The sequence below is a fragment of the Dermacentor andersoni genome, chromosome 7 (genome assembly GCF_023375885.2).
Source record: "Dermacentor andersoni chromosome 7, qqDerAnde1_hic_scaffold, whole genome shotgun sequence".
Classification (NCBI taxonomy): Eukaryota; Metazoa; Arthropoda; class Arachnida; order Ixodida; family Ixodidae; genus Dermacentor; species Dermacentor andersoni.
The window spans coordinates 10,465,467-10,728,966 of NC_092820.1; the positions used below are offsets into that span (position 1 = coordinate 10,465,467).

Here is a 263,500-nt window from a genome sequence, read left to right on the forward strand (position 1 = left end):
AGGCTTTTCCTGGGCATTCAACAGTCACTATTTATTCCTATAAACCTTCCTGCATGTGAAGGCAAAAGAAACTTATTACTTCATGCTGGAAGTATAAAAAGACAGGTATTTGCAAAGAAAATGTTTATTTTGAGCACCGATGTTCTTGCTGATGTAGATATGGTGCTGGCTCCCTCCTTGCCCGAAGCATGTGCTTGCTGTACACAGCACCAGATGATGGCTTCCTAGGTCAAAAGATCTAATTGAAATAAGAGGCATTTTGTTTTAGCTCCGGAAAGAGCAAGCAGGATTGAGACATTAACATGTAAAAAAATACTTGCCTAAAGAAAAATTAATACACAAGCAAATTCACTAAAGAGGTTCACTTTCAAGAGCAAAAGTATGGTTACGATGAAAATTACAAAGAAGCTTCACTGCTCATTGAGGTTTCGGTTCAGTAGTTGTTGAGCCACGAGGGTTAGCATGCTACATCTTGCATATTATGTTTTGTAGAACAATATTGCACTTTGAACAATGTAGTGCCTATTTAAATGAACTGACAAGGAACGCTGAAACTGCAGGCTAGTTTGACCTGCATAAGATATGATACAGACACTGTACTGCATTCATTTAGTGTTCTTGTAACTGATCTCACGCACAAAGGTCATTCACTCCTATCCTACATGAAACACAGTTACTTCTTTGAAACTTCATCTAGTCCTTGAATTTGCTGCATGCTTATGTCTAAGGGAGTTCGTTTGGTTCCTGTTAATCTGGTACATCTAAGCATCTGCTATCAAATGTGTATAGTGCTCCCTTGCATGTACAAAACATCCTTGGCCCTTTCAATGCAGGATACTCATTACATTTGACACTTGGGACTCGTGCAAGGTGCCATTTAGGATTATATGCCTGTCCACATCTGATAATACCTTTATAGCTGGGTTATTGCCATGCCAAATGCCTTGGTTATTACTGTGACCATCTCACACTTTTCCTTTGGAATCTTCTCATCCACTTTGAAGGAAGCATCCCACGACACAGTGTCTCCATCCTAGTGGTGCGCTATGGAGTTAACTCATGTGCCAGTTGTAGCAGATGACGTCAAGTGAAGGCCATTGAAGATAAAACTCTCAGCGAGAATTCCTTTTGCAAAAAAAATGCGAACAATAAAGAATAGTCAAAATGTAGTTATCTGGCAAGGCTGGCTGCATCCATCATCTTTGTTTGGTGCAATTCTGAGGTGGCTCCATGTTACAAGACGCTTGGCGATCATTGCCATGTGACTGTTCGGGACTCTATAAAACACAAGAATTGCCGTACTCCAGCCTTTCTCTTTGTGCAGCGACCAATGTTATTATTCGTCCAATCGCACAGTTCGTGTGTCCATAGACAAAATTCGTCACCACATTGTTTTTGCGGTATTTCGTGAGTGACCCATGAACTCATCTTGGGGTGGGACTTCTTATCTTTGGCGTCCGCTTCTATCTCTTGTTGTCAGCGCCTCACACAACTGGATGCCACTGGCAATTCTCTTCCTAACCACGAAGAACGCATTCGTCTCGTCACCTCTTCCGATTACGTTCTTTGGCCACCTAGAGAAGAGATTATAAGTGTCAACTCCTGTAACATTGTGGATGGCGACGTACTCCTTCTACCCTATGACCATACCTTATCTCGAGCAATTCTGATTACCCCTGGCCTTATTCGCTTCTCTGAGGGGTCTGCATTGCTTACCGCAATAAACCAAACTCTCGAACCCCAACTGTTGCCTCGTGGATCAACTGTCACTTGAGCTGTTGACACTCATGTTGTTGCAATTGTCACGAAGACAGCTCAGTGTGTTCTTGCATCTATTACCGTGCGCTGAACAAAATCATGTGCAAAGATGTTTACCCCGTGTCACGGATGGATGATGCACTGGATTCACTCCACGGTGCTGAAAATTTTTCTAGCCTTGACCTTAGACCAGGCTACTGGCAAATACCGATCTCCAAATCCGACAAAGAAAAAACAACATTTGCTACCCCTGATGGGCTCTACAAGTTCAATGCGATGCCTTTTGGACTCTGCAATGTGCCTGCCACCTTCGAACGCATGATCGATAAGCCTTGCGTGGCTTGAAATGGAAAACCTGTCCGTGCTATCTCGACGACATTGTGTTTTCAACCACGTTCTCACAACATTTGCAACGTCTTGATGAAGCCCGTGCCTGTCTTGCAAATGCTGGTTTGCAGCTCAACACACACACACACACACACACACAAATGCAGTTTCGCCAGCAAGACCATCAAAATTCTGGGGCACATAGTCAGCAAAGAAGGTATTCGACTGGACCCCAAAAAGCTTGCTGCCATCCTCGAATTTTACGTCCACTGCGTCAAAAAGACATGCAGTTTTCTTGGACTTGCTTCTTCCGGCACTTCATATGCAGCTTCGCTGCGCTTACGTCCCCGCTCCATCAACTCCTCACCAGTAATGCGCCCTTTGTTTGGTCTGACGAATGTGAACATGCTTTCCTGCTTTTGCAACATGCCCTGATGTCAGACCCAATATCGTGCCACTTTGATCCGACCGCGCCCACCATCTTTCACACCGACGCTAGCAGTCACTCTCAGTGCCATTCTACTGCAATGTGACAACACGTTCCGCGAACTAGTAATTGCTTATGCTAGTCATGCACTAACCAGTGCAGAGAATTACTACACCATAACCAAGCAGCCTTGCTATTGTGCCTTGCTGTTGGGCAATGCAAAAATTTCGCCCATATCTTCATGGCCGCCATTCAACAGTCGTTACCGACCATAACACACTGTGCTGGCTTTCATCGCTAAAGAATTTATCAGGTCACCTGGGTCACTGTGTGCTTCACCTACAGGAGTACGATTTCAATGTCACCTACAGGGCTGCAAAGAAGCATCAAGACACCGATGCTCTCTCTCGCTACCCTCTGCCGAATCATGACGATTCACCATAACCTTTCCGTAATTGTGTTCGTCCTGAGTCCTCTTCATCAGCTTTACCCACTGTAACCCTCGATTGGCTAAGACACGACAGCCCATCTGTCCTTGTGTCCCACCAATGCATCGACCCTTACTGCTGAACTATTCTCCAATGCATGGAAGATTCTTCGTCACCTCCAAATGCTTGACTTTGTCGACAACTTAATCAATTCAAGCTGCACAATGGGGCTTTACGTGGCAACATTTATCACATCGATGGCAACAAATGGGTCCTGGTCGTACCATGTTCTCTGCAATGTGAGGTGCTCGAAGCCTTTCACGATCATGCGACGACTGGTCATCTAGGCTACCACAAGACTTACAACAGAATATGAAGTCGCTGCTCCTGGCCTGGCCCGTCTTCAGCCGTTGCGAAGCATGTTGCATCCTGCGTTCATTGTCAAAGCCGCAAACGACCAACAGCTCCTTCTGGCTCTTTACAACCTCTGCCTTATCCCGCTTCGCCTTTCGAAGTAGTTGGAATAGACTTGTACGGTCCTCTTCCCACGACCTTACATGGCAATCGTTGGATTGTAACGGCCGTAGACCATCCAACACGCTATGCGGAGACAGCACCTCTACCATCCAGGACTGCTGCTGAAGCCGCCGATTTTTTTCTACACAACATTATCTTACACCGCAGCGCTCCGCGCGTTCTCCTCAGTGACCGCAGCAGTCTTCCTCTCTTCTATCCTTACAGAAGTTCTGTGCGGCTCTAACACAATTCGCAAGACGACTTCCAGTTACCATCCGCAGACCAACAGCTTGACGGAGTGTTTTCACCGTACCGTCCCCGACATGATTGCGATGTACATCCACCCCGGCCACACGAACTGGGATGCAATCCTGCTGTTCGTGACATTCGCCTAATAACATGGCTACGCAACGTACTACTGGCTTCTCACCTTTTTTCTTCATCTATGGCTGTTCACCAAGTTTCATTCTCGATGTATCATTCCTTTCGACTCCTGTACCCCCATCAGTTCCTTTCTCGGAACAGTTTGTGTCTCCCCTCGCGGACTGCAGTCGCCTCGCCCCGCTTAACACCGGCATCTCCCAGGACACTCGCAAGTTTCGTTATGACTCGACCCACTGTGCTGTGACTTTTTCTCCTGGTGACGAAGTTCTTCTTTGGACTCCTGTGCGCGTTCCTTGCTCATGAAAAAAATTTCTCACGTGTTTTATTCGACTTTCCACGGTCATTGAGCAGACATCCCCTGTCAATTACCATGTCTCGCTCATTAGAACGCCATCCGATTCCTGCTGCTGTGGGACAGAGATAGTGCATGTCTCCCGCTTAAAACCAAATACTTGACGCATTTTATAGTACTTATGCACAGCCAGGTGGCCGCTTCCACAGCGAGAGAGAATTAGTGTGGGCGCAACACATGCCCTATTTTCAACTTCATCATCTGCACATCTTTTCCATCTGCATATATCATCACCAGCAGCACAGTTTAATCCTCGAGGTAGTAAGTAGCCCGAGCTTGGCTGGAATAAAACGGTTCCTTATGATACATATATATATTTCTTGCACTTCAAGAAACTTCGTGTGACCTCGAAGACTTGAGCACTGAAGTGACGGCGCTAAGTATATACAAGACCTCGTAGTAGGAGACAGTTCAATTTCACAGCCTGAGTCCCCTTGCTGGTGTAATCTTCCTTCGTGTAATTGTCGCATACTTGGCTATCACTAACACTGCTTTGCCTTTCTGCAAAACTGCAGCCTCTCTCTTTTTTTTTTCTGCTAGTCCGAGCATAAGTGCTGCCGCACATGACTGCTGTTGATTCTGATTTCGAGCGAATCTGGCTTGGCCTCATTTCGGTTACTGAGTGAATTATACAGAGAGAGAGAAATAGAAGAGAGGAAAGGCAGAGAGGTTAACCAGACACATGTCCGATTTGCTAGCCTACACTGGGGAAAGGGTTATGGGGATGAAGAGAGAGTGTTCCACAGCTATCATGCACTAAGATTTAAAAAAAGAACAGTACCATTACTCAAAGAAAACCTAGTGCATATTGTTTCCAGTAAAGTGGAGTAGTAGCCAGTAATTCTTTCGTTACTGAGATTTAATTTGGTAATTACAATTATCTAACTCGAGAAGTACTCTCCTAATTTTCAAAGTGTCAATGAGACATTTGTCGGCATCCCAAAATGGCATCTAACTGCAGTGTTTTCAGCGACATACTAATTGCGTACAATTTTTTTTGCTGGCAAAAAAAAAAACCTCACGAACTATGAAAAATACCATGTGAGTGAACTCTCACCCGCATCATAAAGCAATGCCCTCAAATAAGCTGATTTAAAGTAACTGCATTGCCTATCGTAAACCCAAAGAGACAGCGCACCACCTTGATAATGGTACGGAAGGAGCCCCAACAGCAGGTTTTACAGCTTCACAGCTACTCCTTTCTCTCTACGTCACACTTATTATCCCTCTCTCAAGGCTGACTGATCAATGATAACAAAAGTCTTGATAACGCAGCCAAAGTGCAGCTCTGACCACACACGAAATGCGAAGAGCAATGTAATAGGCACAGAATGTTTCAAAATCCAGCCTTTCCTCGCACCGCATCGAAAGAGTGCGGGCGAAGTTATATTTCGCACCAGAAACTTGCTTCGGACCAAAGCCAATATAAAGTGAGCGTTTTATTTTTCATGAAAGTGTATACATGCTGCAAAAACAGGTTCGTGTCAACAAATAAAAGCGAAAGAAACACATTGGAAAGCGACCAACTTGTAGAGAAAAGGCAAAACCAATGCGTTCAGGAAATTAAATATACCACTTCTATGAGCCGAACTGGCAATCAGAATGTCGGCACACACACACACACACACAGACAAAAAGAAAAAAAAAGAAAAAAAAGGAACCACTGTGTGTTCTTATGATCTATGAATTCGTAAGCTCCGTTGAACATCAGCCTAGAGGACGTGTTCAAATAGGTCTCCTTTTGCAGCTACGCAGTACTATTTTATCACACCTTTAGTGGCTTTCTTGATGACTGACGCCGGAATTCTACGGCAGACATCCGTTATCCTTACCTTGAACTAATCTGACGTCCGTCTTGATCATGTAAGCACAATCTTTCACATAACCCCAAAGAAAGAAATTGAACGGAGAGAGGTCCGGTGACCTAGCCGGCCAATTTACAGGCTCGTGCCTTCCAATCTATTGCGCATGAAAAGTCGCACCCAACCAGTTTCGTGCTGGGCTGCTGCTGCATGCAGGTGGCCCATCTTGCTGATACCGCAGAAGTGGAAGACGTGACAGCGGGACTTTGTTGAGAAACTCATCCACCACTCCTTCAAGGATTTCGTTCACGTAACGCTGTCCAGTCAGTGCCTGATTGAAGATGGTACTGATTATTGCACTGGCGTAAATTCCAAACCACACACTGAGCGACCACTGGTACTGGCGCCGATTGCGCCTTACTTAATGTAGATTGGAGTCCCTCCAATAGTGTGCATTATGCAAATTTACCTAGGTGCTTCTGCAAAAACTGGCTTCATCTGTGCACGTGATCTTGCTCAAAAAGTCCGGAGACGCATAGGCTTTTGTGAGGACCCAATTCGAGAAATCTAGACATCTCTACAGGTTCCTATCCTCTAAGCATTGGTGCTGGTTCAGGTGGTACGAGCGAAAGGCCGTCATTTACAATCCTCCAAACTGATGACTTCGAAATTTGTACCTCAGTGGCCACGTCTTGCATGCTAGCACGAGGGTTTGAAGCCATAAATGCTAGAACACTTGTGCGTAGGTTAGGACTCAAAGATGGAGTCCTCCGCTGCTGTTTCTTGAAGCTGCCGGTTTGGCTCAGGTATTCATAATTTCTGATGATAGTTGATGCATTTGGTCTAACACCACCGTTCCATGACTGATATATATATATTTGCGGCCTTCTTCTTTTTGCCAATTACAGATCCTAAGGCAAGGATCATGTTTACCTTCTGCTCAATAGAGAAAGACATGGAAACTTGGACAAAACAGAACGCAAATTTACACCTTTGCACCGACGTTGTCAATTCGCTTTTGTGGCAAAAAAAAAGGAAAAAAAGACAAATCAGACATCCATGCACTTTATAGATGCTAAGACAACAGTTATCACAACTGTTTTCCAACTAACATCAAACATGACGTGTTACTTCAGCCGGGAACTTGCTCGATCACGATGGTATGGTATGGTATGGTATGAACTTTATTTAATGTCCTGAAGATCAACCCTTAGGTTGACGCAGGCGGCTCCCACGTCGGGACAGTAAGGTTTAACCTTACCGCCGTATCATGGGCCTTCTGGACGGCCTGTACTTGATCGGAAAGAACTCCACTGTGTAGGACTCGCCGCCACCAGTCTCTCTCCTTGACACAGTCTGTGAAAGTCACAGGACACTGCCAAAGCATGTGATCCAGAGTAATGATGCCATTACACTTCTCGCAATTGATTGGTATCTCTCTTTCAGGATATATCTTGTTAATAAAGTTTGGACTTGGATAAGTTCTTGTTTGCAACAATCTCAGAGTCACCACTTGAGCTCTATTGAGCTTAGCGTGTGACACTGGGAATTCCCTTCTGTTCATGTAGTAATGCCTCGTGATTTCATTATATGTAAGTAATTGGTCCCTGTTCTCCTCCTGTATATTATTAAGGTCCTGGTCGCGTAGTGCACGGATAGTAAGTCCTCGTGCAGCTGCGTTAGCCATCTCGTTTAAATTCTTCCGAGATGGATCGACAGACCCCATGTGCGCAGGAAACCAGCGGATTTCGATCTCTTGGCTGTCCAACTCACCGATCAGCTGGGCAGCCCTTTTGGTTACAAAGCCATTGGTAAAGTGTCTAATAGCCATCTTAGAGTCACTGTAAATCTTCGTCCACTTATTATTCCTTAAAGCCAATGCTATCGCTACTTGTTCCGCGACTGTCGTGTCTTTAGTCATGATTGTAATAGCATCCCGAGTGAGACCATCTGCATCTACTACTACTGCCGTAAAGGCTTTCTTTCCTCTGACCCACGCAGCATCTACAAATGCCGCATGTTCTCTGTCGTGTTCTATCTCTTGCAGGAGAGCTTTGGCCGTTGCCTTTCGTCTTTCCAGGTTGTGCACCGGGTGCATATTTCTGGGGAAAGGAGTCGTCTTGATTATCTCTCTTATGCTATGTTTTAGTTCTACTGTGCCTTCACCTGACATTTTGGATTCGGTTGGACACCATCCTACCTCTTCTAGTATTGCTCTACCTGGCCTTGTTCCAGAGAGCCTCTCTCTGTGGGCAATTTGCTGAGCTTCTATTATCTCGTCTATTGTGTTGTGGAGCCCCAGTTTCATGAATTTGTTATCCGGGGTGTTAATCGGTAACCCCACTGTTGTTTTGACTAGCCTTTTAATTAATCTGTTCAACTTGTTTAGCTCTGTCTGTGTCCAACTGAGCATCCCAGCTACATATGAGAAGTGGCACAAGGCGAAAGCGTGGACCAATCTCATGGCGCTCTCCTCTCCCAGCCCTCTGTGTCTGTTACTGATTCTCCTTAGAAGTCTTATTACCTCCACAGTCTTGCTAGTGATGTGTCGTATTGTTCTTCCATTTGCCCCGTTTGCCTCCAGGAATAACCCTAAGACTCCTATGGATTCTACTTGCCTAATAGATTCGCCTGCCTTCGTGGTTAGTACTAACCTGGGTTCTTCCTCGGGAACGTATCCCCTCGGTTTTCTACCCCTTCTTCTGTTCTTGAGTACAAGGAGTTCAGACTTATTAGCAGAGCATTTGAGTCCCATGTCTTCTAAAATAGACTCTACCTCATAAATGCTCTTCTGAAGTCTGCTTTCCGCATGTCCCATACTTCCTTCAGCCGTCCATATAGTCACATCGTCTGCATAAATGGTAAAGTGAATGCCCTCTATCCCTTTTAGTCCCTTTGCCACTTTTGACATGGCCAGGTTGAAAAGCATAGGTGACAAGACCGACCCTTGTGGTGTCCCTCTGTCACCGAGATCAATCTTCTTTGATTTAATATCCCCGAATCTAAGGTGAGCTGAACGATTGCCAAAAAAGGCTTTGACCACTTCATAGAGTTTTCTCCCCAATCCCAGTTCGGAAATCACTTCAAGTATTGCTCTATGCTTAATTCTGTCAAAAGCTTTTTCGACATCCAACCCCAAGAGAGCTCGAGTGTTTTTTGGTTTAGCCAATAGCAGTTGATGTTTGATTAACAACATGGCATCTTGTGTGGACAAGCCTGATCTGAAACCAATCAGATTGTACGGTAGGATGTCATTGTCCTCCACATATTTCGTTAACCTGTTCAATACGACATGCTCCATTGTCTTCCCTAGACATGATGTTAACGAAATTGGCCTCAGGTTATCCAAGTTGAGTTGCTTGCCCGGCTTTGGTATTAAGATAGTACTGGCCGTCCTCCATTCTTCTGGATATACCCCATCTTCCCATAGCTCATTAATGTATGTGGTCACATATTTTATCGATTCGTCGTCCAAATTCTTAAGCAATCTGTTAGAGATGCCATCCGGGCCAGCTGCTGACCTACTATTCAGATCATACAGTGCCGTGCGTACCTCACTTTCGGTGAATTCCTGATCCATATATTTGCACTCTAACCCTAAGTAATCGGGATAACTCACATTCTGATCTTCTTTCCTGAGAGGCAAGTAGTTAGCAGCCAGTCGCTCCATTATGCTCTCTGCGCTTGCAGTCTGACTTTCCTGGTGTACCAGTTTCGCCACTGCCGTACGTCTATTCGATTTAGTGCCTTTTTCGTTGAGCAGATGCCTGAGCAGACTCCAATTGCCTCCACGTTTTATCCTTCCGTCTACACATTTACACACCTCATCCCATTTTTGTTTCTGCAAATATCGTGCGTGTTCCTCTATATTCTTATTGAGCTGAGAAATTCGCTTCCTAAGTCTCCTGTTTAAGCGTTGTGATTTCCATCTTTGTAAAATCGATTGCTTGGCTTCGATCAAATGCGCCAATCTACTATCAATTTGTTCGACCTCTTCCTCTGTCTCTATAGCCTTAGTTGCTGCATTCAAGTCGTCCCTAAGCTGAGCCACCCACTCTGGTAGTCTGATGCGCCCCTTTCTATCTGTGTCTGCTCTGTCTTTTCTGATTTTTCTAAAGTGATCCCAGTCTATGTAAGTGAAATGCTTTACATCCCCCCCCGTCGTTTCTACCATTATGTGTAGTATATAATGGTCGCTTCCTAGGTGCGTGCCAGAGTTGATCCAGTCTGCCCTGGTTAAGTTATAAGTGAAGGATAAGTCCGGGGTAGTGTCCGTACACGTGGAACTGCCACACCTGGTAGGAAAGGCTGGGTCCGTGATAAGAGAAAGGCCTAAATCTGTGGCGAGATGCCAGATTCCATCCCCTTTCTTACTACTCCAGCGGTAACCCCAAGATTGGTGTGGGGCGTTGAAATCCCCTCCTATTATGAGTGGCGCAGTTTTGGCTACCCTCATGGCCTTATTAAAAATGGCTCTGAAGCTCTGTCTCATCTCTCTGGGACTGCTATATATGTTGAGGCAGAACAAGCTTTGCGCTTTACCTCTGTGCCGTTTTAGGACCATTTCTATAAATATGTATTCAATTTTACTCGCCCCTAATTTTAGATCGTGCTCTATGTAAGGAATTTTCTTGTCAATTAGGGTGGCAATTCCTCTGCCTGGTTCTTTGCCTTTGCAGATCGAGTTGAAGCCGGACAGCCCGATCTCCTCCGCTAGAGTTTCCTGCAACATTATTAATTTCGGCCTATTTTCAACCGTTTTGATTATCTGTGCTAGTGACGCTCTTTTTTGCTGAAATCCTCTGCAGTTCCACTGCCACACACTAAGTCTATTTCTGTTATCCATTATTATTGTCGTTGCCCCCTGACTTGCTACCCCCTGTCACTGTTCGCTTGACTGTACCACCTGCCGCTCCTGGGGGTGTTCTAGCGCTTTCGGCTTCTAAGGGCATATATTCTTCATCTTCTCCTTGGGCCTCTAGCTTTTTCAACCTTTTCTCGGCTATTAACTTCCACTTCCATGTTTTATCCACCTTAAGGTTAACGCTGTCTACCGTGTCCTTTAGATTCCTAATCGCATTCCTAATCTCCTCCAGAACCGAGCACATCGATTCTGCCTCCGGAACTACAGCTCTCTTTTTGGGCGCCGGTGTGTCTTCTTCCTGGCTGTTACTTATACACACCGGCTTAGCTATTGCCACACTGCCGCTTTCTGTCCTCAACCCTTTTTTCATTTCCTGAATCTGCTGCTTAAGTTCTTCATTTGCTTTCTTTAGTGATATAGCCTCTCTGATCAGCTGTTCTACTCTGGCATCATTACTTTGTTCCTGCGAGGCTAGCGCACCTGTGACTTTCACAGTACCTTTGACTTTCTCGGCCCAGGTCGCTCCTGGTTCCTTTTTCTTGTTTGTCTTCAGCTCCTGCTCCTCGAAGCGCACCTGCGCCTCCCGAGACCTGGAACGGTTTCTTCCCCTCGATGTTGAGCGCTGTCTTGATCTTGATGTGCTTCTCGAGCGTGAGCGCCTTCCGGCGCCTGGAGGGGTTTCCTTTGTCGGTTGGGCCGATTCCATCTCGGTATCCACTTTGGAGCGTTGTCTTCTTCTTACTCTTACTACATATGGTATTTGGTACCGCTGCTTGCACGCCCTGTCACCTGTGGGGTGATCTTCACCGCAGAACTTGCATTTGGGAAAGCAGATATGAGCCTCCCCTGGGTCTTGCATACCACATCCTCTGCACTGCACAACATCAGGTGTTGGACAAACGTCTGATCTGTGTCCGATTCTTCCACATGCGTAACACACGTCAAATTGCTTCCTGTACAGATAGCACCTCACGAGGGTTGACCCATATTTGATGAAGTTGGGCACCCTGAATCCGTCGAAAAGGACAATAACCGATCCCGTAGCTTTGATACGTTGTGCAGCCAACGCCGTTGGGTTGTATTCATGCACAATCTTTTTCGTGATCACACTCTGACTGTCATTGAGGTTCACTCTTCTAATAACCCCCTTGCACGTAGAGTGGGGGGCTGTTTCATAAGCGCTCACTTCATATTCTGCCTCCATGATCGTAATGGACTTGATTCTCACATACCTTTCAGCATGAGAGGAGTCCGGTGTACTAACCACCACAATATTCTGTGTGAAGTTGGGGCAGACGATGTCTTCCCTCGCTTGGTCTGCTGTAAGTCCGGCTGCCTCGACGATCGCTTCTCCAATAGCTGTGCTGACCTTGTTCAGGTTGAGGCCTCCGCGAGGCCTAACGATGATTTTCCTGTGCTCCTCCGGCAGTTGCGGCATTCTTGACGCCTTCACAATCCGGCGCTTGAGCTTGTCGGCCCCGGCAGCACCTTTGTTGGCGATCTGCTTTCCTTGTGATTCTTGGATCGAATTGGCGGCTCCACCAGCTACCCAGGTCTTTTTCGCAGATCGCGATCTTCGGTTGGTGACCACCTGCCAACCCATTCTTTCCTCGCCGTCTTCCGTCTCCGAGGAGAGTTCGTCGTCCATGCGCATATCGGCCATGCCGGCTTGGCGGGCTCGCTAGACCTACGTGGCGTTAGGCCCAGCGTGGCGCCCACGCGCGATGCACAGAAAAGAGGCTGTAGAAGTCCAAAAAATGCTGGCCCACCTTGTCCAAAGGTATCCAGCGATTCGGGTTAACCTCACGAATCCGATGGTGAGCTTCAATGCGTGGTCCTGCCAAAAGTGCCTGCAGAATCATTCAAAAAGACGGAGCCGATGCGGGGCACATCCGCTTTCTTCTGCTTCTTCTTCGTCTTCCGCTCGATCACGATGTTTTTCTTTATTTCGTTCTGGATAACTCACAAGGAGCCTGTCCGAGGGCACTGCTTTATGATCTGGGTGGGAGCGCAGTTACCTGGTATTCTCCATATTTCGTGGGGTTTATTTATGTCGGAAAAAAATTTGTATGCAATTAGTTTGTTGCTGAAAATACCGTAGTTAGATGTCCCTTGGCTGTGCCTTCAAATGCCTCATTGACACTTTGATAATTAGTATAGTATGTCTCAAGTTAGATAATTAATTATAATTACTTAACTCTCAGTAATAAAAAAATTACTGGCAGCTACTGCACTGTACTGTAAACAATATGCACTAGGTTTCTTTTAGTAACGCATTGCCCTTTTTTAAAATATTGGTGCATGATAGTTAATAGGGACACCCTACATATATTTATGACCTTTGCGTGTAACTGACGATGTTTCCTTTCATAATATATGCTGTAAATTATTAGAAATGTTCTTTTTTCTTGAGTCGTTAGCATTGCTTACTGGAAAGAGAAGGAACACTGAGACACACAACATTCATGTGCAATTCACACGCCATTGATTAAAGACTCTGCCAAATGGGTCACTAAAGTCCATAGGTATTTCATGGTCAAAAAAGCATGCAAAGCAATTTGAAGCATGGTGAATATACAGCAACATATTCATTCTCTAGGCATAGGCTATCCATACCTTTAGAAGTAAATTTTAATTGGCTACCTCCATCTCTTTCAAATATATAATAAACTTTGTCCTGTGTGTATATTCATATATATGATGTATATGCATGGTGTTTAAAGTGAAAATTTAAAACAAGGTTGAAGTGAGAAAATATGTATGAGGCAGCCGCCACTAGTGCTTCTAGTACGCGTGTCCTCCTATTGTCAGGACTTGCAGAGATAAAGCAAAAGTATGAATTAAAAGTCGTGCATGTCCACACCAACAATGATGCAGTAAGCTATTAGTCCCTGTAAAATTTCAAGTGAAAAGGTCGAGGAAAGTCAAAAGAAACCTCAAACGATGTGGGTTACAAAGCTCTGGTAATGGCACTTTAGGGGTGTGTGTGTGTGTGTGTGTGTGTGCGTGTGTTTAGGGAGTGGTCTTTGGCATCTTCGGCATCACCCCGGGCTGAGCACCCCCTGAAAACTCCGGAGGGGGCTCGGGCCCCAGAGCTTCCCCGTAATCGGCACCTATGCCTGCTCGTTTTGAAACGAATGATGGGGTTCAGAGGGCACTATTGCTGTACCATTAAAATTAATGGAAGAGTGCAGCACCTCATAAACTGTTTCAAACGGTGCAGGTGAGACAAACCTTTAGCTCGAGTTGGTCTGCATAAGCTTGAGAGGCAGAGTACAGTGCAATGACAGGTCCTGAACTCCAGATAAAAGTCGATGTCTTGAGCTCATTGGTCATAAAAATAGTGGAAAGCAATGTCCCATTTGTACTGGAAGCAAAAAAATAATGTAGAGAAATGAGTAAATGCTTGAATCGGTACGGTTGGTTCTGCCGATGAGAGAAGTAGTTTAAATACATGCTATATGTTAATAAATATCAATTTTTTCACTGCAGATGATCAGACAGCATTTTCTAAAAGCAAAGTGCACCGTGGAAGTGAACGTCAGTATCTTGGAATGAACTGGTCATGCCTTCGTTAACGAGAATGCAGACAATTGTTTTTCTGTATTAAATTTTAGAAGGCAATAAGAGCACAAGAAAAATACCAATGCAGATGTATTGACAGAGGCATATTTATTCTGAAGTAGCATTGAGTTGATCAATACAGACAGTTGATTCGCAGCCTAACGGCAAATACAGAACATGCTAGTGTACATGCATGCAAAGCATGTACACTAGCATGGCGTAGATGCAGAAGATGTGTGTAAGTGGGGTTTCGATGGTGTCTTGTATGCTGCATCGCTGATTAGCACCTATACTTCTGCACCAAGGTAGCAATGCATGAAACATGCTGCACCGAAGGATGGTGCTGAAAAATTGCTAACCAACCAAGCACCTTTTGAAATGAATAGCAAGGTTTAGAAGGCACTATCAATGAAGCACTGAAATGAATGGTAGGGTTCAGCACCATGTGAACTGTTTGAAATGGTGCTGGTGAATTGAATAGCCATAAAATGACACACACAAAAACAATGACAGGGCAAATATGGTCAATGAAGAACAACCAAACTCCAAGTGAAATTCTGTTTCGAATCACTTTTGACATCATAGAAAGATTCAACAAAGCATGCTTAGAAACAATGGCACCCTGTGCTGATGCTGAGAGGTGATTGAGAAAGCTGTCAATGTAGACATAGCTATTGATGCGATAGATACTCGTGCAGTACAGAGAACAGGTGCTTAAAAGGGGCAGCAGTGCCGGTGCAACAGATAAACAGTGCCAGGGATGCTGATGCAGCATACTACTCGCACTTTTCTATCAAGCGATGATGTGTAGGCCGTGTTATTTGCTTGATTGGATCACTACATGGTCTCGTGCTTATGGCTGCTTTTTTGAATCAGTGCGAGCTTTTTATGCTTTCTGTAAAGTTGAAAAACACTTTCACAGAGTTGTGCCATAAACGACATTGCCTGCTCGTCCTGGAGCATAGTCAAGCAAATCTGCCAAGAGCTTTAAAAATAAATAAATAATAATAATAATAAATACTACCATTGTACAGTAAAACCTTGTTATAGAATTGATGTAGACCATCAGGGGTGACGAATGCAGTCTTCTCTTGGTCCTTTTCATCCACAGAAATTTGCCAATAACCAAGACCGAAGGTCTATTGATGAAAAGTATTTGGCACCGTGGAGACAATTGAGGTCATCGTCAATGCGAGGCAAGGGGTAGACATCTTTCTTGGTAATGCGGTTTAGACGATGATAATCTACGCAGAAACACCATGTTCCATCTTTCCTTTTAACAAGATGGGCAACGTCGAAGGGCTTGACAAAGGTTCAACAATACCTTTTGCAAGCATCTTGTTCACTTCATCTTGAATAACCTTACGCTCTAAAGCAGAAACTTGATATGGCCGGTGATGAATAGGACTGGCATCACCAGTATTTATGTGATGCTTAACAATTGAAGTCTGGCCCAATTGGAGATTGTTGAGGTCGAAGATGTCGTGGTAGGAAACCAAAAGGGGACACAGAGTTGCTGCTTGTTCAGGCAATAGGTCCGCAGCAATCATGGGACAAAATGTTGCGTCAGGGCAAATAGCATCCTGTAGACATGGTGAAGAATCTGAGCAGACGTCTACTGAAAACGTTGTGACGTGGTCATCTCCTATAGCACGCAGCATTGCAACCGATATGCCTTGGGGTAGAACTTCCTTTGTCAGGCCAAAATTGACAACGCGGAGGCATGTCCGGTTATCGGCGAGGGTTATACGGAGTGGGGCACAGCGATATTGCGTATCAAAAGGACATCAGGAACAGGTGTGGCGACGTAATCACCATCTTGCACAGGAAAAGATGATAGCAAATCGACGAAAGTCAAGGCTTTAGGTGGCAGGCGGACAAAGGCGGTCGTACTAAAGTTGTTCGGCAGTTCGGCACGAATATGCATGAGTAGAGGAAGTTCTAGGCAAAGGGTATCGGCAGAACAGTCGATAAAAGCTGAATGCACTGTAAGAAAGTCGAGTCCAAGGATTAGGTCATGGGGACAATTGATCCGCCCTAAAAAGAATAGGAACGTGGTGGTCGGCGATACTGATAGGGGAAGTACACATTCTTGCAACGTCAACAGTGCTACCATCGGCCATCGGCTCGAGTAGTAGGAGGCATGAGAACCTTCCTCAGTCGACTACGGAGCTTACAACTCATTGTGGACACCTGGGCTCCAGTATCTATTAATGCCGTCAAAGGGACACCGTCGACGTGAACATCAAGTAAGTTCTGGTTCGTTGGGAGCGTCAGTGGAGGATTTCGACACGACGAAGATAATGCAGCACTAGCCCCAGGAGCTGCATGGTCTAGTTTTCTGTCTGGGAGGGTCCATAATTGGTCGGTGATGAATAGCGGTGTGGCTTGTTCGACGGGAACCAACGGCGCTGAGGTGATGTCTGAGGTAGGAGGCATACGGTGAGGCGAGTCGGGCATCAGTCGGGCATCAGGTTGGGAGACGGAGTAGGCAGCAGGAAAACCGAGGTTGGCAAATTCTTGCCACACAACTGCCTGAATGAGATCGCTAGGGCTGGTTGGTCAATGGTGGGGTCAAGTGGGTGTGGATGGAATGGCACAGGACTTGTAGCCTCGATTTCACGACGAACAATAGTGTGACATGCTCACTTAAGGGTGGTGAAGTGGTAAGGTCGACGCAAGATTACCTCGCAGCTGTGTTAGGAAGCTGGGAAAACTGTGGAAAGACGCGGCGGCATACCTTGACAATGACGTTGGTGGACACATTGTTGAAGACCAAGAAGTTGAATGCGTCATCCGCAATCCCTTTGAGCATGTGGCCAACTTTCTCAACCTGAAACATTTTGTCATTGACTTTCCGGCAAAGAGCGAGCACTTCTTGTATGTATGAGACATACGATTCAGTAGAAGACTAAACTCAGGTAGCAAGCTCTTTTCTAACAGCCAGCCCACCGTTCCCACCTTTCGGCAGAACGGTGGGATTTGCAAAGAGGTCACAGCTTTTCCTTGAAGCATCCCAGCTAGAGATCTCGTCCTCGTGTGTCTGGAACCAGACACGAGGAGTTCCACCCAAGTAGAATAGGACATTGGCTAGCATAATGGTAGGGTCCCAGCGGTTGTTTTGGCTAACACGCTCATACAGGTTGAGCCAGTCCTCAACGTCGACCTTATCTTGGCCGGAGCATATGCCAGGATTGCAGGGGTTAGTAACCGTAACGCAAGTTGTTGGCGGGGTCGCAGGAGTAGAAGCAGATGAGGTGCCGTCACCAGGAGCCATGGCGGAAAGCAGGACGGTGCGGCCGCTGCGGAGCTCCGTGGCGAGGGCGGGGAATGGTACCCTCCACCAAAATGTTACGCAAATGAAGGATTAAGAACTGGAGACTATTTACAAAGGATAATGCAGTGCTGGCCAGTTCAGCCGACAGCTCGAGAGCCAGAGAGCGTTCGTCGTGTTTGTCAGGGCACCCGCGTGCATCACCCACAAGAAACACGCAATATGCATGTATCAATATGTGCCCACTTAATAAACAATTCCAATTTAAATGTAGCCATAATGAATCCCCTGCCCTGTCGCCACTCAACCTGATGTATTGGCTGAGCACTTAGCCATAGTTACGTAATGCATGCCAAACGGTTAACGTGTAGTAGTTACTTCATTTTTCAGAGGGTACAAGCATGACACTGACGAATTACTGCTTAAACCGTAGTCACTTGATGCATGCCAAGTGGTTAATGCGTAGTATTTACTTCATTTGACAAGTTGCAAGTGTGACATTGACAAAATGTTGTGCTTTCAGATCATAGATAGCAAAATTGTGGCATACGGACCTCTCCCGTAGTGCATTGCCACCGATAGCGCCGTCAAAACACGGTAGCCATGACGTGTTTCCTGCTCCCATAGCTTCTAGCACTTCCACGTCGTCACGGATGACGACATGGATGATGGCCCTTCCGTATCTGACATGGCTTGTGTGTTGACCATCATCAGGGCATTTGCAGAGAAGAGGGGACTGATGGAGAAACTGGCTGGCGGACTTGCCGTATTTTAGGATGCCGTCACCACTGCAAAGTCGCTACGGTGGCAAGTGAAAGTAACAAGTTTTTTGCTGCCTGCCTGCAAATAAAGCTTGTCTGCATGTGTTTGAGTGAGAATTAACATGTTCTTTTAGCCGGTAAGTCTATAGCCGCTCATCTGTGATTGTCGGCTAATTAGTACATCGATTAGTGCATACCTGATCCACGTTACCCGCCAACTACATATTAACGAGGTTTTAAAGTAACAGTGCCCGCAACAAATATCAATGTGCTGGACACTTTTTTGGCTGCATGTTGAAACCTTCAAGCTCCTTCAAGCTTAAGAGGTTACGGAGCATATGCACACCCACTGGAAGTGCCCTCTGTGTCTGCAAACATCACCCCTGTGAGCATCGTTTGCATGGTGCTGCAAACCTCAGCAGCACCAGCTAACGAGCAGGTGCAGCTGTTCCCTGCAACGCAGTGGCACATCGCCTACACCATGCTACAATTGAGAACTGTTGTGCAGCGTCATGCTTTTGCACCAAAGAATTGAGGGCTGTGGGACAGCACAACATGACTGGTGCGCATGGTGCAGTAAACTGTGCATAAATCGGACACACTTTATTTAGTACATCAACCACCATGTCTGGAGCATGCCAAAGTGTCACAGCCATTTCAGCCACAGCTGTGTGCATCACTGAGTGACACTCCACGATAAGGCTATCAAAGCAGTCTGTGCAGTGGGCTTCAGGGAAGATTCTTCAGCAGATATTGAGTGTGCACCCAATAGCAAACAAGCCAAATTAAAGTTTGTTCTTGTTCAGGAACCTTGACCGCTGTTTCTCACTGATGGTAGCACAAAGGCATATGTACTAAGATATTTAGACATCGATTACCATAGACGTTTAACATTTTGACGAGATAGAAAAGATCTGACAGTGATGTTCAGGACTCAAAGCACAACAATGTAAGGTCAATGAACGTATATATGATGGCACCTGCACTGTTCTTTTGCGTAAACTCATCATGCCACAGGTTAGTGTCAAGATGTAAAGCTTACCAGACCCAGCTTCTCTTGTCAGTCAACAATATACACTATAGAATTAACGTCTAAAGTTATCACTAAAATGAGTGCTAAAACCCCTTAATGCTTGCATTAGGACCAGAATTCACAAGTGGCTGTAATATCAACGTGTAAGCGCTCAGAGGGTTTCTGAAGCACTGTTGAGCACATGAACATAACTTCCAGCCGGGATAATACACGTGCGATGGGAGACAATGCCACACTCTTAAAGTCACTCATTACAAAGCAATACACAACACCCTTTCTCACAAAACCTTATAACACTAGTAAAATTGGTTGGCCAAGTTTCGATTTATCTTATTTTGAAGCAAGCACATAAAGAGAACATCCCAGTCTTTCATCCATGATTAAACCACCAGTATTAAATGGACCCACCTTAAGGTTTATTTGGCAACAGCATGTGTATGTTCATGCTTGTATCGTTTATTGATTGTCCCGCTCTAGTAGAACGGACGACCACGCAGCCTGATCATGCACTTTGTAATGAAGCTTATTTCTAGAAAATCACAAATACCGACCGCACATACAACCTCTGTCACATCTGCACACAGCACTCGAGCGTTACGCTGCGGAGGAAGGTTACCAGAGAATGGCTGTTGAGAGCGCAGTGATATTACTATGTAAAACGAACGCTGTTTCCCGCGCGTGCAATGACGCCGCAAAGCATTCATTTAGCGACCTCATTCACTACCGCCCTTAGTCGGCGGACGGCAGACCTGAACCATGCGTCAGGAATGTGCGTTTACATTGCGAAATAAATGATGAATACTCTTTATTTTCTCTAAACAAGTGCGCGCACATGCCGCACTTGGGTCGCGCACATGCCGCACTTGGGTCATCTGCCATTTACACATTCTGCCGTGTAGCAGCACCGTAACCAGGTAATGTTAAGTTTAAGCGATTGTGAAAAAGGCTCTTACGAAGTCTGAAGGAACCTAAGATAAACAGTGTCGTCTAATATGCATTCTCGGCGCTAGTACACTGTAGCACTGGCTGATCGGTGCGGCGGTCCGTGGGATGCGTCACAAGAAAAATAAGCTGGTGAGGAACCTGGAAATGAAGTATCAGGCAGCCGAAAGCGTAGGTTTGCATAGTAGATGCACATCGAATGGAAAAAGGAAGTACTTACGATAGCTTACAATAGCACAAGCCCCCAAAAATAAACGATCCACATCTTTGTGGAGTTGTTTGAGCGAAGCTCCTCTTTGTACCTCTTTGAGCTTGCCATTCTGCCGCCAAAACCAAAGACGGATGTGACATCACGGGCGCGAAAAACAAAGAATGAGTGCGGCATCCCGGACGTGACGTTTGGGTGAACCTAATGCCCCAACCACTGGCACGCGCTGGAAAGCTTCGGCGCGCGCCGAAGGGTCAAATGCGTCAAAGCGTCGGTCGGGAACTCGGTGAAGCGGAACGTCGCGCAGCGATTATGTCTACTGCCGATGCTAGAAGTTTGCCGGCGCGCGGCGAAGCTGCGCCGGCGTGCACCAATGGGAGGCTGCGACGCCTCGCAGGTGTCAACCAATCGGAGGCTGCGGGGCCTCCGGCTGCTAGGCCTGTAATGGCCGACCGTGCGGAGACGCCGGCACCAACGATCGTCCGAGTTTTTTGGACGCACGACGCGCGCGACAGTGTTCCTGAAAGACAGTGTTGTAATAGTAGGCCGACAACGACACGATCAACCGACCGACGACCGTTGGTTGTGGCAGTGCGACGTGGATCCGAAGCGACTTCGAACGACGCCGACTAATCCAACCTGCCCACTGGGTTCCGCCGGGCTCGGTGCGATCGTCTGCTAAAACAGCCAACCGAATCACGATTGCCGCAACGTCTGTGCTTGTTGTATGTGCATATTGTTGTGCTCAAAACGAGTGGAAACACGTTTACGAGCTCCGAAGTCTGGATAATCAACACTCGCCTATCGCCGATGTTGTTTACGTTACGCGTAGGCCTAGCGCGTCCATCGAGTTCGTAACTGGCGAGTGAACGAACTCACCTGAGAAACTCTGTCGAAGAAAATGAATTTTCAGGTCCGTTTCGAGCTGCAGTGATTTAAAATATGGCACTCTTGACTTCGTGTGACCTGTGATGTGGTGAATGAACCGTGTGGAAGTTGGGTTGGTCAACCGCGGCGTGTTTCGTGTGGTGTCTGTTGACTCAAGTTTAACGGGCAAGCTCTGCGCTGTTTCCAGTGGTAAAGATAACTTCCGAAAGTGAAATACACTAGTAGCCGAACTATTGGAAGTACTTACATAATCAGCCGTGCCGCCTGTTTCAGCTGACACTGCGCTCTTCTATTCGGCATGTGAATCTAGTTCAGTACAAGTTCACTGTACTCATTCACTCACTTCTTTCTAGTGCGTCCGTCTTTTGGGCTAGTTGGGCATAAATCGCTCGTGAAGCAATCAAGAACACTGACGCACTGAAGCATACGTGACAACGCAGTCATGTTTGAGTCAGTGTGTCGTTATAGTTGATCACTTCAAAAAGAAATTATCTGTTTGCAACGTGTGCCCTGTGTGCAGTGCATAGCAGGACCTGCATCATGCAAGACCTATGCATGTAGCAGCGTATACCACGATTGCTTCGATGCCCGCTTCAGAAGCAGCAAGTACGGAGTCAATGAAACTGTAATTGATTTTTTATCTCACTTTTTGCTTATGGAAAGTGTAGATGGTGTGAGTGCATTGTGGGAAAGGTGCAAAGGTGTCATCAGTGTTTTGTGCAGTCAGTATGCTTAAACTGCTGGAATCCCTTCAGCCTCTACTAAAATGTTTCTTGCTGCGATACTATAAATTGCAGTCAGGACAAAGATCTACTCAAAACCAAGTTACTAATGCATCTGCGGAGAACGTGTTTAATTAAAAAGTTAATGCTTCCAGAACAACAATATTCCGATGCACAGCATATGTGCTTACAATAAATACATTCCGTAAAGGCGAACGACTGGGCCTACAATTTCAAACTTTGTAGTAGCACCGTAAAAAGTGCTGCTATGCGTATCATCTACAACATAAGTGCTGCACGTCCAACCTTCTTCCTTGGAGGCACTTCTATAGAGACTGTTCTGGCCCTTCCCATTCTGGGTGTAGCATTTAGCTGTTCTCTCAACTTTTCCGCATATGTCACCAGCACTGTATGTAAGCACCGGCCCTTTCTTGGGTTTGTGTCCCGTGTCTCCCTTCCCTGATGACCTAAGGTTTTCCGAGCACTCTACACTTCTATCATTCTGTCACGACTTGAGTACTGCTCATCAGTATAGTTCCCGTACCAAACTCACGACGCTAACAAGCTTAAGCTTGTTCAGCGCTGGACAATACGCACCCTTTACTCCCGTCTTTTCGGTTGTCACAACCTCATGCCAGCCTTCGAGGATTGCCTCAAACCCCTCAAGTAGCACACCCTGCAATACCAACGCAACATTGCACTAGTCTATACTGTAGGATGTTTGACGTCTCTCTGGACAGCACTAATCTTTCTTCAGTTCGTCTGAACAAGTGGTCAGCACAGCCTGAGCCTTCATCACGCCTCTATGGCCCGACACCACAACTCCATGATTATATCTGGCATGCAGAGCTTTCTCTCCACCCCCCTGGCGATTTGGATTCTCCTTCCTTGGAACCAGACTTCATTGGCACTCCTGTGTGTTGCGCACCTGTCGAATGTGTGCGTGTGTGCCGTGCTGTGTTAAGTATAAACCCCATGCAAGCGATCTTGCACGCGACAGCGACAAGCGACGCGATGGAGATGGCTGTCGCGTTCGCTCGTCGCCTACAAGTTGCACCCCATGCGAGCGATGACTTCGAGCGACGTCTCCCCAGTGTTGCCGGTATGAGGGCAGCAATATAGGCGCCGAAACTAGCGTGACGCGTGCTTTATTAACTTAAGTTGATGTATTTTACTGTAAAAAGCAGCATAAAAAATTTCTGAAAGTCTTCCACTAGGTTTTTATCCTTGCACCTATAAAAATTCAATCGTTTGCTCGTTCCGTGCGACAATCGGAAGTACTAGAGTTATGTACATCCAGTTCCGGCTTTGCGCTATTGGCTAGTCGCTCATAGCACTTCCGGGCGACGAGCGACGAATTCTAGATTTGCAAAACCGAGCGATCGCGCGACAAGACCGAGCGATCTGTTCAAGCGACGGCCCGATCCGTCGCGCGAACCCGTCGCTCATCGCTGTCGCGCACAAAATCGCGCCAATGGGGTTTAGCCTTTATTGAGCAAGCGTGTGTACACGTGGAGGGGAAGGAAGTGTCTTCTGCATCCTGCAAATTTCTGCTTTAGATGGCTGGTTATCAGATGCTCTAACATACAGGCATCAGCCTTCTTTTTAGTCTAGTGTGCCAAGTTACCACTAAGATTATTATTATTATTATTATTATTATTATTAGAATCAATCACTTTGATCACATTGATTGTGTTGAAGCCAGCGTGACACATAATTCAAAATATTTCTGGAGCTTTGTGGGCTCTCTCTTCTAAAAGGAGTGCCAAAGATGTACGTCTTCTTCATGAACATAGTGGTGTTGTCTCGAACACTGCTGATGCCTTTGCAGAACATTTCAGTTTGCTATATGGTGTGAAATATGCTTCAAGTAACCTTCCTTCTCAGTCTGGCGCAGTGTATGCTAACAGTCAATGAAAACCTCGTTTCCAAGTATATGAAGTGCCTTAAACTTTGCCTTTCTTGTGGTGTTGATGGTATTTCCTCCACAGAGCTTAACCCTTTGAGACGCTGTCTACACAATTGGGCACAGCAGGAGCGTGCATCAATAGCAAAAGCACTGATGAAAGTAATGGTATTTAAAATGTGTTTCATACATCTTGAAACACTTATTATTGGAACTGTGCTGCAATTTTGAATAATGTGCAGAATGTTTTAACAAAATGAGTGGGAAGGCAGACGGCTGGCTGTTGTTACTCTGTGTCAGTATGTTGTATGTGGCGGGTTCACTTCTTTCATTGTTTTTTACAATGTCGTGCACCAGGCATAATTGTCAAGTGGCTAGATAAGTGCTTTTCAAGCTTTTCAAAACACGAAATAGTACATGTTTTCATATTTTGTGTTCCTGTAGTGAGTTTTCGCATGGAGTCGAAATTTTGTAAACTTGACAAAACTCGCTAAACAACTGAAAATTCTTAATATTTGCTGCAGCTGTACACTTTCTACGATTCTGAGGAAGCAAGAGATGTGGTGAAAGCAACTTTTCAATCAACGGGATGGAGTGGTGTCTGAAAGGGTTAAGACGTTTGGAAGCATACTTGTTCCTCGTTCTCACAAGCATCTTCAATAGTTCCCTAAAGTCTAGCACCTTTTCTAGCACTCGGAAGGTAGCATGAACATTGCCCATGCACAAATCAGGTGCTAGATGTGCAGTTACTAACTGCCGACCATGGCCCTTACACTGTGCTAAGAGCATTTTAATAAATGAACAGCATGACTTTGTGTGCCGACATTTCAGACTTTCAGACTATTTCAGACTGTCAACAGTGTTCACCACTGCATCGACTTCCAAAAAGACATTTTTTTACTCTCAAACTGGTGCAGAAGCAATAAGTACTCTTAAATGCTTCCAACACTATGGCATTAAGTTATATGCACAAAACGCACCATGTGAAATTTTGATGCACCCTACATGATGCTCCACTCCTTAGGGTCGATGAAATGAAAGATCTTGGTGTGTACTTCGACAAAATGCTAAGCTTCTCTTCACATAGATAATTACACAGGATGCCCTTCACGCTCTTGGAATTGCATGCCGTATATTGCATGATTTCCACTCACCTGTTGTGTTTCTGAAATGCTGCTGTGTGCCTCCAACTACTAGAGTATGCCTCTGTAGGAGGGGGGTGCAATGAGCAAATCTAATTCTGACCTCATTGATGTCTATCTTCAAGCACCACTTTTGCCATTCTGGCGACCACAGTTGAGCCTTCTCAAATATACTTCAACTCGCACCTCTATATTCAAGTCTTAATTAATCGCACCTTTTGTTCCTGTATAAGGTGGTCCATGACATTATACATTCCTTAAAGCTTCTTGATCATATGCATTTGTTTGTGCCGCAACAGTATGCCAGGTAGCATTCCACATTCGTTGCATGGGCTTGTTACAAGATTGTGCTAATAAGACTCGACTCCAAAACATACTTTAGAGTTCATTTCCTGTGTATTGTGTATCTGTAGATAATCACGTAGGATTAACTTCCTTTTACTTTTCCGCATTTCCGTTTTTCCCTATTTGTTTCTCTATCTTCCATTTTTTGTCTACTACATTCATGTTTTCTCTACATTTTGTCTCACATAGTGCTCGTTAAGTGCACCAGTACAAAGGCTCTCTAGCTGTTCCTGGGCACTACAATAAAAATTTGAATGATTGATTATTATAGTAGTATAAAATTGTGCTTTTTAAGTATGTACTAGTATACTATTTTAGTGCAGTAGCTTTCATGCAATTAAAAAAAAGGGCATGAATTAAGAAGAGAGTGAGAAAGTGATAGATGAAAGTTAGGGAGGTTAACCAGGACTGAGCCCGGTTGGCTGCCCTACACTGGGGAAAGGGAAAGGGGGACGGAAAGATTAAAAGAAGAGAAAGTCCACTGGGGATATCAGTCGGTCACTCAGTCTGGATCACAGACGCTGACTCAATCCGGTATCTTTCAAATATCGCAGCAGCGCTTTTGTGGCCTTTTGTAGCTGCGATATGCGAGGCCATGTTCCCAATATCTTGTTCAAGGTGAACGGCTTTCCATCTAGCTGATTGAGAGCTCTGCAGAGGTCTTGCCTTTCATCTTCAAAAGAAGGGCAGTAGCACATTAGGTGTTCTATGGTTTCCTCGACACCGCAGGCATTGCACTCGGCGCTATCAGCCATTCCAATCAAAAATGCATATGCACTGGTGAATGCGACGCCCAAACATAAGCGGCACAGCACTGTTTCCTCATTTCGCAGAAGACCTGGTAACAGCCGCAGTTGCATAGAGGGATTGAGGGAATGCAATCGATGTTGAGTGAATTCACGTGTGTGCCACTTTTCCAATGTCAAAAGAGTGCACTAGCTTGCCTAAGTGTTGGGCTGCGTCGGTCCGCGATAAAGGTATAGAAACAAGGGTTGCTCCTTCGTGGGCTTTCCTAGCAGCTTCGTCAGCGAGGTCATTGCCGGAGATACCGCAATGACCAGGCAGCCACTGAAACACGATGTCATGTCCTTTCTTGATCACGTGATGGTGCATTTCTCGTATCTCCGACACGAGTTGTTCACATGACCCGCGACGAAGAGATGACAGAAGACATTGTAAGGCTGCCTTTGAATCGCAGAATATTCCCCACCGATTAGCCGGTTGGTTATTAATATAATCAGCGGCACCTCGGAGGGCAACAAGCTCTGAACCGGTCGATGTTGTGAAGTGAGAAATCTTGTATTGGATGCTTAGTGATCATGATGGTATAACCACTGCACTGGTGGAGCTGGTCTGAGTGGAAGAACCATCCGTATATATGTGGACTCGATCAAAGTAGAAAGTGTGCAAACAATCCAGAGCTGCTTGCTTCAAGGCCAAGGTAGGCAGGACGGTCTTCTTTCTTATCCCTGGAACCGTAAGACCCACTTGAGGTTGTTTTAAACACCACAAAGCCTAGTTTGAACGTGCTGAGGGTGTGAAGCCCGATGGTAAGGAGGCACGATGGATGCTGACCTTGTTGGAGAAGGACGCCTGTGGTCGTCGTTCTGGCATGAATTAAGAAAGTGCAATAATATGCCATGTGCCTGATCATATGCATTGTGCTATTGATTTCTTCTGAGTTTTAATAATGGCTGGCTACTGTATGCAGTGTTGTGCAATAAAATAATATGCCACAGCAATTATTCCGTGCCTCGCAGAAAAAATTGAATATATCTTTCGCAGTCAAAACATCATAGCAGGCTGAAAACAATAAACTGCAATTTTTCTTTTTGTGGTGACGAAGTGTATAAATTGTGAAAATAACCTGTTTATATATTTCTTATACTATGCAAATGAGCTGCTCCCATACATTCGAATAAGTGCTTCAATAGTACGACTTGGAAAAGGGCAACGAAAGACTCCTATTACAACCCTCTAATTCTCAAGCTTGTATTATCTGACGGTATGTCATTTCATTAATGTAAAGAAAGGCAAACTTGATATGTGGAAACCAGTTACAATAGAACATGGCCCTTACAGTGTGAAAATGTTTTGTAGCAATACACTCAATGTGAAGGCCTCCAGATGCGGTGTTGATGCATTAAAACAACCTAGAATAAGAGAGGTGCTCCATGGGCTAGATTTGACAGAATCAAGAATTGGGGGGAGACAAATACGAATTACATACATTTTAGCTATTCTAGTTTTTTTTTCTGTGAGTGCTACAGGTGTTTCAATTCGTTTGTGCTGATTTTCTCAGAACCCACTTTTTCACGTTTCTTTCATGTACCAACAAGCATAATTATATTGACATGGATGCTTTATCTGTGTCCGGTTACCGTATTTCACCGGCTAAAAAATGTTAAACGTTATCGCTCGCTACACGATGCGCCTGAACGTATCGGAAGTTTCGCGAATGTTATCGATGGTTCTGTCTTGTCGACGAACCTTGCTAATCTGATTGCATACGCGACACGAATTGTGTTGTAGTTTCTGGAAGGCGCGCGTGCACCAGCGAATAGGCTGTAACTTTCGACGACTGCCGTATGCAAACCGACGCGCTTGACCCGCAGATGAGATTTTCTACGATTGCCGACATTGCTCGCCGCTATCGTTGCGATTGAGCCGGCACTATTTATTTACCGTCACTACTACGTGGCAATATTTCCAACACAGATTTTTTTCAGTTATACATTGCACGCCTAATTCTTACATAGTTGGCTGTGCAATAAGCTACTAAAAAAATGAAATGGTGCAACAGTTTTTGATATATGGCATCGTCGTGGAGGTGTTTGCAAAGCGATCTTGCAGACAGACGACGCGCGAGCGCTGATGTCGATATTTTGTACACTATTGTTACTTCAAAAATAAAAAAAACTGTTGCGGCAGGTGTATATTCATTATTCAAACGTGTTTTTTATATCTAAAAGCGCATACAGATCACTAACTTATTCTTTCAAGCTTAGTTTACAGCAGGCTGTTTTAGGCCGGACTTTGACGGATGAAGACGGAATAGTCCAGCAACAGTGCGCCGCAGCCGAGGAGCGAGCTTCGGCGTGCGTCGGAGCTTATCTCCAGTGGTTGCGCGCCCTTTCCCTCCAGCCGAAGCGAAGCGACGCGTTCGCTTGCCAGCGCGCGCCGAAGCTTTCGGCGCGTGCCAGTGGTTGGGGCATAACGCCTGCGTTCCGTCGACCGGGTGAACGCAGACACTTTCGCACGACCCATCATGTGCGAAGCCTTGTCAGACCGCTCCGCCGGGCTCTTTCTGTAAAATGCACCTGAGCATCGTTGTTGGGTTCTTCTGCCAGCGTCTGCTTCGTCGCCGTTTCATGGTAAGGCCACAGCAAGTTATTTTGCGTGTTGTTAGCTACTTATTCTCTTCGCATTTCGTTATGTCACTGTTAGCCGCATGAACGAGTGACGGCGGCCTTGCAGCCATGAACAGCTGCTGCCCATTTGCTACGCTGACTTTCATTTCGCATTCTTTTTTTTATGCGCTGCAGTGAGCGATGTTAGCTATAACAATGACGCGGCAGCGTCCTAGCTGCGAGGCACGTTCGATACAATGACGAAGTTAGAAAATAAAATAAAATGGTTCGTTAAGAAATGTGGCCTATGAACACATGGCGTTCGGGGCACAGAACTTTATGATAAGCGCAGCGACTGCTGAAAAAGTGTGGTGCTCTACTTCTGCAGAAGAAATGTAGTTATTTCTGAAGCGGTACACGTGCAATATTTGCAGTATGGCAATAATGCGTGCGCTCGATCGTTGTTAGCTGTTCTACATTGGGCTGAAAATACGTGTTTTCATGTTTCAGTTGTGTATGGAGTCGTTACTGTAGAAAGTTCCTTCTTTCTTAGCCTTTATAACAGTGCTTCCTTAACAAAAAAAAATAAATACGCATTGTATGAGCGAACGCATCTCCATTATAAAGGTTTGCAGGCTCCAATATTGCTTATACAAAGGAACGTAGCGTCTACATTCAGTAGCCTTGAAGCCTCCAGTATTGCTTACCTTCTGTCATTCTACATATTGCAGGAATCTCCACCATTTCCTCAAAATACACTGCACAGCCAAAGGACATCACGCATACTCAAGGGCGAAATTCCAAGTATCAGAAGACGATTGCAAGGCTTCGAAGACAGTAGGTGAAGACCCCCAACACAAAGTGCCTAATTGCAGCTCTTTAATGACGGACACACTGGCTTACACATTCGAGATGAAGATGTTGGTGCGTGCTCAATTATTTTTGCAGCCATTTTATCTTGGAACGCTACCATTCACATAATTTTGCTGCCCTAATTCACCCTCCTTTGCAGAAGTACATGAAATAACGTCATTTTTTTTCCTTCTCAAAATCCCATTTTAAGAAAATAAATTGCTGTCGTGTATTTGCGGATTTCTTTTTCATTATCTGGATAGTTGCAACCCGCCTTCTATGTGTTTTGCTTGTGCAAAGTTATTGCCATCACGCCATTCATTTCCGACTATTCTCCATTATACCGTTGTCACACGACCACTTTCGATCGCAAACAAGTCCGATCCGGATTGAAATTCGCGACTGATATCGGCGCCATCGCGCAGCTTGCGCAAGAGAACCAATCGTGACTGAGAAATTCAAATCAAATTGTTTTTTATCGCGTTTAAAAGTGCGCCGTGTGACGCCCGTATTACTTACATTTCGCTGTTTCTTCCCATTTTCATGTATCTGCCTCTTATAACCTTGCTGCAATACACTGTTGTCTGCTATTTTCGTGTTCTTGAGTGTGCAGCAAGTTAACTTATATTTAACGAACACGGCGCATTTATTTACGATACAACTTTTGGCGTGAGTTACTAGACGTACAATATCGTAAGTGATAAAGTTCTACTTCCTCAACAGTTGGCATGATTGTTGCGCCATGTTACAGCTTGAAACCGAAAATATGAATTTAAATGAAACTAACATGAGTGAAACACGTTTGCGCGCTCGTCTTCACAACATATAAACAGCGGCGCAAGCGCCTGCATGAAATCCCTTGATTTAAGCAAACGTATGGGTAAAAAAAAAATACAAGAAACGAAACTGAAATTGGAGCCTCCGAGATTCGGCAGCGTGCGCGACCATCTTGGAGGCTGGTGCGTTTCGCCGATTGCGCTAGGTGCGCTGAGAGCCAAAGTCGGCCGCAGGCGCCTATGGGAGTGTCCGCTCTTGTCGTTTACTATGTTACTATATGCTGGTGCTGTACAATGGAATTACATGTGTAAATGTCACTGCTGACCCAAATCCATTTCTTTCTCCAAATCACACTGAACTTTCTTTTGACATTCTGCCAGGACCAATCTCTGGACCACTAAGGCATGTTTCCAGGATGTGCTCACGTCCACATCTAAGGAATCCATGAGTGTGATTATATGGTGGTGTTGTACCATGGAATCATTTGTGTAAATGTCACTGCTGACCTAGTCCTTAAATATTTCATGTACACATCACAATGCAATGCGTAACATACTGCTTTTTGCAAAAGAAGAAGGCTTGCAAAAGCTTAAATATAAAATTTATTATAAAGAATGTGAATACATAAGGCATCACTCTTATGTGCATAAAGTTGTCTGCCTGCTATAACAATGCAAACATGAATAAAGTTTAACTGACGAAAAATGACGAAAATGAGGAATTAAAATACAATCTTTAAAGAACGGAAAAGTAAAAATTAGTATTAGAATAAGAAAATTATCCGTAAAACAAAAAGTTGTGGAAAGAAAGTCCCCCGTGCTGTGGTTGGAACATGCTGCACTTCAGTGAGGCCTGCGTTGTCACTCCAGCAGCTCTAGAAAAGACGCACAGAGCCAGATTCAGGGTCTGACTTACTCTTACAAGAAAAACAAGAGAAGCAAATGAACAGACGTGCCAGTAACTTGGCAATTCAAGGTGTACTCTTGAATTAAAAGGGATTTCGGAAATTTACTCTCAATTAGGAGAAAGTAAAGGCATATACCTTCGTGAGAGAAGGTAAGGCATGCAGATGCAAACACCGTTTGTTTTCTGGTTCTCTTCTCGTGTTTGTGTTTGTATGCCTTACCTTCTGTCACAACGAACCCCTACCAAACTAGCTGAACTTTCCATAGTTCTAAGCATATACCACACTTAATCGATTATAAGGTGAGGCTGCAGTTGGGGGACTACAAGAAAAAGAAAAACAAAAGCTAGTATGAACGATAATATAAGGTGATATACAGTAGGTGATGAATTATTAAAACCAGCGGGCATTCGCTAGAAATACCGAAAAGCACAGTGCCTCATCTTACTCCTGAGGTGTCGGCGGTGGAAGTTAGCAGAATAAACCCAATGACCAGTTGGGATTATATGCGCATGTTGCCTTATGGTGTGGTATCTTAGCAGTGCGGCACGTGCTGCCACAGAAGCCACATTTCAAGGAGAAATTCACGTATAACCCACACTTCATCTTGATTGTTAAATTTTATTTTCAAACACCCAGTATGGAATGTACGCACAGAATACCATACTGGCTCACCTGCCAAAGCTTATGAGTTGCTACAACTCTCACTGCTGTTTAAAATTAGGATCGCCAGAGATGTGGCACTGCTACCGCCTAATTGAAAAAAATCGCTGAATCTATCAGCGTCGCATATAAGGTACGGAGTAACTTCTAGGCTGAGGATTTCAGAAAAAATACCTCACCTTCTCCTCGAATAAGTACGGCAAGTGGACACTTCACATAAACAGAAGAGTACCAGCATAAAAAAACATGTAGCCTGTATGCTTATTCCACTAAATAATGTTAAACTGCCCAATATAATCATGTTTCTGATTGCATTTTTAAGCACCTATCAGATCAGCTGCAGGAAAAGCTGTGAAGTATATTTAATAGTTAAATGTTATTACCTGGAAACCTAAATTTAATATTTACGAGAACCTATCAGAAGAAATACTCACCAGTGATTTTCTCAGACTGTTATTCTTTCTAAGCTTCTCCCCAGCGTGTCTGAGCCACGTTTTCACGTCCTCAACTTCACCTCTTTTTACAGTTCCAAATGTGTACTTAACACTTTCGACAACAATAAGGAGATGATCTGTAGTTATCTTCACAGTCAGTCATGACATAAAAGAGAGCAGAGTCATGACAGAAAGCAACAGAAAGAGTGCATTGCAGTTAACACAATTTGATGCTGTAAATTAGCTGTCAAAAACATTCCAGGATATACATTTCGTTATGTTACTTATCTGGTCATGATGGGAGGCAAAGGTTTATGAGCAAGCCAGTGATTAACTTATTTTATATACCAAGAGCAAATAATGTCGGCGTAACAGTGGAGAAAGATTCAAACTTCACAACTCGCATGTTTCAGACATGCAGCTAGAAACCACACATGGCCTTCGAAGGTGTGTGCACCCAATGTAGTCCTCCTGATTATTTTATCAGCCAACAGGTAGCACTTGTTCAATTTATATTACGTATAATACACCTATGTGGTTCTTCACAAAAAGTAGCTTAATCATACATGTGCTCTCTTCAGTGTGAGCTTATTTGGTATTCAGGCAATGCGTACACAGTTCTTGTCGAGACAAAATAAAAAAAATATGATTATAAGTCAATAGCAGTATTCCTTAAAGGTGCAAGGCTTTGAAGAGCCTTAGAAGACTATCCTGGCGCATCACAGCAACCTGCTGAAAGCTACTAATTATATGTGTAGTTTAACGCTAGAAGTCCATTTCCCTGCAGGGTGAAGGGGAAGAAACTTGCCAAAAGTAGAAACAGGACACTGAAAAAAATATGTGTGTTGTAACTGACATAAGTGCAGTTGTGGATAAACAGGATAGTGTCCACCAGGTAACACTTGAAAGACAACTGAAAATTGAATTACATAAGCAAGCAAGTGTACTTGCTATATATCAGGTCGCACATTGTCAAGGAGAAGAACTTTCTTTCTTGTCCGAGCCAACTATAGTGAACAGCCACTTCCTGGGCCATGAGGGCTTCAATGCAGCGCAATGACAAACTAACATTTATTCCTCCTAAGGCAGCGAGTTCCCGTACCTGCAATGCACAAGGTTTTATACCATTATAGGAATACCAACAGTTCAAATAACACTAAGCAATTTTCTATGGCAGATGAATTTTCAAGTGACCCACTGACTGAATGCAAGTTTCAGGCTGCAGTGCAAGGTTCAGTAAAACGTGATTGAAGATTTTAAAGCATAAAGAATCCTAAACAGGATCCACATCTACATGCCACAAGTTTCTAGCATGGTACTATGTTTTCACAGACGTTTTAAACCTCAGATGTCAGTGCTTAGTATCTCACAAAAAAAGTTCAATGCAATTCCAAATGACAGGCAAAGTAGTAGTCTTGTTTTACTTCATTTACGCACTTAAAGAATCCCTACAATGGCACTGCAACCAACCTTTAAGATCATTGCTATACCCTCTTCAGTCCCACAGTCCACACCTATCTACAACCTTCATCCTTCTCATAAATAAACTGGAAATGATAGGCTAATATATTTGATGTAACGGAAAACTGAGTGCAGGTGGCAGCATATGTCAAGCGTGTGATCCTTTTGTTGCAACTAGTTTTTCAGAAGATTGAAACTTTGTACATCATATACTACTGCACCATCAATGACAAAAATTGTGAATGTGCAGTACATTTTAAATGCCACTAGATATGTAGTCATGCAGTTACGTAGTGGCATGTAGAAATTTTCTAGTGGTAATGCCACTAGAAAACTTGAAATGGGCTCATTGTCCACACACATGGAGGTGCTGATATGACTAATTGCTCGCACCCTCTGTTCAAGGAAGTAGCCACCTTCAGGTTTGCAAGAGACCAGTTGACATAAGTACCGATTGAAAGGTACTGTGCTGTTATGTCAGATCTGAGGAATATACAAGTACACTGTTCACAAAATTAGTCCTTTAAGATATAGCTATCATACATTACTTTTGATTTTTTAAGTGCAAAAAGCTAGGTACATTTCACGCTTGTATACTTTCATTATTTATTCCCCGTGATGTTATGAAATGATATGTGACCCCATATGTAATGCCTGTAAAAGAGCCTTTAGGACACATGAAGAAAAAAACATTTGTTTTTCTACCTGGAATTGACTGCAGTGCACATAAAACCTGCTACATATACTACAAGCAAGGATACTTTCTTATTTTATGCACGGAAAGCTGGAAATGTTTACCGTGAGATATGTCAGTCAAGCTCACACTTATCAAATTTGTGTATAACAATACTCCATAATAAACGCTTACCAACTTTGACTTAATTGAAGCACTTTCTGACAGGTCTTGATCAAACAGTTCAAACTCGGTGATGTCACAAAATGGTTTTTCTAACAAATCTGCTTCAGGCTGCAGTTGTCGGTCACAAAGCTTTGCTTTTGTTACGTCTAGTTGGCTTCCCAGGTGCTCGACTTTCAAGATTACTGTTTGTTGAAGCCCAATGACCTGCTTAATGCCTGAAATTCACAAAGAAAATGTGTGAGGACACTCTGGCTGATCAGTTAATATTCATGCAGTTGCCAGGTTTAGTTTGGTTTGCTTAGTGTGATGCAGTCCTTCATTGATAAAAAAAATAACTAGCTCCTAACCAACTGTCAAAATCAGTTGACTGGTGTGGAACATCAGCACAGTATAGTCACCCATCCTTCATTCTTGCCAGCCTACAAGAGTGGTTGTTTTGCTATTACAAGAGTACCAATAAAAAAATACAATTTAGTAAGCTTCTTTAATTCCCCTTTGCTATGTTGAGTTCATTTGTTGGGCTCTGGGAACCTAGAAGCATTGCTCTGCCAAGCATTCTGTCCACTTTTAGTCATAAGCCCGCACAGTGGTGGCACCACATCTAGAAACTATGTGAAGAACAGTGCGAAAAGGTAGCACAGGCGAGTTGTTTTCACAGAGAAATCCGATTAAGTTTGCCAAACCATTTTCCTTATTGAAATGCAGCAAATATTTGAATCGGGAATTGCCACACTACCAATTATAATGGGAACATGTTACGTAAAAAGAGGTGGTACTGTATTGTTATAATGGCAGTGCCAATCATGTTTCGTGTTAACGTCGTGAAAAATGAGGAAAGGCTCTAATGTTACATCGGTGTCACACGGCCCCTTCTTATTATGACTTGAGCCTGATCCTGATAGAAATTCTCAAGCACAATTGGCTCCCTCCCACAATACTGAAGAAAGGAGCCAATCGCAAGACCCAATCACGACCGAGAAATTTGGTCACGATGGAAAGTGTGCCGTGTAACACTAGTATTACTGCCCACAATGCAGTACAAAACATTTCTGGTTATTGCACAGCTCCTCTGCCTAAAGTGAACCAAAAGGGAACAAACTTCCTGTTGGGCATCTGGTCTACATTGCGACTTTATCGCATCAAACGAAAACATGTTGACGTTCATACACTAGTCAATAAGCAGCAGTCAACAAGTTAACAGAGTACCCAAATGGTGCTCTAGGCCACAGTAACATCAATCCGAGCCCCAAAGAGCAACTGGCTCCCTTAAGAGGAAGCTTAGCTCGGGGGCTCTTATCTAAATACGTGGGAAAGGAGAAATCGCTTTCCTCGGCAACCACTGCACCAAATTTGATGAGGTTTGTTACATCGAAAAGACAAAGGATCCAGTGATTGTTGCGAATTTTTTATTTTTGTCGTCAATTTGTTAAATAACAATTGGCAAAACTCGCAAATTCTCAAAAATGAAACTATGATGTTTTTTGTAACTCGGCAACAAAAATGATATCGCAGTTCTGTAAATTGAACCTACTGGTCGATCTAAAGTGGACAAAATTTCTAAGCAACAAATTCATATATTGACACACGGAAAGCATTGATGAACATCTAGAAAAATAATCAATTGATGTAGCTCAAGTTTCCTTAAAGGTTGTGCAGGGCCTTCCTAGAGCATCTAGTCTAGGGTTTGCATCACTGTCTTGCTTACAACTGCTCCATTCACTCTGAATGCATGCCGCTAGACACCTCGGAAGATTAATCAATCCTCTAACTCATGAAACCCCTGGCTTAATATGAATTTTAAATGCTTGCCATCATCTGAAATAGGTGCAACAGACTGACTTGAATTCCACTTCTCATTGTTGCACTGTGAATTTTCCCATTTGGCTTGCTTCTTTGTAAGACAAAAAAGAAAAATACAGAATCATTTTCACCACCAGACCTTTAAGGTGTGTTACTGCTCAGTAGTGCTTGTGCAAGGACATCAGTTCTCTTATGAGACAATGTTTAGGAAGTTAACCTTTGCACATTTTTGGCTACAACTTCAAGAGGTTCTGTAAGAAAGCAGGAAACAGACAATGCTAGATTACATACTTTTCATCAAAGAGTGAGCTATGAATTATTGGAATATGAACCTGGCAACGTTTAACGCAAGAACATTATCTAGTGAGGCGAGTCTAGCAGTGCTATTGGAAGAATTAGAGGGCAGTAAATGGGATATAATAGGGCTCAGTGAAGTTAGGAGGCCAAAAGAAGCATATACAGTGTTAAGGAGCGGGCACGTCCTGTGCTACCGGGGCTTAGCGGAGAGACGAGAACTAGGAGTCGGATTCCTGATTAATAAGAATATAGCTGGTAACATACAGGAATTCTATAGCATTAACAAGAGGGTGGCATGTCTTGTTGTGAAACTTAATAAGAGGTACAAAATGAAGGTTGTACAGGTCTACTCCCCTACATCCAGTCATGATGACCAGGAAGTCGAAAGCTTCTATGAAGACGTGGAATCGGCGATGGGTAGAGTGAAAACAAAATACACTATACTGATGGGCGATTTCAATGCCAAGGTAGGCAAGAAGCATGCTGGAGACAAGGCAGTGGGGGAATATGGCATAGGCACTAGGAATAGCAGGGGGGAGTTATTAGTAGAGTTTGCAGAACAGAATAATATGAGGATAATGAATACCTTCTTCCGCAAGCGGAATAACCGAAAGTGGACATGGAGGAGCCCGAACGGCGATACTAGAAATGAAATAGATTTCATACTCTGCGCTAACCCTGGCATCATACAAGATGTGGACGTGCTCGGTAAGGTGCGCTGCAGTGACCACAGGATGGTAAGAACTCGAATTAGCCTAGACCTGAGGAGGGAACGGAGGAAACTGGTACATAAGAAGCCGATCAATGAGTTAGCGCTAAGAGGGAAAATAGAGGAATTCCAGATCAAGCTACAGAACAGGTATTCGGCTTTAAGTCACGAAGAGGACCTTAGTGTTGAAGCAATGAACGACAATCTTGTGGGCATCATTAAGGAGTGTGCAATAGAAGTCGGTGGTAACTCCGTTAGACAGGATACCAGTAAGCTATCGCAGGAGACGAAAGATCTGATCAAGAAACGCCAATGTATGAAAGCCTCTAACCCTACAGCTAGAATAGAACTGGCAGAACTTTCGAAGTTAATCAACAAGCGTAAGACAGCGGACATAAGGAAGTATAACATGGATAGAATTGAACAAGCTCTCAGGAACGGAGGAAGCCTAAAAGCAGTGAAGAAGAAACTAGGAATTGGCAAGAATCAGATGTATGCGTTAAGAGACAAAGCCGGCAATATCATTACTAATATGGATGAGATAGTTCAAGTCGCTGAGGAGTTCTATAGAGATTTATACAGTACGAGTGGTACCCACGATGATAATGGAAGAGAGAATAATCTAGAGGAATTCGATATCCCAGAAGTAACGCCGGAAGAAGTAAAGAAAGCCTTGGGAGCTATGCAAAGGGGGAAGGCAGCTGGGGAGGATCAGGTAACAGCAGATTTGCTGAAGGATGGTGGGCAGATTGTTCTAGAAAAACTGGCCACCCTGTATACACAATGCCTCAAGACCTCGAGCGTACCGTAATCTTGGAAGAACGCTAACATAATCCTAATCCATAAGAAAGGCGACGCCAAAGACTTGAAAAATTATAGACCAATCAGCTTACTGTCCGTTGCCTACAAAGTATTTACTAAGGTAATTGCAAATAGAATCCGGAACACCTTAGACTTCCGTCAACCAAAGGACCAGGCAGGATTCCGTAAAGGCTACTCAACAATAGATCATATTCACACTATCAATCAGGTGATAGAGAAATGTGCGGAATATAACCAACCATTATATATAGCTTTCATTGATTACGAGAAAGCGTTTGATTCAGTCGAAACCTCAGCAGTCATGGAGGCATTGCGGAATCAGGGTGTAGACGAGCCGTATGTAAAAATACTGAAAGATATCTATAGCGGCTCCACAGCCACTGTACTCCTCCATAAAGAAAGCAACAAAATCCCAATAAAGAAAGGCGTCAGGCAGGGAGATACGATCTCTCCAATCCTATTCACAGCGTGTTTACAGGAGGTATTCAGAGACCTGGATTGGGAAGAATTGGGGATAAGAGTAAATGGAGAATACCTTAGTAACTTGCGCTTCGCTGATGATATTGCCTTGCTTAGTAACTCAGGGGACCAACTGCAATGCATGCTCACTGATCTGGAGAGGCAGAGCAGAAGGGTGGGACTAAAAATGAATCTGCAGAAAACTAAAGTAATGTTTAACAGTCTCGGAAGGGAACAGCAGTTTACGATAGGTAGCGAGGCACTGGAAGTGGTAAGAGAATACATCTACTTAGGACAGGTAGTGACTGCTGATCCAGATCATGAGAGTGAAATAATCAGAAGAATAAGAATGGGCTGGGGTGCGTTTGGCAGGCATTCGCAGATCATGAACAGCAGGTTGCCATTATCCCTCAAGAGAAAAGTGTATAACAGCTGTGTCTTACCAGTACTCACGTACGGGGCAGAAACCTGGAGGCTTACGAAAAGGGTTCTACTTAAATTGAGGACGACGCAACGAGCTATGGAAAGAAGAATGATAGGTGTAACGTTAAGGGATAAGAAAAGAGCAGATTGGGTGAGGAAACAAACGCGCGTTAATGACATCTTAGTTGAAATCAAGAAAAAGAAATGGGCATGGGCAGGACATGTAATGAGGAGGGAAGATAACCGATGGTCATTAAGGGTTACGGACTGGATTCCGAGGGAAGGGAAGCGTAGCAGGGGGCGACAGAAAGTTAGGTGGGCAGATGAGATTAGGAAGTTTGGAGGGTCAACATGGCCACAATTAGTACATGACCGGGGTAGTTGGAGAAGTATGGGAGAGGCCTTTGCCCTGCAGTGGGCGTAATCAGGCTGATGATGATGATGATTCTTGCTTTGCATCTTGTTCCCCCCCAGAGTCAAACTCACCCTCAGATTCCGAATCTCACTAGCACACATTTGTGCACATTGCACTGCGCCTTGATCACCTAAAAAAGGAGAGAAAATACACTGACTCATGTGAATGACTGACAAGCATCAAATAATGTAGCAAGCAAATCATAAGGAAAATCAGTAAAGATAACTTATCAAATCCTCATCAAGAAAATACACAAAGTACAAGAGCTCTGCTTTTGTGCCTAAGACTAAAAAAATTTAACTGGGGTTTTACATGCCACATCTATGACGTGGTTTTGGAGCACACCGTTGCGAGGGACTTCAAGTTAATGTTGACAACATGGTGCTCTTATGATGCACCAGAAAGTCACCGAAGCCAGGGTCAAACCTGTGACCTCGTGCTGAGCAGCACAATGCTATGGCCACTGAGCTACCATGACGGGTGGTCTCTAACACTGACTGATAGGTTTTAGTGTTTCAACGAAACTGGAAATGCCAAAGCAAAGGGCTCTTAGAAACTAAAAAAAAATCCTCAGTCACTCTTCTCTCAATTTTACTTCGTACATCAAAATACACAGCCGTTAAAATGCCATTAGAAACTGCTTTATGTTCCACTTTTGCACCAACAGCTTCAGGTACAAGCCATTGTGAAAACATGCCCTGTCAATAATTTATATGCTCCATGCTATGCTGACTGTTTTTCTATAACATGCTATGCTGCCAGTAGATATATTTTTAACGATCATTGTTGCATTGTCAGCCATCATCTTGGAGCAGTTCCTTCTCAATATACAATTTTTTTTGCAATGACAGCATTCTAAACATGCATTCATTATGTTATCAAAAGGCACAGACTGCAAACATTGGGACCATTAGCCCTAGATGTTGATGCATGTGAGGACTGCCTGTGAATACATCTCCCATCCCTCTTATGTACTTCTAAAATTGAAAAAACGGCACTGAAAGGATTCAAGAAGCGGACTGCAATTCCTTAGTGTACGAACCACATGCCATGTGATTTCAAAGCTCAGATGACGCCAGTTTCTAGTGAAAGCAGAGAGATTCATTTTACGGAGCTGTATAAAAATTTACAATGTAGAGGTGAACTTGCGAAATGGCAGGTCACTGCCCACCTGCCAGGGAAACCCATGTGTGTTTTTTTTGAAGGTGCAGGCCTACTTTGCATACTACTGGGTAAAATGTGGCATAGAAAAACTAGTACGAAGGATATATCGAAGTAAGAAAGCTTGCTGGTGTGAAAAACAAATTGTAAACGTACTTTTCATCGTAGAAGGTGGTGGAAGTGGTAGTCGCTGCACACTTTTCGGACTTAAGCTAAGGGCCCTTCGTTGCTTTTTTCTTTCGCCCTTCCCAGGTCCACTTCACTCCCCAAGTCCGACCCATCTTCAGCTTCCTTGAAATTTTGTCGCGCTGCAACTGGTATGTTCCTAAGGAAAGTGACAAATGAGCATAAATTCAAGCATTGCCCAAATAATTAATTTGAATGTAATTTTAGATAAGTTTTCTGATAACCTTAAGAGATCTAGAGTTTCTATGTAACCTTAAACAAATTGTTGCACCAGTGCATATATGAGCTTTCATTTCTGAATGAAAAAGTGATGGTCACCTATTAAGCATGTAAAAACTACAGTTGTGCCACCAAAGAAAACAATCTTTATAAATAACGTTTTCTTTCAGAGATGTGTGTGCACATTGCAATTTCAAGTACATTGCCAACATCAATATGATTACTATGTTATGACACATTCGACAAAAGAATTAGAAGAGAAATATAAAACTTAATGTGTCTATGGGCACACATGGCACAACTTGCCGTTTAGAGGATGGAGGAATAAACTTTTATTGTACAACCAGCACTTTATGATGGCCGGGCCTAAGCCTCCCATGAGGGGACATCGAGGGCTTGACTCGCCACCGCCTCACGCGCATGCTGGGTCACCCATGTTTGGTCGTCGAGGGCAGAGCTCCGCAGAGCCTCATGCAACCTTGACGAGAGGGTCGTGGTTAGTCTGTGTGTACTGTGCTGGGCACTCCCACAGCATATCCAGAAGCGTAGCCAGGTGAATGCCACAGCACCAGCAGTTGGGGGTAGTGGAGGATGGAGAGGCTCCACATTTTGTTAAATACAAAACACTCTTAACATCCTGTGGCCACAAGCAGACATCACCATGCAGCCACTTGGTATGTACAAGAGCCACAGAGTCGCCTTCCCTTCCCATGGAAGCTTGACGACTGCATATTGATCACCTTAAATAAAAACAATATATGTATTGTACAATTCTACATACAGGAGTTTCTTTGTCATTTACATCTTCAGATGCCCAAGAGGAAATACAACCAGCTTCTTTTTGAATGGAGCTCGCATGCATTTTCCTGAGACCCATGTCGGAGGTCAACACCGTAGCAAAGAAGGCTTGGACACAATATTCCCAGTGCTGATGAGCGACAAGGTGTCAAATATACATCCTTCATCAGGAACTTCCTTCCAATTATGTATGGCATATCTTGTGCTTTATGGGCAGTTTTCCACCAGAACTACACTTCCATCAAGGAGCTTGCAGCAGTTATTCCTCCTACTAGTGTCCAAGACAATTCCTTCAGGAAATGTCGCTTTTTAGAACTGTGGCCCTTGGCAAAGAGGCGCAAGAGGCCCATCTTCATGTTGTGCAGTGAGCAGAAAAGCACTTAGTCATTTTCTTTCTGCCCAGAAGCTTCTTTGTTTCATTAATTCTGTTTGATAGTTGCTCCAGTAGGTGCTACGGCTTTCTCAGAAGCTTCTTGATGGTGCCCATGTGGGTCTCAAGTGGAAATGCACTCCATGAGTCCAGTGGTTCCAAATGTTTTGCATCATCTGCAAGGTGGCAAAGCCCATGTACATTATGAGATACACGGTGCTGACCATATATTTCTGCAAAGCCTCTAACAAATAACTTCAAAAGCTCCTCAGCAAAGTCTAGCTCGGTGGCTACTGTGCTTTGTGATGCAAGTATGGTTATTGCTACATGAAGACAGAGAAAGTTTTCACACATCCCTTGTGGCACTACAGAGAACAACACCAGTGGATACAGAAAGAGAAAGGTCTGTTTGCTTGGCTGAAATACAATTTTGTGTAGAAGCCCCTCGTCTAATCTGCTTGGGACCTCAAACCCACAGCAGAAGCAGTTTTCACATGGCTCCTAGACACACAAGATGCATATAATCCAGTGGCACATCTTTGGCCAAGTGGAAACTCCTCAAGAACCATATTGCCAATATGGTGTTGCTCTTGATATTGGCCTCGAAATGTGGTTTAATAACCGATGTGGACGCAGCAGCAGCTCTTGCAAGATTCCTTTACTGCACGAAAAACAAGGGTTTATGTAGGCACGATGTATCGCTTATCGGCACACGTGCGACGGGTTTAACACGGAAGACATGCGCACAAGATAGCCAACTCAGTCACGTCGCTCTGTTATCACATCCCTTCCCACCTAGTAGTCAATGCCATAACGAAGCACTGGGCGACGTACACGAGTAGACCTACGGCACGCTTGCGGACCTTCTGGACTAGGCGATCTCTGCACTGCAGTTTCAGTCGCTGGAAGCTTGAAGCTGGGATTAGCGTGAGAGACTATCGGTATGGCATCCCATGCTCTCCGCACGTGGTTGCGATGACGTCGGTGTACTGAACCATCGGAAGTCTGTACTTTGTACATGACGTGGCCCAAGCGACGCAGTATCCGTGCGGCCAGCCACTTCGGACCACGAGAGAAGTTCCGCACATACACGGGGTCACCTTGCAGAAACTCCCTCGAGGATGGCGGCTTCGTACATCCAGGGCCTTTTGCGCCAGGGTGCAGTCTCGACAAGACAGAGCGGAAGCTCCTGCCCAGCATGAGTTCCGTTGGCGTCTTCCCGGTTTCCAAGTGGGGCGTGGAGTGCTGCTTGAATAAAAAACGAGAAACTTTACATGCCGCTGTGCCCTGGCTCTGCTTCCGAAGCGCACACTTTAGCTCGCGAACCATGCGTTCAGCCCTTCCGTTGCTTGCGGGATGGTATGGAGCGGTATACATGTAGCGCACGCCATTTTTGTTCAAGAAATATTGCATTTCGCTGCTCGAGAAGGCTGTGCCGTTATCAGAAATAATTCCGGCAATCCGTATGAAGCAAACATTCTTCGCAGTTTTTCGATCACAGCTGAGGAATGAAGCGATGGCATTATCTCGATCTCGGCCCAGTTTGAAGCGCGTGCACGACAACAAGAAAGAAAACGCCCTTAACCGGCCCTGCAAAATCTATGTGAATTCTGCTCCACGGGCTTTCGGGTTTCGTCCAAAAATGCACAGGCGTTTTAGGTTCACTTTGCCTGTTATCTTGACAGAGTTTGCAATGACGCACGAAATCTTCAATCTGGGCAGCGATCTTCGGCCACCACACATATGACCTTGCCAGAGCTTTCATGGCCGTTATGCCAGGGTGATTTGCATGCAGAATGGCGAGGACTTTTTCTCTCAGTTCTTCTGGCAGTATGACCCTGTTACCCCACAGAAGGCAGTCACGGTGAAAACACAGCTCTCCGCGCCTCACCTGATAGGCAGCATATTCTGGGGGCACACCTGGCCAGCCAGTTGCGACCCATTTCTTCACCCGCGACAGGCAAGGATCACGCATAGTGGCTGATGAGACGTCTGCTGCGCCCACAGGAGGGTACTCCACTGCTTCCAACAAAAGCACGTCGCCAGGAGGCTCGATGTCCCTCCTGTCACCGGGTATCGGTAGCCTGCTTAGACAGTCAGCGTTTGCGGGATCTTGCGTCCTTCTACACTTCAGTTTGTATTCGTAAGCAGATAACAACAAAGACCATCGCAACATGCGCGGTGACAAAACAACGGGAATCTGCTTGTCTCGTTGAAAGATACCGAGTAGTGGCTTATGATCTGTCAAGATGCGGAATTCTCGCCCACAGGGGTACTGATGAAATTGACGGACGTCATAGACAATAGCTAGAGCCTCGCGGTCAATCTGGGCGTAATTACGTTCCGCCTTAGTGAGTGTTCTTGACGCATAAGCAGCAGGTTGCTCGCGTCCTTGAGCATCGTGGTGAGCTAATACAGCTCTCACACCCACGGGTGATGCGTCACAAGACAGAATTAAGGGTGTATCAGGGTTGAAATGCACTAAAAGTGACTCGGACGTCAGCAACGTCTTTAGCCTTTTGAAAGCTAGTTGCTGCTCTTCGCCCCAGTTCCACGCATTGTCGCTGTCCAGTAGGCGGTACAGCACTTCTGCAACTTCGGACCGACCCTTTAGGAAACGATTGTAGAAATTCACCATAGCTAGAAAAGCTTGGAGCTCATTCTTATTTTTTGGTACAGGTGCTTTGTGAATCGCCTCGACTTTAGCCTTTGACGGGTAGATGCCGGTGGCGTCTATCCGGTGTGCCAAGTACTCCAGGCTCTCTTTGAAGAACTGAAACTTGGCGCCTTGTATACGCAGTACCGCTTTTGACAGTAAGTTGAGAACCTCCATGAGGATTTCATGGTGCTCCTCTGCTGTTTCGCTGGCCACAAGGATGTCGTCGAGGTATGCTGCCACCTGGCATAGACCTGCAAGCACTGTATCAATTGCTCTTTGAAATAATCCGGGTGCTACCGAGACACCAAACGGCAAACGTCGCACTTTGTACAGGCCCTTTACTGTATTTATTGTGAGCACTTCTGCTGTAGCGTCATCAACTGCAAGTTGCTGGTACGCTTGCGTCAAGTCAATTTTAGAAAAAATACGGCCTTTCCCCAACTTTGCGAAAAGTTCCTTGCTAGTAGGTAAAGGATAAACGTTCCTTACCGCTTGGTTTACTGTACTTCGATAGTCGCCGCATATTCTTAATGACCCATTTTTTTTACGGACGATGACCACAGGGGTGGCCCATTCCGAGTACTGCGTCGGTTGCAGAACACCTTGACGTTCCAGTTTTTCCAGTTCTGTGATGACGTCATCCTTCAGTGCTAACGAAATGCTGCGGCATTTTAGAAACTTGGGCCGGGCGTCTTCCTTCAGCTCGATGTGTAGGGGTGGCAGAGCAGCGCCTGGAAATGTTTCGTCAAGAACATCCGGAAACTTTTTGATAAGGGCTTCTGCGTTTTGTTCGATGCTGTGAAGCCCAGTGACATTAATGTTCAAGACCTTGAACCAATCACGACCCAAAAGCGTGCTACCTTCGTTTCTTACAACGAGTATCGGCAGCTCGAAGTCTTGTTCCTTGAATTTGACCGGAAGCGTGGCTTTTCCGACGACGTCCAATCCTTCCTTAGTCCAAGTTACGAGCTTGGTGTCCGATTCTTCAAGCTTTATGCGCCTTGCCACTTTCAGTTTGCTGAACGTGTTTTGACTGATAATCGACCTAGCTGCTCCTGAGTCGACTTCCATGGGCACTATTTCACTGCCGATACTTACGGCCACCATAAACTTGGGACAACCGCTAGTCACTTGACTAATATTTAGCATGTCATCATACTCAGTTTGCTCCGAGTTTGACATATTTTCTAACTGGTGGTTAACCTGACCTCTTTGTTTCTTTCGACACGCTTTGGCCAAGTGTCCTTTCACGGAACAGTTGAAGCATACTGCACTTTTAAACCTGCAATGGTATGCAGCGTGGTTGCCCAAACACCGGAAACACTGCCGTTTCAACTGCTCGCTTGATGTTTTTACATCTTGCCCATTCTTATGCTGCTTCATGGGTTGCCTGTCCACTTTAGCTGTCAAATCTGGGACGTCCTCACGTAGGTCGCCCATAACCCTTTGATGTTTTGCAGCAGCCTCTGCCGTCACTGCTAGATCGTAGGCAGTCTTAAAAGTTAGGTCTTTCTCGGCCAACAAACGTTGCTGCACAATGCTGTCAGAGATTCCAAAAACCAACTGGTCCCTTAGCATTACGTCAAGAGGAAGCTGGTTGTCGTTGAACCCGCAGTTCTCGGCTAGCTTACGTAAAGCTGTAACGTAGTCTGCGACAGATTCGGCGTCGTGCTGATCTCGCTTCGAGAACACGTACCTTGAAAATAGCTCGGATGACTTCGGGTTGATGTGGTTCTTCACGGCATTTGCAATGGACTGGTAGTCAGCGTTCGGTGGTTGGAGTGGCTTGACGAGGGTAGCTATCAGGGAGTATGTATCCTCCCCACAGCAGCTCAGCAATACTGCCCTCTTGTCGGCCTCTTCCTTGAGCTTGTTTGCAGTGCAGCATAGCTCTAATCGCTCGACGTAATCCTCCCATGAAGAGTTACCATTTAAGTGAAATTCGCTGATACGGACGCCGAAGGCCATCTTGCTGGAAACGCCCTCCCCGCATGGGCACAACCGCGCCTCGTCAACAGTGTAGTAATCGATGTGGACGCAGCAGCAGCTTTTGCAAGATTCCTTTATTGCACAAAAAACTAGGGTTTATGTAGGCCCGATGTATCGCTTATCGGCACACGTGCGACGGGTTTAACACGGAAGACATGCGCACAAGATAGCCAACTCAGTCACGTCGCTCTGTTATCACAGTGGTGTTGGTGCCCTTCACTGTAGAGACCTTTCACAGGGCATTTTATACAGCTGTAGTACCCAGTGTGATTCGTTACACTCAGGATAAATGCTCTTGCAGGTGCGTCGCTGATGATGGCATTTATTCTGACAGGTATAACCTGTGCGCCAGAACAGATGCCAGAGCTAACAATTTCCTTAACTTCATCAACAAACTAATTTGCATCATCTGGTTTTTTCTCGCCAAAGAAGACACCCACAACAAATGGGTCAGGAGCTTCAATTTTCTTTACATGACAAAGTATCGTCCAAAATTGTTTTCTCGAGTTCATCGCCAGGGGGAGCCCATCAACATGAAAACTGAAAGCCAGCTCCAATGGTACATCCTTTGTTATTTCTATGAGTTCACAAAGAGGTTGCACGATACCAAAGTGGCAGTACCGCGCTCCAGCTATGTTGACTATGTTTAATGACTTCCTGGGCGTTTCTAGCAGTGTTCTTCTGATCGTGGAAGACACGAAAGACATTCATGACCATGCAAGATTCTCAAAAGAGCACTAACTGAGCTGTGGGAACAGCCATACTGAATGGCCCATGCTTGTAATTGGTCGCTGGACGGCGCGACATCGACTGCTTCAGGTTGCTCTTCTAGCTGCACATTCGTTTGTTTCATTCGCTCCTGTAGGCGCTCAGAATCCGAATCAGAACGCGGAGTCGTGCTCGACGCTAGGCCGCTCGCGCTGGTCGGATTCCGATGCAACATCGCTGAACTACCTCTCGCAGCGTCAAGTTGATTGCGACGAGTGCTCTCTCCAGAGCCAGATGGGTGCGCATTGTTCGGCTCGCCATTAGTTCCAGTTTGCGATGAATTTAAGATAATAAAGAATTCATCTACTCTTCCGGCGAAACCACCGGTCACTCGCGGACATGGTGCACAAGGGTACTTAGCACTAAGTTTGAAAAAGTAGTCGTCTCTAGAATACCGCAACAGACTCATCCACTTAAGGTTTTTACTTCACTAACAAATAAAAGGCACTCGCCTCCTTTTTCCGATTCCGAGGGCATGCCTGCGAAGAACAAAATACCGCAAGGGAGATCGCTGCAAACTCTGCCGCGGAGGCGGAAAGTACAGAAAACGCGCGAAGTGCTGACGGCTGACTGGCTTTCGTCTTGGACGTCACTTGACTTTGTTGCATGCACAACATTGGCAGCATTAGCTAATTTCAAAGGCCTTGTCTTTAAGCGCAACAAGTGCCGCAACCCTCAGACATAGCGTTTTGTTGATAGCTTGCAATAATAGTCTGCGCCATATGTTGCCGGCTCTTCGTGCATGCAGCCCACTGAAGCACAGCCTAGAAAACCATGAGAAAAAGGATGTTTGGAAGCGAAAAAACGTAAAGGAAACTTCTCCCAGAAATTCTCTGATAGTGCGCAAGCATTGTATAGTAGGATACAACTTATTTGGACTACGCTACAGCAGTGGCGTAGCAACCGGGGGGGCCGGGGGCCTCGGGTGCAAGGGGCCAGTGGGAGGGGGGGGGGGGTGTCATACGCCTGACGACACCCCTTTTTCCGCCGGCTTGACTGGGCGCAAATGGCAAAGAATGCTCCGGTATCCAGTTGACCGAGCTCATGTACCCGATGCGTTGCGCCGCAGAATTGTCGGCTGCAGCTCTATCAACACCGCATGAAATAATTGCACGAATGTGCGGGCTAAAAATTTTAATTCGCAAGATGGTTGCTAAATTATTCGTCTTAGCGGAATGTTTCATGTGGGGTGCGCTCGTGCCGTGCGTTCATGCTGGGAGCAGGAGTCGCTAAACATACAGTAAGGCGTTGAGGCTCTTGGGTCCCTCTTCCGTTCAGAACGCGCAGCGAAGACGAAGAAAGACAGCAGTAAGAGGGCGTTCAACGAGCGCGCCCGGCCGGCGCTCTCGTTTACGGCGAAGCGTTCGTTGAGAGCGACGTTGCATGAGTGCGGCCGTCAAAAGTCGCGAATGGGATTCTCTGGAACGTCTTCAGACTCGGTGAGGCCGAAGAGTTTGGGCGTGCGTCTATTTGTCGTACAAAAATCCCTCACGTAACCTGATCCTAGGTGCCTAGGGATAAAGCCCCTGCATCCACGCACACCGCCGCTTTCTTAAGTAGCATGGAGGAAGGAAACCCGGGAGAGGCCCTGACGTCACTCTTTGTGAAGATGAAGTGAAGCCGGAAGTTGGCGTTGCTCATGGCGTTGCTCCGCCTATCGGGTCAGCTCTCCTCTCTTGTTTACACTTCTCGCGAAACCACGTCGCGCTGCGCGCAACCGGGCTGCTCGGACGCGCGCGCTCCGCAGCAGTACTAAACAGTCGTTAGCAAGTTAGCATGATTCCGCCAAAGAGGGCAAAATTTCCCGCGGATATTCTTTCGTCCGTGGCTATCGCTGTGGCGCGGTACATTGCGTACAGCGTTGCACGCGCGTTCATTTCGCGAACTTTAGTTCCTGCTATCCCACCTGGCCACAGCAATATCCGGTAGAGCATGGTCCAGATAACGCAGCGCATCAAAACACGGAGACCAACGCAAACCTGCCCGCACGGCGCCTTTTCCACGGTTCGAAACGTACGGAGCAACACCTGTGAGCGCACAGAACAATAACAAAGCCGCCATTGTAGCCCGAAAGGCGTGGCCGCTACAGCAAAGAAATAAAAAAATCAAGAAAAATGAGAACCTACTGCGTCATTTCCTCCACACTTTTCTCCTAGCGCGCGGAGGGGGTAGGGCCTCTCCTCAGTTTCCTTCCTCCATGTTAAGCAGCGACAACCTTTGTTGTGCGTCGCCTTTTCCCCTCACACCAAATCCGGTTCCGGCATTCCCGGTCTAAAAATTTCCGGTTCCGGCGTTTCCGCTTCCTAAAGTTGCGCGGCGGGAATTTCCGCTTTGACTGTTGTTAGACGATGGTGAGACACCCGCGCTTGCTTAGCAGAGCTGTGGCAGTCACCATAAAAAGAATGCAAAGGGGAAAAGCTGTTGTATTCCGCTGAAGTAGTAGTTCGCGGTTGCTGTTTTCCAAATGCACGAAAAACGGCAGTGCTCTCCAAGCGCCCGGGCACTACATTCCACTGTACGTTGTCGCTCGTGGCACAACCCGTCGCAGGTTGACCTGAAGCAGCGAATACGACCATATCGCTGATTACAATAGGCGGTGGTTCTTGGATGGAATCGCATTCACAGTTTAAACCGCAGCTGGTGCAATTAAAGCCTGTCCATCAACGCGAAAGTAAACAACGCTAAAAAACATAGCGTCACTTCCACTCGGAACAGGAAGCTGCAGCTACTCAGTTCCGCTTGACGCCGGAAGCTAAGGCGGTAAATGGGAGAGGAGCGTGCAGGAGGAGGGCAGGTTGGCGGTACCCAGTCTGGTTGGCGGAAACGTGTATGGAGGGGTTTTACCTAGGGACAGCATCGTTTAGGGATTTTTGAGAAGGCGCGATGCTGGCGCCGAGCGACGCCGTGGCGTGTTCGTCCTTAGCGTGATCGTTCTCTGCACCGCGCGTTGCTCAACATTGCTCATGTGATTGGTGTGCGTTGCTTGTGTGTTGGTTGTAGGTTCTGTGTTACTTGGAGGAAGTGGTGGTGCGGCAGTGCGGCTTTGGCCTCGGTGAGCTCTGGCAGTACAGAATCTGCGTTGTGTGAACCGTGCTTTCTTCAGAACCCGGCGGTGGTGACAATTGAAATATCGAAGTGGCCTAGCGCCTCGGCAGCAAGGTTCTGCGAACCGCGATGTGGCGTCGCCGTGTCCGACTTTGCTTAACGGACATCGAGGGATTTCCTGCTCGCTGCAAGTCATGTAAATGCAACTGCGTCGACCACCCACTGTTCAGTGCTGAATGTGTGTTTGGTGTGCTGTGCTTGAAACGAGTGGTGCAGCCGTGCAGCTGGGGTGGCGGAGGAGCAAAGTGGCTTAGTGGCTCCGTTTGCGCGTTCACAGACATGTGCTGCCGTCTTGGTCTCATTAGCGGCTGTCGCGGGATTCTGGTGTGCTAGCTCCTTGCCTAGTACGAAGTTTACGACGCTAACACACAGCATGTTCACGTTTTTCTGCGCTATATCTCATTTGCATGACGGCCGAGTTGAAAACGAGACATATGTCTGTGTTCTTTGCGTTTGTGTGTTTTAAATTGCTTTCTATTGTGGAAGTTCTTGGAGTCTTATTACGCAAGGAGTGCGAACGTAAACATAAACACATATGTGTGTCTGAAATTTTGAGTTACCCATAATACCCTTTACGACTGATAAGTGAGCTACACGGCCTGTGTGTACCGTATGTTGCAACGCTCTTCCGTGTGGTAGACTGATGCATGGTGCGCGTTTATTTCTGTACTGTTGTAAAAACCATTTGTTTATTCACTCAATACAAATGTATGGCTTCTTCGCCGCAGTACATTTTAGTTACGCGGTGAAGCATACTAAAAGTGGGAGGGGGCCACTATCAGCTAGCATAGTATGGCCACTTAGGCGACCTGAGAGGCGGTGGGTGGTGCGCGAGTGTATAATTATGTCCAGTGACAGCGGCCCCTTTTCACTTTTAGTATGCTTCACCGCAGTATATTGCTTAGGCTTCACCGCGAAATATTAGTGTATTGCGAGAAAGATAATCGTAAAAAGCCTAATTATGTAACATTTCTTTTGTAGCTTGCTACACCGCAATACAGGGGTGTAAATAAGCATCGTGCAGTAAAGCGTACTAAGAGTGGAAAGGGCGCATATGTTTACACTGTGCTCATCATTTTCAATTGTGACATAATTTGCAAGTGCATCTGTGCTCGTGGTAAGCTTCATTGACAATTCTTTGTACATTACAAATTCATATTGCAGGGAAGCTTACTAAAGCACATTCGCAATTATGGTACGTGTTATTCACCTTCAATGCAGGAGCACAATGCGGATTCTTGCTCCTGCTTTTGGCTGGACTGCACATGCTCTTTGAGAATTGATTCATGGTTCATAACTGCACTGGTACTCTAAACTCGAAGGCTCAAGTTTATATGGAAGCACAATTTTTATTAAGGGGACACGATGTTACCGAGATGGTTGACGCACAGCTTTTTTTTTCTTCCAGGCACCTTTTCTACTTAAAGCTTCCATTGCAGTGTTTCGAGCCTCTTTGAACCAGCACATAGTCTATATAAAAATTGGGCACTGATTCGGAACATCACCTATCCTCTTGCAGTAAGCTGCGCACAGGAGAAGTTCATGCCTATCTATAGTAAAAAGAAGTAGCACGACCAGACAAAATAAAAGAAGGGGGTGCGCTGCAGCCATACTAAGTGTTAAATGGTGCTTTAGCCTTTCCCTTGAGTTTTCTGTTTTTGTGCTTTTTATGAATCCTCCGCAGTAACCACGCGAGTGCCGAACTTGAGCTTGTTGGTTTCAAGTCTCATGGTTGTTACTAACAGAACAGTGTGATAAACGAACAAGGGCTTGGAGGCATCCATTCACCTTGCTTGCCTCATGGTGCTGCTTCATAAGCACCGTGAGCATCCAGGCCAACTAGGAAAGGAGGTTTGTTGCAATTGCTTCTGATCTGTGTTGCCAGCAAACCAACAGTGCTCTCAATGACAGCTTTTGGTCAGTAGAATGCTTGCACTTAGCAAAGTCGTAAGAAGGAAGCATTCAGGATGTGCAAAGTGGGCTTTTGAAGCTGGCAGCATTGCTGAAGGGGCTTTGCCCATCTGCCCTCTTTATGAATACACAAAGATGATTTCCTCTTTAAGAGGGATTGTTTCAGAGGTCGTTACATGGCAACAGTGTTGGGTGCTTAGTAGCTTGTCTTTGCACACTGTTAATAATCTGTTCGTTCTCCAGTGCCCCCGTGAAGTGCCTACTTATTGAACACAATGTGCTCTCCATGCATGCATGCATTTTTAGCTTGTAAAGACTTCTATTACCCCTTGCCTCAAGCTGGTCCTTGCTAATGTCACCCAAGAAGGCATTGGGGAGTATGGCAATGTACACTTACCAAACACTGTTGTACCAGTGAAACCAAATTAATGGAGCTGCTGCTCTATTTTTGTCCACTCCATCCTGGTTAGTTACAATGAGCAATGTCCGAACAGAAGGCATATGTAGTTGGTCCTGCGTAGCCTGCGCACTAAGACTTGTTGGCATGTTATGACCTTAGCACAGTGTTTATATGTAAAAACCTTCTGATGTGTTGATGACTTCCTTCTCTTTATCATACTTTGCCTGATGGAGCTAGCAAGTGAGTCAACCAGATGTACAACAGGCTTCCCACTAGTTTTCCCAGGGTCTCCTTTACCAGGGCCATAGATATCTGTTTTCTTGACCTTGCACTGCACTTCAACCATGGGCACATCTGCTAAACCTATAGCATGCGATCGAAAAAGTGCTATACATCATGTTGATCCAAACTCGTGACATGTGCTACAAGGCCTTGAGGAACACCCTCATTTATTTACGCCCTCATCATACTGTACGAAGCTTCGCATGATAAGTGTGACAACTAACATGTGCTGGGTTTTCAGTGTTATTCCTGTCCAGCTTGCTGTAAGCTATCCTGAGTTTCAAAAGCAAACGACCGCTGCTGGACAAGAAGTGCTTAAAACAAGGGTCGCTATAACCACATATGTCACACGAAGTGAAGAAGGCCACTGAGTATACAGGTGGTTTACTTAATATCTAACAAGCTTGGTTCTCCCTTTGCTAGTGAGTAAACTCAACTTGCCCCGAATACATGGCTTGTGACAAACTATGTGCCAGATGCTGTGTCCCCTGCAAAGCTGAAGATGTGTATGAGATCCTGACACCCTGCAGCGGCTTCTACACTGGGCAAACAGGCTACTATAAGAACGACTGCCTTTACTAATATGCTAATAACATGAAAACGGGCAGAAATTTGGCTATTCATTGGACCCAACTGCAGGTGCAAGCCACTCTTCCACCAGATGTGTGTTGTTCACAGAAACTGGAGCTATGCAAATGCAGATAAAACAATGATGTTTGAAAGTAGTAGAGTTTAACTATATTCTGCACAAGCAGTGCTACCTGCAGCGCTGGTACCTTATAGCCACAATTCATGGCTGCAACACCATGCAAAGGCACTATTCTAGAATTATTAACTTCTATTATATTTATGGTGGCCATGTATTGCAATTACATATCATCCACACTGTGTGCAATATGGTTAAATCTCAGTTATGATAGCCATTCCTAATGTGAAATGCAACAAAAGAGGAAATATAGGCAACAAATTGCAATTCAAAGAGACAAAAGACAGCCAGTGCACAGAATAAGTGACAAACTTCTTTTTATAGAAAAAGAAATGTCACATGTGTCATGCCACCAGCAGTGGGTAGCAATCTTTCAAGCTTGGGTGACAGAGGCAAAACTTGGCAAAATGCTACAATCACTCTGTATAATGGCCTTGGACACAAAAGACCGACATCATATTGTACAGACTGAAAGGGCAAGACTCAATCTAAGAAGAGTCTATGGCACCACATACTTGACATAGTGTAAAAAATGTTGACATGCCCTACCCATAAAGAAAAAGCAACTAACACAGCAAACACGCCTTAAAATGCAATGTCCAGAGTTTGAAACCAAGAAAAAACAAGCCGAAAGCCGCGAGTAGTGGTGGTGCGGCAGTGCGGCTTTCGCCTCGGTGAGCTCTGGCAGTACAGAATTTGCGTTGTGTGACCCGTGCTTCCTTGACAATTGAAATGTCGAAGTGGCCTAGGGCCTCGGCAGTGAAGTGCTGCGAACCGTGATGTGGCGTCGCCGTTTCCGACTTTGCTTAACGGACATCGAGGGATATGCTGCTCGCTACAAGTCATGTGAATACGACTGCGTCGACCGCCCACTGTTCAGTGCTGAATGTGTGTTAGGTGTGCTGTGCTTGAAACGAGTGGTGCAGTGGGGGGTGGTGGAGGAGCAGAGTGGCTCAGGGTCTCCATTTGCACGTTCACGGATAAGTGCTCCCGTTTTAGTCTTATTAGTGGCTGTCGCGGCATTGTGGTGTGCTCCTTGCCTAGTATGAAGTTTACGATGCTAACACACAGCATGTTCACGTTTTTCCGTGCTATATGTCATTTGCATGACGACCAAGTTGAAAACAAGGCGTATGTCTCTGTTGTTTGCGTTTGTGTGTTGTAAATTACTTCCTATTGTGGAAGTTATGGAAGTCTTATTACGCAAGGAGTACGAACGTAAACATATAAACATATTTCTGTGTGTCTGAAATTTTGAATTACCCATAATAGCCTTTACGACTGATAAGTGGGCTACACAGCCTGTGTGAATCAGCTACCTTTTGTTGCGACGCTCCTCCATGTGGTAGACTGATGCATGGTGCGCGCTTATTTCTGTACTGTTGTAAAAACAATTTGTTTATTCACTCAATACCAATGTACTTCTTCTTCGCCGCAGTAAACTTTAGGTAGGCGGTAAAGGATACTAAATGTGGCAGGGGGCCGCTATCACCCAGCATAGTATGTCCACTCAGGTGACCTGAGAGGCGGCGGTTGTGCGAGTGTATAATTAAAGAACTCTTTTTATGTCCAGTGACAGTGGCCCCTTTCCACTTTTAGTATGATTCACCGCAGTACATTGCTTTGGCTTCACCGCAGAACATAGGTGTATTGCAAAAAGGTCATCTTAAAAAGCTCAATTATGCAACGTTTCTTTCGTAGCTTGCTACACTGCAATACAGGGGTGAAAATAAGCATCGTGCAGTAAAGCATACTAAGAGTCGAAAGGGCCCATAAGTTTACTCATTATTTTCAATTGTGATATAATTTGCAAGTGCATCTGTGCTCTTGGTAAGCTTCATCGACAATTCTTTGTACATTACAAATTCATATTGCAGGGAAGCTTACTAAGGCACATTCGCCATTTTGTAACGCATTATTCACCTTCAATGTAGGAGCACAATGCGGACTCATGCCTATGCTTCTGGCTGGACTCCACGTGCTCTTTGAGAATTGATTCGTTGTTCATAAATGAACTGGTACTTTACTCTAAGCTGTAGGGCTGAAGTTGATATGGAAGCACAATTTTTTATCACGGGGACAAGATGTTGCCAAGTTGGTTGCAGCACAGCTTTTTTTTTTCGGGCACCTTTCCTACTAGAAGCTTCCATTGGAGTGTTTCAAACCTCTTTGCACCAGGACATAGAGATTGGAGACTGATTGGGAACATCACCTATCCTCTTGCAGTAAGCTGTGCACAGGAGAAGTTCATGCCTATCTATAGTAAAAAAATGTACCATGACCATACAAAATAAAACAAGGGGCTGGGCTGCAGCAATAGTAAGTGTTAAATGGTGCTTTATCCTTTCCCTTGAGTTTACTGTTTTTGTGCTTTTTATTATGGATCCTCCGCAGTAAACACACGAGTGCCGAACTTGAGCTTGTTGGTTTCAGGTCTCTTGGTTGTTACTGACAGAAGAGTGTGATAAACGAACAAGGGCTTGGAGGCATCCAGTCACCTTGCTTGTCTCATGGTGTCGCTTTGTGAGCGCCGTGAGCCTCCAGACCAACTAGGAAGGGAGGTTTGTTGCAATCGCTTCTCAACTGTATTACCACCAAACCAACAGTGCTCTCAATGACAACTTTTGAACAGTAGAATGCTTGCACCCAGCATCGTTGGTAATCACCTCGCCGATGACGCTGCCCGACGCGCCCAGGCTGGCTCACCGACACTCCTTATACCTTTATCCAGAGTCGACGCTGCAAGAGAGCTTCACAGTCTCGCTCGTACAATTACGTTAGGTTGCTGGCATACACCACAGAACTCTAAGTGTCGTTTACACAGCCTAGACCCATCACTGAAAATTACATTACCAGCGAACCTTCCACGACGTGACGCAACACTGCTGTGTCGGCTGTGGGTAGGAGTAGCATTCACCAACTCCTACAGGTATCGTATTGGAATGGCGGATTCACCAATGTGCGCTAAGTGCAAGTGTGAAGAAACCATCAGTCACCTTATGTGCCACTGTTCTCGCTTCGATAATCAACGCGAGACTCTCCAGTGTGCCTTAAATAGACTGGATGACAGGCCGTTTACGGAAGCGAAGATCTCGGGAGCCTGGCCTCACAGTTCATTAGCCCAGAAAGCACTTCGAGCGCTTTTTCGCTACCTGACGGCAACAGACTTGAGTGCCCGACTATAGACATCCTACACCTAAGTTCTCTCTCTCCCTCTTTCACTCCCCGTTCCCCTCCCCACGTGTAGGGTAGCAAACTGGACTCAGTGTGGTTAACCTCCCTGCCTTTCCGTCTTCCCATCGCTCTCTCTCTCTCTTTGCACCCAGCAAAGTCTAAGAAGGAAGCATTCAGGATGTGCCAAGTGGGCCTTTTGAAGCTGGCAGCATTGCTGAAGGGGCTTCGCCTATCCGCACTCTTTACGGATGCTCAAAGATGATTTCCTCTTTGAGAAGGATTGTTTCAGAGGTGTTATATGGCAACAGTGTTGGGTGTTTAGTAGCAGAGAAGCTTGTCTTTGCCCACTGTCAATAATCTGTTCCTTCTCCAGTGCCCCTGTGAAGTGCCTACTTTTTGGACACACTGTGCTCTCCATGCATGCATTTTTAACTTGTAAAGATGTCTATTACCCCTTGCCGCAAGCTGGTCCTTGCTCATGTCACCCAAGGCACTGGGGAGTATGATGATGCACAAAAACAAAATGCGCATGAACAAAACATTGCTGATACCAGTGAAACCAGATTAATGGAGCTGCTGTTTTTTTGTCCACTCCGTCCTTGTTAGTTACAATGAGCAGTTCTTTGTCCGAACAGAAGGCATATGTAGTTGGTTGTGTATAGCTTGCGCACTATGACTTGTTGGCGGGTCATGACAGACCTGCCTGAGACCCTTAGCACAGTGCCTGTATGTAAAAACCTTCTGATGTGCTGGTGACTTCCTTCTCTTTATCACAATTTGCCTGACGAACCCAGCAACTGGGTCAACAGACTTCCCGCTAGTTTTCCCAGCGTCTCCTTTACCAGGGTCATGCTCATAGATATCTGTTTCTTAACCTTGCACTGCACTTCAACCATGGCCACACCTGCTGAACCTATAGTATGCGATCAGAAAAGTACTCTACATTACGTTGCGCCTAACTTATGACGTGCTAGAAGGCCTTGAGGAACATTCTCATTAATTTCCGCCCTCATAATACTGTATGAAGCTTCGCATGATAAGTGTGACAACTAACATGTGCTGGGTTTTCAGTGTTATTCCTGTCCGGCTTGCTGTAAGCTATCCTGAGTTTCAAAAGCAAACGACCGCTGCTGGACAAGAAGTGCTTAAAACAAGGGTCGCTATAACCACATATGTCACATGAAGTGAAGAAGGCCACTGAGTATACAGGTGGTTTACTTAATATCTAACAAGCTTGGTTCTGCCTTTGCTAGTGAGTAAACTCAACTTGCCCCGAATACATGGCTTGTGACAAACTATGTGCTAGATGCTGTGTCCCCTGCAAAGCTGAAGATGTGTATGAGATCCTGACACCCTGCAGCGGCTTCTACACTGGGCAAACAGGCTACTATAAGAACGACTGCCTTTACTAATATGCTAATAACATGAAAACGGGCAGAAATTTGGCTATTCATTGGACCCAACTGCAGGTGCAAGCCACTCTTCCACCAGATGTGTGTTGTTCACAGAAACTGGAGCTATACAAATGCAGATAAAAACAATGATGTTTGAAAGTAGTAGAGTTTAACTATATTGTGCACAAGCAGTGCTACCTGCAGCGCTGGTACCTTATAGCCACAATTCATGGCTGCACCACCATGCAAAGGCACTATTCTAGAATTATTAACTTCTATTATATTTATGGTGGCCATGTATTGCAATTACATATCATCCACATTGTGTGCAATATGGTTATATCTCAGTTATGATAGCCATTCCTAATGTGAAATGCAACAAAAGAGGAAATATAGGCAACAAATTGCAATTCAAAAAGACAGCCAGTGCAGAGGATAAGTGACAGACTTCCTTTTATTGAACAAAAGTCACATGTGTGTCACATGTCACCAGCAGTGGGTAGCAAACTTGCAAGCTTGGGAGACAGAGGCAAAACTTAGCGAAATACTACACTCGTACTCAAATGTAAAACGGCCTATTGCACAAAAAACGACATTATATTGCACTGAATGAAAGGGCAAGACTCCATCTAAGAACACACTATGGCACCAAATAATTGACATTGTGTAAAAGATGCTAACATGCCTTCTCCATAAAAAAAGAAACTGAAAACATGCCTTAAAAGGCAATGTGCAGAGTCTGAAAGCAAAAAGAAAACAACCCAAGAAAGGTTTCGCTAAGTCTTTGAATGATTAAAATTGTCAAACTGTCTTCTCACTTCTTGATGAATCTGCACAGCTGAAAAGGAGGGAAAGAAAGCCCAATAGCAGGGCCACAGAAAATCTCCCCAAATAAATAAACCTTGCTTACCAAGGATACCTCTGGTTTAGTTCTCCGACTCTGCACAATAATTGTGTATGAGCTTTTCTTGTTTAGAACTGTTTAGCAGATAGCGGAAAAAATGTCCATGACAGCACCAGGTGTATGCATAGCCGATGCACAAAAACCCACTGTTTTCTTACTTTTTTTTCTCTACTACTATTCATGCATTTTTAAGTGCCTTAATAGCACTGCTAACATCCTACTGCAAAAGACAAGATTGGGCAAGTTGTGGCATAACGAAAATTGCAGCTTCACCCATATTGCGAAACAATGATGCAGTAGCTGGTGAAATATGCACAGGAAGCTTGCTTCATGCAGTGTTTTTTGAAGTGAGCACTTGCCTTCCTTTAAAGAAGTAAAAGAAGTACGAGCCATATTTATTTGTAGAAGTTGTGCCTCCCAGTGTTGAAGTGGAAAGAGTCGACTTTCCTCTTTCATATCCGGACTTGGCCACTGGTCTCCACCAAAAGAACCCTTTAGCCTCTTACTGCTGAATTCGTTTTGGCTTTCTGAAATCCATATTTGAGCTGCCCACTGCTAGGTCTCGCGCTGTGCTTGACGAAAACGAGACACCAACAGCTCCAGCCAATAAATCTGAGAAGCCAAGCACTAGAAGATTAATGAAGCAGATGCACCCAATCACTGTCATTACATGTAAGAGGAAAATTTAACATAGGACTGCCTTCACTAGTGGGAAGGTTATGTGTAAGAACTTGAAGGTGTGGACGCCACCTCTGTATACAGCACGCAGACATTGAGCAGGTGTTAGCCAATCATGGCACCTGTTGGCTAGATCGCGCTCTTCAGGATCAGTATTCACCATAACTGTACCTTCAGCAGAGTGACTGAAATGTAGAATTGTGGACTGCCAATCTTTTGATTGTATGTTTGAATTCTCGCAGCACGAGAACATTATTTGCAATATTCTAGCAATAAATTTAGGAAGTAGAGTGACAACACCAGCAGACATCAGAACCAGGGAAGTTGGCCAATAGCAGCTATTGGTGTAAAAAAGAAGACTGGCATAAGAAGAATTGAGAAGTGCACGCTACATGCCTTTGTTCTGGTAGTGGTCCTCTACGTTATTGCTTCAGTTAATGATCTCTAATGAGCTCAAGGAGCATGAATTTAGCCCAGAAACAAATATGACGCTTAAAAGCTGTATCTAGTTGTATCATTTTGCCTATGCAGCGTTATATAACCCTGTCCACACTTACTTAAAGCACATGAGTGGCATCCTGAAAAAAAAACTTGAGCTTTTGATATTGCTTTGGAGAAAATGTTTTGGAGAAAATGCTTTGTTTCGGCCAAACAGTATGTATACATACTGTGAATACCTGCATTCGGTATACCTTATCACCAACTGTTAAGTCACCTTCTTACCTCATCAGCGAATCACTCCTGCGACCAAGTGTGCTGGTCCGGGTTTTACCTGCATTTCCACCTGTGCAGTTGGTAAAAGTCTTTGGCTGTTTACTGTAACTTTATATTCAAACATTTGGTTGCATACGAGGCTTTGGCAACACTGGCAACACTAATGACTGGGCAGGCTTCACGAAAGGCCACCAGTACCTCCTCGTTGCAGACGGCTCAACATCCTTCTTGGTTGGACTGTGACTAAGAACCCATATATCTTTCCTCCGAAGCGGCTGGCATTGGCGATGGTTTGATGCAGAAAGAGGCTATTGTGGCACATGTCAACCTTAGGTCAGAAACCAATCTGGCACAGGTGGAAATCGTCTTGTCTTTCCCAGATGCTGGTTCAGCCTCGCGAGGCACATTCCTTCAGTCAATTTGCACACTGTCAGTGTGAGTGAGACCGATCAAAGGTTCTCTATGGTGTCAGGTTTCTTGCCTGCTTTCGCTAGTGGCATCATGACCAAGTGTTTCCACTTTGTGGGGAATTCCAATATTCCAGATTTCATTGATTACAAGCAATCGTGCTTGCTTCCTCGTTTCGGCAATATCCCTCAACAGCTGAAAAATGGCTCCATCTTTGCCATGTGCACTTTAAGTGTTGACATGCTCGAGAGCAACAAAAGGTTCTGCCATCGTATATAGAGGCTTTCCATTCCTTCCTTGACAAGTGGTCATTAAGGTGCGTACAACTCAGGTGATGGTCAGTCACTGTGAGGTGGTCGGGGAAAGCATCTGCAGCTTGTTTATCAAATTTCTCAGATGTGCACTGAAGATCGAGCAGCGTGTTTTCAATAGTATTACAGTATTTGGTGCATCCTGTTATAGCCGAGAATGTGTTACAACTTACTGAGACCTATACGTTTCAATGACGCGCAGTGGTCCATCCACTGGTCCCTGGCAAGTTTCTTAGCGTGACATCTTGCCTGCTTAGTCTTGTGCAGAGCATTGATCAGGGTTTGTTGCGTGCAGCCGCAATTTAATTATGCAGCTTGGCATGCGCACCACAACGTTGCAGGAGGTTCTTGCCAGGGCTGGATGTTGCCCCAGTTAGCTCTTGTTTGCATGTCGCTCTTTGTAGTGTGTAAAGGATGCGTGATGCTAGCGATTCTTCGACACCTTCACATTCTGCAGATTCAAGTGCATCACGGAAGTGGTCCCAGCCTGAAACCCTGATTTTGTGAATGTGGCACATTTTCACCCCTACATCAAGTATTATATCTCATAATGGTCGCTGGCTCTTGGGGCAGAGTCGCACTGACACTCTGGACGAAGGCCCCAGTTGCCCATGCTAGGTAAGTGTACTGCCCTTCTGCTTTGAATGGAGGGTATCGCAGTTGGGATAGTTGGTTTCATTTGCTAATTCGAGGTCTGTGGTGTCTCCTTCGTCAAGGTGGCATCCTCTTGGCCGTCTGTCTTTGCATCCCCAATGTGGGTGATGTGCATTGAGCTCACCTCGACTGAGTATTACGTGCTTGTGAAAGCGAATTTGAAGCTGTCAAAGCCATGTGAAGTCGCTTTGGCTGCGGTGTCTGGTTTTGGGACAGAGGTAGACCAATGCCAAAACGGCTTCCTTCCACTAACTTAGCCTGCAGCACACCACCGCAACTTTCTGATGAGACATATGTTTATTCAAGCCGTTCCGTCCTTGCCCTAATTCAATAGTAGCCAATTTTAGCAGTTGCAAATAAAGCTGACTTCAGAAGACTGCTGATTTTTTAGCCACTTCTAGTAGATTATTGCGTGGTTAATATTCTAGTTGGGCATGACATGCTTCGCCCTTAAAAAATTAGCCGTTTAAAAAATTATTGGAGTAATATTAGGACAGGCAACTCTGACTGAGTCATCACTGCTTTTGTCGCAAAATGTAGCAATGAGCTAGGCAGATGCTATCACGAAACCGTAGGTTGTACGAGTACAGAAGAAACAAAATTGGAGTTGTGAAATTCAAAGCCATATTTTTACAGCCTCTCTTTATACTGCTGACATTAGAGAGCTTTAGATTAGTGGATGCAAGCAGCATGCGTAAGCAAGCACCATGTTTGGGTATTTCTGGCACCCATGTGGTTTGCATAACCAAGCAGCACACGAGTCGCTTGCGTCCTCTTATGCAGTACTATTATTTTCATTGTAAAGCAACCAATATCAAAGTAAGTATGATCAACCTACATCAATATGCTAGAAATGTTTAAGCTCTTAATGTGTGTTGGTTGAATGTTTAAAGCACTTCACCTCACCCTTGGCCACTAGACTTGTACGTTCCAGTATTACTTGCTAATCAACTCTTGAGTTGCTTACGTTGTTTTTATGTGCTGTAAGATTAGTTTGAGTCCTAATAGAATTGTTAAAGTGAAGGTGTAGGCTGTGGTTTTGGCCATGTCATTCTAAAACTGTTAGATCTGACACTGTCAAAGCATTTGGCAACATTAATAAGCTTCAACTCGTTATATATACGTATTGCGGTAGGACCATTCAGCATGTGAAAATAAAAATACCGGCAAATAGAGAGTTCGAGAGCACCTGAGATTATAGTAAAACGGGCGGGGTAGTATCTTCAGGGTAACAGATGTGTTGCGGTGAAGTTATTGCAGACGTATATACACATTCATTCATCCTAACTTTGCACCGAACCCTGCGTCCCGTCGCTAAATCTATGAGCGCGAAAAACGGGCAGAGATGCAGCTGAACATCACAGGGCACAGCATTAAGCTCCACCTCACTGTGCTTATCGCGCCCTTAGTACCAATAATATTAAACATCTACTCTGCATTTCGTGCAATTCTGGCAGATCATGTGATGTCACTAAAGCTCCGTTATGTTCACAGAACTACGCGATAATTGTCGTGAAGCCCAGGATAAAAGTAAATCACATGAAGTCACGGATAGCGCACTAGCGCTGAACACGATTGAAAACATGCGCTGCCCTATTTCAAGGACGCGTGAACAGTTGTGAGCAAACACCACTTTAAGCATCATACTACTTACGTAAGTCGTGGCGAAAAACACGTGCAATACCTCCGCCTACGAGTCCCGTCAAGTAAAGGTGCATGTGCGTTGTGATGACGCTGCCGAAAAGGGGCGAACACGGCGACGCTGCTGCACAGCGCCGGTTCGCAAATTGCATTGTCGAGGCGCTACGCCACTTGAATATTTCAATCGTCAGCACCACTGAATTCTTCACAAATACGGATCTCACACCAGAGTTCACCGAGACTTAAAGCCGACATGCTACACCACTATTACTGCACGACTTTTAGTTAACAAATACTGAACCCACTGCGAAGACACGACCAGCAGTCGGCGTGCGCCGGAGATTCAACGCGCGCCACGGCATCGCGGTCTTCAGAACTTCGATGCCGAGGCTCTAGGCCACTTCGACATTTCAATTGTCAAGGAAGCACAGGTCACACAACGTAGATTCTGCACTGCCAGTGCTCACCGAGGCGAAAGCCGCACTCCCGCACTACCGCTACTCGCAGCTTTCCGCCAAGTAACACAGAACCTTCAACCAACACACAAGCAACGCAAGCACAATCACATAAGCAACGTTGAACAACGCGCGGTCCGCGCGAGCCGGAGAACGATCACGCCGAGAACGAACACGCCACGGCGTCGCTGGTGCGCTCGACAGCGCACCGTTGTCGGAGGACGTTGTCGGAGGACGTTATCGAGCTTCAAGGCCATCCAGGCATTACTGAACTTTTTAAAAATTACGGGCCTGGATTGCAGACTTTGAGCATGCCAAATTGCTTCCCATATGTTCTGCATCTTCCTTCTATCGTCATCGTCACCCATCATGCACCTCTTTCTTCCCTCTTTCTTTCCCTCTTCCCGTTCTCCCAATGCCGAGTAGCTGGCTAGAGGAATATACCTCAGGCCGACTTCTCGGCATTTCGTATCAATAAACTTCTCTCTCTCTCTAGGACGAATGAATGTGTATATACGTCTGCAATAACTTCACCGCAACCCATGTTACCCTGAAGATACTGCCCCGCCAGTTTTACTATAATCTCAGGTGCTCTCGAACTCTCTATTTGCCGGTATTTTTATTTTCACATGCCGAATGGTCCTACCACAATACATATATATAGCGAAGTGAAGCTTATTAATGTTGCCAAATGCTTTGACAGCGTCAGATCTTCAGCTTTAGAATGACATAGCCAATACAACAGCCCACACCTTCACTTTAACAAATATATTAGGACTCAAACTAATCTCACAGCACAGAAAAACAACGTAAGCAGCTCAAGTGTTGATTAGCAAGTAATACTGGAAAGTACAAGTCTAGTGGCCAAGGGTGTGGTGAAGTGCTTTAAACATTCAACCAACACACCTTAAGTGCTTAAAAATACTTACTTTGATATTGGTTGTTTTACAATGAAAATAATAGTACTGCATAAGAGGACACAAGCGACTCGTGTGCTGCTTGGTTATGCAAACCACATGGGTGCCAGAAATACCCAAACATGGTGCTTGTTTACGCATGCTGCTTGCATCCACTAATCTAAAGCTCTCTAATGTCAGCAGTATAAAGAGAGGCTGTAAAAATATGGCTTTGAATTTCACAACTCCAATTTTGTTTCTCCTGTACTCGTACAACCTACGGTTTCGTGATAGCATCTGCCTAGCTCATTGCTACATTTTGCGACAAAAGCAGTGATGACTCAGTCAGAGTTGCTTGTCCTAATATTACTCCAATAATTCTTTAAAGGGTTCATTTTTTAAGGGCGAAGCATGTCATGCCCAACTAGAATATTAACCACACAATAATCTACTAGAAGTGGCTAAAAAACCAGCAGTCTGCTGAAGTCACCTTGATTTGCTGCTGCTAAAATTGGCTACTATTGAATTAGGGCAAGGAAGGAACGGCTTGAATAAACATATGTCTCATCAGAAAGTTGCGGTGGTGTGCTGTAGGCTAAGGCAGTGGAAGGAAGCCGTTTTGGCATTGGTCTACCTCTGTCCCAAAACCAGGCACCGCAGCCAAGGCGACTTCACATGGCTTTGACAGCTTCAAATTCGCTTTCACAAGCACGTAATACTCAGTCGAGGTGAGCTCAATGCACATCACCCACATTGGGGATGCAAAGACAGACGGCCAAGAGGATGCCACCTTGACGAAGGAGACACCACAGACCTCAAATTAACAAATGACACCAACTATCCCAACTGCGATACCCTCCATTCAAAGCAGAAGGGCAGTACACTTACCTAGCATGGGCAACTGGGGCCTTCATCCAGAGTGTCAGTGCGACTCTGCCCCAAGAGGCAGTGACCATTATGACATATAATACTTGATGTAGGGGTGAAAATGTGCCACATTCACAAAATCAGGATTTCAGGCTGGGACCATTTCCGTGATGCACTTGAATGTGCAGAATGTGAAGGTGTCGAAGAATCGCTACCAACACGCATCCTTTACACACTGCTAAGAGCGACATGCAAACTAGAGCTTACTGGGGAAAGATCCAGCCCTGGCAAGCACCTCCTGCAACTTTGTGGTGAGCAAGCCAAGCTGCATAATTAAATTGCGGCTGCACGCAACAAACCCTGATCACTGTTCTGCACAAGACTGCGCAGGCAAGATGTCATGCTAAGAAACTTGCCAGGGACCAGTGGATGTACCACTGCACGTCATTTAAACGTATAGGTCTTAGTAAGCTGCAACACATTCTCGGCTATAACAGGATGCACCAAATACTGTAATATTATTGAAAACACGCTGCTCGATCTTCAGTGCACATCTGAGAAATTTGAGAAACACGCTGCAGATGCTTTCCCCGACCACCTCACAGTGACTGACCGTCACCTGAGTTGTGCGCACCTTAATGACCACTTGTCAAGGAAGGAATGGAAAGCCTCTATATACTGACACGTGCACTTATCTTTATCGGGCGACACGTTTCGCCGCTTAACAACTGTAATTGCACAGCGAGCGACGCGCCTGCATGTATCCGACGTTTCTGGAAAGTTATCGATGCTTCTACCCGGCTGTCTGTTGTCGCCGAACCTTGTGTTATCTGATTTCATCGCGTAACGCGAAGGGTGTAGAACTTTGTGGAAGGCACGCGGGTCCAAACGATTAGTCTGGAACATTCGACGACTGCTCTATAAAAGCCGACGCGCTTGACCCGCTGATCAGATTTACGACGATCGCCGACTGTGTTCGCCGCTCTCGTTGTGCTTTAAGTGTAGCCTGTTTTGTGGGCACAGGTTCGCCCAATAAAAGCTAGTTTTTGCATTTCACAGTTTTGCTACTGCGTTCTTTGACGTCACGACCACGTGACATCTGGTGGAGGTGCTTTGCGTTCATGTACCGGACGCCCGCACAAAGCCATGACCCAAGCCCATATCCGGAAAACAAAAAGCAGCATCCGATGGAGGTGCGGTTGCTGTTCGTCGAACTGACGAAGATCCTCCGCCGCCGACGAAGACACCGACGAAACTACCTCGACGACATAACGACACGCCGCCGTCCCGACGAAATCAGGAAGCCAAGACTACACCGATGAAAGACGACTTGACGACGCGACGTTCCAACTTCAGTTCAACACGACGCAGCCGTGATCCGACGCCAAGACCTAACTGTAACGCAAGACAGAGAACCACCGACCTCGACGTTCTTCTCGACGGCCACGCAGTCACCGCCTTAGTAGACACAGGAGCCGATTACTCCGTCATGAGTGGACCCATCGCCGCCCAGTTGAGGAAAGTTAAGACTGCATGGGAAGGCCCTCAAATTCGGACCGCTGGAGGACACCTGATTACGCCGACTGGAATCTGCACGGCAAGAATTACCGTTCATGACCGGACTTACCCTGCCACCTTCGTTGTCCTCCAACAGTGTTCACGAGACGTCATTCTCGGCATGGACTTCCTGAATCAACATGGCGCAGTCATTGACCTGAAGTCGAAATCGATAACGCTGTCACAAGATCAAGCGATACCGCCGGAGAGCTGTCGTAGTCACCACGCCTTGAGTGTGCTCGAAGATCAAGTGAGCATCCCGCCGCGCTCCAGCATTATTATTTCCGTCGGCACTGAAACACCCGCTGATGTAGAAGGCATCATAGAGGGCGACCAACATCTACTGCTCGACCGTGAAATTTGCGTCGCAAGAGGGATCACTCGACTCCACGGAGGGCAAGTGGAAGTTATGCTAACCAACTTCAGCCAAGAGTTCAAGCACGTCAACAAGGGCACGACAATCGCATACATCGAGGAAATTGTGGAATCCAGCAATGCCTTTGTCCTCTCGGATTCAGCCGCATCTATCCCGATGAGCATTGTCCCCGAACCAGTCTTCGACGTCAATCCAAGTCTTCCTATGAGTAAGCAGCAACAGATCAGAAGACTTCTCCGACGATACAAAGACTGCTATTCGACGTCATCGAGGATTCGACAAACACCAGTTGCAAAGCATCGCATAATAACCGAAGAAAGCGCTCGACCACTCCGCCAGAGCCCTTACCGAGTTTCGACGCGAGAACATGAAGCTATTAGGCAACAAGTCGACGAAATGCTGCGCGACGACATCATCCAGCCGTCGAAAAGCCCGTGGGCCTCTCCTGTAGTCCTGGTAAAGAAAAAGGACGGAACCCTACGCTTCTGCGTCGGTTATCGTCGACTGAACAAGATCACGAAGAAAGACGTATACCCCCTTCCACGGATAGACGACGCATTGGATCGGCTCTGCAACGCTACATACTTCTCGTCGATGGACCTCAAGTCTGGCTACTGGCAAATAGAAGTCGACGAGAGAGATCGCGAAAAGACTGCCTTCATCACGCCAGACGGCCTCTACGAGTTCAAGGTCATGCCATTCGGACTTTGCTCGGCGCCTGCAACGAACGTTTCAGCGCGTCATGGACACGGTGTTAGCCGGACTGAAGTGGCAGACGTGCCTTGTTTACCTGGATGACGTCGTTGTCTTCGCTGGAAATTTCGACGATCACCTTAGGTGGCTTGCGACAGTGTTAGAAGCCATCAAGTCATCAGGGCTCACTCTGAAGCCGGAAAAGTGCCGTTTCGCTTACGATGAGCTTTTGTTCCTAGGCCACGTGATCAGCAAATCAGGAGTACGCCCCGACCCACACAAGACAGCTGCCATCGCAAAGTTCCCGCAGTCAACCGACAAGAAGGCAGTGCGGAGATTCCTTGGCATGTGTGCCTACTATAGGCGCTTTGTCAAGGACTTTTCACGCATCGCGGAGCCGCTAACACATCTAACCAAATGTGATGTCGCGTTCAAGTGGGAAACACCGCAGGCCAAGGCATTTCAAGAACTCAAACGACGCATGCAGTCGCCGCCGGTACTTGCACACTTCGACGAGGACGCCGATACCGAAATCCACACTGACGCCAGTAGCCTAGGCCTCGGTGCCGTCCTAGTCCAGAGGAAAGAAGGACTTGAAAGGGTGATATCGTACGCTAGCCAGTCGCTGTCAAAAGCGGAAAGCAACTATTCTACGACTGAAAAGGAATGCCTCGCCATCATTTGGGCTACAGCTAAATTCCGTCCTTACCTCTATGGCAGGCCATTCAAAGTCGTCAGTGACCATCACGCATTGTGTTGGCTAGCTAGCTTAAAGGACCCTTCAGGACGGCTGGCGCGGTGGAGCCTCAGACTACAAGAATATGACGTCACGGTAATATACAAGTCCGAAAGAAAACACTCCGACGCCGACTGCTTATCGCGCGCCCCCATTGATCCCCCGCCGCAAGACGACGAGGACGACGACGCCTTCCTTGGGATAATAAGCGCGGAAGACTTCACTAAACAGCAACGAGCCGACCCGGAGCTAAAAGGTCTCGTCGAGTATTTGGAAGGGAACACCGACGTTGTCCCTAGAGCATTTAAGCGCGGGTTGTCTTCGTTCACGCTACAAAACAACGTGCTCGTGAAGAACTTTTCACCAGTCCGCGCCAGCTACCTTCTTGTTGTACCGTCAGCGCTGCGTCGAGAAATACTGCACGCCCTACACGACGATCCAACCGCTGGGCACCTCGGATTCTCCCGGACGCTGTCGAGAATACAGGAAAGGTATTATTGGCCGCGTCTGACCGCCGCCGTCGCCCGTTACGTCAAGACATGCCGAGACTGTCAACGACGCAAGACACCACCGACAAGGCCAGCAGGATTACTACAACCGATCGAACCTCCTCGCCGACCATTCCAGCAGATTGGGATGGATTTGTTGGGGCCGTTTCCGATATCAACATCCGGGAATAAGTGGATCGTCGTGGCGACGGACTATCTCACCCGTTTTGCTGAAACTAAAGCTCTACCAAAAGGCAGCGCAGCCGAAGTGGCGAAATTTTTCGTCGAGAACATCCTGCTGCGACATGGTGCCCCAGAAGTCCTCATCACCGACAGAGGAACGGCTTTTACAGCAGAGCTCACCCAATCCATTCTGCAGTAAAGCCAGACTAGCCACAGCAGGACAACTGCCTACCATCCGCAGACGAATGGTCTCACGGAGCGCCTGAACAAGACCCTCGCCGACATGCTAGCAATGTACGTCGACGTCGAACACAAGACGTGGGACGCGGTCCTGCCGTACGTAACCTTTGCGTACAACACGGCGGTGCAAGAAACAACGCAGATCACGCCGTTTAAGCTGGCTTACGGCAGGAACCCGACGACGACGCTTGACGCCATGCGGCCGCACGTAACTGACGAAGAGAATGTCGACGTCGCTAGCTATCTCCAGCGTGCCGAAGAAGCCCGACAGCTCGCCCGCCTGCGAATCAAGAGCCAGCAGAGGACCGACAGCCGACACTACAACCTCCGACGACGCTTCGTCGAGTACCAGCCTGGCGACCGTGTTTGGGTCTGGACCCCGATACGCCGACGACGACTCAGTGAGAAACTACTCCGACGCTATTTCGGACCCTACAAGGTCATCCGACGTATTGGCGCTCTGGACTATGAGGTCGTGCCAGACGGCATTTCGCATTCACAGCGGCGCCGCGCACGATCTGAAGTGGTACACGTGGTGCGCCTTAAACCCTTTTACGGACGCTGACGAACTTCGTCATTTTTGTTCTTTTCTTTGCTACGAGTGCTTTTGTTTATTACCTTCGTTGGTTTGCAGCATCGGGTCGATGCTTTTTAGGAGGGGGGTATTGACACGTGTACTTATCTTTATCGGGCGACCACGTTTCGCCGCTTAACAACTGTAATCGCACAGCGAGGGACGCGCCTGCATGTATCCGACGTTTCTGGAAAGTTATCGATGCTTCTACCCGGCTGTCTGTTGTCGCCGAACCTTGTGTTATCTGATTTCATCGGGTAACGCGAATGGTGTAGAACTTTGTGTAAGGCACGCGGGTCCAAACGATTAGTCTGGAACATTCGACGACTGCTCTATAAAAGCCGACGCGCTTGACCCGCTGATCAGATTTACGACGATCGCCGACTGTGTTCGCCGCTCTCGTTGTGCTTTAAGTGTAGCCTGTTTTGTGGGCACAGGTTCGCCCAATAAAAGCTAGTTTTTGCCTTTCACAGTTTTGCTACTGTGTTCTTTGACGTCACCACCACGTGACAATATATATATACATAGGTTGTGCAGGATTGCTCGTTGGCAGCATGTGATCATGCGGCAGCTGACGGGCCTTCGATGCGTTTCGCCCTGGTATTGCGGTCGTCTTTGTGGTTTTAGAGGTGCGCTGGCATTGCCCAAGTACAGCATGTATCGGCATGGTGCCCCGCAGGGGCGTCTGCGTTAGCAGGCGTTTGGTGTCTTGCGACACCACGTACCCGAGTCCCCGAGGGTTGGACCCTCTCGCGTCTAACCGTGCGCGGTGTAGCCGTGTCCGGGGAAAAGGGGATCCTGGGGGTTCAGCCAATGCCGGGTGTTTGGACCTGTACGGCCCCTCGGCGGCGACACACCCCTTTGGCCTCGGCTTCACGTAGACGGCACCCCCGGAATGACCCACCCGGGGGAAATCGGTAGTTGCCTTTTCCTGTCTCTCTCTCCCTCCAGCCTTCGTCTTTCTCCCACTTTTCATCTCTCCTGTGTTATAGCTTCCGCTTACTTCCAATTTTTCCAGGCAGCAAGGGTTAACCTTGTGTGAATAGCCAACCTAGGCTATCTCATATTTGTTTATAGTGATAACGTACATCTGGCGTTTACAGGACCTGTTCTTTTACAGTCCCTGTAGCGTCCCCTTGTAGGGCTCCACGGGGGGTGGCTGGCGTTACAGCCGAAAATTAAGTTCTCCTATGGCAAAGTCCTTCCCACCCCTCCTTGATCACCCTCAGAAAAGAGGGCGCACCGAAGATGTATATCAGTTAATTGGTCGTGAAAGACCCAACTTCCCACGATTTCACGTCATTCACTCGGAAAAGTCGGATACACAAGTACGCACAATCTCCCCATTTCTAGTATCAAAGTCTTTACCTGAGGCTCTTGGTCCAGGTTACAAGGCAACAAGAATGGCAAGCGGAGATCGCCTTTTGGAGCTCCAGGATCTGAAACAATTAGAAAAGTTACCCAGTCTCGTTTCATTAGGGGACGTTCAAGGACAGTGACTCCGCACCGCACTATGAACACTACCCGCGGCGTTGTCTCAGACGATGATTTGCTTCAGCTGACAGACGCAGAGCTCTTGGAGGGCTTTAGTGAGCAGAATGTTGTCAATGTGAAAAGAATAAAGATGAGGCGGGATGGTAAAGAGATAGCGACCAAACACCTAATACTCACCTTCAATGCAAGTGTCCTGCCCGAGTCAATCGAGGCCGGGTACATAAAGCTCCATGTTAGGCCTTACGTGCCCAATCCACGCCGATGTTTCAAATGCCAGCGCTTCGTCCACAGTTCGCAGAGCTGCCGGGGCCGCCAAACATCTGCGAAATGCAGTGCCCACGAACACACCACTGAAGCTTGTGCGAACGCTCCCCACTGTGTAAACTGTGATGGGGAGCACGCGCCGTACTCGCGGTCGTGCCCATCCTGGAAGAAAGAAAAGGAAATTGTAACAGTAAAAGTAAAGGAAAATATAAGTTTCAAGGAGGCACGCAGGCGGGTATCCTACCTGCCGAAGAAAACCTTTGCCGATGTGGCGCGTGAGGGGCAGCGTCACAACGGCCTTCGGCGGCTGTCCGACCCACAAGCAGTGAGTCGGCAGTTACGCCATCTGCCCCCGCGGCGTTTGCAGCTAGCCCTGCTCCGTCAACCGAGAAGGAACCATCGACCCCGAAGATGGGCGCAGCCGAGGCTACCTCAACCTCCCAGGTCCCTTCCAGCGCTGGCAACGGCCGGCACAGCCAAATCCCTGAGGGAGCCCCATCGACCTCCGGGCTGGTGGGCGCAGGGTTCTTGCCCTCCAAGGCGGGACTCTCTCTGGTAACTTCTCGCTCGCACGAGGACGTGTCCGGCGCCTCACAAGAGGCAATGGACACTACACCTATCCCCACGGCGCGCTAAGAGCCTAAGAAGCGGCGAGGCTCCCTCGAGCGCTTCAGAAAGGGCAAAACCCCGATTACAGGGCCTCGAAAAAGCTCTGTAATCTAATCTCTGAAATCTCTGTAATTAATACTTCTGTTTCTGTACACACAGCAGCTATTTACTATCAACATGGATACACAGATAATTCAATGGAACGTCAGAGGTCTCCTTAGAAACCTTGATGATGTGCAAGAACTCATCCACAAACACAATCCAAAAGTGCTGTGTTTACAGGAAACACACTTAAAATCAAAGCACACGAACTTTCTTCGACAGTATATAACTTTTCGCAAAGATCGCGATGATGCTGTCGCATCATCGGGAGGTGTCGCCATTGTTATCCAAAAGAGCATTGCATGCCAACTTTTCAGCTACAAACGCCCCTTGAAGCAGTGGGGGTTCGAGCTGTTCCCCGAAACAAACTCATCACCATTAGCTCTCTTTACATACCCCCACATTACGAATGAAGGAAACATGAATTTCAATCCTTTATAGATCAATTGCCAGAACCTTATGTTGTTCTGGGTGATTTCAATACGCACAGCTGCCTGTGGGGCGACCCTCGTACAGATGCGCGAGGTCGCCTTGTTGAACCGTTCTTTTTTTCTTCTGGTGCGTGCCTTCTGAAGAAGGAACCCACATATTACTGTCCTGCTAACAGAACCTCTTCCTCAATTGATCTCAGCATAGTTTCCCCGTCTATACTGCCTGAACTCGAATGGGAAGTTATGAACAATCCTTACGGGAGCGACCATTTTCCCGTATTGCTGAGAACATGTAAAGAAAACGAATATCTACCACAGGCTCCTAGGTGGAAGATCGATACAGCCGAGTGGGAGAAATTCCGAACTCTCACTAGTATCTCATGGAATGACATGTCTTATTTAGGAATTGATGCTGCTGTGCAGTATTTTACAGCCTTCATTATAGATGCTGCATCTAAATGCATATCTGAAGTAAGTGGCTCGACATGCAGACGGCGTGTCCCGTGGTGGAACGACGAATGTAGGATCGCTCGTAAAAAACAGAACAAAGCGTGGGGGCTGCTACGCGCTTCTCCCACTGCAGAGAATCTTGTCAACTTTAAAAAAGTAATGTCCCAAGGCTGGAGAACCCGCCGACAGGCCAGGAAAGAAAGTTGGCAGAAGTTTTCATCGAGTATTAACTCGTTTACAGATGAGGCCAAAGCCTGAACAGGGTTGATAGGATTAGAGGGCGGCAAACATATTCACTCTCTCTGGTAAACACACAGGGCGACACACTGCACGATCAGGCAGACTCACTTGGGGAGCACTTTGAGAGCGTGTCAAGTTCAAACCATTATTTGCAATTCTTTCTGAAATATAAACAAATAGAAGAATGTAAGCCACTCATAAGAAAATGTCCACAGAATGAACCGTACAACTGTCCTTTTAGTATTGCCGAGTTGAGAGCTTCCTTGAGCTCATGAAAGAGCTCTGCTCCGGGATCTGACAGAATCATGTATGAAATGATGAAAAACCTACACAACGACAACTAAGTTACACTACTCACAATTTTCAACGCCATTTGGGCTGCAGGATACCTTCCAACTGCATGGAAAGAAGCCATTGTGGTTCCTGTTTTGAAACAAGGCAAAGATCCTTCCTCAGTGGCAAGTTACCGCCCAATCGCCCTCACAAGTTGCCTTTGTAAGGTATTTGAAAAAAAAAATGATTAATCGGCGACTCATCCATTTCCTTGAAATGAGGAAAATGCTTGATCGCTATCAGTGCGGCTTCCGAGAAGGGCGCTCCACAACCGATCATCTCGTACGTGTTGAAGGAAATATCCGGGACGCATGTATACATAAACAGTTTTGCTTATCAATATTTCTCGATATGGAAAAGGCATATGACACAACGGGGCGTTACGGGATCTTAAGAGACTTGTCAGAAATGGACATCCATGGTAGTATGCTAAACCTAATAGAAAGCTATCTGTCCAATCGTACCTTCCGGGTAAAAGTCGGCAATGTACTTTCACGTCCTTTTACGCAAGAAACGGGTGTACCCCAAGGAGGCGTGCTCAGCTGCACGCTCTTTATCGTGAAGATGAACACGCTTCGTGCTTCATTGCCACCGGCCATATTTTATTCTGTCTACGTGGACGACATTCAAATAGCTTTCAAATCCTGTAATCTCGCAGTGCGCGAGAGACAAGTACAGCATGGCCTGAACAAAGTGTCAAAGTGGCCAGACAAAAATGGATTTAAGATCAATCCTAACAAAAGTTCTTGTGTTCTTTTTACAAGAAAGAGAGGCCTGATCCCAGATCCTTGCTTAGAACTGTGTGGACAGCAGATAACTGTAAACAAAGAACACAAATTTCTGGGTGTCATACTTGACTATAGACTCACTTTCGTCCCCCACATTAAACATCTTAAAGAAACATGTCAAAAACAATGAACATAATGAAACTTCTATCCCAGATTACATGGCGCAGTGACAGGAAGTGTTTAATGAATCTCTACAAGAGCCTCATTCGATCACGATTGGACTATGGTGCCGTGACTTATCACTCTGCCGCCCCGAGAGCGCTAAACGTGCTAGACCCAGTCCACCACCTAGGAATCCGACTGGCCACTGGCGCTTTCAGAACAAGTCCCATTGAAAGTTTATATGTAGAATCAAATGAGTGGTCACTTCATCTGCAGAGAACATACATCATCCAAACATATTTTCTGAAAGTCCACTCTAATCCTCAACATCCATGTTTTAATACCGTTAACGACATGACATATGCTACACTCTTTCGTAACGTCCCTCCATAAGACAACCTTTCTCGCTGCGTGTGAGGGAGCTTAGCACTGAAATGGATGTCCCAATCCATAAACATCGCCTAATGCCTCCAGCTAAGCTGCTCCCTTCTTGGGAGTGGCAGATGATAGAATGCGATTTAACTTTCATGAAAGTTACAAAGCACACTCCAGAGATTGAAATCCAAATGCATTTCCGGGGAATGTTTCACTCAGTCGGCCGAAGTGAACGGACGTGTCGTCGGCGCGCTCCGCATCCACCGAGAACAACGAGAGGTAGACACTCCGACCGGGGAAAGGATGGAGGAAGATGCTACCCCAAACATTTACGACGACAAAACTGACGACGACACAGGTGGCTGTTGGAAGACAGTCATACATAAGCGACGCATCCGTCAAACGCACGCTAAGACGCAACACTCCGAGAACATTTTGGGCATTCCGGACGCCTCCCAGCCTACCGTACGCAAGAGCAGTCGGAATCAGAACCTGCCTCAACTTCCTTTGCACAATGAAAAGATAATTCTGCGGCCTCACGGTGGACTTTGCCTCGATATGCGGACGCACCCAGAACTCGCCAGTGCTCTATGGAGTGCAGCCGGCTTGACCACCGAGGATCGTCAGGACATCATATTCCGACTGCGACCTCAGCAGAGCTTGGCAATCATCAGCACACCGCAGTCACACGTAGCCGACGCATTGTACAAGGTGAGGGAGCTAAACCTTGGTCAGCGGGTCTATCCCATCACAACATATTTTGCGGCCCCAGACAACTCATGCAAGGGAATTGTTCCTGGTCAAGTGGATGAGCTTTTGGCTCCTGGAACTCAAATATTTCAAGCACGAATGATGGGTCAAACCAATGTTGCGTTGGTAACATTTGAAGGACTTAAAGTGCCTCGCTACGTGCATTTCTATGGTGCAGAACTCCGCTGCTACCCCCTAGACCTTGCCAACTGGTCTGCAAGATATGTCACAAGCTCGGCCATTGCGCTGATTACTGTCCTACGCCGCACGTGGTCATTTGCGCGACGTACAGGACTGACAACCCCACCCCGTCACATCCGTGCACCCCACACTGCAGATCCTGTGACGGGACCCACCCTACAGCGGATCCAAACTGCCCGCGGCGTGCTAGGCAGACACTGAACAAAGCTTGGGTGCGGAAAGCTCTCGAGAAAGAGCAGCGTGAACTTCAACCCTCCAGCGACCCGACCACTACCACAGATACGGCGGAGACCCGAACGTCGCGCGACCCAATGAAGGAGACCAGACAAGACCGGTCGGAGACCCGGTCGAGATCCCGTCGCAAGTTCCGGACCCGCTCCAAGTCTCGGTCCCGATCCCGCGAGGCATCGGTGCGCCTCCCAGAGAGGCGCCCTCCTTCCCCATCTTCCCAACAACCCTACAAGAAGGCCCTGCAGACCAACGCCCCAGCCAAGGTGACCCTGGTCCCTTCAGGGGTGCAGCGGACCCCGGAGAAGAAAACAGCAATGGAGGCGCCTCGGGAGGTAGGTCGAGCGGAGGGTCACAGCTCGCTCCGCCCCGTAAATTTCTCCCTACCCCTTCCCCTATTACCAATTCGTTATCAGATCCCGATCCTATAACAGAAATAGCCCGCCTACGTCGTGACATGGAGGCGCACTGTGAGCGCCTGCAAAAACAAATGGACGCGCTGGTGGCAGACGTGAGCACTAGTATGCAGGCGGCTCTGGACAGGATAGAGCGCCAAATGGAGGCCCTTGAAATAGGGATTACGGAGCAAGTGAAATCATGTATAGAGTGCACTTTCGCACGCATGCAAGTTCCTGAGCTTAGAGGTAACAACGAAAGAGCGCTTTCCGACCAAGGCTCTCGGCCGCAACCTTCAAATGTGGGCACCCGGCTCCCGCATCCCTATGCACGACCGCCTGCTTCCTCTCGCGATGATGATGGCGCCGCGTAACGCGGAGCAACTAGTGGTGTGGCAGTGGAATTGTACAGGATTCCGCCGAAAACGAGGTTCCCTACAGCAGTACATCGCCACATCCACGAACCCTGCCGATGTCATCTGCTTAGAGGAAGTCGATTGCACCCTTTCTTTATCCGGCTACAGCACGCTATCGGGTGTCTCTCCTCATGTGGGAGCCTTAGTTTTGAAACATGTTTCATGTCGCGTGCATACGACTAACATTGACATTCCTCACCAAATAGTGGAAATAATTACGCAAGGTAAACGCAGCGAAAGTCTGTTTATACTCAATGAATATAGTTCCCCCCGTTCACGAACGCACTGTTTTCAGCACCTACTAACAGAATTTGGTAGGTTCGGACGGGTTTTGTGTGGTGGCCGGCGACTTTAACGCTCCGCATACTGCATGGGGTTACGTTAAATTGCAGGCTAAAGGGACCCGCTTATGGAATGCCATCTGTAACCTGAGATACACACTGCTTACCGACCCAGAGCACCCCACTCGGATGGGCAACAGCGTATCTCGTGACACCTGCCCTGACCTTACCTTCGTGCGCAATACTGGCCCAGTCGTTGCGCACGGGCCTTTAGAGGAGCACCTTGGCAGTGACCACTACATTGTGGCGACCACCTTGTCATTACGGGGTGCGCGCAGGCCCGAGCGAAATGTGCGTATAACGGACTGGGCAAAATTCAGGGAACGTCGCCAGGACCCACCTGAGCGCCAAGGGTACGAACGCTGGCTTGACTATCTCACACAAGATCTAGAGGCCACCACGAGCACACTGCGCACCACAACCGAGACGCCAGACATAGACTCGCATTTACTTCAGCTTTGGAGCGCCCGCAGAGGGTTGCTACGACGATGGAAACGACAACGCCTCAACCGCAAACTTAGTAAACGTATAGATCAAATTACACGGGAATCTCAGGAGTATGCAGAGATCCTTACGAGGAATAACTGGCGAGGATTTTGCGATCGCCTCTCAGGCACATTGAGCACAGCAAAAACGTGGTCGATTCTTCGCTCACTCACAGATCCCACCACAACAAAGGGAAAAACATTTCAACAGCTGCACATCCTAATGCATGAGTACAGGGACAATGTCTCGACACTCCTCAGAGCGCTAAATAGTATTTCATACCCACAGGCCCGCCGCCGCAGTTCCCTGACTATCCTTATGTAGGCGAGGCGAACGAATTGCTCGATGCGGACATCACATCTGACGAGGTGCGGGTGGTCCTACAAGACCTACGCCGCAACACGGTACCGGGAGCCGACCACGTCCGATTCGCCACCCTTCGTAACCTTAGTGACGCGGATATTAACCACCTCACCCATGTCTTCAATGATTGCTGGCGCAAGGGCATGCTTCCCCAAGCATGGCGACATGCCGACATCACACTGATCCCCAAACCAGTCACGCCTGTTAAGGTTGAAAACTTACGACCCATCTCCCTAACATCCTGCATTGGTAAGCTCACGGAGCATGTACTCTTGCGGCGTCTGTAGCCCTTCCTCGAAGAAAAATCATTCTTTTCTAACTCTCAATTCGGATTTCGGGCTCATCTGTCTGCCAAAGATGTGCTTTTACAATTGCGGGAGGAAGTCATAGGACCTCCGTCGTCCGCCCAAACAAAAGCCCTCATCGCCTTAGACCTAAAAGGGACATTCAATAATGTTGAACATGGCCTCATCCTTCGCAATGTTGCACATTCACACTGTGGAATTCGTATGTACAAATATATCCGCGCATTTCTTCGAGATCGCACAGCCACCGTAGGAATGGGACCTCATCGATCCGGTACGACTCGCCTTGTAGGACGTGGGACGACACCCCAGGGCTCAGTTCTTTCTCCTACTGTATTCAATATCGCGCTCGCAGGGCTGCCCCGGCTACTCGGCCAGATCCCTTATGTCGCCCACGCTATTTATGCGGACGACATTAGTATCTGGTCGACACGGGGTTCCGACGGAGCCATCCAGCACCGACTGCAGCAAGCAGTCGATACAGTTTTCGAGTACGCGAGAAAATGCGGCTTAAGATGTGCTCCGGAAAAGTCGGAGCTCATAATCATTCGCCCCCGGAGCCGGTGCTCTACTCTCCCTATCACTGTGCACGTGGATGGCACACCGATACCACAGGTTAATCGTGCTCGTATCCTCGTCCTACACGTCCAAGCGGATGGCAGGTCAAACTAAACTGTTTCCCTTCTATCCAGACAGATTGAGCAAATTCTGGCCATGATCCGGAGGGTCTCTAACAGGCGCTCGGGCCTTTGAGAAGAGGACCTGCTGCGCTTGGTAGAGGCATGCGTGATCAGCCGCCTTACATACCATCTCCCATTTCAGCGGTTGAGCCAAGCGCAACAACTTCGCATAGACGCAATGATTCGCAAAGCGACGAAGCTGGCCCATGGCCTCCCGATTATACTTCCACACGCCGTCTCCTTAACTTAGGGACACATAACACACTAGGCGAGCTGCTAGAGGCACATTGGGTCAGCCATCGCCAGCGCCTCCTACTCACTCCTACTGGCCGCCATCTTCTCACACGGCTAGGATACTCTGTCCCACCCCTTGAGTATGAAACCCGTCCAACGATCTTGTCGTCAGCGATACGCCAAGCACTAAGTATTCATCCATTGCCACATCACATGCACCCCGAGCATGACAAAGGGCGGCGCAAAGCCCGTGTACGATACATTGGCCGCATGCTTGCAAACATCCCGGAAACACATACTTTATACACGGGCACATCACGCACTCAAGAGGGCTATACCTCGGTAGTTTTGGATGGCCCCAAATCCCTGAGAGACTCTGCTGCAATGCGCGGAACAAATGCCGCTTACGGAGAAATTCTCGGTGTTGCTCTTGCAATTCGATACGCCATCCGTGTTCCTGAGGAAGTGTATATATTGACGGACTCGCAACAGGCATGCCGGGCGTTCTTATCAGGACATGGCATCCAGAGAGCGGCGCACCAAATTCTCAAACAGATCCCGCAAAACACACCAATCACACCTCCCCGCATCCACTTACTCTGAACCCCTGGTCATACCTCGCTGCCGGCTAACGAACGCGCACATGCGGTTGCCCGAGAAATTTCCCTCCGGGCGACTCGGCGTGGTGAGGCGACTAGTTCAGAGTGGGGGGATCCCTTTCTCCGTTACAAAGACATACTCCGTCATTATACACGCATTTGTCGCACCCACGCCGCACCACCGCCGTCCTTCTCCCGGAAGGAAGTAGTGGCATTACGCCAGTTACAAACCGCAACTTTTCCAAATCTTGTCTCTCTCAAGAAATTCTACCCACACTGTTATGCAGATCGTTGCCCTGGCTGTGGCAGCTCGCCCACAATGTTCCACGGCACGATTGAGTGCACTGCAAACCTCTTTCCTCCCTTGCCAACTCTCCTTTACCCCCTACGCAATAAAGAGCTGTGGGACGATGCCCTCTGCGACGGACCTCCCGAGGTCCTCCGAGCTGTGATACAACGGGCTCGAAACATCGCCGGAATCATCTTAGGGACTGTGGACTGAGGGTTCCTCCCACACTGCTCTCGCCATTCCAATATTATTAATAAAGATGTTTTACTCTCTCTCCGGGAACCCCAGTACAAACACTCCTGCACGGAGTTCTACACAGACGCATCGAAGTCACGATGGTGTGTCCTGTGCAGCCGTCGGTCCATCCTTCTCGGAAACCGATGTACTGTATCCGGAAACTAGCATCTTTACGGCTGAGGCCCACGCACTGTTGTCGGCTGTAAAGCATATAAAGAAATCAAAAATCCTGAAATCAGTTATTTATACTGACTCCCTTAGTGTTGTGAAACCCTTGATGTCATTCCATAACCGCAAAAATCCAGTAATTAATGAACTCTATTCCATTCTATGTAAAGCATATATATCTAACCATATAATTATATATAATTATATGGACATAGGGACATAGGGGTATCGAGGGTAACGTTCTAGTGGAACAGATGGCCACATCAATTTCATTGCATGCAGTTAATCCTACTGCTTCGGCCCCTGTCACAGACCTGAAGCCTTTCTTAAGGAGGAAACTGCGAAACTACTGGAAACGCTTCTGGGACTTGGAAACAAATAATAAGCTGCATGTAATAAAGCCACAATTAGGTTTATGGCCTCCTGTAACAAAATCACGCCGGATAGATGTCCTATTCTGTCGTCTAAGAATAGGACACACATTTGGCACACAATTTTTTACTCACCGGAAATGAGCCTCCAACCTGTGGTAGATGCGGGGAGAGGCTGACCATCCTCCACGTCCTTCTGGAGTGTAGGGAAGCCGAAGCTGAAAAAAAGAAACATTTTCCCTTAGCATACCGGCAGCACATGCCCCTTCATCCTGTTATGTTACTCGGTGCAGAACCGCTCTTTCATACCAACGCTGTCCTAGGCTTCCTTAAAGAATTTGTGCTACATGTTATTAGCCCCATTAGTTCGTAGCGCCTCCTCTCTTCAGAGGATGCCGCTGTGATAATTATATTGAATAGCACATGCCTCTAGGTCCTTGTGTTTCACGGGCTCTGGCGAGGCAGTAGTGCTCTAAGCAATTTAACATCTCGCATATTTTATATAATGCATCATTCTTTCTTAATGCATTTTAGTGATCATAGTACACGTCATTAATCACTGCCATAATTTTATTACGTGTACATTTTATGCAATTTACAGCAACTCTTTTAGGCCTCTTTACAGCCACGTAACATTAGATTCACAGAACCGATCAGACCACTACATATTCATTACCACTAGCATGGCGCTCCTTGGCCATACCTGGCCCTTGCACCATTAAACCTCAAACGTCAATCAATAGGCATGGTGCAGAATTGCAGAGTAGGGGCGCTCCATTCTATTTCCATTCCCTTCCTTCAGAGTTGTGGTATATGTGATTCCAGTCCTTTTAACTCGTCGGAATTCTGACAGTTGGACCATTCCTACTCTTTGAGTGGTCGAACTAATCTACTCCAATCCTCCAATTACAGTAAATAAAATGCTTCCTGTATAATTACTTACTACTTGCGCCCCGATGTAGCAATAGCGTAGAGGTAGAGCATCCGCCTCACGTGCAAAAGAACTGTGGTTAAAATCCCGGTGCCACGCAATTTTCCACGGGATAAAAAAAAATCCACATATTGATACAGTTGTATAAACAGGCCTGGTGGTCTGACCCCGGTGACAAGAACCGGTAATGCGCTCCCTCACCAGAGCAGGATTGGCCACCTTGGTGCAGTACTTGGCCACAACCTCCTATATGAATCGAACAATCAAACCCCGGCCCTCAGTCCCCAGTAGCTGCGAAGCAACTGACTAAGGCGGTGGTCAGACCTGTGACGCAGCAGAGGGTGCTAAGAATCTCTGGATGCGGACAGGCCACCATTGGAATCTGAACCTGTCAATGTTTAACGCTAGAACATTATCTAGAGAGGCGAGACTAGCAGTGCTATTGAAGAAATTAGCAGGCATTAAATGGGATATAATAGAGCTCAGTGAGGTTGGGAGGACAAATGAAGTATATACAGTGCTAAAAAGCGGGCACATCCTGTGCCACCGGGGCTTAGCGAAGAGACGAGAACTAGGAGTCGGATTCCTGATTAATAAGGACATAGTGCCACCGGGGCTTAGCGAAGAGACGAGAACTAGGAGTCGGATTCCTGATTAATAAGGATATAGCTGGTAACATACAGGAATTGTATAGCATTAACGAGAGGGTGGCAGGTCTTGTTGTGAAACTTAACAAGAGGTATAAATTGAAGGCCGTACAGGTCTAGCCGCCTACATCCAGTCATGATGATCAGCAAGTCAAAAGCTTCTATGAAGACGTGGAATCGGCGATGGGTAAAGTCAAAACAAAATACACTATACTGATGGGCGACTTCAATGCCAGGGTAAGCAAGAAGCAGGCTGGAGAAAAGTCAGTGGGGGAATATGGCATAGGCTCTAGGAATAGCAGGGGAGAGTTATTAGTAGAGTTTTCAGAACAGAATAATATGCGGGTAATGAATACCTTCTTCCGCAAGCGGGATAGCCGAAAGTGGACGTGGAGGAGCCCGAATGGCGAGACTAGAAATGAAATAGACTTTATACTCTACGCAAACCCTAGCATCATACAAGGTGTGGACGTGCTCGGCAAGGTGCGCTGCAGTGACCATAGGATGGTAAGATCTCGAATTAGCCTATACTTGAGGAGGGAATGGAAAAAACTGGTACATAAGGAGCCGATCAATGAGTTAGCGGTAAGAGGGAAAATAGAGGAATTTCGGATCAAGCTACAGAAGAGGTATTCGGCGTTAACTCAGGAAGAGAACCTAAGTGTTGAAGCAATTTACAAAAATCTCATGGGCATCATTAAGGAGTGTGCAATAGAAATCGGTTGTAACTTCGTTAGACAGTATACCGGTAAGCTATCGCAGGAGACGAAAGATCTAATTAAGAAATCAACCCTTATACATAGCTTTCTATGATTACGAGAAAGCGTTTGATTTAGTCGAAACCTCAGCAGTCATGCAGGCATTATGGAATCGTGGTGTAGACGAGCCACATGTAAAAATAATGAAAGATATCTACAGCGGCTCCACAGCCACCGTAGTCCTCCACAAAGAAAGCAACAATATCCCAATAAAAAAGGGCGTCAGGCAGGGAGCTACAATCTCTCCAATGCTATTCACAGCGTGTTTACAGGAGGTATTCAGAGACCTGGATTGGGAAGATTGGGGATAAGAGTTAATGGAGAATACCTTAGTAACTTGCGATTCGCTGATGATATTACCTTGCTTAGTATCTCAGGGGACCAATTGCAATGCATGCTCACTGACCTGTAGAGGCAAAGCAGAATGGTGGGTCTGAAAATTAATCTGCAGAAAACTACAGTAATGTTTAACAGTCTCGGAAGAGAACAGCAGTTTAGGATAGGTAGCGAGGCACTGGAAGTGGTAAGGGAATACATCTACTTAGGGCAGGTAGTGACCGTGGATACGGATCATGAGGCTGAAATAATCAGAAGAATAAGAATGCTGGGGTGCGTTTGGCAAGCATTCTCTGAACATGAACACCAGGTTGCCATTATCCCTCAAGAGAAAAGTATAACTGGTGTGTCTTACCAGTAGTCACCTACGGGGCAGAAACCTGGAGGCTTACGAAAAGGGTTCTACTTAAACTGAGGACGACACAATAAGCTATGGAAAGAAGAATGATGGGTGTAATGTTAAGGAGATCAGATGAGAGCAAATTGGGTGAGGGAAGAAACACGAGTTAATGATATCCTAGTTAAAATCAGAAAAAATGGGCAGGGCATGTAAAGAGGAGGGAAGATAACCGATGGTCATTAAGGGTTGTGGACTGGATTCCAAGAGAGGGGAAGCGTAGCAGGGGGCGGCAGAAAGTTAGGTGGGCGGATGAGATAGAGAAGTTTGCATGGAAAAGATGGCCCCGATTAGCACATCACCGGGGTAGTTGCTGTTTATGTAAGCATTTTGCGAATGCGGCTTGCTTTTAAGCACCCAATCTTATGTCTAAAAACAAGCAGGAATAAACATCCAGTATTCTTTTTTAACTTTTACTACGCTTATCATATACCTCAGTGTTAACATACAGGTTAACATACAGTATCTACAGGTGAGGTTACAGAAAGCAGTAATAATTGACAGTAAACACTGCTTGGATGGTGAAAAACATGGGAATCAGGTCATTTTATTTTTGACAACCTTTTTTGGCATAGGAGGCTAAACAGATGGTGATGTAGCAACACTGTAACGACTGAATAAGATGGCTGTGGAATGGCTTGATGACTTCTCTTTCTGTTTTTGATTTTGTCTTCGAAAGGAATTTATTGTGTTCCAGATAAGGGAGGCAGCTTTTGCATCTGCAACAGGCATATATCACAATCATTCGCCCGAAAATTGAATATGCTGCGGCAATTTGGGATCCCCATCGGGTATATCTGGCCTCTAACCTTGAAGCCCTGCAGAACCGTGCTGCTCGATTTATTTATTCAGATTATCTTTCATTCACCAGCGTTACATCTTTAAAAAATCGTGCCGGTTTGCAATCCTTGAGCCTTCGTCGAAAACATTCTCGCTTATCACTATTTCATACAATTTTCCACCGTTCCTCACTTCGTGATGATTTTTTTTCAGTCACCGCCGATTATCTTTCCTCGCCGCGATCATCCTAACAAAGTGAAACGCATTTTGTGTTGGTCATCAACTTTCGCTCAATCCTTCGTACCACGCACTATTATCGATTGGAACGATTTACCGTCCTACATAGCCATGGAAATTGACATAGCCAAATTTAAGGAAACAATTTGCACTACTGTGACGAGCTGTTAAAATGATGTTTTTTCTTAATAAGTGTGTTTCCCTGATAATTTTTATGCTTTGTGATTTGTTGCTTGCTCCTCATGTTTTTATGTACGTTGCTTTTTTTTTCTTTTCTTCTTTTTTGGTTTCTTGGTTCATTATGATGATTACACTGCCTTGTTGAAAGAAAAAAAAATGTCTTGTAAATGTTTTTCTTTTTATGTATGCTGTACCTGAATGTACACTTGCTTTTCTTGTAGTTGCTCATGTCATGCTGGCGGTATCGTTGATGCAGGGCCCGTTCAATGGCTGTAGCCTCTTTTGTGAACTGTGCCACTGTTGTCGGTGGATTTCTCACAAGGCCGGCAAACAGTTGCTCCTTCACTCCTCGCAAGAGATATCGCAGCTTTCTTTCCTCTGGCATGTCTGGGTCAGCCCTACGGAAAAGACGGGCCATGTCCTCCGAGAACATAGTAACACTCTCATTGGGCTTTTGAACGCGGATTTCAAGGAGACGCTGCGCGTTTTCCCTCCTGTCGATGTTTGAAATGGTATCCAGCAGCTGTGCGCGGAAGTCGTCCCACGTGGCAAAGCTCCTCTCCCGGTTTACGTACCACGTACGAGCATTGTCCTTCAAATAGAAATAGACACTCAAGAGTTTGTCCGCCGAGCTGGTCTTATGGTCATACTGGGCGACGCGCTCGAACTGGTCTAGACAATCTTGGACGTCTTCAAAGGCATCACCATGAAAGCTCTCCGGGACCATAGGATTCTGTAGTGTTACTTGCGATGGAGCTGCGGTGGCCATGTTATTTGTAGGAGGCAAACGATTTCTCGAAGTTTCTTGCAGGGGACTGGACTCGGGCGCTAAGCCTAGCAGGCGACGACTGAACCGGTGGACCGGTGTTTCGATGCGCGGTGGTGATTCCGGGCTCGATCGTCGGCTCCGCGAAGGCGTGCCAAGCATGAAGAATACCCCGCACCTCCACCAGTGTAACGACGTGGGATCGACGAGTATGCGTAGCAGCACCGCCAAGAAACGCACTTTATCAGTCGTCCAAGGGCACAACAACAACGTCTTCTTCGTTTTTCCCCACTTCACCTAAAAACCCGCGCTACTTCAGCGTCGTCCCCACTGGCGCATACCCGCTGAATTATGGTTCTGCCAAATATAGTTGTGTCAATATCTAGAAATTCAGCAGCGCAATTGACAGCTATTTCTGTATGTTTGATGCACTCCTGGCCAGGGACTTTTCGTCCTGTAGGTAAAATAGATGGCCGCCTCGGACGCTGTTTTGGAAAGAGTGCAGCGTACCTCGAAAGCTTCCTCACAATGCTTCACCAGCAGGTTTTACCAGCGAGAGTGGAGGGGGCACAATAAATTGACTTTACATGGTGCGGAACAATACCTTAAAATGCTGCTGCTTCTGGCTTCCATTTACTATGACATGCTGGGGCACCTCAACATGGAGCAACCCCATTTTACTAAAATTTTGAATTCTTCAACCAAAATGGTGTGGTGTGGCTATCTATGATCACTGTATAAAACCGGGTCAAACAGCATGTCTAAAAAGTACAAAAGCTCGTATAACTAATGAATGACCTGCAGTCATCCAAAATGTGTAAAATCGCAAGAATTGGTCAAGCTCAGACACTGCAGAGTTTAAGTAGTCCTGGCACAATTTCTTTCTTATGCCTGTGTAGCTGTCATTCAGTTAATTACACTACGAAACTTCAAATTCCTTCTATGCGCAACAAATATATCCTTAACGCAAACATTTAAACATGTGCCAAGGGCAGTGTGGCCCCATAATCTGGCGACAACATTGCATGGTAGGTCACAAACAAATGATGCATGCTGCACTTGTTCATGAGTAAGCCATGCAATTATTAGGTCATTGAAAACTGAGCATGTTAGGATCATTATGCAGCACAACATTGGTCTTTCCTTTCTGTCTTGGTGCACACTGCGGAGTGGGTGCATGTTAAAAACCTCAGGCTATTAAAGTTAAGCCGGAGTCCGCAACTTTGGTATGCCTTGTAATCGTATCGTGGTTGTGACTTATAGAACACTAGAATTAAATTAATTTTAATTGAGATGCTTGAGAAGAGTCATAAGTAAATTTATTTAGTGAAGCAAGTCTTGGGACACAATAAGAATCGCTCAAAGCACACGCAGCTTTCAGTGGCATGGTGTGGTCATAAAAGCTGCCATGTGGAACCAGATTAGTATAAAATATTCAGTCCAAAAGTTTAATGTCAGTGCTCCTTTACACGTAAGCATGAGGGACACATCTTTAAAGGCATCATCTAAATCCTGTGTAAGCATTTATTGGTGAATATCAAATGGTCCTACATCTAAGGAAGTTATAGGGTGTTATGACAACAGGAAGCCACATGATTTTTGTTGTGCGCTCTTCCTATAGAGACAATATAGGGCAGCGACAATATAGTTGGGCCTAGTGAAGAATTCATTCAAGACCCTTGCCAATTTGGCAGGTTCACTATTACTAGAGATAATGAAGGCCAAACAGCTTGAAATGCATGCCCAAACCTCATCAGCATTGCATCACTTATTTCAAATAACTTTCATTTTGTCATTTTACCAGGTTAAAAGTTCTCGAAAACCTGCTTGGCTGGTTTCAAGAACTTTTCGAGAACGGTTTGGTTCCATTCGAATGCAGCATTGTCAGTCTTTAGTGAACTAGACCCATCTTTACTAATATGCACTTAAGTAGATCAAAGCAGATGCTGTCAAAGTGCATGTGACAGAGGGTTTGGAGTGAGCATTCCTGGGTGATGTTGCCAAGAAGGGAGTTGTGAGCTTAATGCACGCAGGAGCTATAGCATATGAAAATCAGCACTTTACGCATTTTTCAGATACCGCAGGGCTTGCACTAATGCTGGTCATAGTCCACTATATTTTCCACCATATATGACGCTTGTCATCACAAGTTATTTTTACTGCCCTAAAGTATATTCCCTCTGTGTACAATCAACATCTCTGCCAAGGACAACAGAAACAGTACGATTGGAAACTGTAGAATTCTCCATCTGTGGAGGTGGCTGGCTGATTGTCGTATAAGATGCTTTGTGAGCCGGCATTGATGTCTAAATCGCAACTCATCTGCAAGCGTACAAAATAGGCTTTGGGATGCTTTTACCACAAGAAGAGAGACTACAGTAAATGTTGCCTGTGAGATACGGCACATACCCATGACGAGGGATCGGCTAGAATTCCCCATGAATACATCAAATAGTTTTATATTCCCTCTAACTTGATAGTACATAATACTGATATGTAACAAATATGAACAACAAAGTAACTGCAAAACGAACAGGTCCACTATGATTGAGCCACAAGGGGAAAGATGGAAACATTTGTGTTAATTGTATGAAAAAAATGTGCCTAGGATGTCATCTTCCCAGCAGCAACAATATGATCATGCACAAACTAGCATTACTCTTCAGGCACACCCCAGGCTGCTCACACCATTTTCTACAAGCTTTGAAGGCCAACAGGCAAAAGGGGTAGCTGTCAAAATTTTTTTCGGCTGAATACATTGACCATAAAAGAAGAAAGTTATTATATTGCATATCCTCACATGAAACACAACAATATTGCTAAAAGCCATTTTCACACATTGAAGAAGGCATCAGCAATGTGATGAAGACAATTGAAGAAGCACTCATGTTCTTGTTTCCATTGCAATAGAAACCTACACTCTCATATGAAGGTGCATGTGCTAAATTCAACCGTGTACTTTATGAGGCACATGGAACAGACATTCCAAGGAAGTAAAATATTTGTAATGCAGTTAGTGTTGGTGTCTAAAGAATTTGGCCAGTCAGAAGGGCAATGCGCTAAATACAAAAAAACACTACAGGCCCACTAGAGCAGGCAAGAAGTTTGGGCGTGTTGGTGGGATACGTACGAACTGGGATACACAGCGCAAGAAAGACACAGGGACAAGCAGGAACACGGGACGAGCGCTAACTTTCAACAATTCATTTATTGCAGCTGGTGAGCGTATATATACTCACTGGGACACCACTGCAATAGACACACTGAAGGGAAGGACGAAAAGCACTGATGTGACTACTATACCCAAAAATTCAAGCTCTTTCTTTCATAAAAGCATAGACGGCGTGCTAACGCAGTCATCACCTGCTCTGGCTATCTCAGCTGCTTCGACAATTTCCCTCGTAATCTTATTCCTGTGGCGATAGACAACAGCAGTTTTTTTTAGGAAAGGGAAGCATGGTGCTTTCGCGTCACATTTTCTACAGTATGCAGCCAGATGGCCGTCTATTGCGATGCTCTCCACTTTGTTACTATGCTCCGCCAGACGCACATTTAAACATCTGCCCGTCTGTCCCAAGTAATACTTCCCACACGAAAGTGGAATCTTATACACCACGTTGCGAGTGCATGCAACAAAAGGATCTTGGTGCACGGTAGCGCAACCAGGCTTTTGTTTCCTCATAGGACAGCTCAACACTCAACTTTCCTGTGGGAAGTATTACGTGGGACAGACGGGCAGATGTTTAAACGTGCGTCTGGCGGAGCATAGTAACAAAGTGGAGAGTATCGCAATAGATGGGCATCTGGCTGCACATTGTAGAAAATGTGACGCGAAGGCACCATGCTTTCCTCTCCTAAAACAAACTGTTGCTGTCTATCGCCACAGGAATAAGATTACGAGGGAAATTGTCGAAGCAGCTGAGATAGCCAGAGCAATTGATGATTGCGTTAGCACGCCGTCTATACTTTTATCAAATAAAGAGCTTGAATTTTTGGGTATAGTTGTCACATGACTGCTTTTCGTCCTTCCCTTCAGTGTGTCTATTGCAGTGGCGTCCCAGTGAGTATATATACGCTCACCAGCTGCAATAAATGAATTGTTGAAAGTTAGTGCTCGTCCCGTGTTCCTGCTTGTCCCTGTGTCTTTCTTGCGCTATGTATCCCAGTTTGTACGAAGGCCCACTACGCAATGCTTTTGCCAAACTATCCAAAACTTCAATGTGTGCAAGTCCACATTGACCAGGAAAAGAAGCAAACAAATTTCTTGAAGACGGAACGAAAAAGAAATGTTGCGACAATTGAGAAATGAATTCTTTGTACTTTCTAGTGGGACACGGATAGACAGTCGGTGGGCACAATTTGAACTTGAACTCATGGCAGTGCTTCAGGGGCAAATACCACACTCATACTTCCGAGAAGCGTCGGTTACAATGCTGACTTGGAAGGGAAACTTTGCAAATACTTCGGAAGTTCAAGCATCTGACCAGTAAGTAGTTGAGCATAACTAGGAGAAATATAATCCGTTTCACAAATAGCACCATTCCAAAAGAACTGGCACACTGCATTGATTTCTCAGGTGACAACTACTTTTCTAAAAGCCTCTGTGCACGTTAATACAACCTGAGGTAGCTTAAATCTAGGTCACATGGAATCGAAAAATACAGCGGCGAGTGTAACAATTAAATTTGCTATCTCGCGAACATGACCAAAAATTTCAATTTGAAAAGGTTGGCTCGAAAGGAAAACTCACGGCCGTAACCCTGCTGCCCATCGTCCGTTGTGTGAATAAATAAAAAAAACATCTGCGCGATGAATAGACACTTCGTCGATATGTGAAGCAGATCATTAGTGGATATCAAGAAATGTGCACTGGATAAGAGCGAGACATTGTAACCGACTGACTGACGGATGTAAGGCTCACAGGATAAGTTTTCTCTATCTACACTGATAATGCAGCACGTATTGTGCAATTAAATCGCCCGTAATGCGGAGCACTTACCGCACTCGATTGAAGTCGCCTTCGTAGCGACGCGCCAATTATTTCAGAACCACAAGAAAACTAGGTATTCACCTAAGTACAGCGGCGGTTTACCTGTCGGCTAGCCCCTAACTCGCATATGACGAAAGCAAATGTCACGGAGTCCAAGCCCACGATTGCTAAAGTCAAACTACGCTCGCACGAATATCGCGCACGTTATACGCTTTCGACACGCACAAAAGCGCGCGCAGAACATCTTGCAGCCGACACGACGGCAATGGCTAATCTACGTTCGGGAGTAGCTCATTCAAAAAAGTAAGAACAAGCAACAATGTGACGTCACATCCTTCGAAAAAGAGTTGTTCTCCTTTCTCACCTTCTCTCAGCTAACGCACGCGCAGCGACCACGGAGCCCTCGGGGGCGATGTTCAGGTTGACAAAACGGCCACTGCCACCCGCAATGTCTCGGTCGTGGGTTCGTTATGCCAGTTGTGCATCATTCTAAGGCGTCCTGTACATTTATACTGGATATTAACTGGAGTCATTTAGCTGTGCTGATGCAGTTTGCCGTGTGTTTTGCATCAGTGCTTCGTGACATCGGCTGTATTGCGTGTTTTCGCCGACGGCTTACTACCACAATGGCGGGATCTGCGTTCGCCGCCTTCGTGTCTCGGTGCGTCTTTGTACGTCGCACGTTCGGATAACGCTTTTTCCGGTAAGTGAAATACATTGCACTTCGTTTTTCGTCAACAATGTGAATATTTTTTAGGTGTTACCTGCGACAATTCTTGATGGATGGGCTCTGCCCTGCGAGTTTTCGTCATCTTTACTTTTATACGAGGGTTCTGCTTGTGTTAAGCAGTTCAGCACTACCGCACTCTACGACTTCCGCAACACCAGTCAGAACTTTTCCCTGCTTGTTAGTCCTTGTGGTTAACGTAGCACGAACCAATCGAAGGAAGTGCGTTTGAAGATGACGCGCTGGCTGTTAGCCTGAACGAGGCTGAACTCGCCCTATTTTGTGTCCTTTTGTTCTTGCATGGATTACAGCGTTGCGTGCGCGCGCGCGTGTCAGTGACTATGCAGTTTGTAGCGTTCTCACTTTAGAGCAAAACAAAAATATAACTGCAATTTTATTTATTTATTTATTTACAGATACTGCTGTCTCAAATTTTAGACATAGCAGGAGTGGGTAAGTACATGAAGATAACATACAATCAACATGTCACATGTAAACGAACTTCGTTTACAAAACGCTCAAGTGGCAATTCTCGTAGATTAGTATGTAGCGTGTTCCACAATTCAATGGTAAATGGCAAGAAAGAAAATTTGAAGCTATGTAAGTGAGCTCGAAAGGGAACAATATTCAAGGGATTGGCTCTTCGCGTTACACGTGCCGAGGAGCCAACAAATGTCACAGGTACACCCGTGAGCAAAAGTATACGGACCACGGGAGCGCGTGCCAAACTGCATCGACGCGCCGTCTACCGACGTGGTGCCTGCTGTCGAGAGGGCCGCTAGAGCAGCGGTGCGCACGCGCGTCCCATCGTATCTGCTGGCCTGACATGTAGCTTTGCCTGTCGTGGTTACGGTGCTCGTAGACTAAACGGCCACTGGGCGTCGTTTTCTCTTCTCCGTCTTATCTGGGCCATTGTTTTACGCAGCGGCTGGGCTGGCCCGCGCGTACGCCGCGCTTCGCTTCCATTCTTTCTTTGGGGGGATTATTGCGCGCCTCACTGCCTTCTCTGACGCCTTTAGATGACTCGCGCAAAATGGCTCTCTGCGGCGTTGTATTATCTCAAACTGTTCCAATGTTTGCTGCCGCAGGTAGAAGCAAGGTTTTGCAATCGGTGTCCGCCGTCGCGTTAAGAAGTAGAACTGAGTTGGAGGCGCTACTATGCTCCGCAAGCAACAGGATACTAAACGGAGAAATTATCGGCACCGTACTGCCTTTATTTCTTCAAATCCTTCAACAAGCCTTCAACAAGAAATGCATGCGAGGGTGTTGCTACAGACAGCTGCGGCAACGCTGACACATGCGCGAGAATATAAAATCAGGTGCGGCTGTGCGGTGCATGCTGCTGTGAAGTTCCAATTACAGTTGCACCCTTACGAATCGGGTAGGGGTGACCGACTTGAATCACTGGTCGGGGTGACCACCGACAGACTCCTGTCTTGAGGGCACTTACGACAAGCCAACGTGCTGCTGTTATTTTCGGAGATTATAATTTTCACAACTGTATGCATGATTTCACTACGCTGTCAATTTTCCAGAGGCGGCGATGACGCCTCGGAGGTGCCGTGGTATCCACTCGTAACGCGATGACATAGGAGACCCCTACCAGTGATTCAGGTCGGTCACGCCGACCCGATTCGTAAGGGTGCAACTGTAATTGGAACTTCACAGCAGCGTGCACCGCACAGCCGCACCTGATTTTATATTCTCGCGCATGTGTCAGCGTTTCCGCAGCTGTCTGTAGCAACACCCTCGCATGCATTTCTTGTTCAAGGCTTGTTGAAGGGTTTGAAGAAATAAAGGCCGTACGGTGCCGATAATTTCTCCGTTTAGTATCCTGTTGCTTGCGGAGCATAGTAGCGCCTCCAACTCAGTTCTACTTCTTAACGCGACGGCGGACACCGATTGCAAAACCTTGCTTCTACCTGCGGCAGCAAACATTGGAACAGTTCGAGATAATACAACGCCGCAGAGAGCCATTTTGCGCGAGTCATCTAAAGGCGTCAGAGAAGGCAGTGAGGCGCGCAATAATCCCCCCAAAGAAAGAATGGAAGCGAAGCGCGGCGTACGCGCGGGCCAGCCCAGTGTTAGGAATGGCCATACGGGGTGGCAACGTGCCAGCTTTCAGCCCGCTGCACGTGTTCCAAGCCCACCAGACAGGGAGCCCTTCCGAGAACTGCGGATGACCGGCAGCCACGTGGCGCGCGGTCAGCTCAGGAATGTGGTACTCCGCCGCGCCACCCGAGACGGAGCACAGTTCTACGAAGCCCTCGGTCGTTGACTCCGGAGCCTTTGTGTGTATGGGCTCGAACTTGTGTGCATTAGTGTTTGTAAGCCTGCGGGGCTGCGGCAAGTTTACAATGCTTGGACGAACCTTCCCGACCATTCCTGCTCCGTCCCCGCCGAACGATGACGTCGAACTATGACGTCAAGCGGAGAGCTTATAAGCAGCGTTTGCCGGCTGCTAGAGTGTGCTCGTGTTGTGCTCGTTGTCGGGAGCTGAGTGCTCTGTCATACTAGAAATGTACTAGTGAGCTGTGTGCTCGTAAACTGTTTGCTGTATGTTAGTTTTGCGGGCTCCATATGGGAGTCGCGCTAGACTGCCAATGTATCTTGCTTTAAACTGTTAATATGTAAATAAATCCTGTTCACCGAGTTCCTGTCTACGACCTTCATCTCCTTCAAATGGTGGCAGCGGCGAGATAGTCCGACGACTCCTACATCTGGCCGACAGCGGTAGGACCGTCCGACGAATCTTACACCAGCCGCTGCGTAAAACAATGGCCCAGATAGGACGGAGAAGAGAAAACGATGCCCAGTGGACGTTTAGTCTACGAGCACCGTAACCACGACAGGCAAAGCTACATGTCAGGCCAGCAGATACGATGGGACGCGCGTGCGCACCGCTGCTCTAGCGGCCCTCTCGACAGCAGGCACCGCGTCGGTAGACGGCGCGTCGATGCAGTTTGGCACGCGCTCCCGTGGTCCGCATACTTTTGCTCACGGGTATACGTCGACCATGACAGAAGCATGTACAATTTTGTGCAACATTATAATCCTTTCACACGTGCGCCTATGTGCCATCGGCTCAAGCGATAGCAGGCCAGCATGCAGAGAAGGGGAGAAATTGCGATCGTATTAATTATAAATAAATCTAATAGCTTTCTTCTGCACAGCCTCAAGATTTGATACATCAGATACGCAGTGAGGTGACCAGACAACAGATGCATATTCTAGAGTGGGCCTCACGAGGTATCTGTAAGCTGCTAGTTTCCATTCTTTGGTTGCTGGTTTTAGTGTTCTTTTTAAATATCCAAGTCGTTTTAGAGCCCTGGAACAAATGAAGTCGACGTGTTTGTGCCATCTTAACTTGGAAGAGAAAGAATTACACCAAGATATTTGAACTTGGTGACATAAGTCAAAACTTTCTCATCATTACTGTAGGCAAATTTCAGGGGTTCCTTTTTGTTCGAAAAGGTCATTGATACCGTTTTATCGAAGTTGATTTCCATTTGCCAGGTCTTGCTCCAGTTGCAGAAGGCGTTGAAAGTGTTATTCAGCATCTCCTGGGTATTGACGCTGCCGATGTTAGAGTACAAGGCACAGTCGTCTGCATGCAAACGGAGCTTAACAGCAGTGCTAGTAACAACACTCTCGACATTATGAAGGTAAATAATAAATAAAAATGGTCCCAATATGGCGCCCTGTGGGATGCCGGAAGAAATACCGACTGAAGATGAGTGCGCCTGATTAAATGAGACAAACTGGGACCTCAGATGCAAGTAGTCTCTTATCCAGCCAAGCACGTGATTGCCGTGTATGCCTCTGAATAAAGAGTCAAGCTTCATAAGTAACTTAGCATGACATACCTTGTCAAGCGCTTTGGAGTAGTCAACAAATATGGCGTCAATCTGGCCACGATTGTTAAGCGTAGTAGCAACGTCGTGAGCGAATTCAATTAGTTGCGTAACCGTGGAGAAACCCGATCTAAAACCATGCTGATGATGTGAAAGAATGTTGTTATCGTTGAGGTACTCTATAATATGCTTATGAATTATGTGTTCTAGTAGTTTACAACAAGTAGATATTAACGAGATTAGTCTATAATTGGAAATTGTTTGCCTAATGTCACATTTGTGTATCGGTACAGCTTGAGCAACCTTCCAGACACTCGGAACAGTTTGCAATTCGACAGATTTTTGAAAGATTATAGTCAGATACCGCGCACAATATTCTGAGTATCTCTTTAAAAACGTGTTTGGAATGTTATCTGGTCCTGCACTTTTACTAGTATCAATATTTAACAAGAGGCCGTGAACTCCCCTAATCGTTATCGAAGTTTTGGAAAACATGCTGAAGCACTACCACAGTGAAACGTAGGGATAATGCCGTTATCTTCAACAAAAACAAATTTAAAATGTGTATTGAACGCTTCAGAGATCATGACAGCATTTGAACACCACTGTCCGTTAATAACCATAGAAGTTGAGTTGGACATAGGAACAACAACCGTTTTCCAGAATTTGGATGAGCTGTCTTTTAGGAATGTCGTCAGAGTGTTGTTATAGTAGCAGTCTCTAGCGTGCTGCAATTTAGACTTAAGAATTTGTCTAAGCGATGTTAGCATTGAGCTTTCTTGGACATTCTGAGTGCGAGAGCCACGGAGGAAGCGCTTTATCCGGCGAATCAACTGTATAATCTCTCTAGTGTACCAAGGGTGCTTTGGGTTTCGCTTTACACATTTTTTGGTACGAAATTAGCTATGCACTCTTTGACAATGTTGTGAAACATTTCAACAAGTCAACACGAAAGGCATCACTCGAAAACATAAACTCATCAAAGTGTGATGCAAGCGAGGCGACGATAGAATTGTCGTCAGCTCGAGAAAAGTCATGGACAGTACTATATTTGGTTTATTGGGCTCTAGAGCAATATCTAGGTGGACAATTACCGCCTTGTGATCGGAGATGCCCTCGACAACGTCACATTCACTATACCGGAGCCCATCACTCAAGAAGACCAAATCCAAAATAGCAGATTCCCGGGTGCACGAGCTGACAACCTGTGTTAAATCATATGACACAGCAAGATTGATTAGAGCATCGCAGATGGGTCGATCACGTCTAGTAGAAGAAAGAGAATGCCAGTCACTGTAGGGGGCATTAAAATTGCGAAATATTATTAACTGGCTATTCTGTAGCCTGTTACCTGCAATATAATCCGTGACAGCGTGGATTGAATTGACATCATTTGGCGGTCGGTACACAGCGCCAATCACAGTAGTAAAGCCGCCAAAGTCAATCTTGCACCAAACCGATTCGCTATCATGAAGCTTCGGTAGCAAGACGTATTTAATATCTTTGGAAATAAAAAGCGATACGCCACCACCGCGAGCAGTCCTGTAATTTCTCAACACTGAGCAACCAGGCGGCAAAAATTCATTCTCAGAAATGGAGTCATTTAGCCAAGTCTCAGTAACACATATTATTGATGGTTTGTGACATTCTACAAGCCAGTTCAAACAAACATATTTGTTAACCAAGCTGCGTGCATTAAAGTTCACAAGTGTCAGTTTCCTTTTATGTGGAAGTCAGTTGGAATTCCTGGAACCAATGTAATCAGACGCCATGACAACGCACTTTCTGGCATCGCTCCACTCGTACCGAAGACTTTCGATAATCAGGTGCTCTTGTTGTAACCGTACTTTCTTTGCGACTTTTCTGAGTTCCGTTGAATTCTGCCATAGGGTTCTGCGCACCTGTCGCACGCGTGCCGAAAAGTCTTCACTGATGTAAATTTTTTAACCTTTCAGTTTGCGTGCGTTGGCTAAGATATCTAAAAAATCCAACAGTTTCATAATTACTGGTATATCTTTACCTGTACTTTTTTGCCCGAGTCTGTGGCCACGCTCGATGTTATCACACGTGATGTCAAGCTTTGACGTTAGCATGCTTAGTACTGAAGTACGAAGTGCCTCAGGTGTCTCATTCAGTGTTTCAAATAATCCATGAATAACCAAGTTATTCCGTCGCGACCGATTTTCAAGGCCGTCGTTCTTACGCTCCAGCTTTTGGATCATATCTGAGAGACCAGAAACAGTATTTTCTAGTTCCTGCACGCGCTCACCAACATCTTTGGTGTTGGCGACAAGTGACTCTAGTTTAGATAGACGATCACCGAAAGAGACAATTTTAGAGGTTAGTGCAGATATTTCGTTGCTTATGCGAGCTTGTCCTGATAGCAATTCGGCCAACATTTTTTCGGTGATGGGACCCTGATTGGTTTCTATGTCGCCTGAAAGAATCAACAGGCTTTTCAACATGTGCACAAGACAAGCAGCCCTTTTCGGGAAAAAGAACGTGGGATGGTCCGGCAGCAGCAACAAGAAGCGATCATCATTTCTATAGCATTTACAACCATACCAATTGCATACCTGTAAGAAGAAGTAGGCAAATTTCTAGCGCATGTTTGCGATGCTGCCGCCAGGCCCACTGAAGTGGAACCCCAGAGGCGTCCGTCCTTTATCCTGTTGCGAGCACGTAGATGTCGCCGAGGTGCCGGAGCATGCGCAGTACCGCCAGGTTAGCGCTGGCCAACAGGGAAGGAAGCAGTCCACGCAGGCTGACACGTTTGCGTTTAGTGCCTTTGTTGGCAACGGACGCGTGAAGCTTCCTGAGCAAGCGTCGACCGTCCGGTGGGGCAGACCGACGAGCCGGCAATCCGAAGGAGCACAACATTGAAGATTGTGGAAACAGGTACTTGCAGCAATCTGTAAGAAGTAGGCAAATTTGTAGCGCATGTTTGCGATGCTGCCGCCAGACCCACTCGATGTTAACTTTATCTATACAATTCTAAATGCAATCGTCTGCTTTATGTACAAATTTCACTTGTGTTGTGTTGTAAATAAGCAGCAAAACTTTTAGCTTAGTAGGTGCTTAATCTGGGAGTGCAATCACGACTGCTTGACATTTATTGATGAATGACTGTGACTGCGGGTCACCTCATTAGTAATTGCAAATCTGTCTTTCAACTGACTTGATGCTCTCTTATTTTGTTCCTTTCACTCCATAGACGGCTCGACATCCTTGGTTGACGGGACCTCATCACGATCAATGTAAGCCAATAAACTGTACACTCTCTGGTCCTCCCAGTGCTTTGTATATGGGTTAAGGCCAAGGAGCGCTTCGTGGTAAAATAGCTAGTTGGTGTCTCACAAACGGGCATTCTTTTGCACTGGTCCCTTATAAGCTGCCACTATTATAACCAATTTCTCAGTGCCAGTGTACATACACAGTACTACTTATAATTAGTTTCCCTAAGCCTTCCAAATTTTACCTGTAGGTAGTCACTGCTAATTAAGAACTCCTCACAAATTAACTCTGTTGTGTCATATGAGTATTCCATACCATGAGTAAAAATTTGCTACAACAGTGTACATTACACCTTGCTTCCCTAATGCACAAATGTATTCAAGCTAGTATGTGATCAGTTCTGTATTCTAAATGTTTTCTGTATGATTTAGTTTACAGGAATTTACTGTACAGCATCAGCAAGCAGTCTAATTTAAGATTTATGTGTGCTGTAAAAGGTATGCTTTGCTGCTACAATTTATGTGCGTGTAGAACAGGCATGATGCTGAGGGTTCCAGCAGTTTAAAGAGGTGCTTTTAAAATTTTGTCATAACTATAATGAAGAAGAAGAGCACAAGGACAAGGCCAGCCAGATCGTCTGTTCCGTGCCTGCAGTGGAACCAGTGGGCCAGCCGGATCGCCAGTGCTTAGCACGAGCGTGAGCCGTTCGGGCAACCAGCTGTTCCTGCTCTGCGTGACCTTCTTTCTCGATTATGAACAGACGCTACCAACTGAACTGTTCAAACGCTCCATTACAATTGGTGGAAGGTGCGGGGTATTCAACAACATCTATGCCCTGGAAGTCAGGTCTCGGACTCTGCCTCCCGTCATGCCTGCCTCTCCCCAGCCGACGTCGCCGCCACCCTCCGTTGCCTGCTCTGGCGCTGTCCCGCAACGCCATCCAGCGGTTTTCAGCAGTGCGGATGAGCAGGACATCAATGACTGGTTGTCTACATACGAACGGGTGAGCTTGCACAATCGATGGGACGATACCGCCAAGTTAAATGCCGTCATCTTCTACCTTGCGGGAGTGGATCACCTGTGGTTTAAAAATCACGAAGCCGACTTTCAGTCCTGGTCCGCGTTCAAGGCCAGTTTCGCTGAAGTTTTCGGTCGCCCCGCCGTCCACAAGTTGCGCGCCGAGAAGCGGTTACGAGAGCGAGCGCAACAACCCGGTGAAACATTCACCTGTTACATCGAAGAGGTTCTCGACCTGTGCAAACGTGTGGATGCTTCTATGCCCGAAAATGAGAAATTGAAGCACATTTCGAAGGGCATCGCCGATGACATTTTTCAAATGTTGATCGCCAAGAGCCCGCGCACCGTAGCAGAGCTCATAAGCTTGTGCCAAAGCTACGACGAGTTGAGAAGGCAGCGCGATTAGACCAGGCGCCCCTCAGTGGCTGACGAGGCCCTTTCTTCCATGACCGTCCTCCCTGACCGCTCCCCCCTGCTCACACAAATCCAAGCTTTCGTGCGGGAGGAAATTGCACGTCAGCTCTCTCTAATGCCTTTCGCTGAGCTACCCCAACAGCAGCCGCTGCCGTCACAGCCTCCTACACAGCTCGCCCCTACGCTCCGGCGGGTTATTGAAGAGCAAGTTGCTGAGGCTCTACCTATGCAGCATCAGCAGTACCCTGTCGCCGCGCCACTTACTTACGCATCCGTCGCCGCGCAGCCTCCTCGTCAACCACTCGTTGCGCTACATCCACGGCCGCTACCACCCGTTCGTCATCCCGTTCGACCTGCTCTTCCGTTTGATAATCCTTGGCGCACACAAAACAGGCCCTTATGTTATGCCTGCGGTATTCCCGGCTATGTTGCACGACTCTGCCGCCGCCGCATGCTGCACTCTGATGGGTTGGTGCAGTCGCCTCCCTACGCCGACGTGCAACCTTTTCAAGACACTTATCTTAGCCGGCTGTCGAACAGGCCACCAGCCGAGCGCCCGATCCTTACACGTCGTTCGCCTTCCCCGCGTCGCCGCTCGTTATCCCCCATGCGTCGGCGCCCTTCACCCACGCAAGAGGAAAACTAAGCGCCGCAGTTCAGGAGGCAAGAACTGCGTCGCCATCGATCTCTACAAGTCCTCCATTGTCGCCTTCGAACGTTGTCGACCTTACTGTGGACGGCCTCCCTACCGTTGGGCTAATTGATACTGGAGCAGCCGTGTCTGTCCTAAATGAACGCCTCTCTCGCGCCTTACGAAAAGTTACGACGCCACTTTCTGGGTTTTTTCTTCGCACAGCAAGCGCCCAATCAATACAGCCTTCAGCAGCATGCACAGCTAGAGTTGTTATTCAGGGCGTTCTCTATATTGTGGAGTTTGGTTCTTCAGTCCTGCTCTCACGACGTGATACTTGGGTGGGACTTTCTTTCGCGAAATAACGCCGTCATCAATTGTGCCCGTGCTGAAGTAGAATTATCGCCTTTGTGTGACGTACCCCTCGTCGGCGCCACATCTCTTCCCTCTAAGCTAGTCCTTCGGGAAGACATCGCCATACCGCCGTACTCGCCTGCCGTTGTTCCCGTCTTCTGTGGCGCTGTCTCTGAAGGCACTGTCCTCTTCACTCCTTCGGAACTCTTCATAACCCGCAAAGATGTTCCCCTCCCTTTCGCCAGGCTTGACATTTCAGCCGGTCTTAGCGCCATCGTTGTCTGCAATCCGCTTCCTACAGCCCTGACAGCTCCTTGCGGTGAAGCACTTGGCCATGTTCAGCCTCTTGATGACATGTTTATAACCGACGTGCCGGATGCTTCGTATACAGAGCTCACTGACTTCTGTGCACTTTCCACTTCTGCTCCGCCATCACCTGACTTATTCACACCTTTCATTGCCGATGACCTTACTTCCGAGCAGCGCTCCCAGCTTCTTCACCTGCTTGCCCAGTTCCGTTCTTCTTTTGATGTCACTCAGCCTACTCTGGGTCGCACGTCAACCGTCAGCCACCACATCGACACTGGCTCCAACGCGCCATTGCGGCAGCGCCCGTACCGCGTATCTGCCAAGGAACGTCAGGTGATCAGTGAGCACGTGGACGACATGCTTCAGCGCGGCGTCATTCGACCTTCCAATAGCCCGTGGGCATACGATACACGTCATCTACCGTGGGCATCACCGGTGGATCTCGTCAGAAAAAAAAAGATGGTTCTATTCGGTTCTGCGTCGATTATCGCCGTCTTAATAAGATAACGCGAAAGGACGTCTACCCTCTACCACGCATAGACGACGCTCTGGACAGCTTGCAAGGCGCTGAATTTTTTTCTTCGTTGGATTTACGTTCGGGCTACTGGCAGGTCCCGATGTCAGCAGTTGATCGCCCTAAAACTGCATTCATTACTCCGGATGGTTTATACGAATTTAATGTGATGCCATTTGGCCTACGCAATGCGCCTGCTACGTTTGAACGAATGATGGACAATACCTTGCGCGGTCTCAAATGGAGCACGTGTTTGTGCTACCTCGACGACATCGTTGTGTTCGCCCCTGATTTCAGCGCGCATCTTCTTCGCCTTAGGCAACTGTTGACGTGCTTGACCAACGCAGGCCTGCAACTGAACCTGAAGAAGTGCCAGTTCGCCGTGCGCAAGCTTATGATTCTAGGTCACGTCGTATCACAAGACGGCATTTGCCCCGACCCATCAAAACTTCGCGCTGTGACAGAGTTTCCGAAACCTAAGACATTCAAAGAACTCCGCGCCTTCATCGGCCTCTGTTCTTACTTCAGACGCTTTGTTAGCAATTTTGCCTGAATTATATCACCTTTGACACAACTCTTAAGTGGCGCCAACAACCTCGCCTCCTGGTCTCCTGCTTGCGACACCGCGTTCGTGACCTTACGCCGTCTCCTGACGTCTCCGCCTATACTGCGACACTACGACCCCACCGCCCCAACTGAGGTGCATACCGATGCCAGTGGTATTGGCCTTGGCGCTGTCCTTGCGCAGCGCAAGCCTGGCTACTCCGAGTACGTCGTTGCTAACGCCAGTCGTGCGCTGACCAAAGCGGAACGCAATTACAGCGTCACAGAACAAGAATGCTTGGCCATCGTTTGGGCACTCGGGAAGTTTCGCCCTTATTTATATGGCAGGCCTTTCCATGTTTGTTGGTTATCCTCTTTAATAGACCCGTCTGGACGCCTTGCCCGCTGGGCTCTGCGCATTCAAGAATACGATATACACGTCATCTACCGCTCAGGTCGCAAGCACACTGACGCCGACGCTCTGTCCCGCTTTCCGCTGCCAGCCGACACGGCCTCCCTCTCCACCATTGAGGCGGTATCCTCGGTCGACATCGCCACCTTCGCATCAGAACAGCGCGAGGATCCTTGGGTGGCCTCTCTTCTGGATCTCCTTTCTGGCTCGCCTGCATCTGCCACCTCCCGCACCCTGCGTCGCCAGGCTGCCCATTTTGCTGTCCGGGATAACCTATTGTATCGACGCAACTACCAGCCCGATGGTCGCAAGTGGCTCCTGGTTATCCCTAAGACTTTGCGTTCAGACATGCGCGTCTTTCCATACTGACCCACAATGTGCACACGCAGGCGTTTTGAAGACGTATGAGCGCCTACGGCAACGTTACTACTGGCGAGGAATGTTTACTTTTGTCCAAAAGTTTGTCCGCTCGTGCCCGCAATGCCAACGCCGCAAATCTCCGCCTCATCCGGCCCACGGTTTATTACAGCCGCTTCCGTGCCCTGTTCGTGCCTTCGACAGTGTGGGAATTGACCTGTACGGGCCGCTACTGCTAACACCCGCAGACAAACGATGGATTATTGTCGCAGTTATGGTGAAACCGCTGCTCTACCTGCAGCAACCGCCAGTGACGCTGCATCCTTTCTGCTCCATCGTTTCATTCTTCGTCATGGCCCACCTCGGGAGCTGCTTTGTGATAGAGGCCGTGTGTTTTTGTCGCAGGTGGTTGAAGCACTGCTTGCTCAATGCTGCATAGTTCACCGGACCACCACGGGTACCATCCTCAAACTAACGGGCTTACGGAGCGTTTCAATCGCACCCTAGGTGATATGCTCGCCATGTACGTTTCGTCGGAGCATACAAACTGAGACATCATCCTCCCATTTTTCACGTACGCATATAATACGGCTACACAAAGTGCTACAGGATTTTCTCCATACTTTCTTCTCTACGGTCGCGATCCTTCCCATACCACCGATACGGTGTTGCCTTATACACCAGACGCGTCAGAGTGTGCTCCCGTTTCAGCCGTCGCCCGATACACCGAGGAATGCCGTCAATTAGCCGGAAAGTTCACCTCCGCCGACCAACAACGACAAAAAGCCAATCGTGATGGCGACGCTACGAATCCAAACTTCCCTCCCGGCACACTTGTCTTGCTGTCCGTGCCTGCTACCACGCCTGGACTTTCGACAAAACTTCTCTCGCAGTATGATGGACCATACCGCATCGTCGAACGCACCTCTCGGGTCAACTATGTCATAGAGCCGCTTACACCGACATCCGACTAGCGCCGCCGTGGACGGGATGTTGTTCACGTTCACCGCCTGAAACAATTCTATGACCATCTCTTCTCCACGTCATAAGTCGCCAGGATGGCTCCGTTTTTGCACCGGGGGTAATTGTAATGAAGAAGAGCCCAAGGACAAGGCCAACCAGATCGTCTGTTCCGTGCCTGCAGTGCAACCAGTGGGCCAGCCGGATCGCCAGTGCTTAGCACGAGCGTGAGCCGTTCGGGCAACCAGCTGTTCCTGCTCTGCGTGACCTTCCTTCTCGATTACGAACAGACGCTACCAACTGAACTGTTCAAACAGTCCATTACATAACTATAATATTGCCTGTGCTGCTTTTTGTCACCTATTTCAGTAATATCATTGGAGATGTTATCAGAATTTAGCAATTTATTTGCCCTGGCCCATTAGCCTGACATATTTGACTTTTCACTAGGCGGGCAATTATTCAGCATGGACCATTACTTGAATACACCTTTTTGTGTGCAGTGACTTCTGAATTGTGGGTCAACATAGATGCTCAGAATTACCTGAGGCTATAGATGCACTGATGAATTTGCTACCTATACAAATCACTTTGCATTTTCTCGCGCATACCGCATGTTAACACTTCCAAGACAGTGGGCAATGTTATCGTTTGATCACATCATGAGATGCTTTAAATGTTGTATGACGCATCATACAAGATGATGCATCATTTGTGTGAGGGATTGCCCTAAGCCAATTAGGGTCCCATGAAAATATGTGAACAAAAGTGATTGGTTCAGCTAGGAGTGTTGCTTTGGAACACTATCACTAGTCCTCCTTTGCATGCGACCTGCTTACTCTGTACTGTGTCATGTTTAAGTTTGAAAAAAAGGAAACAGCTAGGCAGTGCAAAATGCCAAACTTGCTTTTAGTTTAACATTATAACACGCTATTTAACTTTTTAATTAAGTTAGTACATCATTTAGCTACAGAGTGTATTACTGCTTTAAACTGAATATATTTTGCAGGAAGCTTCTCAGACTTCTCAGACAAGTTGATAAGTAGCTTTTTAGCCACAAAACACCACATAATAATTTCCAGGCTGACTTTGACTGTGCTCTGCAGTTAGTAAGTAAATTCCATGAAATATACTAGTCATTTTAAACATCGTCACATACATACCTTAAGATACCCGTAATGTAAGAGAAAGGAGTGCTTAAATTTATTGTTAATGTGAGCCAAACTTTTTACTTAGCACATATTGCTAATTGAAGCTCCAATTTCAACATTACCATTTCCTCCATCGCCTTTTTCCCTCTTCTGTGCAGGTATTGCTTGCCTATGTCTAGAAGAACCTTCATGCGTAGCCTGTGACAGCAAATTTTTGTGGGCAGCCAGTGCTCTCGTACGAAGGCTGGCCCGCTCTTGCAGCGGCGGCAATCATCTTCAAGATTTATCCATGCTCACCTTTGCTGCTATTTGTCACTCTTGTTAATTACACTTTCTGCATCTTTTCTAATTTATTAGGCAATAAAGTATGACTGTGTGACGTGGTGTGAAGTAGATGTCTTGCTGCATTTTCGCTTGCAATCATCTTTTATGCATGAAAAAACTCATCGTTTAGTGTATGAAAAAAAAACCCAGCATATTATGATTTATCGTTCACTTCTGGTAACATGCAACGTGCAAGGAATTCGCTAATTGATGGTGTATCGAAGAACTGGCCATTATTTCTGCATGATGCTGTACAAGAATGTGGCGTTACCTTACAAGGGATACCCAGAAAGTTAGTTACAATTTACTTTTAAATGAAGCATGCACATCAAAAAAAATATATTTATAATGCCAGTAAGAGTGGTTCGCAGAGTGTTTTTCCAGATGTGTACTACCCTTTATTTCTTGACAGTTAATTGCAGCACAGCGTTCTGTTTCGTACACTGATGTCAGGCTATTGTGCCCCTTGTAGCTGAAACCATGTAATTTTTACCTGAACTGCAACATCACTGACAAAATGTTTCGCTGCTAGAAACTAGTTCAATTTGGTAGAGACCCAGCAGGGCAAAGTTTTGTCAATAATGACGTGTTTCATGCAGAGATGTTCTTGTTTAGGTCAATGGGCATGTTATCAATGGACAGAACATTGGCATGATATCAGCATGAAATACAGATCTTGTTTTCTTTGCTAAATAAATCTGACAGGTGGCAGTCAATTGATTGGTCTAAGTAAAAAGCACTAGTTGACCAATGAGGCTGTACTACACTATTCCCATGGTTCACATCTGGAAAAGCTACCTGGGCATCACTCTATCAGACAATATAAACTGTTTTCTTCTGATGTCCGTGCCTCATCTAAAATAAATTGTAACTGTGGGCAAACCTCGTGTTATTGTAACAGCTGCCACAAAAATTTGAGGGTATGTCTAAACGAAGTCTCCAGTTCTTGTCGAGCTGTCCACTAGCCAACTGTTAGCGTAACGTTAGCAAGTACTTCTAGACGTCCATGGCTACAAAATGTCGGGATCAAGACAGGTAATAGGCTTTTAAATAAGCCGTTCAAGACATCTTTTAGACATCAAATAGCTGTTTGCGTGTTTAGTGGGTAGGAAGGAGGTTTCTTACCACCAACGTTCTTAGACATACTTCAGTGTCACAGCTCCGCTCGGGAGGTGGCCGAAGTGGTGGTCCCGCGAACTAGCGGCGCTGCGATCGTGTCTTTCGTCACTTTTTGTTTGGCTTCTGAGAGAAGTTGCTTCATTTCTGGTAGATATCCGGTTTCCATTTTGAGAAGTAGTTATTTCACAGTTCTTTATTTTGAGGCTCTTTGTGAAAATTTGTCATATCTGAGCTACGTATTGTAAATGCGTTCCTGGCAATGAACTTGAAACTTGACTTCTGCTTTCACATCTGGTTTCATGTTGGCTGCGCAGCATTTTCTGCCGCTATCCTTCCCCGTTTTGTAGGTTTTGTGTGAAGTGTCGCGATTTGCTCTCTTGAAAAGCTTCTTGAAGAAGCGTTTCCGCGTCTCATGACAGCAACAAGTTCCTTATGCAGTGCTGTTTTGCGCCAGGCTGCACCAGCGGCCTGAGACATAATGAAGCTGGAGGGGGGGGGGGGGGTAGTATTCTGTAAGAGTCCGCCTAGTGGACTGTCCATTTCGGCCGCTGCTGATTGGATGGAGTTGTGCGAGTGAGGAGGAGAGGAGACAATCAGCGGTGGTTGAAATAGACAGTCCACTAGGTGAACTCTTACAGAATACCCCACCAAGTCACCATTTTTTCGCACCGCTGCAAGACGCTGGAAAGTTTAAAAGTTGGGCACGCATGCTACACCGAAAAGACAAATCCTCACAAACAAATCAAAAGTGTCTAAACGCCACTTTGAGGACGACGACTTTTTGAAATACTATAAAAATGTGGGGTAACAAAGAAATATTGATTCCTCGCGGGAAATGGATGCTTGCTCCAGGCGCACTTCCTCGGCTCTTTCCTGGGCTGCCTGAGCGCATCTCAAAGCCCAACAATGTGAAGCGAAAGGGAGGTCCACCAAAAGAATGAGCGCAAGTGCTGCGGCAAGTACATCGGGCGAAGCTTGTAGTGATAGCTCTTCAACTTGAAACCTGCTGTCGGGCTTGGAAGGAGGAACTTCAGAAATATGCGCTACACTCTTTGTGCTCAATGAGCTCACAAACGTGACACTGCCTTCTGCGCTCTGGAAGTTCGAAATTGTTGAGGACGACGCAACAGAAGCGATGTGGGTATTTTATATGAGGTAACTGGCAGCCGGGCATCTGCGAGTAATGAAAACGGTTGTGCTTGAAGGGGATGGTACTTGCTGCATAAACAGCTGCAGAAAAATCACAATATGCTATTTCGAGCTGCGACTAGCATTGCAATTGCGGAAAGAATCCTGAGAGAAGCAGACAGCTTGAACACATGCGCGGGTGTGAAAGCAGGCCAGCGTGACACGGCGACATCAGACAATATGCACCACAAGCAGTGCAATGTACTTACAAAGCAACTAGTGTGCGCGCGTTGTCTCCGTCTACAGAGGAAACTTCGTCTGAGCATTAAGGCTCCGAGTGCAACGCTCAAGCGATATCGGAAACTACGCAATGTGAAGAAGAGGCTGCTTAAAGGGGCTGCTGAGAATCAAAAGCTAAAGAAGGAAATTTCGGCTCTGAAGAAAAGGCTTTCTGGAATGCCCGATAACAGAATCGAGGAAGCGTTGGCCGAACTTCCGCCTTTACAGCGACTTGCATTTACGACATCGTTTAAACAGTTGAAAGGAAAGTCTCCGTGTCGCACGCGGTACAATGCGGACTGGCTTCTGAATTGTTTAATGCTGAGGATAGCGAGCCCTCGAGCATGGTCAGTGGGCACGGCGAAACCGAAGGGATCATGCCGCTCACCAAATAATTTATGTTCCTTCTCCAGGTTTTGCTGTTTGTCAGCGCCGTTTCATCGACTACAGCAAATTCGTCGACAGTGCTCTCAGTGTGTGACGTGAACGACAGCCGCTCCCCTTCTCCTCACATCCTATCATCTGCCGACCTACATGTGCGCATGTTCCATCCTGCGCACGCCAAATCACCGCCTGTGACCACATCGGATTGGGATATAAAAGACAGTCCGCACCTTTTCTTCGTCAGTGGGCACGGCAAAACCGAAGGGATTATGCCGCTCACCAAACGATTTATGTTCCTTCCCCAGGTTAGTTTGTCTGTTTCTACATTCCGCAGTAACGATATTACATTGGTGGTTTTGCCGTGCCCACGGACATGCTTGTCAATTGCTTAGGACTGTTTCTGTGTGTGTAAATTGCTTGTCTGTGGAGACATTGAAGAAAACCCAGGCCCCACAGTTGAACAAATGTTTGAAAGCCTTCAGTCAGGGCAAGCAAGCATATTAACTGAGCTAACTGGTATTCGGGAGTGTCTTACATCGAATGAACAAGCCGTCGCCACTCTTAATACACGATTGAATGTAATCGATAAGCTTCTGCTAGAAATTAGCAAAACAACCTCCCAAATTCAAACACTAGAAGACAAAATTCGGTCTATAAATCAAGTAGTTATGAAACAGAATGATAAAATAGCCGACCTTGAAGACGGCAGTCGCCGATCAAACTTAGTTGTTTTTGGCGTCAAAGAGCAAGACGATGAAGATGATAAAACGTTACGAAAATCGGTCATTGATGAAATTTTTTCAAAAAAACTGCAGCAAACATGCAAATATATCGCGCCTGTTTGTCTTCGAAGACAGCCAGGAAAAAGACCTGCTATCGTATATTTCCAAGACTTTTCGGAAAAAGGCCGTTTTTCGCAACGTGCGTAAGCTTAAGGGCAGTGGTATATCTATCCACAATGATTACAGCAGGGAAACCCTGAGAAAACGAAAACTTCCTTGAGAAACTGTCAAACGGGATGTCGACAATGGAAAACGTGCTTTTCTTATCAATGAAAAACTGAAATTTGATGGCTACGTTTATGCTTGGCATGACAGTATATCTCAACGAGTTGTCGTGAGCCGCGAAAACAAAACTTCTAGTAATGCGTGACAGAACACGTGCGCCATTTGTAAAATCCTGCGAGTGCTAAATTTCAATGCCAGAAGTATAATAAATAAGGTAGAACAACTTGAATGCCTCCTTTTCCGATACAACCCCCTCATTGCAAATGTCACAAAAACCTGGCTGCATGATGGTGTTAGCAACAAAATACTGGTATCACCATCACATAAGATTTTTTGTCGGGACCGTGGATCGAGGGGAGGAGGTATTGCGATTATTCTAAAAAGCACGTTTTCCGCAGAAATACTTCCTCAAATCGAAAACCATCAGAGTCTGTTTTTGAAAGTTAATTGTTGCGGACATGTAGTAGTATGCACGGTTTATAGGCCACCATCATCCCCTCCCGAGTTCTTGTCCTCACTGCGTGACAACATGACTGTGCTGAAACACCGGAAAATTATCATGGCGGGCGATTTCAACCTACCCGCAGTTAACTGGCTGCACAGGCCCGAGATGCAGCTGGCCGATAGCCCTCTTCTCGACATAATGTTTGCATGTGACATGGAGCAAGTTGTGCTTGAAAACACATGTGATAATGCTCATACTGGGTCAATTTTGGATCTTGTACTCCTTAGCAAAAATATGATAGAGCTCGACGTCTGAGTAGAGGAGGGCCTATCTGACCACAAGCTTGTGCTGGTCAGTAGTAGACTTGATAGTTGTGAAAGGAAGCATGTTAAGCCCTGCTAAACTGTTAAAGACTTTATTAATGCCAATGATCAATCTATCCTTGATGAACTTTGGAAGCTGGTCGACAACTTACCAAAAACTGATGTTACTTCACTGTGGCATGCGTTTGTGACCTGCGTTACCTGCTGCACTGATGCCTTCATGCCAACTAAACGCATTAAACCACAACGAAGAAACCCGTGGCTTGACAGAAAAATTATGCATATAAAACGCAGATTAAGATGGGCCAACAAGCGCTGGAACAAGAACCCTCAAGTTATTCGCCACCAGCTTTCAGACGCATTGTCTATTGCCCGACAAAAATATTTTTCTAATACTTTGCCGAATTACATAAAAACCAGTCCCGATAAATTGTGACGATATTTTGGCAGTGGAAACACACATTTGCAAGAAATAAGGCAACGCGACATTGTGATCACCGATCCTCAGGAAATATCTAACAAAATGAATGAATATTTCCATTCTGTGTTCACCCGCGCTGATGGAGCCATGGAGGCTCGTTCTTCTCCGTGCCAAGTGTCAGACTTTATATCTTTTGAAGGCGTGTTTTCCTTATTGCTTAATGTTACAGAAAAGTCTTCTGGGGGCATCATCATCATCATCAGCCTGGTTACGCCCACTGCAGGGCAAAGGCCTCTCCCATACTTCTCCAACTTCCCCGGTAATGTACTAATTGTGGCCATGTTGTCCGTGCAAACTTCTTAATGTCATCCGCCCACCTAACTTTCTGCCGCCCCTTGCTATGCTTCCCTTCCCTTGGAATCCAGTCCGTAACCCTTAATGACCATCGGTTATCTTCCGTCCTCATTACATGTCCTGCTCATGCCCATTTCTTTTTCTTGATTTCAACTAAGATGTCATTAACTCGCGTTTGTTCCCTCACCCAATCTGCTCTTTTCCTATCCCTAAGCGTTACACCCATCATTCTTCTTTCCATAGCTCGTTGCGTCGTCCTCAATTTGAGTAGAACCCTCTTCGTAAGCCTCCAGGTTTCTGCCCCGTAGGTGAGTACTGGTAAGACACAGCTATTATACACTTTTTTCTTGAGGGATAATGGGAACCTGCTGTTCATGATCTGAGAATGCCTGCCAAACGCACCCCAGCCCATTCTTATTCTTCTGATTACTTCCGTCTTATGATCCGGATCCGCCGTCACTACCTGATCTAAGTAGATGTATTCCCTTACCACTTCCAGTGCCTCGCTACCTATTGTAAATTGCTGTTCTATTCCGAGGCCGTTAAACATTACTTTAGTTTTCTGCAGATTAATTTTTAGACCCACTCTTCTGCTTTGCCTCGCCAGGTCAGTGAGCATGCATTGAAATTGGTCCCCTGAGTTACTAAGCAAGGCAATATCATCAGCGAATCGCAAGTTACTAAGGTATTCTCCATTAACTTTTATCCCAAATTCTTCCCAATCCACGTCTCTGAATACCTCCTGTAAACACGCTGTGAATAGCATTGGAGAGATCGTATCTCCCTGCCTGACGCCTTTCTTTATTGGGATTTTGTTGCTTTCTTTATGGAGGACTATGGTGGCTGTAGAGCCGCTATAGATATGTTTCAGTATTTTTACATACGGTTCGTCTACACCTTGATTCCGTAATGCCTCCATGACTGCTGCGGTTTCGACAGAATCAAACGCTTTCTCGTAATCAATGAAAGCTATATATAAGGGTTGGTTATATTCCGCACATTTCTCTATCACCTGATTGATAGTGTGAATATGGTCTATTGTTGAGTAGCCTTTACGGAATCCTGCCTGGTCCTTTGCTTGACAGAAGTCTAAGGTGTTCCTGATTCTATTTGCGATTACCTTAGTAAATAGTTTGTAGGCAACTGACAGTAAGCTGATCGGTCTGTAATTTTTCAAGTCTTTGGCGTCCGCTTTCTTATGGATTAGGATTATGTTAGCTTTCTTCCAAGATTCCGGTACGCCCGAGGTCATGAGGCATTGCGTATACAGGGTGGCCAGTTTCTCTAGAACAATCTGCCCACCATCGTTCAACAAATCTGCTGTTACCTGATCCTCCCCAGCTGCGTTCCTCCTTTGCATATCTCCCAAGGCTTTCTTTACTTCTTCCGGCGTTACCTGTGGGATTTCGAATTCCTCTAGAATATTTTCTCTTCCATTATCGCCGTGGATGCCACTGGTACTGTATAAATCTCTATAGAACTCCTCAGCCACTTGAACTATCTCATCCTTATTAGTAATGATATTGCCGGCGTTGTCTCTTAACGCATACATCTGATTCTTGCCAATTCCTAGTTTCTTCTTCACTGCTTTTAGGCTTCCTCCGTTCCAGAGAGCATGTTCAATTCTATCCATATTATACTTTGTTATGTCAGCTGTCTTACGCTTGTTGATTAACTTGGAAAGTTCTGCCAGTTCTATTCTAGCTGTAGGGTTAGAGGCTTTCATACATTGTCGTATCTTGATTAGATGTTTTGTCTCCTGCTATAGTTTACTGGTATTCTGTCTAGCGGAGTTACCACCGACTTCCATTGCACACTCCTTAATGATGCCCACAAGATTGTCGTTCATTGCTTCAACACTAAGGTCCTCTTCCTGAGTTAAAGCCGAATACCTGTTCTGTAGCTTGATCTGGAATGCCTCTATTTTCCCTCTTACCGCTAACTCATTGATCGGCTTCTTATGTACCAGTTTCTTCTGTTCCCTCCTCAGGTCTAGGCTAATTCAAGTTCTTACCATCCTATGATCACTGCAGCGCACCTTGCTGAGCACGTCCACATCTTGTATGATGCCAGGGTTAGCGCAGAGTATAAAGTCTATTTCATTTCTAGTCTCGCCGTTCGGGCTCCTCCACGTCCACTTTCGGCTATCGCGCTTGCGGAAGAAGGTATTCATGATCCGCATATTATTCTGGTCCGCAAACTCGACTATTAACTCTCCCCTGCTATTCCTAGTGCCTATGCCATGTTCCCCCACTGCCTTGTCTCCAGCCTGCTTCTTGCCTACCTTGGCATTAAAGTCGCCTATTAGTATAGTGTATTTTGTTTTCACTCTACCCATCGCCGATACCACGTCTTCATAGAAGCTTTCGACTTCCTGGTCATCATAACTGGATGTAGGGGCGTAGACCTGTACAACCTTCATTTTGTACCTCTTATTAAGTTGCACAACAAGACCTGCCACCCTCTCGTTAATGCTATAGAATTCCTGTATGTTACCAGCGATATTCTTATTAATCTGGAATCCGACTCCTAGTTCTCGTCTCTCCGCTAATCCCGGTAGCACAGGACGTGCCCGCTTTTTAGCACTGTATATGCTTCTTTTGGCTGCCTAACTTCACTGAGCTCTATTATATCCCATTTACTGCCCTCTAATTCCTCCAATAGCACTGCCTAGACTCGCCTCACTAGATAACGTTCTAGCGTTAAACATTGCCAGGTTCATATTCCAATGGCGGCCTGGCGGCTTTCTGGGGTACCGTATGACATACCAAATTCTTTTCTTCGCCGTTACGCCGAGCCTGTTGCACACATCTTAACAGCTGTCTTTTCTTTATCTATGAGCACAGCGACTTTACCTGATGACTGGCGTGTGGCTCGTGTCATCGCAGTCGACAAGAAGGGTGATCGCCTAAGCATTGAAAACTATCGTCCCATTTCGTTGATATCCACGTGCTGGAAAACACTAGAACACATGATCGCTTATTATATAACTAATGTTCTGAAAGTAACAACTTGCTCTCTCCATTTCAGCATGGCTTTTGAAAGAAACTGTCGACATCTACGCAACTTTTAACAACTGTTCACGAAATCGCTCTAAGGCTCGATTCTTCCGGACAAGTTGATCTTATCTTCCTTGATTTCAGTAAAGCGTTTGCTCACGTCCCTCATGGTAAACTTCTTGAAAAACTGACTAAGCTCGGCTTTTCTACATTTATCATAAATTAAATAAGTAAGCCTACCTTTCAAACCGTAGCCAGTTCGTAGACGTTAACGGCCATGTTTTTACTGCATTACCAGTTCCGTCCGTAGTACCTCAAGGAAGCGTACTCGGCCCGATCCTTTTCCTAATCTATGTTAATGATACAACTAGCACAATTCATCCACACGTTAACATCAGATTGTTCGCAGATGATTGTCTTGTCTTTAAAGAGATTACTTGCCGTGATGATCAAGTTCACTTAAGCACTAGCTTAGCCAGACTTAATGAATGGTGCACCACCTGGTCTATGACCCTAAATGCTGACAAAACTGTCTTACTTCGTGTCACAAACAAAAAGCAACCTATGGCATTTCCATATTGAATCAATAGTACACAAATAAAGGAAGTCTCGGAATATAAATATGTAGGCATAACGATCACCAACACTCTATCGGGGTCGAAACACATTGCGAACGTTCGTGCATCCGCCTCTCGGAAGCTTGGCTTTCTGCATCATAAACTGAAAACAGCACCTTCAAATTTAAAACTTCTAGCATACAGAACTTATATATTGCCAAAACTAGAATACGCCTCAATAGTATGGGACCCCTATTACATAAAGGATAAGCATAAGCTTGAAATGGTTCAGAGGCGAGCAGTACGGTTCATTTTCAACAAGTTTAGGTCCACTGACTCGCTGTCACAACTAATGACCGAAAACCATATCCCTACCTTTCATATACTTTGGCCGAAGAATCTTCTTTGGTTAAGGATGCCCAGTCAAACGAAACGATAAGGTTATCAAGCTTGGATTGATTAACAGTAGCGACAAGGCATTTACGCTGCCCAGATCCAGTTTCCACCGATGAGGTTCTAGACGCGTCTGGTAAAACTAGACGACATGCTACGAAATAGTGGTCCGCCATCCGATGTAGAATAGTACATGACCTAAATGAACAGGAGGGTGCTCTGACCGCTATGTGATCTAAACAAGATTGCACTAGGCTATCATTAACTAATTCCATTCTAGTAGGAGCGGAATTCGTTAATAATAGCCTAGTGGTTATAATAATAATAATAATAATCATCATCATCATCAGCCTTGTTACGCCCACTGCAGAGCGAAGGCCTCTCCCATCCTTCAACTTCCCCGGTCATGTACTAATTGTGGCCATGTCGTCCCTGCAAACTTCTTAATGTCATCACCAACCTAACTTTCTGCCGCCCCTGCTACGCTTCGCTTCCCTTGGAATGCAGTCCGCAACCCTTAATGACCATCGGTTATCTTCCCTCCTCATTACATGTTCTGCCCATGCCCATTTCTTTTTCTTGATTTCAACTAAGATGTCATTAACTCGCGTTTTTTCCCTACAAGGAAGCGTAGCAGAGGGCGACAGAAAGTTAGGTGGGCGGATGAGACTAAGAAGTTTGTAGGGACAATATGGCCACAATGACCGGGGTAGTTGGAGAAGTATGGGAGATGCCTTGGCGCTGCAGTGGGCGTAACTAGGCTGATGATGATGATGATGTTCCCTCACCCAATCTGCTCTTTTCTTATCCCTTAACGTTACACCTATCATTCTGCTTTCCATAACTCGTTGCGTCGTCCTAAGTTTAAGCAGAACCGCTTTTGTAAGCCTCCAGGTTTCTGCCCCGTACGTAATTACTGGTAAGAGACACAGCTGTTATACACTTATCTCTTGAGGGATAATGGCAACCTGCTGTTCATGACCTGAGAATGCCTGCCAAACGCACCCCAGCCCATTCTTATTCTTCTGATTATTTCAGTCTCATGATCCCGATCCGCGGTCACTACCTGCCCTAAGTAGATGTATTCGCCTATTACTTCCAGTGCCTTGCTACCTATCGTAAACTGCTGTTCTCTTCCGAGACTGTTAAACATTACTTTAGTTTTCTGCAGGTTAATTTTTAGACCCACTCTTCTGCTTTGCCTCTCCAAGTCAGTGAGCATGCATTGCAATTGGTCCCCTGAGTTAATGAGCAAGGCAATATCATCAGCTAATCGCAAGTTACTAAGGTATTCTCCATTAAATCTCATCCCCAACTCTTCCTAATCCAAGTCTCTGAATAGCTCCTCTAAACCCGCTGTGAACAGCATTGGACATATCGTATCTCCCTGCCTGACGCCTTTCTTTATTCGGATTTTGTTGCTTTCCTTATGAAGGACTGTCCGCACATAGACAGCCCCATATTACACCAACATGCACTAATGAGGAATAGGCAGTGGGAGGCATGGCTTGCGGACGAGGGGCGGGAGAGCCAGTTGGCTCTTCTGGACCAAGCTCAGCGAGCCGCTCGTGCCAGTGTGGTCTTGGAATAGGGGCTCCAACCATCGTGCCTTATTTTATTTATATTCAATACAGTTTTCACTCACTCACTCAATCACTCACTTCCAAAACTCGAATTACTCTCAACAAGTGGTAAAGTATGTAATAGATTACATCTCCTACAACCTTAATTGATGGCACCGCAGTAAATAAACATGCTTTATTGGAACACTTTTTAAAAATAAGTGCTTAATCGGTAGCAGATTTATGTCACGTAGTTCACATTCGGCGTTGTGCGTTTTGTGTGGATTATATTGGAATGATTTTGCAGGCATTGTCTAATTTCATTTTTTTTCTCTCTCGCTCTCCGTTTTTCTAGCACTTCATTCTTCGCAAAATATTTAACTTGAAGGTATACATGTGTGCACCTGACTGGTGTGCATATATGCCATGTGCGTGTGTATCTGTGAATGTACGTGTGTGTACGTATGTGTATATATATGCATATGCATACGTAAATATGTGCGTAGATATGGGCGTAGAGGCGCTGCTTCTACAGGTGTCTGCGCGTGTACGTGTGAATATAAGATGTCAGTGTACAATATAGTTTTTATAGGTGTATTTATATGTAAAAAATGTTTTCTTCTCGTTCTTCGTAGCTTGGTGCGAGCGGTTCCTTTCTTTTTTTGTATTGCTTTTTTTCTCGTACGAGTGTACGACATAAACTGTTGTTTTGCCGCTGTTGCCGCTGCCTGCAGGGCCCCAGGCCTTGTCAAGCTGCTCAATGAGAAGCTCTTTGTCCGGTCCATTTTTCCTTGAGGAAAATAAAAACAGTTTCTGATTCTCATGTCCTTAAACCCTCATGATAGCGCGCGGGACGTGGCCGCCCAGGTACCCATTTCCAAGTTGGAGAACTATGCCTACGCGACCGAATCGCACCAAGCTACCGAGGAGGTTCGGGTACCAACTCTTCTTTTGTGCATGGGTGTTCAAGCTCGACGCGAGCTGGCGTCTTTCAACTTGTCGGCGGAAGACGTTCAGTCGTACAGCGTTGTTAAAAGCAAGTTCACCTCGTATTTAAAGCACCCGTTAAACGGAGATCACGGCAGCTATCGTTTTCACAAACGGACGAAGGAAGGAGACGAAATCGTCAATGCTTTTTATTACGCGTTGCGAAACATGGTAAAAAGATGCAACTACGGCTCAACGTCCGTCGAGGACAGGCTCGTTTGAGACCAATTTATCGTTGATGTGTTGGACAGCAAGCAATCGGAACAACTCTGCCGCCCTTCCGGCTTGACGCTTGATACAGCGCTTCTGCATTAACGGCTGCACAAAAATGCCGAACGAGAAAAACGTGAACGAGAAAGCCAGTTGTCTAGGACCAATCGCCGTTGGTGTAGCGAAACATAGGCCAACGAGAAGTCAGTCACGTAATGAAGCGTTGGGATCAAGAGAAACGTTTCTCGCCGGCGTGCACATATTGTGTCACTTTAGCGGACGAGAAGAGCTTTAGCGGATTTTTTTGTCCTGCAAAAAAAGCTGTTTGCAAGTTTTCGAAAAAGAAAGGATACTTCCAAGCAGTTTGCTTAGTCAAACAACGCTCGCAAAGCTGACATTCACGTGCCATCGAGATGCATGCTGTCTAGAGCAGTCATGAGGCAAAGGCTAAGTTTGTTTGGGTCCACGTGAATGGAGTCCCACTCAAGTTTAAGGTCGACTCAGGAACAGAAGAAGCCGTCGTTCCAAGCACTTTTCCAGGAGTACCGTCGCGACTTGGTCATCTCACCGGTTCAGGAAATTTCCTTTGAAAGTAACGGGCCAATTCACCGCCACGTTGGCGTGGAAGAGCCGCACCTGTGTGCAGCCAGTATACGTTATGCCTTCGCAGTCTACACCTCAACTAGGCTACCCTGGTGCCTCGCATTGGGAGTCGTGAAGTTCATCGATACCGCACAGTGACCTGAAAAGCAAGCTAGCTCTGCAAGCGACGCAGCCCCTGGCCAGGATGCCCTCGAAGGGCTTGGTACCGTTGGGGAAGAGTACAATATACGACTCAAGCCAAATGCCAGGCCATTTGTTCTCAGTGTACCTCGCACAATTCTCATTCCTCTGTACAACCAGGTAAAGCAGGAGCACCAGTTGGAAAAACAAGGGGGTATGAGGGACATTACGAAGCCGACGCCATGGTGTGCCGGTCTGGTCACAGCACCGAAGGCATCAAGCGGCATCCGAGTATATTTGGACTTAACGAAGCTCAACAAAGAAGCGTGAAAAGCATGTGCTTCCAATGGTTGAATGGGTGCTCCGGCAACTGGGCGACGCCAAAGTGTTCTCGAAGCTGGATGCGACAGCAGGATTTCACCAAGTGCGATTGTTCCAGGAATGCCAAGGGTATACCACATTCATCACACCATTTGCTTGCTACTGCTACTATCGTCTGCCTTTTGGCTTGACTTCAGCACCAGAATACTTTCAGAGAGAAATGGCTCGAATTCTGGATAGGCAACCCAACGTCGTCAACATTATAGACGACATCCTGGTTTTTGCCAAAGAGTGAGAAGAGCACGACAAGCGACTTGTGGAGGCTCTCGAACGTCTGAAGACAGCCGGAGTCAAACTCAACAAGTCAAAATGCTGCTGCAGTCAAGACAAAGTAGTTTCTGGGTGTGGTCATTGACGCCAACGGTATCTCGCCGAGTACCAGCAAACTCGAAGCTCTGCACAACTTGGAGCCACGTAAGGACGTTGCTGGGGTTAGGCGATTCCTCGGCATGGCTAATCATATTGTCGCTTCCTGCCCAATCTTTCGCAAGCGACCGCCCCTGTTTGCGCCTTGCTACGCGAGCAAAATGCATGGCAATAGGTACCGCTTCAAGAGACCGCTTTTAATCGGATGAAAGCGATGCTCACCTGGGATCTGTGCGTCGCTAAGTATCATACCGGTCGTAATACCGTTGTCTCATGCGACGCGAGCTCATTTGGATTGGGGACGGTTCTTCTGCAGCACCAACCATCGAGCGAGCAGCGTGCGGTAGCGTTCGCATCCAGGTCGCTTACTGAAGCAGAACAGCGCTACAGCAAAACAGAGAAAGAGGCGCTGTTGGTAGTATGGGCAGTGAAACCTTTCGACCGTTATGTGCGCGGCCTAAACTTCCCGATAGAAACCGGTCCCCAGCCGCTGCTAACACTAGGAAACGCTGACTTGGACACGATGCTCCCACGTATTCAAACGCTTCGCATATGCGTGGCCAATTTAGCGTAGTCTACTTTCCTGGCAAACAGCTAGCCACAGCGGATACTATTTCAAGGGCTCCGGATGAGAAGCCGTCGATCAATCTGGGGGATATGGTCGAGGAGTCTGCGAAATTTCAAGTTGGTACGGTCCCAGGCACTAAGCTGGTTACTGTAGATGATGTTCGCAGGCAGCAAGAACTGGATTCGGAATGCAACCAGCTCGTCAAATACTGCACTCAAGGCTGCCCTTATCGAGACAGGCCTCCGGAGCACATCAAGAAGTACTGGAGCCATCGTGGTGACCTCTCTTTGTGCAACGGTGTCCTGCTAAACGGTAATCGCTTTGTCATACCGGCTTTGCTGCGAAGGGATACACTCGAACTTATCCATGAAGGCGACCAGGGAATTAACCGATGCCGCCTAAGGGCCCAGGATTCCGTGTGGTGGCACGGACTTTCGCAGCAAGTACGAGACGATCACTCGCTGCCGACAGTGTGCAGTCACGCGAGCGCAAAGAAGTGAGCCATTGGTGGTAATGAAGACTCCGGAACAACCGTGGCAAGAACTAGGAATGTACTTGTTTAGTTACAAGGGACACAACTACCTAGTAGTAGTTGATTATCGTTCTCACTACCGTGAAGTCTTTGCATCTATATGCGAAGCAGGAACTCTGAGGCGGTCATCAGTGCAGTGAAAAGCATTTTTGCTCGTTTTGTCATTCCCACAGTAGTAAGAAGTGATAATGGACCGCAATTTGCTTCACATGCCTTTGGAGCTTTTGCGAAGAGCTACGACTTCCAGCCCGTCACCCCAACTCCAAACTACCCGCAGTCAAACTAGGAAGTTGAAGGGATGATGCGCACTATGAAAGAGTTGTTTGCGGAAGCAGACGATCCTTTTCAGGCTCTTCTGTCGTACAGAGACACTGCAGGCGTCACAGGGTTCAGCCCAGCACTGCTACTGTTTGGTCGCAGCTTGCGAACCAGGCTTCCCAAGACAGCGGACCGCCTGGAACCGAAGTGGCCTGCGCCAGACGATGTCAAATGCCAAGACGAAAAGGTGAGAAGACAGCAGAAGAAAAACGTTGATTGCCGTCATACCGCAACCGTCCTGCCTCCGCTGCAGCCGGGAGATACGGTGCGTGTTCGAGACATCAAGGACACGGCGTGTGTTCTCAGCCCAGCCTCCAAGCCCCGCTCGTACGTCGTGCAAACACCCAACGCGGTGCTGGTGCTGTAATAGGATGCATCTAGTGCCCCATTCAGACACAACGATGAGCCAGCTCAACGAGCCAGCTCGGAGTGAAAACCACCAGGAGCACGAAGAGCAGACCACGGTAACAGACACCACGGCAACAGCAGCACCACAAGTCTCCAACGATTGTGGAGTGAGAGTAACCAGGTTTGGGCGTGGAGTTAAGGCTCCGAGAACACTTTACTTGTGAATCGTTTGGTGATTCATGTGTGCATATCTCGGAGGAGAGATGTAGAGAGCGCTGCGCGCCATGCGTTCTATATACATGGTATTGTCCAATAAAGGTTTGTGCTTTCGTTCGGTGAACTCGGCTCCGAATCCCTTGGGTAGACGCGGCTAGCGTCTGTCAGCACCTTACATCGTAAACAAAAGCCGATGAGTGACCGGACTTTTGAGCAGCATCATGCGCACAGATGACTCCAATTTTCGCAAAAACGCCTTGGTAAATTTGCATAATGCAATCTATCGGAGGGACTCCAATCTACACTGGGTAAAGCGCAATCGGCATCAGTACGAGTGGTCACTCAACATCTGGTTAGGAATTTACGCCGGTGCTATAATCGGTCCCATGTTCTTCGATCACACACTGATTGGACAGCGTTACGTGAAAAAAATCTTTGAGGGAGGTGGATAAGTTTCTCAGGGAAGCCCCGCTGTCACTTCTGTGGTATCAGCAAGATGGGGCACCCACACACAGCAGCAGCCGAGCACGAAACTAGCTGGATGTTACTTTTCATGCGCAAATTATTTTTATTTATTTATTTTATTTAGTCATACTGTTGCCCGGAGGCCGTTATAGGGGTGGGGTACAGCAGAGAAAATGAAAATACCATAATGTACATTACACATAATGCAGGCAAATTATACACCAAATACTGTCTTCTTAAGCATACATTCATAAAACACCGGGGAACTAGTAACAGCACAAACACAACAGCAATATGCAGAGACAATAAACACAGTCTGTGTTATATCTAACATACACACGCCGTAGTTTCACTTGGCGGCAGTGGCGTGAGCAGCACGGCCGACACAGAGGATAACCCGACCATTTTGCTTTACTGCAGCTACGCCGGCACCTTGCACGCACAGACAGCCGCCCATATCTTTCCGGAAGAAGTCGACACGGAGCATCGTGCGCCGAAGATATCTGTGCGCCGTGTGTGTGTGGACCAGGCGCGGTGACGCCAGCGGGCTTCGGCTACAAAACTTCGGGAACGGCGTGGACGACCGAACACAGAGGCTAACCCGACTATTTTGCTTTACTGCAGGTTGGTCATCTTGCATTGTATATTTCTGTAGGATGCAGGCTGCCACGCCGCTGCTGCCATTTGTTAACTGCTGCTCTTGTGATTTCGTCAAAGCTTGCATCACACTATCATGTCCAAAATCAGCAAGGAACTAGAGCTTGCACTAGAAGAAATGATGAAAGAAATCAGGGCCAAATTTAAGGCCTTCAGGCAATTGCTTGAACGCGACGTCCGCAATGAGCTCAGAGAAATAAAAACCAGTATGTCATTCATCAGTGAGAAATATGATGAGATGAAGGATTACCTCAAGAGCACAGTCGAGGAAAATAAGGAATTGCGTGAAGAAAACGCAGTTTTAATAAATAACTGTGATTCTCTTGCTGGATCCTGGATAAACTTGGCAAGAAAGTAGGCGAAAGTGTTGCGTCTTCCGACATTGACGCATGTCATAGGGTGGCCGTTCATAGAAGCAAAACAGAGAAATACATAGTGGCACAATTTGTGCATCCAAAGAAGCGAGACGCTTTTCTTGGAAAGGCGCTAAAAATGAGACTGTCATGTAGAGACTTTGGCTTTGAAGAAACGAGTTCAGTGTATGTAAACGAGCACGAAGAAGCGCGAATCAAACTGGAAGTTTGTCTGGGTGCGTGGAGGCCAGATCTATGCAAGAAATCTGAAAACAGCACGCTGCTAAAGATAAGGAATAGCAATAAGGAATAGCAGTGACGTGGCCAAGATGACCTAAGAAGTTATCCTTCATCATGGATTGCTAACACCTGCTTGCTCCAGCGCAGATAAACAAGCTAGTCAGCACAAATGCCGTAAAACCTTTTCACTTGAACTGCCGTTCAATAAACAACAAAGTTGATGAAATAGAAGCCTTTTCTTCTGTTCTCAAATTTTCTTTTGATGCAAGTATGTTTACCGAGACCTGGTATCAAGATGACGCAAACTATTTAGTTCTAAGTAACTATACACATTTTGTTCTTAATAGACCTGGGCGCCGAGGTGGCGGAGTGTCGTTACCGATATTGAACACACTAGCTGCAGTAGAAAACAAACTATTCACAGTTTCTACCCGAGATAGTGAAATACTGACAGCAGGAGGTGGAAATAGCGTTTTCACCGTTCTATACCGTCCTCCTGATGGAAATTTGAGAGGCTGCCAGACGTTGTCGAAAGACTGTTTGATTATGTAAGAGCAAACTATCAAGTATTATATTTATCGGGTGGTTTGAATATTGATACGCGATGTGATTCAGCACCATAACGAGAATTCATAAGCTTTCTAGATGCCTATGACTTCTTCAATCTTATCGAAGTACCTACACGCATCACGTGCTCCACATCTTCCTTCATTGATATTGTAATCACGAACGCAGAAAAATGCGAGACAAAAAAAGCTGCTACTATACTGACCGACTTAAGTAACCATCTCCCTGTTTTTGTCTTTGTCCCAGCTCAACGCCCTTATCGAGTTCCTGCAGCACCCTCTCCACATTTTCGACGCATTGATATCACCACACTTGACCGTTTTCGTTCAATGCTATTTGAAAGAAGTTGGGACGATGTGCTATCTTTAAAAGACGTGAATGTGGCGTATAATGCATTTTTGTTCAAAATAAAAACTGTCTATCACACATGTTTTCCGCAAGTTCGTCCGCTCAAACACAATCCGAAGAAGCCGTGGGTTACGCAAGAACTACTGCGCAAAATAAAGATCAAAGAGAAAATGTTTGCGCAATTCATAAAATCGCGCCAGCCTACCAAGCTTGAGAAATATAAGAAATACCGGAACCAGCGACATCGAGAACTAAGAGCTGCCAAGTTAAGGTATTTTAGTAATGCATTTTCGAAAGGATCCAAAAGAAATATTTACAACCAGTGGGACAAATTGAACAAATGACTAAATCGCACCTCAAAAACAACTATTACGACAATAATGAAAGATGGTATACCAATAAGTGGGGAAGAACTGTGTGATGCATTTAATAATTTCTTTGTTAATGTAACCAAAACATTATTCTGTCTCTCTGACACAACTGGGGGTTACGTGTATAACAAGCCATGTATTCCGGAATCCCTGTTCATTTATCCTACACATGAAGACGAAATCATCACAGTGTTTAGAAATGTAAGAAATAGCAGAGCTGAAGATAAAGATGGCTTTCAGGTCAAACCCTTCAGGTTTGTAGTTGACACACTAGCGCCAATGCTAATGCATATCTATAACCTAGCTTTAGCATCTGGCGTCTTTCCAAGCGAAATGCAGGTAGCAAAAGTGGCTGTCATTCACAAAGGTGGTGCTACCTCGGATATGGCTAATTACAGGCCCATTTCAATTCTTCCAATATTATGCGAAGGTCTGGAATAGATTAGTTACGTGAGAATTCATAGTTTTCTAGTTAAACATCCAGTTTTATCAGACAGTCAGTTCGGTTTCAGAAAACAAAGGTCCACTGAAATGGCACTAACTAAGAAAAGAGATAATAATAAATGCGTTTCAGGAAAAGCTCCTTGTAGTCGGAATATTTGTAGATTTTTCAAAAGCATTTCACTTGCTTAATCATAATTTACTGGTACGTACATAAACTCAATTACTATGGCATTAGAGAAACGAGCTTATCTTTAATTCAATCATGTTTGAAATATGGTAAACAAATGGTCTCCCTTAATCACGCTATATCAAACTCACAACCTATCCTCTCTGGTGTACCGCAAGGCAGCATTCTGGGGCTGTTATTTAATATCTACAATAATTATATATTTTCTTCTCTTCCTGTACACATAATAGCATATGCAGTTGACCTCAGAATGCTTGCCTCAAGTAAAACCGAAACTGACCTACTAGCACTCGGCAATCAGTTCTTAGAATTCCTGCGTCAATGGTCCTTTAAGAATTTCCTTAAAGTAAACGTTAACAAGACGAAAGCAATATTATTCCGAGATAAGAACAGAACGGTGTGTGCAAGTCTCGACCTTTGGTTAGGAAACAAAAAAATGTAGGTCGTGCCAGTTGTGAAATGTCTTGGTGTTGCTTTGACCGAGTCTCTTAATTGGGACAAACATATTGAGAATGTCTGCGGTAAAATAAACAGGAATAATGGCATTCCTTGTCGCCAGAGGCACACACTTTCCCCGAAAGTGCAAATATTAATTTACAATGCATTTACATTGCCACATATAACTTATCGTCTCATGGTCTGGGGGACAACAACCAAGCAGAACCAAAGAAAAATTCTAAGAGCTCAAAAACGAGCAATTACATTAATAGCCAATGTACCGTGGTGCACTCATACGGGTCCCTACTTTGCAAGGTTTAATATCATGACAATATCATAGTTATTCCCATTCAAGTTGATCTCTATGTATAAGAACGCTGTTCCCACTAAGAATGAGTTCCTTTTATTAAGTCTCAACCTGACTCGTTCGATTCTATCCTACAATACACGGAACAAAATGTCATGGAGTATACCTCTCTGCCACACAACATACGGTAAGCAGTCACTGACATATCATTTATCACATTATCTCAATATTCTGCAAAAGAGACACATCACACTTGAAGAGACCTCACGGCATAAATTAGCCAAACTTATTCCCATGTTTGAATGTATATAGTTCGTGATTAGAACGTATATAAAGCTTCGTGTACCTTCATTTTACTTGCATTGTATCTCGGTTGATAGTAAATGAGTTTCCTGCGCATAGAATATGTGGAGTGGTTTTTGTCAAGTAACGTCCAGCGATATTAGAGGTGTAACTTCACGCAAATGTCAGATCTAGCTATTTTTGTGGCTGTATTTCTTTTGTGTTTGTGAGTGCGCTCTTCCACTGCTGTTGTGATCAGCTGCTGGGCTATGCACCGTGGCAGAGGGCGCAGGGTGGCTCTCAAGCTCCAACAACGCAGCTTCTTGCCTTGCGTCCTCTCTCCTTTGTTGCTGATGTAACCTGGAGGGAGTTAATAAAATATAGTGTATTGTACTGTATAATGTACAAAATTTTATTTAACACATGATTTGCTTCAGCTTGTTTTCAAATTGTGTTAAGGTATCACATTGAATAATGGTTGTTGGTAGTCTGTTCCATTCATTTATTGTTCTGGGGAAAAAGAATTGGCGCGCGCATTATTGTGCAGTTGAGATATCCGGAAATTATGTTCATGTGTACCTCTTGAGGTTCTGCCTTGTGGGGCTAAGTAGTGAGTAGTATTTATGTCAAGATGCCCTTTCCAAAGCGAAAAAAGAAAGCTAAGTCTGGCTACATGGCGTCGTTCGGCTAAGGAGGGTAATTTAAGTAATTGGAACATTTCTGTGAGAGAATGAGTTTGCGAGTAACGAGACAGAATAAATCGAGCAGCTCTTCGTTGGACTCTTTCAATCATGCTGAACTATCCTGTTTCATAAAAGTCCCATACAATACTGGCGTATTCCAGTGTCGGTCTTACCAGATGTAGGTAGGCAGCTCACTTGGCGCCTTGCGAAGCAAGCTTGAGCTTCCTACTCAGAAATCAGAGTTTCATTTCTGTATCGGACAATTTTTTTTAACGTGCGCCTTCCAACTCATATTCCTGGAAATAGTTACGCCTAAATATTTAAGGCTATCAACTGCGGCAAGTGCAAAAGAACCCAGGGTGTAGTCAAAGTCAACAACATGCTTTGTCTTGTTTGTGACATGAAATGCAACAGTTTTATTTGTGTTAATTTTTATTTTTGAAATTTCGCACCACTGTTCAACCATTTGCAGAGCGTCGTTAGGAATTCTTGAATCGTCCTGGTTGTTTATTTGTTCATAAAGGAGGCAATCATCTGCGAAAAGGCGCACGCTTTTCTCTTTGTTGATACATTGCGCAATACCGTTAACTAAACAAGAAATAAGATTGGACCCAACGCAGACCCTTGTGGAACACCCGATGTGACGTCTAATAATTCTGATTTGGATCCATTAATTTCTACGTACTGAGTTTGGCCTGTTAGGCATGCACGAATCCACTGTGTTATATTGTAGTTGATGCCAAGATGAACGAACTTATTAATTAGCTCCGAATGAGGGACCCTGTCGAAGGCTTTGGACATGTCAAGACAAATACAGTCAATTTACCCCTTGTTATCCAAAGACCTCGCAAAACCAATTGTTTCTACGAGTTGCGTCACTGTCGAAAGATTTCGCTTCGCACCGCAGACTTTCTGCGGTTCCTGAGCCCGTTCCGGGGAGTCCACGGACGACGCTACCACCTGCTACGGCCAGGGGTATCTCCAGCGCTGTTGCCACTCTTTCGGGTGGTGCCCCAACGCCAACATCATCGGCCACACCTACATGGGCGTTTGGACCGGGAGCGTGTACGACGCAGCCAACGACGCCGCCAGCGACGCCAGCTCTAGAACGTCGAACGCCCCTTCGACGCCGGCTACGGGACCAGGCCACACCCGCACCTAACGAAACGTGAGCACGAACGCCAACCACCAACAGGACAACGCTAGTGGCAGTGTTACCGGGTGGTGTGTACTGATCGCCTTTGTATTTTGGGTTAGTTTTGTTTGGCTTGTGTTCTAGTGTTTGTGTCGCGCAGGTTGTATTAAATGTGCGTCTGTGTGGGTACACCTGTCGCCTAGTCCATTCTTTCTGTCAGAGTGTTCTCCGGAGGAGATCCGTGACACCCATTCTGTAACTCTAATGGTCAAACGGTTATTTAACCGGCGCATTTAACCTGGCCAACTCCATTTTTTCTCTTGATCTGAATTAAAATATCATCTATACAAATTTGCTCTCTGATCCAAACCGCTCTCCTCCTGTCAACGTTATACCTAGCAATCTTCGTTCCATCGCTCTTTGCGTGGTCCGTAACTTGTACTCAAGCTTCTTTGTCAGTCTCCGTGTGTCGGGCCCATATGTCATCATCATCATCCTGGTTACGCTACTGCAGGGCAAAGGCCTCTCCCATACTTCTCCAACTACCCCGGTCATGTACTAATTGTGGCCAAGTTGTCCCTGCAACCTTCTTAATCTCATCCGCCCACCTAACTTTCTGCCGCCCCCTGCTACACTTCCCTTCCCTTGGAATCCAGTCCGTAACCCTTAATGACCATCGGTTATCTTCCCTCCTCATTACATGTCCTGCCCATGCCGATTTCGTTTTCTAGATTTCAAATAAGATGTCATTAACACGCGCTTGTTCCCTCACCTAATCTGCTTTTTTCTTATCCCTTAACGTTACACCCATCATTCTTCTTTCCATAGCTCGTTGCGTCGTCCTCAATTTAAGTAGAACCATTTTCGTAAGCCTCCAGATTTCTGCCCCGTACGTGAGTACTGGTAAGACAGCTGTTACACGCTTTTGTGGGATAATGGCAGCGTCGACAGCGTCAAGTATAAAGGAGCCGCCACGAGACAATTTCTTTAGTGGCCTTGGCAGCTGGCCTCCCGTCAACGACATGCCGAAACCATTTCTGTTTTTTGTGCAGCTTCTGTTCGGCGTGGCAGCGAAGCCCAGCGTTTTGCATCAAACACCGTGCTTAATTGGTCCCGTGCCTGGTTTCTACGGAGTCTGCGCGTGTAAGCCATTGCGATATGGGAACGACTGGGAGTCGTTGCACCCGGTACATTAAACATCGACAGTGTCAAGCATAAAGCAACCGCCACCAGAAAATTTCTTTAGTGAGCTCGTCAACTGGCCTCCCGCCAGCAGCATGCCGAAACCATTTCTGTTTTCTGTGCAGCTTCTTCTGTTCGGCGTGACAGCGAAGCCCAGCGTTTTGTATGAAACACCATGCTTCATTGGTCCCGTGCCTGGTTTCTACGGAGCCTGCGCGTGTAAGCCACTGCCATATGGGAACGATTGGCACTCGTTGGGCCCGGTACGACCAACATCGGCAGTGTCAAGTATAAAGGAACCGCCACCAGACAAATAATTATTTATTTATTTATTTATTTATTTATTTATTTGTTTGTTTATTTATTTATTTATTTATTTATTTATTTATTTACAGTGTACCTACATCGCCATAAAGGCATTACGTAGGGGGGAACAAAATATAACCAGTAATACAGAAAAGCCTTTGGACAGATATACTCACAAACAGAAGCACTAGAATAACTGTTAGAGAAAGGCATACTAGTAATGTGAAACAAACAGGTTTCAAGATATATACCACATAGATTCGTTTTACAAAAGCGCGGTCACAGCATAGAATAGAATAGTTCGTTATTTCACACATCTACTATATCATTTGACCAACTATTCCATTGTCTAATTCATTTGGGGAATAAAGAGCAGTAAAAAGTGTTTGTTCTGCAGTTATAGGCTGACATCTTTTTGTTGTTATCACAGCGAGTCGATATGTAATCTGGGTGCAGGAGATAGTTATAGCGATTAATACCTGTCTGATTATTATATATTCGGTGCAATAGTTTAAGCCTTAACTTCTGCCTACGCATATGTACTAGATCCCATCCTAAGGTGGCCTTAATTTCGGAAACGCAAGAGTACGGGCTGTAGTTATTGCAAACAAACCTTACTGCTTGGTTCAGTAGTTTTTCCAGTCTAGTAAAGAGGTAATATTGATAGGGATCCCATATAACACAAGCATAAAAAAGTATTGTTCTAACATGTAAGAAGTATAAAGTTTCTTTAACTTCGCGTGTTGCCTGTTTAAAATTTCTGCGAATAAAACGTAACATCCTACTAGCTTTTGCTATGCAGTGTCACTCTGTTTATGCCAAGTGAGTGATTCGGTAAAATAGACTCCTAAATACTTATATTCCTACTGTATGTCGATAAGCGTGCCATTGATGTTATATCGGTGCTGAAATTTGGATAATATTCTGGAAAAGCTTACGCTACTGCACTTTTTTATATTTAAATTCATGTTCCATTTTTTTACACCGGATCACTACCTCATATAAATCTGTTTCTAATGTATCTTATGTCATCTTCAGTGGTAATTTCTCTGTAAATCACACAGTCATGAGCAAATAGTTTTATGGGTGATGTAATTAGTTCGACAATGTCATTTATGTACATTAAAAATAACAAGGGGCCCAGTACGCTTCCTTGAGGAACGCCCGAAGAAACAGTAATCGGTGAAGATGCAGCGTTGTTTAGGACGACAGACTGGGTTCTTCCGTTTAGGTAGTTTCGAATCCAATTTGGAACGTTTTCGTTTATATTTAATGCAGCAAGCTTTACATCTCCCCCTCACGTCAATAGTAACACTCACTCACGTCACCCACTCACCCACTCACCTGCCCACTCACGTCAATATGTAACACATTGACGTGAGTGGGCAGAGAAGAGCGAATACCATGCGCACGCTTGACAATCGGTTCTGCTTCCTTGCTGTAGATTCCCGTTCTTCTTGGCACATGGCTATCTGCACCAGCCCGGGGATATGCCGACATCGCTGCAACATCACCGTGCTTTGTGGCAGCAAATTGGACCAAAGATTTGAACGCTCTCGCCAACACTATACTGCGACCAACGCCACCTTGCGGCCCCGGCAATTCATCGACGTCAACCGAACATATAAAAGCCTGCGGTTCCAATGACTTCTTCAGTGGGCAGGGAAGAGCGACTACCATGAGCACGCTTGACAATCGGTTCTGCTTCCTTGCTGTAGATTCCCGTTCTTCTTGGCACATGGCTATCTGCACCGGCTCGGGGATATGCCGACATCGCTGCAACATCACCGTGCTTTGTGTCAGCAAATTGGACCAAAGATTTGAACGCTCTCGCCAACCCTATACTGCGACCAACGCCACCTTGCGGCCCCGGCAATTCATCAACGTCAACCGAACATATAAAAGCCTGCGGTTCCAATGACTTCTTCAGTGGGCAGGGAAGAGCGACTACCATGCGCACGCTTGACAATCGGTTCTGCTTCCTTGCTGTAGATTCCCGTTCTTCTTGGCACATGGCTATCTGCACCGGCTCGGGGATATGCCGACATCGCTGCAACATCACCGTGCTTTGTGGCAGCAAATTGGACCAAAGATTTGAACGCTCTCGCCAACACTATACTGCGACCAACGCCACCTTGCGGCCCCGGCAATTCATCAACGTCAACCGAACATATAAAAGCCTGCGGTTCCAATGACTTCTTCAGTGGGCAGGGAAGAGCGACTACCATGCGCACGCTTGACAATTGGTTCTGCTTCCTTGCTGTAGATTCCCGTTCTTCTTGGCACATGGCTATCTGCACCGGCTCGGGGATATGCCGACATCGCTGCAACATCACCGTGCTTTGTGGCAGCAAATTGGACCAAAGATTTGAACGCTCTCGCCAACACTATACTGCGACCAACGCCACCTTGCGGCCCTGGCAATTCATCGACGTCAACCGAACATATAAAAGCCTGCGGTTCCAATGACTTCTTCAGTGGGCAGGGAAGAGCGACTACCATGAGCACGCTTGACAATCGGTTCTGCTTCCTTGCTGTAGATTCCCGTTCTTCTTGGCACATTGCTATCTGCACCGGCTCGGGGATATGCCGACATCGCTGCAACATCACCGTGCTTTGTGTCAGCAAATTGGAACAAAGATTTGAACGCTCTTGCCAACGCTATACTGCGACCAACGCCACCTTGCGGCCACGGCAATTCATCGACGTCAGCCGAACATATAAAAGCCTGCGGTTCCAATGACTTCTTCAGTGGGCAGGGAAGAGCGACTACCATGCGCACGCTTGACAATCGGTTCTGCTTCCTTGCTGTAGATTCCCGTTCTTCTTGGCACATGGCTATCTGCACCGGCTCGGGGATATGCCGACATCGCTGCAACATCACCCTGCTTTGTGGCAGCAAATTGGACCAAAGATTTGAACGCTCTCGCCAACACTATACTGCGACCAACGCCACCTTGCGGCCCCGGCAATTCATCGACGTCAACCGAACATATAAAAGCCTGCGGTTCCAATGACTTCTTCAGTGGGCAGGGAAGAGCGACTACCATGAGCACGCTTGACAATCGGTTCTGCTTCCTTGCTGTAGATTCCCGTTCTTCTTGGCACATGGCTATCTGCACCGGCTCGGGGATATGCCGACATCGCTGCAACATCACCGTGCTTTGTGTCAGCAAATTGGACCAAAGATTTGAACGCTCTCGCCAACGCTATACTGCGACCAACGTCACCTTGCGGCCCCGGCAATTCATCAACGTCAACCGAACATATAAAAGCCTGCGGTTCCAATGACTTCTTCAGTGGGCAGGGAAGAGCGACTACCATGCGCACGCTTGACAATCGGTTCTGCTTCCTTGCTGTAGATTCCCGTTCTTCTTGGCACATGGCTATCTGCACCGGCTCGGGGATATGCCGACATCACTGCAACATCACCGTGCTTTGTGGCAGCAAATTGGACCAAAGATTTGAACGCTCTCGCCAACACTATACTGCGACCAACGCCACCTTGCGGCCCCGGCAATTCATCGACGTCAACCGAACATATAAAAGCCTGCGGTTCCAATGACTTCTTCAGTGGGCAGGGAAGAGCGACTACCATGAGCACGCTTGACAATCGGTTCTGCTTCCTTGCTGTAGATTCCCGTTCTTCTTGGCACATGGCTATCTGCACCGGCTCGGGGATATGCCGACATCGGTGCAACATCACCGTGCTTTGCGGCAGCAAATTGGACCAAAGATTTGAACGCTCTCGCCAACACTATACTGCGAACAACGCCACCTTGCGGCCCCGGCAATTCATTGACGTCAACCGAACATATAAAAGCCTGCGATTCCAATGACTTCTTCAGTGGGCAGGGAAGAGCGACTACCATGAGCACGCTTGACAATCGGTTCTGCTTCCTTGCTGTAGATTCCCGTTCTTCTTGGCACATAGCTACCTGCACCAGCCCGGGGATATGCCGACATCGCTGCAACGTCACCGTGCTTTGTGGCAGCAAATTGGACCAAAGATTTGAACGCTCTCCCCAACGCTATACTGCGACCAACGCCACCTTGCGGCCCCGGCAATTCATCGACGTCAACCGAACATATAAAAGCCTGCGGTTCCAATGACTTCTTCAGTGGGCAGGGAAGAGCGACTACCATGAGCACGCTTGACAATCGGTTCTGCTTCCTTGCTGTAGATTCCCGTTCTTCTTGGCACATAGCTATCTGCACCAGCCCGGGGATATGCCGACATCGCTGCAACATCACCGTGCTTTGTGGCAGCAAATTGGACCAAAGATTTGAACGCTCTCGCCAACACTATACTGCGAACAACGCCACCTTGCGGCCCCGGCAATTCATCGACGTCAACCAAACATATAAAAGCCTGCGGTTCCAATGACTTCTTCAGTGGGCAGGGAAGAGCGACTACCATGAGCACGCTTGACAATCGGTTCTGCTTCCTTGATGTAGATTCCCGTTCTTCTTGGCACATGGCTATCTGCACCAGCCCGGGGATATGCCGACATCGCTGCAACATCACCGTGCTTTGTGGCAGCAAATTGGACCAAAGATTTGAACGCTGTCGCCAACACTATACTGCGAACAACGCCATCTTGCGGCCCTGGCAATTCATCGACGTCAACCGAACATATAAAAGCCTGCGGTTCCAATGACTTCTTCAGTGGGCAGGGAAGAGCGACTACCATGCGCACGCTTGACAATCGGTTCTGCTTCCTTGCTGTAGATTCCCGTTCTTCTTGGCACATGGCTATCTGCACCGGCTCGTGGATATGCCGACATCACTGCAACATCACCGTGCTTTGTGGCAGCAAATTGGACCAAAGATTTGAACGCTCTCGCCAACACTATACTGCGAACAACGCCACCTTGCGGCCCCGGCAATTCATTGACGTCAACCGAACATATAAAAGCCTGCGATTCCAATGACTTCTTCAGTGGGCAGGGAAGAGCGACTACCATGAGCACGCTTGACAATTGGTTCTGCTTCCTTGCTGTAGATTCCCGTTCTTCTTGGCACATAGCTACCTGCACCAGCCCGGGGATATGCCGACATCGCTGCAACGTCACCGTGCTTTGTGGCAGCAAATTGGACCAAAGATTTGAACGCTCTCCCCAACGCTATACTGCGACCAACGCCACCTTGCGGCCCCGGCAATTCATCGACGTCAACCGAACATATAAAAGCCTGCGGTTCCAATGACTTCTTCAGTGGGCAGGGAAGAGCGACTACCATGAGCACGCTTGACAATCGGTTCTGCTTCCTTGCTGTAGATTCCCGTTCTTCTTGGCACATGGCTATCTGCACCAGCCCGGGGATATGCCGACATCGCTGCAACATCACCGTGCTTTGTGGCAGCAAATTGGACCAAAGATTTGAACGCTCTCGCCAACACTATACTGCGAACAACGCCACCTTGCGGCCCCGGCAATTCATCGACGTCAACCAAACATATAAAAGCCTGCGGTTCCAATGACTTCTTCAGTGGGCAGGGAAGAGCGACTACCATGAGCACGCTTGACAATCGGTTCTGCTTCCTTGATGTAGATTCCCGTTCTTCTTGGCACATGGCTATCTGCACCAGCCCGGGGATATGCCGACATCGCTGCAACATCACCGTGCTTTGTGGCAGCAAATTGGACCAAAGATTTGAACGCTGTCGCCAACACTATACTGCGAAGAACGCCACCTTGCGGCCCTGGCAATTCATCGACGTCAACCGAACATATAAAAGCCTGCGGTTCCAATGACTTCTTCAGTGGGCAGGGAAGAGCGACTACCATGAGCACGCTTGACAATCGGTTCTGCTTCCTTGCTGTAGATTCCCGTTCTTCTGGCACATAGCTATCTGCACCAGCCCGGGGATATGCCGACATCGCTGCAACGTCACCGTGCTTTGTGGCAGCAAATTGGACCAAAGATTTGAACGCTCTCGCCAACGCTATACTGCGACCAACGCCACCTTGCGGCCCCGGCAATTCATCGACGTCAACCGAACATATAAAAGCCTGCGGTTCCAATGACTTCTTCAGTGGGCAGGGAAGAGCGACTACCATGAGCACGCTTGACAATCGGTTCTGCTTCCTTGCTGTAGATTCCCGTTCTTCTTGGCACATGGCTATCTGCACCAGCCCGGGGATATGCCGACATCGCTGCAACATCACCGTGCTTTGTGGCATCAAATTGGACCAAGGATTTGAACGCTCTCGCCAACACTATACTGCGAACAACGCCACCTTGCGGCCCCGGCAATTCTTCGACGTCAACCGAACATATAAAAGCCTGCGGTTCCAATGACTTCTTCAGTGGGCAGGGAAGAGCGACTACCATGAGCACGCTTGACAATCGGTTCTGCTTCCTTGCTGTAGATTCCCGTTCTTCTTGGCACATGGCTATCTGCACCAGCCCGGGGATATGCCGACATCGCTGCAACATCACCGTGCTTTGTGGTAGCAAATTGGACCAAGGATTTGAACGCTCTCGCCAACACTATACTGCGAACAACGCCACCTTGCGGCCCCGGCAATTCTTCGACGTCAACCGAACATATAAAAGCCTGCGGTTCCAATAACTTCTTCAGTGGGCAGGGAAGAGTGACTACCATGAGCACGCTTGACAATCGGTTCTGCTTCCTTGCTGTAGATTCCCGTTCTTCTTGGCACATAGCTATCTGCACCAGCCCGGGGATATGCCGACATCGCTGCAACGTCACCGTGCTTTGTGGCAGCAAATTGGACCAAAGATTTGAACGCTCTTGCCAACGCTATACTGTGACCAACGCCACCTTGCGGCCCCGGCAATTCATCGACGTCAACCGAACATATAAAAGCCTGCGGTTCCAATGACTTCTTCAGTGGGCAGGGAAGAGCGACTACCATGCGCACGCCTGACAATCGGTTCTGCTTCCTTGCTGTACAGGTTCGTGACTGTCCTTCCTTGCACGCTAAACGTACCAGCAATATTTGCACGCTGCTCTTCCCCTGCCCACTAGTGTTAGTTTCTACAGTATGTGATTGTATTTTTGTTGTTAAACTTTTGATGTTAGCAGGCGACATTGAGTCAAACCCGGGACCAACTGATACTAATCCAAATGCCAATGTGCTAGCTGCTATTGCTACCCTGTCTGAAAAATTGGATGCCCGTCACAGTGAGTTGATGGATACTTTAACACAACTTAAGGCGAACCAAGTTGAACTAGAGCAGAAAGTATGCGGCCTTGCGACCTTATAACAGGCTTGCGGCTGTCGAATCCCAGGTACTGTCTCTGGACAGTATTCCTGCGCTCAACGATGCCATACCCGAAGCAGTTCGTGTGGAGCCAGTTGCAATAAATTCACGGCTAGACGATGTCGAGGATCGCTCCCGTCGAGATAACCTTATTTTTTTCGGTGTCCCAGTCACTAGCTCTGAAACTTGGGCAGAGTCTGAAGAACACGTTCGCAAAATTCTTTCAGACAAACTGGATCTATCTTTTACCGAAGAACGTATTCATCGTGCCCACAGACTGGGCTCGTGCGTCTCGGAGAAATGTCGACCCATTATAGTTAAATTCGGTTCTCCCAAATTAAGAGAGAAGATTATATCGCAACGTACAAAGTTAAAAAATTCCAAAGTATCATTCAGTGAAGACTTCTCTCGCGCCACATGCCAGTCCCGCAAAAAGTTGGCTGATTTCGGTAAGGCTTCGGGAGAGAAGTATCTCTTGCGGTTGAACCGATTGTACATCAAGAAAAAGTGCTACGTCTATTGTTCATCCACCGATCGTGTTTGTGAAGTAGATATTGCCGAAAGTCGTTCCAGCGAGAACAGAGGCATATCTGTTTCGGCTTCAGCGAATACTATCAGGAATGCTTCATTGGCCGCTAGTAGTTCATCGCTATAATCGTAGCTATCTGCTCGCCCGGTGGCTAAACCAATTTCCTTCCTTTTTTCCAATGTGCGCAGTGTGCGTAATAAACGTGATCACCTGTCTTCAGCCATTGACTCGTGTTCAGCTGACGTTGTTATCTTGACTGAAAGTTGGCTCTCGAGTGATATTGCAGACTATGAAATCTTTGAATGTGAAAGAGTCTTCAAATTTTTTTTTCTGTGACCGTATCTCGCGTACTGGTGGCGGAGTGTTGATCGCCGTACGCGAAGGCTTGAGTTGTGTTATATATATTGCTACTCGTTTGGAAATCGTGTGTACACGTGTCACTCTCGGATATCGTGATTTTATTTTTTGTGTGTGCTATCGCCAGCCCAGTTCGCCCTTAACATTTAATTCAGATTTACATGACGTATTAAATGAGTTAATGATGCATAATGATCAATTCATAATGATGCATGAGCTGCTCTTTTGTATCCTTCATTTTCTGTACATGCCCCCCTCCCACAATACTCCTATTTGGAGCCTGTGAGTACTTTGAATGAATAAATAAATGAATAAATAAATTGTATGGTTCCCCTCATGTCCACTCTTCCTTCTTGGTGATTTGAATTTTCCAGCAATCAATTGGCATGACTCTCCTCCCTCATCTGACTGTTCATCTGAGTGCTCTCTCTTCATCAACCTCTGTATGGATTTTAATTTTAAGCAACTTGTCCTTCAGCCTGCACGATCTACTCAGCGATCTGCTAACATTCTTGACCTCCTTCTCACTACTACGCCGAAGCTTGTTTCATGTTTAAAATATTTACCTGGTTTGAGTGATCATTGACTCATTTATATTGAACTACACACGTCTGTTACAGCTACGAAAACGCCAAAAGTTATCCGAGACTATAAAAACGCTGACTTTCAGTCTATAAACCGCGGACTAATAGGTTTTGTCACTCACTTCATTCCAAGTGTCCACACGCGCAACATTGATGAAAATTGGACCTTATTCAAAGAAAAAGTCATTTTTTTAATTAATGTTGAATGAGTTTATTTCTCCTGTTTACAACAGAAAGGAAGCAGAAGCTAAAGGCCAAGTGGCCTGACGGAGGCTTCTGCTCCCACAACAATTCATCCCTCAGAAACGCTTAATGCGTTTCCTGAATTCAAGGAGGAGTGAAACTTTATTGCAAATGTCCGGCGATGTGGGCGGGGTGGGGCCATAAGCACCCCAGCCTAGGTGACGGCCTCGAGTCCTTGGACTCGGGCGGCTTCCTCGGCGTGCCGGACGGCCCACAGTTGATTGGCGAGGTCGTGGCTGAGCAGGGCCGCCTCCCAACGCGCCCCTCGGTTCGAGACTGCCATTTCTATCCCGTTAGTCGGGGACTCCTGCTGCTGGCTACCGATACATGCCCACAGCATGTGCTGCAGCGTCGCTCTGGCTCCGCACGCTTTACAGTCGTCGGACGGATAAATGTCGGGGTAGCAGAGGTGAAGGATCGCCGGGTTAGGATATGTGTGTGTCTGCAATTGCCTCCACGCAACCGCCTGTTTCTTGTTTAGTTTGGCGTGCGGTGGTGGGTATTTACATCTGTTCAATCTGTAGTGTTGTGTGATGTCTCTGAAAGTGGTCATGCGATCCCCCCACGTCCACTCCCGCATCCCTCTCGTGGTGGGCGAGACGTCGGGAATGCCGGCGGGCGCGTCGGGAATGCCGGCGGGCGCAGGCGCGTCTCTTGCAGTTGGTAAGGACTGCATACACAATCAAACAGGTTAGGGAATTTGCTGAAAGGTGCAAAATTCTTGTTGCAAACTTTCTGGAGCTTCTTGATTTCTATTTAAGGTTAATTTTGGTCTAGTGGGAAGGTAAAATATGTGTCCAGAATGCTGGCATCTGCATAGGTTCTGGTGTTGCACCAGTGCTCAGTAATATTTTAAGTTATGTTGACCAGAAAATAATCACAACCTGAGTGGGCTTGCTCTTAAAATTTTCAGATACGTGGATGATTATTTGTTTTTCATGAGCAAATGATAACTTTCGCAGAGCTGTCATCGAAGTACTGAAGCTATTTAGAGAACAATAGCAAGGTTTCAACTTCACTTTAGAAGTTCCAGAAAAAATATGTGCTGCAACTTCTTATATCAGGCTTACTTTTATGTGGGATCACGTATGCTGGGGATATCAGTCGAGAACTTCTAAGCCCCTTCTTGATTATAGGTCTAGCCATTCAAAACTTATTAAGTACAGTATTGCCACTCACGCAATTAGAGATGCCCCAACCAAGAGCTATCCTCACCTTATCCTTGAAAGTGTAAGGAATCTCGTGACAAGGCTTAATGAGGCAGGTTATTCAGTTTCAGTGGCTTTTTTATCTTGAAACACGTTAATTAAGGAACTTAAGGTGCAACCAGTATGGAAGAAGCTTAAGGAGCAAGAGCGGAACAAAGTTGCCATTATCTCCTCTATTAATTGTCGCACAGGCAGAAAAAGGTGGCTTGTAAGTTCCAGGAGAGGATTGGGTTTCCATTTAAATATAAGCTGAAGGGAATATGTGAAGCAATAAACAAGCACATTCTTCACAACGGGTGTCTGAGCAGGGAGGACTGCAAAGTGAAATATAGCATACAGTTTGTCTCTTGTGCACGAAATGTTGTTTATTCGATTCCTTTTTCTTGAAGCCTACAAAATATATATCAGTCAGACTAAGAGGTGCTTAAACATTCGACTAAGGAAGTACCATAGTTTCTTTAAGGGTTTTTGCGCATCCACACCTTTCTGTGCATTGTTGCAGCATTGGGCGTCATCCAGTTTTTGAAAGTACTATTCTGCTGTTCACACACGTGTGAAAAGCTCTCACATGAATTAATGGAGGCTTATCACATTAGAAAGAAAAGCTCACTAAGTGTTAGCCAGCCATCCATCTCGCTGCAAGATAGCGAGGTTGCCGTGTTAGATCTTAAGTAAAGCCACTGAGTTGCATTGTGCCTTAGTAATTGTTTTTTTACATTGATTAATCAGCGGTGACATGTGTGTTGCCGTCAAAACATGTGCATTCGGTGATGTGAAGGTTGTTTTGGTATGTATCTGCATATGCTAGGGGGCCGGGTGTTGGTCACGTGATGTGTGTTATATATTGGTTGTTTTCTTTCAATAAACTTCATTTGATAGTGCTGTATCCTGTCCCGTTCTATTACTTTTGTCGGCATCTGTCATGTAGTAGATGCCATGAAGCTTCAACAACTTGCCCAATTTTCTATCGTGTTTTCTATCGTATGGGGCATTAGAGTTATGGAATGGGTGCCATGCTGTGTGTGCGTGTGTGCGTGTGCGTGTGTGTGTGTGTGTAAAGGTAGAATGGTGGTAAGGTGGGGTGGTAAAAGTAAAATGAAAAGATTTTCACATCATGACTAGTCTTTTAACACATTTACCTACAAAACTAAACACTCTGTTCTTATTAAGCACCTTGTACATAGGTATTCATATTACTAATAATCTTTCAGTGCAAATGCATATCAATTTTTTGAGTAATGCTAATAACTGAACACATGGCTTTTTGTGCTGCAAGTTTTCTTGGACTCCTGCTTCCCTTAAACTTATACTGTATAATATGCTTGTAAGATCAAAACTGGAGTATGCTTCATCAATCCGGGATATACCTACAAAAAACACAACTCTCATATTTAGTTGAAGCCATACAAAACCAACCTGTACATTTTATTGTAGCTGCTTATTCCCATACCGCAAGCATATCAACAATTAAAGGTTGCCTTGATTGGCTAGGCAACAAGAAAGCTTGCCTGTTTATTTCACAAATTCTCAATTGAAACATGTTTTTATTACCTCCTTGTAGCTCATTGATATATATGTGTGTGCATGTGTGTGTTCTGAGGCTGCCTTTTACAGGAATAGTAAAGATTGGTTTGGCAAGTTGGCACCTGTACCTTGAGGTTGTAGTTCATTCTCAATGAGATACAAGGAGGTAATAACAGATGTTTCAATTGAGAATTTGTGAATTAAATGGGTAAGTTTTTTTGTTGACAAGCCTGGCCAATCAAGGCAAGCTTTAATTGTTGATATGCTTGTGGTATGGGAATAAGCAGCTACAATAAAATTTACAGGTTGGTTTTGTATGGCTTCAACTAAATATGAGAGTTGTGTTTTTTGTAGGTATATCCCGGATTGATGAAGCATACTCCAGTTTTTTGATCTTGCAAGCATATCATACAGTATAAGTTTAAGGGAAGCAGGAGTCCAAGAAAAATTGCAGCACAAAAAGCCATGTGTTCAGTTATTAGTGTTAGTCAAAAAGTTGATATGCATTTACACTGAAAGATCACTAGCAAAAAACAATACAACTGATACACTGATAAAATTACTTTTAGTTCTATTCTGGACGTATCTGTGCTATTCTGCTTGTACAAGTCTACTAGTGTATTCTTTTTATTAGTGTAATAGTGTATTCATATTAGTTTGCCAGATCTATAGTCTATCAGTATCTATGTGTGTTGTATAGGTGTAATGTGCCTCAAGGAGAAGCAACCTTCCTCATTTGCCCAAAAAATGAGTCAGAAATAATGCATTTATATCATCACAAAAGGCAATACATATAAATCAAATATGAAGCCCAGGATTCAGAAAGGAAAGATTGTTGGAACAAATATACACCATACAACAGCTTAAAAAGAATAAAAATGTGATCACATTTAAAAGAGAAAAGATGTTTACATTGGTTCACAATAAAGTTTAGCCTCTTTAAACAGGAGGTTATTGGCAATCAAGCCACCGAATTGGTTCACACGTACATTACGAAGTTTATCAGACTTCACAATCTGGAAAGCTAGTTTTTTATTTTATTTCATAATACCCCTAAAGGCCCCCGAAGGGGTATTACATAGGGGGTACCGATACATGAAAAAAATGTGAGCTTTGCGCGTTGCGGAAAAAACAACTGAAGTACACAAAAGTTATACAAAAGAAAACACAAAAGTTATACAAAAGTACGATATTTAGTAAAATACACAAGTAAAGCAATATACGAAATACATTAGGCAAGTGAAACTCGGATAGAAAATACAAAACTGTCTGAGAAAATAAATTAAGGGAATTAAATAGGTACAATGCAAAAGAAGTAAAATGGGGTGTTGCTCGAAACTGTGTCAGTTGCCACGTTAACAAATTAATGAGACATGAATCCATTTGTACAATGCGCACGCAGAATGGTAAGACAAATGATCAAAATAATATATACACTGAACAACGTATGAAGAAACGGTACATGATGGATATTTACACGTAACTCTTGCGTAAAAGTTCCTGAAAGGTTGCGAAATCGGTTTGAGTAGCAATGTGTGATGGTAGGTTATTCCATGCAACAATTGTTCGGGGAACGAAGGAGTTAGCATTGTTAGCTGAGCGACAACTGATGCGTTTTATCTTGAAGATATGGTCTGTGCATGGAAAGAAGGCGGTCGCTGGTTCGAAGATACGGTGAAGGTGCGGATGATGATAAAGTTTGTGCAGCAGTGAGAGGCGGGCAATTCTGCGGCGATGAGATAAGTCGTCAAGCTGAGCGCGAGCTTTTAGTGCTGAAATGCTAGTAAAGGGTGAATAATCAGAAAAAATGAAACAGTGAATGGAAGTGGTGGGTTCTTCATTATTCATTACCATGCCTTCATAGCTTTTTGCCGGATAAGTATGTCAGACATTCCAGTTTGCTTGTGGAGGGTGTCTATATACTTCTACTAGACACCGTCACTTCAGATGACCATAATGAGATCATTTGATCTTCTCTCGGAGTTTGTTGTGAGAGCACAGTCTTTGTATGGATTGGGTGCAATGGCATACAATGTACACCAAATCCTGCATCTTCCTAAAAGTGCGGCTAAACTAGGACCTCATTGGTCGCATTCTTCATTTGTATTTGAAGGCGGAAATGAACTTCTTGTGAAATTGGTCAGTGGAGCTAATGATGTTCCTTTACAAATATTGGAATGTTATGTACTTGCTTGTAAGTTACAGGCAGCTAAAGCTAGTTTAAATCTTTCACCAGAAGCAGTGAGTTTTTTTGGTGCACAGGAGAGGGGAGCTGATCAGCAGAAAGTTTCGTTAGGCACTGCAAAGCTGTGCCTGAACTTGGATGAAAGTGAAAAACAGGCTGTAGTCCACAACCGTGGCTGTGACTCAACAAGTGTCACTGCGTATTGTCTTATAAGTTTACTAGACGGTGAAAATCTTCAACTTGACTGGAACCTGTGTAACATAAATATCATAATGCATCTTTTCAGTTTTTCCAAACTATGTCAATTCTGCTGATTCTGTGGGCCGTCCAAATTTTCCATGTTGGTGTTTTCAGTTATCATTGAACCAAGGTATCCGTCTCTCTATGGTTTACCCTCAAGGCTTCCCTTTCATCTACTCTGAGAAATTGGCATGCGGCTACCAGATGTGGGCAGCTTGCCTCACAACACATGTACATGCTCAGCTACTTTCACCAACCTTTGTGCTAGATGTCAATCAGCATGAGCGAAGCAGTGAGAATGGGGAATTATGAAATTAAGGCAGAGGTTCGAGCATTAAGGGAAGTCATACTTATGAGGTGAGTACATGTGAAGAAAAGCATTCAGAAATGTTGGGAATTTGCAGTTTCCTGTTTATTGGTCTATTAAACTCTCCCTAGCTATTTCAGTTATTTCATCATGTGTTGCAATCTTTAGTTGCAATATGTTTTTCTTAAGTGCTGCCACACTTACTACTAGAAGTTTGAGAACCTATATTTCTTATTCACTTGGTTCATTCATACCTACAAGCAGCAGTCTTTTCACTTTACATCAGCTATTGAATGCAATGCCCAGATATGTTCTCAGTCTACTTCAGTGGGAGTCACTAACACAGTGAATGATCATGAAGCATGTGTGTTCTTAGAAAGTTCCTTCATGTGATGCAGCTGTAAGTTAAGATAGGGGATGCTTTGGAAAGCATGTTATGTGGCTTACATGAGAATTATTTTATGCCAGAAAGCACACAAATATTCTTGTTTATTTCTGGTGTTCTTCTTCCTTAATTACCTTCTTGATTCAGCGCATATATATAAAGCAAGAGATCCTGGCTTGTTCTTTCTTTACATTAGCAAATTACATTAATCATAAAATAGCACACTTTACATAATTGAGCACACTAAAAGTCACTTGGCGAGCAAAACATGTACTTGTCTTTTTGAATATCCCAGCTTAATGTTTTAGTGTGTGCAGTTTGGACGTGATTCTTCAGAAGCACTACATCTGCTTCAAGTATATGAGGTATAATTACTTTTGCTTAAAATAATCCTAATCTTCCTTGATAGCTGTCCTTTTTTTACTAGACAATATAAGCATGGTGCTTAATTCCAAGATAAATATGCCTGCTGTAACTGTATGCATCAGTGTTTGACTATTCGTTACCTACTATTCCTATTAGAAAAATGTATTTGCCAACCTCCAATTATTTGAATTGAAGTAGTGAAGAGTTTGACGGCAGCCTGTCTGGTTTGGTCAAAAGAGGTACGGTAAGTAGTTTAAAATTAGATGCCAACCATAAAAATGAAAAATAAGAACTGGTTCAACTGGAGCTTTGTTCACAATCTTTGTGAACAAGGCTTTCAAGTGGGAGCCGAAACATCTATCTTGTATGCCCGATCTTCATTTGCTTATTATTATTATTTGAATTCATCTAGCCCTAAAGAGGTGGCAATTTATTTCGAATACTACTCTTTGCATTTTGTTTCCATTGCTGAGTTTTTTTTAAAAAGTTAACTTCATGCACCACACAAGTACAACTCAAACATTTTCATTCTTTCAAGGACGTCACAACTAGTGGAAGGTATTCTGCCCTAACATAATTATTTTGAAATTTCCAGTAAATATGTAGTCCTCATAAAAAGTATCTAATTAATTTTGGCCTAAACGGTTATACATTAACCATGTAGGCTTCATCAACTTCTGATATCACTTGGTCTTGGCAAACTTGTGAGCTGACAAGTTTGAGCATGCAGTTACTTCCCTCCATATTTGTTTCGATGAAGGCTTGCCCTTTGGTGCTACTCTGGATCCACCCCCGTTTCCTGTAATTACCACTACGGGCTTCAAGGCACACACCCTCAGGAAAACTTTTCATGCACCAAACCTGGTTCTTTCACACTTTTACTAAGACAGACATTGAAAGCAAGGATGGCATAGCAGGCATGTTGGTTACAGAAGTACTTTATTAAATAGCTTTGTAAGTATTCATCTAGTGGACATGTCCATATCCTCTTCTGCTGAAGTGCAAATTAGCTGGGGGAGCATGTCTCCTTCTCATGCATACGCCAGCCCAGCCAATCAGAACTTCAGGAGCGGATGAAATGGACATTTCCACTAGATGGACACAGAATACATCCCCTGTTCTCTGTCCTATCTTTCCACCCTTCTCCATGTATTTTACTCAGTAAACTACTGGTTCAGCATGTTGGTCACCTTAATCAATCTTCCAGTAGCTCAGCACTTAAAAGGTGTACAATACAAATAAGGCACTGTAAACCCAAGCAGTTAGGCTGGCGATTGCTGCTGTTATGCACCATACAGGCTGAAGCAATGGCTTCACCGTAGCTTTCTAAGTTAACTTTACTGAACTTTGAATTTAGAGAAAGCAGAATATAAAAAACAGACTAGCATTTTTCTTATGTGCTTCACCACTCTGCTTTCTTGTGTTACTAAAATAAGTATATTGAACCTCAATAAAGTAAAAAGACAAGGAAATTGTGTCACTAATTTCATTTCACTGTCTTTTTAAAAGTATAGCAAGATTTTTTAATTGCATTACGAGTTGTTACTTATGTTTCGATCTTAATGTTCATTTCTCATGCTCCAAATAGGGCTACAACTGTTCCCTCATCTACAGCTATCAATGCCTTATGACAACTTTGGAAGCTCTCTGAACTGAGTAAATGCTATGCATTGCATAATTTCTTAATACATTTTCATCGCTGCCTTTAACCTCTATAGTTCCTCATTAAAGCCAGCATCTCTCTTGTGGCCACCTTTAAAGACCTTGTAGTAATGTATGCCTAACAAGAAAGATGGGTGCTTTGTAGTGCTAGTATGCTCTAAGTAAATCGTTTTATGCAAAAATTGCTGACATAATTGTCTGACAAATACTGCATCATGTTTGCTATTTTGCCTTCTGTTTCAATTTCACTGCATCTATACATTTTACCAGTGCATGAGTAGGGTTCAAGGCTGTTCTTTAAAATGCTCATGAGCACTTATCATGATCACTTCCCCATATAAGTGGTTTTGCTGAAGAGAATACAGGAATATGAGCAAAATTGACATGGAACCAACATATAGATAACGTCTGCATGACTGCCTATCAAAAGTTATATTTTCTTAGAAAAAAAAACTGGAACGTGCATCGCGTAATGTAAAACTTATTGCATACACCGCCTTCATTAGGATGATACTAGAATATTCAGCGCTGTTTGGAGTCCCCATCACGTGACGCTTAAGAGGAAGTTGGAAAGGATACAGAGTCTGGCGGCGCGTTTCATTTGTTCGACATACCAAAGGAAGGAATCGGTCACGCTTATGTTACAGCGTTGCAACTTCGATCTTCTTGAGGTACGTAGGAAAAAATACAGGCTGAAGGTGCTCTATCAAATAATGCAGGATCAACTTAAGATTGATAAGCTCAAATATCTACATGCTCCAGGCAAAAGATACCCGCGAACTAACCACGACTACGTCATAAAGCCGGACCATACCAACAGTGATACATATCGATACTCATTTTTCCTGGATGCGATAGAAATGTGAAACCAATTCCCAAACGCTATTGTTAGCCTAAAAGATGTCACCGACTTTGAAAATGCTGCTGAGGCATATTTATGGGAGTTTTCGATTGTTTTGAAGTGCCAAGTGATATGTGCGACTTGATATTCATTGTACGTGTTTTGATAAATGTCAGAAGTGTGCTGAACAGCATTCAAGTGAACATCTTATTAACTGTGAATTGACAAGTGTTAAGTAACTTTACGTACATTGACATTGTCCATATTTGATTTATGTAATTGTATTGTCCTCTCTGTTATGACCCTCTATGAGGGTTGACAGTATTAATAAATAAATCCACTCCTGTAATCCACTCCTGTAAATCCACTCCTGTAACAGTCCCAGTGGGACTAACAGTATGTTAAATAAATAAATAAATAGACAACGAGGAATGTGGGTAAGAACACTTTATTTTCAGCACACATGTTTTTTAGTGAACTGCTGTTATACTGCTAAAATCTGCACATTTAATAAAAGTACACTGCTCTGCTTCATCACTCCATGCTAAGTGCAAGTATCCTGTACCAGGAAGTCAAACCAAGACGTGGGATGTTCAGACTGTGAAAATAAAAACGAGTTTGAAACATTAACGTGCAAAAACTAAAGCACACTCCAGAAAACAGACACAGCACAGGAACATATCCAATGAATCAGAATTACCTTTGAGAGCAAACATATAGTTTCTATGGCACAGTGAAGAAACCTCATTCCTCCGGCTTTTTTTGTGCGCGAGAAAATATGAAAGTGCATGCGTTCTCCCCATATTGTGTATCTGTCACCTTTTCACACACAACAAAGATGTTGTCTCAATGAGCCCAACTGTCTTTGCATATCCATTTCTCTGCTCTCATACCATGATACCTACAGTTAAAGGCTGTAGCAATGCTTAGCTTGAATGAACCAACACAAGCTACATGCACTGTGCTGTTGAACATGGCATTGTACGTTAGATTCATGCACAGCACATTCATGTGCCATAAACATTTGATTGTGATTGTAGGCGAGATAAATAAAAAGAAGGTATGTAAATAAGAATATTCCCTAATAAGCTGTGCAGAAGTGCTCTCCCGTTTGGACAGAAGCCAAGCACAGCTGCAGTGAACAAGAAGCCAACTTATACAGCATTTAAAATCTAGGTTCTAAATGTGCTACAGATTTTTCTGAATTCATGGTCGAAAATCTAGGTGTTAAAGGTGACAAACATTTAAACAGGTCTCTATTCGGACTGGTAATGCTATGTGTCACCTAGTTTGATAAAATATGCCATATCACTGGTCTCCCAAGCTACGGCTGCTGTCCAGTTGCAAGTGCAAATCACTCAGTTATGTCTAGGGCACGTTTGAGCAAAAGGCAGCCAAGATTACTGTGCCATTGAGATCTATTTCCTGACATCTGATTTCTTCTCAGAAAGCTACCTCTAAAAAAAACCTTCACAACAACATAACCAAAACCTTTCTTGAGTAAAGCCATCACGCTGATCCTTGAACACTAATTACACAGTGGCTCTTTGTGATGTAATGTTATGTACGTCAGCACCTAACAAAGTACAGGAAAATTTAATAATGGCAGCGTGACAGGTACACAAAATAGTAAAGGGATAAAACATCACACAGGCTGCCATCAGTGTTCATATCTCCATTTCAATGTGGATGTTTTTAGCAGTGAATACATGTTCTCATTAAGCTGAGTCATATTATTACAAAAGCGAAGGGCAAGGGTCTTTACATTCTAAACTGACAAATGCACTTTATTATGATTCACCACAATACAGGAGGTATTTTGCAGTGAACCATCACATAAGGTTTTGGCTAACTACGGCGGGCGTGTCCTGCAGCGGGGCCTCTTGTGTATTGCGGTAAAGCGTATTATTGTGACAAGAGCTAACCTGGCATGTATGGCTTTAGCCAACAAAAGTTCTCAAGACATCATGCATCCTGCCACGAAAATCTGCTTTGATGAGAGTAGAACATTAGGTTAGTCGCTGACAGAAACCATACATTCCGGATTCACGTAAATCTTTCCCAATATCGGCATGCTTCACCGCAACACACAAATATGTTGCGGTGATAACGGTGGTCGAACAGGCTGGTGCAAATGTTTAGACAGGGGAGCGTGCCTTCATCAGGGCAACTGCTTTCCTTGGCAGTTTTCATATACGTGAGTCCCCCCAACTCCCAACAGGGGAGATTTACCTGGACCTTTGCCAAGAGACGTACCGACAAGCGTTTGGTAGTGGCTGGTAGAGATGCAGGAGTCTAAAAAGCGTTGCGAAATTCGGTTCCGTAAGGTTAGCTTCACCGCAATACAAATATGTTATGCGGTTAGACATTCAAAATATGTTGCGGTGAATCATAGCAAGGGTACCTGGCCTTTGATGCAAAGCAGCTTCCCAAGAGGCACGGTAATCCCGTGGCTAGTTATGCAGTTCCCCGCATGCGAGTGAGTTCCCTGCGTCCGGCGGTTTCCCAGTGACATACAAAATTACATTGATTGACTGTGTTGCAAATGGGCGACGGCACTATATGCTGATGCAAAAGCGTCGTTTCGCTTTCGAAAACTGCGCTCGGCTAAAGAGAACACCTTGACTCGCATATGACCAAAGCAGTTGAACAGGAAACTACGAAATTACGTAGCTATTATGGAAGAAATCAACAGCTCAGAAAAAAAAATGGCCGTGTAAACATTAACTGGCTTAATTACGAGGTCGACAAACCAACGTTTCAAAGCATCACAGCCACGTCCGAAATAGCGCTGAAGGCCGGCCAGTACACTTAGGCGCCTCGGCGCGCGTAATGTAACAGGAGACGGCAGGTGCACGCGTACATCATTAAGGAACACATATTATTTATGTCGGTGAAAGCGGTCACTCTTCAGTTCTGACATGCTTCACCGCGTAACAATAGTCTACTGCGGCGAAGCTGACTTCAGGACGCCGATTTCTTCAACTCATCCAGCGAGGCAGGTCCGTTTATCACGCTTGGCAACGTTTGACATTTTCTGCCTTAATTTTGTTTGTTCTTTTTAATTTTCTTATCACAGTGACCCTGTATCACGCAGTAGCAGAGCTAGTGCCACGTCTTAACTGCGTTAGGAAAGGCAAGCGTGCATGCAGCAGGCACGGCGGCATTGGCTCTTGTTTGGAAACTTCAAGAGACGCTCTTCCGCGCAGCGATGTCATTTGTATTATTAAAAGAATGCATGTGATGATTAAATGAGCCGCAGCAAAGCTGTAAAAAAGCAGTAGTAATGCTGTTCTAAGATCCTCTCGCTCGAGCGAGATGGTCTTAGAAAAAAAGCGCGATGTAACGCGATCTGACGGAACAGCTCGTCATGCCAGTGTTTTCTTACGTCCTCGTTCTTTCGCGCATCCTCCCCTGAACCAGACTACTGAATGGTTCTGTGCACGCACTGACGATCCTGACAGAGGCAATACCACTCACATGAGCAGCTCCATATAAGATGCCACGGCCCATTCCACATGCCGGCTGCAATTTGACGCGGCCAGGAGGCAAAATATGCGCACAAGGTACCTAATGGTAACGCATCAAACTGCTCACAGCCCCAATCCTTTATTACACGCATATAGCGTGGAAAGATGAATTACTCACGCTCTAAGTGGGCACGGAATACGGACCGTTTCGCAGCGCAGCCGACTCCGTAAGACGGCCGCCATGGAAATGAGCGGATGTGACATCATGGGTTATAGCGGACGTGACGTCATGGGTGAACGTAGACATTTCGGGCACCTTTCGTCTGCTGTGCCCCGGGCACAGCAGACACGGCCCGCTTATTATCACCTCGGCATCCGTGGTGGCTACCGCGAGGGCTATCGCTGCTTCCTCGGCCGCCTCCGTCTCTTCCGTGCGTATCGTCGCGCTCGCGACGCAAGTTCCGCTGTGGTCCGTGATTGCGACGGCGAAACCACGTTGCCGCTCGTAACGGGCCGCATCTACGTAGACAGTTTCTTTGTTGCTGCCGTATTTATTTTGCAAATCTCGCGCGCGCCTGTTGCGCCGGCCAACGTGATGCGTCGGGTGCATGTTCTTGGGCAACGGCGAAACGGCGATGCGCTCGCGAATCGGTATGGGTATCGCAACCTTCTCGCCCTGCTCTGTGTGGTAGCTGATGCCCAGCGTCTCGAGGATGTGTCGTCCGGTTCTGCTTTTTGACAAACGCTCGTACTGCGCGACGTTGTGCGCTTCTATTATCTCGTCTAGGGTATTGTGTAAACCCAGTTCGAGAAATTTCTCCTTGCTGGTATTGATCGGCAATCCTATGGCACGTTTATACGCCTTGCGGATGAGGCGGTCTAGTTTAGTTCGTTCGGCCACCTGCCACTTGAGGTAGGAGGCGACGTACTTTATGTGACTGGTTACGAACGCCTGTACCAGGCGGATCGTATTGCTTTCTTTCATTCCACTATGTCTGTTCGTGATACGTTTCAGTAACCGGATCGTTTCATTGACCGCACGCTCTAGTCTGCGTACGGTTTCGCCGTTGTGGCCGTTGGCCGACAGGTGCAAGCCCAGTACCCTAATTTTGTGAACACGCGGGATGACGGTGCCATCAGATGTGACTACTCTAATTTCTCTGTCGGCGCGCTCGACTGCGGAATCGGCGTTCTTGGTTTTGCGGCCCCTGCGCGTGGGTCTGTAAAGCAGGAGCTCCGATTTGGCCGCGGAGCATTCGAGGCCCGTGTCACGCAGATATTCCTGAACCGCGTCGACAGCCGCCTGTAAGGTTTGCTCAACGTGGCCGTCATTTCCCTCAGCAACCCAGAGCGTGATGTCATCGGCGTACAAGCTGTGGTGGAGGCCTTCTATCTCTGCCAGTTTCTGGGGTAATCCGAGAAGCACGACGTTAAAGAGCATGGGCGAGATGACAGAGCCCTGCGGTGTGCCCGTGCAACCTATGTCTATGTCTTTCGATTCCAGTCCGCCGATCACTATGCGGGCATGGCGACCCGTAAGGAAGTCCCGTACGTAGTCGTACGTTCTCTCGCCCAGTCCCAATGCTCGTATGCTTTCAAGTATCGCGGCGTGTTTAACGTTGTCGAACGCCTTTTTGAGGTCAAGACCGAGTATTGCTTTTGTGGATCGCGTAGGACTGTCTACGATGTGGTGTTTGAGTTGAATCATGACGTCCTGCGTAGAAAGGCCACGACGGAACCCCAGCATCGTGTGCGGCAGCATGTCTCGGTCCTCGAGGTAGTTGGTAAGGCGAGTAAGAACCGCGTGTTCCATGACCTTGCCGACGCAGGACGTCAGGGATATGGGTCGAAGATTGTCGATCTGTACCCGTTTGCCCGGTTTGGGGATCATAATTATGCGCGCCGTTTTCCACGAGCTCGGTATCGTGCCGGCATTCCAGCACAGGTTAATGTAATCCGTCAGCTGTGCTATCGACTCGTCGTCCAAGTTGCGGAGCGTTTTATTGGTTACGCCGTCCGGGCCCGACGCCGATTTTCTGTTGAGCTTGTGCAGTACCGCCCTCACCTCTGCTACGCTAAAGTCTTCATCTAGCTGCGGGTTACTCTCCCCCGCGTACGCCGGATGCGCAACGGGGCTAGTTGCCTTGACATAACGGGTTCGCACGGCTTCTAGAAAGTCTGCGGACGTGCCTTCGTAGTCGTGTACTAGCTTGTTGATCTTATGCGCGTGCGCTGATTTGGTCTCCTCAGGATCCAAGAGATGCCGGAGGAGGTGCCATGTCTTGACCATTCCTAGCTGATTCTCCATACAGTTGCACGTCTCCTCCCATTGCGTTTTGCATACCTGCAATGCGTGGTCCTCTATGTCTCTGTTTAGCCGTGCTATGCGTCTGCGTAGCGTTCGATTGTGTCGTTGACGCTTCCACCTGTCTTGTAGGCTGCGCTTGGCTTCCCACATGTGTAGGAGTTTACTATCTATCACCTCTAGGTGTGCTTCCGGCGGTACTTCCCGCGTTGCCGCTTCAACGTCTCTCCTGAGCGTCGCGGTCCAGCTCTCGATGTCGTCGATAGCCTCGCTGCCGCGATTATGCTCTTTCCGGGCTTTGCGAAACGCGTCCCATTCTACCAGCCGATAGTGGTTGCCCTTGGTGTCGTCCCGATGACCGTGGTGATGGTCGTGCGGTCCCGCATCGACCTGGATCTCGATCACCGAATGATCGCTACCCAAGTCCTCCTGCGTGTTATGCCACCGCGCGCCAGCGACGTTCTTCGTAAACGTGAGGTCGGGCGAAGTGTCCGCACATACGCTGTTGCCCTTGCGTGTGGGTGCGGAAGGGTCCGTAACGAGCTCCAGCCCCTCATTCTGCGCGTCTTCCCACAGGTGCTTACCCTTCGGCGTTTCGTACTTGTACCCCCACGCCGCGTGAGGCGCGTTGAAATCACCCGCGATGATTAAGGGCCTGTCGCCGGCTGCCTCGCTCGCCTTTCGCAGTAAGGTGTTAAAGCGGTGTTTGTCTTTAGGTCTACTGTACACGTTCAATGCAAACAGACCGCGCCCTTTCGTCGGAATAAGCTCAATCAGTACGTGCGGTATTCTAACGTTCATGAGTTCGCGTTGCGCCACGGTGAGGTTGCGTCTCACTAGCGTTGCAGCGGCCGGCGGTGCTCCCGCGGTCACGTCCTCGTCGATCGCTTTGTAACCGGCCAGCTTGACCGCGTCGTTGGTTTCTTGTAATAGTATTACGTCGGGCCGTTCCCGATTGCGTAGGAATTGTTGAAGATGCCCCCGCTTCCTCCTGTACCCCCTGCAGTTCCACTGCCAGATTGTGAACGTGCTCTGTGTGTTACGCTGTCTTGGGCGTTGTGTTTGTGTGGTGTCGTGTCGAGCCATGGTGACTGTTCGCATTATTATTTGCCGTCCGGCTGATCCTGCACCTCTTCGTCTGGTACCGGCCTAAGGTACGGCTTCCCAGTCGTCCGTACCGGGCGACCCGCTGCGCCCGGGAGCCGCATTTAAATATTGTCTATGCGCGATTGGAGCGTCGCGACCATTTGAGTGAGTTGTGCTATTGCACTGCTCAGCTGTTCGGTTTGCGCGGTTTGCTGAGCTATTGCGCGGTTCAGTTGCGTTGTTTGATGCGCTTGTTGCGTCATCATCGCGTCTACCTTGTCTCCGAGGCTGTCGACTCGCTCGCGGAGTTTCTGCTCGCGCGTTTGCAATTTGCTCTCGGTCTGTTGCGGGTCTAGCGCCTTGCGTTTAGTAGGAGCGGGCTGTGCGTCCTGCGCCTCCATGACTTCCTCCGCGCTCTCTACCGTTCGACCAGCCGCATCTGCGGCGACGGGTTGGGTCAGAGGAGGAGGAGAGGGGGTTGCTGGGGCCCCCTTTAACGTGGTAATTTCGGTCTTTAGCCTAGCATTTTCCTGCTGTAGTGTTTTGATGACGGATTCTAACTGATCCAGTCGCTTCTGTAACAAGCTTTCTGTTCCGTTGTTGCTACTCTGAGCGCTACTGCTGCTGCTAGTGGCTCCGGGTTTTCTATTAATGGCAGTCTCGGTTCGCGATAGCAGCGCACGAGGTGCGCCTCCGGAGGCGACCGCCGCCCAGCTCACCTGTGGGGGGTTGGATCCTCGTCCTCCTTCCGCTGCAGCTGCCTGGCTGGCACGGGCCGTCGACCTGCTGCGAGGCCTCACCGAGCGGGGGCGGGAGCCGGTGCGAGAGCGGGCTCGAGAACGAGTGCGGGAGCGAGTGCGGCTACGCGCACGGCTCTCCCTCGAGGTCGAGCGGCTGTCGGCGCTAGCTCGTCTCGGTGTGGGGCGTCGTCGGTAGCTCTCCTCTCCGTAGTCGTAGGTGCTGCTGCTGCCGTAAGCGCCCGCAGCCTCCTCGCGCATTCTGCGTTCCCATTGTCGTCGCTTGACTAGGTAAGGCGTCTTGTACTTGGCTTTGCACTTGCGGTCCCCGGTAAGGTGACCCTTCGCACACAGTTGGCACACCGGTTCGCACCGATGGTCGTCGGGCGGGTTGCTGCATCCGCACCCGCGGCACTTTTTGTCGTTCGGGTTGGGGCAGACGTCGGTCCTGTGTCCCAGACGACCGCACTCGTAGCACATGTCGATTTGTTTCTTGTAGAGAGAGCACCTCAGCAACATCCCGCCGTAGTTCACGTAACGGGGCACGTAGTAGCCGTCAAAGAGGATGACCACGTTGCTCGTGTTCCCCATGCGCTTGGCATGCAGGACGTTCGGGTTTCGCTGGTTCACGAGACTTCTCACGACGTCCGCCGGCTTTTCGTCTAGCGACATGCCCCTGATGATACCTTTGGATGTATTCTCCGGAGCCGCTCTGTAGGCGCTTGCTTCGAACTCGCGGTCGCCAATGCGCAGCTTGCAAATGCTGCCGTATCGTCTAGCGCGAACTTCTGACGGAGTGCTCACTACTATCACGTTTTGACGCTCGTTGAGACAAACGCTGTCCTCCTCAGCTGCCTCGCGTCCCACGCCTGCTGCGTTGCGTATGCAGCAATGGACGCGGTCCTTCTGGTATTTCGACACGTTGATGCCGTCCCGGGGCCGCACGATGATCTTGTAGTCGTCCGTGGGTAGGTTGGGCATTCGGCTCGCCATGGTGATCTTCCGCACGTAGTGCGTCGCTTGCTTTATAGACGCCGCCTTCTTGGAAGACGCTGTCGCGGCTTGCTGGTTCGTCGCGGGATCGTCGTCTCCCGCCGCCTTCTTGGTGTTACGCTTGATCTCGCACCATCCCTGCTGTTTTCCGAGCTCCGTCGGCGATATTTCCTCCCCTTCGACTTGCACGACTTCCATCTCGGAAGCCGGCGCAGCGGATCGGGGCTCCGCTGACGCTTAGGCCTACCGTGCCTTGTCTACCAGCCTGGCTGTCGTGCCGACGTGGCGACGCGGAAAATCTTCGAAAAGTGGCCGGAAAACGGGCTCACCTGCCGAAATCTGGTATCGAGAGAGTCCGTAGAACTTTCGCAAGCAGCTGGGAATGCCGTGAACCGGATAGCTGTAGAGAATTCGCCGAAAACCATAGGAAATTTGCGGAGCCGGCGCGACGCGCGTCCGCACTCCGTGGCCCCCTAGCGGTTCTCCCTCCTGAATTCAAACAATTCATAAATTCATCCCTCAGAAACGCATTATATCCAACTCTCATGCTCCGTGGTTTAACGCGCGTCTTCGGCGCCTACTGATCAAAAAAAAAAAAAGACTTCCGGCGGGCCAAGGCAACTCAAACGGCGGAACGCTGGCAGGCTTACGCCACCGCTAAGACGGATTATAAACAAATTTCGTTTGAAACAAAACAAGATTTCTACCATCACACGCTCCCGCTCCTCCTCAGAGATAATCCGAGGAAATTTTGGAATGTGGTCAGCGGGAATAAGCCGAATACAGTAGATCTTTGCGATGATCACAACACTCCAATACACCAGAGCGACTGCTGCAAAGTGTTAAATGATTTTTTGTCTCGTGTTTTTCCTCTACCTTGCTGAATGTTTCCCCTCATCCTTGTACATCTGACTTTTTACCTATGGATCCAATACTCATTGATTCGGTTGGTTTGACGTGTCTAAATGAAAAACAGAAGATTTAGTTTTGTTCAGATGTCGACGGCATTACAACGAAGTTTTTGAAAAGTACATCCACCTGCTCATCATTGATTCTTTCTGAAATCTTTGAACAGACATTACAGAGTTGTGCCATCCCTCATGACAGGAAGGTGGGGAAGGTGGTTCCATTGCATAAATCGGGTAGTAAAGCTTCAATACCTAACTATCGGCCCATTTCATTAACCAGCGTTCCCTGTAAACTTCTTGAGCACATTATTTATTCTCATCTTATTACCTTCCTTGAATCTAACAACTTTCTCAATTCATGTCAACATGGCTTCAGAAAATTCTTTTCGTGTGAGACACAGTTCCTATCTTTCACTAATGATTTATTTCGCGCTATGGATGCTAACGTTATTGTGGATTGCGTATTTTTAGACTTTGCTAAGGCGTTTGACACTGCTTCTCATGATCTATTAACAATTAAACTCGGTGCTCTTAATATCAACGATCAGGTATTGGGCTGTATTAAATGTTTTCTTTCCAACCGTAGTCAGTATGTCTCAGTTAATGATTATGACTCGCCTCTTGTTTCCGCAACTTCTGGAGTACCTCAAGGTTCTGTGTTACGTCCTCTACTGTTTTTAATTTACATTAATGATCTTTCTGATAACGTTATCTCCCATATAAATCTTTTCGCAGATGACTGTGTGCTTTATCGTTCAATTACTAATCCCTCTGATGAAGCATGTTTGCAATCGGACTTGAACGCAATTTCTTCATGGTGCAGCGAATGGCTCATGACACTTAACACCACTAAGTGCAAACACCTGCGTATCCCCAGCCGTCCTCCTGAATACACCCCTCGCTGATAACACTCCGTTGTCATCTGTCTCATCGTACAAATACCTGGGTATTCACTTAACACACAATCTGTCCTGGAAAATGCACGTGAACTACATATCTAACCAGGCTAACCGCACGCTTGGATTCTTACGGCGCTATTCCATAGCTTCTAACAGCACCGTTAAGCTTCATCTATATAGGACGTTAATCAGACCTAAACTAGAATATGCTTGCTCCATTTGGGATCCTAATCAGATAACCTTAATTAGCGCTTTGGAGTCTGTTCGAAACCGCGCCGCCCGTTTTATTGTTTCAAATTATTCCCGAACAGCGAGCGTGTCTGCAATGAAATCTGCACTTGGTCTTCCCGTTCTTTCTCTGCGCCGTAAATATTTTCGCTTATGTCTATTTCACAGAATTTATTATACCAACCCTATTCTCAAAGATAAGTTACTCCTCTCTCCATCTTATATATCTTCACGCACTGACCATAACTTCAAGGTAGGAATACCGCAATGCCGAACTAGCCTTTGTATAAGTTCATTTATTCCTCGAACTGGAAATGACTGGAAACACCTGCCTGCCTTCATGGCTGCCATCACCGACGTCAACAAATTTAAGAAAACTGCCGCCGATTTTGTATGCCCCTCCTCTCTGTAATGCCTCTGACCCTGAAAGTACTGAAATAAATAAATAAGTAAATAAATAAAGAAATAAATAAATGAATAAATAAATAAATCTAGGAGCTTATGGGACACAATATCGAAAGCTTTTTGAAAATCAATAAAAACCGCGTCTACCTGACTATTGTTATCAATGGTTTTAGATAAGAAGTGCTGGAGTTCTATTAGTTGTGTGTTGCAGGAATAACCTTTTCGGAATCCGTGATGGGAAGTTGTAGAGAAAGCGTTTGAGTCAAGGAATACAGATATGTTCCTATATAGAATGTGTTCGAATATCTTGCAACATACTAACGTTAGTGAAATCAGCCTATAATTTTCGCTGAGTTTTCTATCACCCGATTTAAAAACGGGTGTCACGCTTGCCGTTTTCCAATCTTGGGAAATGAGGCCTGTTTCAAGGAAAAGCTTGTAAATGATCGTTAAATACGGAGAAATGATGCTATGACACTCTTTAAGGACCACTGCGGATATTCCATCAGGTCCAATTGCTTTTGTGTCATATAAATGCCGTAGTAAAGAATCGACACCACTAACATCAAATTCAATGTCTGGCATCATATCGCCTTGATTGGCGTTGTTCAAAAGCTAAGTCTCCCCAGCAGATACTAGCAAAAACACAGATTGGAAGTGCTGGTTGAAGCATTCCGCCCTCTGATAGTCTGACGTCACGGTTTTGCCGTCAATAGTTAAAGATGGTATTGATATGTCTTCTTTTCGATTTTCTTTTACATATTTCCAAAAAGATTCTGGGTTTTTCTCAAGTCTTTGTTTAATTTAACAAAGAATGTATCTTTGGCAGATTTAAATATTGCTTTCAATAGCTTATTTATCTCTTGCAAGCGTTTCTGATTTATCAGACTGGTGTCAGCAGAAAACGTTTTACACATTAGTCTTGCTTTCTTTATAAGTTTACGTGTTTCTACGCTAAACCAAGGTTCTTGTTTTTTTCGTTGCCGCAGGTAACTGGATGGAACATGAATTTCGACTAGTTTAAGTATTTTGTCCCGAAATGCTAACCACAAAGTTAACGGACAGCGTGCGTTTGACATATATTGGAAAGTACGAAAAAAAATTTCAAGCTCGGTTTTCATAGCAGCATAGTCTCCTCTGTCGTAGCTGTACACTTTGCGGAATTTGCGCCATCCGTACTCGCTGTGTGTTAAGTTCTTTGACAACTGCACTGTGGTCACTAATACCTGGGCAAACAGTTACTTTTCATATTATGTTCGGCTCATTGCAAAGTACTAACTCTAAAATTGCATTTTCTCGCGTAGGTTCCAGTACGTGCTGCTGCAATCCATTTAATCCGAGCAGTTCTTCGAACTCTGTGTAAATACGGGACCTATTACTAGCCACACATCCGGCATTCCAGTTGAAGTCTGGCAAATTGAAATCCCCCCCCTAGAAATAAGCTATTAGGCAGAAGAGATAGCATCTCAGACAGCAATTCGAATGAGTCGCTGCTGCCGGGTGGGCGGTAGAATGTCCTGTACACTACATTGTTTCCGTTAGGTAATTTCACAAGGCACCAGACAGACTTGGAATTGTTTTCAAATAAAATTTGTGTACTTGACCATGCATTTGATATCAAAATGAATACTCCTCCGCCATGTCCATGCCTGTCTTTCCGATAGACAGTAAAATCAGGCGGAAAAATTTCTACATAAGGTATAGTACATAAGGTATAAGCCCAGCGCCATACATCAAACACCTTGCTTCATTGCTCCCATGCCTGGTTTCTGTCGAGCATGCGCGGATAAGCCACTGCGATGTGGGAACGACTGGGACTGGTTGCGCCTGGCACGATCAACATCGACAGTGTCAAGTATAAAGAAACCGCCACCAGACAATTTATTTAGTGGGCTCGTCAACTGGCCTCCCGTCAGCAGCACGCCGAAACCATTTCAGTTTTTCGTGCAGCTTCATCTGTTTGGTGTGGCAGCGAAGCGAAGCGCTTTGCATCAAACACCGCCTTCCTTTTTGCCGTGCCTGGTTTCTACGGAGCCTGCGCGGATAGGCCATTGCGATATGGGAACGACTGGGAGTCGTTGCGCCCGGTACGATCAACATTGACAGTGTCAAGTATAAAGGAACCGCCACCGGATAATTTCTTTTGTGGGCTCGTCAGCTGGCTTCCTGTGAGCAGCATGCCGAAACCATTTCCCTTTTCGTGCAGCTTCTATTTGGCATGGCAGCGAAGCCCAGCGCTTTACATCAAACACCGTGCTTGATTGCTCAAATGCTTGGTTTCTACGGAAACTACGCGGATAAGCCACTGCGATATGGTAACGACTGGGAGTCGTTGCGCCCGGTACGATCAACATTGACAGTGTCTAGTATAAAGGAACCAGCACCAGACAATTTCTTTAGTACGCTCGTGAGCTGGCCTCCCCTCAGCACCATGCCGAAACCATCTCTGTTTTCTGTGCAGCTTCTTCTGCTCAGCGTGGCCACGAAGCCCAGCACTTTACATCAAAGGCCGTGCTTTATTGTTCCCCTGCCTGGTTGCTACGGAGTTGGCGTTAAGCCACTGCGATGTGGGCACGACTGGAACTGGTTGCGCCCGGTACGATCAACATCGACAGTGTCAAGTATAAAGGAATGCATTATGTAACAGTGTCAAGTTAGTCAATGGCGGCCTGTCAATGACAGGCCGCCATTGGAATATGAACCTGGCAACGTTTAACGCTAGAGACCTGGCATCCTGGCAGGTCTCTAGAGAAACTGGCCACCATGTATACGCAATGCCTCAAGACCTCGAGCGTACCGTAATCTTGGAAGAACGCTAACATAATCCTAATCTATAAGATAGGGGACGCCAAAGACTTGAAACATTATAGACCGATCAGCTTACTGTCGGTTGCCTACAAACTATTTACTAAGGTAATCGCAAATAGAATCAGGAACACCTTAGACTTCTGTCAACCAAAGGACCAAGCAGGATTCCGTAAAGGCTACTGAACAATAGACCATATTCACACTATCAATCAGGTGATAAACAAATGTGCGGAATATAACCAACCCTTATATATAGCTTTCATTCATTACGAGAAAGCGTTTGCTTCTGTCGAAACCTCAGCAGTCTTGGATGCATTACGGAATCAGGGTGTAGACGAGCCGTATGTAAAAATGCTGAAATATATCTATAGCGGCTCTACAGCCACGTCTGACCAGACCAATCAATCCCTCTCCTCATTCCTAGGAGGTCACTTTTGTTTGTTTGAAAAAACGAATAACATCGCCTACACTGATGCGGCTTGTTTTATCTAATCGGTTGACAAGAGGCGAGGATCACGCTCAAGTGCGGAGGGATTCGATGCGGCCGAGCCAGTGCGCTGAAAATCGATAACCGGATGAAGAAGGTGGTGCCGGCGTCTGCGACTGGTCCGTTTTCCCTTACTTAGCTAGCAATGACTCGTCGAAAATCGTAGCGGCATGCAACGAAAGTTTAAGAATGATGCTAAAACGGATCCTCAGCAAAGAAGAGTTGGCAGAACGAGGTCGTAAACGTGCCAACAGTGCTAGAAAACGTTACACGGTCACGCATAAAGTTTTATTATACGCAAATAAACCCAAGCTCTCTGGCAGGTGGCAAGTAGCCAGCGCCTGAGTGATCGGCGGCAGCCATCTTTTATTCCTTTCGGAACGGGGCAGCCTGCGGCTATTCAGAAGAAAATTCAGTTTTGTTCGGCATATTAATGCATCTTTAGCGCGTACACGTCACCTTGACGTGGTGAGGTTGCGCGGTTTTGTGACGTCGCGTGACAGGCAGGTGAAGTGAGTGCAGCCCGAAAACTTTTGACCAATAGACGAGAGCTAATGGCGAAAAGCGTCGTATGAGAAATAAGTGTTTTTCTTTTGTTCGGTGAAATATGCATAATCAGTGTGTACACGTCATATCAGATGGGGAGCTATCGCGGTTTTCGTAACGTCACGTGATAGAAAGGCGAAGTGGGGGTCGTCCAAAAAAGTTTGACCAATCGCGGTGGCCTGACTGCAGAATTGGAATAGAAAAGTTTTGAATAGCTTTACGTTATAGAGCCTTGTTTTACTTTATAGTACCCATAGTTAAATGGCAACTTGGGCTAATTGGTATTGCATGAGCTTTGTTTCGATTGTCGAAACTAAGCGAAGGAAACAATGCAGATAAAAACACACAAGAAGAAACAGGAGAGCTTGCCATGCGACTGAACTCACCATCGGTGAAGGTTCGTTGAGCGTGAAATTTCGCTGAAAGAAAGCAACATAATTATTTTGTGCAATTTTCACGAGAAAGAGTATACTGAATGTAACTCCTCATTTTTTTCTTAAATGCCGGTGCACATACCCGCCTCTGCATTTCCATTTCATGAATGTCGCTATCATTGAAGCCGTAGCTTTTTTGGGCGCAGAAATATATATTACTTGAAATTTTAAAGGCCCAGTGCTCTGACCAAGTATACATATAGCGCTGGCTAGCAACCCTATGAATTCATTGCTGCGTGTACTGAACTTTTTGTACACGCAAAAAGGAACAAAGAAGAATAAAGGGGTTTGACAATCTACTGCTCTCCTATCATGACAAATGCAATATGAGTGACGACGTGCTGGCACACGTTCTTTTTTTGTTTGTCATAAAGGCCTCAACTCGGGCACTTTCTTCACAGTACTTTGTCCCAATCTTCTAAATCTGGTTGATATTTGCACTTACAATCCACAGCGAGATTGCCACATATCTAATTGCTGCGTATTGAGATTGGCGCTCTTTAAAGAACTCGGCTATTCCTTCAGTTGGTCTTTTACACAACGACCTACCTAGCTCAGCTAACACTTGCCGCAGGAGATCACACCGTCACTGCTTCTATACAAGGCGGTACTGTATCTATCGTGATAGGCCTGCTATAAGCTCCCACCCCCTTTTAAGACGCAAGTGTCTTATGCAAGTGTCTTACGCAATGTCTTATGCAAGCATTGCTCGATTTTAGAGATTATCTGCAGGTCTTCCGATGAAAAAACTTTACGTTTCAGACGCATACTGGGGGAGGGGGGCGTGACATTCTCCTTGCACTATTGGTAGAGCTGCAAGTGGCACTTGAATACAGTTATACCTTCGAAGGTTTTATATAATGAAACCTTTAGCGTGCTGCATGGTCTCTTGGTCAAAACCTCGCCGTATAGAATCAAACGTACAAATTGGGCAGATACCTGCCTGGTTGACGACAACTGAATTCAAGAGAAAAAAACTCGAACTACACTTTATTCTAAAAATTCAAAGTTTCGGAGCTCCTTCTTCAGACGGGAGATGGCGGGAGGCATAGCGGTGCTCGTTTTGAACGCTTTGACGGACGTGCAGGCGCTGCCGAAAAGGCATCGTGCACAAGATAATACATGCCCTGAATGCATCATGTTGTATGCTGGCAAGGCTAGATGGTTCACGGAAAGAATCCGCCAACGCAAGAATTACCACCGGCGCCTAAATCAAGAACGCAGGGCTGCGGCAGAAAACTGGGAGCTTTATGATCACCATACTAGCCGCGGTCGCGTTCTCGTCTTGGCGAAAAAAACAACCACCGGCGGCGGCTCCTTTTTCTGGCGCATATCGCGTATCCACACGATTACTCCCGATCGGGTGCACAGCCGCTCCGGCCGCAGAGGCGGGGCCCCACGGCCGAGCTTAGTCTTCCGCCACCCTCGAAACTGCGAGCGCCGCTTCGCTGTGGTGCGTGCGTAATAAGGTAAATGCAACAAATTATTTGAGGCCAACCATTCCGGCTTACATGGCTGTTTTGAAATGCTGAAACATAGAACTGGACTTTTCTGACAATTTCCGTCAAGTTTACAATACGAATTTGTGCCGTAAAGCTTGTTATTTAATGTAATTACTTTATTTGAAATATTTATTGCATTCCTTTTCCTTTCCAATGATGTCCGCCCGGGCACATAATTATTCTGTAGTTATGTCATCGTAGCAATATTTGTTAGCTTTTTATCTAAAGAGTTGCAAGTAAAAAAAAATTGCGGCAAAACACACCTCGCATTGACTGTCGACTGCAATGCGTTAGCAATTATTCAATATTCGCACGTCTGCTTATTCATCCTTTCTGCGGGTTTACACGCCTAGAACTCGGTGTTATCGCAAGTCGTGCCGGCATTATCATCAACTTAGTGGAATATTATTGTTGATCCTATCTGTTGCGTATGTTTTCGCCGCACCTTTTTAATGAGGTTGCATGCGTGACAAGAATCGTGCAGCACTTTCTGAAAAGGCAGCGGGCATCAGGGATTACGCTGGAACCTTGGACGGTTCATGCATAAAAGCTGCCGCGCTTCGCCCGCAAAGGCTTTTGATGATCACCGATTTTGTTCGCCATTGTCACAATGACAGGGTGTTATTTCTTTTGCTGGGCACAAGTTCGCACATTAAAGAAGCAAATCGGTAATTCACAGCTTTGACATGGTGTAATTCACCGTCCATACACCGTGACATTATAGCAACACAGCATATAGCCACGGTAGAAATTAGTTATGTATTAATTAAATTATGGGGCTTTACGCACAAAAACCACATATGATTATGATGCACGCCGTGTTGGAGAACTCCGGAAATTTCAACCACCTGCAGATCTTTAACGTGTACCTAAATTTAGGCACACGGATGTTTTCGCATTTCGCCCCATCGAAAGGCGGAGTTATCTATGAGCTGTGTTTGAGGCCTGTGCTGCAGTGGAACTCCTCTTTCGCGCTTCTCTAAGAGCTCTCGTCGCCGACGAGTGCCGCAGCCGCGAAGCCTGGCCTTCGATGTCAGTGGCACGCCGGTGCGTGAGAACGCTGAGAAACGCGTTATGCGGCCACCGAGCTCCTCTATCACGTTTGGGTGATGATGATGAAGATTTATTCGCATCTCCTTTCAAACGGGGCGGTGACAAACAGCCACCTAGCCCAACGTTACTAGACTAGCTTCAGTTGTAAAACTCCCCGCCCGTGCGCTTGCAGCCGCTGTCGCCACTTCTGTGACAGCCGCCAGAGGGCAACGCTGTTCCATCGGGCTCCACTGCAGACGCCTCGTCACAGCCTTGAGCTCGTGCGGACGGGCAGTTTGCGCGTGTTTCGCGCTCGCTGGCGTTCTCCCTTCTCCGAATTAGTGATACCACGAGAAAGCGGTATCCACCTACAGCGAGAAGATTTATCGCGCCAGTTCGTTAATACTGAAAGAAGGGTAAACTGCACGAAAGGAAGAAACGCATACAGCGAAGCGCGGAAGCTGCGTTTCTAAATGTCGTGTGTTTCTTCCTGTCGTCTTAACGTCTCGCGCAGTTTAGGCTCACGAGCCTGAATATCTGGCCTAAGTGCGTGATTGTAGGATGATCTGCATCCCCACCGAAGCTTCTCACCACGCCAAAGAAGCGCTACAAAAAGAAAGATGAGGTCGGTCTTTGCACACACGAGCCACAAAAAAAAAAGAAAACGAAAGAAGTCGGATTTTTCATTCCGTGAAGATGCTTAATCAGCGAAACTGAAACGTGCGGCCCCTGTGTTTATCACTGGGTTGTATTTCTCAGTTATGAGGTTACACACACAATCGGCTACGAGAGAGAACGACGTCACTGACGGTATGCCCGCAGTCCGCAGTTGTCGCGTGCGTTCGATGTCTCGAGTTTGCTCGGCGGCGTGGTTAGCAGCCTTCGCCTGCGATTTGCCGCTTGTAATTCTTCAAAATTAAATTTCTTCAAAATTAAAGCTTTCCGTTACGTAAGACCATGAGTGGCTCATACACCGTAAACGCGGCCTCCCCATTACGACGACAGAAGTGAAGTGAAATTCTACGCTGGAAAGATGAACGGCCACGCAGCCAGCTGTGGAAGACGACGACGAACGCGGGAGCAGTGGCACGAGCGCGTGCCGTTGATTTCGCAGACAGTTCCCGGTCGGTACGAGGAATCGCTCTGTTTCACGCCGAGCGAAGCGTCGCTTTGCTGGGAGCAGAGAAAAAGTGGTGCGCCGAACTGTTGACATCGTTCCGTTAGCGGCCTATGCAGCCAGGTACGCAGCACGGCGGCATCGTCTGCTGATATTTTTAAGAAACTCGGCGAAGGCTACAGTTCCAAGGATGACATGCTTGCGAAATTCGCTCTCAACAACGAACCACAGAATACATCAACGCTGCACCGCGTGCTTAGTCCGGCCCGCCCGCGTTGCCGGCTAGTGAGGAAGTGAAGCCGGGCGCGACTGCAGCGCCACGAAGGCGCGGGCGGGTGGCGGTTCCGCGCAACGGAGCCGAGTTTTAAAACTGAAGCTAGTCTATTAACGTTGACCTAGCCTGCTTGCTTTTTTTTTTCTGGACACGCTGCGCCATCTATTGGCACTGCCGTGAAGATCGCGCGAGCCCTTTGGGACGAGAATGGTGGCGCACCGATTGCTGCGAACGCTGAAAATTGTTCCTTGGTTTGCCGGGCACGCAGTGACACATATTCAGTGGCCAAAGTTGTGGAGAGGCTCATTTAAAAGCGACAGATACCCAGTGCATTCATGGTGCGATTGGTTAAAGCGTTGTCATGAAAGACACTCAATAAAAAAGTGATCATACTCACTCCATTGGTGGCGCAGCCTGCTAATGCGTCGGGTTTCAGTGCTTGAGAAAGGCTTGCGACGTGGGCTCAATTCCGCTCAGCAACGAACCAATTTAACGGATGTTTTACCTCACTGCGACGCATTCCCAGTGGCACATGCCTAGCTAGCCAAGTTGGCGTGACCGACGTTCATTAAAGAGCGGCACACACCTACCGGCCCGTACTTAGTGACCGTGAAAGCGGTTCATTGAAAACCAGCACAGACTGAGTGACCCATGCCTAGTGCGATGAGTCGACTGCGAAGCTGTGGCGCCTACCCATGTCAGCGTGAAAGAAATAATAATTCGAAAAAAAAAATTGGAAGCGGAATGCAGAAACAATAAAACAGAGAATTCTGGGGCACAATAAATATGAAGTGGTGCGTGGAATCTGGAAAAGATTAATAGTACCAGTGATAACGTTTGCAAGTGTCATTCTGCGCTTAGAATCGGATATCTTGTCGGGGCTGGACAGGAACCAAATATCGGCTAGCCAGTTGGCTTGGAGAGCGCATGGCAAAACCACAAAGGAGCAGCGAAGGGTGACATGGGTTAGGCCTCTGTTGAAATCAGACAAGCGCTAAGCAATATTTGCTTTGGAGAAAGAGGAGCCTGCATCAAAATAAACAGCTGCCCAAAGTGCACAAGTATCTGTGCCTGAAAAACGTCAACCAGAATGGTAGAAGAGTTCATGAAAGTTGGCAACCAATACAAGAATAATTGGAAGTGTAAATCGATAACCAGAAGTCATCAGGAAGAAAGTGAGAAACACAGACAGTGCATTGTACGTAAACAATGCAAACAAAAAAGAGCGTGGAGATTTGCCATATTGAGAAGAAAAGAAATTAAAAGGGAAACTCTGTAAGGTGACATAAAGGGCACTGTCTTGCTACTTGAGGCTCGAGCTGATCGCCAAAGGACAAAAATATGCCGGAGCAAGTATTCGCAATGGATTAGGCATGTGTATGCTGCAGGAAAAATCCAGAGACTGCTCAATACATCCCAATTGAATGCGAAAGCATTCAACCAAAGAGACTCCTAGTTAACGTATGCCTTCTAGAAGAACTTGGATTTAAAGTGGACCGAAGCCTCAACAACAGTCGAGATAAGCAAAAGGCGTTTAGAGTATTCGTAGAAAAAAACACGAAATTTTGACGCGACCGGATCCGTTACAGGCATAGGTTGTGGTACAAGTTAGATAGACAAGTACAATTTGTTGCTGGGCGAGTCAGTTTAGATCTATTTAATACATTGTTGCGCCAAAAAGAAAATAAAGACTTTGGAGGGCAAGAAAGAAACGACAGGTCGAGCTTAAAACACTGACTGAACAATAGGACAAAAATGCTTTACGTTCCTTGAAGCATACATGATAAAGAAGGGGCCCAGTGTACTAGAAATATAGTTGAGTAGAACTTGCCGCTGGGTGAGTTGGTTGAGCTCTAATGAATACATTTTTGCGCCAAAAGTCTGCTTGACCTGTCGTTTCTTACTTGCCCTACTATGTCTTTTATGTTCCTATTGGCGCAACAATGCATTCATAAAATCTCAACCAACTCACCCAGCAACAAGGTCTACTCAACTACATTTCTAGAACAGTGGGCCCGTAACTTTACCACGTCTGCTTCAAGCTACATCAACCATTTGTGTGATATTGTGCAGTCGGTGTTTAGCGCTCGACCTTTCGTTCCTTACTTGCCCTCCTATGTCTTTCATTTTCCTATTGGCGCAACAATGCATCCATTAGATCTCAACCAACTCACCCAGCAACAAGGTCTACTCAACTACATTTCTAGAACAGTGGGCCCCTAACTTTACCACGTCTGCTTCAAGCTACATCAACCATTTGTATGATATTGTGCAGTCGGTGTTTAGCGCTCGACCTTTCGTTCCTTACTTGCCCTCCTATGTCTTTTATTTTCCTATTGGCGCAACAATGCATCCATTAGATCTCAACCAACTCACCCAGCGACAAGGTCTACTCAACTACATTTCTAGCACAGTGGGCCCCTTCTTTACCACGTCTGCTTCAAGCTACATCAACCATTTGTGATACTCTGCAGTGCGTGTTTAGCACTCGACCTGTCGTTTCTTACTTGCCTTCCTATGTCTGTTATTTTCCTATTGGCGCAACAATGCATTAATAAAATCTCAACCAACTCACCCTGAACAAGGACTACTCACCTATATTTCTAGTATAGTGTGTCCCTTCTTTAGCACGTCTGCTTCAAGCTACATCAACGATTTGTGTGATATTGTGCAGTCGGTGTTAAGCGCTCGACCTTTCTTTTCTTACTTGCCCTCCTATGTCTTTTATATTCCCATTGGCCCAACAATGCATTCATTAGATCTCAACCGACTCACCCAGCAACAAGGTCTACTGAACTACATTTCTAGTACTGTGGGCCCCTTCTTTACCACGTCTGCTTCAAACTACATCAGCCATTTCACGTAGTTCTGCGGAAACCCGCAAGGTGGAGAGAAGTAATGAATGAAGGGAAAATCAGACATCCAAGCGTTCGTAGCAATTGCTACAAAGGAAACCCATACGGGTTCCTCGAAAGAAAAAGCCTCATAGTTGAAGAAAAATTCGCCCTGGTCCGGGACTTGAACCCGGGACCACCGCCTTTCCGGGGCAGCCGCTACGTCAAACACTTGTCTTTGCTTCGTGTTGTCGACAAATTCGACTTCGCCCTGCCATCTGCTAGCCGCCCGGTTAGCTCAGATGGTAGAGCGGCTGCCCCGGAAAGGCGGTGGTCCCGGGTTCGAGTCCCGGACCAGGACGAATTTTTCTTCAACTATGAGGCTTTTTCTTTCGAGGAACCCGTATGGGTTTCTTTTGTAGCAATTGCTACGAACGCGTGGATGTCTGATTTTCCCTTCATTCATCAGCCATTTGTGTGACATTGTGCAGTCGGTGTTCAGCGCTTGACCTGTCGTTTCTTACTTGCCTTCCTATGTCTTTTATGTTCCTATTGGCGCAACAATGCATTCATAAAATCTCAACCAACTCACCCAGCAACAAGGTCTACTCAACTACATTTTTTGCACAGTGGGCCCCTTCTTTACCACGTCTGCTTCAAGCTACATCAACCATTTGTGTGATATTGTGCAGTGCGTGTTTAGCAATCGACTTGTCGTTTATTACTTGCCCTCCTATGTCTTTTATATTCTCATTGGCGTAACAATGCATCCATTAGATCTCAACCAACTCACCCAGCAACAAGGTCTACTCAACTACATTTCTTGTACAGTGGGCCCCTTCTTTACCACGTCTGCTTCAAGGTACATGAACCATTTGTGTGACATTGTGCAGTCGGTGTTCAGCGCTCGACCTGTCGTTTCTTACTTGCCCTCCTATGTCTTTTATGTTCCTATTGGCGCACCAATGCATTCATAAAATCTCAACCAACTTACCCAGCAACAATGTCTAGTCAACTACATTTCTAGAACAGTGGACCCCTAACTTTACCACGTCTGTTTCAAGCTACATCAACCATTTGGGGGATATTGTGCAGTCGGTGTTTAGCGCTCCAAGACGTTCGAAGTTTTGTCGGGCTATGCTCGTACTTTCGGCGTTTTGTTCAAGATTTTGCGGCAATTGCTAGACCCCTCGCTAATCTTTTGAAGAAAGGCGTACAATTCTCGTGGGGTACTGCAGAAGCCGCCGCCTTCTCTCGTCTCGTCACTCTTCCCTCCTCACCACCCATTCTCGCCCACTTCGACCCTGATGCCCATTCAGAATTGCTTACAGATGCCAGCGGTCATGGCGTAGGTGCCGCCTTAGCCCAGCGTCAGCGTGGCCAGGATCGCATTATTGCTTATGCGAGCCGCCTCCTCACGCCATCGGAGCGCAACTATTCCATTACGGAACGAGAATGCCTTGCTGTAGTCTGGGCGGTTGCGAAGTTCCGTCCTTACCTCTACGGTCGCCCTTTTTCCGTAGTCACTGACCATCATGCTCTCTGCTGGCTCTCATCCTTAAAAGATCCTACAGGCCGGCTTTGTCGATGGGCTTTGAGACTACAAGAATTTTCGTATTCTGTGGTCTACAAGTCTGGCCGCCTGCACCAAGACGCTGACAGCTTGTCGCGTTACCCTGTTGACGACCCTGACTCCTCCAATATTACCAGTGCTGCTTGTGTATTCTCTGTGTTGCAGCTGCTTCATTTCGCCGACGAGCAACGTCGTGACGCCAACATCAAAGGACTCATCGACCATTTTGAACACTCTCCGGCCGACGCCACTCTACGCCTCTTCGTCCTCCGCGACGGTACTCTGTACCGTCCTAACCTTCATCCGGACGGCTCTGAGTTCCTACTTGCCATACCTAAACACCTCCGCTCAACCGTTCTAGAAGAGCTCCACGACGCACCAACGGCAGGACACCTCGGCGTATCTCGAACGTATGACCGTGTACGTCGCCGTTTTTTCTGGCCGGGCCTTGCCCGTTCTGTACGACGTTACGTCGCCGCTTGTGAACTTTGCCAACGACGCAAGAAGCCTTCCCAGCCCCCCGCTGGTTACCTGCAGCCGCTCGACATCCCTGCCGAGCCCTTCCATCGTGTTGGCTTAGACCTTCTCGGCCCATTTCCTGAATCTACATCAGGATGCAAGTGGGTTGCAGTCGCGGCTGACTACGCGACCCGCTACGCCGTAACCCGCGCTCTTCCGACCAGTTGCGCAACTGACGTTGCGGACTTCCTTCTACATGATATCATTTTGATGCATGGTGCTCCGCGTCAATTGCTAACAGGCCGTGGCCGTACGTTTTTGGCGCTGGTTCCACTGCCATGACGCTGGGGTGCAGTAGTTTGTGCTGTACAGGTGCTGGTTCTCGCTGCAGTTCGCTGGTTTGTACTGGAAAATCATGCGGGCCTGCTCCATTCAGCATAAATTTACTACCTCCTACCACCCTCAAACGAACGGCCTCACTGAGCGTTTGAACCGCACCCTTACAGACATGCTATCTAAATACGCTTCAGACGACCACCGTGACTGGGACCTGGCTCTACCCCACATTACCTTTGTAACAATATGATTCGATGAGCTCAGGAGTTAGTTGATCTTGATGTCGGAAATGTTCTGTTTCTTTGAAAACCGGATATAGCAACCGCAGTGTTTACAACGGCCAGCAAGGTGCGAAGATTTTGAAGCTTTTAACAAAACGTGGTGTTGTCAGAGGCATTCATCGACGCATCTTTCCGACTGTTCCACATGAATTTTACCGCCACAGAAGGGAACCATGTATGCTATGCCATATACACAATCGACAAATTTATTGCGTTGTTTTTCAGTGCAAAGTGATCATTTCTATCTTCTGCTTACGCGCGAGCTTACCCGTGAAACCACTTTGTGCGGTAGAGAACACACGTTGACGCTAGATGTACCACGGATGCATTGTCGTTTACTACAAATAAAATATTGATGTTTCACTTGCAGGATGCAGATGCAGGTACGGTAAAGTGCAGTCATCATAGGATAGTGAGGGCTGGGATTCACCTCAATTTGAAGAGGGAAAAAGCAAAATTGACCACGAAGAAACAGGTCAACCAAGAGGCAGTAAGGGTAAAAGCAGAGAAATTCAGGCTGGTACTTCCGAACAAATATGCAGCTGCAGAACAGAGAGATGAAGATGACACAGAGGTAATGAATGAAACCGTAACTAGGCTGGCTTCATGGGCAGCAATCGAAGTGGGAGGCAAGGCACCAAGGCGACCGGTAGGCAAGCCCTCCCAATTAACAAAGGACCTAATAAAGAAATGAAAAAGAATGAAAGTGTCCAACTGAAGAGAATTCGCGGAACTGTCAAAGCTGATCAACAAGGCGAAAATAAGTGATATTCGAAACTATAACGTGAGAAAGACTGAAGAAGCTGTAAAAATTGACGCAGCCTGAAATCAGTGAGAAAGAAACTTGGCAAAGGACAAACCGAGATGTATGCACTAAAAGATAAGCAAGGTAATTATAATATCATCAGCAATCTCGACGATACAGTAAAAAAATGGAAGAATTCTATATTGACCTGTACAATACCTAAATGAGTCACGATACCTCCAATAAAAAGAGTAATTAACAGGATAAAGAAACTCCTCCTACAACTAGCCATGAGGTCAGAAGGGTCTTGCAAGACATGAAACGAGCAAGAGCGGCAGGAGAAGATGGAATAACAGTCGATTTAATCAAAGTTAGTAGGTAAATGTGGTTTAGTGTTGCAAAGGTGTTGCAATCATCTCCTAAAATGAAAGCAGGATGTAAAGGCATGGGCAGTTGATATAGGTTGTGCAAAGGGTTTCGTCTTTGTACTTCAATATGTGTGCATGGGAGTAATATATGCATGGCTGTTAGTGGTTCTTGGTATTCTTGGCATGTGGTACGTCTTCTTTTGTAAATAATTGTGTGTGAAGTGTGTGTGCCCAATGCGAAATAGGCATAGAACTACTTCAAAGAAGCGCTCCTGGTGGTTACACGCCTTCCACGCACCCTATATGGGTTCAGCGAGATGTAGCTTGTTGTCTGTACAATGGTCCCATTCGTGTTGACAATTTGACGTTAAAGCCTTACTAATGGCACGGATACTCTCTTTATATGGAAGTGCTGTCTTTATTATGTCTTTGTATGTTGCCATCGATGCACATCTATCAGCTGTCATTACCCAGCACCCCAACATGAATTGGTACCCAGCAGAAACGAATTGGGGCCAGATCCCACTGCGCTTCCGGTCGAGAACCAGTTTCTTTCGCCTCCTCTCATTGGCCTACCGTCGTCACGTCCGGCGTGACGAAAAACTTCCGGAGGCAGCTCCGCGGTCTTCGTCTACGTCACGGGGCGTGGCCACAGCGCCGAAAGGAACCGTTTCGCTTGCCGGCACAAGAACTACAGTCTACAAGAAGAGTTCTAGTACATTGTCACAAGAACCGCGGCGAGTAGCTCAACTTCGCGGGAACCGCTGCTGCACGCTTGTAAACAAACATGGCGGCGCCCATGACTCCGTATGTTTTCGCGGCTCTTTGCGGCCGCACTGGCCAGAGAAGACCTAGAAACAAGGAAGATGCCTTCGATCTGCCGGAGGAGGATTTTCGCCGCCATTTCAGGATGAGTAAGGCGCTTGTGCGTAGGCTGTGTGCTGATATTGAGGGCGAAATTGGGACGAAGGGGCCGACCGGACTGCCGACAGAAGCAAAAGTTCTCTGTGCGCTTCGGTTTCTTCTTACCGGGAGCTTTCAGACGTCTGTCGGCAGTGAGGTGACTGTCCAACTCTCGCAATCCTCGATGAGCCGCTGCATCAGCGCAATAGCGCTAGCTATAACTCGCGTAGGCAAGCAAGAAATGGTGGGTAACCTTTCCGTCCACGCCAGCGGAAAAGCAGCAGGCAGTGGCAGAATTGGCAGAGCCACGGGTGTTGTTCCATGAACTCTACCAGCAAAATACGCTGTCGCAGCGAAACATGGGCGCCAAGAGGCCGGCGAGTCGCTGCTTCTGCCATTGCGAGTCTTCTTGTCAGAAATGGAACCAAACGCAGACGAAACGCGCGTATGCAACACCATCTACCGACAGAAAAGAGAAACATCCCTATTGCAAAAACCAGCGTCTTCCAGTGTGAAACCAGCATTTTTTTTGGCACTGGGTCGCACTGGGTACGCTGGCACTCGTTGAGACTCACTGGGACACCAGGGAGAGCGCTGGATAAGAGCTGCGTCACACTGGAAGAGACGCTGGTTCCACTGCCATGACGCTGGGGCGCAGTAGTTTGCGCTGTACAGGCGCTGGTTCTAGCTGCAGTTCGCTGGTTCGTACTGGAAACTGCGCTGGTTGTGCTTGTGCCGCGCTGGTTCCAGTATGCAAGGACGAGCACTGCTGAATAATAAATGCTTCATACAATTTCATCGCTTGATACTAGTCTCTTGTCCTAAATAACACTATATCTTGGGGTCATAAAATGCTATTTCGTGTCGCAGCCTGGAATAAAGGTGCGTGAGCTGCCCTGTTTATTCATGGACATTTGACACTGAAGATCATTTTCGTTTTGTTTTGGTTTTTCGCTTTCACTTTTGACTGGTCGGATAGCTAAATTCTTGAACGAAACCACGCAAACCTTGAGGACGCCGCGTTTTTTAGTAGTTCGCCTGTAACATATGACTGGGAGTTGTCGCCGTTGTCGCAGTGTTGTGGAGTGGAGATGAAATGCAGAAGTCGTTGAGACACGCGCGAACGGGCCCCGATTTCGAAGCCTATCGCTGACTGATATTATCGCACCGATAACAAAGCTGAGATGATTCATGCGCTTCCACTTTCCTTATTGTACTAAAAAAAGTTCTGAGGCTCGAATACACACATTTTAGCTTTCGCCAGCTACCCGCGCCGAGATCGGTCCCCACCGAAGATTAGGCCTAGCGTATCCGCCGAGTCTGTCCTCATGCTATCGGCGCGTCTAGGCTCAGGAATCAAGAAGTCTAACAAGGATATATCACTGTATATTTCATCTTTCGCACCGGTGTTCTTAAATAAAAGAAATGTTCATGTCTACAGTGCCAGCACAAGAAGCGATGACCACCGATGTGACGCGTCATAAACACAGGTATATGTGGTATCGCCGAAGGCTCCTAGCACTTGTCTGTGCTTCTTCGACGAAGATATATGACTAGACAGAAGTGTTGACTGCAAGGCATCACTGAACTAAGAAAACGTTGCATATCCATCGCGTGAAGAACAAAACGCGGCTATCGAATTCGGCAGTAGCAGCCCAAACAGCGCCCCGGTTGGCGTTTCATTTAGGACTTTTCTCGAAGTTAAAATACCAATCGCAAGTGAAAATCAATGTTGTGGCACTTCCGAGCATGCTACTCAATACGAGCAGCAAATTTTTCTTTGTAGTACAGGCGTGAGTTTTAGTTGCTGGGCGATAGCGCATCTACCATGTCTGCGCGAGACGTAGCTTTGCGAAACTAAAATTGCTTCTAAATTTTGATATGGCAAATTATCCGTTCATGCTGGTCTTCTGGCGTGGCGTAGGGAGAAAGAAGACGGCGAACCGAACGGTCACATTTTCATGTTCTGTGCTCCAAAGGATTTATCGGCCCCTGACCGAGGTGGCCCCTGACCGAGGTGGGGACCCGCCGTGGTTACTCAGTGGCTATGGTGTTAGACTGCTGAGCGCGAGGTCGCGGGATCGGATCCCGGCCACGGCGGCCGCATTTCGATGGGGGCGAAATGCGAGAACACCCGTGTACTTAGATTTAGGTGCACGTTAAAGAACCCCAGGTGGTCGAAATTTCCGGAGTCCTCCACTACGGCGTGCCTCATAATCAGAAAGTGGTTTTGTCACGTAAAATCCCACAATTTAATTTTTAAATTTAACTCCTGCGGGGACGGTAGAGTATCCGCCTCCCGTGCAAGAGGACCGTGATTCAAATCGCGGGCCGCACAATTCTCCACCGAAAAATACCAGAAAAAAACAACAACCGTGTGTTGAGAAAATTGCACAAACAGGCCTGGAGTGCGGCCTGATCCCGGTGACCAGAACCGGTAACGCAATCTCTCACCAGAGCAGGATTGGCCACCCTGGTGCAGTACTTGGCCGCAACCTCCTATATGAACACAACAATCAAACCCCGGCCCTCAGTCCCCAGCAGCTGCGAAGCAACTGACCACGGCGGCGGCCAGACCTGCGACGCTGCAGAGGGTACTAAGAATCCCTGGCTCCGGACAGGCCGCCATTGGAATATGAACCTGGCAACGTTTAACGCTAGAACGTTATCTAGTGAGGCGAGTCTAGCAGTGCTATTGGAGGAATTAGAGGGCAGTAAATGGGATGTAATAGGGCTCAGTGAAGTTAGGAGGGCAAAAGAAGCATATACAGTGCTAAAAAGCGGGCACGTCCTGTGCTACCGGGGCTTAGCAGAGAGACGAGAACTAGGAGTCGGATTCCTGATTAATAAGAACATAGCTGGTAACATACAGGAATTCTATAGCATTAACGAGAGGGTGGCATGTCTTGTTGTGAAACTTAATAACAGGTAAAAAATGAAGGTAGTACAGGTCTACGCCCCTACATGCAGTCATGATGACCAGGAAGTCGAAAGCTTCTATGAAGACGTGGAATCGGCGATGGGTAGAGTGAAAACAAAATACACTATACTAATGGGCGACTTTAATGCCAAGGTAGCCAAGAAGCAGGCTATAGACAAGGCGGTGGGGGAATATGGCATAGGCACTAGGAAGAGCAGGGGAGAGTTATTAGTAGAGTTTGCGGGACAGAATAATATGCGGATAATGAATACCTTCTTCCACAAGCGGGATAGCCGACAGTGGACGTGGAGGAGCCCGAACGGCGAGACTAGAAATGAAATAGACTTCATACTCTGCGCTAACCCTGGCATCATACAAGATGTGGACGTGCTCGGCAAGGTGCGCTGCAGTGACCATAGGATGGTAAGAACTCGAATTAGCCTTAACTTGAGGAGGGAACGGAAGAAACTGGTACATAAGAAACCAATCAATGAGTTAGCGGTAAGAGGGAAACTAGAGGGATTCCCGATCAAGCTACAGAACAGGTATTCGGCTTTAACCCAGGAAGAGGACCATAGTGTTGAAGCAATGAACGACAATCTTATGGGCATCATTAAGGAGTGCGCAATAGAAGTCGGTGGTAACGCCGTTAAACAGGAAACCAGTAAGCTATCGCAGGAGACGAAAGATCTGATCAAGAAACGCAAATGTATGAAAGCCTCTAACCATACAGCTAGAATAGAACTGGCAGAACTTTCTAAGTTAATCAACAAGCGTAAGATAGCGGACATAAGGAACTATAATATGGATAGAATTGAACAGGCTCTCAGGAACGGAGAAAGCCTAAAAGCAGTAAAGAAGAAACTAGGAATAGGCAAGAATCAGATGTGTGCGTTAAGAGACAAAGCCGGCAATATCGTTACTAATATAAATGAGATAGTTCGAGTGGCTGAAGAGTTTTATAGAGATTTATACAGTACCAGTAACACCCACGACGATAACGTGAGAGATAATAGTCTAGAGGAACTTGAAATCCCACAAGTAACACCGGAAGAGGTAAAGAAGGCCTTGGGAGCTATGCAAAGGGGGAAGGCAGCTGGGGAGGATCAGGTAACAGCAGATTTGTTGAAGGATGATGGGAACACTGTCCTAGAAAGGTTGGCCGCCCTATATACACAATGCCTCATGACCTCGAACGTACCGGAATCTTGGAAGAACGCTAACATAATCCTAATCCATGAGAAAGGGGACGCCAAAGACTTGAAAAATTATAGACCGATCAGCTTACTGTCCGTTGCCTACAAAGTATTTACTAAGGTAATCGCAAATAGAATCAGGAATACCTTAGACTTCTGTCAACTAAAGGACCAGGCAGGATTCCGCAAAGGCTACTCAACAATAGACCATATTCACACTATCAATCAGGTGATAGAGAAATGTGCGGAATATAACCAACCCTTATATATAGCCTTCATTGATTACGAAAAAGCATTTGATTCAGTCGAAACGTCAGCAGTCATGAAGGCACTACGGAATCAGGGTGTAGATGAGCCATATGTAAAGATACTGGAAGCTATCTATAGCGGTTCCACAGCCACCGTAATCCTCCACGAAGAAAGCAACAAAATCCCAATGAAGAAAGGCGTCGGACAGGGAGATGCGATATCTCCAATGCTATTCACAGCATGTTTACAGGAGGTATTCAGAGACCTGGAGTGGGAAGAATTGGGGATAAAAGTTGATGGAGAATACCTTAGCAACTTGCGATTCGCTGATAATATTGCCTTGCTTAGTAGCTCAGGAGACCAATTGCAATGCATGCTCACTGACCTGGAGAGGCAAAGCAAAAGGGTGGGTCTGAAAATTAATCTACAGAAAACTAAAGTAATGTTTAACAGTCTCGGAAGAGAACAGCAGTTTACGATAGGCAGTGAGGTACTGGAAGTGGTAAGGGAATACATCTACTTAGGGCAGGTAGTGACCACGGATCCGGATCATGAGACTGAAATAACCAGAAGAATAAGAATGGGCTGGGGTGCGTTTGGCAGGCATTCTCAAATCATGAACAGCAGGTTGCCACTATCCCTCAAGAGGAAAGTGTATAACAGCTGTGTCTCACCAGTACTCACCTACGGGGCAGAAACCAGGAGGCTTACGAAAATGGTTCTGCTGAAATTGAGGACGACGCAACGAGCCATGGAAAGAAGAATGATAGGTGTAACGGTAAGGGATAAGAAAAGAGCAGATTGGGTGAGGGAACAAACGCGGGTAAATGACATCTTAGTTGAAATCAAGAAAAAGAAATGGGCATGGGCCGGACATGTAATGAGGAGGGAAGATAACCGATGGTCATTAAGGGTTACGGACTGGATTTCAAGGGAAGGAAAGCGTAGTAGGGGGCGGCAGAAAGTTAGGTGGGCGGATGACATTAAGACGTTTGCAGGGACAACATGGCCACAATTAGCACATGACCGGGGTAGTTGGAGAAGTATGGGAGAGGCCTTTGCCCTGCAGTGGGCGTAACTAGGCTGATGATGATGATGATGATGATGACCGAGGTGCTGCGCAGGCTTCAGCCAGCAGCAATGACTGCCGTGTTGTGCTACCTCGTCTTCCTACCGGTAAGCTGGTCGTGGACTCCGTTTTCCTGCATGCTGACTCAAGTGGTCGACCGTACAGAGCCCAAGACTTCAGAGACGCCCTTCAGAACGTTGTTGACCTGAAGGAAATAAGTTCCATCGCTCAATTTCAGATGTCGCACGTGTGGATAGTGACGTGCAAATCACCAATGACAAAATCCAAGCTAGTCACGTGCGGAGAATTATCCGTAAAAGGCAGACGCTACATCGTTATTGACCCCGAGCCTGCGGAAGTAAAAATAAAGCTTTTATGGCTTCCTGAGCGTTTGGAAGACGATTACATTCGAGATGCGCTCCAGGCTTACGGGAAAGTGAAGTCTATATCCGCAAAAAGCTGGAGAGTGTCGGAAATGGAACAAATGCGTACCCTAAATCGTGACGTGGTGTTAACTCTTGCCGATGGAGTCGGCGTGGGGGACGTTCCACATCAGCTACATGTTTGTGGAGTGCAGAGCCTTGTATGGATTCCAGGCCGGCCCCCACTTTGTCTCCGCTTTAACAAGGTTGGCCACATTCGTCGAAACTGCAGAACCCCACGTTGTGAAGCCTGTTGACGCTTTGGCCACACAGCTGAAGATTGTTTTCTGACATACGCCGACAAGTTACGACACAGAACAAGGCCTCCGGATGAAAGCTTGCAGGATCACATAATGGATATTACTGAGGTTCTCGACGCGACTGGAGACGTTCCCTCTTCCGCGCATACAAGCTGTGCCAGTAAGGCCCCTCTAGATGTCAAAGATAATGACATCGCAGAACTGCCCGTGGAAAAGGCAAGTAGCGAAGAAAAAGAAGCACCCGTTACCACGCAGTCAGTTGCTGCCCAGCCAGCGAATGAGGCAGCCGCTGATGACTCATCTGCTAAACCGAAGCATCTCAACACGTGCGCCATGCTGGCAGAGGACAGACAAGGTTGCGCGGATACGTCAATTCCGAAGCGCCGTGCGTCTAATGGATCAGAATCAAGCACGGACAGCGAGACGGCCAGTACCATAAGAAAAGCACGTCGCGGGAAAACATCGACACACTATGGAAAGTGCCAGCGATCACGGTCCAGGAGGCCTGGTGAGGGTGCGGACGGAGCCTCAATGTTACACTCTAGGACCGACTGCATAGACAATTAAGTCTAAATAGTGGGTAGTCACCATGGCCCTGTCCCAGCAACTTCTCTTCGCAACTTTGAACGTACGAGGCCTTAGGTCTTTGCAGAAACAGGCACAGCTTCGCCGGCTTTTGTCTAGGAAGCGCCTCGACTTCGTCGCCGTGCAGGAGACGAAGATTGAGTGTGATGACGAGACAGAAAGGGCTTTGCGACCTTTTCTGTCTGAATATAATGTCTGCGTTTCCCACGCTCTTGGTTTACCCGCGGGCTGTTTCCTGTTTCTGAAAAAGAGCCTACTTTGTTCAGCATTTAGCTACCATGTTGACCCTGTAGGTCGATATATATGTTGTGATCTTGTGTTGCAGGGTGTGCCATGGCGAATAGTCAACGTCTATGCATTTAATGAAGCTGCAAAATGAATTCTCTTATTTCATGGCGAATAGTCAACGTCTATGCATTTAATGAAGCTGCAAAACGAATTCTCTTATTTGATACTGTGCGTAGTCTAATAGACCGTGATCGTTGCACCGTGTTAATGGTAGATTTCAATTGTGTATGTGATCCGAGCGATCGAAGCGGTATTAAAACTCGGCGGGACAGGAGTGGTGAAGTTTTGTCCAACGTAATAGAAAATGCAGAGCTAATTGACATAGGAGTGTCGGGACAGGGAGCTCGCTCTTATACACAAATTCAAGGTCGCTCTTACGCCCGCCTTGATCGAATTTATGTTTCTTCATCACTCCTCTCCCGAGGACTGTCTTGTATTACTATCCCAGTTTCCTTCTCTGATCATTGCATGGTTATCGCAAAGATTGGTGAGAAATTTGTAACCAATTTCCGACCACAGTGGGCACTCTGGAAGCTTAACTCTGAGCTCTTAAATGATCAGGAATTTATTAATCACGTGCGCATGGCCCTAAAAAATTTTCTTTCTACTGACTTGCCGTTATTTACAGCTTGGGAAATCTTTAAACAAGAGGTTCGCAAAGTGGCTATAGAAATTGGATCGCAGAAAGCATTCTGTAGAAAAAATGAAGAGAAAATGCTTCTTAAGAGCCTATACAACCTTTATCAGATGGAATGCGAAATGCCAGGCACTTATATTGTTGAGATAGAAAATCTTAAATGTGAGTTACAAAAGTATGATGCACTGCGTTACAGAGGTGCGCGAGTTCGATCTCGGTACAGGCGTGCTCTGCAGACTGAGCAACCAACACGTCAAGCTTTACTTGACGAGCGACGTCACGCTGTTTCCAAAGTAATTCCGGAAATATATTCTCAAGGTAGTCTTCTAACAAATACCAGTGACATAATTTCTAAGTTCGAAACTTACTACAGTGTGTTGTTTAGTGCCCGGCCCGATGATCACGATGCAAAAGTCTTAGATAGTTTTGTGTCTCTTGTAAAAGCTTTGCAGGATAATGACTGTGCATTCATTAGTGATACCCTTACGATACAAGAAATTGAGTTAGCTATCGATCAGCTGCCTCTGTCGAAAACAACCGGCCCTGATGGACTTTCCTGTGAATTTTACAAAGCTTTCAAATCAATTGTCAGTCCCATATTATTGGACATTTTTATTACAAATTTAGAGGCAGACGCCCTTCCGCAATCTTTTTGCAAAACCCACACAGTTTTAATTCCCAAGAGATCAGATAAAGAGAAACTGCGTTCTGTTGAAAGCTACCGACCAATCACATTGTCAAACGTGGATTATAAAATTTTTGCAAAGGTTTTATCGAATAGATTGCAATTTGCGATGTCAATTCTCATTGGTTCCCATGAGACGTGTGGAATTAGGGGCCGATCCATTCAAACCAACATACATATCGCCCGTACACTTCTTCAATACTGTTACGGTTCCATTGAGCAGCTTGCAATGCTCCAGGTAGACCTTGCTAAAGCTTTTGATCGTGCCAGTCACTCCTATTTATTTTCTCTTCTGGAGCATGCCAATGTTGGCTCCGTTGTGGTTAAAGGCGTTAAGCTTTGCTATACGTGTTGTACTACTCGTTTAGTTATTAATAGCCAACTCTGTAAACCCGTTTCCATTTTCTCTTCAGTAAAATAAGGATGCCCGATGTCCCCATTACTATTCGCCCTTTATATTGAACCGCTATGCTTAAGCGTAATTCAGTCGAGTTACATCCATGGCTTCGATATAGTGGGTAATTAAGTCGAAGTCTTAGCTTATGCAGATGATTTAGCGTTATTCTGCACGGATAAGTCCAGTGTTGAAAAGGTAGTATAAACAATAGAGGAATTTGGCAGCGTATCGGGAGCACGAATGAACTCCGCAAAAACCTTAGGCTAATGGTTTGGCTCATGGTGCTATACACCAGAACTGTTTGCAGGCGTTAAGTGGACCGGTGTACCGCCAAAGTATCTTGGCGTGCCGCTAGACGCATATTAATTAAGCGCGCACTATTGCAAATGACGGGTTTCGGCGCTGCAAAGTTACGCCCAGACATTCGTTCCACACCGACTTTCTATTTTTGGGAAAGCCGAGGCCTGCAATGAGTTTTTGGCAACAAAAATTTACTATGTATTGCAAGTTATTCATTGTGCCAGGCTCTACATCCAACGCTTTTACCGAATCTTTGCGACCTTCGTATGGTCTTCAACTTTTGAGCCCATGAGGCGAGACAATATTTTCAGGCCCGTTAGTGAAGGTGGGCTGGGTTTAGTACATCTTTATGTGCGGCAAATAGTGTCTCGTTTCTACATTTTTCGCGATACATCACATCCTATAATTCGGTCATTCATGCAAGTCACACTTGTTAACGCGTTACCCGATTTAATTGTTTCTTCCAATTTTCCTTCGCGTTTATGCTTGTGGGGGTTCATGCAAGAAGTTTACTTGGCTGTTCGTTTCCTGATAGTTCAGTTGTCCACTGAATACTTGTACTCTGGGTCGCGTAAAACGTTATACAAAGATTTATTGTCCATGCTATTTCCGCTTTCATTTTACCGATCACTATACATTCAATGGCCAGGTCACGATGTACTAAAGCGAGTTCGTAAAATGTACATATCCCCTTGCTGCAAAACATTCTTTTATAAACTCCATAATGAAACCACACCAGTAAAAACATGGCTACAGAAAAACGGCATCTTTGTCTCTTCTGTTAACTGTCGCCTTTGTGACGTTCCAGAGACGATTGAACATTGTTTTATTAGCTGCACCGACGCCATACTATTTTGGGATGTCCTCCAACGGACTTTAAAAAGAGAATTTGAGATTAACGCTCATACTGTGCGATACCTGCTGCCGACCTCAGATAATAGTGCACCTTTCGATATGTTTTTTCGCATCGGAATGCACAGTTTGTGGAAAACGCGAATGATGGACCGAAGCGCCGAAACGGTTGTACCTACAAGGGTACATTTCATCCAAATCACACAACACCTAAAGCAGGTTTATGATGGACTTGGTACACAGCCGGACTGGTATCCCATTTTGGTGAGGTGCCTATCCTTACCACCCTTCTAGAGTGAAACCAACATTTCTACCCACAGTATGAACAATGCCTTTTCTTTGTGTGACTTTCATTGTGCTCTCCATTCTCTGACTATGCACAACTGGTGAATGTCGGGTTGTTGCTACTGTAATAAATACCATGACAGAAAGAAAGAAAGAAAGAAAGAAAGAAAGGAAGAAAGAAAGAAAGAAAGAAAGAAAGAAAGAAAGAAAGAAAAGAAAGTTCTGGCGTGGCGTAGCGGTGAAGTGCCGGGCTTGGTATATGTAGGTCGAGCCATCGAATCCCGGCTGGAGCAGTTTTATTTTTACGTTATTCTTTCTCCCTTTTTTTATTTCACTAAAGCGCTCTTCGTTGCTTTCTGTATTAAAAAACATGTATACAGTGTCCGGGCACTTAACGCGCTAGAGCCGTTTTTCGCACGAGTAGCCCGTGCCTCCCAGTGTGCCGCACCGGCCCAGCATCCAGCGCGCGGCACTGGGCTCATAATCTGGCGCACTGGGTCCTAGTGGCACTGACGAGACGGTCATTAGAGGAAACGCCAGTTCACGGGATTGGCCAGTCATTTCAGCGGGTGCGAGAGAGAAAAATCTGGGGGCGTTTGCGCCTGAAATTTCTCCATTTGCCTAGGTACTACGGAGGAGAAGCCGATTTGCTTGTTTCGTATGCGTTTGTCCCTAGGCGCGCATTTTGCCGTGTGTCGGCTGGCGATCCTTCAAGTCAATGTCTCCTTTCTTGACGAAGCCGTGCGTGCCGTGCGTCGTGCATAAGTTTTCCTCCTGCGTCTCCTTGGATGTTGCCGGTAGGTTTGTTGCGCTTTTTGGTAACATACTGAACGTGCGACGGGATCAGTGAACCTGTGATATCGAGGACCAATCGGATAACTTAATGCCACGGCTTAATGCCACGGCCACGGCGTAATGCCAAAGCATTACGCCGTGTCCATCGTGTGTTGGTTATCGGTGCATACTGCACCCTTCAAGAGGTACGCGTGAACATGCATGTGTGCATGTCGAATCACATTTAGCACCCTGTAGCTGGGAAAAGCGAAAGTCGTTATGCAATTTATGGCCGTAGACCACTCTGAAACGTGATGGCGGCCGCAGTGTTCCGACTGGTGTTATAGAAGTGGCGGGGTGCTTTTTTCGTCCCGACGATATAATGGATTTTTACCAGTACTGCGACAGGACGGCATACGTCACCGGCAAACGGAGCCCTCACGAGAGCACCTGAGCTTATAATAACGCTCTGTCTAAATGTACATCCGATCCCGGCCACGGCGGCCGCATTTCGATGGGGGCGAAATGCGAAAACACCCGTGTGCTTAGGTTTAGGTGCATGTTAAAGAACTCCAGGTGGTCGAAATTTCCGGAGTCCTCCACTACGGCGTGCCTCATAATCAGAAAGTGGTCTTGGCACGTAAAACCCCATAATTTAATTTAAATGTACGTCCGACTTGCCTGCTTTGCTTCCATTTCGCTAGCTCCGCGGCTCCCGCTTACCGATTTATTGCACATGGTTTTGCTGAAGAACCTTTATTTATATCGAAGGGGACCATTCAAATATTCCATTTAAAAGTCAGAGAGCAGCGTACAAAAAGCGTTGCACGAGCGAAGGTACTGCTCCAGGAGAGCATGCCTGGTCTACACTATGGCCCCTATTCCTCGCCCGGGAAGAGACACAAAACATCTTTAATGAGACGAAAGATGGCTCATTAAATCAATAATCCGCCATCACCAACTCGGCACGAGCGCCGCACGGGCGAGAAAGTCTTTCCGACGTACACCCACTTTAGCAGTACATTTCAACTCTACATAGGTGACAGATTTCAAGAAGCACAGGCTGGTACACATGGCTCACTGTAGCCCAGTACTGCCCGGTACTGCCATTTTTATGAGACACCTGCTGCTATCCCTTGCCACAACTGCGCCTTCACTTCCTTAACAGCGCCAGGACTGATGCTTGGCATCAGTAGCATTCGTGACAGAAAGTGCTTGCTCTTTGGCAACTGATGACACAATTAATTTGCTACTTTCTTCTGAAATTTGTGCTCATAAGTGCTGCTCTTGTCACTGTCAAACTGATCTCCTTTGTGTGATCCCTTGTAGTTTTTCTGTACCGTTCTCCCTGCACATGCTTGATCACTTTTTGTTGCTCTTCCCTGTCGCCATTCCTCTACAGTGGCACTGTCTTTTGCTATATGTGCCTGGCTGTCTATTGCTTATGCCGCATGTTCACTGTAATGATTTCCTTCGCCAGATACGTGAATTATTAATTGCTAAAAAAACTTTTATCTGCAGGGTCTCCTGGAAATTCATCCACAGCTGGAAACCAAAATTGTGCTTCATCCCAAACCACAGCTTATCTCCACATCAAAGCCTCATATCACCATTACATCTCCAGTCTCACTCACGTTCGCTCTGAACAGGAAAAAAAAAAAAGAATAGTTGCTGCACTTCACAAGGCAAGAATCCATCTCATCATTTTCTCCTGGGGGGGGGGGGGGGGGGGTATTCTGTAAGAGTACACCTAGTGGGCTGTCCATTTCGGCCACTGCCGATTGGATTCAGCTGTGAGAGGAGGAGACGAGCAGCCCTAGCCAATCAGTAGCGGCCGAAATGGACAGTCCACTAGGTGGGCTCTTACAGAATACTCCTCCCCACCCCCCACCCCCCTGCTCACCACATCTTGCCTGCTGCTATCTCTTGTCATGTATGACTTTGCACATACTTTTCGTTCATGTTCTCCTTTCTGCTTTGGCACTATACCTATGCTTTTTTTTTTGTTCGAGCAATAGCTCTTCATTGCCATTGCTATTTTCTCGGCCTTCGCGTATTCTATTGCAGTCACTAGCATCATACTTACTAATCAGTGCGGAAACAATGGAAGACACACGGAAGGGCACTGGACGAGTGCTGTCTAATAACTGAAATTTATTGAACACTAGCATCAAATGTCTCTTACCTTTGGTTGCTCCATATAACTTGCTAGAAATGCAATAGAAATTTTCATCATAGGGCATTCAGTCTTGGAGCATACTGAAATTATAGCTATTTGCTTTGTGATGAAGTATTGCTTTAGTAAAAAACAACTAATTAACTTGGCAAGTTGTTTCCAAAGGCTACATCCTTTGCATGTCCAAATGTCCACACCTTGCAAGTTCCTAAAGAACTTCACAGCTTCAAAGGCTTTTGCTTCATAATTTTGCAGCTTAATTTAGCATTTTACCCCCGTTGTTCATCTCATTATTGTGGTTGTTGTGTGACAGTACCGAACTTAGACCTTAGCATGAAGCAATGCTTAAAAACCGTTGTGCTCTTACACGCTTTATCAAATCACTGCTTTGTTTTAATGTTACTGGTGCTGTGGCTTTGGTGTTGGCTGGTAAGCCCAAGGCCGTGCGATCAAATCCAAGCCCCTGCAGCCACATTTTGATCGGGGCAAAATGCAAAAAATGCTGTGCGCCTTGCATTGGGTGCATGTTAAACCCAGGTAGTCAGAATTAATCCAGAGTTTCTCATTATTGCATCCCTCATCATCATTTAGTGATTTTGGCATGTAAAACCACTGAACTTAATTTTTAAGTATTGTCTTTGCCAAGTACAAATCTAGATTTTGGATGTCACTGCAAATGTAACCAATACACAAATTTAAATACTTTGTCATCTAAAGAAAAATGGGACACTATAAAATGCAGTAATCACCATTATGTGCCTTGCAGCCAGAACAATATCAGCACGCTAGGAAGCACCATCGCCATTGCCTGTTGCTTGACGACTCCATTACACCTCGTCACAGTCAAACAGAACTGCTTTCACCTCCAACTTTTGTCCACTCTCCTTTGCCTGTTGTCTAATCATCTCGCCAAATTCTATGGTTGCTATCCTGTTCTCCAGCTGTGAATCGTGGTTGAACCACTTCAAACGTCTGTCGACTTGTTTATCTGACACAGTGAAGTAAAAGTGTACTTACTCACTGTGAAGTAAAAATGCACTGCAGTGATGTTGCAGTGATACTCTTGCCAGAATAACCTACTTTTCATGAAACCAGAGTAGTAGTCAGAAGACTGGCATTTATGCCAGCTGCATTGCCAAGCTCCTGCACAAGAGCAGAGCTTAGCATCTGAGCATTCGCATCATTTTGAGTATTCTTGCATATCATTTTCGCTCGTTAAACCTTGCTACAAGACATTAATTTTCAGCAGCCAAGCCTGACAGCTTTGGTCAATCTTTCGTGCTCTGAGCTGGTTTGATGCAATACTTTTAACGGAATTTCTTTATTGCTGTTTATTATGTGGTCAGTGACAGGATTTTTTTTTATGCAAGAATGTTAAATGGTTCCTTCAGTGAAAAAGCCGGCAGCACCTGTAGCAGCAAAACGGTGCCTAATTTCCCGTTGACTGTGACGCCATGTGAGCACACGAGGCGCGCTCATGACACTAGCTTGCACTTGCTGGCTCGTGTCTCAGCAGAGGAAAGCGAGTGAAGGGGAACATCTGCTGCTGCGCTACTTCGCGAGGGAAGAGTGCATTGCTACGACAAAATATCACCTTCCCTCTCGAAAGCCTGTGTTACCACCTGTTCCTTGTCTACTCAAGCTCTTGTGTGTGTTCTAACTGCGCCTCGGTGAGGCTAAATCAATATGTGCCAAGCGTCTTAACGTGCCCGCTTGCCCGCGAGGAGTTCATAACTCGGACTGCTCAGTGGCATTCAGTTGGACATTAAAGTATTCACAACTCATAAGAAGTGCTTAGGTATCCTCGGATTTTCTTCGTACTTAATGCACAAACTTCGAAGTCATTTTTCCTGGCGAAATTAGTTAAATATCATCGTTCTTTGTCTGCTGTCCGGCCTTTGTGTGAGCCTTATACATCTTCGCAGCCACTCCTGTCATGCACAGTAATTTGTGTACTTGTGCTTGTATCTTCCATGGCATATGATTAATTAATGCATTTTATTTGCATGATCCAACTAAACATGATCTCAAAAAGCTTCACTTGACTGCTCACTTGTCCCTGTGGCTACATTGTGTGGATGTACTATCAGCGTCAAATGAAACGCAAACAGCAGAGTGCATGCCTGTAGCATCACTGAATGTATAGTGCACACACTTGGCCAATCATCACCCTCACAGGCGTGCACATCTGGTTTCACAACACTGTGCAATGATGCCCTATACTGAGATATTTTTCTTTGTTTTGCTTCTTGCTTTCTTAGATGTTTGGTTTTTTTTTGCTTTGAAATAAAAGAAAAGCATAACAGAAAGAAAATTTGACTGCATTCAATGTGTTAGAAAACGTTCACTTCAATATTTTTTTCTCACACTTCAATTAAAAGCAGTGTGGCAACACTGAGTCTTGATGAAATGAATTGGCACCCTCGGAAACCGTTCCCACTGGTAATCGAAGCTGATCTTGAAGGCCATGCTTTTGTCTACTGCAAAAACTGGAACTGATTTCAGGAGCTGGGAAATACGTTATGGCCCTCATTCATTGTTTTGCTTTTGCATCTTGGCAGTTTGCTGCTGCTATTTATAGCACAAGTGAAGGAATTGTAGCACAAGTAACACTGACACCTGTGCTGCCCTTTTTGGTGCCAGAGTGTGTGAAGGAAGGCTGCTATCTGGTCTTGAAATCCATCGAAGCAGCCTTATTCCCAGACATCACACAGCCTTGCCAAAATGGCGGTTGGCACGAAGGGTCTAGAGGCAGCGACTTGAAATAGAATTTTCGACTTACCATACCAGAAATGGTTTTATTTCCAACAAACTTTGTCGGGTGTCCTCCAGGCGAAAAGCTGCAACATACAGCTTTAATGTGCCTGAAGGCCCTCGCATGGCAGCAGTAAGTCTCCTATCGCAAACGTATAACATACGAAACACTAATCTATTAGGATATACATTTACAATGTAGCAAAAGAAATGTGTGAAATCTAAAGAAACATTCATCTTTTCAGATAATTATATAGTATTTACAAAATAAATTCTTCTTAATGCACAACAAAGCTAAGATGCATATTATATGTATTATACATCCCAAAGGATCACATTTCAAAAATAAGCACTACAGACATGTCTAGCATGTACACTCGCCCACAAAATGTTACAGGGTGCGCAAGCGTGTGGCAAAACGACCCTTCCCTTCTAGCTGTGCACCCATGGTATCGAGTTTGCACGCATGCGCGTCCCTCTGAGACTGCAAGCGTGCATGTTTCTGCACTTCCTCCTTGTGCGCCGGCGATATCCGAATGTAGCCGTGAGGTGCCCCTCTTGCGATGGGCGCGAAACTATGTGAAGCCTGAGCTTGCGCGTGCCGCTGCGGCTGCTTTTTGTCGAGTCACGAGCGCCGACGCATACGGCCCAGTGGCGAACCCAGCAAGTAATTTTTTTTTTAATGAGCTGCACCATTTTGTGTCCAATCTTTGTTGTTTCTTTTTATGAATGGGGCATTCCCCCACAGAAGAGCATGTCAGAAAATGCCCCCTATAGAAGGAGACAGTGTCAACTCCCATTGATGACCAGCAGTTAGGACACATGGACCTGTGACAGAAAAGCTGCCGGATGGATCTGGGACAGCGACGCTGGCCTGTACTTTCCTATCGTCTCCATTATCCATGGCAACCTGGTATGAAGAGCATGCGTTGGCCATTTATGCTTGAACCACTTTTTCCTGGAAACAGTTAACAAAATGTTTTGCATGGAACAAAGAAGGTATGTTCACCTTCGCAAGTAGTGGCTCATAGGGAAGGCTGGCACATTGGCTGGAGGGATCAAGGTTGGACATGTTGATCTCGACTGCACTTTTAACTCGAAGTCTATGGCAGCCTGAAAGCAAGAGTGCTTATGCTAATTTTCTGTTTGCCCTACGACATAGAATACACTGCCTACTTAAAGTACTCGGTAAAGCTGTTGAACAAGTTCAACTTAGGAGGAATTGTAGAAGCCCGGTAACCTGGGAAAGTTGGTATGATTTCACTGAGAGGGAAAATTAATTTGCACCCATTCAAATCTGAACTACTGGAGGCACCAGCACCTAAGCCAGAGAACCAGGGGTAGAGAGGCTGGCCAAGACTGCTTTCATCAAAACTCGTAGTAACATGATGGGAAGACGTCTGCCAGCCAATAACCGCTTCAACTAAAACTGTGCAGCATAATGTGGACAAAGCAAGACATAAAAGCTATAGAGACAAGCCCACGATAAGTATGCTCATCCCTGTAATGTTGTTTTCCTTTTTCGACGATGCATGGCACAGTTTTACTTCAAGCTCATGTTTACAAAATGGCCTCATACTATGTTTTATTGTGGAGTAACTGTTTATTCCATCACATAGTCAGCGAGATCATTACAACAGTCAAGTGAAACGTTTACCTCTGCAAGCAGCAACAAGCTTTCAGCACAAGCTTGCATGGGCTGTGAATATGCACAGAGTAAGTGTACGACATGGCTTGTTGTGTCAGGTGCACTGTCACATTGGCCAACTGTATGAGGAAGCTGGGAGATTCCAAGCTTGAGAGTATTAGTTATAGTAATGGAAAGAATGTCGTATAGCAATAATTCATTACAATTAAACCTTGTTATATGAAACAATTATAAATAGAATTACAGCTTAAATAACAGGTGGTGAATCACCAAGAGAATTACATGTATATGAAACTTCATACATCAAACTTGCTCAGACATTAAATGGATATATTGAACTCCGTAGCATTGGACATTGGGACACATATTAAAGGCTTCACTGCAGTACATCGGCAGATCCTGGTGGTGCAAATAGGACCTACAAATTCTGCATGGGCTAAAGGGTAGAAAGCGCTGCTCTGTATGTATCTATGTAGTCAAACGCCTTTTTAACAAAGTGCTCGCACCTTCAAAATCCTTCGCTATGCAGGTCACTTTGTTTTAAAGGTTGCGCAGCTCACTGCTCACAATAGCTAAGCACTTTCAACAAAAGAAAATCTTTAACAAGAATTCAAGAGAGACTTAATGAAATAGACTGCTAATTTTTCTCTGCAAAATATCCCTGACAGCACGTTCTACTGTAGCCACCCTATGCTCCATTGAGGTTCCCAGCTTGCTCTCCAACCAAATGCAGGAACCATGCAAAGCAAAGCCCCCGATTGTCTAGTGCCCCTAAGCCTCCCTTGCTGCAAAATTTTTGGTCGCCTTCGTTGACATTCGCGGCCTATCCATGCATTCGTCAGCCGTTGATCCGTCACAACAAGTAGCATACGAGGTGAGTGAATCCTGGAGCAGGGCAACAGAACTAGTAATATCAGCACGCTCTTCAAATACACTGCTGTTAGCGCTAGCGCACAGCTTACCCTGGTGACATCTTCGCGGGGCAGTGGCGGCACTGGTGCGGCATTCATTTTATAAACGTAAATCAGCCGCCAGGGACGCATAAGTTTCTTTGTTTTACAGGCAAATTAATTGTGGTCTTCATTGTAGAGCTGTTCGACTGTAATCTAGTGCTTATGCTGACGCTACTTGCTGCATGCAGCGGTTCGTTTTCCTCACGTGATAGTGTGCGACGCTGTTGTATCTCAGCTTTCGGACTTTAAAACCAGCAAGCATCTAAAATGTGCTGCATAATAGACAGCTTTAGTTTAGCGTACGCTATAAAATAGTTTAAATAGCTATATAAAATATATAAATAGTATAAATAGCTTTCTTTGCCTCTTCCTTTGACTTTCCCACTCCAGCTGCTGCTGTGGACTGCTGCTGATGTCACACACACCACGTCGGGGGGGAGGGGGGGTGTTCAGAGTGTGTATATACATGACAGGCACAAGTAAGAGAGGAAAGGAGATGGGAGAAGCTTGTTTTAACCCCACCACATCGAATGTGCACAATGCCCTCTGGAGCTCCCTGGCCATTGTCACATTAGCCACCTGACAGCTGCAATTATCCGTGACACCCCTCAGAAGCACTGAAGAAACTGCAGCGCTTATGTGCGAGGCGAGAGGGGACACAGATAGAACTGTAGAGAGAAGAAGAGGGAGGAGAAGAGGCAGTTCCCATATAAGATGGGGGAAGTGACATGAGAAGGCAAGGAAACTCCACTAACATACAACAGCGGTTGCGGTGTGCTTATGTTCAAGGCACAATACAATACGTTGCTGCTATTTCTGAAAAAATAAACACAATGAAATTATGTCAAGCGGGCAATTCACACAGGGCGTGCAGAAGCAGAGCCGCATTAATTAAAGCACACTGCAGCGTCCAGGAAACACTACAGAAGTGGTTGACCGTCAAATCAACACTTCTGTGCCCGCTGCATTAGCTCTGCTGCTATGGCATTGCGAGAGGTCATGGATTTGATCCCAATCGCGGGAGCCACATTTCGACGGGGGCGAAATAGAAAACCCATGTGCACTTAGATTTTGGGACACATTAAAGAACATCACGGTGTCAAAATTAATCTGGAGTCTGCCACTATGCCGTGCTTCATAATCTGAGTGTCGTTTTGCCACGTACAGCCCCATAATCCAATTCAAGTTTAAAACTTCTGCCATAACGCGATGTGCCATATGAGGAAATGACAACACTCAACCCTCTCGGGTTATAAGATATGGCCCACAACAATGCCTCATGCAAACACCTCTCCCTGTGTGTTCTGCCTATTACGCAGACAAACAGCAGTGGTGCCCACAAGGTAACGTTTAACATCAATTCGCCAATCTCGTGTTAGCCTAAACATTGAAGAAATTAAGCTTTAGCCGTCAACACTGCTAATTATCGTCAATCAGAGCATCCAGCATGGAAAGCTTCACTTCCATCAATTCCCACAGGGTGTGGGATCTGCATAATTTTTCCCTTATTCCTCATTTTTGTGTGCATAGCATGAACAGGAAGATGTTCCAATGAGCTCAGTTTTGAAAATATAGTATTATATGTGCAATCTCCGGTTACGGTACAAGCACCGAAACCCTTAAGAAGTGTACAGGCAGGGATTTAGAGCTATTTCCGGCAGGGTTGTGGTGATTTGGGCCCTTGCTTCGCCCATCTTGCAAGCTCCATATACGAGACTGCAACACAGCCTTGCACATGTTCCCGACTATACATGCGCACATGTGCCGTCATCTGTCACAGTATGAGCACCGAGACATCTAATAACTCACATGACACCCATTCAAGGCTGGTTCTGACGTTGCTGCAGTGATGGACCGCAATACATTACAGAAGCTCCAGTGCATAACACAACTGCATTGCGGTGAAGCTCAGTCTAGGGAATTGGCATTGAAACTTGTTTAAGAAATCACATTTCCTCAAGCCACAACCAGCATGCGTATTCGTGCTCTTAAACTGCACAAGGGCCATCCATATGCCGACGTGTCGGAATGTTAAGTCAGGTGTAGTTCTGACCAGAATGCACATATTGTTTGGCATGTCTAGAAAGTGTTCCTAAAGTCACCTCTGCCGCATTACAGTTGAGTTAAGCAGGGAAGCTTATGCAATGTATTGCACTGAAGCATATTAAAAGCGAAAAATTGCAATTTCATTGCTGTGGTGATTTAAGCGCCTTGTTTGGGGGGCCATGACCGCGCCCCTCTGGAGGGCACAAAGGAGCGAGGAATCATGGTTGGAGAGCATGACAAACCCTGGCGATGGAGAAACAGCTTTGATGACCTGCTCTACCGAAACTGCACTGCTTGTTCAGCAGGTGTTAATCAAGAAGCTAGAAAAATGAAACCTAGTAGTCCGGATATTTATTGACTACAGCAAGGCTTTTGACAGTCTGCAACACAAGATTCTATTAACAGAGTTGACTGCCAACGGTGTACATGGAATGACATATTTTGTTGTGTTCGTATCTGCTTGATTGCAGGCAATGCGTTGTCATTGGAAATAGTATTTCCTCGGACGGCAATATTGTTAGGTGTCCCACAGGGCAGCATTTTAGGTCCCCTTCGACATTTACGTTAATGACATGATAGACATACGAGGGTTGATCCAGAAATAAGGTTCCCATCAATTTTAGAAGTAGAGAACATTGTTTATTCGCATAGAAATTTACATTATTGGAAAGATGAAACTTACATAATCGCCATCTTTTTCTATGCATTTTTGTATACAGTGCTCCAATTTCTGTATCCCAGTGTCGTAGAAGTCTGCCGCCGACCCATTGAGGAAGCATTTCACCTCTTCGACTTCATCGCTCCGGAAGCGTTGGCTACTCAAATGTTTCTTTAGCTTGGGGAACAAGTGATAATCACTAGGTGCAAGGTCCGGACTGTACGGTGGGTGGGGCATGACAGTCGACCCAAAGTTTGTCAAAAGTTCCTGGGTTTGACAGGAGACGTCAGGTCGGGCGTTGTCGTGAAGCAGTGTTACACTGGCTGCCAGTTGTCCTCGCCGGCAGTTCTGAATAGCTTGCCTGAGTTTTCATAGTGTTGCACAATAACTTTCAGAGTTGATTGTTGTCCCACGTTCCATTAAATCGATCAGCAGTACTCCGTTATGATCCCAAAAAACAGTGGCCATGACTTTGCCAGCAGAAGGAGTTTGAACTTCTTTGCGACAGGTGACTCTGGGTGACGCCACTCTTGGGATTTTTATTTCATATCAGGAGTGAAATGAAACACCCACTTTTTGTCTCCCATAAAAATGGAGTCCAACAATCCTTCCTTATCTTCTTGACAATTTTGAAGAAACTGGCGAGCACAGTCAAGGCGTTTCTCCTTGTAGTCTGATGTCAATAGCCGCGGTATCCATTGAGCACAACACTTCTGATACCCCAATACTTTAGTCAAAGCTCTTTCCACTGTACCGTAAGAACTTCCAGGAATCTGAGCAATAAGTTCACAGATGTTGATCCTCCTCTTCCGAAGCACTTTGCGTTGGGCCATCTTGATAACCACCTTCGAAACCGACGGTCTTCCACTCCGTTCTTCATCGTGGACTTTCAACCGGCACTAAACTCCCTAAACCACTTTCGGACGTGTTGAACGGACATGCACTTGTCGCCATACACCTCTGTCAACTGATGATGAATATCCACGGGGGAGTCCCCTTGGCGTGCAAAAAGCGAATTGCGGAACAAATCTCGTACTTGGTGCGATCAACAATGGGAACCTCCATATTGGACGGCTGCTGAGCCAAGAATGAGCGGTGCAGCGAAGCAAAGTGTGGCTGGGGGAATGGAGAGTGGGGGAACAGCCGCCTGCATGAGTGTTGCCGGATTTCACCTCGCACCTTCCCGTGCGGCTGGAGCTCTTTGGGAACCTTATTGCTCGATGAACCTTCGCAGAAAGCGAGGCAACAACCATTCTGTATGTGGATGATACCAGCCTGTTTGTCTCTGGTCTGGAGGCTTGCGATGTCATTCCTAAAGCGAACGCGCTCCTTTCCACTTCATTGGGATGGTCCAGCCACAACGGCCTTAAAAATATTATTTCTTTCCAGAACAGTTGAAATTACAAATTTACCAGGCAATATTTGCATCTCATATTAACTACTGCATGCATGTGTGGGGCACCACTGTGAACACTAACACAAGCTTTTTCTTCAGAAACGTGCACGTCGGAATTATTGCTAATGTTCCATACCTCCACACAACATCACCACTTTTCACCAAATTTAACGCGATTTCAAACTGCCAGATCTGTATGGCTTTCCTTTACTCTATTCATATTTTTTTCCTCTAACAAAGTCTCTTCACTTGTAAAATCACTGTCGGGACTACAGCCAGGATAGATGGCTCGTGCCAAAAAGGCTAACAATTTATGTAATGCAATCGCTAACCTGTAATGTTCCTTTACTTCTTAATAAGTATGAAAACCAAGGCATTATTAATGGTCATGTATTTATCCGGAAAGAAACGCGAAATATTTTTTGGTCTACAATCATTCATTACATGATGCCTGCGCGCGGGAACAAATGTATGGATATCCCTAACTGGGAGTTACTAATGCGCTGTTCTTTCTCTCTCTCTCTCTCTATAATATATATATATATATACATATATATTTTGATGGGCTCAGACACTGAACCAGTGTTTACGGTCGTCTTCTCTGAAGGACAAGAAGCCCCCGGAAAGGCTGGTGACGGTCATCGGAGACGTTGATCTTCCCAACGATGTCAGGCATGTGTTGAACAAAGGTCAGAAATTCAGCCACGAGCCACGGATAGAAGCACATGAGTTCCTGGCACTTAATAGGCGCATAGCAGGAAAGGCGTTGAAAGAAAATCTTGAAAGATGCCTTCTGGATGGTGTGGATACGCTTATAAGATCTACAACCAGCACTAACACGTTGACTAGCAAAGATTCTATGGGAAAAGTCGTGTCGTATTTCAGGAAGAATAGACTCCGGCTTCTTCAAGCTGACAAGGATGGTGGGTTTGTGGTGCTCACCGAGGAAGAGTTTCAAAAAAGAGCCGGCGAAGCAATTGCAAAGAACTTCATCCCTCTGAAGGCTAGTGCGACGCGAGTGAGAGGCAAGGCGGCTGCGATGTGCAAAGAATTAGATCTGAGCACGCTGGCCAATGACATTGGTAACAGCAAAAGCAATGCCCTTTCCATGTTCTTTACGGCCAAAATGCACAAACTGTCCGTGCCATTCAGAACAGTGGTCAGCGAAAATGGAACTTGGCTGATTGTGTTATGCAAGTTTCTTCAAAAGCACCTTACATCCCTTAAAGTTCAAGATCCGTACACCACAAAGAGTTCAAAAGATGTTGTTAGGTTTCTTGAGGAATGTACTTCCAATGGTTATGTGTTTTCAGTAGATGTTGAAGACTTGTTTTACTCTGTGCCCCACGATGCCTTATTTCGTTCTGTCAGAGATGCTATAGAAAGTAACGGTGCAGTAGAGTTCCAAAACTCCTCTGGCGTGTCAATATATAATTTTATGAAAATGCTAGAATTTTACCTTGATGTGACGTTAATCTCTTTCGAGAACAAGTTTTATCGACAAAGACAAGGGATTTGTATTGGATCCTGCGTAGCCCCGGTGCTTACTAACATTTTCTTAACCTGTATTGACAGCGCCTTGGAGCCAATTTTAACATGGTGCTTGTCCTGTGTCGTTCTCCCCACTTGTGAACGTCTTCGTTGGCGCTGTTCCTTCCTAAATCAAGTATGCACCATCTAGCCCAAATGAATGTTGTCCTGAACTTCTAGACTCATTGATTTTTTCATCGCCGCGTCTAGCCATAACCACTATGGTCTAGCCCCAGGGAGCCCAAACAGAGGAAACGAAGGTAGAAATGAACAATAAAGGTAATCTAAAATGATGCAGGAACTAGGCAGCCACCGTACCTGCGGTTAATCAAACATTCAAATTTTGACACTTCACGTGCCAAAGCAGAGAACTGATAATGAGGCACACCGTAGCGGTGAACTGCGGATTAATTTTCACCGCGCGGGATTCGTTAACATGCATACAACGTACGGTACACGGGCATTGCATTTTTACTTCGTCGAACCCCGTCGAAATGCGGCCTCCACGACCGAGATGTGATCCCACAACCTCACTTTCGCAGCGCAATGCCAAAACCACTAATACAACATGGTGGGTCTAGAAGGCATCAGGACAGTTTCAGTTGGCTGGACCAATAAACCATATTGCTTTTCACAAAATCCCGCAAAAGTTGCGGAGTCCAACATGACGGTCTAATGTGAGGAGTTTATTTTAAACTTGTTTCAATGCCAGGGCAGAATACTCAGACTTCGCCAACGTTACATCGCGATTGCATCTTTTGTCAGAATAGTAGATGCTTTCGGATTGCTACAGGCGCGCCCGTGCAGCCCACGCAGTTCGTGCGTGGTTGCGGGCCGGAGGAGAGAGATATGCACAAGAGAGGATATCTGCCATGCCTTCCGACGTCACTCATGCTTCGCAAAGAGTGACGTCAGCATCTCTCAGCTTTTTCTTTACTCCATGGTCAGAGCACCCGCAGATATAAAAGGCCCGCTTGCACGCACTGAGCATAGTTACGTAATCGGTTTTTAGGAAACCCCATGCTTCTCTTCGCGGTCTCGCAATGGCGAAAGTTGCTTCCTTTGAATGTCAGTACTGCGACCGGCGGTTAGCGAACAATCGCAGTCTGCAGAGGCACATAAAACTTATGCACAAAATCACTCACCCGAAGTACAACTGCGACGAGTGTGAAGTAGCCCTGACTTTGAAAGAACTGGAGTACCGCCATATCAGCGTGCATTTCTTCGAGCCGGAATATGAGAGGTATCACTTTCTGACAATGCCAGGTAAGACACTTGCTTATTCTCTCAAAGCAACGCGTGATTACCGCTCCACCTGTTATTTTTGCATTACGGGCTTGCAGAGTGAACGATTCACTTGTTCACTTATTGCTTGAAATGTGCTCATTTATGGTGCTTTCATGCTTAACATTTTATCTGACCATGCACTAGCTGCAACTTATACCATCATACATTAAATTGCATGCTTATCATTGCTGTTTTGAATCGAAGCAACGCAGAATCATTGCTGATGGATCTTTTTTAGGAATCACATATTTAAGTTTTAAAAAAATGTACCCGCCGCGGCGGCCGCATTTAGATGGGAGCGAAATGCAAGAAACGCCTGTGTGGCACGTTAAAGGGACACTAAAGTGAAAAATTATTTCTTCTGCATCAGTAAATTACCGTTCTACAACACCAAAAACACCACTGTTACAATGATAAGATGTTTGGTAAGCCAGAAAAAGCGCAAGAACGAAATACGGGTGGCGACGCCTACTTGAGTTCCCGCACCTGGGGGCTGTGACGTCGTGGATTTTGATGGCATCTTCTAGGGCCTACTAATTATATATAGCGGTACAGATTGACTATATTGAGTTCTAAAGGAACCAAATATTAAACATGGCAAGTTTCAGGAACCTTTATTCAGCCAACGCGGCCCAAATGTGAAAACATACTTTGGAATCCCTGACGTCACGCTAATGTACCGGCGCTGGGGTTTCGGCGCGAAATTCAAATACTGTTACTTGGACCTTCATTTTCTCATCTAATAATCAAACTATTTTTTTGAAATCACTGCCTGCAGGGGTCTCAAACAATGCTTCATTAGTCTAAACTGATTTATTGTTTCGCTTTAGTGTCCCTTTAAAGATCCCCTCGTGGTCAAAATTAATCCGGACTGCCCCACTATGGCATGCCTCATAATCAAATCGTGGTTTTAGCGCATAAAACCCTAGAATACATTCTATAAAAGAAAAGTGACTGGAGGAGCATGAATGAAGTTAATGATTTGCTATTTTTACTTTAACTAACGAAAGAAAGAAAACAAATAGACAAAGTATGAACCCTGCTTCTACTTCCCAACTTCTGTAAGGTAAACCATGCGATACACTATATGCAGATTTGGTAGCATGAATATTAGCCATAGTGGTGGCCATGCCATGCAGGAAAGCACTCGCTTTGCAATCTTGGAAATGGGTAAGCACCTATAGTATGGTACAGGAAAAATGTTTCTCCCCATTGCAGCAAGCACCTACTTTTTTTTTACTGCATTCTTTAGGGTCTAGAAGCAATAGTTGTCAGGTTAGGTAGCATGGACAAGCCTCCTTGTACATTAATAATGTGTTAAATCAGCTTTTCTGTTCAAGAAATCTGGTCTAATCTTGTGCCTTAAACTGGTGCTGGAGGTTTCATATGCTTTACAGTCGTCGTATAGTTATGCACAGGCTTGTGCGGTATTGCACACTAATGAATAGAGGCAAGTGCACAGGTATGAGATTGCACTTCTGCCTAAGGTCGATCTGCAATCGAGTACATGGCTTTGTGTGAGCGAGAACTCCATACAATGGAAAGGATTGCGTCTAAAAACATGTACACACAGCAGAAAAACAAAGTAGCACTTCATATCAATCTTAACACAATAAGTAAAAGCTGAGTCAACCAAAGCGCAAATTTTGCATTGTTTGATTAAAGAAATGCTAGAAGTACGGTACACTAGTTCTAATGATAGCTCCTGTCGAAGTTTTATATTTCCTGAATCCCCAATGTGCAAAAAATTTAAATCTACTAATTGTTCAGTTAAAACATGGGGAAAACGGTGTCAACCACGTGCCAACGCACGCATATTAGCCGGCATGTCAACGGCGTCTGACACGCCGGCTGAGAAAAAGAAGAGGAAAGAAAAAAAGAAGGATACGCCAAGAAACCAAACTAAGTGTTGTTGCCTATAGCTTGAAATTTAGCATAGCGGATAGATTATAAAGCTCCTTTTGAAATGTTTATGCCTATTTGTTGCAATGCCTTGAACTTATAGATAAGGTATGATTCTCTGTATTTTCTTTTTCGTTCAGAACGGAAATTTGTAAGATATAGAGTTGTCATTTTCAGTTGTCATTTCATGCAGTTCTGGCGTTGCTCACGAAAAAAATTTTGATGGCAGTCACTTTGTGCTGCTATAATTAGACGCCATGTCACAGTGTCAACCTCAAATTAATAAAGCAAATTAGCTTACAGTTTCTATACATACTGTCTTCGCAGGAGTTTGATCTCTGTATGAAAGCTGCAAAATGTACTCAAACAAAGCATAGTTTAAAAATGTACAAGAAGCAACATCATTCTTGTCACTTTTTTATATCTTCTTTTTCTTCAATTCCATTATGCTTCGCTCTAAAATTTTGCCCTGAGAAAAACAAATGCTTGATCCTCATCAGGAAAAGAGAAAAGATGTCACTGAAGCTCTTCTTCATAACTACCGAGTTCCACATGTCTACGATTCAACTTTGTAACGCTAGTTCTGTGCATTACACACCCTGAAATGCAGACTGAACATACAAGTGTCCAGGGTACTTAATCTTCTTTCTTCTTCTAAATTACCCCATAAGATATTCTGCACAGCCAACGTGGGCTTACAATAAACTGATTCCCCTTGACACACTGCATACATGTAACATTTGCTTTATTTTATTATCCTGATCAGCTTTCAAGTCATAGAAGGAAAAGGTGGAGAAAGACACACGCAGTCACTTCATTGCAAGGACAGGTACAGAGACTTGTGGCCACCTGAAAAAGAAGCATTTCTACTTCGTCTGTCACCGGTCTGGAAGTTATGCTTCACAAGGTATCGTGAAATGCCCATATCATGACCACCAGTCTGAGTCTCTGGCTTTGATGGGTTTTTAAAAACCACAGAGATTTTTGTTCACTCATGTTTATACGATTACTCAAAGAAGCGTTAACAGCATATCGGAATGAACCTCAACCTGGACAGTTATCTCGGTATGCTCACCCAAGCTGGGAATCATGTGTGCCTAAAGTTGGGCTTAAACATACTCCAAGGCCATCTTGGCCAAGATTATACATATGATTCTATTTCCTTCCTATCATTCAACACACCATCTATGCAGTAACACTGAATGAAGTGCAAGTAATGCGAAAGAAAATAGAACAGGATAAAAATTGTATACACTAGCCTGACCCTGGTCACCTCAAAGCCTATGCATCAATATTAAACTACTTACACCCGAGTCCAAGCGTACCACTGTCCAAGTGGCTGCCCTTTAAACAAAGCTCTAGTAATGCTGGACCTTGCTGTTAAAGAACTCCTATAATCAACCACAAGACATCGGCTGTAATCGCAAACCAGACCTATGACAGCACCAATGTTAAACTATTTGTTGTCACCAATATGAGTTAAGCACATTTGTTTTAGAACTACACTGTACTATTTCTGTGTAAGTGATTGCAGGGGAGTCCTTGTGTATCGTGTTAGACATAAAAGGATTTAAAGAGATACCTACAGAGACATTGCGAAAGTAGCTGGTATTAGTAGATTGCACCAATGATTGGAACATCTTTTTGGAGCACATGTTATAAGCACATGTAATAAATAATGAACAGTGACACAATACATCCAGCGGTCAGATGCAAGTAGTACTGCTCAACATGACAACAGATCACTCTACTCACCACTGTCGGAGTGGCAAAGTTTAAAGTTTGTTTCCACAAGCATTGCCTGCCTGGGTTACATGTCGTCATAACCTTCCCATGTTATGAATACGTAAAATTTATAGCAGGCCCATCCCAAAAATTTGGGGACGTCCAAAGCCAGTATATAAAAAAAATGTCTTCTGTTTGGTTCTACTCTAACCATATAGTCCACCGATTTCAAGTGACTGGCCCATCTAGTAATGCAGGTGGCATGCAGCTCTAACAAGTAGTGCGGCTGGAATAGGAATACTTTATAGTGGCACTGGTGGCCTGAATTCAAAGCCTTTTCATTAAATAACAAAGCTCAAAAAGAACAGTGCCACAGTTATTTTTGTCTTACTGAGACTTTGCTAATACAGCCCACACCCACAGTGGGTGGTGTGTCAGCATGCAGCGGGGGCCTAGCCAGTTAAGAATTTGGGCTAGGAAATAAGTAGTCATGGTGCATTTTGGAGCAGAAAAATTGGCCCTTTTGGAATAGTTCGAGTAGTACAGCAGTAATGTGTAGCCATTTGGTGCAGCTCATTATTACTGTGCACTCACTAAATGCTGCTCAACAGCAAAGGAAGACACCAAGGCCAACAGCCAGCAGCAGCCAATTAGTACCACGTCAGTATGTTGCAAACACTTTTCTTTGATTAGGTAAGAAACCTTCATAAACAATTGAAAAATTCATGCAGAAACTCCTCTGGGACTTAAGTAAGCTTAAGCATTGTACCGCTTGCTCATCTCCACGCAGCCCAATGTCATTATCAACTCATTTTCAAGGATACGGCAGCCTGTAATGGAAAATTTCAGAAAGACATCCTAGGGAAAGTAAAAGACGTCCAAACGAATGTTACTGAACTTCTTTCCTAAATGGAAGGAACCTCTGGCATCACGAGGTAATTCATATGCTTGACACCCAGGACAAACTGGAAAGCATAAAATCAGAACAATTGCAACACAAGTTTGGTGGTAGACGACCTCAGTAACAGATTGCGTCACAACAACCTTATCTTTAAAGCAGTCATTGAGCAAGACTCAGAGACGTGGCAGGAAAAGGAAGGGCTTGTAACTGAGTTAGTTTCTAAATATTTAGGCATTGCAGCTGATGAAATTGAACGTGCCCATAGAATAGGACAAAAAAGACAAGGCCATACTTGGCTGATAATTGTGAAATTCCTAAACTTAAAAAAGAAAACACATACTGAAAAATGCATTTAAACTAAAAAAGGTTTGAATCGTCTCATGTGGATTGATAAGGATTTTTCAATGAGGATGCAGTCCAGAAACTCCGAGATTTCGGACGTTCCAAACAGAAGCCCGCTGAAAGGTTCAAACTTCTGTTTGACAAGCTTCTACTAAACAACACGATTTGTCTTTGACCATACCACTAATGAAGTCAGTGCCCTCCCGAAACGTCACGTCGTCGTGAAAACCCAGTGATGTAAAAAATGAACGCTGTGATGCATGTGTGTCAATTCTTGTGTCAAACTTCCGCAGCTTATTTCGTAAGCAAGATCACCTCTGTTCTTATCTTGAATCCTGTTCAGTAGACGTTCTAGGCACCGAAACCTGGTTGTCATTCGACATTTTGGATCGTCCTTGTCTCGTCAGTTTTCATTACTTAGAAAACATAAAATTGAATCGAGAGGTGGCGGTGTGTTAATCGCAGTAAAATCTAGTTTGGAAGCTTGCGTTATTGAAACTAATTCCTGCCTCAAAATTTTAAGGGTTGCTCTCTGTCTGCCCACACATTCTACCTCTGTCATTGGAGTCTGCTATCGTCCACTTGATTCATCCCACTACTTTCCGGATTATCTAAACAAGTCTTTAAGTTTTGTCCACAATAAGTACCCGACATCACCAATATTTTATGTCGGCGATTTCGACTATCCCAATATTGAATGGCATTGATGCCGACCCCTGTATGGCACAAGAAAAACGTCAATGCCAATATTTTCCTGACATGCTCTCAACTTTCAATTTGCATCAAATTGTTTCTGTTCCCACTCATGGTGATTCACTCTGACCTCATACTAGCCACAGAACCAAATAATGTTACGGAAAATGTATTGGATGGTATCAGTGGCCACAATATCTTGCATTGTGAATTCATAGGTGCCCTAAAGAAACATGAAAATAGAAAGAAATTAATATTTGATTACACCCGCGTGAATGTCAGCGGGCTTGTTAGTGACCTTTCCACCTTTTCTGTCGGCTTCTTGCAGTCATTCCCTCATTGCAACATAAACACAAACTGGGTTTTTCTTCATAATGGGCTGATCACACTTAAAAAGAAAAGCATATTCCAAAATTCAAAATAACGGCCTGCACAGAAAGCACTTGGTTTGCGACGCATGTGAAACCTATATATTGCAGAGCTGAACTATGAGCATCTGTGGAAGATTGGAGGCCCTATCGTGAGCACGCACACTTATGCAGGACCATAACAACAACAGCCAAAGATAAATTTTTCAACCATGACATTTCAGACATGCTTAGCAATGACACAAAAATTTAGGAAACCCAAATTATCGAACTTGACGGTACCGTTATCTAAGGATGGTAACATTCTTTCTCTGGCACGTGTTGCTATTGAATTCAACAAGTGTTTTTTCATCCGTTTTCACGGATGAGACTCCTGTACCTAGTAGCTTTCAGGCCCCTATTTTGCATTCAAGCATGCACAACATTAATATTGCTTCTGAAGTAGTACAGTCCTGTATCGATTGTCTTCCAACTAACTCTGCTCCTGGTCGTGATGGCATCTGCCCTAAACTTCTTAAGATATCCAAACCTGCAATATGTCGCATTTTAGCCAAGCTTTTTCAGCAATGTATTGACACGGGATGCGTCCCAAATGATTGGAAGGCAGCTTGCATAATTCTCATATTTAAATATGGTGATTCGTCTAACCCATCAAATTACAGACCAATTTCTTTAACCAGCATGTGCTGCAAACTTCTCGAACACATCATTTCATCTGCTCTAATGAAGTTTCTTACAGAACATAACTTTTTCTTTATCAGTCGGCATGGACTTTTACACGATTGATTTGAATTAATGACTTGCATAACTCCACTCATTCTTTTTATCGAATCGATGTAATATCTCTAGACTTCGCGAAGGCTTTTGACAAGGTTCCTCAATTCTGGCTTATTCATAAACTGACAGAGCTTAATATGTGAGGATAACTAGGTGGACTACCATCTTTTTAACTAACCGGTAGCAATCAGTTTTCATCAATGACCATTTGTCTCCATTAAATCATGTCAAATCTGGAGTACCGCAAGGTTCCATGCTCAGGCCTATGTTGTTTTTAGATATATTAGAACATAGATATATATAGATATATATTAGAACTATATTAGTAATGGTAGGCATTTCATAGACTATTTGCTGATGATTGCGTGATCTACTAACCCTGAGGACACCTGCTACCTTCCATCTTACTTAGACAATCTCCGTAAGTGGGGCAGTAAGCAAGCGGAAATCAACATTAATATAACAAAAGCTACCAGATTCGGGACTACAGCTAAACCCGTGTTATGCAATTGCATAATTATAAAACATGCCCGTAGCCTCGGTATTCACAATATCTGGGTGTTCATTTGTCATCCGATCTGTCATGGAACATTTGCGTAGATGTGATTTTCACTAGTGTTTTAGTTTAGTGTCATTACGGTCCACCCCGCTCCAAGTTGCCCCGCTAAGCCACATGGTGGAGTGGTGGGTGATTGCATGTTTTAGTTGTATGTCTAGCCTAGCGGAGCAGAGGAACGGATGGATAGGTGCTACGAGTGTCCCCTTTGGAAAGATGTGTGGGTTGCGCCATGAAGCTCTTGTATTGCCTAATGTTCTACCTATGTTAACAAAGAAAGAAACCCACGATGACTCCCCATAACCAAACTTTCTGAACTTTGTCTTTGCAAGCCTCTGTTGTTTGACGTTTCCCTACTTTTTGTCCACCAATCTTCCATTCGTTGCTTACCAATCTTTACTGCATACATTTTTACTTTCCCTCTGCTCTTGCTGAACCCAAGGGCTTCAAGCAGGCCAGTGGTGTATGTGTGTGAAAACTTTTATTGTAATGTCCGGAGGCTAGACTTCTCAAGCCAAGGCGGGCCGCTCCCACGTTGGCACTGTCAGGCCAAGCCTTTCAGCGACATCATGGGCCCCCTGGACTGCCCTTAGTTGGTCCTGAAACAATGGGCTTTGAATCCTTTTCTCTCACTGTGTCCATTCTTCAACGAGTTTGGGGAGAGTCGCGGGACACCCCGCCAGTATATGTCTGATTCCAATGATGCCATTACAATCATTGCAGTCCATCTTAATCTCCCTCTCTGGATATATTTTATTAATGGTATATAGGCCAGTGGTGCCTAAATCTACTGCTGGGGAGATATTTCACATTCTAGTAAAGCATGCTCTATTGTTTCCCTAGCTTTACCGCAGCAAGCACATGCTTCTTCCTTCTTATATCTTGCTGTATAAGTGCGTGTTCTAAGGCATCCCGAGCTCATTTCAGAAAGTAATGAGCTTCCCTTTGAGTTATAATAGATTGTTTCTTTCCCGATATTGTTATTTTCTCTTCAGTAGTTACTCATAGCAGGTTTATTTTCCATTGCCGCCAGCCACGAGATTATCTCGGCCTCTCTGGCTTTCCGCTTGATGTTCCTTTCGTATTTGCAGCGCCTTCTGGCCGAATTCAGGGTAATGAAACAAAATAAAAGCACCTATAAGTAAAACTTTTATAAGTAAAATGAATACATATAGCTTATTTGTCCATAAAGCATCTAAACGTGAACTTGTAATGCATTACTGGTCCATTTTATCCAGTGGAAAATAAAGCCCCATCTTGGGATGCCACGTGATAGCCAGCGAGCTTGCATTTTGCATCCAATCTGATCCTTTCTGATGCCAACATGTTGCACAGCATGCATCACATACTCCCGCGCTGCGAGGTTTTCAAATGGGTCAGCATGCGCACCTTCTAGCAGACATAAGTCTTCGTCTGTGCAAATCTTTCTTGTAAAGAGCAAGGCAGGCAAGGTGCCTCGATGCACGTGCCAGAGTGGGTGTGTGCATCGACCACCCTTGCTAGAAAAAAATGGCAGCAACCTTCTGCTCAGGCAGCTTGTAAGCGGACCGTGTTTCTGACTCCACCAGCCTGCTTGCAGCTAAGTGGAGGGCGCATGTGCATTCACGCTTTCGCTCTGCTCAGCTGCTTAGCCGAGTGTAAAAACGGCAAACTAGAACACTCTACTAAAGCAACCAGATCACTTGGCTTCATAAGGCACTATTTGCACTCGGCTAACTCCGAGACCAAATTTCTGGCTTACACCACCTTAGTATGCTCTAAAATCGAATATGCCTTCTTAATTTGGAATCCACACATGAGGCCTACCTCGAACACAAACTAGAGTCTCTGCAAAATAATGTTGCTCGCTTCATCACAAGAAACTACTCGCATACATCTAGTTACAGAAATCAAATATTAGATTAATTTAGCTCCTCTCAATATACGCAGGCTTCCGACACTATTGTCCTTCTTTCATAAACTTTACTCCAGTCGGTTGTCCCACGCGACTCTAAATATCAGACTAGCTCGTGACATGTGTCTTGACGGCTTGATCACCAACTTAAAATCGCACCCATCTTCACCCACACTAATCCGTTTTTCCACTCACCTCTTCTCCTCGCTATTTGTCACGACTCATTTGTACATAATTTGAAGTTGTTCCTAGAAATCTGGACTACCTCTTACCTTGCTGTTCCGTTCCAGTTGCATTTCTTGATGTTCTTATTTAATATGCAATTTTGCTTTCCTGTTTAGTAATGTATACTTAAATTTTTTTCCATTGTTTTGTAATGTAAAACAGCTCATTGTGATAAGTCAAGTACTTTAGGAACCTTGTCATTACTATGTTTTTTCATACATTGTATATACCCTGTAATAAGTCGTTTTTTTGCACTAATTCATGTTGTTCCAATTCATATTTCTTGTTTAGTTGTGTACTTTTGGTATGTTTTGCTCCTTTCATTGTAATCCCTGTAAGAGATGGTGTCTGCCATGAAAAGGGTACCTGGCCCATACCATTGTCCGACTCATTCATGCTAAGGATGTTGTTGAAGGGAGGAATGAGGAGTAGGGGATTTATCTACAATATCTACATTAAGGGTGGAGAACATTACATCTGATCAGTCTAGCATGACTGAAATGCACACTGAACAGCCGAAAATGTCTGCTTAAACACTCTCTATCCTTACTAGATCTTTAGGCCAGGGAAAGCTGCCATCCAACCTTCATCCAATCAAAGCGTCCAAAGTCGTCGAAGTACCCGCCTTTGAGGGCGAAGGTTCACACACTCTCTTGCACTTTTGTTTTACTGAACACACCAAAACCAGTGAGGCCTCATAGACAGGTGTTGTCACGCTTGACTCAAGCTGGCATGTCTTGGTTCCTGAGCTGACTCTGCAGTTAGCTGCTGAATCTGTCATGACCGTGACTATTACCAGAGTACATGGGGGAATGCCATAGAACAAACATTTCCAGGAGTTTTCTTGCTCCAATTGGTCCCTGAAGGTGACAGCGAACCAGCTAACAATCCTGTCCGCCAAACGGTCTAGCCTTACTGGCTCCGAAGGGCTATTCGAAGGGGGCGTGTTGTTGGTTTCACGAAGCGATTCATTGCAGTGAAGGTCACTATCCCCGCTGGCCAATCGTAACATCCCCCACCCCTATGCCTCCTGGGCTCTTTAGGGTACTTCAACAAAAAAGAGTGTTATGGAAGTTAATATGACCGGTATAAACAGCAGCGTCGCAGCAACACGGACTGCTGCAGACGGCGGCGCCAGGTGTGCTGATGACGTTCTGATCATTATAAACTGATACTGCTCTTTAGTGCCTTATCCATCCACGTCAAACCATTATGCGCCGCGTGGACCATATCTTGAACTCCGTGTTCTCATCGCTTTACCTTGAAGAGCGGGCCCATATCTTGAAAGCGATCTGCGAAAGGTGCAGGGTGCGGTGTGTGCTGAGAGATTTGCGAGCGCTGCTTCGATCTCGTGGTAGCGACAGGCAGAACAAAGGTAAAGCCACTCGCTGCTGCATGCTCTATCTATATTGTATGCACTTTTCACTTTGTTGGGTGCTTGAAGGCTGTTCACCTCCGCCGTGGGTCGGCCCAGTATTGCACTATCTCTGGGATCGGCCCACATTTTTATCTTGCGTGATGGACGTTTGGTAAGCATAGAAACGCTTACACATTTAAGAAAATTTTAACACCCAGAACCAGCCAATTACTACCATGCCAGTATGTTGCAAGTACTTTCATTTGAGTAGGTAGAAAGCCTTTGTAAATAAATAAAAATTTTGTGGGCTAATGAAAGCAGCTGTGTGCCTAGGCGTCGGAGAGGCAAGAAATTACAACTGCACTAGAACAATTTGCTCTGTCACACATAACAAAGGAAGTGAAGGTGAATGTCTTATGTGCATTGCAAATGACACATGTGCTTTCATATGCACTATGGCATATGCACAAGTGTATTACACCCGATAACAATGCAAGAAGCTCGACAAGAGACTGCCGCGAGGCTATGAACGGCGTCCAGAAGGAGGTGCCATAGCACAAATGGATGCAAAGATGGCAGTGGTGGACACAAACAACATTGCTACCATTCCATGCACTCAATATTGTTACAAGGTGGTTTGCTGGCCTCTGCAAATAGATATGAGTCGATTCAACTGCAAATAGATATGAGTCGATTCATCAGCTAACTGTAGCTCTAGTTACTGATACCCAACCGACCTGATGAAGCAGTGCTGATTAGGGCCAATGGTCAGGGTAGTGTGCCATGAAATTAGCTTTTGGTGATTGTGATATGGGCTGCAAGCAGTTACAGGAAGCTTGGTGTTAATATATTGGTACGATTGGCAATTGTTTCCGAGATCATTAGTACGAGTTTTTGATAACTGATGAAGCACTGCTGTACGAGTCCACAAGATCACAGCAGATCTGCTTTCCATGTGAAGCTTTCATCACTTTAACTTGTATATTATTCTACTATATGCAGGGCTCACAAACCATATACAATATTTTCCGGACAATAATTTGAACCTGGCACAAGTAACCTCCCCCTCTTTTCACAAGTCAGCAACTATCACAAGTGCGCACAGAAGTTAGTTCCTGTACTTAAAAGATCACAAGTTGTCATACAGTTCTGAACCACGTGCAAGAACACATATATGCAATGCAAACTGTGTGCCTTCCAGTGGTCAATGGGTCTTAGCGCATGCCATTGTGCTTGCTATGAATGCTGCTTTTGTCACCGTACCCTGTTAGCATTGCATATAGTAATTGCTTCGATTGGTGTTGACAGCCAGGACGAAACTTATACTGAGAGAGGCATGCCTGATAATCAGATCGTGGTATTGGCATGTAAAAACCCAGATTTGTTTTATTTGTTCTTGTTTCGAGACAAACCAAGTGCCCTTGAAATGCTGCATGCAATGCTTTGACCTCGGGCAATCCATTGCATTACTGCAAATATTACTCAATATTTGAAAAGTCTAGTAGATGATCCATCTCAAACTGAATTACTTGCACGTTCACTATTTGTTTCTTATATTTAAGTCTTCTCGTACCCCTGCTGAAAACGCCGCGCTGCCCTGAAAGCGTGAAAATACCACACCTTTGCGCAGTTCGCGTAGCCAGGTTTCAGGCAAGTTGAATTGTAGCTAAATGGTGTAAATGGTGTAGTAGAACCACCACTAAGCGTGTGTTGGAAGTCCAGTGCTTAAGTTAGAATAAACTACCCGGTTATCTTTTTCCACAGCTACAAGTAAACAAAAGCTGAAGCGGCCTTCAAGTGTCAAGTGTGGAAAAAGATGTTTTGCGGCAATGGCTGTGACTGAAGACAACACAGGTGTGTATGTGGTTTTCTAATTCAAGCACAGAGGCCACGACTTTGAACTGGGTCGTGTTTTTCTGTCCAAGTCGGAAAGAGCTGCTATTGCTGGTAAGAAACCGCTTTTGCCCTGCTTTATAATACATAAAGAGTGGTTGTTGAGTTTTCAACATCCCAAATACAAGGCAATACTCATGCCAGACCATGCAATGAACTTGGAGCACATGTTAGTGCATTTGAAATTCATAATTTCCACATAATTTGAGGCCACCTTTACTGACTGCAGGGCATTATAGTTAATGACATCATAAACATGTTTATCATTTTGCTACATTGTATCAATGCCTGAAGGGTTCAGAGAGAGAGAGAAAAAAGGGAACCGTTCTCCAATTTCACAGCGGTAACAACTACCTTGGCACAGCCAGTGGCCTATATTTGACCTATATGGCTATTCTTATTGCAGGCAACGACTTTAGTTATTTTATACTTGTTTGCATCACTTCATGTACCAAGCAGGAAGGTGTAGTGCCTCCTGGTGCACTGTAGGCCACGCAGCAGACTGTGGCTTTTTCTTTTTCTGTTTTATTTTTCAGGCTTTCAGTTAACTGTATTGGTATGACTTATGATCCTAGTGGGATTCAATGTCTCAAAATAGCAGTAAGCTGGAATAATTTCCACTTGGGATTACTTAAGGTGCATTGTACATAATTATGTCTGCCATTTTGCCTAAACTGAAGTGCAAGTATTACAGACATCGATGAAACTGCGACCTCTCGCCACTACTGTAGGTCATCCACAGCAGATGTGCTTTCCATGTGAAACTTTCATCAGCTCAAGTTGTATTTTACTCTACTATATGTAGGGCTCACAAACCATGTGCCATATTTTCTGGACTATAATTTGAACTGTTGTACAAGTCACCCCCTTTCCCCCCCTCTTTTCACAACTTTCAAAGAAAAAATATGTGTATATAACTCATTGTATAAGATGCATCTATCTTAACTTGGGTCAGCATCGTGAAATGCGATTGTGCATGTTTATACACTTATCCTAAAATGTCGTACTTACCCATTTCAGGGCACTAAACTTCAGTAAAAAAAAATTTTATGAGCCGCACATTCTAGCAGACAAAATAACCTGCAAGTACATTGCTGGAGAAAAAGAATGTCTCATGTTGGTCTTGCATATATAAGTTACACTGTTCTACAATACGCTTGGACGAAAATGAAAAGAAAATGGTGGCACCTATGGTTTGGAAAATATGGTACCTAAATATTTTGAATGCTCATGAATCAGCTATGTGAATGAAACATGATTGAAACGATCACGATAATTAGGCTTATACCCCTGTCACACGGTGAAAACTAATGTCATTTGAAAATGATGACAATGACGATAGTAAAAAAAAAAGACACGCCTCAAACCCACTTTTGTCCAATAATTATTTTCCAGTATGCTAAATTCCACTAGAATATGTGATCGTTGCTTTCAAACCGTAGCGTTCGATTACTAACTTGTCGACATTGCCAACGAAGTCGAGTCGAGCTAAGGCAAGCAACAGGGCGAAGAGAACGATAGGCGCGTCCGCTACATCTGCTAAAGTGGTACGAGAAGGGCAGTTGCATGTCATCGCCTTTCTGATGTGCATGCGAGCTTCTAATATCCTCATTCTTGGCGCGTGCCACAGGAAAAAACGCGCACGCTTTTATGCCAAGTCAATTGAAGTGGCCGCGGCCGATGCTCCGGTGAGAACCAACACGACTGCTGCAGCGAAAGCTAAAGATGGCTGTCTGGTCACTGGACTGAGAGTAGTTTTCTGTATTTACCTATGTGATGGACTTCAATGTCGTTAAAGCAGTAATTAGGTAATAAAATGGATAGAATAATAGCGATTTTTTGTTAAAACAAAAAAAGAAGCACGTACTGTTTGCGAAACACTGGTAAACTCGTGGTGTCGAGGATACACATTCAGTTCCAAACGAATGCGAATGAGTTTGGCGAACTGATTTGTTTGTAAATGTCATTTTCGAAAATGTCCTTACGTTTTACCGTGTGACACCAAAGAAATGGCATTATCAGCGAATGTCATTCGTTGTAAATGACATTAGATTTGCCGTGTGACAGGGGTATTAGACATGAACTCGTAAAACAGCTTCAAGTGTCCAGTCAGTACTCTACTTGACTGAAATAATACCTTTAACTCAAAAACCCACATGACTGCATAGCCTTCAAAGCATACGTTCACAGGTGTGTCTGCTCTGTAAATATGGATGAATGACTGATAAATCAACCATTAAAAATAATTGCTGAAAGCTTTAATTGACAATTTTTATATTGACATTAATCAAATTATGTGCATCAATTCAGTCAGTAACAGTGATGTTTATATTTAAGTTAATCTGGAAATGCTGCACATGTTTTCGATTGCCGACTGTTTTGCCCTTCTATGGTGGCATGCCACTATGGAAGTGGCAATAACTTGTGCTATGGAATGTAATTGGAAAATTAAGTTCTAACTGTAGGATAGAAATTGATAACAATGGCAATATTTAGTAAAGGAACTAAAAGTGGAAGACATTTTTGCCCTGGGTAGGATCTGAACCACAATCTGCACTTGTCCAGTCCAGTGCAATGCTTTTACAATGGTTCAGTAATGTCTTTTGTGCGAACAAGGTTACCAACAGTGAAGGATGAAATTGGCAGCCTAGCTGTAAACTTGGTACACACAATAAATTTCTTCACTTACGTACCTGATAACACTGGTGCAGATAATCCCTATGACGGTTTATCAATGACACCAAACATTGAAACACTTAAATATGTAATCTTGCCTCTTCAAATGTTATGTAATCGTGTAGTGTAATTCAGAAATGTAATCTTGCCTCTTCAGCAGCTGAAGGCTGCATAGCACCATGTCCTTGCAAAGAGCTGACCTAAAAAGAACAAAAATTGCGACAGCTTGAACTATTTAACACACACCATTGCAAAAGGTTTTTGTAAGTCAATGTAACTCATTATTCAATTAAAGGAATTCTAAATAATGATATTAAAAATGTTCATCAGTGCCCATTTCACTTCCTTGCGTGCTCGGTAATTTTTACTTATGCTTCAACTAATATACACTTTTTCTCTACTCTCTCAAGACAAGCTGCGAGAAGGCGTGTCCATGGATGCAGTACTGGATAATGTGCGGTCCAACGTGGATGAGACATTCCACCGCATTAACCTGTTAAGCAAGCAGGATCTCCGCAAAATAATGAGGGATGCCAGAGTCCCGAAGACCGAGCGGCTGCATAGCGGGTTGAGAGGATGCATAGTGAAAAGGAGAACCCATTGCTCTTCTTTAAAACACCAAGGACAACCTGACAAAAAGTGACATTTTTTTAGAGAAAAAAATGAGGACCTTTTGGATGACAGAGATTTTATGCTAGTCATCATGACCACACCACAACAGGAGCTTTTCAAGAGGCTTGGAACTGATCGTATATGTGTCGATGGAACACATGGAACAGCAGGTGAGCAGTACTATATATGCATTAATAATAAAAGCAAGAAAGAGGGAATGCTGTCCGAGAATAATTGCAATAGATATGATGAGTAGTATTCCTTCACACATATTTCTCTTAATTTTTCATTTGATGGAGTTCTCAACAGAGCAAGAATGAATTCAGCGCTCTGTACACTGGTGATATCATTCCATTGCTACTGTCCTCATCGCTACATGCCCTGCATATCCTGTCTGTATTGTCACCACGGAGTTATAATAGGTCACATAATACAGCTCTTATCACATTTGTCTTGTGGGGATGCGAGACTGTCACACGTCCCCTGATATGTTGTTTTTCCCGCATAGCTTCCGTCTCCTGCATTGCGGCTTCGCCGCGGGCCTCAGGCTACGCGAGAGATGGCGCGAGTGTTGCACTGCTAATGTCGCCTCATGGCAGGGTTACTTGGGGGCGCAAGGGAGAACACGTTTCCTCTTTGGTTCGGGACGGCAAGCAGCACGGACGTGCCGCCCGTGCGCCGATCGATGCTTCTGCGAGATCGTCTCGTGACCGTACACGTGAACGACCAGGCATTGGGATCCGGCAAGGGGCGAACATATTCGCTCGCTATCCGGTCGCGGTGAGCCGGACTTCCGCGATTTGTCGAGGCCCATCGGCATGTTTTGTGGATAGCAACTCGGCTAGCAGGCATTGATCTATGAAAGGTGCAATAAATGTCCTTGTGATTGTCGTTCCTTTGACCCAAGGTACGGGATGAGAATCCCACAGTCTAGAGTGCAGAAACAGTGCATTGCACTGTGTATTAGTGCCTTCTGTCAGAGGTACAGCTGTCTCGAGGCTGTTTGGCATCCTGAACTGTTTGCCAATTAGGCGAATCACTGATTACTGCTACAGTCGAAAGTGCTTTTTCTTGGTGGCGGTGGGTGGTTCCCTGAGGACTGCAAAAACAAAACATTTAGAAAATCAGGCAGTCCAAAAAAAAAAAAAAATTAATGCATGCCTTTTACTGCCATTTAAAGGGAGGTGCTAGTCTAAAACATAACAAGAACCTAGAACTATGAAACCCCAGCTGTTTACATACTCTTATGGTAATTTCAAATACTATATAAATCAGTTTTATAGCAAGTTGCATAGGTTGTGTTCTGTACAATGACAATGTGTAAAACGTAGGCATTATTGCCCCCATTTTTTTATCTCTAAACTTCCATAATTGCAGACCAGTGATGGCGCATAATCCTCCAAATCAACTGTAGAATACTGAAATATGTTACCGAAATGGATACCGAAATCGTTATTCACTGTTGTTTTAAAAAGTGCATATAAGTGTTAAATTAGAACCTGTGAAACCATTTCAAAATGTTTAGACAACCAGTAAGTGTTACTCAAGATTTTATCTTAAGTATATAAGTGATGTTGAAGATCAAACCCTCAGTGGTTAAGACAGTTTAGGGTTTCAAGCACAAAGTTGACATTCTGGAGCAGTTTAGGAGCAGAAATTTTTTTTCTACTTCGTGTTCCAAAAGTCTTCTTGGAACACTTGGAGTAGTACAGAAGTAATCTAGCCATTTGGTGGAGCTTATTACTGTGCAGTCAGTAAGCGCTGCTGAAGAGTGAAGCAAGACACAAAGCCAACAGCAACCAATTAAGCTTGCCTTCCCAAGGACGGTATACCACGCACATCATGTTGCAAACATTTTTGTTTGGGTAGGCAAGGAACTTAATTTGTACCCGCCCTAGTTGCTTAGTGGCTGTGGTGTTGGGCTGCTAAGCACGAGGTCGCAGGATCGAATCTCGGCCAGAGCTGCAAAAGGCGAAAACACCCGTGCACTTAAATTTACTGTAGGTGCACGTTAAAGAACCCCAGTTGATAGAAATTTCCGGAGTCCCACACTACGGCATGCCTCATAATCAGAAAGTGGTTTTGGCACGTAAGACCCCATAATTTAATTTTTCTTAATTTTGTAGACCAACCACAACACTTATCAGGCTTCTTGGTGCTTGTGCTGTAACAGAAGAGAGTATGTATGTGTGTAAATAAAAAAAACGTAAATCATGCCATCTTACAATGGCCCCTTTTTACTGCTGGTATGCTCCACCACGATACATTGCATAAGCCTCTTCCCGTAGCAAGCTATATTGCAGCAAAGTTGACGCTTGAAAACCGGCATTATACAACACTTTCTACAATGGTTGTGCCTTCCGCACTTTGAAGGCAAAGCATTTCAGCATCCGAAATTTCAGCTGTGCTTATAATTAATTGCCTCTGTGAGGTACGTGGCAGTGTTGCAAGGATACCCAAATTCTCACGCATGTCCGAAAAATAGTTTGTTGGGTGTATTTCTGCTTGGTAATGAAGACGGCTACGACAGTGCACATTAGTGACACAACAGTGGCCAAATGCTCAGATTCCTTTTAAGTAGAGTGCTGTGTGCTTTTGTGACTTTGGTGAAATACACACACCTGCAAATTATCTATTTATTAAACTCACGCACACATAATATCACTATAATGAGAAATGCATAGTGTTTTAGCTGTTCCCTGCAGAATGTTTTCTGACAACTGCTTTGATGATGGATGGATGAATAAATTTCTTGACGACCGTCGGTACGTGCGATTAGTGCGCAGTGGGCCACTCCCACGTCGGGACAGAGAGGCCATGCCCCTCCGCCGCGTCGCGGGCCCGATGGACAGCCCAGAGCTGTGCTTCAAGGTCCGAACTGTGTGGAGCTCGGTCCCACTTTTCCTTGGTGGTTCTGGCACCAGGGGGCAAGCCCAGAGCATGTGATCAAGGCTAGCTATATCCTTACAGTAGTGACACGCATTGTGAGGGTGCACGTCCGGAAAGATTTTGTGCAGGAAGGCCGGGCATGCGTAGGTGCCTGTCTGAAGCCACCTGTACGTGACTTCTTGTGCTTTATTGGGTGCTTTGTGCGGTAGCGGCATGGTTCTCTTGACTAACTTGTAATGCTGGGTGAGATCGTTGTGACGAGGGGATCGCGCTCGCTTGCCCATCCTGCCGAGAGGGAGTCCGGGCTCACACGGTGAGTTAGATCTTGTGCAGTCTCGTGTGCTGTCTCGTTGAGGTCACTTTTTAAGAACAATATTTGATCACGAATATACTCTTAATGCTTCACACACAAAACAATTTGTTACCTTGTTGTGTCCATGAAAGGGTTGTATTAAGAATAATTTTTTGGCAGCCTTGTTGACAGTTTGACAGCATCAATCAGTGAATCCTTAACAGGCACTCTGCAACACTTTTTCAAGAAGGAAAGCCAACCTACTGAGTCTCCAACACATGCGATTTTACATTTTGTCACAACCTTAATGCAGCTGGCATATCTGGGTTCAAGCTTATATAGTGCTAACTTAGGCAAGTTGGCACATGTTGCAGCACTCATTTGTCTCCTTTATGTCCTATGTGTTGTAATGCTATGTTATTTATTCAAGCTCATACTTCTGAGCAGCAAGCAAAATGCAGTTGACTTCATTCCGTTAATTCGACTCTGACGGGACTGACGAAACAGATTGAATTATCTGGTGGGTCAAATTTAAGAAGATGCAGAAGAAATGCCAACACACATGACTGATTTATTTGCCATGGTTTACGTACAGATTCTAACATGCCCCAGAGTGAAACACACGCCCGGTGGCTGTGTGTCCAAAGTGTAAACTAGCATAGAAAGGACAAAAGCCCCTAAAATGAAAGAGAAATCAAATGCGCACACAATTTTTATTTTTAAAAAAATGGACAAGGGTCCAATGTGTTGCACATTGCAACCAATTTTCCAAAGTCAGCTTCGCCGCAATACATCCGTGTTATGCGGTAAAGCATACAAAAATCGCCAAGAAAGTTTTGTTAAAGATGGCACATTAGAAATGGGTGAATACCACAATCAGACGTTTTGATCTGTGATTATTGCTTGGAGCTCCTCCTGGGCAGGCAGAAAATAGGCATTTCCTGCAGGAGATAGTCTGCTTCACACATCTACTGTCCTCTAAGGTATGTCACCAAAGGGGTCGCTTATTGGGTTCACTGTAGGGGTCAGCATGCATGCTGACTGCTCAAGTTGGAATTCTTGGGTGAAGGCCTATTTTAGTATCAAAATAACCGAAGTTTGGACCTATAGAAATGCACGTGTGTTGGCTGGGACTTTCAGACGGGATCAAATTTATAGGAGTCTACTGTTCTGCAGCCACTGAGCACTGCAGCATGCCAATATTCTGCTATGTGTAGTAGGAGATACATTCTTGCTGCAAAGTCCACTGCCATATGGTACAGTCGACTTCTGTTAATTCGACTCCGGGTAATTCAATCCTGGCCAAAGGTCTTGGCCGGCAGTCATACATTTCTACAGTCCCGAATCTCTTATTTTGATTGTAAAATTGGCCTTCACAGGATAATTTGAACTTGGAACAGTGACTCGCTGTTGACCCCTATGGTGAACCCAATAGCGACCCTTTTAGTGGCAGCACGTCTAGCTCGGCGATGCTTAGGAAACAATGTATGCATTCAACACGTGTGATCGCGTGTCGACAACTCCCATTTATGCTTGCCATAGGAAACTTTTGAAGCAAGAACCATATATCACAAAGTTTAATTACGGTATTTACCCAATTCTAATGTGTGCCTCATAAATTAACACTAGTAGAATGCAATAGTTGTACACTTTTCTTTTCAGTGACACCCTCCGTGGTTGCTCAGTGACTATGGTGTTGGGCTGCTGAGCACGAGGATGGGGATCGAATCCCGGCCACGGCGGCCGCATTTCGATGGGGGCGAAATGCGAAAACACCGGTGTACTTAGATTTAGGTGCACGTTAAAGAATCCTAGGTGGTCGAAATTTCCAGAGTCCTCCACTACGGCGTGCCTCATAATCAGAAAGTGGTTTTGGCAAATAAAACCCCATAATTTAATTTTTTTTATTTCAATGACAGTGGTAAGCTCCCAGCCATGATTTGGCAATGCCTGCCATATGCATTCCACCCCATTTTTATTCTTAGGTAAATTGCCTTTTCATGATCAGGGTCCCTTACGAGCAACTGACTTACTCTAGAGGCTGACTGGCGATGTGAATTCTTCAACATTGTCTTCTGCATATTAATCTTCAAACCCACTCTAACACTTTTTTGGTTAAGGTCCTCAATCACTAGTAATTTGTCCCCACTGTTGCCGAGATATTCACCATTGATCCGCACTCCGAATGTGCTGCAACTGCAGATTTGATATGGCATTAATCAAAGCCAACACCGCCGTGTTATCTCACCACCTTGAACTGACACTCACACGCAGATCCACTGGCCACTGTAATCACCATGGCGGGAACGCTAGGCCTAGGTATGCTATTACGGTTCTTGACATTCGGTGCTGTCTTTTTCATTGAAAGAATTCACCGCTGTCAGCAAAGGTACCCACTCTGCCTCTGCAATCCTCGTAAAGCACGGCGCGTTGCATATTGCTAGTCCTCAAAAGGCAGCTTTGCCTCAGCACAGTGATGCTACGCGGTGAAGTGTATGGGACGCAGCATATATATTGTTAGACTCACGTGCACTTGCCGTCTCCTGTCAGAGTGCAAGCACCTATATGCCTAATAAGTGTACTGGCAGACCTTCAGAGCTTTTTCGGACGTGCCTGTGGCGATTTGGGCCCTTAAGGGCAGTAAAAGACATGCATTCATTTTTTTTTTCGGACATTGTAGCGGCCCTTAGGGAGTCTGAAAAATCGGACTGTACAACTGACCAAAAGGATGCTTCATCCATGGGGCGAACACGCAGCGTAACAAGGACAAGAATAGGAAGGACCATTGCATTGAGGAATGATCAGGAAAGGAACTGTGCCGCCGCCGCCTCTTTGAAGGAGCTTGCGCTCAAAAAGCAAAGTGTTGGCTGACGCTAAGATGCAGGTTACCCACATCCAAACCAAAATAAATCCCTTAAAGCAGTGAAATGCAACACTGAGGCATTATGCGCAGGCTGAGAGTATGTCAGGACAGTTGAGGTTGACTTTCCAGTTGCTTGGAGAATCTCATATGTGACAAAGTTCGGGCATGATACCAATGAGCTTGCTATCAGTTGATACAAATAGCTCTATTTGCTTTTGTATGCATCTCTTTTTATTCGCATTTTAAAATGTTTGACTCTATTTACCGTGAGCTAGACCACTTTTTTTACAGTGAAGCTGTCTATGGTGAGGATCTCGCAGATCGCATCCGCGCGTAGACCAACAATTTTTCATACGGTGGGCCGATCCCGAAGAAAGTGCAATACCAGGCCAACCCGAGGCAGAAGTGAAGCAAGCATTAAGCACTCCCCATATGTGGGCTGATCCCGAAGGTCGTGAAATGCCAGTCAAACCTGCGGCGGAGATGAAGCAGGCTTTAAGCAATCCCCACACATGGGCCAATCCCATAGGTAGTGCAATACCAGGCCGACCCGCGGTAGAGGTGCAGTTCACCATTAAGGGGCCCACGTACGCAGCTTTGCTGGTCATCCTTCACAGAGTAAAAGGGCACCGAGTTTCTTTCGAAGATATTTTAGTAGCTGTGCATTTTACAAACCCCTCTTTTCAGTTTTCTATTTTGAATAAAATAAACACTACTCCTTACTGTTCAAACTGGATTGTTTTTATTTTTTTAACATGCTTACCAGAGAGTAACAGCATCAGGTGACATGGTGTCAGCCCATCTTGACATAAAACAAAGTTCTGTGAAACCTGAAAAAATCAGGGAATTTGAAAATGTCAACTTGGTAGACACGTTGTTCTTCTAAGCATGCAGTATGGCACATAAGCCTGGAGGTTAACGAAGAATCTCGAGAACATGTTAAGGGCCGTACAAAGAGTAATGCAATGATAAATGACAATGAGACAGGAAGAGAGCAGTGTGGATAGTCGATATTCTAGTAGACATTAAGAGGAAAAAATGAAGCTGGGCAGGCCATGTAATGCATAGGGTAGATAACCAGTGGACCATTAGAGTTGCAGAATGGGTGCCAAGGGAAGGGAAGTTCTGTCAAGGATGACAGAAAACTAGGTGAGATGATGAAATTTGAAAGCACAAGTTCGCATCAGCTAGTGCAAGACAATGATAATTGGAGATTGCAGGGAGGCACCTTCATTCTGCATTGAACTTTAAAATAGGATGATGATGATGATGATGAATGCGTGCAACTCTTTAAACATAAATTTGGGCCGGAAATAGCTTGCACAGTTCACCAAGAGACGAAACCAAATTCGTATGCTTTGCCACTAACACAGATGTATTCCAGCGAAGCTAACTTATGAAAAGCGGCCACCATTGTGCAATCATCTATTTCATTGTTGGAAGGAGCTCTAACTTTTTTTCTTTATAGCCGGCTATAATATGCACATGCTGAATTTTTTATAATTAATGCTATCTGATGTGCAAATTAAGCAGTAATTTTATGCAGTATAAAACGTACCTTAGTGTAACAGTACAATGAGAGACGTAATCAAGAATTTGTATGTATGCCCATCTGAGTGCGCATGCAATGCGTGCTGTCATCCTTGAGTGCGCACAGACGTGAAACTGGTGCACTGGTCTTAGTGCAGCTTGGTAGCTCATAGTTTGTGAGGGGATTCGTAATGGCAGTGCTCCACCACGCCACAATGCAGCAGTCAACGCTGAAGACAGGAAATGCTAATCTTGCCAACGCTACACATGCTCAACAGGCCAATGAGAGTGCTGACAGGTGAGCTTGAAGCTCGCCAGATCCATCTCACAATTTGTGCGTCGTACATGACAGTATAATCAACATTTAATCATCGATTTATTTCAACTACCATGTACGTCGACGTTGCTTCTTTAGTGTTGATACTTTGTTGGCCCTCCTCCCCTTTTTTCTTCAAGGATACTTCTGACAGTGAAAAATAACACTGAATGTCCACATGAACAGGAACTGGCATAAGATGCAACCATTTGTGACCTTTTTAACAGAAGCTTGTATTGCCTCACTGGTGTCGGTGTTACCGCGCGAAAAAACCCAAGCTGCGCAAAAATAGAAATTGCTTATCAGGCTGCGGATTCGAACCACCGACCTCTGGGTTGCGAGACCACCATGCTAACCGATTCAGCCACTGTCAGTTCATCAAACGCTGCCTTTAAGGTGGGTAAGTAGAAGCAGCGCAAGGCATGAGCCAATCACGGGCGTCCCCTTCCTCCAGAGGAGGGAAAGGGTGTGTTCGCTCGCCTGACACCCGCAGTTTCCCACACCAGTTCAGGCCCAGCAGTCAGATGGGGAGACTGCGTTTGGTCTGTTCTGCTGAAGAGCAGGCTGTGTTGAAGGAATGGCAGTGGGAGCAGGCCACGTGTTGTGCCTTTGGCCAAAGAACAGGCAGTGTTTGATTGATGCCACCGGGAATTTGAGAAAGGGGTCGACGTTGACGTGCCGCCCTCGCCGTTACAAAGAGCCGCAGATCCCAAGTTTCGCTTGCACCCCACTTCGCAGCAGTGGAAGGGCAGTAACTTTTTGGCCTCCATCCTTGTGTCATAGTCCAAGCATGCTCTTGCTAAATAGAATCATTCTTGGCAACTAAAGCTTAGTGTTTAGGTGCAATTAAAGCTCGTCATTGGAACAGTCTCCAGCACTTCACAATAAGTAGAATACCATTTTGCTGGCAAGTACCACGGCAGAGATAGTGACCTATAGGTAGATACTGAAAGAGCCAGTATAGTAAGAATTTCATTTAAAGTTGGAGGAATGGTACAACTCTTGGCGTTCTGGGGAGTTAAAAAGAGTGGAATTAAGAGATCTCAACTTTGTCAAGCAGGAATGAAATGGAGGGCCCACCCCATTCTGCAACTTTACTGTGGACCAGTGTATGCCAACATGGCAAGTAAGAAAAAAAATTGGGTATTTCATGGTGCGTGTAGATCCATAGACTTTTGTTCCCAGTGGTATCTTTTGATGACATGCCCAGGCTTTTTTTTTTTCTAGTCACTTGTTACACTTTAATGCGATAAAATCTACTTGAACCTCTTGTGGTTGCAAGATCCGCAGGCGAGCTCGTTCCCTCAATCGGCTGCCATCACCCAGTCTCTACTCGTCACATAACCATATCTTGTGAACATTATATACATCTTTTTTTTTTTTGCCTCTTAGCATTTTGGGTGATATCCTGAGTGATGAAAACAAGCACTACATAAAATCAGCAACATCTATCATTACGACAGATTCATAACAATAGTGCAGCCACTACATTGTTTTAGCTTTGCATACTAAATAAACTCACTGTGTCTGCGTTCAGTGCGGGCAGAGGTAAGCTTGCACACGTAAGTTTTTGGTAACATTCATAACAAAGCAAACAAGCTTTCAGGACTATAAACCTTTGAGTCACATCAGCTATGTGGGAGCAAAATATACATTCAAAAAAGAGGAAAAAAAAAGGCACACTGTTATGTGCCACTAATCCTTTCTTAAAAAGCTGCAAGAATTTTAGGCGGTTTTGACAGAATTATAGCATGGCACAAAAGTGATGGTGCTGTGCATTTGGTGACCGCAAGCAGCTGTACATTGTTAACCTCTCTGGTCAATCATGTCTGCTGCAGAAGCATCCCTAGTATGTCTCCAAATTTCAAGATACTTGATTTAGTGCAGTATCACTCTTTGTTGGCCTTTTTATCAGACTGACGCAGAAGTGGGAGCACTGTACACTGTTCACATCTTCTTTGTGCGCAAAAGATAAATATGCGTTGCATTCACTACTAAGAGAATGTATTTAATGCTGTTCTTAAGTTTACAGCCTTACAGCACATGACACAGATATTCATGACAAATCTGTGCATGTCATACAGACAGCTGAAATTTCAAATGAAACGCCACTTTCCTCCCTCTCGAGAAAGCGCCACACCCAGCCAGAGTCAAGGCAACACAAACAAACAGTGCGACGCAAAACACAGTCGTGTCGCTCGCCATGACGCATTACTTCGGTAAATCGCCCAATTCAGAATGCACAATGCCACGGTGGAAAATGTGCCACGCAACAAAAATGGATAAGAAAAAAAAAAGCGGGTGGTGCTAGTCACGTGAACCCGATAGGGTTCTTCGGCTCAAGTATGTGACAAGGCGAGGAAGGAACGTCGCTTGCGGATGCTACTCAAGGCAAAGGGAGAGTGTGTCTCTGTTGGCAGTCACGCTCACCTCATGGTGGTGTGGTAAGAGGGCATTCAATTTCTTCTGTCTCCTCTAATAATAAACCAGTTTAAAAGATTATTTCGGTAGAGCAATGCCAGAAGTCTGAAGTCATTACTCCAAACATTCATCATGGATATGAAGTCCAATGCATGTGGAACTGTCGAAAGTGGTTCACTCATATTCTTCTCATCTACTTTCAAGAAATTTCACACTAAGTTGATCTAGACCTCTGCATTGTCACAAACAGCAGGAAGCAACCTTGAAGTCTGTTTTGAATTCCTCATTAATGCATGAAAATCCAGGATGCAGCAGCCAAGTAACAGTCTACTACACATAACTCCATCTTCACCCCTGTGTTCAGGCAATGAAATACAGTTTTTACCATAGCGAACATGAGATGTTCACTTGTTGGGGATGCAGCTCTTATCCTGTCTACGTATGACTGTGACATTTAAAGAAGATGCCAGTTATTTAAAACTATGTTATTAAAAAAACCTTTCATGTTCGTAACATGCCTGGAGGCAATAATAACCAGCTTGAAAAGTAATTATGTCCCATGGCTGTATTCGGGTCTCAAGAAGCTTTAAATTGCAGTGTAAACTAAAACTTGCTAGGGGGCCTGATGTAAGGCCCTCAAAAAACAGGCCAAACAGGGGGCTAAATGTTTCTTCAATAGGATAGAAAGTGCGCTGGAAAGTTAACACCAAATATAAATGAATATATATTACTTCAGACTTACCACCAGACTTTCACAATTCGAGTCTTGTTCTCCAAGATGCATTGCCATTCCGACTTGTCCAGCTAATGAGAAATGCAGTTCGTATTGCCTCCGCCAATGTGTTGCACATGCACAAGTGATGAACTCTACAAAATGAGAGCAGCATTGAAGATAAACTGAGCAGCTGAAAGTGCACGCACTGTTGCTTCTACGCACAATATGGAAACTAAGCAGCAGAGGTAAATTTCGTTAATAGAATTGAGTAACACTTCATTCCCGTTCATATTGAAACATAAGTCGACTCTGAATATAAGACAACCCACTACTTAAAGACATCGCATTAGTCCCCTTTATAATGGAAAACTACATGTTCTACAAAAAATTGGGCACTGAAAGCACCATGCCCCGCTTTGCTTCAATTGTTTCGCTTAAATCTTTTGTGTACCCAGCAGAAATTCTAGATTCTAAGCTTTTGTTTTAAATGTAACAAACCTCGTCAAATTTGGTGCAGTGGTTGCCGAGAAAAACGAATACTCCGTTTACATGTATTTAGATTGGAACACCCGAGCTAAAGCTTTCTCTTAAACGCGCCCGCCACGCGGAGGCATTGCCGAGCCCAAACCGAAGGAGCAGTACGGGATCCACATTTTGTCTGCTGGAGGCACCGCCAAACTATACTAAACAAAGAAACGTTGCGTACACTTAGTACACGTACAAATTTCCTCTTTATAGCGACAATGTAGGGGACTGCGGCTTGCACTGGCAGCCGGCTTTACCTATGCGCCGTCAGTCTGGTTCCTCAGACGTGTAACGATTGCGACAGTGTACGCGGCGCAAAAAGCACCTGGGACTCCTGCAAGACCAGACAAAACCTTGCCTCTGTGCATTATCTAACTCCTTCTCATTACAGTTAAGCAAAACTCGAGAACGCAGTCAAGAATTTCGTATTGAGCTGAGAGTACGCTGCACAAGGTCTACTGAAAGACGGAACTTTTAACGACAGCTTGTAGGCTAACTTCAAGATGTATCGATAAGTAACTGTTCAATAACTGTAGAATAAATACGTTCACTTGCCTGTCTGTTCACGCCAATACCGCAAGCTCTTTTCAGAAGCACGAGACGGGCGCTGAAAAGCGTCGAGACATTTCATTCGGCGAAATTAACCGCTTGCATTTCCAATGCAGCGAAAAATCAAGTGAACGATTAGAGTGTATTAACGATTTCGACGATGCAGTCGGCCATTTTGGGAAGCTTTAGGCATGGATCGGCTTGGCTATAGATGCGCACAATCTTTGGAAGCGACTTTTTTTTTTTTTGTCGCCAGACGAAAATCACTGTGTTAAACTTTTTATTTTTTTTTTACAGAGAAGATATGTTTATACTAAGGGTATGGTGGCTAGCATACACTCTTAAGCATAATTACACCCTTTTGCCACACAACGATAATCGTCGTCTGCTTGTCCGCATTTCCTTTCTTTAACGCGCTGAGCCCGGTACTTTCCAGTAACGAACGGCATGCGCGTTATCATTCCCGACAGGAAAGTAACAGGCAATGCTATCATGCTGATAACGCGTGTGCCGTTCGTTACTGTAAACGCCGCCAGAAGTGGGGAGCAATTCCGTGTATCTTGAATGACGCTTGTACAGTTATCAGTCATACCGCCTAATGTTGCCACTTCTCTGTTATGCTTATGTGGGCTTTTTTCTAACCTTCACGGTGGGTGCAGCATGTTTAGAGCCGCAGCGTCGTGCGCTCTATGCTGTTGCACGGGACTGGCGGCCACGCATCGTTACACAACCTCCCAAATAACAATAAGAGTCAGTTTTGGCACTTGGTAGAGCAGTAAACGAGGGATCCAAAAGAAATGTGATTGTTCCGCAAATATATATTTCTCTATAATTCTTCTAGAGGTAATTCAAAAAACGAAACTATAATCGGATGCAACTTAAGTATGCAGCGAAGCCCCGCCCACGGCCTCATAACCGCCAGCCACTGTTCCTCTGCGAGGCTGCAAATAATTCATACTTCAAACTTTTCCTGTTAGGCAAATGAGGCGGTAACCACAAAAATAATATTATTAGCGCATAATTTTATACATTTTCCCTCGCCAATTAAAGTATAATAGGCGAGTATAAGTACAAATCTATCGTCCTCTACTGCGTCACGAACTACGTGCCCACTAAAACCAAGCGGCCGGCAAAAAATAATCCCTGGATAATCCAAGAAGTAATTCAGGCAAAGCGCCGTCTGAAAAGACTGTGTAGAACAATAAAAATTAAAGGAGGAGACGAATCCAGGGTGACGAAACTTCCTAATGCCATCGCGGAATTCAAGCTTGCAGCCAAACGAGCAATAGAATATTATTTTAATGTAAAGTTACCGAGCTTTCTTACTAATAATCCCGGAAGGTTCTGGAGGCACTTTCGCACCAATGATGGAGAAGCGTCCCACTTAAGCCCAGAGGAAGAAACTGCGAAAGCCAACGCATATAACATTTTTTTTCAATCAGTATTTACTACAGACAATAACATTATTCCCCCCATTCTAACGAGACAGGGCGTAAGCATTGGCGAATTACACATTACGGACGCTGGCATACTTAATCTTCTGCTTAATCTTGACCCTAAAAAAGGCAGCGGTCCTGACAACATACCTAACGACTTTCTGAAAAGGTATGCGGAATGGTGCAGTAGATACCTCGGCATAATTTTTCGTAAATCACTCACGACTTCACAGCTACCGAACGACTGGAAAATTGCAAAGATAATACCTATCCATAAATCAGGCGACACAGCAGAAATTTCAAATTTTAGACCCATTTCATTAACTAGTACATCCTGTAAGCTTCTAGAGCACATAATCTTAAAGCACATAACGGTTTTTCTAGAGAGCATTGGCTTCTTGTCTCCCTACCAACATGGTTTTCGCAGTGGTTTATCAACAATAACCCAACTAACAGAACTAGTCCACGATCTTGCATATACTATCAATCACCGCGGCCAGACTGACATGATTTTACTTGATCTATCTAAGGCATTTCATTGTGTATGCCATAACAAATTAATCGCTAAAGTTGAAAGTGTTGTTGGGAAAGGGCTCCTTTCAGCCTGGATAAAAGAATTTCTAGCCAATCGTTCACAATTTGTAACCTACGAAAAAATGCCACCTAACACTGTCACCGTTACTTCCGGAGTTCCCCAAGGCTCAGTTCTTGGGCTATTACTCTTCTTAATAATCTATATTAATGACATCACAGCTAACATTGGTTGTAACATAAAACTGTTCGCCGACGACTGCGTTATCTATAGTGAAATCACTAATTATAACGATAACATCGCACTTAATACATCCCTCAACACTCTAGCTATTTGGTGCTCTAATTGGCAGATGTCAATTAACGTAAAAAAGTCTGTGGTCATGACCGTAACAAGGAAAACAAGACCATCTAACTTTACATATGAGATTAACGGCATACCACTAACTAAAGTTGAACAACATAAATACCTGGGAGTTACATTAACCTCAGACCTCAGGTGGGATAAACACATTTCGAATATCACGGCAGGAGCATTACGCAAACTATTCTTCCTCAAAAGAAGCCTTGAGCTCTCTACAACATCAACGAAGCTACTGGCCTACACAATGTTCGTTAGGCCGGTTCTCGAATATGCAAATACAGTCTGGTTTCCTCATACAACAACTAACATAACAAAATTAGAGGCAGTACAAAGAAAGGCTATAAGGTTCATTCACAACAAATATATACGCACTGACTCACCGACTAATCTTCTAACGCAGTCTGAATTGCAAATGCTATCTACCAGGGCAAAACACGCTCGCCTGAAGTTCTTGTTTCAGCTTCTAAAAAATAACTATAAGATAGATGTGTCCAGGTACATTTCATTTTCTGAGGCTCGAAAAACACGTAACAAACATGCGCACACTTTAACAGAATACACATGCAACAATGACACGTTTAAGTATTCATTCTTCCCCCTTACAATTGCTGAATGGAACCGACTTGATCCTGCTATAACCGCCATCGAATCGTTGTCCGAATTTACTTCACAAGTGGAAGCTGCAGTGCGTAAATAAAACAATTTATCATCGCACGTGTCATCATCAGAAATTTCGCATTGTGTTGCTTTCGACTTCCCACTTTTCTTTTTCCATTTTTGTTTGATTGTCGTTATGTGGACATATGGTACACTGTGTTCCCAAAATAAATTTTCATTACTGTACTACTGCTAGTCCTAAGATAATTGTTATAACTGCCATTTCCTGCTGATTGCTTGCCTAGATTGTTCTTTCTTTTTCCATTCGTGTCTTCTCGCTCTCAAAGTGTATGCTTTAAAGCGTATCCCCTCACACAACTTTAAAATTTCTTCACGCGATAAGTGTTATCTTTCAGTTCGCTTCTATTTTATGTATAAACTAGTTAATTACGTGTTCTTAACTGCCAGAATCATGTTAATTAACTGTCATGTGAAAACTTGCATTTTTGTTTTTAAACTCAGCTTCTTTCTTATATTACCATCCTCGGGCAATTGTTTTCTTTTTTCTTCCTTTTTTCAATGAACTGTTCTGCCTAAATGCGTATTCATATACATGTCTACTGTATCGCCCAACTGCCACGCTCTCAAATGAGAGTAGCAGTATTGTAAATAAAATAAATAAATAAAATAATGGCGAAAGTCGAATTCTTTATTCAACTGAAAATTATAAAATGCTTGCTTTGCTGCAACTATTTGTTTTCAAGTTTCAGTGCAGTTGGCAGTGAAGTTTCATGAGTAAAACTGGTTCAGCAGTGAACTGAACTGTACCGCAGACTTTTGAAGAGTGAAATGCTCAGACTCCATACACTTTGTCCATGTCTGTTGCACACCTCATTGCTTCTGCCGATAAAAGGCTCTTCAAGAACAGCAGACTCTCCGGATCTATCAAGTACGACGCATTGTTGAAAAGGCCACATGACGATGATTTTGTTTGCTTTTGTGATTGGCTGGCTAAGTAACACAACCCCGCGCGGTTCATGTGCCATGGTTGCTATGTATTCTACTATAGAAATCTTTAATTTACATTTTCACTTGTTTACTTGTTCTTGGCAGTGTTCTTCCTGCGGTTCTTTCCAGTGTGAGTCCATTTGATGGGGTTCCTTGTTTGCCATGTAAAGGAGAGGTGCATCTCACAGGCCTACCTGTGAGATGCACCTTATTTCATTTCTCTTTTCGGGTTTATGTGTCTTTATGGTGAATGGTCGGCATTATTCATATTTGTATAATAAAGGTACCCTTCCCCTAATTTGCATAGGAAGGAGACCTATGGTTGCCCCCCCCCCCCCCAAAAAAAAATTACTGCATACGCGCCTGCTCTGTTGCCATTGATGAAATGACACAGAGGAATGCATAGAGCAAACTTTAGTCTGAAGGGTCGCATCGATGTCACTGGTTGTCCTTTCCCATTATGCACCATTAAAAGCACTCATTGGGGTTAAAACAATGTTTGACTAGTTGCTAACATATTTCATAGTTTCCTTCCAGTGCAGACCCTCACTCCAGGATGCTGCAGGTCACACTGAACATTAATTTCGAAGTTTCAGTGCACTTCCTGAACCGCTCCCACTGCCAGATCCATCCACAGTAATTTTGGGTAGTTATTCCTGTAAAACTTCCGGGTTCCTTGCCTTGGCACTCAACCTCAGTACACTGTAGCTACTAGTATAGGTGAGAAAATTATGCTGTATAAACAGAATGAAAGGCAATTTCCTAAACATGCAAAAGCATGCAAGTTCCTTTAACGCGCAAAAAGCATGGATAGCAGGCATATTTCTAATTTAGTGTGTTCACTGTGTGAAAGCTTACATTTACATATATGGAAGCATAAAACAAATGTTTCAAAGCATTAATTACATCCTTGAGCTTAATAATTAACATTAAAAAATTCTGTATAATTTGGGCAATTTAATCTTACACATAAAACCAATTCATTCAGTTTTGCAGACACTAAGTGGGCTCACAAGTTTTACTATGCCTTTTGGAAGGATGACACAGGAACATAATTTCTGCTGCAAACTGTTTTCCAGTAAAACATCCAATTGGGAAGAAAAGCATTCTAAAAACAATACAGGGTTTTCAACTTACTTATCCCAAATGAATTATGCAGTAATTTTTTACCAGTGTCTTTTATAGTTCTTTCAACAAAGAAATTATTGCCATGTGATGCTTTGTGCACTACACACAAAATTCAGTGAATGACAATGTCATTCATGCTTAAAGTAAAAAAACACTGCTTCCCAAGTGTTGCTAGCGGCTACTTCCTAATATAGGTTATAGGCACTCAAAGTTCAAAATTCTCAAGTGGAAATGAGAGTGAAGAAAGGCAAATAATGAGGTTAAAGTTAAAACACTGTATTAGGCACACCTGCAACTAATAGAGAAGAAAACTCAACTAACAACTCCATGGAGGTAATAGCAGAAGTGACAAAGTATGGAAAAAAATAAACGAAGCACTAAATCGGAAGTCAGTCGATACACAAACAGATACGTTGAACATTGATTGCACTTTTGTAGGTGGTACAGAACTTGCAGACCGTTTTAACAATTTTTTTGTTAAAGTAGGATGCATAGATCACGACATTCAAGATACAATGCATGCCGCTTCATTAAGAGAATCTTTATTCCTAAAGATTACTAGCATCCCTGAGGTGATTACAACATTTTCATCCTTGAAAAATAGCCATAGTCGAGACGTAGATGATTTAGAAATTAAGCCAATTAAGTACGTCATAGACTTACTTGCACCTGCAGTAATGCACATTTTTAATATTTTCTTGTCAACCGGAGTTTTCCCGCGTAATATGCAGGTAGCGAGAGTAATAGTTCACAAAGGAGGTGACAAAAATAATATGGGCAATTATTGGCCAGTATCTATACTTCCTGTGCTATCAAAGGGACTCAAAAAAATTGTTAACTTTTGTATTAATAAATTTTCGCAAAAACATAGCCTGCTAACCGACTGTCAACACGGGTTTAAGAAAAAGCGGTCTATGGAAACTGCTTTAAGTATACAGAAGGAGCTTATTCTAGAGAACACTGACAAAAAATTTCTGACTTTAGGGTTATACTTAGACTTCAGCAAAGCCTTTGATAGGGTCAACCAGAAATTGCTGCTGATAAAGCTGGAAAAATATGGCTTCCGAGGAATAACACTTGAACTTATCTGATCTTATTTAGAAAGCCAACATCAGTTTGCTGAAATTAATGAGAACAGATTGCAGATAAAATCTTTGACAGCGAGTGTGCCCCAAGGTAGCATTCTTGGCCCGATACTTTTCCTGTATTACATTAATGATATTGTACAAGTGAGCGATATGTGTAAATTTGTCACGTATGCAGATGATTGCTCTGTTTTCTTTACAGGTAAAGATTTAAAAGAAATAACGCCTATAGCAAGCTCCCTTTGTTATGGACTTTGAGCATGGTCTAAGGCAAACGGCCTCATCCTCAATGAAACCAAAACAAAGTGCGTTATTTTTCATGCTCTGGGAAGTTCTACTACATTGCCAGATAATATTGTGTGGGGTCTGTATAAAATTAACCTTACGTCATTCATAAAAACCCTAGGCATAATACTCGCAGAGCATATGTCCTGGAATGAACACATTAGTCATGTTTGCTCAAAGGTACGAAAAGTTGTTGGTGTGTTAAATTGCAATTGAAGTGCATTACATTTTCAAGTTAAGTGTCTCATTTATCATGCTCTTCTCCATTCACACCTCAGTTACTGTTCACTTATATGGGGTAACACTACAGCGCAAAATATTCAAATGCTGGAAATACTTCAAAAGAAAGCAATTCGGGCAATAGCGAACGTTTCTTTTTTCGAGCATACGCAAGAGCTTTTCCAACAAAACAGAATAATCAGAGCCCGTGACATATATAAAGTCAAAACATTACTAAGCTATAGAAATGCTATGCTGGGAAAACTCGATTCATTCCTAGCCCCGGCAACTCTACAACAAAATAGAAGTGCATATTCATATCGTCACCAGGCACCATGGCAGATCCCTTTCTCAGGTACTAATTATAGCTGCCAATGCCTTCAACATACACTACCGTCCCTATTTAACTATTTTAACCAACAACATGTTGATGTGTTATCTCTAAACAAAACTAAAATATTGGATTTGTTCTTATAGATGTGTATTGTTAACTGCACCAACAGTTCCGCAGAACTTATATATTCTCATTTTGTTTATACATTCACACTTGTAACTACTATTCCTAGAATCCGGGTTTCCGCTGCAGTGATTGTGCCCGAACCACGTGGCAGGGTTTCGTGTTGTAAACTGGATGCTGCAAAGGGCGTCTTCGCGTGTGTTAAAATTCAAGGATGTGATGACGCCCTGGGCTACGTTGCCGTGATGTCTGTCGCGAAAGCAGCAGCCTATATGCAGATTTTCTTTTTTTATGTTTTTTAACACAGATGCACATATATATTTGCAAGTATGTAAAATAATTTCTGAAAAAAAGAATGTTTCCTGATGGTAACTTAACTTGTGTTTATTGTAAACTTCTGTGAAATTTGTTATATTTATATATGTATGTGTGTGTATGTATATATATGTATACATATATTGCTTTTGCATTCTTATTTATTTATTTTACAATACTGCAGGCCATCGTCGGGCCCACGCAGGAGTGGTTACAACATGGAATACAGTACAAAAAAAGAATAAAGTGAAACTAGTGTATCAAAAACAAAGAGCATTAGCACACACAAAAAAGAACACACTCAATAAATATATACACTGTTTAAATGAGCCGTCCGGGAAGCAGGAGAAACAGCGTTTACCATAAGAATGCATCTACAGAGGCTGCATATGAAATACAGGTAATGTCACCATTCGAATTCCAGATTCTCAATACTGTCAATAATTGCGTTGGCAGATGGGCAATTTACGGCTCTAGAGGGTAGTATGTTCCAATGGGAAATGGCGTGTGGGAATAAAGAGTACTTGTGAGTGTTATTATGGCTGGGATGGTGTCGTATTGATTTATTATGGTTGGTTCGGGCAGAAAGTCTGAATGGCGCTTGAATGTATGTTGCTTGTGGTATTCGATAGGAGCCGTGATAAAGTAAGTATAGAAATTTTAATCTGGAAATCATTCTATGTTGAGCCAGTGATTGAATGTTAGCCTTGACGTGCAGGTTCGTAATGCTCGTTTGACGTGAATATTGCGAATATATAAATCTCAATGCTAAGTTCTGTATGCGTTCTAGTTTCTCGGTTAAATACTTCTGGTGCGGGGCCCAAATAATGTCAGCATACTCTAAAGAGGGTCTAATGAGGGTTTTGTATGCATTTAATTTAACACTAGGAGGTGTGTTTCTAAGCTTTCTTCTCAAGAAATGTAGTTTACCTAGGGCCTTGTCATATATGTTATTTATATGAGTTTCCCAATTTAATTTCGTTGTAAGAGTGACCTCGAGATATGTGACCTCCTCGTATTTTCTTAGTGATATATTGTTTATTGTGTATGTAAACTGAAGCACATTTTTCTTGTGAGTAAAGGAGATACTGGTAGTTTTTGATGCATTCAGTTTCATCCCCCAAATGTTGCCCCAATTTTGTACAGCAGCTAACGAATCATCTAGTTTTACCTGATCCTCTCTGGTATTCACTGTTGCGTACACTACGCAATCATCGACGAATAGGCGGCTGAACGCATGAACAAATATCATTGATGTAGATCAGAAATAGGAGGGGCGCAAGAACCGAGCCTTGTGGAACACCAGAAAAAACGTTGACGTAATCAGACGTAATATCATTCACAGCTACGCATTGCTTTCTGTTTTCGAGATAGTTCTTGATCCATGATACTGTTTTCTCGTGTACACCAATGGCAATTAGTTTAGTAATAAGATCTGGATGAGGAACAACATCAAAGGCCTTTGAAAAATCTAAGAAAATGGCATCTATTTGGCTTCTGTTATTTATTGTGGTAGCTACATCATGGGTTAACTCAGCTAACTGAGTAATAGTACTTAGACCTGAACGGAATCCATGTTGCCAGCTGTATAGTAGGTTATTATTCTCTGCAATATTATGGCCTTATAAATAATATGTTCGAACAATTTACTGGATGCACATGTTAATGAAACAGATCTATAGTTACTTACGTCGAGTTTAGAGCCAGATTTGTGCACAAGTATTACTTTGGCCCTTCGCCAGTCGTCAGGTATCACTGAAGTTTCCAAAGATCGCCTGTAAATTACGTATAAGTATTTTGACGTCCAAACTGCATGTTTTTGCAAAAATGCATCTGATATAAGATCAGGGCCACAGGGTTTCTTTACATCCAGTTTTTGTAAGAGTCAAAGAATTCCTTGTTGGTCGATATCTATTTCAGGCATTGGATTCTCGAAATGATAATGTAGTTCTGTTAAATACAGATAGAAAAAATTCATTAAATTTGCTTGCTATGACGTCAGGCTGAACAACCGTCTCGTTTGAAACAGTAATCTGCGATACGGTGTGCCACTCCCTCGTTAGGTAGCACCAGGATTTTTGTGGTTTATTCGTCATGTAAGAAGGCAGAGTAACAGTGAAAAAACGCTCCTTGGCCATATGTTTATCTTATCTTGTAATAAGCGTACGAGATCTTGAAGGTCACGTGTGGTTTTCTTTCTGCGCTTCCTTTTAATTTTTCGTTTTAAATGTATTATTTCGCGCGATACCCAAGGATGTTCTCTGTTCACTCTTTTCTTTCTGGAGGGAATGTAGTTTTCTTCACAAAAGTGTACAATATGCTTAAAACGTAACCATAATCACCCGTGATAATAATATTGGAACGTGAATAAGTGTGTTGTGCAATGTAATCATGCATAACGTCTAGGTATTCAGGGGGCGCATTCGGAGGTCGGTATACGCCACCCAGAAATATGCTTTTTCCATTAAATGTAAGGTTACACCATACGCTTTCATGGTCAGGTATGCTGTTTAAAACTGTGAATTTTATGTTAGATTTAATTGCGACAGCTACACCTCCCCCCCCGCGATTCTCTGTCTTTCCGTATGAGCCGATAAGAAGGTGGAAACACTTCGGAATCCTGGACGCTTTCCTGAAGCCAGGTTTCCGTGATGACTATAATGTGTGGTTGATGGGCTGCAACTATGCTTTCAAGTAGGCTGGACTTATTGACTACGCTGCGCGCATTCAGTGATAACACTCTGATACATTTCGTACGTTGTTGTCACGTGCCATCGCAAGCTGCTGGGCCAGCGTGTGCAGAAGTTTTCGGTTTAGATAGTTCAATTCTTCTGTCCTCACACTCATTCCATATAAAGGTGTTGCCATTTATTTTTAGTTTATCAAATGACAGAGATACCTTTGCCCCTTTCGCCTTGTCACTTACTGCAGAACACCATAATTTAGCACGTGTGTCGCATACTTTCTTTGAGAAATCCTCGGATATTGAAATCCGGGTGTTTTTCACCTTGAAGCAGCTTGATAATAATTTGTTTTTCTCAGCGAAGTTGAATAACCTGATAATAACGGGGCGTGTCCTTTGGCTTTGCTTTGTACCAATTCTGTGAACTCGTTCTATTGAGTTAATTTCTATTCCTAGGATCTTCTTGAGTATACCGTGCACTTCTTCTTCAAGTGTTTTAACATCTTCATCAGAGCTCTCTCCTAATCCATAAATTACTAGGTTATTTCGCCTACTTCTATTTTCTGAATCATCGACCTTCGATGCCAGAAATTCTACTTGCATCATGGTAGATTTACAAGATTCCTCGCAGTGTCCTATCCTGTCTTCGCATTCTTTCCAAAATCCCCTTTCATTCTCAATAACTGTCATTCTTTCTTGCAAATCTGCAACTATTGTCTCCACATGCTTGATATTTGAAGACAGTTGTTTCAGTGTTTTGTTCGTTTCCTTTTGTTCTCTTAGAATGTGTTTCATTAGTTCCCGCTGCGAACATTCATCTGAATCAGAGTAAGGGCCTGGATTTTGTTCGTCTCCAGATGTTAGTAACTTTAAGCGGACAACATTAAAACAACCCCGCAAAATAGCAACACAGCATTGTGGACTTGGGAGCACCGTTAACGTTACACCGTTGTCTCTAACTGAAGAGACTAACTGCTGGTCACTAACCTGTGCAATCAGAAAAAATTTGATCAGCATCCGTGCTCGTTCGGTGCTTCCAAGTCCACTGAAGGGAACGTCGAAAAGGCTGCTGCTTTTATCCGGGTGCCACGATGTCTCCGTCGACGTCACCGTGCTGGTCAGGTGGTCCCAGTGCAGTGCACGTGGTACAGCTTCCTGCGACTTGTTTTGTCTGATGAAGCCAGCAGGGCAGACAGCCGGAGGTAGCAGTAGATAGGCCTGATGCAGTGCATGCTCAGACCCTGCGTCGACGAATCCGGTCCTCGACAGCACGATCTGTGCGATCAGAAAAAATTTGATCAGCATCCGTACTCGTTCGGTGTTTCCAAGTCCACTATGATATATGCAACTGAGTCTGTGTTAAATAATAATATGCAAGATAACAGATTATAATTGTATACTGGGAGTCATTTGACACAACTGTATTACAACTAGTTTCCATGTAATAACATGAAAATTTCTATATGTATTTGTGTTTAAAAAACTCTTATATCCACACTTTATGCGTAATTGTATTGCTACACCAGCCGCTTCCGTGCCTGTCTGGGAGACCGGAACTTTGTCAAGCCGAAGAGATTTCGGCTTTTTTCCCGGCTCTCCCTTTTTCACCTTGTATCCAGTGGTAAAAATAAAAATCATGATGATGATGATGTAGCAGAATATGATCACAGAACAGAAATGCCACTGTACTGAATTTTGTTAAACTGAAAGGCATTTGCATTGGGTTGAATGGGGTTTCGATGGGGGATACAAAAAAAGTTTGTACAGCTGAATAATTTGCTCAAGTGACGTTCAAGTGGTAGTTTACTGTATATTGGTTTTCTTGGATAAAAGATTTAGTTGGAAACAGTGCCTTGTATGTCCTCATTTTTTCTGAAACATTGCTCGATGAACAAGAGGCACAAAAAGACGCCTTTCTATTTTGTCTCTTCCGACCTAACTGGCATTTGGCGAATACCTCTTGCGTGCGGGAGAAAGTAAGGAGGGGGGGGGGGTATATTGGAAAAAATTTGGCAGTGTCTGGCTCCTCCTGGGGTGGTGTTAGAGATGTGTATGAGCCACTGCTTAGATAAATCGAACTCGGTACCTTTTTCTCAGTACAAACATTCGTGAATGTTAACTTCTTATTCTAGCAGTTTAAAAATGTCTGGATAGGCCCTATATCACAATGTCCCAAGCCTCCTATTTTTTTTATTTAGGACTTGAAAGCATTCGAACTTCAATGTTAATGAAAAGAATGTTACAACTTTCAATAGCAAGGGATTGCTATTATCAAGACTCCACAAAATGATGCAAAAAGGGCTGTTCTGCCATGAACAATTTTCAATATTGTAATTCTGAGAAGCGGTTATTAAGTTTTGAGGAGAAAGTTTGTTGAATGTATGTTCCAGCTTGTAAACCGTGCACAAACTATTTGAGGGCGGTAAGAAGATTCTCTATTGTTTAATATCAAGAGTTGACGAACAGCCACAGTTCAGCAATGTCATGTGTTTTCTCATTTTGAAGAGCAAAAATTATTTCAACATATCTGAGCTATCAACACTACAATAGTAATGACGCTACCCATTAATCAAGTGGGGGACCAAGATTACAATTTTTTTTTCAGGGTGGGGGGCTCAGCCCCCCCCCCCCCTGAAAATCTCCGGAGGGGGCTCGGGCCCCGCAGCCCCCCACATAGTCACCGTCTATGCTGCTATGTTAACATGGATGGTATTATATGTGCATTTCTCAAGTGAATAAATTAAACAAAGTACACGTAGTTCATTTTCATGGGAAGCAACACTGAAGCAATCAATTTTGCGTCTTTCCATTTTAAGGTGAAAGCCTTAGATGCCTATGCTTTAAAGTCTCATTGTGAAGTACAGAAAATATCATGTGACCCAAGGAAGGCCAGAAGCGAACGAAAACATGTCCAGCCATGTATAAGACATGATTAATGATTATCAGAGTTATCACTATGTGGTACCTGTTTCCAAGTTCCTGTGATGATGTCAAAGGTTATTTCAGATACACCGCTTCATCACTATCATTATATACAGTTCTTTCATATGTGAATGCATAGCTTGTAGAAGACAGGTAGGTAGAACCATAATGCAGAATGGACCATTTGTTAAAAAATTGGTTTTCTTCAAATGACGATCCATCTATAAGATTTTTATAATGAGTGGGACATTGCACCAAACTGGTAGCCCATGACGGTGAGGTGCTCATTGTTACCAACCTTCTAGTGAAAAAAATATACTTTCGAAGAACTCCCAAGAAAAGAAATGTATAGATATATATAGAGTGAAATGCACATTATTGCAGGGACCTGAACTTTAATCAAAGTGGTGACAATAGTGGTCAAAGTTTTCTTATTATTTGTACTAATGCAATGTGAAGATGGGGATCACGATCCTGGCAACGAAAAATGAAAATCAATGATGACAGCGGTCATTGTCAGCTTAAAGAACTGTGTGGACAGACAGACATGGGAAACCAGCACTCACGTGGTGTCGGAGCAAAGCTGGAACTTATGGCTGAGCCAAATAACTTATAAGGGCTATGGCGCACACGATAGCTGCGCGCGGGTATGATATACTAGAAATCATCAAGCAGTATCTGCCACATGGTGTTAGCGCATGCTGCCTGCACTAATAGATCTCCCACCGAGCTCCTACATCTATACGAATACACAGCTACAAAATGCATGCCGAGATGCAGGATCCATCCAGTAAAGGGAACAAATTCGCCAGTCGCTTAATATGACATTGACCGACACCTACAGAAGTCGCTTAATCATTTAAATAATTAGGTGAGAATGACTTGGTTCGACTGGCTAGGTTCTGACTGGTGTTGTCGCTTTTTGTGACTGTTGTCGCGGGTCGCTTTTTAAGTCGCGACGATAGATTGGATTTTTTGCAAGCACTGCTCCAGGAGGGCACATGCAACCGGAGGCCTCAGGAGAGGACCTGAGGTTATAGTAAAGCAGGCGGCGCAGGATCCCCAGGGCACCCAAGGGGTAGTGGGGAGATCAAAGCTGGAAGCAGGATGGCCCGTAGGATTGGAGTGGCGGAGGCCTAAGCGTGCTGGGCTTAAAATAAATATTATTACGTCCAGACGCCAACTTGTGACGCCAAGACTTCTGCAACAGCAGTCAGAAGTTTGCCGTTTGACATACTAAGGCAGCAGCGGAAGCGGACGAAGACAAAGAAACGTGAAAAAGAGACCCCACGCTACAAGTTAGTAGTATTTTAATGTTTAAATTATGGCAATTGAATAACGCGCAACTGAGCCCTCTCGAAGCGTTCGACGCATGGAAAAATTCGCGAGGACGGTAAGATACCAGTGTGACAGGGGCACAAGCAAGGAACGAAAACGCACACACAGGGCAAACTGTGAAGATGCTATATATTTTGCTATATATGTAATATATGCTATATCTATCAAGTGACTAGTGTCATGCTAGAATCTTCAAAGGTCGCAATGCTTTCGCAATGAAATTGTTGACAGTGTGCGCTGTGTGTGTATCTTGTGTTCCGGCTCACTGCTCATCGCGATCACGCCCGATCCTGATCGAATTTCGCGGTCGTGATAGCCTTCTTTGGACAAAATGAGCGAGAGACCCAATCACAGTCGAGAATTTCGATCCGGATCGGTGCCGATCGCGATGAGAAGTATACGTGTGACACTGGTAGTGACAGGGCAACGCCATATCATACTCGCCTTCACGGGAGACCACTGACCAAACGACAACAATCGTTCGCGCCAGTGCACTGCGCCAGCAACACCCAAGGAGACGCACGAGGATAACTTGTACGCGACGCACAGATCGGCAGCCGACACATGGCAAAATGCCAGCACGCCAGGGCACGCATAGGGACAGAACGACCAAAGAAACTGCTCCTCCGTGGTACCTAGGCAAAGGGAGAAATTTCAAGCGCGAACGCCCCCAGATTTTCTCTCTCGCACCCGCTGAAACGACTGGCCAATCCCGTGAACTGGCGTTTCCTCTAATGACCGTCTCGTGTGGCACTGCGTTTTGTAATAGGGATGTACCGAAAGAAACGTCAAAATAGTTCTTCACTGCGCTCTCTTGCACGTACTGCGACTTCTTATTAAGCGATATGAATTGCCATTTATTTGTAATATTTGATTTCTTTTTAAAGCTACCCATTTCTTAGTGCCCCCGAAAAAGCCAGGCAGTCGTGGGCCGGGCTCCCGCGAGGTGGGGCGCTCGCCGATTGGCTGTCGGCTTCCCCTTTTTCTCCTCGCGTACTTCGCTGTCCTCATTTGGACGTCACTCCGAAAAGGAACGGTTCGGAGACGGAACCGAAGTGGAGTCTGGCCCTTGATCTCCCTTATTTGTTAAGCGTGACCATGTTAGTGCATCCCCTACCAGGTGTTCACACTCAGATTTCAGATGTAGAACCTTTAGTGTACTTAAGGAATCAGTGTATATGGCTGCGTTTTTGGATGTTTGCCAGTGATAATCTTTTTAACTACAACCCATACAGCATAAACTTCAGCAGTATAAACAGAGGCACGTTTTTGTAGACGAATACTTGTTCCCCAATTTTCTGTTGCGGCCCCTGCACCACGTGTTCTTTTGTTCTAGAGCCATCAGTGTAGAACTCCATCTTATATGGATATTTTTCGTGAAGAGCACGGAATTCTTGTATATTGTGTTCGTGTGGGGTGTCTCTTTTCTTTAAATGTGTTAATGTCGAGTCACATAACTGTGTGAAATCGTACGGGACAGTACTGGACATGCACTTGGGTGGACGCCTGTCCTGTGTTTCTTTCGTGTCCCGTTTTACTCGCGCTCTTTTCCCTGTAATAAAGCCATACGAACCAGCTCCTCCAAATTTCGACCCTTTTAAACTAAATAGCTTATCCCTACGAGCGTGTTTGCTTCTTAGATAGACAGTACTCGTGTTTTAAAGTAAGTTTGAAACTACGATATTACTAGAATAATTAAGCCTAAATTGATTCTGCTGAAGAACGTTTACTTATTCAGAGTTTCTGTACCTTCTAGAAAGAATGTTTTCTAAACGTCTGTTATAGCACTATATAAGAAAATTGGCCTGTATTTGGAAACAGCTATTCACGTCTTAAAGGACAGGTAGAACTTAAGATGTGTTTAGGAGCCACAGAAACAAAGGACTATGCAGAGCGAGAAAACATGCATAAGACGGGAATTAAAATATCAAGGTTTTCCTCAACCAACCTCAAGGGTACTTTATCCATCCCAGCTGCTTCATAGAGGCATATAAACCGTATTTTCGGGCAGCACAAGCGTATTAACGAGTAAGACCTGTAGTCGAGGCGTACTTAGGATGCATGGAACTTGCGCAGCCAATGTAGCAACATGGGAGTGAAGCATAGAAGTTCACGGCTCTGCTGTATATTTATTCTTGCCAAGTATACAGCAGCAGACTAGAGCGCACCAGCCAAGGTTGACTACTCTGCCTACACGGTATTAAAAGATTGTGCCTCTATTATACCATCTGAAAAACACGCCTCATCGAAAACTTACCGATACTTACATTTACATCTCGCCCCATCACTTCCTTGTCACTTGTCTCCTGTTTTACGACTTTGTTATTGTTCATTATTAGCATTTGTAAAGCTCTACTAAGCAATTTCGCTCGAGCACCATGTCCCTGGAGCAACGTCTCAGAAGTTCAGAGCGTACTTCTTAGCTTCGAGAACCGAAGCGACGCTCATAATCTGGAGAAAGGCTTGTCTATCACTCCCTAAGGAATCTATCGAACGCTTAGAATTTAATTATCATCGCTCTAATGCTATTTTTGCGAAGTACAGACAGTGTTTGCTCTTGGTTATTATACCTACCTGAAGTAGTACGTGGCAATCGGCACTGCAGGAAGAATGCTGCAAATGCAAAAGAAGAAGCGACCGTCATTGAAATGGTGGTAACGATGCATTCACGGTAACAAATGTTTTAGTGCGAAACAATAGTGAGTGCTTGTAGCCTAGCGGGGCTACGAGCCATTGCATTTTTTGCTTGCTTACAGGGGTATGAGCGATTGATGATGATACTTTTCTGGCGACAGAAGCGAAAGAATCCCGTGATCATAGAGTTTCTCACTACATTACCTAGAGTGAAATCTGGCGCTGCTGCGCTGTCGTATGCATGGGAATGCCGGTATATTGTGACTTCGGATTGGCATCGTTCCCGCAGAGACAGGACACCTTGAAGACGCGCTTGGCAAGCACCGTTCTGTCAGTCGCAATGATTCATTTTCTACTAAAACAGCACGTGAAAAGCGGTTTCGGTTTTATTATTACGCAAAAACATGTTTTGTTTAACTATGAGAACTTGTTATTGCGTGTACGATTATATTTTACGTAAAAAGTATCAGCGGGCCGCTAAAGTTGGAGGACAGACGACATGGTACGCGCTCGCTTTGAAACAGTTTGTCACCTGTTCTTGCTTTTCTTCGATTGGTCATGCATTGTAGGTGAGTAAAGATGTAATATGCGTGAATGGAAACGTTTTATTAAGATTTTACTTTGAGAGCGCGTTATATGTGTAGCCATATGCACGTTTTAGACAAAGCCTCGTACAACACCAGCCAACACAAGCCTCGCAGACACATATACCGTCATTCCTATGACGGCGCGGTGCCCCCTTAAGAAACTCCCATAGACGGTGGCGCCAGATTTCCATCTAGGTGTTACCTCCACCAGATGTCACGTGGTGGTGACGTTAAGAACACAGTGGCAATGCTGCGAAAGGCAAAACTAGATTTTATTGGGCGAACCTGTGCCCACAAAACAGGCTACACTTATTGCACAACGAAAGCGGCGAACACAGTCGGCGATCGTCGAAAATCTGATCAGCGAGTCAAGCGCGTCGGCTTTTATACAGCAGTCGTCGAATGATCCAGACTAATTGTTCGGACCCGCGTACCTTCCACAAAGTTCTACACCATTCGCGTCACGCGATGAAATCAGATAACACAACGTTCGGCGACAACAGACAGCCGGGTAGAAGCATCGATAACTTTCCAGAAACTTCGGATACATGCAGGCGCGTCCCGCGCTGTGCGATTACATTTGTTAGGTGGCGATACGTGGTCGCCCGATAAAGATAAGTACACGTGTCATTATAGTGAGAAACTCTATGCCGGGATCCTAGCCATATGCAGATTCGGTGTAAAATTTTCATGATCAGCAAAGGATCATACCCCCTTAAGCAAACAAATATGCAATGGCTCATCGTCTTCGCCCACTGCGTACATTCATTGGAATCACACATACAACGTACAGAACAACATACGTTTCAATAAAGAACAAGCTGAAGACAAGCATCTATCATCATCAGCAATGGTCCATACCCCCCTAAGCAATAGAAATGCGATGTCTTATAGCCCCGTGAGCAATGGCTCATACCCCCGTAAGGCAGAGGCTACAAGCACTCAGCAAAGTGAAGCGAGCAGTGCATACATTCATTGAAATCTCCTATGCAACACACACAGACCAGCATACGTTTTAATAAAGAACAAGCTCAAGACAAGCACCCGAAATAGCAATAAAGCATTGCATAGCCCCCTCAACAGTTGCACTGGTGCTTCTGCAACAGCTTCGCTGAATATCTGCTTTCGCAGGGCCGGGATGGCGAGTCACTTTTTTATGAAGCCGCACCGAATTATAATGGGTGGTTATGTGTCCAAAGCTGGGTCTTAAACACGCGATAATCCTTGAGTGGTGTAGCGAGAAAGTGGCATGAGTTGTGCTTCTTAGAGCATGTCTGCAAAGTTTGGTGTATGTGGAAAAATGGCTTACTCTAGATATTCCGCAATAGATCAATTTCAGCGATGGGACCAGGCACTGTGTCATTGTTTATTTCGGCTTCCCCACTGTTCAAAGAGACCAAAAGACAGATGGCGCCAAAGCCTCAGTGTGTTCAACGAAATGAAACGAGACCATCTTACTGATTCCTTCAAGCTTACTTCACATCCAGCTTGAAGGGAATGGACATGAACTGAGAAATCTTGTCTGTCTACAGTGGAGCTTAAAATGAATACTCAAGACAGGCAGAGGAAATGCAGAAGACATATCCACAGGCCGATCAGTCCCTGTACGAAGTTACGATGGCCGCGAAAAGGAGCACTGCGAGTAGATAAGCTTAAGGCCAAAATACAACTTGCGGTACGCGCAACACCTTGCCTTTGTGATAGACGGCGTCAGATACGACTTCCTTGTCTTTCGCCCGGACATGAAATCGTTGAGGCTAAGCATTCTTTGGGACGACACTGTCTGTGAGCTCCAATGAAGATAATTCTAAACCAATGACTAAAGCAAATCGAATTTAAATGCCGAATATTGGAGACTGTATTCAGAAACTCAACCAAGGATTGCTCTGCTCGGGAGGCTATGCTCCTGCTGCCACCTAGTCTGAAGTTTCATTTTAATTGCAGGATACAACTATAATCCAGAAAAAGACGTACAACCTATCGACAGAAAAGAAGATAGGACTAAAAGAGGAACTTCAAAAAATATTAGACGCTGATATCATCCATCCACCGGTGTCGCCATTTGCATCGCCAGTCACCATGGCCCTAAAAGAAAACGGTAGCCTCAGACTGTACACTGACTATAGAGTGATAAACCTCCCACAGGCAGCTGAATGCAGTGCTCAACATGTGACTCAACATGTGACTCAAATGTGACTCAACATGTCACGCCGCAGGGTGGGTGCGAGCACACGCTGGTCGAAATTCATGCGAGAGAAATTGGCAGCTCGGGTAATTTATTTGTAATGAGCGCGTACTGCCGGCCGTCACAACGGCAGTACGAATTTGACCGCATCGTGAGCCAGGCGAAAGGGTTGGCGGGGACCAGACCACTCCTGATCTTCGGCGACTTTAACGCCCCTCACACAACGTGGGGCTATAAGTTTCAGTCCAAGAGAGGAAAAGCATTGGCCAAAGCAATGGAGGATAACGAGATGGCCCTCCTGAACGAGCCGGACATAACCACCAGAAGAGGCAACAGTACCGCGAGGGACACCACGCCAGACCTGTCGTGGTTATCAGGCACGCTAGACGTCTCCTCGAGAAGAGAAGAAGTGGACCTGAGGTCTGACCACAGCGTGATCGGCATCACGATTCGAGGCTCCCGATATCGGGCTGTGCTGGGGAGGGCGCGGATCACGGATTGGGACAAGATGAGAAAGTTTACCCAAGAACAAGAAGAGGCGTCCGAGGAAGAATCGGGACAAGCTGAAACACAAAGGACCTACACCGAATGGGTGAGGGACCAGAAGAAGGCCCTCGATAAATTTACCCAAGAAATCGCAACGACGTCGCAGACACCGTACGTGGACGCCAGACTGACCCACATGTGGGCGGCCCGACACTCGTTAACGCGGTGGTGGAAACGTCAGAGACACAACAGAAAGCTGGCCAAGCGCATAGCAGTCTTGAACAAACAGATCGCCGAGCACGCGGCCAATCTATGTAAGGAAAATTGGCTGAAGACCTGCGACGGCCTGCAGGGCAAGCTCTCGACGTGGAAGACGTGGTGTCTCTTGAGGCATCTGGTCGACCTGCTGAGTAGCAAAACTGCGACCAATCGCAACCTCACCAAAGTATTGAACACGTACAAGGGAGACGGCCGCAGGCTCCTGGAAGACCTGAACGCCAAGTACTTAAAAACGGTGAAGGCCGTACCCGGCGCCCGAGAGGTACGAAGGACCCGACAACGAAGAACTGGACCGGCCGTTTACCATGACGGAACTGTGGACAGCGATAGATGACAGTAACAAGAGAAGCGCACCCAGCAGTGACGCCATAACTTACAAATTACTCGGTAACATGAGCGGTACAGCGGCCAGCGGCCTCCTAGAGCACATTAACGAAGCCTGGGAGAGCTCGTAGTTGCCGAAGGAATGGAAGGACGCCGAGGTCCGCTTCATTCCAAAGCCCGGCAAGGCCCCCACGATAGACAACATGCGGCCCATCTCTCTCACATCCTGCGTGAGGAAGGTGATGGAGCGCATGGTCCTTCGCCGGCTGCAGAAGCACCTTGAAGAAACGGATCAGATGCCAGAGACGATGTACGGCTTCAGGCAACATCTCAGCACCCAAGACGTGATGATCCAACTTCACGAACTGGTCGTCAAGCCGGCAACGAGGCACGCGCCGCGCGGGATACTCGCTCTCGACCTGAAGGGAGCGTTTGACAACGTGTCCCACGCGAGCGTGTTGCAGAATCTAAACAAAACCCGGTGTGGCCGAAAGACATTTGGCTACATAAAATATTTTCTGTCAAACCGAACGGCGACCATCAGGATAGGGGAGGAGAAGTCGGACCCTGTCGAACTCGGCGGTAGGGCCACCCCTCAGGGATCGGTCTTGTCGAATCTGCTCTTCAATCTGGCCCTGCTGCCCCTGCCCGATCTACTAACGCAAATTGAAGGCGTGGACCACGCGTTCTACGCCGACGATATTACGGTGTGGACGGCCCGAGCCGGATCCGATGCCTGGATGGAGGAAGTCTTGCAGCGGGCGGCAACGACCGTGCACGAGTACGCAAAGTCGTCGGGACTGAGCTGCGCTCCCCAGAAATCAGAGCTGCTCATGATCCAACCGGGAAAATCCAAGAAGGAGCTGCTGCCGAACGTGATTATCACCATCGCCGGAAATACCATCAAGCCAACACAGCAGATTAGGATTCTCGGCCTAGCTACTTCAGAGCGACGGGAAGGCACAGGCCGCCATCACAAAGATCAAGACTTCAACCGAACAGATACTTGGTATTATTCGGAGAGTATCTAATAGAAACCGAGGCCTTAAAGAGGACGATGCCATGCGCCTGGTACGCGCGTTCATCGTGTCGCGGGTTTCCTACTCCGCACCGTATCTCCCGTTGACGAAGGCGAATAGGGACACCCTAAACACGATGCTTCGTAAGGCAACGAAACAAGCACTGGACATGCCCATTTACTCGTCCACTCAAAAACTGCTAGACATGGGCGCCCACAACACGGTGGAGGAGCTCATCGAAGCCCACCTCTCTAATCAGAGAATCCGGCTCAGTCACACGGAACACGGACGAGCCGTCCTACGCAAAATAGGATGGCAGATCGAGCCAGTACCCATAAAGACGGCCCTTACGGAAGACTGGAAAATGATCATTCAGGCAAAACCCCTTCCCCGGAACATGACGCCGGGCAAGGACGACGAGAGGCGTACCGCGCGAGCTAAAGCCCTAGCCCGGAAGCTGGAAGAGAACCCCAGGGTCCACTACGCGGACGCCTCGCTCCGAAAACACAGTGACCGTGCAGCGGTGGTGGTTACATCAAAAGCCAGGCTGATCGTCAGCGCGTCCCTGAAGACAACAGACCCCGCAGTTGCCGAAGAAGCGGCCGTGGCCCTCGCACTCGCACAGCCGAGCGTGGACACCGTAGTCACCGACTCAAAGACAGCCTACAGAAGCTTCCGCAGGGGGGTAATCTCCTCCACGGCCCGGCCATTCTAGCCAAGCACAAGCCTCCGGGAAGAGTCTTAGAGCTCGTGTGGGTCCCGGCTGACTCGCAGGTAGCAGGCAACACCATCGCCGACTACCATGCCCGAGAAATGTCAATCCGGGCCGAGCACGAGCCGTAAGAGCTACCGCACCCGGTTACCAGCTTTCGGGACATTACCCGGATGTACCGAGAGGAAAGGTGCAGACTGCCAGAACCGCACCCCAAACTCACCAGGCAACAACAGACGATCCTGCGTCGAGCGCAGACGGGATCGCTTGCGCATCCCGTACTCATGAACCGCATGTACCCTGCGAAATACGATCTCCTCTGTCCTTCTTGCAGAAGAGAGAAGGGCACCCTGCCGCACGTCTTGGCAGAGTGCACAGAACTCAAGACCCCCCCCTCCTCCCCTTCCCACCAACACCCCCAATCCCCAACCCCTTGAGCGATGGGAGACCTTGTTATCCAGCCCCACCCTACCGAATCAGCTCGCACTGACGGACAGGGGCCAGGAGCTGCTGGAAACATATGAGCCCCGTAACTAGGGAACCACCGCGTCTGGTGCCTGCGTGCACCACCGATTTATTTCGGGCCCAGCAAATGTTGCTTCATCATCATGAATGCAGTGCCTGGAGTAGACAGCGTCATTGGCAAAATAGGAGGATATACCGGTTTCTCCAGGACAGATTGTGGGCAAAGGCTTCTGCAAAATGCCACTTTAAAAGAAAACCAAGCAATACACCACCTCTGTGACTCCATCTGACATTTGTGAGTACAATCGTCTTCCGTTTGGTTTGAAAAACTCGCCCAGCGTGTTTCAGAAGATTGTTACTGTTCTGAACGTTTTTCCTGGTCGCTTTCGCAATGTGTATGTAGACGACCCATTGCAGGTGCTAAGAGTGAGCAGCAACCTGAAGTACGCCTTGCACATGCTCTCCCTGCCTTGTAACACTGTAAAGGCGAATTTCGAAGAAGCAAGAATTCCTGAAAACAAAATCACCTTTTGGGTCGAGTATTGGATGGTACCACTAATCATGCCAAAGAGTCTATGACGCGCATCGGTACACTGTGGCTTACGTCCATTCGCTTCGCGTATTTTGGGGACCAGTTACCCATTTCAGAGCGCTTATTCGAGTCTATGCTGCGAAGACACGGTGCTTGACAATGTTGAAGCAAAATGATGTATCGTTCAGCTTGTGAGGGCTTGACTCACAAGCGCCCCCTTGTCTCGCGCCCCCTTGTGCTGTTTTCCTTGCAACGCTCTCACGTCTCTTGTAATCCGGCTTCGCCGCGTAGCTATGCGCCACCGGAGGTTGGTCGTTACCCAATGGGGAACCAGCGCTGGATAGGCGGCGCGTCGAAAAGAGTGCGTTGCGCACCCCCCTGGCGATGAAACGCAGCATATTCCAGCCGCTCGACCAGACGACACACACGTGCGCGGCCGTATTATAGTTCGTATGTTTCCGTTTTCGCGCCGCTTCAAGTGGACAGTTTCCGTATAGGGTGCCTCGATGCGCGCGCCCCCGCTTAGGGTGAGGACATCTGCGTCGTCTGCTACGGCGGCCGCCATTCTCGTTCCCACTGCATGCTCGTTCTCGCGGAGAACGGACTCCTCCGCTTTCCGGCTCCCTATCTCACGCTCGGCAGCGACTGGGGCTAACCCCCTTTCTCCCGCGCTGTTATGCGGAGGGCGTTAAAAGGCTGAATGGGCATTTTTCTTCGTGAACGGAGGCGCGGTAAACAGGATTGCATGGGAAACCTCACTGATGTCCCAATGCAAGTGAGTGAATTTGATCGGTAAGAAAATTCAGCCGACGCGGTCAATGCAACAACGTCTTGGTTCTGCACGCTTTGAAGAAACAGCATCAGCAACGGTAATAAAATATAAAGTCCCCTTTTCGTCTGGTAACAGCCAGATGAATACAAAAGCTGTTACCCAAGCAAACATGAAATCATTTATTCAGTGCTTATGAAAACACACAAAGTTAGAGATTTGTGTTTAATGGGAACGTGAACACTGAACATTATTGCACTTTTTAAAAGTCGACATTTATGTTAAATAGACCGTAATTGATAAAATAGTTGTGATCACTATATATATAGATGCAGACTTCAGACTTTGAAGGAAAAGGCTCGCAGAACTGCAGATTCCAGCTTGCTTACGCAAGGCTGACCCCTGCACAAGTCTTGCTTCCGTGGCCACTAGGATGAGTGCTCGGAATTTGTCGGAGATGAATTCGGAGCCTCACTCTGGCATATGCAGCAGTCAGCATTTTGCTTATTCGTTCTTTGTGAGCCATGCATGTGTTCACTGAGGGTTTGTCTATGCCTTCGAGATAGGCTATCAGAGAACGAAGTGGCGACTTCATGGTGAAAAATTTGCCTGTGCACCATGAGTTGACAGCGGTGAAATGTTCCTCGTAGTTTTTTAAAGTTTTCATGACATCAGCGCTTGGATATACGAGGTTTTGCCCATCCCTGACGTATTCCTTGAGTGCAGTCAGGGAAGCATACTGATCGTCAGGCTTGCCAAGGAGAGCAGCCTTGCACTGCGGACAAGTTATAGATTTCAAAATTCCTTTCAAAATAAAACCGCCAAGGTAAAACAAGATGCGGCACTCGGTTGACGTGAGCTCTTCAATGAACAGAATTTCCGTGTCGTTGATTTCATCGACTTCGCTTTCTGCACATTCCTTCTTGCTATGTGCAAGCAGATCGACAAGGTATTCGCGGTCGTCAAGTTCGTAGCTTGTTGATCTCGGAGTGTGAAGAAAGTGGCTGACGCTGACGAGTCGGAGTGCACACTTCAAGTCATACGCAGTGGGCACTGGCTTCATGAGCCGCACCACAGAAAAAAGGTTTTCTAGGCAGTCTTGCAACAGCCTGCTCGTGAGGAGGAATTCATACCCTTCACTGCCAAGAAGCACTTCTTGAAGGCGAAGGACAGCCGTTGTCGCAATTAGGACCCCTGCTTGCGATGGCTTCCACTGAGATCCAGTGCCCATTTTCAGTTCTCTGATGGTGTCTGTTGCCGTGCGTAGTGTGTCCAAGGCGGCATGATATTTAGTAATGTTCCTGCGGCTTAGCGCCATGGTGGGATGACGCGATGACATGAGGGCATACCACCTAGAAACGAGGTCCATAAACCACGCTGTTGTTTCGGCCTCTGGCTCAATCACTCCTTCTTTTATTAGGAACCGAATAGCTGGTGGGGCTTCACGGAAGAGCTGGACAGCGACTCCTACTTTCATTTTGGTGAAGTGCCCACAACTAATGTGGGTTTCTGACAAATTTGGTGCTACCTTAAGTTCGTTGGCTGCGTCATAATCCAAGACGGCCTGTACATGCTCCAATTTCACCTTCGAGGCCGTCAGTCCGTTCCTGCTTACTGTAGTATCACTGAGTGTGAAAACTTTTGAGCTTAGAAGCTGTCCTTTCAGGTTCTTAAGGACATGTGCCGGGTCCGAGATGAAAAAAAGTTCCTTCCCTTTTAAGGTTGGGTGAGGTATTGAGCACGAAGTTGTCGAATGGCGGTGGCTCGAAAAGCCAAATTCTCTCCACATAGCGCGGTTTGCTGCACCCATGTCACATGTGATAACACGGACTCTTAGAGAAATCTGGCTGCATATCTGCACTATTTCCAGGACATATGCCTTGAGTACAGAGCCGTCCACGTGCCTACCAGTGAATTCATAGGCTATCACTTGCTTCCATCTCTGGTTTACCCCACCTAGCATAAACACCAAAGCATGATTGGCTGGCTCTTCAGGCTTTGAGGGCAACGTCGTTCCTCCCAGAAGCACGTCTTCGCCACGGTCGAGTTCAAATCCGGGTGCTATCTCCATTTCATCTAAAAAGAGAACGCAGTCTTTCTCCACGTCCTCCATTCCCTCTGCTTTCGACCTCATGACGTCGATCACTTCATGCAGGATACCTGGCAGAAACTTCAGGCCCTGAATTCTTCTTGCTAACGTTCTGCTGGATGGAAGAGGGTAGCCAATCTTTCTGAGTGTTTCATACCCGGTGGTTCCACAAGCAAATTTAATTTTTAGACCTTGCTTTACTGTTTGCGCTGACCACGAATTACCATGATTGTTGTTCCGAGAAAGAGCACGAATTTGGTCTTCATTTAAAAACTTCGTATTTCGTGAGAAATTAGTTGCCTCTTTCTGCAGCTTGCGTACCTGCATCTGTAGTTTTTTGACAGTGTTCTTAGATTCGTTATGATGTTGTCTAAGCTTATTATTGGCTGCTGTGAGATCTGCAATCTTCTTCCTAAGCTCAGCTGCCTCAGAATCGAGGGGTTGGGTCGCAGTAACTATTGCAGTTTCTTGAAGCCGTGCATCCCTGGGGGTCGAAGTAAGTTGCCCATTAGCATTGTTGGTTTCCGTAGCCGCCAATCTCTCATTTATCTCCCCGTCTGACGAAGAATCAGCGGGAGAAAATTCCTGCGTAGTTGAGGGAAGAACGTTTCTCACTTCTCGTGAAGAATTGTGTGCGGCTGCGTCGTCACTGAATAATGCAGGCACGTGTGCATTTCGTTCCCTTGGTGGCCTTCGCTCTTTAGGAAGTTCTGGAAACAGATAAATAAGAAAAAATGCCCATTACATATATTTAAGATTGTGTTAACTAAAAGCAGAATAGAAGGCGCGCCAGAAAATTTAATATGTATGCGCATGAATCGTTTCCTCACATAACTTTTTCAAATGTAGATAATGAGCCGATAAGCAACGTGGTAACAAATACCAGGGTCAGGAGGCATCTCACCTTTGAATGGGAACACCGTTGGTACAGCATTAGGCTTGAGCTTCTTCCACCCATCCGCGCGGTTCTGTTCGAAGCTGCTGGCTTCGAAATGAGCCTGCAGATGAATTTGATATTGAAATTAGCGGCGCATTTCCGGCTCGATAATGAAAACAATGAAGGCAGCACGCAAGAGAACACAGTAGTCCAAATATCAGTCGAATTACTCGAATGAGAGCCTCAATCTGCACATAACATATCCTGTCTATCTCATTCACTGACTTAATCCGCCATCGCAGAACGAAGCGTCGGGTTAACAGGCCAAAGAACAAATTAGTCGAAATATCAGGCGAATTACTCGAATGAGCGCCTCAATCTGCACATAACAACGATCTCTGTTAATCTCATTTACTGACATAATGCGGCGTCGTAGGACGAAGCGTCCGGTTAATAGGCAGCGGAAGCTACCCAACGCCGCACACATGTCAAAAACAACTTCAGAAATCGTGAGTGAATTAATCAAAATTGGTTCCTGGACCATCCATTTGCACAGTAATTGCCACAGCTTATGTGCCCTTGCTTGTCCTCATGCTCTGTGCCTTGATGCAATGTTTGGGCCCAGACCGCAATTCGCTGGCAAGCGCCTAGTAAAGGCAATTACCTTTGAATGAAAAGAAGCGGCGAAAGCACGCGTGGTACGTATTCCCCAGCGGACACGTGTCGTGCAATTTCGGATGCGAACAAGCAAGCGGCAGACAATGGCCTGTACCGCGCTGTAGTGAAACTCATTTACTTTGTTTTAGTGTTTCACGCAGCTTTTTTAAGCCGAGCAAGAAGAATATTGAACGACACTTAGCTGCCCAAACGCAACAAAATACAAATAAATCGCAACAAAAACAGCACTGAACCAACATGTGGCACTTACGCTGCAGACACACGAGGAGTTCGTCGGTTGCCACTTGTCACGCTTGACTCGCACCAGCCACAGAAGCCGCCTTTTTGGGTCCCTTGGAAAATGGAACATCCTCCAACCATTTCTCGAATGGTTGGAGCACTGAGGAACACAACATCCAGGCATTCTACGCCGATGAAAGCCGCGCGAACGCAGCAGCGTTTCGAGGACGCCCGCACAGCAGCGCGGCGAAGTCGACGCGGGCAACGCAATGGCGGAGGGAGCGCGCGAAAACAGGTTTAGGCGGCGCCGGCTGGTTCAAAGGGTGACCTCACCCTAAGCGGGGGCGCGCGCATCGAGGCACCCTATTTCCGTAAAGAAGCTAGCGCCATCAAGTGAAGAAATGACGAAAGAAGCTTTTTAAGCTTTATATATTTTTTACAGTGTGTCGCGGCGAGCACGTGTGTTTCTTTAACGGTTGCGCCGTGGTCCGTTGCCATGCTTGCGTGGCAGCCTGCCTCGCAAATCTAGACGCTATGGCGACGGTCGTGCTGCACTATGGTTTCAGAAGTATTAGTTGGCCTGAAGACATTCCATATTTCTCTCGCTAGACATAAAAAAATTCTGATGTTACTTCGCCACAGCAGTCAATGGAGAAGAAAGCTTTATCGCATCAGCTGACTCGCGCAAGCAAAGGTTTGAGTACTCCGCTGCTGGATCCGTAATAACGCTGGCTACATTTAGCATTAATTACATAAATGTACCGGATGCATCTCAGCGCCGAGTCCTCATCCGCATGCGCATTTTTAAAAACACATGGGCGGCTTAGTCGCGCGTGCGCCGGCAGTATGGGCACACAACTCGTATTACAAGGCAGCTTCGCTCCCACATAATTCTTGGCAATGAATGGATAATATTTACCTTTCGTATCGTGCGCTTGGTGCAGTGGCGTTGGAAGGGGCTAGGCGGTGGTATTGCGAAGCAAAAATGGTTGGTACATATGCCGGATGGTGCATGCTATTGCTCATTTTGTTTCCGACGAAATGCCGAATACAGATTCTGCACACACGCGAAATTTCATTTAGAAACCAGCCCGACATTGCTTGACAGGGCGACAAGACGGGAACTTACTCCGCTCGCCTGACTGCTTAGATCCAACGCCGCCTCCATTCTTGTTCGTAGAGTTTAGATAGAAAGACGCAGAAGGATACTTCCTCCCTCATCCCGACGTAGTTGTGGCACTTGTGGCACTTGGGCCCGCAACGCCACTACCAGTAGCAATTTTCGTCCGCGGGAGCGGCTGCATTGTGCACGTTCTGACCGCCAGGGCGGCGCTGCAGGCGTCGTGAAAACTCCAGCGCTGGTTCCCCATAGTACGAAAGATAGCGTCAGTATTGCGTTACTAACGCCTTCTAACGGCGCTGGCGCGATTCATCGGACTCATAAGGGAGTCCTCTTTCGGACCTGAACATCGCCCCCGATGGCTCCGTGGTCGCTGTGCGTGCGTGAGCTGAGAGCAGGAGAGAAAGGAGAACAACTCTTTCTCGCAGTATGTGACGTCGCATTGTTGCTTGTTTTTACTTTTTTGAAAGAGCTACTCCCGAACGTAGATTAGCCATTGCCGTCGTGTCGGCTAAAAGACGTTCTGCGCGCGCTTTTGTGCGTGTTGAAAGCGTACAACGTTCGCGATATTCGCGCGAGCGCAGTTTCACTTGAGCAATCGTGGGCTTCGACTCCGTGACATTTGCTTTCGTCATATGCGAGTTAGGGGCTTGCCCACAGGTAAACCGCTGCTGTACTTAGGTGAATACCTTGCTTTTCGTGGTCCTGAAATAAAGGGCGCGTCACTGCGATGGCGACTTCAATCGAGTGCGGTAATTGCTGCGCATTACGGGCGATTTAATTGCACAATACATGCTGCATTATTGGTGTACACAGAGAAAACTTATCCTGTGAGTCTTATTTCCGTCAGTCAGTCGGTTACATGTTTCGCTCTTATCCAGTGCACATTTCTTGATATCCACTAACGATCTGTTTCAAATATCGACGAAGTGTCTATTCATCTTGCAAATGTTTTTTTTTTTATTCACACAACTGGCGATTGGTGGCAGGGCCGTGAGTATTCCTTTCAAGCAAACCTTTCAAATTGAAGTTTTCGCTCATGTTCGCGAGATAGCTAATTTAAGTGTTACACACGCCACTGTATTTTTTGATTCCATGTGACCTAGATTTAAGCTGCCTCAGGTTGTATTAACGCGACAGAGGCTTTTAGAAAAATAGTTCTCACCTGAGAAATCAATGCAGTGTGCCAGTTCTTTTGGAATGGTGCTATTTGTGAAATTGATTATATTTCCCCTAGTCATGCTCAACTGTTTACTGGTCAGATGCTTGAAGTTCGGAAGTATTTGCAAAGTTTCCCTTCCAACTCAGCATTGTAACGGACGCTTCTCGGAAGTATGAGTGTGGTATTTGCCCCTGCAGCGCTGCCTTGAGTTCAAATTGTGCCCACCACCGGTCTATCCGTGTGCCACTAGAAAGTACAAAGAATTCATTTCTCAACTGTCGAAACATTTCTTTTTCATTCCCTCTGCAAGAAATTTGTTTACTTCTTTTCCTGGTCATTGTGGGCTTGCACACATTCAAGTTTTGGATAGTTTGGCAAAAGCATTTCATAGTGGGCTCGTGGTTTTTTTTTTTATTTAGCGCATTGCCCTTCTGACTGGTCAAATTGTTTAGACACCAACGGTAACTGCATTACAAATATTTCACTTCCTTGGAATGTCTGTTCCATGGCGCTCATACAGTACATGGTTGAATTTGGCACATGCACCTTCATATGGCCAAGTGTAGGTTTGTATGGCAATGGAAATAAGAACATGAGTGCTTCTTCAATCGTCTTCATCACATTGCTGATGCCTTCTTCAATGTGTGAAAATGGCTTGTAACAATATTGCTGTGTTTCATGTGAGGATATGGAATAGAATAACTTTCTTCTTTTATGCTGAAGGTATTCAGCCGAAAAAAATATTTAGACAGCTACCCTTTTTGCCTGTTGGGCTTCAAATCTTATAGAAAATGGTGTGAGCAGCCTGGAGTGTGCCTGAAGAGTAATGCTAGTTTGTGCATGATCATATTGTTGCTGTTAGGAAGATGACATCTTAGGCACATTTTTTTCATACAATTAACACAAATGTTTCCATCGTTCCCCTTGTGGCTCAATCGTAGTAGACCTGTTCGTTTTCCAGTTACTTTGTTGTTTATTTTTGTTACATATCAGTGTTATGTGCTATCAAGTTAGTGGGAATATAAAGCTATTCGATGTTGTATTCATGGGGAATCCTAGCCGATGCCTCGTCATGGGTATGTGCCATATGTCACAGGCAACAGTCATTGTAGTCTCTCTTTTTGTGGTAAAAGTATCCCAACGCCTATTTTGTACGCCTGCAGATGAGTTGAGATTTAGACATCAATGCCAGCTCACAAAGCATCTTATACGGCAATCAGCGAGCCACCTCCGCAGAAGTAGAATTCTGCAGATTCCAATCGTACTGTTTCTGTTGTTGTTGGCAGATATGTTGATTGTACGCAGAGGGAATATATTGTAGGACAATAAAAATAACTTGTGATGACAAGGGTCATTATGATGGAAATTATAGTAGACTATGACCAGCATTAGTGCAAGCCCTGCGGTACCTAAAAAAATGAGTAAAGTGCTGGTTTTCATATGCTATAGTTGCTGTGGGCATCAAGCTCACAACTCCCTTCTTGCAACATCACCCAGGAATGCCCACTCCAAACACTCTGTCACATGCACTTTGACAGCATCTGCTTTGATCTACTTGATTGCATATCAGTAAAGATGGGTCTAGTTCACTAAAGACTGACAATGCTGCATTCGAATGGAAGCAAACCGTTCTCGAAAAGTTATTGAAACCAGCCAAGCAGGTTTTCGAGAACTTTTAATCTGGCAAAATGACAAAATGAAAGTTTTTTGTAATAAGTGATGCAATGCTGATGAGGTTTGGGCATGCATTTCAAGCTGCTTGGCCTTCATTATCTCTAGTAATAGTGAACCTGCCAAATTGGCAAGGGTCTTGAATGAATTCTTCACTAGGCCCAACTATTCTGTTGCTGCCCAATATTGCCTCTATAGGAAGAGTGCACAACAAAAATCTTGGGGCTTCCTTTTATCATAATACCCTATAACTTCCTTAGATGTAGGGCCATTTGATATTCACCAATAAATACTTACACAGGATTTAGATGACGCATTAAAGATGTGTCCCTCATGCTTGCATGTAAAGGAGCTCTGACATTAAACTTTTGGACTGAATTTTTTTTATATTAATCTGGTTCCACATGGCAGCTTTTATGACCACACCATGCCACTGAAAGCTGCGTGTGCTTTGAGCGATTCTTAATGTGTGCTAAGATTTACTTCACTAAATAAAGTTTCTTGTGACTCTTCTCAAACATCTAAACAAAAATTAATTTAATTCTAGTGTTCTATAAGTCACAACCACGATACGATTACGAGGCGTGCCATACTTGCGGACTCCGGCTTAACTATAATCGCCTGAGATTTTTAACATGCACCCACTCCACAGTGTGCACCAAGACAGAAAGGAAAGACCAATGTTGTGCTGCATACTGGTCCCAACATGCTCAGTTTTGAATGACCCTTAGCGACCATTTGGCCATTTATTTAGTCACTGACACATCTCATACGGCAAAATACATGACTGCGAAAATAATATATCAGGACATCAACACGGTTGCACTGTCTCAGTTCCGAGATGAACTCGTCATGACTGATTGGAACGAGGTTCTTGCGTGATCTTCGGCTGATACCGCATATGAGCGCTTCATTGAAATTTTTTGATCTCTCTATAAACGATGCTTCCCTTACAAAGAAATAACGAAACCAAAACATGCACGTAAACCTTGGATAACAATAAGTCACGTAAAAATGACACGTACAAAAAACAGGCTGTACCAGGTGTTCTTGAAAAATCGCGATTTAGATGCACTAAAAATGTTTAAAACTTACAGAAACAATCTTGCCAAAATATTAAGGCAAGCGAAATGTAATTGTTACTTTACTATCTTCGACGGCATCATAGACACCAAACAAATGTGGAAAACCCTAAACACAATTATATTTACACGTAAAGAAGCGCCGCACGTCAACGAAATTAAAATTGACAAACATGTATTTAAGGGAAAAGCGTTGGCCAATAAATTTATAGACCACTTTAGTTCTTTGTAGGACAGTACTCACGATGAGAATGCGTTACGTTATGTACCCACGCCAATAACGCCCTCGTTATTTATTTGCCCCACAGAACAATCTGAGGTAACTAATGTTTTTATGAAACTTAAATAAAGTAAAAGCGAAGACATTGACGGCATAAAAATGGAACCGGTTATTTTTGTCATTGATTTATTAGTACCTTGTTTGACCCATATATATCATCTTGTTTTAAACACAGGTCTCTTCCCTCAGCGTATGAAAAAGGCCAAGGTCGCGGTACTTTACAAAAGTGGCGACAAAAACGAAATGAGTAATTACAGACCAATATCGGTATTGCCAGTATTTTCAAAGGCTCTGGAAAAAATTATTTTCACTAGACTTTCAAAATTTTTGGACATGCATTCTGCGATTACAGCGGCGTCATCCGGTTTCAGGTCAGGTGTATCGACAGAGACAGCACTTCTACATCAGAAAGAGGTCACACTAGGCAACATTGAAGCAAGAAAGCTCACACTAGGCGTATTCGTAGATTTTACAAAAGTGTTTGATAGGATTGATCACCAAACATTGTTAGAAAAATTGCCCTGTTATTGCATCAGAGGCGTTACACTTGATTTAATAAGGATCTATCTTATCGATAGGTACCAGTGTGTGTCAATAAATAGAGAAATATCTATGCCCCAAAATATCAAACGTGGTGTACCGCAGGGAAGTATATTAGGCGATCTTTTATTTAACCGTTATATTAATGATATTCTAAACATAGATCGATCAATTACATACATTATCTATGCAGATGACACGAGCTCATTTTTACAGGAGCAAACCTAGATGAGTTGATTCAAGCCGCTAATGAAACTTTACACAAATTATCCGAATGGTCTTGTCGTAATTCGTTGCAAATCAACAGCTCTAAAACCAAGGCCGTTTTTTTCCGCGCGAAAGGAACGGCTTGCAAGTACTCGCATAAACTGCTACTAAATAATTTTGAAATTGAACTTTCAGAGACTGTCAAAACATTAGGTATTATCTTTCATCAACATATGCTGTGGGATTCTCACATTGAAGAATTATGTATTAAGCTAAGAAAAGCCCTAGGTATGCTAAGGAGGTGTCAGTCGTCTCTGCCGGTTTCCCAGAAACTTCATATATTTGATGCGCTTTTTAGTTCCTACCTACGCTACTGCCAGTTGGTATGGGCATCTGGAACTCAAACAT

At 45.5% G+C, this 263,500-nt stretch overlaps 1 protein-coding gene and 2 long non-coding RNA genes across 4 annotated transcripts; 1 reads left to right on the forward strand and 2 right to left on the reverse strand.

Annotated features, from left to right (window-relative positions):
* Positions 1–5,185: 5,185 nt before the first annotated feature.
* LOC140219379 (uncharacterized) lies at positions 5,186–229,380 on the reverse strand. 2 transcript variants are annotated; one of them, XR_011895602.1, is made up of 3 exons: positions 228,814–229,380; positions 227,761–227,885; positions 5,186–7,350 (listed from the first exon to the last, which is right to left on the reverse strand). It is a non-coding gene; the product is annotated as an uncharacterized lncRNA (long non-coding RNA). The 2 variants fall into 2 exon arrangements; XR_011895601.1 differs by lacking the exon at positions 5,186–7,350 and adding an exon at positions 223,097–223,581.
* Positions 27,885–30,077, forward strand: LOC129385972 (uncharacterized). Its single transcript, XR_008613447.2, has 2 exons — positions 27,885–29,017; positions 29,725–30,077. It is a non-coding gene; the product is annotated as an uncharacterized lncRNA (long non-coding RNA).
* A 23,945-nt stretch (positions 229,381–253,325) lies between the features above and the next one.
* Positions 253,326–257,392, reverse strand: LOC129385988 (uncharacterized). The gene is made up of 3 exons (XM_055073159.2): positions 257,062–257,392; positions 256,161–256,254; positions 253,326–255,966 (listed from the first exon to the last, which is right to left on the reverse strand). Exons 1-3 carry the CDS (start codon positions 257,212–257,214, stop codon positions 253,553–253,555), a joined length of 2,661 nt encoding a protein of 886 aa, XP_054929134.2. The 5' UTR covers positions 257,215–257,392; the 3' UTR covers positions 253,326–253,552.
* Positions 257,393–263,500: the final 6,108 nt, after the last annotated feature.

Coding starts and splice junctions, on each gene's coding strand:
- LOC129385988 (XM_055073159.2), bottom strand. CDS start 257,214: ATGCCTGGATGTTGTGTTCCTCAGTGCTCCAACCATTCGAGAAATGGT. Junction 256,255..257,061: donor ACTCCTCGTGTGTCTGCAGC/GTAAGTGCCACA, acceptor ATTCATCTGCAG/GCTCATTTCGAAGCCAGCAG. Junction 255,967..256,160: donor AACGGTGTTCCCATTCAAAG/GTGAGATGCCTC, acceptor ATCTGTTTCCAG/AACTTCCTAAAGAGCGAAGG.